Raw genomic sequence first — 260,009 nt, 5'->3', positions numbered from 1 at the left:
AAGCATCAGGGGGAGAAGGAGCAATGAGAGGAGATGGAAGGAAACATCACAGGAGATATATTCTTCCCTCATGTTTAGGGCTGACTTTGGGGACACTGGCATGCACTTTCTAATAAATTATCCATGTGCATATCCTTACTCATTCCAGTCAGGAGAAAAAGAGGACATCAAAATTCCTAGCAGTCTAGGAACATTGTGAAATAATGTCAGCCATGAAATATTTATGAAAGATTCTGGACGAAGCAGAGTCTGGGGAAGGAAAGGACTGGGAAACGTCTGGGAGACACAAATATTTTGGTAATTGAGAATCATTGGGGATTTAAACACATATCTAAAAAAAGATTGGTTCTTTGAAAGGACAGATTCCTAATGGATGTCTAAGATATATATATTTCTCATACACACACAGGAAAAATTTCTAACAGCCATTGATTAATAACTCTTAAGTCATATTTGAGTTGATACATTATCAGTTTTAATGACAAGTTTAGTTAATTTAACCATTTCCTGACCACTAGTATTTTGGTTTGGAACTTCTATAATATTCTCATAAAAGAAACAGATTAAAGAGAATCAGAGTAAAATCTTGCCCCAAAGCTACTTGGGATTCTTAATTTCTCTTGACATTTCTCTTGCAAGTGGAAAAAACTTCACTATTCATTACTTTTGAAACATTTTACTTACATAGCCCTGTGAGCTATAAATCTCTTATCTCTTTGGGAGGCCCTCAGGACAGAAACTATAGAATATATCTGGAGTTGACACTGGTCCCAATTAATACAGAAACAAAATTTGTAATATATTTATATCTCAATTTGAGTTTTGGGAAAATAGTATCTTTTATTTTCCCAAAGAAAAGCGTCGATCCACTTGACTGCGTGAGAAAGGAAAAAGAAACATCTAACCTAAATAGAAGGAAAAAAAAAAAATTGAGTCTGGTAATTGAGCAAGCCTCAAGCTTCAGATTTCCAGCTTTCCCCACCTCTCCTTCCCCTTCTGCCGAGGTTTCAGAGAATAATAGTCAGAAGAAGCCGTGAGAAGTCCAAAATCCATTTGAGTAATTTCATAATTCAGGCATCCTGGGCAGCAGGAACTTGTTTCTGTAACAAAGTATGTTTGATTGTCAGATGAAGTGGGGAAAAGCAGCAAATAGCCAATATCTTCTCGATGACAGGGCCCACATAATTTTGAGAAGGTAAAGTGAGAAGAATTGATGCACTATACTACAGAAAATATTAATTACCATCAATAGTCATCCCTGATGTAAATTCGGTAAGTTCTGCGCAGGTTAAAAGCCCTAGCAGTCTTTATCTAAGTCATTATTGACTTAACAACCACTAGGTGACACTGTTGCTTCACCAAGTTAATGCAGGACCCTCCATCAACCGTGTTAAGTTGTAGAGGAAAAACTATATTTGTCATAAACATATTTTTTATAGTTTCAATATGAATATTTGATTTACCAGCCTGACATGGAGCTAATATTCATTGTCAATATTCCTGAAAACAGTTTTGACAATACTATTTACTATATGAAATTTACACATGCTAGAGTAAAAGAAACTACTACTGTTGCTGCTGCTAAACACTGACGTCTAATACGCATCACCTGCTTAGTCTCTGACAACCTTTGTGCTTAGTCTTTTAGATAAATTGTTTTATTTGATCCTTCTGTCAGTCAAGCTTGCTAAAGATGCCACAGCTGAGCAGTAGCAGGACTGGAACTCCGACCCCATCTGGCTGCTTCTCCAGCCCCTTCCTTAACAGATGAAGTGGCCAGTCACCTGGTAGGTTAGTGGCAGGGCACTACCTAAGCTCTGTCACGGTATTTCCGATCCAGTTCTGTATATCAGAATAAGAGGGTCTAGGGAAAATTAGTTAGAGCACGTTTAACACACACATAATATGGTTTCCTTTACATTATTTTTAAAAGCTATTTTTGGGAACTCATATTTGTGAAAAAACCGTGTCTATTTGATATACCTGTTAATGTTTTTATTCACAGCAAATAACCTTAATTTAGGATTGCTGCATAAAACACAGGATCCCCATGTACATTCGTGTTTCAGATAAATGACTTTTTACTGTAAGTATGTCCCATGCACAAATCTGAATTTCTGACAAACAAGAGATGCATTTATTTTTTTGCATAAGTCTGTTCCAAATATTGCATGGGGTATATCTATATTTAAAAAAAATCATTCTTTGTTTATCTGAAATTCAAATTTAGCTAGGTGTTCTATATTTTAATTTGCTAGATATGGCAACATTGACTTACCTAGTTAGTTTGGGGCAGTTTAACAAAAACTCAATTTCCTTTCTCTCTTTCTTGGACTTTCTCCCTTTTTCTTTTTTTTTTTTTTTAATTTTTTTTCAATGTTTATTTATTTTGGGGACAGAGAGAGACAGAGCATGAACGGGGGAGGGGCAGAGAGAGAGGGAGACACAGAATTGGAAACAGGCTCCAGGCTCTGAGCCATCAGCCCAGAGCCCAACGCGGGGCTCGAACTCACAGACCATGAGATCGTGACCTGGCTGAAGTCGGACGCTTAACCGACTGCGCCACCCAGGCACCCCCTTTCTCCCTTTTTCTATATCTCTCCCTTCCTTCCTGTCTGAGGAATATGCATTTAACCTTTTAGAGGATGATCTTGTGATCTGTGCCCTTCATCCTTTTGCTTCCTGCCTTTTTCCAGACTTGCCCCATCTGGTATCATGCATGTTTCATTTTCACTCCCCCCTCCCCCTGACCTTGCCTATAAAAGTGATTGGAGATTTCTGTATCAAAGAGCCTCAAGCTTCTTCTGCATCCTGTTTGGTTATACTTCTTGAAAAAGTTGCCCACCATTTTCTTATCATTTCTTACTCTTCAAATGGCTGCAGTTTGGTGCCTATGTCCATTACTATAATAAAACTTCTCTCCTGAAAGTCATTCAACACTTTTCTAATTGCTAAATTCCACACTTTTCTAAGCCCTCATCTTTTCCCCCTCTATTTGATGGTGTTCCATCTCTAATCCCTTAGTTCAGTTCTCCATATTACTTCCCATGGATGAATCATCACTTTCTTGGGGATGCATTCTGAGATTCTTAGTCTCTGCCTCTATTGTAATAATAGCATCACCATAGACCCAGACAGTAGACATATTTGTCTTTGACATTTTTTTTTAGCCCTGATACTTTTGTTTTATTATGTGGCTACTGCCTCAACTGTATTCTTGCATATCCATTCCTTCTGATATTTAATCTGATTATATTAATCAACCAAAGGAAGGGGATTTTTCAAAAGAATTTAAGATTAACGGGAAAGGAATTGTATTCCATATTTCTCACTTTCGTCTCCTTACTTAATGATTATCCTGGGGTGACAGGAATAAAATTTGTATTCTTGTGATGGTGTTCTTTATTTTTCTGGACTTAAGGATAAGTTGATGAGCTCTCTGCTTTCAACTGGTTGCTTTTGGGCAGTGATTCCTTGGCCCATGAAAATAGAGATGGGAGATGAACTGCTTTTCTTGTACCTGACGTGAGCCATCAGGTTCAGAAATTGCTTTACTGATAAATGTGATAGAGGCACTTTCATTATATTCACTGTTTTGAACATTATCTACTCAAGATGTGGTCAAGTATATGGGAAAGAACATATATACAATTCGCCTTATTTGTAATCTCAAGAATCAATTCCAGAAGGCACTTTATAACTTGAACTCTTAAATCTATTGTCCTTGGTTTTACGATCCTAATTATGTTAGGTCTCCTAAAGTATAATGCTTCCTCATTCTGAGACTTCCTTGGAGATGGGTAATCCATGGAGATATGTCAGAAAACATGCTGATCATCTGCATAATTTTGAAAGCAACCCATTAAAACAGTGGTTTCAGATAATAAGAATGTTCATTGGATTGGAGACTTTGGGACCATATATTTAATTAGGTGGAGATTTTCTTTTAAGTACAGGTTAGTAGACTGTCCATCAAAAATAATTTCTTCTCCATAGACAACTAAAAGAATTGATAAGCATAAGTACCATGTGCTACTAAGCATATTCATCACTTTTTACTTTGCACTAATTTTAAATTTCTAAGTGCAATAAAACCTTGCTTTTTATAGATTGGATTGAGACTCACAGTCAATTTGTTAAAAGCAATTGTAGATAAAAATATGAAAAAATGTTTCTTCTAGTTGTCTTAAAGAATTGCCTTAGATTAAAAACTCCTAGGGCAATAGAGCAATATAAGTTTACACTGCATGGATGGTCACTCCTGCCAATGCCTATGGAAGACATTGCTGATGGATATTTGCAAACTTTCTGCTGAGCATGGATGCATTGCTTTAGATTTTTTTTCAACTTTTTTTTTTTTATTTATTATTTTTTTTGGGACAGAGAGAGACAGAACATGAACGGGGGAGGGGCAGAGAGAGAGGGAGACACAGAATCGGAAACAGGCTCCAGGCTCTGAGCCATCAGCCCAGAGCCCGACGCGGGGCTCGAGCTCCCGGACCGCGAGATCGTGACCTGGCCGAAGTCGGACGCCTAACCGACTGCGCCACCTAGGCGCCCGGCTTTAGATTTTTTTTTAACTTCACATTTCAGTAATTTGACTGAGGAACTAATTTATCTCTATTGACATAGGATACAGATGGCCTTTTGTTAATTATACTCAGAATATAGAGGATAAATACCAGAAGATAGAGTCAAGAGTTTAGGAATGTCAGGAACACCTTGAGGACATGACAAAGTTTAGGATCTGAACAGAGAGAGTGGAATTGACATGTAGATTTCCAGACTAGACAGACGGAGTACATGACCATGTTTGGAGGAGAAATAATGCTGTACCCAAGTCAAAATTTCAGATTCAAGTAAGGCAGATGGAAATAGATTTGGGTTGTTACTCAGTTTGGAGGCCAAGTAGACTGGTTTGCAAAAAATTATAAACTGGATAAGATTGTCCATTCCAGAAGAAGAAAACATTCCATTCTAATTGAATAATGATGGGAAATAAGACATATATGGTGTTCTTCTTTTAAGCTTTTAATGCATTAAGGCATATGAAACTCAATTCAAAACTGTTGAAATACCCACACACACTGTTCAAATCATCTTAGCAACCAATGAAAGAGATTTATAGGAGTTAACAACTAACATTTATCAGTGCCTCTCCCATATGCCAGGCATTGTCCTTGGTACTCTACTTATCTAAATCCTCCCCTCAAAGACCTTGAAAAGCTAGCATAGAATTTCAGCTTTGCCTGCCAATGGGCCGGTTGGTTGTCTGGCTCCATGGTACAGCACTTCAAATACTTCTTCTTTGTTGTTCTCCTTTTGACACAAACAAAAAGCAAGGTTCCCCAGGGTTTGGTTTATCTGCTCTACTATATATACAGTGGATATGGTGCAAATATCATTGCAATCTATGTGCAGTGTAAACCTTGCAACTTCTAGTGTAAATTTCAGTAATGCCAGTAATTGGGAGAATGAAAACTCTGGTACTATTCCCTATCTGCTACTTCTTGAAGCAAAAGAAATGCTTTATGGAAGGCCTAAAGAGTCCCTTGAAGGTTTGAATTTTCAATAAACTAAAATGGTTTGGGTATTTGTTTACATTTTCCAATAAGTAATAAATTTGTAATTATTAACTGTTTCTTTCTCTGGCTCCACTCCCAGAGTTCTATTTAGCTACCCAATTTGACTTCCTAAGGACAAATAAGCTTGAGCACTGAGAATTTCTGAATATTATTATTTTTAAAATATTTTATTTTTAGTTGAAGTATAGTTGACATGTAATATTAAATTAGTTTCAAGTGTACAACATAGTACAATTATATACATTATGAAATGTTCAACACAATAAGTATATTGTAATGTTATTGACTACATTCCATATGCTCTTTGAATATTATGTGTTTTTTGGTAACATTAGTGGTAGCCCACATTTGAATTATGTTGTCAGATATGGAATGTAAACCAGCAAGTAAAAACTATCTCAAAAGAAAAATATGTTCCATGGCTTCAAGGTCCCAAGAAATTCTAAGCATGGTGCTTTAAATTTTTATTGGAAAGTCAATTGATCCAGAAAACTAGATATCATTAAGTGTTGTGTAAGTCAACATGTGCCAGATCGAAGAATGTCCCAGTGAGACCACTCAAAAGATGAATTTATTATAGATCAGGGCTGGTGTAAGATGTTAACCCAAAAAAGTGCCTTGGAGCATGGGAAAAATATCCACCAATAAAAATGACATCATTGGTGATGATTCTTTGCCAGTTAGACCCTAATAATTCTACTTCTAAGGAAACAATCCAAGACTTGGCTTAAGATTTATGTCCAAAGATGTGTATCCCAGTGTTATCTGTAATTTTTTTTTAAAAGCCTAAAAACTGGAAGAACCAAAGTATCTACTCCTAGGGGACAGGTATGTAAACCATGGTACATGAAGGAATGAAGGAATATTGCATAGTCATTTAAAAAAATTGGTCTTCTCTGAGAGTTTTCTATAATATGATAAAGGCTGATGATATACTACTCAGTGAAGTGAAAAGTTATATGTACAGTAATGTCTTAACTATGTAGAGGAAAATTTTTCATGAAAAAAAAACCCCAAAAAACTAGAACAGATATACCAAAATTTCGATCACCAGTATGACTCTGGGACATACTGTTTTTTTAAATTTTTAACACTTTTCTATACTTTACAAATTTTTCTATTTCATAATAGTAATTTGACCATTTAATAACCATAAAAATGAAAAGAATCTAGAAAAATGACTTCTAAATTCTTGTCAAAGTGTGTTTTTGCATTTTTCCCTATTGATTCTTGACACAATGTATATACAAAGCCATGAGGTTGAACACGGAAAATAAAAGGAATGGAATGAGTAGGAACTTGAGCTTTAATTTTTGATATTTTAATGCATATGTATTTATGAGACCAGTTTGGTTATTTTTCAGTTTTGTAAGTTTACTCATATTTCATGTACACAATTAATTACCTTTTGGTAAAAACACTTCTTGGGGTGCCTGCCTGGCTTAGTCAGAAGAGCATGACTTTTAATCTTGGGGTCATGAGTTTGAGCCCCATGTTGGGAATAAAGATTACAAAACAGAACAAACAAAACACTTCTTGTTGCAAGTAAGTGAGAACCTAAAAGTCGTCTTGCATCTTAGAATAGTCCCCTGTTTCATGCGTTAAAAGCTGAGTGACTGTCTCTCAGGGAATGCTATAAAATTATTTTCACACTACTTGGATCTTCTTCATTAGGGATCATCTCTAAGTACTATTTCAACTTTAAGACTTAAAAGTGAATAAGGTTAGCATTACAAAATCCACACTAATGTTGAAATTTCACTAAAAGTAATTTCATAAATTAAACACCGATAATATTGGGGAATAATGTAGATAATGTTGGGGAAATTTACTTTTCTGGACTGATTCTAATGCAGCAATATAGGCTGTGTGGACTGTTTTATCTCTTTTTCTTCTAAGTAACACAACAATTCCAAAAAGCCAATTTTTCTTCTGATATTATGATCCCTTCTAGATGAGGACTGTGCCTAGAGGGAGAGTCTAATGAAACTATTAGACAAATTCCATGATCTCTTTTAATAGAAATACTAGATTGAAATGTTACATTACTACTAAAGACATAGTATATTTGATTTCAGGAGTAAGTTTGCTATAGACTCTTAAGACACCTTTTTGGACAAAATGAAAAAAAAATCCTATTTGACTGTTCTCAAATAATTCCTACTAAAGAATAAATTTTAATCTGAAGGAGTCTAGTAGATGTGTCTGGTTTTTCTTATTCATTGATTTGAATAAGGACACATAGGATGCTTAATCAATTTTTGGGTAATGCTATGGCCTGAATTCTGTCCTCTGCAAATTTATGTTAGAGCCCTAACCTCCAGTATGGTGGTATTTGGAGATGGGGCCTTCAGGAGATAATTAAGTTTAGATCAGGTCATGAGGATGGGGCCTTTCTGATTGGATTAGTACCCTTATAAGAAGAGATATCAGAGCTTGCTTATTCTTTCTCCCCCTGCTATGTGAGTAAGGACACAGTGAGAAGGTGTATGTCTACAAGGTAGGAAGAGGTTCCTCACCAGGAATCCAATTGGCCGGTACCTTAATCTTGGACTCTCCAGTGTCCAGAACCATGAGAAATAAATTCCTGAGGTTTCTAGAATAAGCTACTTACTCTATAGTATTTTTTGTGGCAGCCCGAGCTAACTAATACAGGTAACACAATGCTTGAAGGAATAGCTAATATGTTGAAGTAAAATATATAATTATCAGTATTAATAATGACTGGGTCAGATTCAGAAAGACTTTGGCAAAATTAATTGAATGACCAGATTCAATATATCAGATAAGGTTTGATGTAAAACTTGGTGCTTAGGTTGTTATAAAAAGCTCCTACATAAAAAGAATGGAGAACATATCATTTAACAGATTGGTTTGGAAATAGTTAGAATTTAATCATATGGTATTGTTTACACTTTTAGTCAGAATACAGCTAAGGACTATTAAATTCTGGTATCACATTCTAAAGGAAAATTGGAAGCTGTAGCAAATGATAAGGAAACGGTCATAATGGTGGACTGCTTGAAAGCCATATTACATGATGAATAACTTTTATGTCCAGCCAGAATGGAGTAGTAGGGACAGAACTTACCCTTCTGCCTGAAACAAATAAAAAACCTGACAATGTATGTGAAACAACACTGGCAAGAATTTGGATATTAGGCAACAAAGGACAATAATGGAGAGATTGGAGACAAATTAAATGAGTTCAATGATTGTCCCAGCTTACTGCTAGGAAAATTTCCAAGCCATGGTACAGCAGAGCATGGGGATAGATGGGAGCCCAGGAGACTGGTAGTTTCCCTAAGCTACAGAGAAGGATCTGGGAGTCTGGGGAGGCCAAAGCAGATAGATTTCACATGGCAGAGTATGAGAGAAAAGAGTGACACAGAGATAGAGTCTAAGAAATCTACACATGCTGAATATTCAGCTAAGTAAAGATCAGCACATGAATGTGAGGAATCTATAGACACTAGGTAAATGGTTACAAGGAGTGATCCTAGGGACTCACACAGGGTCAGGAATAGTTCATGTTTCCATCAGCCAGAGTGAAAATCTCATAATCCACAGAACATCAAGTAGCGAATTTGGTTTTGTCTCAATAGTGGGAATAAATGTTCCTGTGGTCCCACCTACCAGTATAACGCTTTTAGGTCTTGCTTTTGAATTCCAAGATGAAAAACACACTGGATGGAATTAACAGTAGATTAAACACTACAGAATAAAAGATTAGTGAACTTGAAGACAGCAGTAGAAGCTACCCAAAATGAAACATTAAAAAAGCCTGAAATAAATATACATAAAAGCATCTGTAAACTGTGGGACAATATCAAGTAGCCTAATATATATTTATTTGGAGTCTCCAAAGGATGTAGGGCAGAAAAAATATTTGCATAAGTAATTGCCAGACATGTTTCAAATATGATGAAAACTGTACACTCACATATCTAAGAAGCTTGACAAACACCAAGTATGTACATCAAGAAGAACAAAATAAGTTGGGAGGAAGATGCACCAAGATACATCATAAAGAAATTACTTAAAACCAGTGGTAAAGACTTAAAAGATCTAGGGAAGAGAGGCACATGTACAGAAGAACAAAGAAAATGACAAAAATTTTTTTGTTGGAAACAATGCAAGCTAAATGTGAAGCAATGTCTTTAAAGTGCTAAAACAAACAAAAGAATGCAACAATGACAATAACAACAAAGAAAACCCCTGCCAACCTAGAATCTACAACCAAATGGAATTATCTTTCAAAAACAAAGGTAAAACAAAACCTTTTTCAGATATATAAAACCTGAAAGAATTCATTTAGCAAACCTGCACAAGAAAAAATGCTAAAGGAAATACTTCAGGCAGGAGAATAATAACAGATGAAAATCTGGGAATATCCGAGGAAAAACGAAGACCAATAGAATGGTAACTTCATGGGTAAATATAATAGACTTTTTAAATTATTTAGCTGTCTTTAAAGATAAGCAACTTTAATGGGGCGACTGGGTGGCTCAGTTGGTTAAGCGTCCAACTTCGGTTCAGGTCATGATCTCGCGGTCCATGAGTTCGAGCCCCACATCGGGCTCTGTGCTAACAGCTCAGAGCCTGGAGCCTGTTTCAGATTCTGTGTCTCCCTCTCTCTCTGGCCCTCCCCTGTTCATTCTCTGCCTCTCTCTGTCTCAAAAATAAATAAACGTTAAAAAAAAGTTTTAAAGATAAGCAACTTTAAGACAGAAAGTAATAATATATTTGGGGGTTTATAACACATATGGACATGAATATGTGACAATAATAGCGCAAAGGAAAATAGAAGTGTATAGTTATAAGGTCCTTATACTAAATGTGAAGTGATATACTCTCTCTTGAAGATAGACTTTGATAAGTTAAAGATGTGCAGTATAAACCCTGAAGTGATCACCAAAATAAGAGTTATAGCTAATAGACCAACAAATGAAATAAAAGAGTCATAGAAAGTAATCCAAAAGATGGTAAGAAGAGAGAAAAATAAAGAACTGATGAAATAAGTGTAAAATAAATAGCAAAGTGGTAGATTTAAATCCAACTATATCAATAAACACAGAAGTATAAATTTGCCTTCAAAGAAGGCATAGATTGTCACATTGTATTAAAAAAGCAAGATCCAACTCTATGTTGCCTACAAAAAGCCTACTTTAAATATACAGAAATAGGTTAAAACTAAAAAGATGAAAAGCACATATGGCAAATAATTGAAGGAACTGAGGACATGTAGCTGAAAAATGAGAATACATAAGAGAAGCCCAATCACAATTTTCCATTTACATATATTTCCTTTAACATGGGGGTTAATGTTCCTAGAAATAGGACAGCTAAAGGAGCAGTGAAAGATTCACAATCATCAAGTCCTTAAAGGGGTGGATTTCTAGCACTGCACTAATTACCCCTTTTGGCATTTTCAAATCTTGTTAAGTCGTGATATGCCCCCAGCCATAGTATATTTCACTTACTGTATATCAGTTGTTGGTCAGAAATGAGAAAGGGCTTTTACTAATTCTGAATGAACTATTTTTACTGTTTCCTTCTTTCCTTTTCCTTCCTTCTTCCCTTCTTTCCTTTCTCCCATCCTTCCTTTATGTCTTTTTCAGCTCAGGCTGCTGTAACAAAATTACCATAGGCTGTGTGACTTAAATAACAAACATTTATTTCTCACAGTTCTGGAGTCTGGGAAGTCTAAGATTGGGGCACTCAAAGATTAAATGTCTGGTGAGGGCTCTCTCCCTGGCTTGTAGACAGCTGCCTTCTCATTGTATCTCACATGGCTGAAAGAAAGAACTATAGTCTCTTTTTCCTCCTTAAAAAGACCTAATCCTATCATGGGATCTCTATCCTCATGACATCATATAAAACTAATTCTTTCCCAAAGGTCTCACTTCCTAATACTATCCCATTTACTGTTAAGGGTTCAACATAAGAATATTGGAAGGACACAAGCATGTGGTCCATAGTACCTTCCTCCCTCCTTTTCTCCCTGTCTCTGTCTCTCTCTTTCTTTTTTCTTCCCCGTGTATTTGAAAATGCCTTGGATCCTTGTAAAATATGCATTTGATACCCCCCCCCAATGCATTTTTTTTAAGTCCCACCAGAGCTATCTCCTTTTGGCCGCTTTTATAAGTCAAAATAAGTCACAGAACACAAAATATTGGCAGAAGGAAAAAACATGGTGAAGAATACAGACTGGGAAGTGCTGTTTAATCCAAAGAAAGCAAAGTAAGGTACATTAGTAATCGACACTGAGAGCACAAGATTTTGTTCACACTACTATAATGGTTTGTGTGTCATGAGTAGAATATTAACTGTACTGCTCAGGACTGGAATTGACTTGTATGTGTGCATCCACATTTAAATTTTTTTTAATGTTTATTTTTGAGAGAGAAAGAGCATGAGTGGGGGAGGGGCAGAGAGAGAGGGAGACACAGAATCTAAGGCAAGCTCCAGGCTCTGAGCTGTCAGCACAGAGCCAGATGCGGTGCTCGAACTCACAAACCGTGAGATCATGACCTGAGTGAAAGTTGGACGCTTAACCGACTGAGTCATCCAGGCATCCCCAACCCCATTTAAATGTAACAGTATTTCTGAAATAAATAGCACCAAAAAAAAAAAAAAAAAAAAAAAAAAAAAAAAGATCTCAGAACGCTTTTGGGATAGCACTAAATGAATTAGTCCTAAAGCTGATTGTTAAGTGTTACAGGGATTAGGGCAAATAGTAAAGAGTGAACATTTTCGTGGGGCGCCTGGGTGGCTCAGTCGGTTAAGCGTCTGACTTCGGCTCAGGTCATGATCTCATGGTTCGTGAGTTTGAGCCCCACGTCGGGCTCTGTGCTGACAGCTCAGAGCCTGGAGCCTGCTTCACATTCTGTGTCTCCCTCTCTCTCTCTGCCCCTTCCCTGCTCATGCTGTGTCTCTCTCTGTCTCAAAAATAAATAAACATTAAAAAAAATTTTTTTTTAAAGAGTGAACATTTTCAGTAGTAGATCTTGGCACAATAATTGGGAAACAGATGTTTTAACAATTAGAATGTCTAAAGATTGGAATGAGCTATTGTTCTAAGCTGTTTCAGTCATTAGAAGAATTAAGACAGAGGTTGGAGTCAGGGCTGTGCCAGCCTATATAAAATTTTGGGTGAATTAGGAAAAGGTTTCCTAACCTAGAAGATGACTTAATAAAAGTTGCTCTCTTTGTGTGGTTGTATCCCCAGGCCAGTTCTGTGGCTTAGTAGCAGAACATGGCCTTCATTTCACAGTCTCTACTTTCCTCCTCAGATGGGAACCTTTTAAAGTGTCCTCTTGATAGAAATGCTGTAGATCAACTTCTTGAAGCAGGCATGAGTTTGGAGTGATGCCCTCTGAAGTTGATGAGTCTATATTTCCAAGTGTAACCTGGATATAATTCAGTGCTTTAGGTGTCCCGGTCGCCAGCTAGATCACAAAGAAACATAATACTGCAATCAAAAGTAACACAAGATTTTTAATCTTAACTAGTCTCTCTCAAAACCCATTAAATGTGGTCCAACTTATAGCCTGTACAACATTTCTTAGAAGGTTCTTTCCTCATTCGAGCCTGACTCAATTTCCTCATACTTCAGAATTTCTTCAGAGGCTCTTCTTACAGTCTAACCCTGTAAAACTCTATCTGAAACCCCAGCACATGAGGTTTTCTATCTTTGCTTTGTCTCCTCCCTTTCTCTTCCACTTACTATCTAGTTTGTCCTCCTTCTGTTCCCTAGACTCTATAATATAAGAAAAAGGAATTGTGTTGAAAAAGATAGAACTTTCCTTACATTGTAAGAGAACTGTGAGAAGGTGAGCAAGATAGGATCTCTATTTTCCCCACTATCTCTTACTCTCTTTCCCTCTACACCGATTTTCCTCATTCTTTAATATCACAGTCTGGAAACCAGGCTGAGATAGACTAAATAATTCTGGGGTAATTTTCAAGAGTAGGGCCATTCATATGTTAATACTTTAGTGAGTGGATCCTATGTTCGCTCAACTTTCTATTAGATCCTAAGGAAAAAGGCAAAGCAAGTTATTTAAATAATCCTTACTCACAAGGAATTTACGATCTCATGAGCCAGTTAGACTACAATAAAATCAAATAGATTTCAAAGAAGAAAACCAATAGCGGACAATGACTACAGCTGTAGATCCATAAGTAGCTTCGGGGTTACCAGGGTGTTGGATGTACATCATGAACAGAAGTATGGGGAAGCCAGGGAAGGTTTCATGGAAGAGATAGGTATTGAGTAAATGTTTAGATGAGGAAAAAGACCATAGAACAAGGAAAATTAGTATAGAGATCTACTGAAGAGCCAAAGTAATGTGCCGTAAACAGTGGCTATACTTACCTGCTGGAACAGAGGGTCTGAGTAGGATGGGAAGTCTTTTTTTCTCCGTGAGCATGCAATTCTCCCTTCTGTGTTAACCATAACATTCCTTGTGCAACCCGTTATTAACTTATCCCATTCTGCTTTGAGTGAGTTAGTTACATATTTTCTATTTCCTTCATTAAATGTTAACTCCCAGACAATAGAGACAATCTCCCCTCACCACCACCCTACTCCACTTTTATAGCACCTCACGCAGAATCTATCAAATTGTGGTTATTCAATAAATACCTACTGAATTGAATGGAGGTGATGAGAAGCTAGTCAGAGTCTGTGGATAGGGGAGTGGAGAAAGGTCGCATGCTTGTGCTAACGAGTTTGATATTGGAGATCAATGGAAGTTCAAACATGTCAAGGATGTGATCAAAATGATATTTTAGGAAGAAGAATTTTTCTTTCATTCCTCGTAGGAGGTGGAAGATATGTTCATCTTTCTAATTGTCTCTGTGTTGCCTGGACATTTGGGAAAAGAAGTCTCCTATAGATGATACATAGTACTGAACTTTAAGCTGATTTTAGTCATTGAATCTTTTGAATAAATATATTTAGCCTTCTTGCATTTTATGGGCTGGGTCTAACATACTCTGAGAATCTCATGGGTGTGAATAAATTTCTTCATAAGGGTTTTTGGTATTGTTGATTATAAATAGGAGTGACATCATGCTCTGGGGTGAGATTTTGGCATGTTTTAAATAATGTGCAAACACACGGAATTGGAAAAAAGTCTGGATATTGGAATTCCAGATTTACACTTCAACGAAGATTTGGGGGGGTGGGTAAGGTTTATTGTAATTTTTAAGTGTTTTTTGATTGAAAGACAATGGAACCATTTTGTCAAACTAATTTCTCCTCCTTTCTGTTCTTAGGATACTTTAGAACAATTGCTGGCACTAATATATATTTAGGTACTTCTATACAGATTAATCTAAAATTCTAAAAATCCATTCATGTGAATTCTTTGTTACTAACAAACATTTAACACATTTTTTTTTAATGATTGAAATTACACAAATCATAGCTATTGCTTGGTGATTTCAGTCGAGCTTTCATTTTTTTTTCATTTTGTCAGTATAGATTTGAATTTATGATCTAGCTATGTTTTGAAAAAATATCTTTAGTGTTAGTTTTGATTGTAAAAGTAATACATAGGATAGATAGATAAATATAGATATATAGATATATGGTTTCTGAATTACTTTGTTTATATCCTGAATGTAGTCTATAAAACAAAACCCAAGATTGCTGTTTGTGAAGGAAAAACAATGTAGCATCATTATTAAAAGTGGATTTGGTTATCTGGTTCTACTTCTCACACCAAAAGAATAGGGTTAAAGTACTACAACTCAGTCTGTGATATCTAAACTAAGGAAAAGTTTGTAAATTTAACACGATGTAAACAATCAGAAGAATACAAAGCAAATTCTATTCTGTACATATGAATGAAGTATACATACATCTCTACATATTTAGAATTCGTTGGATTTATAAAGAAAGGTAGACATTTTTGCACAGATAGAAAGCAATGCCATCTTTGGAAAGCTGAGGGAACAAGTCTCCACCTTAATTCAAAAAACAGTGGAAAAAGGTCCAGCAGAGGACCTTTTTTATTCAAATGTTCAAGTACTTTTTTATTCTGAAGGCTTTCAGAAACCAGATTTCTACTCTCTGGACACATAGGTATTAAAAGGGCTGCAGTAAATTTATACCATGATATTCTTTCTCTTGGCCTCACAATTTTAGTTAATATATTGGCTTTTTGGTTTAATTCCAATGGCACAACTCATAAATGCAGGCTTTTCCTTCTGGGACAGGGGGAAACAATCATAAACTAAAAATCTTTGACAGCCTGTCTGTTCTATTATAAAATGTAACACCCTATCTAAAAAAGAGAAATCTCCCAAAGGTCGTGTGAAAAGAGGGCAGCACCACACAAAAATCTGGGGATACTTCAAACAGTAGTTTGAACAATACATTATTCCTTGAGAAATTCCAGTTACTTAGCATGAGTGTGAGAATTATATGGTTTGGAGAAATCGAGAAAACTGAATGAACGATTTCAGAGACAGGGAAGAACTATTGCCACAAATATTTGTTCATAGTTCGTAGTGATGCTTATTTTCTCAGCCCATGAGATGAAATTTCAGTTTGTTTATGAGACTGGCTATTCTGTTCTCAGGCTGGGCAGTGGCCGTCTGAATATTTCTGTATGAATGAAAAGCTCATCTTCCAGGGAATAAAAAAGATAAGGACATTTAGCAACACCTTCTTATTTTTCCGAATTTTGTAGAACTGGTAGTCGTCTGATGTATTGAAAATATGCACGTCCTCAAAAAGTAAGGCTAGATTGTCTGAATGTATTTTGCACTATAAACCCCTCTGGCAGTTTTATGTTTTTGCACAGCTTGTAGGAGAGAGACTGGACTGGCTGAACGCTTCCTGGTTTCATTAGCATAACCCAGCCCACCTCCAACACACGCCCACAACTACCTCATTAGCCATTGGGAATGGAGCCAAAAACATAAGACTACAGTGAATATAAGGGGAATTACTGGCGAAAGAGCTCTAGACCAGCTTAACACTGAACCCATTACTTTTCCAAGATCAGAAAAATATTAGACTAACAGGAACCATTTCCCCGTCTTACTCAGATAAGGATTCAAGGTTTTAATCTATAGCTTTTAATCTAGACTAATTAGCTTCACCATAATAAGACATACAGCCTGGCTGTGTATATTTAAGTACTTCTGTTAATCTCTTTCCCTTTCTCCCTCTTTTATTGATTTGTTTTTCTGGATAGCTTTGACATTGTAAACCACGGACGAATTGGAGCCTGGCATTGAAAAGAGGTGTTCTGCAACGATTTTTTTTTTTTTTTTCTTGTCTAAAGTTTACTTCTACAAAAGAGAATCTGAAAAATGACAGGGGCAAAGAGGAAAAAGAAAAGCATGCTGTGGAGGAAGATGCATACCCCTCATTGTGAAGACTTTAAACAGTGGTGTAGAAGGCGGCTACCTATTCTGGAATGGGCACCACAATATAATCTGAGAGAAAACCTGGTTCCAGACACCATGTCTGGGATAATGTTGGCAGTTCAACAGGTGACACAAGGTAATGTACTGCATTTGATTTTCCTGTTTTAAGCAGAATAGATGTCACTTTGCTTTCTTGGAAGAGTATTATGACTGACCCATGATCTATAATTTAGCTAGTGAAATGGACACTTAATTAATTGTGGGAAAATAAGCGCATTGACTATCTATATACAAAAGCATTCCTAGTTGTCTTTTTTTTCTATTTTTTAAAGCTATTAAACACTGAGCCAATTTTTGAATGGTAATATTACATATTTGCAATGTTAAAATTCATACTATATAAGTGTAAAAGATCAGTAATTGTGGGAGAATGAATTTTTATAGCTTGACCTTACTGATACAGTTTGTTACTTTCACTGAGTCAAGCTATAAAATATCTCCTGGCTTGAACATATCGTTTGTAAACCTAATTAGCAGCACACAATTACCTGTTGTAACCTTGAGAGTCGCTATAAGCAAGGAACAGAGCCTTCTGTACATAAAGGAGGCTCTTTGCCAAAACCATTATTTGCAAAGAGAATCCTGTGTGTCCTTAGAGCTTGTATTTTACTGTGCATGTTGATTTAATTCTGTATCACATTACATACTGTATTTATTTCTCAATAAGAAATTTAAACTGGTGAGAAGTCTGAGTTTAACTTTCCCAAAGCAGATTCTAAGTGGTATTCTGGATTTTGATACATAGGTGTTTCTCTTGGTGAAAGCTTTAAGTTAAGTAGTGTGTACATGTGTGTGAACATGTGTGTGTGTGCATGCGTTTTCCTTAGAGATATATTTATTGCATTATTATTATTATTTTGCTAATTCAAGTAATAATTTCCTACCTGTAGCACGGAAGGGAACCAATTTCTCAACCTTGAAAATTTGGAACACTTTCCTTGGCATAGACTCTGTAGATTTATATTTCCTTGCAGTTTCACTACATCCCTAGCTTGAACTATTATTCATTCTGTTAAATTATAAGCACTCTTTTAATTGAATTATTCTGTAGCTGGAACAAACTGGTTTGTGTATTTGTGTTTTTAGTATGATTAGGACCATCTGCACTGGTGGCTTTACTTTAAGATCCATAAGACTATCATACTTTATGGGATTCCATTTCCCTGAATAGTCTAATATTACATTTTTTAATGACCATTTCGCCAATAGTGAAGCATGGTAATCTTTAATAAAACTGCAAAGTAAATAATAGGTTAGGGCATTTTGAGCCCTGTTTTTATTCAGTTTTAAATTCAAAATGTGACACTACTATGTACTTTGAATCTAAGCGATTGACTTCCAAGGGTTTTTTCACCAGATAGTTTTAGTATAAATGTATAAATTTATTTTGCTTTAATGCAATGTAAAGTGAAAGAGAAATCTATTTTTTAAATAATTTGTTTTGTCATCTCTATAGAATATCGAGTTAATAAGGAAATCTGGGGATATGATAAAGATGTCTGTGATACACCCTTAGCAAGAGTATTTATGTGTAAGTCTTTGGTAGTTAATTGTATGGCTTTCATTTAGATAGAGATTTTGAGGGATTTTGTTTTATGAGTCATATATTTCATTGGTTATAAAGAAACACATTGGCCAGCCCCTGACTGATGGGAAGCACAAAGCTTACTCAGCCCTGTGTCTTGGAAAGTTATGGATCTGGCTGTTGGTTCTCTTGGAAAGCTACCAGTGACTGGGCAAGGCTATGCCGCTAGAAAGAACTTGAAGGTTTTCGTTGATGTATGAAAAGACAAATTCTTCAAAAAATACCTATTCTTTTGAAAACAATTCTCTTAAACTTTCTCATGCTTACCCACCATGGAGAGATAAAAAGTGAAATATAGGTTACCATTGTTATAAGGGGCACTGTGCTAAGCCCCTGTGTTCATTGTCCTCCCCTTTCCTAACAAAGGCCCAAGGGACAGCAGTCTCTTCTTCATTTTCCATATGAGAAAATGGAGGTTTAGAAAAGCAAGTAATTTTCCCTGGATCTCATACCTGATAAGTGGTAGAATGAGGGCTTGATTCCAAAGCCAACACTTTTAACATTTTATACTTTATGTTCTACACTGCCAAGATAACTAGACTTTTTCATAATACCAATGTTATTGGTAATAAAAGACATTCCTTTGGAAAGGTATGAATATTCCTCCCTTCAAATTACTTTTTCATTTAGGTTTCATCCCTGAAGTTTTTAGACTCAAAGGTGAGTGACGAAGAAAATAACCACAGTGGAATATACAGTAAGAATGGCATTTAGATATCATTAGCTTCTATTTATGTGAGTATAGGCACTCATTACCAGCTCCATTTCTTTAGGAAAATTGGAAGAAAGGGGTAATTTTTGCTTTTGCATCATAACACAATAGAAACAAATACCTGTTTTCCCTCTGCTGATCTTGGAAGCAGCTTTTTAGTTACTCGGCATAGTTGAATTATGTGAAATTGTTGAATCAAACATTTTTTGACCTATAAATATGGAAAGTTATATGGTTCAATCCAGTAGTTTTTCATTCTTCTCTCTCTAGAAATGTCTTTAAAATTGAGAAGGATAATGGAAACTAACATTTGAATGTATTCTATATGTCAGATATTTTAAATTATGTATTTTAAATCGCTTTACTAAAGATTTCCCAATTGTTAAATATCGATGATTATCAGTCACTATCATATTTGACTCACGTATAGCATTTTACGTAGTGAGTATACTCCTTCTAAGACTTTCTTCTCTTGGTTTTGAGACATTGCTCTTTCTTTTTTCTCCTACCACATCTCTGGCCTTCTCTTCTTGCGAGCCTCTGCAGCTTTTGCCTCTTCCTCAATCCACCCAAGCATCAGTGTCCAGGAGACTCAAACTCTGGCCTTCTTCTCCAAGAAGGCCTTAGGCTTTTTAATCTGCATAAGAGGTTTTAACTACCGTCAGCCTGCTAATGAAACTTTCTCCTAAACCCAAGATCCACATATCCAATTGTACAAACCTAGACTTTTCTAAAAGCACTTCAACTGCAGCATTTAGTCTTCTAAAACCGAATAGCACCACCATCCTAACTAGAATTATAATAATTAAAAATAATAACAGTAATTTTCAAGCACACATGTAAACGGTGTGGTAAGAACATTTGACATTGTATACAAAACTGAGACTCAGAGAGAATAAGTCACTTGCTTGAAGTCACACAGCAAATGAGTGGAAGAGTTAGGATCGGAACTCAAAGAGTCTGGCTCCAGGAGTGTCTCATCTTACACCAGACTGCTTCTCATGGGAGGGGGTCTCAAAAGTCATTCCCAACTCTTCGCTCTCTTTTGCCACTTAGCTCGTTAGCACACAGTCAGCCCCTAGGTTCTGTTACTTCCAGTCGCTGAGTGTCTTTCCAACCAAGTAGTCTTCTGCAGGCCTCCTGCTGTGGCCCTAGTTCACTGTCTGCACCCTTGAAATCATTTTGTGGCCCTTCCTTCTCTGTGTCCTCCTGTAGGCCATGTTGCATACTGCAGCCAGAATGTGAACATCTGAACACATGTCTTCTCTGTCCAAAAATCTTCAGTCCTCTCTTTCCTCTCAGATAAAAGGCCAGTTCTTCAGAATAATTTATTAGATCATTAACAATCTGGGGCCCTGGATACCAAGGTCTACTCAAAGAGGCGTCTCCTCTGAAAATCCCTCCCAATCTCCCGGGAAGATGCATATTTTCTTCCCTCCTACTCCCTCTGTACTTTTTACCTATCTGCACGATAGGCCTTAGCAGATTGAGTTATAATATTTCGATACAACTCTTTCCACACTGGTCTGTAAGCTCTGGAAACAAAGGTAATGTTTCAATCTTTACATTTTTACCAACTTGCGTGTTGCCTGTTGCATAGAAGTATGTTTTTAATAAATATTTGCTGGAAGTATTAAAAACAATTTAGCTCCTGCAATCTCTGATTATTCCGTAGTAGCATAGTGCCACTCGAGGAAGGAAATGAAATTTACATTTTTAGGTTTTCAAAAGAAATGCAACAGAGATACGAAGAGTAAGGAATACATTAAAAATATGAGTGAGTAATGTCTTCCAATTCCTTTTACTTTCCTGAAGTTACAAACTTGCAGCCCTCCAGACAAATCTGGTAAAAGATATATTTCCTTTCTTCCAAAACAATGTTAATTTTTTCTCCAGCCAACATCAACAAATATGAACAGTTCCTATATAAATCCAGATGCTTGACCTCTCTTGAAAAGGGTGAATACACGGCCATACGGGGCCCATATTCCCATTTGGCAAAGATTTGCTGGGCCTTCCTAGAGGCCACCCCCTTCAGACAGGGCATGCACTTTGCATGTTGCCAGTTTCTTCATCACTCACCCATTGCCACCCTTCCTGCTAGTATTCCTGTTACCTGCCCAGCCTGTGTCTGAATTTGTTTCGCCTGCCAAGACGAAACAAATTCAGACGTATGTTTTGTCAATTGTTTTGTCAATTTGCCTAATATGCCCCTAACTCATCCCTAAATAAAACCTTTACCGAGAGATTACATAAGATTAGGTTCTTAACTTAGATCCACAGAAAGTTTTTTTTTTTTTTTTTTTTGAGAGCGAGAGGGCGCAAGTGAGTGGGGGGAGGGCAGAGAGAGAGGGGGAGGGAGGGAAGTGGGGCTCATCCAAAGTAGGGTTTGAGTTCAACGGAAACGGAGCTCGGATTCACAGAACCTTTAGGTCTGTGAACCTGTATTTATGTATTCCAATAGACTTCATTTCTTTATAATCCTTTGCATTTTCTGTTAATTATTTTTTTAATTTTTTAACGTTTATTTACTTTTGAGAGAGACAGAGACAGAGCACGAGTGGGGGAGGGGCAGAGAGAGCCGGAGTCGCAGAATCCGAAAGCAGGCTCCAGACTCAGCTGTCCGCACAGAGCCCGACACCGGGCTTGAACTCACAAGCGGTGAGATCATGACTTGAGGTAAAGTCAGCCACTCAACTGACTGAGCCACCCAGGCACCCCTCTGTTAATTGCTTAAAAAAAAAATTCTGCGAAGGAGTTCATAGGTGTTGCCAGACTGCTAAAGAGGGTTACACCTCCCCAAAGTAAATAAATAAAAGTATAGATGTCCTCATTTCAAAGGAAGAGAAACCTTAGATCACTCTTTCAGCATATTCAAATATTTCTTTGAAACAATGTGCATTTTTAAAAATCTTTAATAAATCTGGAAGCCCTCATCACCACCAGCAGGTACAAGGCATTATAGTCGCATCTACCACAATAACCTGTAACTGACATTTTGGGGGACCTCACTACAGAATGTGTTTTGAAGATGAGCAAACATCCTAGAGAATGTCATTAACTTAAAACATATTGCAAACATGGTGGGCAAGCTGAGCAGTACAAGACTGTACTCCCTAGAGTATCTAGTCCACATTCTAGCCTGAACAAGCACTTGGGGGAAATAGTTTCTTTGTTTCCAACCTGAAAACTCAAGCACTGAGACAGGGAGGAGACCTAAATGCACGACTTGCCATGTAAGAAGCTAATCCACTGAGAAGGAATATGAGAATGTTTTGCCTTGCATTCCAAGGGATCACCTAGAAATTTTGTTCCCAAACCATGAAAATTTTATGCTGCCATAGGGTTGCCTGATGTTCAAACCACAGTGTTCTGGGCCGCAGACAAAAGATGGATATTCCTTATAATTATGCAGAATGTGTGGCATTACTGGCACCGAAACACATGTGTGGAAGCCGAGCCTCGTTGCACTCCTGAGGGCAGCTTAGTGACATGTGGAACAGTAAGTGGAAACTCCTGAAGCGTCCTGCATTGGGAAGATGAAAGGCTTGTCTGGGAATTTTCCCCTGCGTGGTCTCAGCTTTGAGGATACAGAATCCTAGCATTAGTGATATATCTCTAACCTAACCCCCTTAATCACTAGTTCTCCCTGCTAGTAACTTTTCTCTCCTCCAGAACAAGGGGCAGCAAAATACTGCCAAGCAAGTCTCAAGTATACTTGTCCTGACCCTTATAAAAATACGCCCACCGGTTAGTAACACTTTGCTGACTTTTCTCTTCCATTTCAATCTATGCCCTGACCTCACCTCACAGTATAACTTCAGGCTTCATTTGACACTCCTGGTTTTCTTTTTCTTCTTCTTAAATGTAAAGTGATGATGATCTGTATATTAAAGGGTCATTTACATACTTCTGCCTTTAGAGGAATGCTCTTTATAGTGTTTAGAGTTGTTCCCATGGCAGAATCATGACCTTTCCTTTTAGGGTGTGGAGAATTTAGCAAGGTTTGCAACAAAATAGATTGGCAGTGAGTGTGAACATAAAGTGTGTGGCCTATTTGGAGTAGACTTCTGTTTTTGCCAGCTAGGATCCATCCTTGCTCCCGTTAATGACTATATCTTGGATTATTTTTGAAGAAACAACCTCTCTTCCATTTTTAGTATATGTGGTTTCGTATATGTGTATATAAGGTTGTAATTTTGGCTCTAGTGATGGAGTCTAGGCTCATCAGTGGGTTAAGTCCCCCTCAACCAGGATTATCAAACCTGTAGATCTATTGGCGGTGGGGGGTGGGGGGTGCCTGGGTGGCTTAGTCTGTTAAGTGTCTGACTTTGGCTCAGGTCATGATCTCATAGTTCGTGGGTTTGAGCCCCACATCGGGCTCTGTGCTGACAGTTCAGAGCCTGGAGCCTGCTTTGGATCCTGTGTCTCCCTCTCTCTCTCTCTCTGCCCCTCTCCCACTCACCTCTGTCTCTCTCTCTCTCTCAAAAATAAACATAAAAAAAAAAACAACCCTGCAGATCCATTGGAACCACGTTAGGACTTAAAAGAATACTGGTACCTGGGTGCCATTGTCAGGCAATTGTCAAATTTCCTGGGAGTGGTTTCCAGACATTGAGACATTATGTTTTTTCCTTTTATAAGTTGTCCCAGATTCTGTTGTGTAACGGTGTTGAGAACCGGGTGCAGACACAGTGATTGGTCCGGGGAGAGCTTGTGGCTCAAGTCTTGGTCGTTGGTACAATCCCCTACATCAGGCCGGGGACTGGTTCATGGATGAGATCTGCCACCTAGGCACAAGGGCACAGATTTACTATGCCACAAGTCAGTCACTTTTTGTTTTAAAATGGTAACGGTAATACAGATGACCTGATTGGTCCATCAGTCTGGATCCCAGGGCATCCTGGGATTGTAGTGGGGGCAGTTGGCAGTGAGGATGATGTGCCTTTATAGCTTCCCAGGACCTCTGCGGCCTGAAAATGAAGCCAACCCAGCAAAGAGCATAGCAGAGAGAAACTGTCTGGAAGACAGCTAGCATACCCTCAACTTTTTACTTGCATGTGCAAATTGCTTAATTAGTGGGGGTGCCTGGGTGGCTCAGTCAGTTAAGCATCAGGCTTTGGCTCAGGTCATGATCTCGTGGTTTATGGGTTTGAGCCCCACATTCCGGCTCTGGGCTGACAGCTCAGAGCCTGGATCCTGCTTCAGATTCTTTGTCTCCCTCTCTCTCTGCCCCTCCCCCAGTCGCGTTCTTTTTCTCGCTCTCTTTCTCTTTCTCTCACACAAAAATAAACATTTAAAAAATTAAGGTGTTTAATTAGGTTTAAGTTGAGTTAAACTACACATTTGAGAATTGTTACAATTTAAATATTGCACATTTTTTTCTAATTCTACAGAACCTGGCAAGATAGATATCATTGTACTTTATATTTTTCTGAGAAGGGGGGGTTTGAGGCTCAGAACACTAGATCACTTGCCCCCAGTTCTAGCGCTGCTTAAGAGGGGCTCAGGCCTGATTCTGCCAGGCTCCATCCCTCATCCCTCACTGCCTTCTGTTCCCCTGTTAGTTCAAGTATAACAGATAGAGGACCAAACGTGGGCAAAAGAATGTCTGAGCCTCCCTTCAGCCCCTCAGGTGCCCCTACCCATGGTAACACCTTGCTTGATAAAATAAAACCCAGAGATTCTGGTTGAGAGTGGAAGAGGGCTCTGCCACTGGGAAGAAATACCTGGACCAGAGCTCCTGCTCTCTTCCTTCAGAGCTTCTCGCTGCCCTCTGTTAGACTTGCTTCAGATGAGAGAGGGAGAGGACACGTGCTGTAACACTGGCCTGAGCATCAACGAACAATGGCTTTCACCATGTGGTGGAAGGAACACACAGATAAGCTGTTTGGATGAGACTTTACTAAAGGCTAAGGGGCAATAAAAGGGAAAGACGGAGTGTCATGGGTTTGTAACCAGGCTTACTCGTCTTCACTCGGTTTATTCCCCTTTATCTCAGCTCTGCTGTCCTCCATCACAGTAGATGCCATCTCTAACCCTCACCACCCTTGCCCAGAGCACCACGGTGGACATTTGTCCTTTGCCATTCTGAGTCTAAGAGAAAGCCCACCTAGAGCTCTTCTAACTTTTCTGACCTTGGAGATGTCTGCCCACCAGGCATGACTCTACTCCCTCCGTAGCCATGAGCTCAGCGGCATAGGTCTGTCTCAGCTTAACACCATTTGTATAAATAAAAAACACAAAAGCGTGTTTCTCTAGTCTTTGTTCTTGATCAGCTTTTCCCCGTACATTTTGTTTTTCAGGAGCTAATCCATTTCCATGGCTTCAATTGCTACTTTTCTGCTGGTGAATTGTAAAAATGTATTTCTAGCCCAAGTTTCTCTTTTTAGTTCTAGCTCTAAATATCCGGCTGCATATTGAACACCATCTTAATGTCTCCCAGGGACATATTTACAACTGGACACATCATTTTCCCTCTCAAAATCAGTCCTTATCCTCTGTTCTGCATTATACTGAAAGTCACCCCCATCTACCCAATTGTCTATGCAGGAGTCTGGGGATGATCCTAATTGCCTTTTCCCCTTCACGACCATTATTCAATTAAGGAGGTTCTCTAAATTCTTTCTTCTGAATGTCTCTCAAATATACCTCATGCCCACTGTCCTTGTGACAACTTCCTCAGTGTTAATAGATATTGTAACATTTGCGGAATGCTTTAAATAATGCCATAAAGGGTACTAAACTAAAGGTGTATTATATGAATCGATCTTCAGAATAACCTAAGAGTTTGAGACCATTAGTATCTATATTTTGCAGATGAAGGAAGGAGAATTAGTTTGCTTGTAGTGCCAAGTAATACAGTTTCTATAAAGCAGAGGGAGCATCTAAATGCTTGTCTTTCTGATCCTGAGCCCATGCTCTGATCTTCATTAAAAGCCACCATCATTCCTTCCACGCCAGTTAGACTGTCTTCTTGTTTATGGTTTTGTGTCTCTGTGATCTATTTCAAACTGCCACAAAATTCTTTTTGAGTTAGATAGTGGAGATCTTTGTCTTAAGTTGCTTCAGCCACACCTTTGCTGATGGCTTTTGGACCTTTTTTGGTGTTTCACTCTATACAGCGTCCTTGCTTTACTCCATTTTGTTGGTCTCTCTCCCTTCCCCTCCCTTCCCTCAGCCCTTCCCTCGTGGCTCCCTGGAATTCCGATGCTTCCCTGGAACCAAAACCACAGGTGTGTTTTTTATTGACATGTGTAATGTTGGGAACCATCAGTTAAATAACAGAAGACTTTGTTTTAAAACTGAGTGGGTGTTCCCCCTGTATTGAATCTAATCATCTAATAACAAAGGGCTCATATTCCTGAACGGAAACTCCTAGGCTGAAGCTGATTGGTGCTTGCACCCTTTCTGTGGGCATGGACTTTCCAACTTATCACATTCCCCAACACTCGCTATCCTTTTATATCAGCACCACTTCGTTCTTGTTATTCATCCTTTTCCAATCCAGAGCAGGACATTCTCAGATTCAGCTCAAGGACAGCTTGATTGTCCAAATTCATGACAGCATGCAGAAGTAGTATATATTTAATATAAAAGCAAACACAATTTAGAATGTAGTTAGGTATATAAATAGTCAACTTTTCTCTCATTAGACAGGATTAGACTTCTGAAGATGTTTATCAAAGTCCTTCAATATCTGGAACTTACTTTTGCAGCCACATCTCTTCTTTTTCACCCTGTGTTCCCTAATTTACCTACTTAACTCGCAATTGCATTTTTTTTTATATTTGATTTCCCCCCTCAGTTAGGACTCTTTATAGTCTAGGGTGACCAACCGTCCTGGTTTCAGCAATGAAAGTCCTGAGTCCTAGGAAACCCTTTCGGCTCCTATCAAAGTATTTGGCACATAGTAGGTAGGTACTCAAATGTTTGTTGACAGTGAAAAATCATAATTGAGATGATAGGGCAGAATTTTCCTGTGTCCACTCTTCTTTTGGTGGCTGCTCTCCCCGTGGAAACTTTCAGTCTCTTACAGTTTCTGATATTTAAGCTCGTAGGTCCATTGATCCTGAAGCTTCTTGGTCCTGGTAGTTCTTTATTTTCATGTTTGTGAGATACCACCTGTATAAGCAGCCCTGGGATAACAGAACGATGTAATTTGCCTTAACCCCTCTAGTGATTAGAACCAATGGTCTTTGATTAACGATCTTTGTCTATGAACCTAGAGAATGTGTGTCTATAGGAATTTTGTTTGCATATAGTTGTGGTTCTTGAACATATGTAAATTGACTCTGGGAGACCCATTTGTAATATCGCTGAGCCCTGAGCCCACTGATGCTGTGAACCAGACAGCTGATTATACTGTGGTTTGCTAATAACAATTCTACGACCACCACAAACCAGTTACCGGAGGGAAGTAACTTTCATCATTACCCACACAGTTTGGGTTTGATTTCTTATGTGTAGTTCTTGGAAGTGCCTAGTGCCACCTAATTATTTTGTTTTCAAGAATACTAATCTGTCTTCCTAGGGTGCTTTATTCATTTCTATTAAAAAACATACTTGAAAGACTACGCAGTATTTTGCTATGTTCTTGGAAAGAGACAGAGAAGTATAAGACAACACTCCAGCCCACAAGGGCCTTATTATTTTTTCCTTCCTCAGAAATTCGTACAAAGTATATGAGAATATGATCTTGTTATTCAGCCTTGAAGATCTCAATCTGGTGTGGCTATGTAAGGGTGGGAACATTTTCTTAATGAAAGTTTGTAGAGTATTGGTTTCAGCCACTTTCTGCTGTGAGTAGGTTGCATAATCTAGGCAGCTGCCAAAGAATTCTGTATTTTTATTTAGGAACATGAAAAGTAGTACCAGCCCATCTATATAACAAAACATGAAATGAAGAGTTGGTGGTAAAAACTGGGCCAATAAAGAGACCAAAGTGGCAGTCTTGACAAGCTGGCAAGACTGGATTAGTACAGACATATGGCATTATGGGAGTTGGCACTTTAAGAAATCAAGTCCTGCTAATCACTCTTTCTCTGCAGACGATCGCAAGGAAACTATATACACAGGTAACATTTGGGGAAGGGCAATCAGTGACCCGCTTTATTAGCTGCGTTAGTGTTGAGTGTTTAAAGCATAGCTCTCACTAAGCTGGATTGTATCAAAAACAACTTGAACCTGAGATCAAAGAGGTCTTCTCTCTTGTAAAGCTAAGGTTTGGATGTGCTTGTGAAAAGAGAGTGAGAGAGAGGTATGCCAGAACTTACCTTGAGGCAAGCCCTGGTCTTTTTGTCATATTAGGAGCATGGCTGAAGAAATAGTGGAAGAGAAAAAATGTACATGTGTGAACATACCTTTACCCATTAAGCATTGTGGCCTCAGGTTAAGAGTACACTTATCACAATGAGCACTGAGTAATGTGTGGAATTGTTGAATCACTGTATTTTACACCTGAAACTAACACTCTTTGTTAATTATACTGGAGTATAATTTGTATAATTAAATACTGGAGTATAATTTGTTAATTAAAAACAAAAGGAACAAGGCCTCATAAGAGTGTTCAACTCTGGCCTCTCCAATTAGCAGCCCTCCTTTTGGGTGGGGGAGGTGGAGGGTGGTAGGGAGAAAGGGTCTGGGAACTTCTGCTCTACCCTTTGAACTGAGGTTGTATCTGTAACCTGGGAGAGGTTGGATAGACTCAGGACATTTGAGAAGGTAGGATTGAGGTCAGGCTCAAGAAGCTTAGTTAAGACATACAAATTCGTCTTGGTAGGTGTAAAGTTTAGTACCTGGATGTCAACCAGTGGGAGCAAGACATAAAAGGTCAACCTGGGAAATAAAGTGTCAGAGCTAGGATAAATACAGGAGCAACTCAGGATTAGAACCCGGGCCCAAGATTCTGGGTAGAAAGGGTCTGAGTTACAGTCTAGGAAGCCAGCAGAATGGAGAGATCTCAGAGTCTTTTCTAATTTTCTTTTTTCAAAAAAAATTTTTAATGTTTATTTATTTTTGAGAGAGAGAGAGAGAGTGCATGAGTGGAGGAGGGACAGAGAGAGAGGAGACACAGACACGGAAGCAGGCTCCAGACTCTGAGCTGTCAGCACAGAGCCTGGCACAGGGCTTGAACTCCTAAATGAGGAGATCATGACTGGAGATAAAGTCCGACGCTCAACCGACTGAGCCACCCATGCGCCCCTCTAATGTTCTACCCAGTATATGAGCAGGCTTCAAATTTTGGTGGGTGGACTTGAGCCCATGGGAGGCAGTGAGAAAATGCACTTGGCTGGCAAAGACAAGTAAGGGAAGAAGCATGAGCCAGCATTTAATGTAAAGTGGGAAGAAAGTTCTTGTCTCTGCTGCTTCCTGGCCTCGTGTGTTGTCTAGAGGGGTGTTATGGAAACTTGGTCCTCAAAAAAAAAAAAAAAAAAAAAAAAGACAAAAGAAAACAACACTGAAAGATGCCAAGGGGCAATTCCTGTTCAGATTTACTCAGCTAGAGTGTTGAAGGGGAAGGAACATCAGGACCTGTGAGAAGTCTTAAATCTCCCAGTCATACTCTGCCCAGTGTGGTCAGTACCTGCTAAAAATCTGGACTTCAGTACCCTTGGGTTGGTACTGGCCTCTGCAGTGAACTGTTTAATAACCTTGTTTCCTGACCTGTTTACATTCTTCTTGACTACTTGACATTGTTTATGCCTTCATCCCTCTGATAACCAGTGTCTTTCTTTGTCTTTGATTCTTTGTTTCTCTCCTCATACCCTTTGTTTCTCTGGGTAAATGTATCATTTCATTTCAAGGACCCTTTCGGTCTTTATCAGATCCCCAGTGACAAAGATCCCAGTATTTTGCTCAACACATAATAGTTTCCTTATAAATGAAAATATTTCTTATTATGTTCCTTAACAATAGATCTCACAATCTAATTCAAACCTAGACACAAAAACACTTATACTAATTTTGGTAGTAGTACAAATAAAGAATATACAAGTGTGGTAACAGCATTGATAACGTGATGAACTCTCACTGCAGTGGGATTGAGGTTTGTAGTTAGGGAAAGTTTCAAGAAGAAATTATACTTTAACTGGATCTTGAAGGCTAGATGAGAGTTTCTCAGGTAATCTATAGATGAAGGGTGCTATGGATAGAAGAAAAACATGCAATGATAAGAATAAAAGAACACAGTTTGTTTAAATACTCATCAGTAATTAAATATGGTGGGAGTTGTAGCTGGAGAGGGTGGCAGGGCCCAGATCATAAATAGCTTGAATAACATGGACAAAGTGTTTGGGCTTATTTTCCAAGGTGATGGAGGGCCTTGGTGGATCTTGAGGTATGCCAGGGTGTGACAGAGGCTTGTGTTCTTGAATAATCACTCTGGCAACAGCTTATATTACATGCTTGACAAGGCAAGAAACTAGTTAGGAAAGACTCGTTAGGAGAAATTCTGTTCAGGAAAGGAAGCACTGTGGTCTGAACAGACCAAGGCAGAAGTTGTGGCGGGAAAATAGAAGGGACAGAGTTGTCCAATGTTAAGTGGAGTAGGTGCAGTTTGCTCCATGTGCTCTGTGATGGGAGGGTGAAAAAGAGAACATTGTTCATAATTTCTAGATTCTTGAATTGGAAGACTATTGACGGTGATGCCCTTTTCTGAAATAGGGCATAAATAAATAAGGAATGCCAGTATGTGATTTTGTTTTGTGTTTAATGCGTGTTGTTTTGTCCTTATGGAGGGATTGGTGGTGGGAGGGACCAAAACAAACAGTTTCCATCTTGGATTTGTTATGTGAATGCCTATAGAATCTCTGGTTGATGTCCATTTGGGTCTGGGGTTTAGGAGAGATATCATTAACGTGTATATATTTGAAACAATTGGTTCTTCTCCATGTCATTGAGAGGGGTCATTATGTATCTCATCAAGAAAATCACAAGGTGTACAAAAATGTTTTAGCCGTTGTAGAAAGTGGGTAAAAAAAAAATCAGTTTCGTATATATGAGGTGGTTATAGTCAATGGGATTGGATGGGGATAATTCATTAGTTTGTAGAACAAAAAGAGGAACCAGAATGGAAGCAACTTTGGGGAATCTGACATTTAAGTGGCTGAGAAGCTAGCAAAGGGGAATGAGAAGATGTGGTCCCTTAGCATCATGGTGCTCTGGGAGCCAGTGGGTAAGAGTTCTAAGTGTGGTTGACGTGATAAAATGTATGTATGAAACATAGAGTTCCCAGGACATGAAGAATAAACCAAAAATGTGAAACTTTATGAGAGCCCTGGAAAATATTTTTAGTAATAAACTCAGGTATACCACAACAAAGTGCTTTGCAACTCTTCAGGAATGCGGGCAACTTGCGGAACAAAAAAAAATGCTATCTATCCTCAACTTCTACTTCAATTAATTCTTGCCTTCCAGTAAAACTTTTTGTGATTTTGGCTCCCGTATTTTTCTATCTTCTCTGAACTTTGACCACACTGATCATTGTATAAACTGCACATATAATTGTTCAATTGTTTCAGGCAAGGGCCTTATAATTCATATCTCATGTCCCTTTACATGTCTAATGGAATTGACGGTGGGTTTGGGTACACAGTAAAAGGTTACAAGTACTTATAGAGTAACTGCCAGAAAGACCTCAGTTTTGAATTTCAACTACATCACTTGGGCAACTTCTTTCTCTGCTCTAAGATGAAGTCTTCCTAGGTGTAGAATAGGAATAATAACACCTAGTAGATAGACTTACTTTGGGGGTTAAATGAGAGAAAATAAAGTGCTCAGGACAGAATCTAGCACAAAAGAGGTGTTCAATAAATGCTGTTATTTCAATGCTATAATTGCTACTTTCTATTTCCCATGAGAATGTAAACTCCAGAAAGGTGGGGTTTTTTTTATCTGGGTTGTTCATTGATGTAGCTCAAGTGGCTGGCACATAGTAGGTGTCTCATTGTAGGCAGATGCTTTTCTACATCTCATTTTAGCTCTGCTACTTGAGGGTAAAAGGAAGGTAAGAAGATGGAAAATATCAGTTTTGCCTGAAATCTCCCAGAACAATTAAGCTAGAGGAATTCTAGGCATCTTACAAAATGTTAAAGGTGCCCTCCCAAATTTGCCAAGAGGGTGCTTCAAATCTTACTTCTAGATGTTACTGGTGTCAGTTGCTAGACAGATATCATTTAACATCTGCAGGTACTCTGTGCATGGGTGTGCTAAGATTCTCTCTCTCCCACTTACCTTCCCCCCCCCCCCAACCTGGTTAGAAGACAGAAATAGAAGTGAAAACAGACAAATCCAAAAGGGAATGGGAAGAGATGCCAAATAGCTGAGTTGTCATTTTTAGGCTCATTGTATCATTCTCTTTGGGTCTCAATGCCTGTGAGCCAGCACGTCTGTCCAAAACTGGGTAAAAGAACATTTCAATGAGTATTTGTATCCTATGGGTTCACGATCACTCTCCTTTCGCTTGTTGTGTATAAACTGGGGGTATTGCTGGAAGACGGCACTGTGCAGACAGCAGACAGAAGGATCATCATTATTGCTTTGGTACAATTTATGTGGCCAAGCTGCCTGCGTCTCTGAGGCTGCAGTATGTGAGAAGGGAGTGCCAGCCCGGACCGCGGCTGTCAGCGCTGGTCTGCACAGACAAGGGCTCCTCAGTTTTGTCTGGAGTCGGAGATTAGCGACGGGTGCCTTTCCTCTGCTCAGCATTTCCTCATTTTCACGTGGGCCCTACTGTTTGCTCTTAACCACTTAGCCACTTGAAACTGGTGAGCTAATGAATCCTTTCCGGAAGTAGCTGGATGATCTTTAAGTAGTGAATTAACCCTCTCAGAGCAGGGTGGCTGCGCCTAATCCATTTTTGAAGCGACTGAGGCCATCACGACCTGAAAAGTGTTGCAATCTTACGTGCATGGTCTGATGTTTACTTATATAATTATGTCACTAAAGCTAAGGGATTACTTTTTTTTTTTTTTACTCTGAAAATTACAATTTTGAATACAGTTAGGTAACAACTCTTGTATTACAAATATTAAAAGATGGGGGCACCCGGGTGGCTCAGTCGGTTGAGCGTCCGGCTTCGGCTCGAGTCATAATCTCACGGTTTGTGAGTTCGAGCCCCACGTCAGGCTCTGTGCTGACAGCCTGGAGCCTGTTTCGGATTCTGTGTCTCCCTCTCTCTCTCTGCTCCTCCCCTGCTCCTGCTCTGTCTCTTTCTCTCTCTCTCAAAAATAAATAAATAAACCTTAAAGAAAATGTTTTAAAATATTGAAAGATGGAAGTGACCTGGAGAAAGTCCTTCAGATTGACCTGCTTCAAGACCGAGAAACCAGGGATCTACTGTTTCAGTCTCCTTCTCTTCCTAATTAGTGGGTCTCACACTCCAAAGTAAATACAGTAAGAAGAAACAAAGAAATGACATGTGTCATGTATAGTTGAGTTTATACTTGCACACTTACCTCTGGTTCCTGGGATCCCTGATCGCCACATGAAATCAGGCCCTTTCTTTATCATCTCTCCTCTCCCTTCCCTTCCTCTAGTCCAGCTATGTGTCTCCTCCTCCCTGGCTGGTACTTCCAGTGATAGATAGCTTTGCGGCCAGCCTTTACAGGGCATCCTTAGGAACTCCGCTTCCGTAGGGAATAAAATCCACCCTTTCAAAATGTTTGCAAGGTACTCTCTCAGCCTGTTTGCCTTTTTCTTTTTTTACGGTTTTATTTTATTTTATTTTATTTTTTTTCTTACTGTTTATTTATTTTGAGAGAGAGCGTGGGGGAGGGGCAGAGAGAGAATCCCAAATAGGCTCCACACTGTCAGTGCAGAGGCTGACCCGGGGCTCGATCGTCTTGACCCTGAGATCATGACCGGAGCTGAGATCAAGAGTCAGATGCTTAACCGACTGAGCCACTGAGGGACCCCAAACTGTTTGCCTTTCTTAAAAGCCGGCTCCCTCACTCAAGGGCATTATCCCCCAGACGCCCCTCTCCAGTGAAGGCTAATCATGCTCCCCTTACCCTTGGTAATTTCACATACAAAGCACATTATACTTGTATTTACATGCTTAATAGCCACCCTGTTCAATACTGCATCTCCGTTTGCTTGTGCCTCTTCCAAGGTCAGTTGTCTTCATATGGTCATGTATTTTTGTAAAAATTCCAAAGCGAGATATCTTACCAGAAGTTGATTAAGAATACTGCCTTTTCCCTACTCAGCTTCCCTTGGGTCATGCCTCTTATGTCTGGTGGCATTGGAGTGGCTGCAGATATTTTTGGGATCCGGCTAAAAGGAAGTTGCCACAAACGGCTGGCACTGACAGAGATCAAGTAAAACTCATCGGACAGCAATGTAACAAGGGCATTTTCAAGAAACTGGTTAATTAGTGTTGGCAATTCTCAAATAATATTTAAGTTTCTGCACAAGAAAACTTGAAATGCCCTGAAATCTTACAGCTATCAAGAACCTCAAAAGAGTCTTTAGTTTGAATTACACATAATATTAGTAACTAGTCATAAAGCTAAAATAAAAATTTCTAATCTACCAGTAATAAAAAAACAAACTTAAATACACACTGATATTTTAGTCTGCTTCCCCAGAAATTGGAACCTGAGTCAGAGGGCTTCTGTGCAACTTTACAATTAGGGAATGCAAGCTTGGAGGGCCGTAATGAAGGACTCTGAGGATGCCTGGTAGGGGGCTGGTTACCTCCAAGGTGGCAGGCACATGGCTGTATCATGGGGGCCATGGCCCCAAGAAGGTATCAACTGAACCTCCAGGCCATCTTTCAGTGGGGAGAAACAAGGAAACGTGTATTCACTAGTTTACTTTGTCATTGGTCAGAGGCGCACCCCTTGGGTACTCCTCTGAGCTGACATGCGGGAGTCTGGGCATTCACAGAATCCTAGAGCAGGTGTCGACAGAGAAATGCTAGGGTAAGAAAAAGAGAAGCTGTCAGATTGCACTGCATGAAGTCAGACAGCTCCTGCAGGGCTACGAGAGACGGGCGAGGCCAAGAGCACTTGACATGATATATGAGAAATGTGTGATGTGCAAGAGGAGAGCCAAATTTATCTTTCTGTTGTCTCTATAGAAAATGTTACAAAAACTATTTTCAGGTGAAGAAGTGTTCAGAGCATATACAGCCTGCAATTATAAAGGGAAAAAGAAGTGTAGAGTTCTATCAGGAAGTTAATAAAAATGGTGTATTATTTTTTGTGGGTATTTGATCGTGGAGTTTGTCAGATTTTTATAATTTAGCATGATTTCTCAGTGTAAATAAATATTCACCTTTGTAACTAATTTTATGCTACTTCTCAGTTTTTTTTTAATTCACTTCGTTAATTTAATTTAATTTAATTCACTTTTTAAGTATTTTTTCTAGGAAGCCTGTCAAAATGTGTAAGATCTAGGGCTCATAAAACCTGACTGCCCAAGTGCTCATATGTGCCCTATCTTAAAACTAATAAGAAGATAAACGAACTCCACTTTCTTTGACCCCCATGTCTCCATCTGGCACCAAGCCTTCTTCTCTTCTCTTCATTAATAAGGATTTTCAGAGTTTGGTTCGTGTTTCCTGCCCCTTCTTCCTGCACTCGCGTCCATTCCTTAACCCGCCCACGCTTGGTTCCTACACCCTCTTTTCCCCAGGACCTGCTCAGTCTGAGGTCACCACTGGCCCTTCTGTTATCCAATTCAAAGGACATTTTTGTTCTTTGTCATGTGTACTGTTTCTGTGGAATTGCCACAGACTTTGGCCTTGACTTCTTTATGCCTTTTTTCCTAATTCTCTTCCCATGCATCTGGCAATTCCTTTGCTTTTCCAGTTTTGGTGTTGACCAGGCCTTCAGGCTTCTCACGTTTACCTGTCCAGTCTCTTTGGGCCTAAAGCAGGATGTTCGCTGTCTTTTATGAGGTTCCTGTCATGTCCACTCATATCCGGTCAGTCACCTTTGACCCTGTGACATGTTCTGGGAAGAAAGTGTTCTGTGCTAACGCCATAGGCCAGGGAACTGATTTGTTTTGTTAACTGTGTGTGTAATGGCTATTTATATGTGATGGAACCACATTTTCTTTGCTTACTGCTACTACTTGGATATCGGCAGTAGTTTTCTAACTGTTCCTTCCACCCATCTTGTGTGTCTTCCACATAACTGCTGGACTAATTTGCTGAAGAAGCGCCTGGGTGGCTCAGTCAGTCAAGTGTAAGACTTCTGCTCAGGTCATGATCTCACGGTTCATGGGTTTGAGCCCCACGTGAGGCTGTGTGCTGACAGCTCAGAGCCTGGAGCCTGCTTCAGATTCTGTGTCTCTGTCTCTCTGTCCCTCACCTGCTTGCGCTCTGTCTCTCTCTCAAAAACAAACGTACATTAAAAAAATGTAAAAATCAAACCTCGTCACCTTGCTTCCATTAGAAAAAGAATCTAATGACTTCTATAACATTCAGGATAACGTTCAGATTGCTTTTAGAAGTCTCTATCAAAAATGTATAAGTTGGATAGGTTTATGAACAACATACAGGGTGAAAAAAGTTTCAAAAATGTGTAAAAAGATGTGGAATCTCCTGGGATTTTTGCATAAAGTATTACATAAAAAATACAAGCCTACAACTTGTTTGTCCTATCTAACAGTATATAATCAACATGTCTCCAGATTAGTGGATATGGATCTAATTCATTCTTTTTAAGAGCTGTGTAATATTCCATAGTACTGTTATACTAAAATTCATCTAATCGTCTCTATATTGATGACTATTCAGGTCATTTCCTTGTTTAGTTACTACCTAAGTTATTTTAATACAAAGAATTAGGTATATATTCTTAGGTAGTTATGTATTCATTAATAATTCTAATAAAAGTGAAATGGATTTTCATTAAGCATGAAGGTATCCCATGTCCTTCTCTACACTAGATGCTTTGGGAGAAGGAATGCAAATCTCCAGTTGGCCGGGCTGAGCCATGTGTCCCCACCTAGAGCCTGGGGTAGGAGGCAACTCCCCTTTTCTCAGCCCATGTTCTTTGGGTGGAAGGAGGGACTTCCCGAAGGAAATTGGTGTCCTGCTACCAACAGAAGGGAAAATGGAGATGGGTGGCTAAAAACAGCAAATGTTGTACCACGGAAGCCAATGACCTATTCAACCAGAGTGCAGGTGGTAACATTATCCCCATGTTGTAGACAGGAATTTCATCCTATGGGAGTAGAGGAGGAACAAAAATATGGAGGCTTTGCAGTGTTCCATAGGCCCCTCCTTATCAGTGAAATCTGACTGGGGACATTATTAGATTTATAAATCTGACTGGGGAATTCAACTGGCTTGAAGCTGTGGTGGTTGGTGGCTTTGGTCAGCTTGGGGCCCGTGTCCATTCGTTTGCTCTATGAATGAAGGTTATGTGCCCTATCTAAAATTGAGAAGCACATATTCTCAGCAGTATGTAGGAGTCACAGAAAGTAATCAACTTAGATTTTGAAGGACCCAGAGGTTTTCCCTGCTAGAATCCATGGATGGAGTGAGGGCATGTCTAGGCTTTGCTTCTCTTGAGGGCCTAAATGTTGGTGGTGTGTGTGACATACGAAATTCCCTTTGTTCAGCCGGCCAGTAACCCATCCAGAAACATTCCACAATGTGTGGGAGTCCTGACTTTGCGTGTGTGTGTGTGTGTGTGTGTGTGTGTGTGTGTCCACATATTTTAAATTAGTTTTCATTATTAGATTTGTAAATGTACCAATTCTGCTTTTACTCCTGGGGCAAATGATTCATCATTTGAAGAGGAAATACAACGTGTAGCTAATAGGCCATTTGTAGTGACTCAATATTCTTATCTTCCCACTGCTCCAATGTTTTTGATTCCAGATATTTCTACCACCTTAGAGAATAGGAGATCATTTTAAAAATAGAGAAAGAGGAAAGGAGAAGTTTGGGAGAAGGAAGGGAGGGAGGAAGACCGGGAGAACAGAACTGCAAGCCACCTTATATCATTAGGCAGCGATTTCTCCTTTTTAACTGTTAACCTGTAAAGTACTTCAGGTTCATCTTACTTTCCATTTCCTTTATTCTATAAGCTGCCCTTTCATTTTCATTAAAAAGGCTCCTCATAAGAACCTTAAGTCAGTGATTAAGGAATGCGGCACAGGATTGAATCTTTCATTTCCTTTCTTTGAGCCTTATTGTTAGTACTTTCTCTAAATTCTGAACACTTTCTCTGACTCTCACGGAACTATTGATACTTAGTCCTTACTCCTTGGAATGAGAACTTTAAGTGCTTCTATCTTTAGCCATTCTGGGCTCAGAATAAGTTCTGAAATGAACACAAAAATACTTCTGACGCTCCATATTCATGACATCTTCCACTCCCACCCCCTAGGCATTTATAAGAAATAATTAAGCTTTTGTTATTGGCTTTTGCTCCTATGAAGTGTCTTTACTGAGGGGGTGTTACTTGGGTAATGCTATAATTTATTAAGTGATGTGACTTATTAGGATAAGAAGCTCAGCTTTGCTTTTAAAATAAATATCTCAAATTTTAGAGTTCCTCCTTCAACCATACCTAAATGCAGTAATTCGTCTGTGGGCCCAGCACGGAGAACTGAAAAGTAATGTTTGATTTCTCCTTGGCAACTTGAAGCAAATTGAATACAGTGCTTTAACATGATTTTGAGACATGAATATTTTCGAGACTGAACAAACTAAAAGCTTCCATTTTTTGCAGAAGATAAGGAAATCTTTCTGTGCTTTTCTGGGGAGCAGTTCCTCAGACACAGGTCACAGATAAGGTGGGTTGATCATCCAGCAGGGGGCACCTTTATCTCATTTGCATTTAGTGCTGAGTGATCCTGCAGAGGCCTCAGTTAGATGAAGCCTGGGAGGAGCCTCTGGAGTCTTTGCATGAGCCCATCAGCCTGGGTTCACCCTTGATATTTTTGTAAATATTTTCTTTCTGATATACTGGAAATTGGAGAGATTAATGAGACAACTAAATTGTATTACTTCATATAAAAACTCAATTCAGGGGCACCAGGGTGGCTCAGTCGGTTGAGCAACCTACTTCGGCTCAGGTCATGATCTCATAGTTGGTGAGCTCGAGCCCTGCGTCGGGCTCTGTGCTGACAGCCTGCTTTGGATTCTGTGTCTCCCTCTCTCTCTTCTCCCCTCCTCACACTCTGTCTCTCTCTCAAAAATAAATAAAGATTAAAAAAAAATTAAAAAAAAAACCTTTCTAAAAAAAGTTTTAAAACCCCAGTTCTAAGGGGAGTAAAACCAGTGATTCTGAGTCCTAGCTGCCTGACCTTAGAATAAACAGGTGAGGTCACTGAGCCAACAACACATAGTCTCCAGCAGAGTGGTTCTCCACCTGTAACCCCAATCCCCAATCCCCAACTTCCAACACGTTATTTACTTACTAGACATGATCTTTTGCAGTGTCAGATTTCTTTGATTTTCTGAATAATTGCTATCACATAAATGCAGATAAAACTGGGCTGAAACAGAAAACAAAATCTATACCTTAAAGTATAAAACAGTTCTGTGATAAACAGTTCTCTTTCTCACCGGTAGTGACAGAGTGGCTTTCTAGGCATCTCAGCAGAGAAGTTGTCATAGAGGCAGAGGTGGAGACTGAGTTACCTATCTGCTTTGGTTCTTCGTCTCCCTTGGGGCCAGGCACTGGGTTTAGGGAAGCCATTCGCACGGCCCTGCAGCCTGCCTGGGTTGGAGGGGCAAGGGACTGGTCGGCAATGTTTGACTTTGTGCTCAGGGGCCCTTGAAATTTTGGTAGTGTTTGCAAGTCCTGAAACTACTGATGATATTGATGTGGGAATATGGAGTCTATCCTATTCCTGTACTGTAATAGCCATCACTACACCTACAAAACATGTTTTCTTAAAAACTGCACCTTTCAAAGCCTTGACAGTGACCAATATATGATTTTTGATCTTTAAAAATAATCGGCCCTCTAAAGACCTTAAGGTTTCGGCTCCCTCCTCCAATGTCTCTCTCTCTCTCTCTCTCTCTCTCTCTCTCTCTCTCTCTCTCCCTCTCCCTCTCTCTCTCCCTTTCCCCTTTGCTCTCTGTTTCCTCCATATCCCCTTTTGGGCACCCTGTGGCCTAATACTTACTTTGTTTTTATTTCTTGATCCTTCTTTTTGTTGTCTTGCTTCTCCTCCAATCTCAACTAGATTGGGTAATACAAATATTTATTAGCATTTGAAGTTTTTCCTTCCGAAATTGGAGAGTTAGAGGGCTGTAATTCTGCTCTTAGTTTATCAAATACCCTGTTTTAGAAACATGGAGAAGAGTGTAGATAATGTGGCTAATTTGTAAGTGACTCAAGCCAGTTAATACTTTCACCTTTTTTGGAGTATTTAACATATTTTAGCTGGGTTAGTGTGTTGTGTATGAAAATATGTATGTGGCTTATGTTGTGATCCAGAACAATAAATGAATCAGAATAAGGAAATTTTATCCAGCCCCCTGTGCTTTTGGAGGTATGTGTGGGAGGATGGCTTGGGTTTTATGGTTCTTATTTGTGGAAGGAGTATTTGAAGTTTTAAAGCACTGTTTATCTACATTCGTCCATTCCTCTTTTATTTGGGCCATTGTTCACTGCCGTCTTAGCAGAGAAGCAGATTCTGGCTGAGGGTGAAAGACACTGTTGCTTAAAGGGAAAGTTCAGTGTCAGTATCCGATGAAATGAAGGAAGTGTCTACAGGATCTCTGGTCTTTGAGCTTGTTTTTGTAGAATCTACTGAAGTGATTGTTTTGCACATATGGGTTTAGAGATCTCTTAAAGATTTGAGTTAAAGATGTTTTACACGATGGTGCCCATTTTAATTTGGTAAGAATATAAGATCCAGAGAAATTCTGTTTTTGAACTGATTTTGCTATATATAGATTTGGGGGATGGAGATAGAGACAGACGGAGAGAGAGGGAGAGGAAAAGAGAGGGAGGGAGGGAGGGCAAGAAAGACAGAAAGATATTATAGCAATAAAACAAACAGATAAAGAGGTAGCTATTCACGAGGCAAGAGGCAGGATCCCACTGCTTCTAGCTTGGTCTCTACATTTGCTGCCGCAGGTAGGATAAAAATGTGGTCAAATAGGCCAACTCCTATCTTGCTGAGATTTACCACGTTTATCAAAATTTAGCATGCATATGATTTCATCCAAGATGCTTTTGTTAAAGATGCTGCATGCAATTTCCCTTTGCCCCCATCATTGATTTAGTAGATCTGGGGGATCTTCTGAAATGTGGGTTATGTTATTTCTTACCTGGAAACACTCAGCATTCTGTCTCTTGATTGGTAATTTTTTTTCAGGTAACTCATTCTGAAAATGAATGAAAAAAGTTATTTTCTAGCTTTCTGCCTGGCTGATGCAATGTACGCTTTTTACAAAGTTGCATAAGCTATAAATGCCAGGAGGGGCTTGTTGGTGGGGCGGGGGAAGACTTAACGCCATCCTTCCCAATAACCAGCGTGCTGCCTTTCATCCTGTATGCCTGAAATTCTAGAACAGCCTCTGCCACTGACCCTTCTATAATCACTTTTTATTTATTTTCATCAGACATTTAAGAAGACATTGTATGTAAATAGCAATCCAGAGAGTTTTTAAAAATAAATCAGGGACTGGTCATTGGTAGCCTTTTATGTATTTTAATTGAAGGTAAGATGTCTTGTAGGGTTTGAAAAAATATTTGATGTGTAACTAGAGTTTACATATTTAAAAAGAAATTAAGCCTAATTTTAAAAGAGTAAAAGTTAAACAGTAAAAAGTATGATCTTGGAACCATATTGTTGGGCTCCATAATGTGAATAATGAATTAACCTCATATTTGGGTAATCTGTATTCTAACACCACTCCCTTCCTCAAGTCTCTTTGTACCTTATTTATAGAGTGCATTATGCTTAATCAAATGCCTATCAGCAAGTTGTGTAGACTTGAATGGAAATGTCAGAACCTAGCTTAACTAGCCATTTAATGCCAAGGACCAGCCACAAGCAAGATCAATTTAATGAGCTCACACTCACATATATTTCGGTCACGTTTAAACCACTTGTGGTCATTTAGACATGTCTGAGAAAGTTTTCTATGTGTATGTAACATACACACTACATAGGCAGTACTGTCTATGAAGAATAAAAATGAACAGCTATGAGTTACTCCTTACTATTTAAGTAAAAAGTTGTTTTTCACTCTAAGAAACTATATCTGAAATGGGCTGGAGTCCAGGATGGGAAAAGCACGGACTCACACACTGCCCTGCCCCTGTGATACACAAGGTGAGGCCGGCCAGGAAGCCGCCAGCCAGGCCCCCTTGAGTGCGTGTCCTTCTTGTCCCAGCCTTCCTGACCTTTTCATCTGTCATTGGTAATACTACCAGTCTTACCTATGCTGCAGATGCTATTGTGCCAATAAAATAATACCAAAAGTATAGAAATGGTCCTCGAAGTGTGTGTGGAGATATTTTGCTTGTGATGTTATCACTGTTACTAGGAAGACTCTCTGAACCAACATTTCCTTATAGACGTCTCTGTAATCAAGGGGAAAAGTAGTGGTCCAAAAATAAGAGCTTTTGGAATTGAAATTTAAATATAAAGTAAATAAGGGAGTGGTCTGTAATTGAGGATTGTAATGTAGTCTCTCGTTGAGCGAGTAATTAAATCATAGTCCCTTTTGTCATTAAATAAACCGATATCCCTTCTACTTTGTAGTGGACTGTATCTTGGGTTATAAGGTGATCCTAACTACCTGGGTCTGCTTGACAGGGTTGGCCTTTGCTATTCTCTCATCCGTGCACCCCGTGTTCGGTTTATATGGGTCTCTGTTTCCTGCCATCATTTACGCCATATTTGGAATGGGACGTCATGTTGCCACAGGTAATAATTTCTGTCTATGTTTATGCTTCTCATGTTACCAATGAAAGCGACCCAGAAGTGCTCATTAGTTACTGATTACATTTCAAAGCAATTCTAACTTTACTTCTGACGACCTCAGCAAATATTAGGACAAGACATTTATCTCTTTGTGCCTCAGATACTCGACCCATACTGTAATGTATTACTATATTATTATGTAATCAAGCTTATTTTAAAGATTCTTTGCATTTTTAGGTTGTAAAAAGGTCATAAGAGAAGGCCATATATTTTGAATTTACAGTGAATTAAGAGAAATTATACACTTTGAGGGAAAGAAAATACTGTATAGAATTTAGTTACTCAAATTTTGAAAAATATTTTTTTATAAAATCGATATTTGGACTGAAGGATCTTTTAGGTTTCTTCTCAGTTAGATTCTATAATGCCCTTTAATTAGTATATCTATTACCTTGCCTATCTCTGCATTACAAAATAAAAGGTGAAATATCACAAATAGTCATAATAGAGCCAGCTGGTTAAAAACCTGGGTTTTAAAGTTAGATGGTCCTGGGTGTATGTCTCATTTGTTGTTTGCTATCTGCATGACCTTGGACAGCATTTTAAAAGCCTGTTTTCTGCTTTCTGGATAGTGAAATAAAAAAAAATCATATGACTATAGTGAGAGTTGGATGAGATAGTTGATGTACAGTGTCTAACTTAGTACTTTCTAGAAAAGATGTAATAAGTTATTATTATTACAAAAATGATACCTTAGTCTTAAATATTAAATTAAAAATAATAAATCTGCTTTTAACTATAAATATCCATAGAGGCATTTCTATGTATTTTGTACCCTTAAGATCTCAGCCTCTAAGTATGTGTCTATTTCTTCAGTGGTCAGTTTGTGTTATTGATTGTGTTGGTTTCCTATTTCTGATGTAACAAATTACCATGAGCTCAGTGGCTTGACACGAGATAAGTTTATTATCTTACAGTTTTAGAAGTCAGAAGTGTGAAATGAGTTGTACTGGTTTAAAATTGAAGTGAATGAGCTCGTAGTTAGCTACTGAGCCTACTGAGGTTTTCATATTTATCATCTCACTTATACTTCCCTCAAGCCCTGAACTGTAGATATTATGGATAGGCTTTATGGATGAGGTAATGCAGACTCAGAGTAATGTGCTTTAAGTCACAGTATTGATAAATAGAGGACTGACATTCAAGTCCAGGCCATGATCTTAATCCCTGCCCTGAGGACATTCTCCATGCTCAGAGAGGTGGGAAATTGTAAGGCCTGGGAGGGAAGAGCAAGGAGATTGGTGTGGCTGTGTGTTGAAGGAAAATGTGTTTATGTAGGGAAGTTTGTTTGTTCTGTGGAGAGAAGGGTGGATGAGTTGGGGTGCTGAGAAGAGTGTTTCTGATAAATCTATCTGGTTTTACACCCAACAGATGGATTCAGCTTTAATGGTGGAATCCAACCATTGTTATCGAGTCCGTTACTAACAGAAGATTCCCCCACCCCCACCATCACTCCCTTTTAGGCACCTTCGCCTTGACATCCTTAATATCAGCCAATGCAGTGGAACGGCTTGTCCCTCTGAGCAGCCAGAACCTCACCACGCAGAGTAACACAAGCATAGTGGGTTTATCTGACTTTGAGATGCAAAGGATTGGTGTTGCTGCAGCCGTTTCCTTCTTGGGAGGTGTGATTCAGGTAAGTGGTGCTGCGACTTGGCAATGAAGAAAGGGAGACAGTGGAAGGACAGGCAGTTGGTGGTTTATTTTTATTCGTGTTCATGTCTTTGTCTCTCGAGATGGATGAAGCCCATATGTGTTTTATCTTTATGGGAATACTGTCTACTATAAGGGTAGTTACTCTGTAAGTGCTAGTTGAATAAATGAATCAGAATCAAGAAATCGAAGTTACAGGGAAGTAATTGTTGACTTTTCAAAAACAAGATTTCTGAAGAATGTTTTACAAAGTGGAATAGGCTTCCTTATAAGGCAGTGAGGCAATCCTTGTGTTCATACAGTGACTGGATCATCACTGCAAAATAAGGTAGAAGTTCCTGCAGTGGGAAGAGACATGACTAGATTTCTAGGGTCCTTCCCGATTTTCAGATTTTATGATGTTACCGCCTATAGCGGTAACAAGTGGTGTTTCATTGGTGCCACACACCTGCTGGTGTGAAGTCTTTCGACTCAGACTGGCACCAGCCATTGCCCCTTTCAACCTCAGGCATCTATTTGGTTGCCAGGCCTGCTCTAGCCTGTCTATTCCTTCAAAATATCAGACTGTGTAATTTGCTGTCTCGAATCAGTTGTCAGAATTAGGTAATTCAGAAGTGAATATAAAATAAATGTGGGGGCGGGGACTGACTACTAGACATGGAATTTGTCTGACAGCCGTTTTGGCTTTTTCCTCTGCTTTCTCTTGAGTTACATGTACATAAACTTCCCGGGTGGCTGTTTTCTGGGTTGGCAGAGGCTCACTGTTACAGTGTAACATTATTTACAAGGTCAAAGATGGTATAAAGGTCAAGAAGGGAAAAAAGGGTAGTTGATGATTGCCTGGAATTGGAGGCTTAGAAGAAAAGATGTGATCTCGAGGGAAGGAAACACATTGTTAGAGTTATGTTGCCTTCTAGCTCTGCAAAAAGTGTGGGAGAATTGAAGATGTAAGACCAATACTAACTCCACTCTTCCTAGGTCTTTAGTGAATAGATCATCTGGGCAGCAGTTTTGCCTAGGAAACTACCAGACTGGAAGGCCAGTAGGTATCTTTTATGGCCATAGCGGTGCTTTCATGAAACACAAACTGGTTGAGCATCCTGTGAGCTTCATTATATTTTTTTAAACATGGATGATGTCCATGTATTCTGACACTTGCACAGGCAGGCTCAGTGGCCTCTTCTGCCTTGATGGGCCACTGTGAGGCCTTCTAATGGACATGTCATCTGTGTCCACCTCAGAAATAATGAGCCATGTGAACTGATGATTCAGAAATTGATATGTTGCCATAGATTTGGTATAGGTCTTCCTTGATTTCTGTTCATTTAAAATAAAATAAAAATCTCTGTATTAGCACAGCAAAGATAATACCACTACTCCTTCTGGTCCCATTATTTTCCATCCATGGCTTTCTTTGAGTTTATGGTTTTTACTAGGTTTGGACTTCCTCTTATTCTATTAAGCACAGAACAGGTAGTTTTAGGTGTATATTATTGCCATTTTTAAAAATCCAAGAGAGTAAATAATTAACAATAAAACCCAGTAGCCTTCTGGTTAGTCTCATTTTAACCATTTTCCATAGTTTAAAAAACAATCATCAGGTATTTTGTTATTATCTAGCATATTTGGATTAAGAATTCAAATGATAATAAAATATAAAAGTAAAAGCCAGGATTCAAACAACATAAAAAATTAACGTTTCATTTCTCGGAAAGAAACTCCCTAGAATCACAAGAGTAAAACAGGATATTATTAAAGATAGTAAAAATAATTTGGTTTTCATGGACTTTTATTACATGTAAAATCTGGTCCAGAGAGTTGCATGTTTTGTCTTATAACTTCATCAAACATCTGCTTTCCTTTGTCTTTAGCTCTGATCCTGGATATGTGACCCACGTTTTAGCCAATTTTTGAACAGATGGCTGGACTTTATTTGACCTCCAAACTCATCTGTCCATTGTCAACCAGAACCGTAGGATCTGTTTGGGTCTGCTGGATCCAGCTTTTCGGTCATTTTTCCTTTCCTCCTTGGGATTTGAAATCTACTGAATAGGAGGGCAGTACCAAGGTGTCCAGCTTCTACAAACACAGATGGTGTTTGTTTACCTTGTCTTACTTATTTTTAATTCCAGCTGATGGAACTAGTTAGGTGAATAAAATTATATCGTTAAGGTGCTTGAAACCGTCACATCCGATGTGGTTCACAGATTGTGTATCAGTTGGAAATGCTCTCAGCTGTAAGTAAGCGATGACCCTACCACCAGAGCTTACACTATGTAGACATTTATTGCATTTTGTGTTACAAGAGGTCATGGAAACAGGTTCTTCAATGTCTGGCAACCCATTCAATTGATGAACTGGTCTGCTTTTTTGTTTTTTGTGTTTTGGTTTTTGTTTTTTAATTAGATAGTAAGGTCTCTGTGACTTAGTGCTTTTCCTTTTTTTTTTCTGGTAGTTCACCAATAATGTTCCCCCCTAAGTTGTTGCTTTTATTTATTTAACTTCGTTTCCCTTTCAACTGTTTCTCCATTTCTTTACTCGACTTACATTCCTCAGTATTGTTTTAATGATGCTAGTATGTCTTTCTCTTTAATCTTAACATGTCTGATGTTATTTTTAGGAGAAACTATGGCATGAAACAATAAAGGAGTTAGAATTAAGATGTATGTTTATAGCAAACAGTTTTCATACCATAAAATTTCAGATTTTATTTTGAGAATTGCTCTTTTTTGCCTTTCCTCCAACTTTCTGTACACCCATAATATTTTGGTTTGCTTTGTATATTGGATGTTATTTGGAACACAATGTTTTTAAGATTAATTACAGTATCTACATCTGTTTTCCAGTCTTCATAGCACTTAGCATAGCACTCTGCACATGGTAGATTCTCAGAAAAGTTAGTGCATTAGAAAATGAACTATTAGTTCAGAATCTGAAAACCAAGAAATAGCAGGCCTCATGCCAGGTAATAATTTTGTGACTTTAAGAGAATCGAGTCTGACATTTGGTGACTTTAGTGACTATAACAGGAAGAGACTGTGAAAAACGGTACATTCAGAGAACTGTCATTCTCCCCACCTCATCCCCATTCTCCCTCTGATTTCCGCTCTATTTTAACCCATCTCCTATGGGTGACCTATCTCAGTCATTTCTGGTTTATACTTTTACAAAATGAATATTTTCTTTCTACAAAATTTATTTCTACAAAAGATAATCTTTTGTATTTGACTTTTTTCACTTAACAGTAGCATATCCTGGAAATCATTCCATGTCAGCTCCTAGAAATGCCCCTCATACTTTTTATTGCTGCATAGTGCTCAATTGTATGGCTATGCCACTGTTTATTCAACACATCCTCCTCTATTTGGGCATATGAATTGACTCCAGTATTTTGCAGTTGTAAGCAATGATACTGTGAATGTGCATATGTATTTTCATAATGTTGGTAGTGTCTAAGGTGAATTCCTAGCATGGGATTCCTGTCTCGAAAGGTCAATGTAGTTTTGTTAGATATCTTCAAATTCCCTGCCAAAAGGGTTGTAGCCATTTGCAGTCCGACAGAAATACACGAGAGCACCCTCTGCCTCACCAACAGAATGTATTGTCAGACTTAAAATTTTTTTAATGTTTATTTTATTTATTTATTTTGAGAAAGAGAGTGTGCACACGTACACACACACACACACACACACACACACATGCACACACGAGTGGGGGAGAGACAGAGAGAGAAGGGGAGAGAGAATCCCAAGCCGGCCTGCACTGTCAGCATGGAGCCCACTGGGGGCTTGATCTCACGAAGCATGAGATTAAGATCTGAACAGAGGGGCGCCTGGGTGGCTTGGTCGGTTAAGCGTCCGACTTCGGCTCAGGTCATGATCTCACGGTCCGTGAGTTCAAGCCCCGCATCGGACTCTGTGCTGACAGCTCAGAGCCTGGAGCCTGTTTCAGATTCTGTGTCTCCCTCTCTCTCTGCCCCTCCCCTGTTCATGCTTTGTCTCTCTCTCTGTCTCAAAAATAAATAAACGTTAAAAAAAAAATTAAAAAAAAAAGATCTGAACAGAAATCAAGAATTCCACACTTAACTAACTAAGCCACCCAGACGCCCCTAGATTTAAAAATTTTAATCAGATAAGTGAGAAATGTTATTCAAGGTAGTTTGCATTTCTTAAATTATGAGTGATGTCGAATTATAACATCTTCGTATATATATTTTGTAACAGTTTTGTGGATTATGTGTTCATATATTTTTCTAATTTTTGTATTAGAGTTTTGTTCCCTTTTCCCTCAAATTTTAAGAGTTCTTTATATATATGGATATTAGCCCTTTACTGTGATATATGCTGCAAGTGTTTTAATCTAATTTGGCAAGATTTTACCAGGCAATTAAAAAAATTTATGTAGTCAGATTTATCAATCATATTTTTAATTGTCTCTGGACTTTGTCAATATTAGAAAGCTTTCCCATGGGGCGCCTGAGTGGCTCTGTTGGTGAAGTGTCTGACTCTTAGTTTTGGCTCAGATCATGATCTCACAGATTTGTGGGTTTGAACTCTAGACTGGCAACGTGGAGCCTGCTTGGGATTCTCTCTTTCCTTCCCTTTTTGTCCCTCCCCATTTGCACTCTCTCTCTTTCTCTCTCAAAATAAATAAACTTTGTTAAAAAAAAGAAAGCTTTCCCTTTACACTAAGTTTATAGAAGAATTCATCATGTTCTTAAAATTTTAATTTATTAAGTTCTTTTTAAAATTTTTTTTAATGTTTATTTATTTTTGAGAGAGAGAGAGAGAGAGAGCAAGTGGGAGAGGGATAGAGAGGGAGACACAGAATCTGAGAAAGGCTCGCTCCAGGCTCTGAGCTGTCAGCACAGAGCCTGTCATGGGGCTAGAACTCATGACCTGAGCCTAAGTCAGACACTTAACCAACTGAGCCACCCAGGCACCCCTAAATTATTTTCTATTTGATTTTCTTTTGCACTTACTATCCTGGAATTTATTCTTGTGTGCAGTGGGAGATAAGGATCTAATTGCATTCTTTTTCCAAGTGGCTGCCCAGTTGGGCCAGTGACGTTTATTAAAACACTCACCTTTGCTACTGTAGTTTGTAATGCTACCTTTACCATTTCCATACTTACTTAGACCTATTCTTTTCTATCCTATCCTATCCTGTCCTGTCCTGTCCCGTCCTGTCTCATCCCGTCCCGTCCCATCCCATCCCATCCCATCCCATCCCGTCCCGTCCCGTCCCGTCCTGTCCCGTCCTGTCCTATCCTATCCCATCCTATCCTGTCCTGTCCTATCCTATTGGTCTGTATATATATTCTTGAGGCAGTAGCACCTTGTTTTAATTATTAAGACATGTAGTTTGGTTTGATCTGTTAGGACTAGTTCACCTTTGCAGTTTTTATGTCTTAGTATGTTTCTGGCTATTTCTGCAAGTTTGTTCTTTCTTCTGAACTTGAGCATCAACTTGTCTAGCTCCATTTAAAAAAAAAACTTGCTGATATTTTTATCAAGATTGTGTTAAATTGACATCTTTATGACATTGAATTATCCTATCCAAGAACAGGGGCCTTTCTTTTCTTTTTTTTTTTTTTAACGTTTTATTTTATTTTTGGGACAGAGAGAGACAGAGCATGAACGGGGGAGGGGCAGAGAGAGAGGAAGACACAGAATCGGAAACAGGCTCCAAGCTCTGAGCCATCAGCCCAGAGCCCGACGCGGGGCTCCAACTCACGGACCGCGAGATCGTGACCTGGCTGAAGTCGGACGCTTAACCGACTGCGCCACCCAGGCGCCCCGGGGGGCCTTTCTTTTTGTCGCAGTCTAATTTTGTCAGACTTGTTAGTCTTTCAGGAGTGTTTCCTCTTACAGGTTTTGTACATTTATTCCTGAGTATTTATTCTTAAGTATTTAATCATCTTTGTTACTATTATGCATGGGGACTTCTCTACCATTATGTCTTCTACCTAGTTATTGTTTCTGTCTATAAAAGCTATTGATATTTTTCCATTCATTTCTTTATTTAACAAATGTATCTGTTAAGATGCTTTCAGCTGCAGAAAATATAATATCCACACAAAAGTGTCTTAAAAGATGGATTTTAGTGTTTCATATAACAAGAATTCTGCTGGTAGCAAAATTTCTGGCTGGTTAATTCAGTACCTGTAATTTCATCAATAGCCTATGCTTTTTATAGCTTCCTGCTATGCCATCCTCGGCTGGTTACTTTTCTTCCTAGGTGACCCCATGCCCCATAACTGCATGATTCAAGATGTTGCCATCGTGCCAAGCACATCTCCTCACATAATCACAGCAAGACTCAGAAAAATGGCAGTTTCTCCTTGTACATTTTTTTTTTCAGGAAGGAAAACTTTCACTAGAAAGTTCCCATTCGACTTCTCATGCTTAAAAGTATCACATGCCCGTTCTTAAATTAATTGCCAATGAGGTGGGGGTAATATTACCATGATTGCCTTAGACTAATTAAAATTCACCTCTGGGGATGGAAAGGCATTCCTTCCTTGAATACCTCACAAAAAGAAAAGTGAACAGAATTGGAATGTTAAAGAACATGATAGTTGCTAGAAAGATTAAAATCAGTGCCAGCCACAAAATAACTTATTGGGTCTCTACCCTAGCCAGATATCCCTTAGACATAGGGACTATAGGAGGGAGAGAATGGGCTGAGGTCACTTTTCATAGAAGATACAGTCTGGTGGGAAGAGGGGTAACTGAACATGTCATTATCAGGAAAGCATAAATTATTTTTGGATGAAGAAAGTGAATAAGCAAGCTCCAGTATTGTGTACATGTACATATGGAGTGCTTTGGTCTATTAATTATATATCCTGATGCCTTATTGAGTTCTTACTGAGTTGTTGGTTTTATTTATTTATTTTTTACTATTTAAATGAGTTTTAGGGGCATCTGGGTGGCTCAGTCGGTTAAGTGTCTGACTCTTGATTTCAGCTCAGGTCCTGATCTCACGGTTTGTGAGTTTGAGCCTTACGTAGGGCTCGTAGCTGACAGTGTGGAGCCTGCTTGGGATTCTCTCTCTCTCTCTGTCTCTCTCTCTCTCTCTCTCTCCATCCCTTCCTGCTCCTCCCCTTGTCTCTCTCTGTCTCTCAAAAAATAAACTGTAAAAAAGTTTAAATGAGTTTTATTATTCATTAATTTTCCAGTATTTTATAAAGATATTTTTACTTCCTTTTTTTTTACAAAATAATATAATTTGTGATTTCCCTTGTTCAGTTTCATTAGATGATATCTGTTATAATGGCAAATAATAGTGGAAACCGTGGGCTTTTTTGTCTTTTCTTGAACTTACTCAAAATGTCATCTCTGTGAAGATACTGGCCTTGAGAATGGAGTGTGTATATTTTACCATGTTAAGAAATTATTTACTGCTTTATATTTTTGAATTTTAATAGAAATTAGAAAGAGTATTGAATATTTCTATAGGTTTTTCCAGCACCTATAGAGATAATCATATTATTTTTTCCTCTGAAGTCTATTATATGTTATATTAATGGATTTCCTACCATTGAACCAACCTTAATAATTTCTATTAAACATTCAAAAATAAAATTTAATAATTCCCACTTGATCATGGTGTATATTATTCTTTAAAAGATTTTTTTTAATGTTTATTTTTGAGAGAGAGAGAGAGAGATGAGTACAAGTGGGGCAGGGGCAGAGAGAGAGGGAGACACAGAATCCGAAAAAGGCTCCAGGCTCCGAGCTGTCAGCACAGAGCCCGACGTGGGGCTCCAACTCACAAACTGTGAGATCATGGCCTGAGCTGAAGTCAGATGCTTAACCAACTGAGCCACCCAGGCACCCCTGGTGTATTTTAAAGTGGTTTTGGATTCTGTTTATCAAATTTTTATCTAGTACTTTCACATCCTTTTTCTTCAATGGTAGTGGACTACAGTTTTCTTTTTTATGCTCTTTATCAGATCTAGTTATCCATATTTTACTTTCTTCTTAACCTTTTATCCTCAGTTTTCTTAAGCACTACTGATGGGTCTAGTATTAGAAGTTTTGTAGAATCGTCCTTTTAAAAATATCCCATTGAAATAATCTGTTTCCTGGTGCTCTTTTTGGGGGTAATTTCTTGATAATGTTCTCTATTTCTTCTATAAAATTGGTCAGTTGCAGGACTCTGTCTCCAATATGGTCAAATTTGGTAATCTGTATTCCCTAGAAAATTATCCTTTTTATCTAACTTTTCAAATTTGTTTGTACATAGGTCTTTGATTTCTTACGATTTTCAAACAGTTTCTTGTTTTAATGTTCTGCTTTGACATTTTCTCATTTTATATTTGTGCTTTTATCTTTTTTTCTCAATAAAATTAGCTAGTGGTTTGTCTATTTTCATTCTTAAAAAAAAAAGTAGGATTTTGAAATAGTATGTCTACTTCTTTCTATTGCTGCCTCTGCCTTTATCTTTATTGTTTCCTTTCTTTGGCTATTTTTTTTTTATAGTTTATTTGTTCTTTTTCTAGTTTTTGAGGTGGGGATTCAATCATTTAATATAATTTAAAATTTTTTATTGATAAAAGCATTTAGTGCATTTAGTGAATTTTCTCATGCTGATTGCTTGAAATGTTTTCTGTAGATTCTGATAGTGTTTAACTGTCAATATTTTTTAGAAATTCTGTACTTTTCAGTTCATATTTCCCCCTTTCACCCAACAATTATTTAGGAAAAGGTTATAAATTTCCAAATGAATGGGTCTTTTTGTTTTTCAATTTTGCCAATAATTTCTGGTGTTATTGCACTGTGGTCACAGAGTGCTGTTTGTAATATATCTACACTTTCAAATTTTCTGATGTTTTCCCTGTAACCTAACATATGATCAATTTTTGTAAATATTTCATGAGCACTTGGGGAAAAGATGGCATAGTCTGTTAGTACATAGCTGTAAGTTCTACCTTATTGGTTATGTTGTTAAGTTCTCAATACTCTTATTCTTTTTTGTTTGTTTGTTTACTTGGTCTGTCTTGCACTGAGAACTATGCACTCCTTACTGTGGGCTGCTTTCATTAGAGTAAACAGACTTGCCTAGGAGTGATGTGATTACCTTTTAGGTAAGCTGTTCATATGTATGTCATAAACATAAATGCATTCAAATATATCTCATTCATTGTCATTCAGGCAAAGAAGTAATTCCTGTCTCTCTTCTCCCTTACCATTTCTTTTATATTGCTAGTATAAAGTGCACGCATATAACCACAATAATGTAATGTGACAGGTTTCCATGTTGTAGATTAGGTAATGGGCCCTTTAAAAACAATTTTATTGGGGCGCCTGGGTGGCGCAGTCGGTTAAGCGTCCGACTTCAGCCAGGTCACGATCTCGCGGTCCGGGAGCTCGAGCCCCGCGTCGGGCTCTGGGCTGATGGCTCAGAGCCTGGAGCCTGTTTCCGATTCTGTGTCTCCCTCTCTCTCTGCCCCTCCCCCGTTCATGCTCTGTCTCTCTCTGTCCCAAAAATAAATAAAAACGTTAAAAAAAAAAAAAACAATTTTATTGAGGTATAATTGCCACACATAAATTCCACATATTTAGAGTGTGCCATTTGACAAGTTTTGACATACACACATACCCATGAAGCCATCACCACAGTCAAGATAGTTGTGACTCCCCCAGATTTTTCCTTGACACTTGACCTTCTTCTCACTACTTTAGGACCCCCACCTGCCATCAACCATTAATCACTATAGATTAGTTTGTATTTTTTAGAGTTTCATAAAAATATACTCATTGTATTATTTTTTGTCTGGTTTCTTCCCCTCTGTATACCTTTATTGTTGTTGATTTTCTACATTTTTGTAACATAGCAGGGACCCCTGTGATTAGAACTTATGCAGTATCTGATTGTAACTGAACTTTCTGGCCTGGGAATCTTTTTGTTTCCATTTCTACCATCTACCTCTAAGGTACATTATATGTCTCATTTTGCAAAGGAAGTGTTTCTGCTGTAACTGACACAATTTTGTGTTATTAGTGTTACTTTTCAAAAAAAAAAAGAAAAAAGAAAAAAGAAGAATTTTGTAGCCAAAAAACAGTAGCAGCCAAGAAAAGAATTGCTTGCTCACTCACAGAAATGGGGTGTTAATTTCCAGGCAAAGTGGCCCTGTTTAAAATGCCAACATCAGTAAGCATTTAGGTTGGGGAAACAAACACTCAGTAATAGTCAAGGCACTTTTAAAACCATTCTTCTCTTCTCCCTGTAGCTTTTATTATTCTCATGTTGGGCGTTTTGCCCATTCCCTTTTCCAAGAACTGAGAGGGGTCTGGGATTGTCCCCTGCCCATTTACTTCTGGAAGCTTTCCCAAGCTCTACTTTCCTGAAGCAACCATGGAACAGGATTTCTGCCCTGGAGGACATGGGGATATACAGCTCCTTTGTTTGACAGTTGCACAAGCATGGGGTGACACAGGTGGGGTATTTAGTGCCAGAGCCTTGTATTATTGTACTTGGTGCATTCTGGAAATACAGTCTTGTCTTCAAGGATGATAAAAACCAACTGCAGACCCAAATAGGAAATTTTCAGTTACTTTTGGTTTTGTACTAAACATTTTTTGGGAGTATATTAAATAAGGGGATCGTGAGCGTAGACAGGGTTTAAAATACAGACTAGTTTAACCTGCCTATTCAACACATCATATGTACTCCTTCCAGAAAAATCATTCACTTCATTCTTTTGAAGTGCAGGGGGAGGACAATCTGAAATCTCTTTTGATGATGTTACACTATCTCACAGCCATTTTATGACTAAAAGTCATTACTTTGTTTAATCTAAATCTTTCCAGCTGTATTTCTACCTAGCAAAGCTAAGAAGTAATACATGTAAAATTAGAATTATAATCCTTAAGTTTATAAAAATGAAAATCCTTCACATTAAAAACAATAATAATATTTATTACCCTATTATATGCCAAGTTCTGTTCTCATTTTACTACATTTATTCACATATTCAGTCCCCATCAACATTTTATGAAATAAGTAATATTATTCTTCCCATTATACAGATGAAGGTACTGAAAGGTGAAGTGACTTATTCAGAATCTTATGATTAAGACCTGGCAAAGTAGGAGTTGGATTCCAGTATACAGTCTCCTAACTGCTACACTACATGGCTTTCTAAACTCATACTGAGGCAGAAGCAAGGAACTCAACCTAGTAACTTTTTTTTTAAGTTTATTTATTTATTTTGAGAGAGAGAGAGAGAGAGAGCAGGCAAAGGGCAGAGAGAGAGAATTTCGAGTAGGCTCCACACTGTCAGTGCAGAGCCCGGTGGGGGTGCTGGCGAACCGTGAGGTCATTACCTAAGCTGAAATCAAGAGTCAGACACTTAACCAACTGAGTCACCCAGGTGCCCCAACCCCGTAACTTCTAAGGCCAGGCATTTGGTGGGTTCTTTTCCACATTTCACCTCCTTTTTTTTTTTTTAATTTTTTTTTCAACGTTTATTTATTTTTGGGACAGAGAGAGACAGAGCATGAACGGGGGAGGGGCAGAGAGAGAGGGAGACACACAATCGGAAACAGGCTCCAGGCTCTGAGCCATCAGCCCAGAGCCCGACGCGGGGCTCGAACTCACGGACCGCGAGATCGTGACCTGGCTGAAGTCGGACGCTTAACCGACTGCGCCACCCAGGCGCCCCTCACCTCCTTAATAGTAGCAGCAGCCTATACAGAAGGCATGAGTTGAGTACTGGGGCAATGGCCTTGGCTGTGAAAACCGTGTACCTGCAATTCTCCAGGCCCTCACGGTACTTTTTCACATCACCTGCATGTCCTTCAAGGCTTGGCTTAAATGTAATCATCTCAGAGAAACCTTCTCTGATATCTCTGGACGTGGTTATAACTGATCCCCCCCACTTCCTTTGGTGAGACATTGCTCAGGATTTACGTGATAGGATGCCTCAGACTACCAGGAAAAATGTTCCACATACTTACGCCTCCCTTTCTAGACTGTGAGTCTCTAGAGCAGAGACTGTTTATAATTCCAGCAGCTGGTATTTAATAAACGTAAGTCGAATAACTTGAATAAGAAAAAGGTCAATTAAATGTTAATGGTATCACTGTGTTAAGTAGCCAAAATTGAATTGAGATTTTTTTTCTAATTTACCATTTTCTCCCTTTATCCCTGCCCAGAAGATAGGGAATGTGTTTTTATATTGTTTAAACTGTAATGCAGTTCTTGATGAAAAAGGAGTAAGAAAATGTGTAATAATTTTCTAATTTGATTATGGATTTTGCCAGATCTGTCCAGCTGAAATGTGAAGACATAGTCAATGCAGTCTCCTACCTCTTCCCACAGCTGTCCCCCGGCCACCACCCAATGAACAATGAAAATACAACCACTTCCCATGCCCCTGTGTCTTTTAATACTGTTAATACTGTCATGCTCCCGTCGTCCCATTATACAACATTGTCGTTTTCTATAGCTGGGGCAGGAAGGAAAGCAGAAGAGTCAAATCACTGCCCACCCCTAGCACTCTTGATTCTCACTGCCTTTTGCATTAGAGGATTTTTTTTTTCTAGAAAAGTCTGAGAAATGAAAAGATTGTGATACTTCTTTCAACCACAGAATTCCAAATAAAGATAATTCTTATGCCCCGTGAGTTTCTATATTTGACAATAAAAAATCAAATGAACAATAAACTGTGTTTCCTGGACATATGATCAGTTTGCCTCTAGGTAGTCCAACGCGCGCCTCATTTCTGTTCTCTATTCCTTCTGGGTCCAGTTGAGGTGTTCTCTTTTTTCCTTTGGTTGCTCCTCCTCCACTAACATCTTAAATGGTCAGTTGTTCCACATTTTATTGGCAGATTAATCCTACCAAAGCCTAGCTCTGATTTTTGAGCCAGCGTGCAGCACACCTCTTGGCAAATTTAGGTGTTTAATAAATGTATGCGAGAGTGATGTCACTCACTCCTGCAAAACTCCCTTTTCACTACTTTTAAGGTGCTCCATATTCTGACTTCAAAATGTCTTGCTTTATTTTCTATTACTCCCTGTTGGCTAGCTGTGCTCCTTCTAAACCAGCAGCTCTGTGTTCTCTGAACATATCCCGTGCTGTCCTGCTTTGTACTCATATTCTTCCCTTTTTCTGGAAGGCTGTCTAATAACTTCTCTCACTTGGATTCCTGCTCATGTGTCAAGGCACAAGTTTACCCCTATCCAGAATAATTTCCTTCTCCCTCTGAAATCTGTGGCACATTTTCTTTCTCTCGCTTTTTTTTTTTTTTTTGAGAATGAGATAGAGGGTGCTCTCCCTTGTAAGTAATTTGGGGAGCAGGGGAGGGGAAGAGAGAGAGTGAGAGAGAGAGAGAGAGAGAGAGAGAGAGAGAAAGACTCTCAAGCAGGCTCCATACTCAGCGAGGAACCCGATGTGGGGCTTTATCGCACAATCCTAGAATTGTGACCTGAACTGAAATCCAGAGTCTGACGCTTAACTGACTGAACCACCCAGGCACCCCTGTAGCACCTTTTCTATTCCTCTCTTTTATGTGTGTGCACGCTTGTCTTGGTGTGGTTATTTATGCACATGTCATACCTCTGAAGCCTGGCTGTCTGAAGCTCCTCTGAGGGTCCCTCTTTTCCCTTCTGCTCATGTGTGCACAACTCAGGTGCCTGCCATGCGCAGCATATACTTTGGGGAGAAATGTGGTCTTACCTGAAGATTCTGTGGAAGAGGTGGAGAGGTACTTTTCTTTCCCTTTTTAAAAACGTTTTTGTTTTGTAATAATTTTGGATTTCAGTAAAGTTGCAAAGAGGGTATACAGAGTTGCCACCTGCCCCATCCACCCAAATTTCCCCTATTAATGTAACGTCTCACATTAGTATGGCATATTAGCCACAGTTACTGAACCAGATTGATGCATTGCTATCAACTGAAGTCCATGTGTTCTATTCAGCCTTCTTTAATTTTTACCTAATGTTAATTTTATGTTCCAAGATCCCATCCAGTATACCACATCACATTTAATTGTCCTATCTCTCTTTTGGCTCCTCTTAACTATGAAAATCTCTGAGATTTTTCTTGTTTTTGGTTATCTTCATGGTTTTGAGGATTTCTGGTAAGTTTTCTGTAGAATGTCCCCCCAGTTGAGATTTGTCTGATGTTCTTCTCATGATTAGACTGGGGTGATGGATTTTTAGGAGGAAGACCAAGGAGACAGAGCGACATTCTCATTACATCGTAGGAAGAGTATGGACTATCAATTTAATTTATAACTCTTGATGTTAACCTTAATCACCTGCCTGAACTGGTGTTTGTCATGTGCCTCCAATGTAAAGTTTCTCTCTTCCCTGTCCCCCCCTCCCCCGCCCGACACGTTCCACACTGTATTCTTTGGAAAGAAGTCCACAGGCAGAGTCCACACTTAAGAGGTGGGAGTTACCTTACATGAGGAGTTGAGATAAGGAGTGAGGAGTGTCTAGGTAAAGTTTTGGAATAATAATTAACTTACACAGGAGATTTCCCAGCTCTCTCATTTTTAAGATGTAATCAAGTATTTATATCAATATGGACTCAAAGATATTTATTTTATTCTTTGGGTTATAATCCAATGCTACTTTATTTATGTTGTTCCTCAGATTGTTCTAGCTTTGGGCATTGGGAGATACTTTACTTGGCTCCTGTGTCCATCCTTGACATACCCCTGTGTATTTGGTTCTTTGTTTTTGGAGCATTTGCTTTCTTTCTGGCACTACAAAATGATACAGAATCATATGTATATTTCTTTGCCCCAGGCCTATGGGTGATTGCTTAGAATCACCCATTTCTCCAGGGAACCCTCGTTCCTTTTATTGGAGAATGGTATCCAAGGTCAATATCTGGGTGCTGCGTGTGCTCATTGCGAACAGGGTGTTATTGCTTCTAGCCCTCTTGGCTGACTAAGGACATGTATGTGTATATATTAACCCATGTATATGGACATTATCTATCTATCTTCTATCTATCTATCTATCTATCTATCTATCTATCTATCCGTATCTATCTGTATCTTTTTAAACCTTTTCCCCCCAAGATACTCTCCCTGTTGTAAAGGCCATAGCCTTAATGTCATCTGCAAAAGTTCCTTCATAAATTAGTGTTTTTTTTTTAATAATGAGGGGTGGGAATTTTGGAAAGCATTTTGCCTACCACACTGAGTTTATATTTCAGAACTGGAGTGTGCATTTTTCAGGTTTGTTGGTTTTTAAAAGTAATACAATGAGAAAATGCTTTGCATGGTCTGCTAAATTTAAAAAATCAAAGGCTGATCATCTATATCTGTCTTTAGACATGAGTTCCTAGATACCAACTGTAATCCCTTACTATATTGATCATCCTGGCCTAATGCCCTTTGCTGGGCTTCTCCAACAGTGGGAAACTTGGCTCCCACCATTCACCATCCATCTACTTAATTTTTAAATTTCAGTATATATGGATAGTGGTTTCAGGATTGTTAACTCCTATCCCCATGGAAAATAACTTTATCAGCTGGAATATAGTGTCTCTTTTTCATCGTTGGTTTTACAGACTTTACTCATTTCCAGAGTTCTTCACGTGAGCATTTAAAAAAAATAATTAAGTTTATTTATTTACTTTGAGAGAGAGAGAGTGTAGGTGGGGAAGGGACAGAGAGAAAGAGAGACAGGATCCCAAGCAGGCTCTGCACTGACAGTGCAGAGCCCGACATGGGACTTGAACTCAAGAACCTTGAGATCATGACCTGAGCTGAGGTCAAGAGTCGTATACTTAATCGGCTGAGCCACGCGGGTGCCCCTTTTGTTTGACAACTAATGAAGACATGCTAACTAACTTGAATGGATTGAGATTCTCAGTTTCCATTAGGAATTGATTCTGGAAGTGCAGCTCATCAAGGAAGCACACACTAATAGAACACATGAAAAACCGTCATTAATTGCTAAGAAACGTGTTGCATTAATATAGGGTGAACATACATTTTTTTAATTTTTTAAGTTTATTTATTTTGAGAGCAAGACAGAGAGAGAAAGCAGGGGAGGGGCAGAGAGAGGGAGAGAGAGAATCCCAAGCCAGCTCCGCACTATCAGAGTGGAGCCTGATGTGGGGGTTGGATTCACGAACCATGAGATCATGACCTGAACTGAAACCAAGAGTCAGATGCTTAATTGAGCCACCCAGGTGCCCTCAACATGAGCAATCTTTTTTTTTTGCCACCCCTTTCAGTGAGGTTATTTCACCCATTTAGTCTGAAAAGTCTATATATTATATGATGCCATTTAAATGACACTCTGGAAAAGGCAGAGTTTATAGAGATAGTAAACACATCAGTGGTTTTCAGATTCTTTGTCATATTTTAGTCTGGGATCTCCTGAGCTCCAAATGATTTTTTTTTTTAATTTCATACATTAAGGCTCACTCTTGTGTTGTAAAGATCTATGGGTTTTGACAAATGCTTATGTTATGTATCCACCATGACAGTATCATATAGAAGAGTTTCACCAGACTAGCAAATTCACTGTGTTTTACTTATTACACATTCTCCCACTCCCAAGCCCTTGGCAACTACTGATCTGCTTACTGTCTCTATAGTCTTGCCTTTTCCAGAATATCACAGAAATGGAATCATACAGCATATAGCTTTTTCAGACTGTCTTCATTCACTTAACACTATCACTTAAGATTCATCCTTGGGGCGCCTGGGTGGCGCAGTCGGTTAAGCGTCCGACTTCAGCCAGGTCACGATCTCGCGGTCCGTGAGTTCGAGCCCCGCGTCAGGCTCTGGGCTGATGGCTCAGAGCCTGGAGCCTGTTTCCAATTCTGTGTCTCCCTCTCTCTCTGCCCCTCCCCCATTCATGCTCTGTCTCTCTCTGTCCCAAAAATAAATAAACGTTGAAAAAAAAAAAATTAAAAAAAAAAAAAAAAAAGATTCATCCATGTCTTTGCATGGCTTGGTAGCTCATTCCCTTTTAGCACCGAAAAGTATGGAGTAAGGTTTCATATTTTCAATTCCACAGCATGCAACTTCATTAAGTATCCATTTGACATTTTTTGCTCTTGGGTTTTCAGGCCACACAGACTTTTTTTTTTCCCATACCCCCATGCAGCACTCAGTTGTTTTCCTATTGGCATGAGCACTTTAGCTCTCTTCCCCAAACCAGCATACTCTGCCCAGTGAAGAATACAGCTTCTAGCATTTTAGCTCCCACCCAAAGAGCTTCTCTGACTTTACCTTCCTAGTAACACCTACACTACAGTAACACCTACACCAACTTTTAACATTGGTGTAGTTAAAAGTGCCCCCTTCCGGGGCACCTGGGTGGCTCAGTCAGTTAAGTGTCCAACTTCAGCTCAGGTCATGATCTCGTGCTCTGTGAGTTTGAGCCCCGCGTTGGGATTTGTGCTGACAGCTCAGAGCTTGGAGCCTGCTTCAGATTCTGTCTCTGCCTCTCCCATGCTCATGCTTTGTCTCTCTCTGTCTCTCAATAAATAATAATAATAATAATAATAATAATAATAATAAAAACATTAAAAAAGTGCCCTCTCCCAATATCTTCATTTCACCTCTTTTTATGTTTTTTTTTTTTTAATATTAACTGTATCTTTATGTCTGTATTCTGCAACAATGCGTGCCTAGCCCCTTATAGGTATTTAGGAAATATTTATTGAATGGACAAATAAATGATTTGGTGTAATGTAAAAACCAGATTGCAGACAAACTGAAAAAAAAAAAAACAACCCTGAAATGCACGCTGTATTCCCTTGGGTAGGATAGTTGATTACTATATACTTCTTTTCCTTTTTCACTATTTGAAGGCCACTTGCAAAAAATGGCCTGAAATCTGAGATACATTCAATTTATATAGAACACATGGTGTTTATAGAAACGTTACCCAATAGTGTCACGCTAGTGAACCTTGATAATGTGTGTCACAGGTTTTCAGCATTAGCCCAGATCATCAGAATTACTGCAAACAGCTGAAATATATCGATTGTATAACATTTATTTTCTCATAAAACATTGCATGGCCAAAGTTTGGGAGTTGACTAGCCAGATTAGAGTTATTGTCATCTATATTATTGTAAAAAGAGCTGAAGTGGTTGTTTATTAAGTCATTAACTTTTTTTAAAAAAAGTCCTTAACATTGGTGTAGAATCTAAATACTGGGCCTACAAGCAAAATAGTCTAGAAGGATCCTCATCTCACATATTTAAGTTCTAAGATAATCTTGGAAGCCACATCTGTCTGTGGGTGCTTCTAACAAAACCTGCGTTGCATGGGTATTTGCTACATTCAAGCTGTGTGCGTCAGCCTCTATATCCTAGAGCCTTAATTTTGATGTGGATGAACTGTTAAAATGTGAGTAGTGGGGAAAGAGGAGTTCTTAAATTTCTCATTCTTCTCTTTCTTATTCTTCTCTTTCTCTTCTTCCTCGTCCTCTCCCTCTTTATCCTTCTTGAAATATCCGCCATTGTCTTGGGTTCTGGAGAATATTGTCATCCAGAAGAGAGTTATTTCTCTTCAGCTAAATCTCACATGTTTGCAATCATCCTTCACATACCCAGTGGTTTGTGTCAGAAATGAGCTCTTCAGGGGCTTGTTGACCTTTCAGAGTCGAGAATTCTCCATTTTAGGGATTTATCCCTTGCTGGGAAGATTTTCTTTTAAGCATAAAAATGTGTACAAGTAGAATATTACAAAAACACTTTGAGTCTTTAGCTAAGTTTAGAGGAGCGTACTCCATCTTTCCTGCTCTCTGTTGCAAGGTATGTGTATGTATTTTCAATATGTGAAGTGGCTGAACTCTTCATGTCTTGTACTTTCCTGGGCCCTTCCATTTGTAACATTAAGGTCATGGAAATAACTAAGAAGCTGCTACGAGTAGACAGTGGTTAGCCGGAAGTGGTTGATGAATGACTTCAGGTTAAGTGACCTTTGTTTCTCAGGCACGAAAAATCATTAACTCCTCTAAAAAGATGATAGAATTTAGGAAACAAATATTAAACAGAAGGTAAAATGATGATGGTTCATACAAGGCTTCCCAAAAGAGTTTGCTTCTCAAAATAAGGTAAGATTTCCTGGCATACAGATAAGAACTTTCCAACATTCCATGTATGCATAAAATTCCACATATGCAAACAGGTTTCACAATTTCAAAGATTTGGATTGCTTGTCTGCTGCATTTAGATGAATTGAAAATCTAACTCTCTGGTGTTCATCTTACCCCAATAATATGCTAATTTTGTCCTTAGGGCCTGTAAGAGTTAATGTCATAAGTTGGAATTTACTTACTAGTAGATAGATGCTTGGGGAAAATTGGTTCAATGTTTTTCTTAACTGATTGTGTTTTCAGGATGAAAATCAACAGACTATGAATTAAGAGTTGCCAAGAAGATCAGTGTGTTCCATTTGTACCTATACCATTGATTGCATATTTCCCTCAGGACATTTCTACTTTGACAAACACACACACAGTTTCTTAAAAAAAAATGTTACTAGCTGGATTTGCTGCTCGGGCTTCCTCTGTCGGCAGAAACAGAATGCCTGATTTCTATGTTGGCAATCCAGATTATTTTTTATTCTATATTGAATAAATGGGGCTGCTAAACTGCAAACAATTCAAATACATTTCTTTCTGCACCTATAAATTCTTTCAAGTTTTCCTGAGTTGGGAAATGTGGTGAGGCCCCTTCTACGTGTTCAAAACTGTGGCTGGTTTCTTATGATGAGTAAATATCCATGACATCTCATGATGTTCCTGTGCCTTACATATTTTGCATGTTTTGCAAGTTTTGAAGTCCTTATATTATTTCACATTCACTTTACAATGATTCTACAAGATAGATAGCATAGACTTCAGTCTAATGGCTTATAGATGATGATGAGGCTCAGAAAATTTCAGCAGGTTTTCTACAGTCACAGAGCTAGGACATAGTGAAGCCAGGATCAGGACTTCAGTTTTCAGATTTGAGCCCAGAAAACTCTACTCTGATGCAAGTTCAGAGCATTATCGCTTTTGGTCAAAGGACATTGCAATATGATAGAAATGATATATTTTGCAATTTATGCTCTAGTGTTAACAGATAGCACTTTATACTTCTCTTTTTCATCACTGTCACCTCTTCACAGAAGGAGGTCTCATTGCTGTTCTGTCCTCTGATTTCTTTAATAACTAATCTGATTTTCCAAAAAGAATTTTAAGACATGACCTAAATATGGTAATTAACACACTGAGAGGATATATCAACATGACCCGCTTTGTGTCCCTTTTCCAGTGTGGATACTCAGGAATATAATTTAATGTTACTTTCAAAACACTGAATTTATGTTTTGTAGTTTAAAAACTTTTTTAATGTTTATTTATTTTGAGAGAGAGAGACAGAGTGTGAGTGGGGGGGGGGCGGGGGGGGGAGGGGCAGAGAGAGAGAAGGAAAGACAGAATCTGAAGCAGGAAGCAGGCTTGAGGCTCCAAGCTGTCAGCCCAGAGCCCATTGCGGGGCTCCAACTTACGAACTGCAAGATCATGACCTGAGCCAAAGTCGGTTGCTTAATTGATAGAGCCACCCAAGCATCCCTGTTTTATAGTTTCTATGACTGAGTTTACACAGTAGTATTCAGTCAAAGGATGGGCCACCTTCTAAAAGCTCTCTCACTGGCAGAGGAAGAACACTAACCGGTGCTATGTTAATAGGAGAATTTTGGTTCCTTTGGTCATCTTTTGCCCAGCAGAACTCAATGCACAGCTTCTACTCAAAGTTGATAATTTTGTTTGGTCATGAAGCACAGCGGTAGGAGTAGCAAGGAAATTTTTAAGGAAAATGACTTTTCTGCCTATTCTTGGGTTTCTGAATTCATCTCCCTTTAACCTAGCCCTATCTTTTGTTCTTCTCCGCCTATAAATAAGTCCTGATATCTTCTTATTATTAGTGGCCATTTAGAACTACTTGAGAGAGTTTCTAGTCAAAAAAGTGGTTCCGTTTCTCAGGACCGGGGAGAAACTCAGGAAATGGCCTTTTTTTCTTCAGTGCTTTTGAGATTTTAAACCTACTGGGTGTGGGGTAGTGAAATTCTGAAATTTCTTTTAAATTCTGAATTTTTTTTAAAGTATGATAAATGCAAATTTAATTTTTCTCCACAGAGCCCCATATATGAACCGATTCGAGTATATTTCCCTTTTTTATGACTTATATGATGAGGAATAGAGAAAAAAGGAAAAGTCAATATTCAGGGGAACAAAATGTGTTCACTTTAACCAAAGCAATTACACTGTACCCAATAACATTTGGAAAGTCTTGGAACCTAGTTATGTTTTCAAGAAAACTCAAGATACTGGATATATACAATTTAAGAAATCCATTTCACATCGGTTCTCTACGTCTGTGAGAAATGAAAATGAAAACGTGTCAGGTAGTAATTCCTCTAGGAACCTGGGGAAATGTCATTTTCCTTTGTCCTCTTAGGTGGCCATGTTTGTGCTACAGCTGGGCAGTGCCACATTCCTGCTTACAGAGCCTGTGATCAGTGCCATGACAACTGGAGCTGCCACCCACGTCGTGACTTCACAAGTCAAGTATCTCTTGGGAATGAAAATGCCATATATCTCTGGACCACTTGGATTCTTTTACGTGAGTTTCCCATATGTCTTTGTTCGTGTGTTTTGGGAGTGTGTTTCACAAAGTAGAATCTGGTTAATTCTAATACTGTGTTGAAGGACCTTGGGTTTAAATACAGTCTTTTAGGATACTTGAAGTGTGATTTAGGATACAAAACTAGTTGAACAAATTCTACTGATTTTGGAAGAAATTCTGTACAGCAGTTGAGTATGGTATAATTTGGGGTCATGATTAGGAAAAAATAACTGGAATTTTTTTGAGAGTCAGCTATGTTGCCAACTTCTCATGGCAGCCATCTACTGGGGTTGTGGCCCAGTTTAACTACAGTACGCTCGACCACATTCATTCAGTGTTGTGAACTCTGGTTTGGCTCAAATCACAGGCCTGGTCAAGAATTGGTGGCTGAAGCCCCAATAGCAGACAGTTATTAAAAGTCATTTGAACAGAGAAAGGAACCTAGGGCCAGTTTCAAGATGTTATCCTAATACTACTCCATTGTTTTTGTGTCTTTTTGAAGCTGACCTGAAATCTATGACCACTCAGGAAGTCACATCCTGTGGGAGCTTTAGAAGAAAATGAATGTCTGGTTAATAAACTTGAGGGCAACGAAACTTCCTTTTACTTAATTTTATGTGGTAGAGGAAGAAAAAAATGTTTCTTTCTACTCTCTAGGTTCTGAGCTGTGGGCCCTCTAACAAAAAATAGATTAACAAGAGAAAACCAACAAGTTTGTTACCATGTATATCTCATACATACATGGGAGAAACTCAGAGATGAGTAACTCAAAAGAGGGGGCCAGAACTTGGGCATAAATACCATCTTCACCTAAAACCCAGGAAGAGCGTGTGGGGAGGCAGGTTATGGGAAGGGGACCATGAAAAGTACTATAAACAAGGATAAGGTTTGCTGTGCAGATGCTAAGTTGCACCTTCTCCATTGATAAGAGTCTCTTGTGATTTAGAGTCCTCCTTTCCTTCTTAGTACCCAGAGAGAGACACCTTACAAAGGGACATTTCCTTTATAAATGTAAATTTCTCTTACAAAAGGGTAATTTGTACTCTTCAGAGCTTCCTTGCGTCCGCTGTTTCTCCAGATAATAAGCTGAAAATAATCCTTATGTCAAAGAGGCTTATTTTGGGGTGGCATATTCGGAGCTCCCACAGTGTAATGCTGTATGCTAAATAACATTAATGTTTTGTAATGAGGGTATTCCTACCCTCAATTTTCTTGATCTTAAAGGCTAAATGTTAACATACGGAAGTACAGTAATTTCTTTATCGAATCCCTGATGTTGAGGTGGTTTGTAGTGTTTCACTCTTATACACAGTATTATACACAGCCTTATGAGGATCTTCGCTATTTGTGTGTTATGGTCTGTATCACCAATTATTTCATTAGGATAAATTCCTAGTGATGGAATTACCGGATCAAAGGGTGTAATTCGCTTTTTTCTTTTTTTTGCCAAATTTCAATCTAAAAAGTTGTGCTAATGAATATTGCACTCTCATCCTATCATCATCAACTCTGATTGTTACTGTTTTTAAAATTCGCCATTTTGGTCTGTGAAAAGTAGGAGTATTTATCTACTTAAACGTGTGTTTTTCTGATTAACTGGTAAAGTGGTCAATAAACAATAACAATTGGCAAGACGGAGCTGGGCGCTGGTCCTGCATTTTTGTTATGTAGGTAATATCCTGCTCAGTGATTCATTCATTATAAGAAAGCTTAAAACTGAAACAAGAACACTGGAACAGAGCCTGGAGGCAACATAATTCCATGCTCCAGTACAAACAAGAGCAGACCAAAGTAGCTGTAAGCTGTCAGGTGACCGGTGGACTAAAGAGTTGGTGACGCCAGGTCTACCCCACAGAACCGCATCAGCACTAGATTCTGCCTTGACCTCCTTGAATGGGGTGCTCCTCTGTGCACGTGAGGTGAAGGGAAATGTGAGCGGGTTACAAATTAGCCTCTTCAGTCACTATTCACCTACACAAACAATCATCCTTCCTTTTCCTGGTTCTGTTAACGGAAGCAGGGTAGCCGGATATGGGAATGACATTTAGCCTTTCAGCTTGCTTTTCTCACGGCAGTGTGCCGAAAATGCTACCTTAAAGGGTTTTGCGTATGATTTTGTTTCCCATCCTGTTTTCTTGTGAGGAAAACTGCAAGCGAGTTAGTCTTTACTTTGTGGGTGAAATACCATGTGGCTTTTTGGGGCGGGGTTAAGTTCTCACAATGAAAGAGAATCAGATCTAAAAATTGTTGCAGGTGTCTGACTTTAAATTCACACTATTCCGTTGGTGGAAGTTGCTGTGCTGTGTGTTGAGGGAAAATGAAGAAAGTTGCTCTTGCTTTTCAGTGTCACAGAGTCCTCTAGCGTTTAGGCTCCTAGGTTGGAATGGTGCCTGGATTCTTCGCCGGTGTTTTGAAATGAATAGGGACATTTTAACGTCAAAAATCATGGCAGTCTGAGCTTTAGATCAAGAAATAAGTTGTGCATCATGTGTAGGTTATACTGGGACATCTGCAAAGTGAGCTTTGGTGTAGTTAGGCTGAAGAATCTGATGATGATAATGTGTCCTCTGAACTCGCCCCTGCATCATGTGGGTGGGATGTGAAGGAGCAGAGCTGAGCTCAGCACAGAACGATAGAACAGAGGACAAAATGGAGGCCTTGGTCACTTGGTCAGAGAACCCAGAGGAGAGCAATTAACACAGTTGGGGGATTTTTCACTCCGACTGTGCTTCCGACCTCTGAGCTTTTGCAACTGTTACATCCTTTTTGAAAGCCTCAGGCTGATGGGAGATAAAGATATTATTTGGGACATAAATTAATATCTAGACCATTTGAGGTTCTTGCACAAGGAGCCAGTTATCACTGCTAATTTTCTCAGCTAGAACCCTCATCTTTCTTAAAAGAACGCAAGTTTGGCCAATCAAAATGTTAATTCTGGCAGTAGCAATCCTTAATATCAGCTTTGAGAGAAAACACAGCCTTCTGCCCTTATCCTGTTCTGAGGTCACTGTAGGTTTGGCTTCTCACGTCTTCTACCTGGGCGATGCCTGATTCTGTGCAAAATCTCCATCCCTTTGGTTGCCCTGGGCTGGTTGATGGTCTTGCCTCAACAGAACATTTTTATTTTTATTTTTGTGAGTTTATTTATTTTGAGAGAGAGAGAGAGAGAGAGTGCAAGTGGAGGAGGGGGCAGAGAGAGAGAGAGAGAGAGACAGAGAATCCCAAGCCGGCTCTGCACTAACAGTCCAGAGCCCTATGTGGGACTCAAACTTATCAACCCTGAGATCATGACCTGAGCCAAAGTCAGACCCTTAACCAACAGACCCAGGTGCCCCATGCAGAACACTTTTAGAGAACAATTTGAATCAGATACAGGGACTGGTACCGTGCTCACTTCTGCCCTGTCAGATTATAGGGAAGGTCTCTGGCAGGTCTTAAGAAGGAGATATGCCCTAATGCATTTCCGTTTTCTGTGTCTGTAGATCACATGCGACCAATGCTAGCTAAGCTCAATAGTTAAACCACTTTTTCTCTTCTACCCGAAAACTGTTACCCAGCTTCATAAGATGAGGGGCTCTCCCAGAAGTGTTAAACCCCACTAAAGCTTTTTGAGTGCCTAGGAATTTCTAGGGTCTTTCTATGCAAATGGATCCTCTGGAACACTATTATGATGCTCCTATATTTCCAATAATAAGTGGATGGAATTAGGCCTAATTCATCTTTTTTTTTTTTTTTTTTTTTTTTGCCTTCCTAAATCCCTTCACACATAATGCTTTACTTTTCCCTTTGTTCTGCAAGTTTTATCTCTAAATTCATATACTTCTAATGAATTTAAATTATGGCTGTTTCTTAATGATCTTTAAAGGAGTGGGTAAATATCAGTTTTTTTTCTCTGATTTAACTTTTAGCTCTGGTGATTTTATTAGGGCCCATACAATCAAGTAGACACTAATTGATCTGTCTTTTCTTTTCCTTAGAAAGAGGCACAGGAGAAAGAACTTTAGAATTTTAAAAGCCCAGATTCAGATCAGAACTCTGGCTTTGACCAAATGACTAAGTATCTTTGGCTCCTGCTCTATAAATTGGTGATAATTATACCTATTGGGAGTCATTTCCTAAATGAAATTTCTGGAATAAAATAAGTGTTCATTAAATAGAAGCCATTATCTTTATACTAGTAATTCATATTGGATATAACTAAGATTTTTTTTTAAAGTGCTACTTATGTAATAGATACTGTTATATATTAATAATAATAGAATAGTAATAGATACTTTTCCTATAATCTGCGGAGGACTCAATCAAATAATCAAAGCTAAATAGTAAAACAAACTTACTTCTCTTTTTGCAACTTAGAAATATGACTTCGAAATTTATAAAACTTTAAAAAAATAACTATATCTGTTCTTAATAAGGGTTAGTCATCAGAATTGAAGAAATTCTGTTTTTTAGTTTATTTTCATTGAAAAATATTTCCCATCTATTCAGCTCACCATCCCCAACGGTTATAAACTCGCTTAATAAGTTATAAACACTGCTGGAATATATTTAAAACTAAGCAGAAGCAATAAGATTACGAAGGTCAATTCTGTCTTGGGACTCTGGCTCACCAGTTACATTGTTTCATTCCTGTTGTTCTTAAGATTCAAATATTTGACTGATAGTTGGTTCCCCACACAGATAAGAGGGAAAGTTTAATTCTTCTCTAGAATAAATTTTTTTTAACTGAGAAATGATAATGTATCCTTTTATTAGAAAGGATGTTTCCCCAAAAGGCACAATAAAAATTACAAAAATTCCTAGTTCATATTAGCACATGTGGATTTCTTTGAGATGGCGCCAGTGTCTCGGCCTGTAGCAACATATGATAAATTTGGCAAAGTTAGTTTCACTGGCATGGCTTTATATGAGTACTGTTCTAAATAATTATGTACAGTTCTGTACATTAAACCAGAGAGCACAAGTCAAGCTTGGCAATATATTCAACTACCCTTTTTGGAAGTTTTTATTTCCTTCCTTAAATATGAGGAGTTTCAAAACTGAAAAACAGTTTCATTCCTGCCTCCATCCCTGAAGTACAAGCGAAGCACTTTTCTAGTGTGAACATCCCTGAAGGCTGCAAAGCAGGAACCAAGAATGTTAATGAAATGGGATAGAAACGTCAGAAGGAAATCAGAGCCAATGAAACTTTTTTTTTGAAATAGAGAATGAGATCACAATTAAATATGTACAAATGAGGTTTATATGTGGAGAATAAATCTACTTTGAAGACCTAAGCCCTCTGGCAATTCTGAATCAAGAACACACTTTGGTGGTTTATGAAAGCCTATGTTTTCTCTGCAGTTATTGTGACATGTCTATTGTGAATTGCAGGGATGTTCAATATACTCTGAAAAATGGACAGAATAAATTGAAGGGAAAGAAAATGAATGTTCATCTGCAGCTTGATTCAATCAGCGATGCAGGGGATAGAAAATGTGGCAGGTTTAACTTGGGTACGGAACAATTATATGGGTATTTGCAACAAAGGTTGCTTTACAATTCTAAAGCAGAGGGCAACTATTTTTGCCACTCGACCATCTTGGGTTAAGCTCTCTCTGTCCCCCACAATTCACTGAAAAATGCAGCACTCCAAAATCCATGCTCAAGTAATTCAACTTAAACTTAGTGTTCTAAACAAGCGATGGCTGGATGCCACCTGGGCTGTGGCAAGCTTGGTTGTGCATGTTGTGAGTTTCGTGTACCCAATGTTGTCTCTCGTGTCTAACACACCATACTTGCCCTAGTTCACGTTTTGGTTGCAGACTTCATTTATCCCTTAAAGCAATACTGAATGGATTTATGCCCAGTGTGAGAAGCGCTTATTGATGAGAAGTTTGCATATACTTATGTAAAAAATAATAGAGTGCTGTGTTTTCTTTCTTCCTTTTGAGGTCTTGTTTGTACTCATGAAAATACAGCCTAGGGTTACATTTTCAGCTTCATATTTCTGTTGTTTTTCTGTTTGTGCTACTTTAGGATGTAGAGGGATTTGAGGCATTTGATTTAACAATGCTTATCTCAGAATGTTTAATGATATAATGATATGCAGGCAAAGTTTATAGGAGACATCAAATTCCTAAGAACAGGGAGAACGAGTACCAGCATCAATTTTGGAGGGATTGGAGATGGCTTTAGGGATCCCTAAGCAAAATCTATATCTGCTTAGAGGTGGGATTCAAACATAATAAAGTTGAAAGTGAGTTGGAGCAGGGAGAGGGCATGTCTGGGCAATTGTAGGTCATGTTTAAAGGTCCCAAGGAGGTGAAAGCTGACTTGAAGAACAAAAGTCAGAAAAAAAAAAAAAGCCAGGGCTGACAGCAGACTTCAGTCTCGTCACCTGCCAGATGGGAGAGTTGGACCAAGTGTGAGGCTTCAAAATCAAAAATGTTCAACAGACTAATCTGGGGAGATTTTCCAAACTACACGTGGACGGGAAGAGATTAGTGTGCATCCTTGAGTCAAGAACCACTAGAATTGATTTCCTTAGTAAATATTAACTAACTGCCTCATAGGCATTGAGGATGCCTTTGAAAAATAATATTCCTGTTCCCATGGAGTTTTATTGAAATACTGAAAGGGCAGGAAGTAGGGCAGGAAGAGGCAGACTGGTGAACAGAATCATCTCAGATAATGTTAATGAAGGAAGCCAGGTTGTGTAATTGAATGTGGGTAACGTGACAAGTGAAGGAGAAATGATAAGTCTCACCTTTTATTAATTGGGAAATTAAATGAGTCATTGCACATAAGATGGCTAGCCTCGTGCCTAGAAATGTTAATTCTCCCACTCTTCTAGAAAGTGATGATATTGAAACAGTCTCTCCCATTCTTTCTCCCGCAAGTTTCCCTCCCCACATCGCTTGTGATAGCAAAAATGTGAAAATTCCTCTCCATTTAGGGTGGTAAGAAGGAGTTAAGGTGAATGCACTATATGGATGCAAGGAGGCTTTCACCAGATATGCGTATGTTAAGAAAAAACAGTCGCGGTCCCTGTACTCGCAGCTTTTAGAATCAAGTTGGAAGGCTTTCTCGCCTGCCTTGCATGATTCTGCTACTGATGTCAAAGATGCAGGGCCAGGAGTGAGAAGGGTTGGTTTGCCTGAGTTGCGGCCAGGTACCTCGACATCCCACCACTAACAACCAAAATCAAAGACTGCATGTGCCATGGTGGTCTCCCCTTCAAAGGGGTGGTGTTGCCATTCCAAGGAAAACAGGAAGCACCAGGAAAGTTTGGAAAAATTGTATGCTGGACTGGAAGAGAGGAGTAGTGAGTGAGTCACTGGTAAACTGGTAAATGTGCTGGTCTAGGCTTCGGGGCATCTGCATCGCAGCTCTGACTCTGTCACTTGCAAGCCAAGTCACCTAGTAAGTCATGAATCTTTACAGCCTGGATTTCCACATCTACAGAATGAGTCTGTTCAGCTGCTTGATTATTGAGGCCTTTGGGGCTCTGACAAGTGTCTTCTAAATACTGCCTTTGTTAGGCACTTTTGTTGAGATCCTTACCACAGCTATCCGCCATGCCTTGTCATCTGGGAGAGATGCTTACATCAGCTGGCTGTCTCTCTTAATGGTATTAATCATGTAGTGATTGTTACTAAAAGCTTTCTGTTTAGTTTCACTTTCTGTCTTAAAAATACTTCTATCTTAGTTAACTGGAAGAGAGGGTGATTAACTAGGGTATATATGAAATTCCAAAGGGAAAAGATCTGAGTCACCCATACCTCTGTGGCAGGCTGCCAGGGCACCTGTAACAAGCGGCCACAGTTAGATGGATCAAATAACAAACGTGGATTTTCCCACAGCTCTGGAGGCTGGACATCAATCATCAAGATGCTGGGACAGGTGGTTTCCTCTGGGGCCTCTCTCCTTGGCTTGCGGATGGCCACCCTCTTGCTCCTTCACCTGGTCTTCCCTCTGTGCGTGCATATCGCTGGTGTCTCTGTATGTCCTCATCTCCTCCTTTTATAAGGACACCGGTCAGATTGGACTAAGGGCCCATGCTAATGGCCTCATTTTCATGTAATTACCTCTTTAAAGGCCCTCTTTCCATGTATAGTCACATTATGAGGTACTGGAGGTTAGGGCCTCAGCTTATGAATTTTAGGGGAGCACAGCTGAGTCCCTGACACCCTCTTTGAGTTATCTCAGTAATGAGAAGCGTTTGACTTGATAACTATGTTAGTGTCCTGTGAAAACTATTGCAGTTTGTCAGGAACCTGGTGGCTTAACCACAGAAATCTATTCTCACATTCCTGGAGTCCAGAAGTCCAAAATCAAGACATTAGCCTGGCCACGCTCTCTCTGGAGGTTCTAGGGGGAAACCTTCCTTGTCTTCCAGCTTCTGGTGGCTCTGCACATTCCTTGGCTCCTGGATGCATCACACCACACTGTGCCTCTGTTACCACAAAGCCTTCCACTCTATGTTCGTGTCTTCTTCTCTCAAGTGCGCTTGATGGATTTTAAATATATGTCTGTGCACAGATGATGCCACATGTGTTTTCAGACCACAGGCTGAACACATGGTAGCAAGCATTTATGAATGTTACTATTTTTTTCTAGATGGATTCTTGGTTTTGTGCTTAATGATAGACTCAAAGTCATATAGGGGGAATCAAGACCCGTGGATTACAGATTAGTACTTTCTACCTATTATACAGTAGCATACTGACAGATTTATTAAGGTTTGCTGATTGTACTATCACTCTGTTGTTTCTGTAGTGAAACAGAAAGTGATTTATGACAGATTCCTAACACAAAAATAGCACAGGAACAACAAATAATAGTACTAAAGGGTTTATATATTCTTTTTGGCATAGAAATGTATATTAGCATATTCCGTGTGGTCCCTTTGTAGATAGTTCAGAAATATACTCATTGCTGCTACTGAAGAGTTGTCGATGAAGCATTATATACTTAAAACATTAAAATCCTTTTTTTCTGTCATGGAGATTTCATTACTGCAAAACCTAAAGCAACCAGAATGCTGGCAAAAAGGATATTTTGGTTGACTGAATTTTCTGTTAATTGGTTGATAGAATTTTCTAGTTAATTGAGTATTGGACAGAAAGTCCATTTAGTTTGTGTTTTCTTAATTTTTTTAAAAAAATGTTCATTTATTTATTTTGAGAGAGAGAGAGACAGAGACAGAGAGTGTGAGTGCAAGCAGGGGAGGGACAGAGAGAGATGGAGAGAGTGAATCCTAAGCAGGCTCCATACTGTCAGTCGGTAGCCCAATGAGAGCACAAACTCACGAACCATGAGAACATGACCTGAGCCAGAATCAAGAGTCAGATGCTTAACCAACGGAGACACCCAGGCGTCCCAAAAGTCCATTTAGTTTTGAATACTATTAGTATTTCTAAGAAGTTAAGATCTTTCTCTTTGCCTTATTAAGTTTAACAAAATGGATATAACTTAGATTTTTCTTCATTTATAAGTATTTCTTTACAGGGCCTTGTTCAGAACTTCAGTAACAGTTGTATAAATGTGAAACTGTTGAAAGGGTATGACCCCCTTAACTAAATCCTGAATATGAATTTTTTTTTTAGCTTTAGATTTTGCTTCATTCTTATAAAAGTGGAGTTATTAAAAATCTGATTATCGCGATCAGATAGCAGATATAAAAAATCAATTACTTGAAATTTACTGCAATGGTAGCTTTAACATTTAGATCCAGGCCTTGTACACAAACATGTTGACAGAATAAATAAATGATAACTACAAATACCCTTAATATGATGTAGATCAGGTATTGATGGTGAGGAAAGAAGAGTCTGGGTCCTGCCTCTCTTCATCATTCTGCTTATTCAGAGTAAAATCTCCTCTTTACAGATTTATGATTATTTTTACTACATTAGGCCAAAGTATTTATTCATTCAACGCTATTTGTTTAGTGTCTCTCAGCCAGACACTATTCTAGAAGTTGAGAATCCATCAATAAAACCTTAAGAATAATCAAATCAGATAAAAACACATTATATAAATAAATTTGAGTGTGTGCGCAAATGTTTAGTGAGTGCTTCAGTAAAGAACATAAGAAACAATAGGTGTATTATGAATAGTCTATTTTTATTCCTTAAAATACCTCAAAATGGATTTGTTTATACATATGGATATTTTTCATTTTTATTCAATATATGAAATTTATTGTCAAATTGGTTTCCATACAACACGCAGTGCTCATCCCAAAAGGATATTTTTCATTTTATGTCAAGTTATAGTAAATAGTCCATTTAGAGAACTAGTATTATAGTTTCAAAATGAGCTAAACTCCTATTTTATTAAACAGTTTGGTCAGCTGTGATAAAATAGCTTATTTATTTATCTGTACACATATAAACTGTCTTTGATCCTCAGAGGTCTGAGAAGTGAAGTTGATCTTCAATAGGAATTTTTATCTACTGAAGCTTAGTGTGTGATAGCATTCTAAGATGACTGGATTTATATGAGAAATGAGAAATTTTAATGTGTACTTAGGATGCCTAGACTTGCATTAAATGAACATATGTAAATATGTGTAAGTATGTGTGTGTATATGTGTATCCCTATCCCTATTCCTATCTCTGTCCCCATATGCCACTCGTTGCCTACAAGCTGACTTTAGCTGTGACTTCTTTGTGTGGGTCCACATGACAGTCATTAGATGACGCTCCTCACCAGCCTGCTTTTCTGTTGTGTTCTTCATGCTGGTTCTAGCAAAACTTTGCCTGCCCCCATGTTCTTCTGGAGCATCTTGTGGGATGTGCTTTGTTCTACAAGTTGTAGTTTAACTCAGACAGACAATAAAAACCCTGGTTTTTGTTGTTCTTGTTGTTTTGTTTTGTTTTGTTTTGTTTTTGTTTTGTTTTGTCATTCCTTTCATTCTGGGGTGGTCATTTTTATTACTGCAAACACATGTTCTCAAAACGCACATTACAGCAAATTTGGTATGGCTTGGAGTTTAGTAAATTTCTCCCCTTTCTTATATAGGCACTCTCATGGCATACTTTTATTTTTTTTATTTATTATTATTAGTTTCTTAATATAATTTATTGTCAACTTGGCTAACATACTGTGTAAAGTGTGCTCTTGGAATGTACCACGGGTAGATTCCTGTGGTTCATCGCTTACGTACAACACCCAGTGCTCATCCCAGCAAGTGCCCTCCTCAGTGCCCATCACCCATTTCCCCTCTCCCCACCACCCCCGTCCACCCTCAGTTTGTTCTCTGTATTTAAGGGTCTCTTAAATGATTTGCCTCTCTCCCTCTCTGTTTGTAACTATTTTTCCCCTTCCCCTCCCTCATGATCTTCTGTTAAGTTTCTCAGGATCCACATATGAGTGAAAACATTTGATATCTGTCCTTCTCTGACTGACTTATTTCACTCAGCATAATACCTTCCAGTTTCATCCACGTTGCTGCAAATGGCATGATTTCATTCTTTCTCATTGCCAAGTAGTATGCCATTGTATATATAAACCACATCTTCTTTATCCATTCGTCAGTTGATGGACATTTAGGCCCTTTCCATAATTTGGCTACTGTTGAAAGTGCTGCCTTAAGCATTGGGGTACATGTGCCCCTATGAATCAGCACTCCTGTATCCCTTGGATAAATTCCTATCAGTGCTATTCCTGGGTCATAGGGTAGATCTATTTTTAATTTTTTGAGGAACCTCCACACTGTTTTCCAGAGTGGCTGCACCAGTTCGCATTCCCACCAACAGTGTAAGAGGGTTCCCATTTCTCCACATCCTCGCCAGCATCTGTAGTTTCCTGATTTGTTCATTTTAGCCACTCTGGTGTGAGGTGGTATCTCAGTGTGGTTTAGATTTGTATTTCCCTGATGATGACTGACATTGAGCATCTTTTCATGTGTCTGTTGGCCATCTAGATGTCTTCTTTGGAAAAGGGCATGCTTTTAATACCATGCATGAAACAGAAGGAATAATCCTCTAACTGTTTTAAAACATGTGGATCCTTGTGTTTTTCCTTGACAAATCATCTGAATGATATTCTCAATTTTATCCTTTAATCATCAGAAAGCTATGTATTTGGACAACAATTTTTTAACATTCCCCTAACCCCATCTCCTATAGAAAATATTTCACTGAGTAGCATTTTGGATTTTAGTCCTTGACATTGAGTAAGGGGTGACTATGGGAAGTGGAACCTGCTCCTTCACTTGCTGTAGGAATTCTGTGAGCAATTACCATCCATAGAGGCAGAAAAAATACTGTCTGCACCGCAGGTGACTATGAGATTATATACCCTCAGAGTGTGGGATAAAATAGAATACTATGAAAAAGATAACAGGTAAAGCTAATTATTCCTTATGTATTTGATCATTCACGTAGTGTTTTGGTTTTTGCTGTTGTTGTTTTGTTTTTAAACTGGGATTCTGGATTACCTACATTATACTCTGATCCCTTTCACTTAGTGAGGCTCCATTTTAACTGAGTTTATTTTATTAATTTATTTGAAAGAGTTACGGTGTTAATGGTAACATTTAACATATTGAATTGAGGTTCAGCTAGCCTGATGAATCTCCTTTACACCTCCTTTACAACATCCCTCATGTATGTTCCTGATCGCTGGACCAGAGGGTCCTGTAATTAGGAAACCTGCTGAGCAGAATTTTAGGAGATGCTAAGGAACATAGTCTATGTAAGCTCTTTTGATCCATTATATACATAATATTTTGATCCAGTATTTTTAGTTGTGGTCAAATTATATTTGAGATACTAAAAAGAGAGGTCAAAGTACCAACCAATAAGTTGGGCTACTGTGAGAATAGCGTGTGAGCTAGAGTGAAAGCTAGTTTAGATCACCTGAAATGACTTGAAGAATTTGTTGTGGACAAACAGAAATGAGCTTATAAAAATTATAGCATGATCCAGCAGAAGGAGGAGTTAAGGGACATGTTGAAGATAAGCATTTAAGGTCTATTTAAAATCTTTAAAATTATACAAGTGCTATATCTTTGCAAGAGAGAATTTGGAAGACACAGATAAATGGAAATATCTCCTTATGCAGAGCTATTAACTCTCCAGATGTATCCATAGATATTTAAAGTACGAGTGCATGTTTGATCCTGAAATTTGAGGAAGAGCCTATGTCCCCTTACTGCTCTTACTGATGAATCTGCATGTAGGTAATGAGTTTTAGCACTCTGCCCATTGAAGTGTCCTGGGAAAGACTCAGAAGAGTCATTCTCTCTAGCCATGTCCTTATGTAGGAAGGAGCAAACACTGAGTTTAATGGGAGAATCAAGGGCAAAGCAATTTTGTACATGCAAATGTACTTGCTCTGGATCAGCACTGGCCACCCTTTACATCCCACGTTTCCACCCCCCCATCCGTTAACATATTTTTGTGAAACATCACTGAGTTCATTTGGAGCCAGATTTCGATGTTGGTATATTGTGGATGACCCTGAATTTTGTTTGTATTTTTCCTTATCACTGTAGATCTATGCATATGTCTTTGAAAACATCAAGTCTGTCCGACTGGAAGCACTGCTGTTATCCTTGCTGAGCATCGTGGTGCTTGTTCTGGTTAAAGAGCTGAATGAACAGTTTAAAAGGAAAATTAAAGTTGTTCTTCCTGTCGATTTAGTTTTGGTAAGTATGAAATCAACATTTAGCCTCCTGCCTTACAGTGCTTGCCAGTTGTTGGGGTAACCTGCAGAGGTTCACTCTATTGTCTACAGTAACCCACAACTATTCCTGTCCCTCATTAAAGTCAGGCTAATTTTGCAGGGCTATACATTAATGTAAGAACAGGAAACATTTTGAGTCAATACTTTTTAAAAAAGGAGGCACACATGTTTTCAATTTACACAGCATTTCTCATACGCTTGTAATTTTTTTTACGTAAATAATAGAACATATAGCTTCAGATTTTAAATAAGAAGACATTTCTAAGGGTGAGACTCAGAAGATCTCTGGAATGATTCTCCCTAAAAGCTAAAAAAGTGATACCCCATCCTACTAATGTGGCATCTGTATGATATGCAGAGAAGTATTATCAGTTGACCAATGTCCATTAGTGATTGATAGAGTTATTGACACCTTTTTTGCTGACCTAATTTTGCTTTATTGAAAGGATACTCATGATTTTCATGGGCCAGGCCTGGTTCTCTAATATATTTTTCATTGTTGTACCTGGCAAAGCAATGAATTATGCTTTACATTAAGGTTTATGGCATTACAAACTGCATTTTGAAATTTTAAGAGCCTCTAATGAGGACTCTTAATTAAACAAAGCACAAGTTGAAAATGAAATATTAACACAATCACAGCCTACTAACCTATCATTAACTGACTGTAGTTTTTTAATGGTCGTTGGGTTATACACGTACAGGACAAGAGGTGTCTAAATCATTTCACCTCTTGAAATATTCATTCATATTGCTGAAGTGGTGTAGGTTTACATAAACATGTAAGCTTAGCACGTTGGAAGCTCTCTGAGGACTATGACATATTTCTGTAGAACTGAGATGGATGGCCTCTCTCCATAGCTAGACCTTGGATGATTCTATACTCCTGATAATTTATGGAGATGCATGTAACATATGTGATCAATATAATGTGTGTGTGTTTGTGTGTATTTCAAATAAGCCATAAAAGTGGAGGGTACTATAATTACTAGTTTTCACAGCAACAACTGTGAAACATACCATTTTATTCCAAAGTCCTATAGGTATTAAGAAATCTTATTATATCTTGGGAAGCTTTATTACATAAGTTGCATGAAAACAAAAAATTGAAACCAAACCTTAGGTAACAAGGCCCTTTAGCTGGTAATAAAAAAAAATTACTTATTCAATGCAAAACTAGTAAGAAGTATCTTTTATCCATATATATATATATATATATATATAGAGAGAGAGAGAGAGAGAGAGAGATTGAGAGAGAGAGAGAGAGAGGTAATTCTTACACAAGGTTGCTCCTAATATTTGCAAGAGCCAAGGTAAAAGTGCTAATTCGGGCCTGAATACTTAAAAGTTATAGACCAACGTGTTAAAGAAAACAGGTTTTGTTTTCCTAATTTGACTAAAACGCCACAGTGATTACCTTGAACGGTCAGAATAGAGAATTCTCCCATTCCTTCCAGTTCTGCCAGAAGAAGGTAGCCTGGGGAGAGCCAGCCAGCTTTTTGGCCTGCCCCTCCTCTTCCTCCTCTGACTCTGTCCCCTGTAGGTGGGACAGAGATTCGTATGTATATGTGGCTATTCCTGTCCCATTATCTAAACTCCAAACACATCCTCACTCTTCCACACCGGAACTGTCCCTTGGCCTTTTCATGGGCCACGTTGGGAGGGTAAATCTGGGGGAGATACTCCGAAAGCAGGCATGGGCCATTTGGGCAGGAAATCATCAATTCTTGAGTATCCAAAGTGTCGTCCAGAAAGACCAGGACAGTCGAGTTGGACGCATCCCTTCATCCCTACAAAGCTTTCCTTGTATGAGAAGGGCAACAGGTTGAGGAGGGCCAGATTAGAACCCTCTAAAGCACTGGACCTGCCTGCACATGTGTCCCATGTTGCCCAAGTCTAAGGGCAGTGCGTGTCTTATACACACCTATAATACTAAAATAATATTGAAGAGGGACCAATGACTTGGCTGATAAAGGAAGTTGAATCATGTCAAAGAAATACAGTGAGGAAATAAGATGTTGTCTGGAAGCCAATTCAGTGGCTTAGATTCCTTGATTTTAATATTGGCTACAAGTCCTCCACCTTGTGTGTTCTTCCAGTTTCAAGAAGGAACCAATATTTTGTGCCTATGGTATATTTTCTTTTATATCTCATAGTATTTTCTGACCTGATGTAAATATTTCTTGGAAATTATTAGCAATTAAATTTATTAATTGTCTTAGGGATTTTCGAATACGTTAATACTTCTGATTCTAACCTAATAGGCCTGACTTTTTAACCAGTGCTATCTTCATCAGAAAACACTATTATATCACAATATTTATTATGTTTAACAGTATAATCTGCATAGTTTTATTGCCTTTTAAAAACATTCTCAAGGCTGTTTTGCTTTGTGAGTCTACTTGTGGTTTTAAAACCCTCTGTAAATTTGGTTAAATATCATCACAGAACAGAAATACACAGATAGGAAAAATCCCTACAAAATACTATTATTGGGCATTAATTTTCAAATACGCCTTAATTTGCTGGTGTGGTTTTGTTAAACCTTTTTTCTGGCCATGTATATGGTAACTTTGTACTTTAAATAGATAATTGGTGTGCCTCTTTTTGACAAAAAAGAAAAAGTGTCGTGTATAAGATCTAAACTGATACCATAATCGTGTGAAATTTCTAGTACCTACTAAAATTACCAGAAGAATGACAAGAGAACGTGAAAATGGATGGAAAACATGGGGGTGGCATGGTAGGAAAAACAAAGGCTGAACTGAGTTCCGAACATACCTTTTACAGGTGATTATGCACACAGGCAGAGGAGACCTGACCTTGCTTATCATATGTGATATAGCAGAGTGTAGGGCACCTGAGAGATTCCACAGAGGTGACTTTAAAAACAGTGAGTCCAGCATGTTATTAACTAGTATATTTTGCTTCAAGAAATAGTGAAAGCTCAAAATTAAAAATTTTCCAAGGAGACTGTCAATCATCGCTGACAACTAACCTATATAGGAATATTAATGCAATATCTCAAACTCCTGAGAGGTTGGTGTCATGGAGGGAAATCGTGCTGTGTTACAAGGCATTCCCTCACGTCCTGAGACACAGGTATTTAGGTTGGTTGTGGTATCTGTACACACACATACACGCCTATATTCTGTTCTGCGCCCCTTCAAAATCAGACATAATTGGATAGACACATCAGGAAGGATATTAGAAAAGCCATATTGTTGGATGCCATTTAACTTTTGAGGCTGCAAATCAAGTGCTCACAAATTTCAGAGGGATTTTTTTCATTTTTAAAATTTTCTTAATTTTTAAGTCTGTGCAACTGCAACATGACTCTTAACAATCATGGGGCACATGAACAATGTTTACTTTTAAAAATAGTTACAAGGTGTTTGAGAGGCCAGTAATAATTTTCTTTTTCTTTTTTCAAATGGAACCACACAGATTATTGCTGCATCATTTGCTTGTTATTGTACCAATATGGAAATCACATATGGATTAGAAGTAGTTGGTCATATTCCAAAAGGGTAATGTAGTCTTTTTCTTTCTTCCTTCCTTTTTTGTTGGTTTGTTTGGTTTTGATGAAGGAAAGGACTTGGGGTAGGTGGCTATGGATTTCATTTCTTTCAAAGGCTCTCTATAGGACAAAATTCTAATTAATTTCTGTTTGAAAATAATAGGAAGAAATAATACACATATGGAGAAAGAGTAACTTCATAAACTGTTTGCCTATTAGTAGGGAAGTTGATGACTATCTTATACAGCCTTACTTCAGGTGAAAGATTTGCAAATTATTTACTAAAATATTATTTGGGGAAAAAAGGAGGGCATTGAATTTTCAAATTATGGTCACACCCCTGGGATTTATTGTTCCCTATTCCACTCACATATTCTTATGACTATTTTTATTTCACTTCATACATAGTAAAAGTACAGAAGCATCATCTGAAATAATAACCCCGCACATAGGCCTAGGTGGTATATAATGGTGAGGGAGGGTGAAAGCGGAGAAGGTTTCTTAAAGCCTTCCTGTGGACACTAAGAGGAAGGTTAACGTGAAATGTTGACCCTGAAGGGCAAAACGTGATCCAAATATAGTCTGAAGGAAGGAACATAAAGACATCTTAGGGAAGAGAGGGGTGTGTTATGGGTTATTCCCTCTTAATGGGCTATATATACACCAGTGTTTATAAATGTCCAGCAAAGTTACAGTTGTTGAGTCCTCTGTATTTTTATCTTCCAGTCCAAAATTTTGGTTTGTAATTACATTAAAATGGAAGAACATAGAAAAATTCTCAGAGGTTATCAAGATAATTAGAAAAAACAACTGTCTTTAGCCTTTATGTAGATACAGGTTATTATTTAAACCATCTTGGGTTTTCTACAGGATTCTCTACTCTCCCACCTTCAAAAGTCAACTTATTGTTTCTTTCTGGGTCAGCTTATTGTTGTTAATAATTAGTCAAGCTCAGTTTTTAGAAAACAGAAATTCATATACTCTGAAATGGCAATGCTTTGTACATCATATTAAGATATCTTAGGGCCTGTAATGTTAGAGATCAATTTCTCTTGGGGGTAAACTTTAGTTAGTGGATAAAAAAAAAATCACGCCTCTCCCCCACTGCTTTATTTCTCCTTAATTTTGAATGACCTTTCTAGACCTATTCTCTTAAGGAATCATAGAAAGAGTGTGGCATTGAAAAGAGATGGTGAATCCCAGCTCTACCATTCGATTTGTGACTTAGATGCATTACCTAAACTTTCTTAAAATGTTTTCTCTGCCAGAGTGCATGAGTGGCACTTGGTCTAGGGTTGTGTAGACAATGAAACTGCTAATTGAAAGGGTTGAACATTCCACTTTCATGCTAGGTGTTAAGTCAACATCAGTTATCTTCCCTTTTGTCCCTACTTTTTCCCCAGAGGGATTTTTTGTTTGTTTTTGAAGAGGAAGTAAGTCTTCCAAAGTATCATCAGGGATATAAATCAACAATGATACCTTGGCTCAAGTGCTTTTCAAAACACAGTAAGACAATGGCTGGGTATTAGTTGAAAGAAATAATTTAAACAGTTCTTTAAAACTGGGAAACAGCTAACTGTGGCCTGTATTTCACAACGGAGGGTAGATGGAGCCTTTATCCACATTTTTCTTCACATATGTGATGCATAGTGAAGTGTACTGTGAAAGGATCGAGTTAAAAACATAATTAAGATTATGAACTCAATGGCGAAGTTAGGGATTAGCTCAAGAATTATAGCTCACAATAAACCATTGTTTGTACAACACTGTAGTACTCAGGGCAGGAAGTACAGTCTCTAACGCTTGCCAATTAAATATTTGGAAAAGTTCGAATGAAAGAACACTCCAGATTTGCTTTTGTTCTGGTACAGAACATTTTCCTTGAGTCAGAGTTTCTGTAGTGTAAAACCTGAATTCCCTGGGCGTAAATGCCTGATGGACGCACGGAGCTGTCGCCATGGCGATCCTTGTGATTTTGCTTTTCTGCTAAGTAATATTGAAAACAAAGGGCTTCTCAGGGCAAGGCTGCTTGGTTTTCACACGGGTGTTTCACTTTTTCTATGTAAACTTCATAGTCATTACCACAGTTGAATTCATTGCAAGTTGTTACAGAAATTACATGAAAGTTGATGACTTCAGCATGGTCTTTCTTTCCACAGAATCCCTCCACCTAGAGCTCCCCCAATGAATGTCCTCTCTGCAGTAATCACTGAAGCTTTTGGAGTGGCACTTGTCGGCTACGTGGCCTCCCTGGCTCTTGCTCAAGGATCTGCCAAAAAATACAAATATTCAGTTGATGACAATCAGGTGGAGTATACCCCAGCCCCTCTCCCCAGCTGTTGTATCATGGTACTCTTTACTCAGATCCTGAGAACGTTGAACTTAACGAAAAATGTCACTTTGCTAAGTGTATAACAATAATGGGTAGAACACAGAAAATCTCAAAAATCATCCATAGAAAGTTGAAAATCTGGCCCTCATGGGTTGGTTTATAATTAATTTATCATTTTTTCTCCTAGGAAGAGGGACATCTTGATGTCCTTTTTGATTTTAGGAGGGAATCTACATATATTTATCATTGCATTCTGACTTAAAAAAAACCGTGAATTTCAAAGTAACAAAAACACTAATATTATTTTTTTTCTTTGCCTTTCTATTCTTTTTAAATATATAAAATTTATTGTCAAATTGGTTTCCATACAACACCCAGTGCTCATTAATATTACTTATTCTTGTTAGTAAAAAACTAAAGGGTACAAGGGTTTATTCTAAGAATACCAAAGAATGAAACTTTTATTGATCCTATTTCTGAATCTGCTCGTGCTAGTTTCTTCTTTCAAGCCTTATGGCCCTAAATTCCTGCACAGGTCGACAGGGACAGTTGTGGAATAGTGGTTAAGAATGGCAAATTACCTGTGTCTAAATCTCACTCCGACACTATGTGCCCTTAATTGTTTCTGTGTCCCAGTTTTGTCATCTGCAAAAAAGCAGATTTATTCATTTAACGGATGTGTATTGAGCTCTACCATGTACCAGGCACTGGTCTAGGAACAAGGGACACAATGCTGTATAACACAGACCATGTCTTTCCCCATCTCAGTCCTCCCAGGCCTTCCTTGGTACACCAAAATCTAAACACCAGATTTTACCACTTCCTTCTCTGCTCTGCTTTTCATATTATTCTTGTTTACTGTCAGCATCCCCTAATTAGAGTGCCGGCTCGCTGGGGACAGGCATATGTGTCTGTTTTGTTGGCTGGCAAGAGCAGAAACAGGTAAACATTAGGAGGCCGTTGCAATAATCCAGGTGATACTTGATGACTTGGATGTAGCAGTGCTGGAGACGAGAAGTAGACAGATTATGGATTGGTTGTGGATGCCGTCTGGGAAAAGGGGAAGGGGTCAAAAATAACTCTAATGCTTTTGGCCTAAGCAACTGGAACTTGAGGTGGGGAAGAATGTGGGAGGACACGACTGGGGATGGTGGACAGCAATAAACCAGATTCAGTCAAGTTTGGGATACCTGTCAGCTATCCAAATGGAATGCCGAGAAGCAGGTTGGCCATATGAGTCTGGAGTTCAGAAGAGTGGTCCAGGCTGGAGATGTAGACTTGTGAGTTGTCAGCATATATTTGGATACGTAGGATCAGAGAGACAAATGCTCCCATACTTGTGATTGGTTTGGTGAAAAGGAGCCATAAAGATAATTGAGAAGGAGTGGTCAGGGAGATAAGAGGAAAATAGGAGAGTGTGAGGTCCTAGAAGGACCTAGAAGGAGCCTTTAAGGAGGAGGAAGTGAGCACCTATCTCAGATGCCGCTTTTAGGCCAAGTAGGTAAGATCTAACCACTGGATTTAGCTTTGGGGGTGTCATTGGTGGAGTGGTGGGGGCAAAAGCCTTGAACATCGTGACTTAAAAGATGGAGGAGAAATGGGCAACAGAGACCATAAATCCTTGTACTTCCCTATAAGGTGGTTACAAGCATTAAATGAGTAAAATGCTTGCAACAGCTTCTGGCTCATTGTAAGCACTCTATAAAAGTCAGCTATTTTTGTAGAGATGGTTAAGTCACAACAAATGGGGAGAACAGAAATGGGATACAAACAAGCCTCATCCTTTGACAGGATGCACCTGTGGTCACCAAAAGTTGATTGTGATTAAGTAATGGTATATTCTCCTATTACCCATCTTGTAGGAATTTTTGGCCCACGGCCTCAGCAACGTGATTCCTTCATTTTTCTTCTGCATACCAAGCGCCGCTGCCATGGGAAGGACGGCTGGCCTGTACAGCACAGGGGCAAAGACGCAGGTAACCTCATTGTTCAGAATGGGTCAAAGCACTTCCGGTAACTCTCCCTCTTGGACAGTGGGAAAATTGAGCTTCTCTCTAAAGACCTGGAAGTATTTTCACTTCAATTTTTTTTTTCTCTAACTGGTTTTGAGAAAGTTTGTCTGTCTGTCTGTCTGTCTGTCTCTCTTATGAATGATCCTTCCAGAAGCAGAATGACTAGGCGAGCAGTCAAAAATCCTGTACTGGTGGCAGCTTGACTGTTGGCAACGTTTGAATAAAGCTCCCTCTAGTGGTGCCGCTGATTTTGTTTTTGGCTAATCTAACCAGTCCATTTGAAAAAACTTCCATTTTTGTTCATTTTTCCTTTCAATGAAATGAAGTCAATTATAGGCAAAATCGGTCCTTGATGCTGACATTACTGTCTAGAGAGAGGTACAGGTAGATAAATGAGTAATAAGTCATCTGTGCACATTTTAGGCTAAAGAAACAATCAGCATACATTTTTAGGAACTGAAATCGATTCAACGTTTGTTGACAGCCTGCAGTATACCTGGCATTATGCTGGGTACCAGTAAGTTGACGATGGCGATAATGAAGGTGTTGCCATGATTTTGATGACGATGGCAGTAGTGTTGGTGGGAGCATGTGTTGAGTTATGTACCAGGCACTGCGCGTCATACTTGTTATATAAGTGAAGTCATTTAACCCTTTAGGCAACTCTGTGAAAGAGGCATAATTATTATCCTCAGTTTCCACACGAGAAAGTTGAGGGAAAGAGGGTTAAAATAACTTGCTCAGGTCACAGAGCTCGTGAGTGCGAGAGCTGGGATTTGAACCCAGATAGATGCACCTCACCTCTTGCACTTTTAAGTACTATTTCATATAAGAAAATTTATGTACATGTTAATATAAGAAGTTAATATTAACAGCTAACCATTTTTAAAACAATACACATTTATTTAGCATTGGAATTGAGTGAGAATTTTTTTTAAGTTTATTTATTTATTTTGGGGGGGGAGGGAAGCACTGAAGGGGCAGAGAGAGAGAGAGAGAGAGAGAGAGAGAGAGAGAGAGTCACAAGCAGGCTCGACACCATCAGCATGGAGCCCGAAGTGGGGCTCAAACTCACAAAGCATGAGATCGTGACCTGGGCCGAAATCAAGAGTGGGATGCTGAACCAACTGAGCCTCCCAGGTGCCCCAAAATCTAGGATTCTCTACTAGTTTCTACCTGGTTTCTCACGAGGGGTCATATATTCAATTTCTGCTCTTCATATTCAAGGTAGATAAATAAAGTGAGTGGCTAAGGGCATGGATTCTAGAGCCTGGACTTGTTTGTGTTCTGGCTCACCACTAGTGGTTGAGTGACCTTTCTGATCTAACTGGACTTGGGCTTGGCTGTTGAAGTATTTGTTATAAAGATTATATGCTTTTTGTTATAAAGTATACATGCTTACTTAGCCCAAAGCCTGAGCACTAAATAAATACTCGTTCATTGGTAACAATGATCATTGACTGTGTTGTTATTATCATTAAATATTTTTATTAGACTAAAATCTTTCCAGAACCTTTTGTTTAACATTTTAATATTAAAACATCCTGGTTTGATTGGTGTGCAGTAAAGCAGTTTCTATTCCAAGCTGCCCCTCCGACTTGCTGGGGATGTTGAGTAGGTTAGCATCTCCATCCACCACATGGACAAGAGAAGGTTGGTGTGGACTCTGTGAGGTGTCTTCCCCCTGAGTGTGTACCATACCTAGAGTTTCCTTAGGCATCTACTGCTTTTCCAATGACTATTCTGGTAATAACAAAACTGTCTCATGAATCTCTGTAGCTTTAAATATTCAATGTCTAAAGGAGACAATACATTGAGAAAACATGTAGTTATTTTTAAATCTTGGACTTTTTATTTTTCATTTAAGTTGGGCATAAAGTTGCTCAACTAATGGAGTGGGGATGGAGAAGCACCTTTCTCTGTTCTGCAGGCCACATGTTTGAATGATAAGAACAACAGAACTTTTCTAAGGACTTTTCAGAGTTATTTTTCTGCCTGGTACTTTTTTTCTGGACTTCAGAAGAAATGAAAGAAATCTCACAAAACACAACTTCAGAGAAATAAACGAAGCTTAGCAGGAGATTATTTTCATGCTGTTCTGCTTGTTGAGACGGTCACCAATCTGTTCAACAATTCCCATTAAACTGCACAGAGAAGGAATCTGATTTAATGTGCATACCCAAATCGAAGATGCTTTCCCATGGTAGTCATTTTAGACCTTTAACACTGCAACTGTTAAGTTTATGTGGGTATAACTGATAACTGACATGATTTGAAGAAGGCACTGGGGAAGCCAAGGCCTTAAAAGTTTTTCTTTTTAAATAGGCTATTTGTGAAACCAGTCTTCTGTGGGACAAGACTTCACAAAACAACCCTTTAAATGCCTCTGTCTTTTTTAGGAACTAGAGTTATCCCCAGCAAATTAATCAAGAAGACCTAAAAACTTTTCAACATTTAAGCTAATGACAAGTAATTAAAGGAGCAGTGGGAACCACCTTCCATTGTTAATTATTTCACTAACTTTTTCTTATTCAGAAACATTATTAGGTGGCACCTGGGTGGCTCTGTAGGTTAAGGATCTGACTCTTGATTTCAGCTCAGGTCATGATCTCACAGTAGTTAAGACCAAACCCTGCCTCATTCTGCACTGGGCATGGAACCTGCTTAAGATTCTCTCTCTCCCTCTCTCGCTGTCCCTCCCGTTTGCACGCATGTGTGCATTCTCTTTCTCTCTCTCTCAAAAAAAGAAACATTATTGATATTTCTCTGTAGAAAGTTATTATTTTTTTTAATGTAAACATGATCTTGTTACGTCCTCCTAAAGCCCATAGAAGGCTTTGCAGAGGTCTCAGAATTCATACCTGTATTTACCTACAAGGTTCTGGGTGTTTCCTTCTATAGCCTCATCTTGGATTCTTCTCTTCCTCTTTCTCAGCTCTGGGGCTGCATGGTCCTCCTTCCTTCCTGTGGGCCACAAGTGTCTGTGGCTGCCTCCCCTTCCCCTCTAAGTGAAGTCCTCCTGTCCTTCATATCTCACTGCCCCTTCTGGCGCAAGTGTTCTTCTCTTCAGGGTCAGTTGTACACAAAATGTTTGTCAGTGCGATTTATATGATTCATGCCTACCTTCTACCCTTGACTTAAGCTCCTAGAAAACAGCGTCGTTGGTGTCTAGCCCAGGACTCAGCACCTAGTAGGCGTTTGGTAATTATGTGTGGAAAAAATGAATGAAAAATGAAAACATTAGATAATATTAAACTAGTCAGTTTTGCTGACATTAAGAAGGGACAGGTGAAGGGTGCCTGGGTGGCTCAGTCAGTTAAGTGTCCGACTCTTGATTTCAGCTCAGGTCATGATTTCACAGTTCTTGAGTCTGAGTCCCCATCGGGCTTCCCACTCTCAGCACGGAATCCTGCTTGGGATTCTGTCTCTCTCTCTCTCTCTCTCTCTCTCTCTCTCTCTCTCTCTCTGCCTTTCCCCTGGTTGCGCATGCTCTCTCTCTCTCTCAAAATAAATAAATCAAACTTAAAAAAAAAAAGGGACAGGTGAATACATGGAGTTTGTATTGGGACTTATAGTACATTTGAAATCAGAAAATCCCACTTGAAACCAGGCTCGGGGTCACAGACTTTAGAAAAGTGCTGTCCAGGGGCACCTGGGTGGCTTGTCGGTTAAGCGTCAGACTTTGGCTCAGGTCGTGATCTCACAGTTTGTGGGGTTTTTTTTTTTCAATGTTTTTATCAGTTTGTGGTTTTGAGCCCCGCTTCGGGCTCTGTGCTGACAGCTCAGAGCCTGGAGCCTGCTTCAGATTCTGTGTCCCCCTCTCTCTGCCTCTACCCACTCACACTCTGTCTCTCACTCTCAAAATTAAACACTAAAAAAAAAAGTAAGAAATAAAAGAAGAAAACTGCTATCCAGTAGAAATGTAATACGAGCCACATAGGTAATTTAAATTTTCTAGTTGTCACGTTTTAAAAAGTAGAAGAAACTACTAAAATTAATTTAACAATACATTTGGATTTATCCAATGTAGTCAGAATATTATTTCAACAAAGAATCTGTCCAAAAATTGTCAACAATATGTTTTATATTATCTTCTTATTGTACTAAGACTTCAAAATCTGGTGTGTATGTTACACTTACAGCCTATCTAAATAAGGACTAAACACATCTCAAATGCCCAAGAGTCACATATGGCAATATTAGTGCATTTAGGACCATTTTACATACAAAAGAGTTGATGGTAAAGCCTTTCATTGCTTCCAAAAATCAAATTAAAATGTTTGAATTGAGGGGTGCCTGGGTGGCTCAGTCGGTTAAGCGTCCGACTTCAGCTCAGGTCACGATCTCGCGGTCCGTGAGTTCGAGCCCCGCGTCGGGCTCTGGGCTGATGGCTCAGAGCCTGGAGCCTGCTTCTGATTCTGTGTCTCCCTCTCTCTCTCTGCCCCTCCCCGTTCATGCTCTGTCTCTCTCTGTCTCAAAAAAAAATAAACGTTAAAAAAAATTAAAAAAAAATGTTTGAATTGAAATAACAAAAGATACCGAGTATTTACTACCAAGTGCCACAGTCAGAGCCCAAACACAGTTCTGTCCTCCACACGTTGAGGCCCTTTTTACAGTGATTCCCTTAAGATCTGACATGCTGAGCATGGATGTCTAGGAATAAGAAGGTCTCGGGGCTGCCTGCACACACCAGCACAAAGCAATGTTGGCAGGTCTTGCTTCTGTCCTTCCCTCTGAAGATCGGTAATCATGGGAGGGAGCACACAGTACGCCCTGGCTCTCTCCCCTCTGCATTTCCCTTTGCTTCCAACAGAGTAGATACACTGGTGCTCTCCGGGCAGTTTGGGAGGCTTCACCGAGCCATGAAGGGTGAGAGGCAGCGTCGGCTGCGGGCAAAGCTCGGTCACAGCCGGAAACGACAGCTGGCGTGTTTTCCCGCAACACTCAGGTTGCCTTTGGGTTCTAATTGCCAAGCTCTGTTCCTTTATTCTTTCGAATTTGCCTTATTGCTTCCAACGTCTTTAAAGCTGTCTTTGTCTAGCCTTCGTGACCCAACATCCACTCTCTCCATCTGCTCTTTCCCATCACTTTGGCCATTCCCCTACTTTCCACAAAACTGTGCATATAGTGTGCTCTCAACCAACTTGGCATCTTTTGGCAACCATTTAGGAAGGAAATGGCTGGCATCTCACTCTTCCTCCGGTGGCTGGCATCTCACTCTTCCTCTGGCCGTCTAGATAGGTAGGGGTAACACTAATGCTTGCAGAGTCCCCTCTGTAAGCAACCTACGACATATATGGTATATGTAATAATGTAACAAGAAGAAATGTAGATTTCATTATCCTTTATACAGAATTAACTCAATATGAGTAGTTAGATTTTAGAGCAAAAAAATGTCTCTAGTTATTTAGTTAGTATGACCCGGAAAGAACTGAAGAGTAGCACACCTAGACAGTGTTTGCCCTGTACATGACTAAGGGTGCAAACGCTTGTCCTTACTAGTTACAACCTAAGCCAACTTGAAACTTACTAAGAAGAGGACACTTAAGTGGTGTTTGTTTTCTGAGTTTAAAAAAAAAAGTAACAAGGTTCTCTCTTGTTTTGAACGTTTATTTATTTGACAGACAGAGAGAGAGAGAGCAGGGGAAGGGCAGAGGGAGAGGGAGAGGGAGAATCTCAGGTAGGTTCTGCACTGTCAGCACAGAGCCTGACGCAGGGCTCGATCTCACAAATTGTGAGATCATGACCTGAGCCCCAAATTGAGAGTCCAACGCTCAATGACTGAGCCACCCAGACACCCTGGTTCTCTGTTGTTTGGGTTGCAACTTACCTTTACAGTTTTTCTCTTGGTAGATCAGAGGTACATAAAAAGCAACATTTCATATGCAAAGTACCAGATATTCAGAAATCGGGTCATACTTGAAAGTACAGCTCAACGGTGTTCCAGAAACCTGAGGTTAGACAAGTCTATGATAGCACCGCAAATATCTGATCTGTGTTCAGCCTCTTTGCACAGTTACTGAGTGGGCCATATATAAATGATGATTTGGACTACATGATCTCCAAGATTTTTACAAATCCATGTTTCAACATCTGCGGGTCTTCGCTATGGAGACAACGAATGCCAGTATTTTGAGAGCTTAGAGGGAAGGAACTATTATATCATTGATTTCTATGAACTAGAGACACTGGACAGAGCTGATAAAGATTTCTTGTCCAATTAGCTACACTTACCTTTGAGCGAGGGCATCAACGTTTGGTGAGGCAAAGTGCATTGAAGGAGCCAACCTAAGCCATTTGCTTCTGTGGTCTATTTCACTGTATGACTTACCATCAGACCTACACAAATAAACTTTTTTACCCATAGTTTATCATCCTTTGCAAGTAACATCCATTTAGTTCTCAATTCATGTTGACAGTGACTGAAATCATAGTTCAGTGAGTGCACAATTTGATTATTGATGTACATACAAAGAATCATGTGAACAAAAGGTCAGTTAAATATTTGAGAAAAGCCCAAAGGTAGTTGTAGTTTACTGTTTTTAAATAAAATTAGGTCTTAATTTCTATAGCAGCTTCAGTGAATTATAAGGTATTTAAGAACTTTAAAATACATTTGGCTTTATGGATCCCAACTTGGCGCATAATCCACATGCCTTCTCACTCCTGAACTCTACGATCTTGGTCAAGTCACTCTGCCTCCCTGTGCCTCAGAGCCTTCCGAAGAGGTTTAGACTATAGCTGCCAAAGTTCACGTCTGCAACTAAGATGAAGGGTTTTATTTTTAGGTACATTGTAGGTATATGCATGAAGAGGCCCACAGAAGGGTACATGCTTTCATTATCCTCTGTCATGAAATACACTTTAGCATCTGGTGTCCTTTTCTTTCCATAAACATGCTGAGTCACTGAGCTAGTCGAATGAATTCTATGATCTGCTCTCTGATCTGCTTTCTCCAGCCTAATAGTATGTCAGACATATTATGCTGTTTAAAAATTCTTATGCAGTGGGTGATGGACATTGAGGACCTGTTGGAATGAGCACTGGGTGTTCAATGGAAAGCAATTTGACAATAAATTTCATATTAAAAAAATTCTTATGCAAAATCACCAATCATTCCTAAATGATCAGTACTATAACAGTTTGGTATACTGTGATTTGTTTTATGAGTGATCTTAAATCCCTAATGACTTGTTTCCTACAGAAGGATTTTCTTTCCCCTTTATATGCTGGGGAGTGTCAGAGATGAGTTCCACTAAATATGAAAGGAGCCAGTGTCTACTGTCACTTAGCTTAATGGTTTTGAGTTTCATCTATGCTGTTGCATGTATTATCTGTTCTTTTTTATTGCTGAGTAGTATTCTGTATGGATGTACCATAATTTATCTATTCACCAATTGGTGGGATTTCACTTATTTATCATTTTTGGTGTTTATGAATAAAGCTGCTATAATTATTTGCATATAGGTATTCTCATGAGCATATGTTTCATTTCTCTTAGGTAGTTCTGCGACACATGTAAGTGTACGCATAACTTCATAAGAAACCATCAAACTCCTTTCAACGTGGTTTTACTATACTGTGTTCCCACCAGCAATGTCTGGAAACTCCAGTTCCTCTAAGTCTTTGCTGACCCTTGATATTGATAGACTGTTTACATATTAATTTTTCATTTTAGCCATTGTGATAGATCCTGCTTCCCTGCCCTATCCCCATAATGATATTCTGGGCATCTTTGTGGTCCCATGAAAGCCCTCTTTTCTCCTGTTAGGCTGACAGTGTGGCCAAATGTTTTTATTAAGTCATGCACATTCACTTACGTGAGATCAGGTTCTCTACCAAGTGGAGCATAGCTAGGGGTCAGGTGTTCTGAATTGCCTTTTGTCAGCAGGTTGAGTTGGTTGGAACACGACACTAATGACTCTTCAGGATTAATAAAATTAAGCCTATTTCACTACGGAGACTGCTCCTATAATCCCGTATAACTGCTTCATCCTAGAACCCTTCCTAACAAAGAACTCCAAAGAGAATAAATGCTTCGGTGGAAATTTATCATCAGCAGAGAAAAAAACTCTAAGCTGCATATTCAGTTATTATTCAACCTCGCTACGAAATGAAGAGAGTCAAGCTGAACAACAATGGGCTAAAGGACTTTTAATTGAAATGTCACTTTCACTATTAAACAAAAAAAGCCATTGCTGTGATGTGTGATAAAAGTTGATGGTGTCCTATTTCTTTGCGTGGAATTGCTTTTCTCTCGTAACTGACTTAATTTGATTGCACCAGTTTGTCAGCTGTCATGTTTGGGTTTCCTCTGCTGCAAAATATAGATAATGGTAGTCTATGCAGTTTAACAATCATGCATTAACATTTGGTTTCTTATAATCAAGATGAACTAAGAATTATATTTCCCCCATAACTTTGGAATAATAAGAAAGTCCAACACTTTCTTTTTTGTCTGTCTTGTACTTTACAGGTGGCTTGTTTAATATCTTGCGTTCTTGTCCTGATAGTCATCTATGCCATAGGACCTTTGCTTTACTGGCTGCCCATGGTACAGTAGTCCTTTTTCAATATCTACTTGTCAACATTACTTTTAATGAAATCATTGTATATTAAAATGTCTTACGAGAGTGGATTCAATGATCCTGCATATGAAAGCCACATGACATAAGTAATGATTGAATGAAGGGAAGGTGGACAGAGGCCACCTGTGATGGGGGAGGAGTGGGAAAGGACCGTGGCTGTTTTCTATTTCTTAGGCTCACGTGTAAACATGGCATTGTGGAATTAAATTTATTCTGGGCTCATTTGGAGGGGAGAACTGGGCAATCTCTGTTATAAGAAATAGGCTTTGGAAGAGCTTTATCAGAACTTGGACTGTTGGAAAAAATGTGTGCAGGGCAATGGAGTAGGAAATCAAATACATCTTGCCACCTTTGATACATCTTTATACAAACTGATTCAGAACACCAGTGTTAACCAGTGTTTACCTTGCTTTTCATAAGCCTGGGGCACCAATGTGACCCAAGTAAGTTCCTGGTTGTCTGGGGGCCAGAGATCATTTCAGTCCTGTCTTGTTCTAATTCTTCATTCATATAGTGAGAATAAATCATTTCCACAGGAGGATCATCTAATAATCAAGTTCACCTTTCTAGAGAGTTATAAATATCTTCAGGTGAAACCAGATAATTGATATTGAAGGCAATTATCAAGAGATATATAATATAAATATTTAATTTTCTGCAACAAGTTTCAAATGGCAGTAGATAATTAAAGAGTACCTTCAGCTATATAACATACACCCTTATAATTCATGACTTTCCTTTTTTTCTTTCTTGTGTTTTAGAATGGCGTTAAGTTTTACACTGTGATTTTCTAGAATTGATAGTATATTCCTAAAGTACAATAATAGGTTGGTTCTAAACAAAATGAGTATTGTTTTAGTCTTCTAAATGGTGATTGCTTTTCTCTAGTAAGTACTTTAAAAACAAATAAACAAAAATACCTTGGTCCTTTTAAATTCAGATTAAAATCTTTATCTTCTTCATCAACTTATTTCCTATTTATAGTGTGTTCTCGCAAGTATTATTGTCGTGGGATTGAAGGGAATGCTAATACAGTTTCGGGACTTAAAAAAATACTGGAATGTGGATAAAATTGATTGGGTAAGTAGATATTTGACCTAAAATTGCTGTCTTTGGCTTGACCATGTATTGCAAAATCAGCTTTTAATATTTTTATTTGCAGAAAAATAGTTTTGGCCATTTGAGACTTGTACGCTACTTGTAAACTACTGTTTATTTTTTTCAGACTATTGAGGCATTAAAATAGAATGTGTCTTTATAAGAAACAGAAGTGGAATTTTGTCCAATTTTGATTGATGTTTTGTTTGAGAACTTTGAAGTTTATTTATTTATTTTGAAAGAGAGAGAGTGCAGGCGGAGAAGGGGCAGAGAGAGGGAGAGACAGGATCCCAAGCAGGCTCTGCCCTGTCAGTGCAGAGCCCAACATGGGGCTTGAACTCAAGAACCGTGAGATCATGACCTGAGCTGAGGTCGAGTCAGACACTTAACCGACTGAGCCACCCAGGCACCCCTTTTGCTTGAGAACTTATAAAGCAATGCTAGCTAAATTGAATGGACTGGAGATTCTCAGTTTCCATTATGAATTGATTCTGGAAGTGAAGCTCATCAAGGAAGTGCACATTAATAGAAGACATATGAAGAACTGTCATTAATTGCTAAGAAACGTGTTACATTAATATAGGGTGAATGTATATTTTTAAAAATTTTTTAAAGTTTATTGACTTATTTTGAGAGAGAGAGAGAGCAAGCAGGGGAGGGGCAGAGAGAGGGAGAGAGAGGATCAATCCTAAGCAAGCTGTGTGCTGTCAGCACGGAGCCCTACATGGGGCTTGAACTCACGAACTATGAGATCATGAACTGAGCCGAAACCAAGAGTTGATGCTTACCCGACTGAGCCACCCAGGTGCACCAATCGGGAAAGAAATAAGGTTCTGCAAGGAAATTGTGTGGCCCTACGTTTAGCCCTTGCCACCCCGTATAAAGACTCCTCTACCTAAAGGAAGGATAGCTTCATACGTTTGCCAGCAAAGGAGGGACAAATGGATTTGAAAGCCCCACTCCGGCAACAAAGGAGTGTATCTGTGGGCACAGGTAAACTTCTTAACAGTGACCATATTCCTTCTAAACATAAAAAGTCTGATTTTAGTTTTAGAGAGGTTACATTGAGAGGAGCATTATGTTAATTGGATATTAGGGGATTAAATCATACTGAGCAATGATAAAGTGTGGCTTCTGCTGACAGAAATGTATGACATACTAATTCTAGAGAAATGTGTCCATGTGGGAGCATCCAAAATTCGTTCTCTTTCCCATATGGGTAAAGTATTTTGTAAGTACCTTCTGTTTATTATGACATTCATCATATTGAAATGCAATTAGCTATATATCCCCCCTCCTTCAGAATCTTTGTTCCGACTTTGGGTGCCTACTTTGTGATGGTGCCTACTTTCATAATACTTCTCTCAAGGCTCAGTACCCTCCCACAGTACAATGCTGGGTGCTGCCGGAGTCCAGTTCCAGCAGGTCCAGGGGTTCCCGAAGGATGAACGGCGTCGGCGAAAAAGTGAAAATAAATAAATAAAAATGGGCACAGACAACAGCAGTGTGTTGAACCGGCCGCTTTATTGTGGCAAACGTGGCATTATATTTGTTAGCAATTTCCTCGTAGCATACGTCATCTACGTTTTCTGGCATTACCTAATTCTAAAAATGTGCCAATGTGTAATCACCCTTCAAGGAATAACATGGTTATTTTCTCATAACGTTTCCTCCTGCCCTTCGCTTATTGATTAATTTCTTCATATTATTTTCATTATGTATCTACGTTTATCTATAATCTATAAAGCATTTGCTTTGCTGTTTTCGTGAGAAGCCATTTATCTCTCAACACCTCAAGTGGAACAGTTACAGGGACATGACCTCTTAGTTGTTTTCCCAAATCATTTGTGGTTTGAGGAACAAAAGTGTTCGCCTTGGTCCGAGGTGCCAGGAGGGGGCCAAGAGGGCCTTAGAAACCCACGCCTTATACATTCTCAGAGAGACAATGCACCTAGGAACTAATGAACCATTCTGTACTTTAACTGACTAGGTTCAATCATCATCTGGAATGCCTCCTGGGGGCCAAGTGGGCCTAGGGGTTGGAGTTAACCTGTGCCCACAGATACACTCCTTTGTTGCCGGAGTGGGGCTTTCAAATCCATTTGTCCCTCCTTTGCTGGCAAACGTATGAAGCTATCCTTCCTTTAGGTAGAGGAGTCTTTATAGGGGGTGGCAAGGGCTAAACATAGGGCCGCACAATTTCCTGGCGGAACCTTATTTCTTTCCCAATGGTTCTTTTCCCAGGGGGCCTGTCGAGGGCAATTCCCCAACAGACAATTCCCCAGGTACTTTTATTAAGGCCAAATTACATAAAAGCGGGAGTACGAGAAGCTTCACTGTTCGTGGGCCGCCCTGCAGTCCCGATCCGTCCACCGCCTGGGCCGAGCCATCAGGCTGGTTGGATAGCTCGGTTTCCAGCAGGGTGCCATGAGGAATGCAGAGATAAATAAGAACTACTTGTCTCCTCCCGACACTTAACATTTGTGCAGGAAGCAGACATAGAAACATTAACTTACTATGAAAGGCATGCTACAACATGACCCGGAAGCAAAAATACAAGCTTGGGTGGGTGGGGGAACACCAGGGTGGTTCAGTCAGTTAAGCATCTGACCTCAGCTCAGGTAATGATCTCACGGCTCATGAGTTTGAGCCCCGCATCGGGCTCTGTGCTGACAGCTCAGAGCCTGGAGTCTGCTTGGGATTCTGTGTCTCCCTCTCTCTCCACCACGCCCGCACTCGCACATGCGCATGCGCTCTTTCTCTCCCAAAAATAAACATTAAAAATATTTTTTAAAATGTACAAGCTCAGCCCTGGGAAAAAAATGGAGGCCGGACCATTTAGTTTGGACTGGGTCGATAAAAAACACTCCGACAGCAGAGCTGAAATGTGAATTGAGACTTGAAGGAACTGTATTTGATCGGCAGGCCAAGAGGTTAAAATTAGCCAGACTGATGGAGGATCATGGCTTTTTAAAGCTGATATGTGTGAAGTAGCACATGGAAATAGAGAAATTAGAAGATGCAGACTGAATTACAATTTATTTGGTAACTCAGATAAAGGTAATCCTAAGGAACTCATTAATTACATAAGACGGAGCACATTACCATATTGGAAGGGAAGAGATGCCAGGGAAGGCTTCTTCCAGGAAATGATGGGTAGAACATCTAGTAACAGATGGGGTATAGAAATCACCGAAAGGAGAAATAAGAATGAGATTTGTGTATTAGAAGGATTGCTTGAGTAATTTAGGGAAGATGGATGAAACTGTGTTAGTAAGTCAGGCAGATAAGTGAGGAAAGCCTGGAACAAAACTGAGACCAGGAGGTTCAAGAGGAAGAAATAAGCTTGAAAAATATTTAAAACATTGCATTAATTGGTCCTCACCACCAATTCATCATATACAGTGCATCAGTCTAGAACTACTTCTGAGTTTCTAGTTAGGAACATCATTGCAGGAAGATGATGTCATTCAGTTATAGAACATGGAAGATTGTTTGAAGGCATTTAGTGGTTACTTTTAGTTAGTTTTTTTTTGTTTTTTTTTTTAATACAGGTTCTCATTCCTGAGTTATTTTTTTCAATTCATCTCTTTGTTTTCTGTATGTCATCAACAAGTAGTTTTTCAAGAAAGGCTCATGTGTTTTATATCCCCTTTTTTTTTTCTTTCATAGTAGAAGGAAGTTTTTGACTGAGTCTAACATGCTTCCCTCAGGACTGTTTAGACTTGGCACTATCTTTGGGTATTGAGGGATAAGGCAGAGAAATCACAGGTCAATGTGTTTTTTTTTTTAAGTTTATTTATTAATTTTGAGAGAGAGAGAGAGAGCAAGCATGAGCAGGGGAGGGGCAGAGAGACGGGGAGAGAGAATCCCAAGCAGGCTTTGCACTGTCAGTGCAGAGCCCCATGCGGGGCTCAAACCCATGAACTGGGAGATCATGGCCTGAGCTGAAATCAAGAATTGGACACTAAACCAACTGAGCCACCACGTGCCCCAACATGATTTGTTATTTTATCTGAATTAGTTTTTCAGCATGGATGCTCAGTGAAAGTCTTACCTGCCCGTGAATTTGGTAATATTATCAGAATATTTCTTGTGGCTGAAAACCCAGTATCGAATTCCTATGAGAGTGACATATATTTTTTATCCCAGAATTAAGGGTTATATACAAATTTTTTCTTCTAATATATTTTTGAACATTTTTTTTCAAACCAGATGTTCTTTTAATGAATTATATATTTTCTGATTTTATTTTGTCTTTTTGTATGTATACATTTTCTTATGATTATTTTTGGGAGTGTGTATGTGGTTTCTCTGGACTATTTACTGTGTCTCTGATTATGGATTTCTAGTTGTGATTATCCTTTTTTTTAGCTTTAAATATGGATTTTATCTCTAATGTTTTTATTTCCATCCACATCCTTTTCTAAATTCTTCCAGCTTATTTTTTAATCTTTCAGGGTTTTTTTTAAATACAGTTTTTCTTCTTTGACCTTTCAAATCTATTTGTGTGTGTGTGTGTGTGTGTGTGTGTGTGTGTGTGTGTGTGTTGTATGTGATTATATTGCCTATTACATGTCTAAATCTACCCTCTGTCTCTGTTTCATTGTTTTCTTTTTTCCCCCCATTTCTATGAATAAGTCCCTTGTTGATTCTTTTATGATTATAATGCATTTTTAGTGGACCTGTTTGCTGAAAAATAATGTGGGAAGGGCACTAGAGCAGCCCACGGCTCTGATGTAGGTATGTCATCAGAAGATTTGGCCCTTGTTGAAACAAAGCTTCACAATCACAGGCTCTCTTGTGACCTGACACTTGCTGCCTTCTCTCCATTCTTCACCTTGCTTCACCTCTGTCAGTCTCCTACTCTTAGGAAGCAAGGATGCAAGCGATACAAATGGCATTTCATTTTGCTGCTCTTCTTTCTATGGTATCAAATACAGATTAGATGCGTGCATTTCCTTCTGTGGTGGCCCACCATTGCCCCAAGAGCTTAGAGCTCTCATCAAAATATTACTATATAGAATTTAAAAAGCCGTTACATTCATTTCACGAAATCTATAGTTGATTGAAATTTGAGGGTAAATGTGTTGGCTTCCAGTGTCCTCCTTGATATCATCCAAATTTCACAGTATTTGTCAAATCTACACCATATTTTAAATTTTTGTAATGTTTATTTTTGAGAGAGAGAGAGAGCATGAGCAGAGATGGGGCAGAGAGAGAGGGAGACACAGAATCCAAAGCAGGCTCCAGGCTCTAAGCTGTCAGCACAGAGCCAGACGCAGGACCTGAACTCACGAACTGTAAGATGGTGACCTGAGCTGAAGTCGGACACTTAACTGACTGAGCCACCCAGGCATCCTACACCATATTTTATAGTTAAGAGTCGTGACCATGTTCTTGTTTCATTGAAACTGGGTTTTCCTCCCTATACATTCATTCTTTATATTGTTTTGGATGGATTTTAATAGAAGGTAGTAGACTAAAAATGCCTTTAATATACTATCTAGATCTGCTATCCAAATCTATACTTAAAAATATAATCCTGGCAGCGGTATGGCAAATGGCTTACAGTGCTGATAACAAAAGCAGGAAGTTAATAGGCTGTCAGAATAGTCTAGGCAAGACATAGTAAAGTGTGACTTAGGGCAGTCTCAGTGAATTGAGAAGATGGTATGGTTCGAGATAAGTTTTTATTAATAATTGATAGGACTTGGGAAGTGATTGGACAAGTAGATAAAAGAAGAGAAAGTAAATATGATTCCATGGTTTCTGATTGTAGTGTCTTAAAAAAAATTTTTTTTTAATGCTTATTTATCATTGAGAGACAGAGAAAGACAGAGCATGAGCAGGGGAGGGGCAGAGAGAGGAGGAGACACAGAATCAGAAGCGGGCTCCGTGCTCTGAGCCGTCAGCACAGAGCCCGACGCGGGGCTCGAACTCACAAACCGTGAGATCATGACCTGAGCCGAAGTCGGATGCTCAACGGACTGAGCCACCCAGGCGCCCCTCTGATTGTAGTGTCTTGAAGAATATTAGTAATGTAACAGAAAGAACATTGAAGGAAGGGGAGATTTGGGGGGGAAGTTATTGAGTTTGCATTTGGACATACTGGGTTTGATGGCATTGGTAGACAGTTTGATAAATGGTTTAATAGCTCAGAATTGGTAGTCTCTATGTAGAGGTGACAGTTGAAAATTTGGAGTAAATAGTATGGTGTGGGCAAAAAGTATGGTTGAGAAAGGTGACGAGGATATAGCAAACGCATGATGGTTGAATGAAACATTGGGTTTAGCTTGACAAAGCCCTCCTAAGATTGAAGTGGACAGGTATCTCTTAGTTGCTAAGCAACAACAGTGAGAAGCCGTGGATGATCTGGATATGATCTGGGCAGAGCACTTATTGTCAGAATATTACATAGACTTTTTGGATATAGGTTATATTACCCAAGGTAGAATACATCCAAATTAGTCAAAGATAGAATATGTCTAAAATATCATGGATGTGGAGTTACCAAAGATGTGTGTATATGTAAAATAATTTGAAGGTTGAAATTTTAAAAAGTCACGTGAGGGGCACCTGGGTGGCTCAGTCAGTTGAGCATCCGACTTCGGCTCAGGTCATGATCTCACGGTTTGTGAGTTCGAGCCCCGCATCGGGCCCTGTGCTGACAGCTCGGAGCCTGGAGCCTGCTTCGGGTTCTGTGTCTCATTCTTTCTCTGCCCCTTTCCCACTTGTGCTTGCCTCTCTTTGTCTCTCAAAAATAAATTTAAAAAAATGTAAAAAAAAATTCAAAAAAAATTTTCAAAAAAGTCATGTGAGCAGTCATCACATGAAAAATTAAAAATTTTTATTTCTTTAAAATTTTTTACAGTTGAATACTGATTCCACTTTGAGTTATAGATCAAAACCCTGAGGTAATGAGGGAATAGGAATCCAAAATGAGGCCTGACTCATTAGCTCAGAGCTGAGTTTGAGTAACTGAACAGTAAGAATAGAATTCACAGCTACAGAAATATAATAATGTGTATCAATCACCAAAACAGACCAGGAAGAGGTAAAGCGATTGAGTAGCTGCTCAATGGTGCAAGGGTTTATGTATTTATGTGTTTTCGACTTGAGGTCAGCTTTGGGGTTAGCTTGTGTTTAGAGGCTATCAGTGCCAGTAGAGAAGGGATCAGGTGGTAACACATAATGAAAAAATAGGGGCCTGAGAATTAACCTATGACTGAATTCCTTATAACTGAAAAACAACACTTGGATCTTTAGTTGAAATTGTTACAGAACCATGTGGGGACTTACTCTAACCAATGGAACTATTTACTGGTCTGTGTTGTTAATTTACATTTGATATCTTTTTCAAAACTATAAATGTAGCCCTGGGAAACAACTAAGCAATGGGAACCTAACTCACAATAGATGATGTTGTGGGAAAGTAAATATGCTTTAAAAATAGAACCAGATGGTACCAAAATTTTTGGTTGCTTTGATAAATCAAGGCCTCTGGGCCCTGCGGTTTTTTAAGTGGCAGGGACCAGGATCCTCAGTTCCCTATGCTATATTGAATCATGGAGGTTGGCCATGAGGCATTGGGACTTACAAGCTTTTGGTGAGGTCTTGTTCTGCCACACCCAGGCGGTTCAGTCAGTATTAGGAGATGAGTAAGAAACAAAGCAATCATGGCAAATTGAAGTAATGGTCAAAAACTTGCAGCCTTATTTTGTATGGGATGAAGCATACTGTAATACACTAGGGAGGAAAAATTACACTTACACAAATAAAAGACTCAAATGACTGTCTTTTTGCCTGACTAGAGGAAAAACATCTCAGTGTCTACCTATAGGATGACAGGCTGAAGATGAGGTCATAATAAGTGCTAACTTAGCATTACATTTCTTGGTGATGGATCTGAACATGGGAACACTTAAGATATATTTTCTTGGGGCACCTGGTTAGCTTAGTCAGTTAAGTGTCTGACTCTTGATTTTGGCTCAGGTCATTATCTCATTGTTCATGAGATGAAGCCCCGCATCTGGCTCTGCACTGACAGCATGGACCCTCATTGGGATTCTATCTCTCCCTCTCTCTCTGTCCCTCCCCTTCCTTCCCCTTCCCCCCACAATAAATAAATACATAAACTTAAAAAATGGTATATTTTCTTTTTTACTCCAGAATGGTTGTTTCTTCTATATCAAAAAGAATTTTCTAGATAAAAAATCCCTCCATTTGTGTCCAACGGCTTAGGTTTTCAAAATAACCCATCGTGAAAAACAGTTCAAGCTCCATTTAAGATAAATAATACAAAGGAAAAGCATTTTGAGTAAAAAATGCTATTTAGAAACATTTGCTTCAAACTGATCTCACCCAGCACCACAAGAATCTGTGCTATAGTCAGATTAGATAAAAAAGTTTCTAACTTTTTCATTTGCAAATAAATTGAATTAGGTTGTTGAAGATGTTTTAAAATGATAATATAGACATTAGGACAGAAAGAAGTCAACTTGGAATTGTATGCATAGGTAAAGTAATGCAGATAATTTGGGGGAAAGAGAGAGTTTGAATATTTTGTTGATCTACAATTTGATAAACGCAGGATTTTCTGTTTAAAAAATACAACCTTCTGGGGGCGCCTGGGTGGCGCAGTCGGTTAAGCATCCGACTTCAGCCAGGTCACGATCTCGCGGTCCGTGAGTTCGAGCCCCGCGTCGGGCTCTGGGCTGATGGCTCAGAGCCTGGAGCCTGTTTCCGATTCTGTGTCTCCCTCTCTCTCTGCCCCTCCCCCGTTCATGCTCTGTCTCTCTCTGTCCCAAAAATAAATAAACGTTGAAAAAAAAAAAAAATTAAAAAAAAAAAATACAACCTTCTGGATTTCACAAATTATTTTGCTTTTAAAGATTTTTTTTTGTCAGTAACAAACTTAGAAATGTCAACTATATACAATATTTGGTTGCTGATTATAATTTCAGGTGGTGGACAAAACTGTGATAATGTTGGAATCCCAACTAAAGGAGAAAAAGATCTTTCTTGCCATCTTCTGAAATATTTCCAAGGGCCAAGTTGGCTCAGATTTTTTAGCTTTCAGAATTTCATAAGAAATTGGCTCTTGCAGGGGCGCCTGGGTGGCGCAGTCGGTTAAGCGTCCGACTTCAGCCAGGTCACGATCTCGTGGTCCGTGAGTTCGAGCCCCACGTCGGGCTCTGGGCTGACGCTCAGAGCCTGGAGCCTGTTTCCGATTCTGTGTCTCCCTCTCTCTCTGCCCCTCCCCCGTTCATGCTCTGTCTCTCTCTCTGTCCCAAAAATAAATAAAACGTTGAAAAAAAAAATTTTTTTTTAAATAAAAAAAAAAGAAATTGGCTCTTGCAAATAAAAGTATAATAATCTTTAGAGTAGCTGATCTAAAGGTGGCCTTGGTAGTATTTGAGTCAGTTGTTTTAACCATTAGGGCTTGAGGGTTTTACTACATTAGTTCTTTGTATAGCAATCCTAGAAAACAGAAATTGTTGGGAATGACCAAAAATCTGCTAACAATTCTTGTAGTATTATTACATTAAATGAGAAAACAGTGGAAAATTATGGCAATGCTTTTGAATCGTACACATCAACCAATTATTTACAGGGGATTGAACTAAGGGCTGGCAGTTTCTAGAAATAAAAGAATGTGCCTTTTCCCCACCTTTGCCTGCTGAGAGTCTCATGGGACCAGGATTTGTTTCTGTGTTCCTGGGCTTCTGGTCACCACTTTTTAAATAATCTGTTCTTGCTGAGGGTTTTGTTTACAGGAATGCTATAGAATAAGATGGTGAGAAATTTAACGATCATAAGAGGAGAGAATACCAAAGGACTTGCATCTTCGGTTTCCTGTTTCTCTTCTAGGGCATCTGGGTCAGTACATACGTATTTACAATATGCTTTGCTGCCAACGTGGGGCTGTTGTTTGGTGTGGTCTGCACCATAGCTATCGTGATTGGTCGCTTCCCAAGGTAAGATCTTACTTAAATGCTGTTTGTTTTGACACAGTAGCGAAGTATATGGTATTGCCAGTTACTTTTATTTGTGTGGAATATTTAGTGCTATTCTCGTGTTTTACTTGGCATCAGAGAATTAGAGATGAAAAGAAAAGGTTTTATCTATGTAATTATACATAACAGTATTGGTTTTAAGTAAGAGAAATATCTTGTCCACACTATAGAGTATATAAAATCTTGATATCAAAGTAAATAAACTCACAGCCAAACAGTATATCACGGAGCTGGTTTTTCTTTTTTTTTTTTTTTTTTTAGTCAAGTGAGGGGGACATATTATTCAATGACCATATAAAATCTAGATCATTTAGAAAATTAAATAACTTCAGTAAATTTAATTTTTCAGAAGCCAGATTTTTATACATATAAAGATTTCTTCTAGATAATTTACTGAAGAATTCTAGATCATATATTGAAGATTGTTACTGTACATCTGTAAGCTATTCCCCTATTTTGACCAATTCTTTTTCTACTTTCTCAGTGTTCATCATCTGATAATGCTTCTACTCATGTCTCATCCTTCTCTTGAAATTCTTTGTGAAATAATATACTTCAAAAATTTTTACAGTTTATCTGTGTAGATTCTATAAAAAGACTTCTATAGAAATCTGTCTGTGTAGATTCATCAGTATCTGGTCCTATCTTGCCATTGACTCTCTCTTTACTTCTTTTTCCCCTAAAACAAGATTTCCCCAAACACCATATACTCTCTTACAATTCTTTTTGTCAATCTGCGTCTTGTGGCTTATAGAGATGGGGCTCTGGGAACCCAGATGAGGTCAATTATATTTATTAATCTCTACTTAAATGTCTCTAGTGTTACACTCTATTCCTGAGAATCCCAGAGAAATAGAGATTTACCCATGTTTTATGCACAAATACGATATAAAATGTTAACTATTATGGGTATGTTCTAATTGTTAAGATAAAATGACATCCTTTTTGCATTTTCATTCTTAATGTAGTGATCAGGAAGTGACATTTTATTTTTTGTCTGCCTGAATTCTAGAGCAAAGACTCTGAGTATAAAAAACATGAAAGAAATGGAATTTAAAGTGAAGACAGAAACGGATGGCGTAAGTTTAGTTTTCTTTTCCTTTGTGTAATTATTAACAATATTTGTAGTTCAGATAGCTTTAAGGTACCATAAGTAAAGTATGACTTTAAATACATGATTATCTTATTTTTAATTAGCATGAATTTTCAGTGGTATGTGTGACCACCATACTTGTAGCAGTTGACATACAACAAATTAACAAACAACAAAAAAATCTTGTGTTAGCATTCAGAGAAGATGATATCATGGTTTCTAGAATTATATCTCACAGTGGAATCATGGCTCACATTAGTTGAGGCATTGGAAACCTCTATTTTACTAGCTAAGTTGCATAAAATAGTCAAACTAAACAGTCTATTCCTAATTAAATGATGGAAGAAGATAGGGAAGAGGGAAGGAAATAAAGCAAGGTGGGATCATGCTATTGCTTTTATTATTTTTAACACAGTCAGTGAGACTGTATTATTAGCAGAGGGTAATTGAATGGTTATGGAGTGCCAATAGGATTGGCTTCTTGCACAGAGGCCATCTTTTTAAGGAAACAGCTTATGTAAATTGTCTTACCCTGTCCATGCTTGGGCAGGCCAGTTGTGTTTCAGCTCTAGTTTCTTGTTCTGAAGGATGACCAAAACAAGTTTAAAGTGAGGAAAAAAATGTTGACTTAAATATTAGCAATTAAAAAATTGGCCTCACTTTCAACCTGCTTTGTAAGTGCTTGGGTAACCTTTTTTTCCCCTCTATTTTTCATATGTACTTGTTTTTGTACCTCATGATTGCCCTCAGAACAAAGAGAACTGGGCTCCCACCAGAAGGACCAATTGTCAGAGTATTTCTAAGTAGATTAGAAGTAGAAAGTAGCACCAGGAGTCTTTCTGTGACACCCAGGGAAATGTGTGTGTGTGTGTGTGTGTGTGTGTGTGTGTGTGTATTTAAATTGAAGAATAATTAGCATACACTATTGTATTAGATTCAGGTGTACAACATAGTGACTCAATATTTGTATACATTATGGCTGTGTTTTTAGATTTTTTTTTAACATTTATTCATTTTTGAGAGACATAGAGCATGAGTGGGGGAGGGGCAGAGAGAGAGGGAAACACAGAATCTGAAGCAGGCTCCAGGCTCTGTGCTTACAGCACAGAGCCTGTTGTGGGGCTCAAACCCAAGAACCGTGAGATCATGACCTGAGCCAAAGTCGGATGCTTAACCCAATGAGCCACCCAGGTGCTCCCCTGGCTTGTGTTTTTACTAAGTGTGAAAAAGTTTACTTCATAAAGGCCTACTAGAGTTCAGAGCCCTAAGACGGTCCCAGGTTCAAGTTTTCCACCAATGGTACCTTTCTTTTCTTTTCTTTTTTTTTTTTTTAATTTTCCACGAGAATTTAGTGCTCACAGAAAGTCCCAAACTGGCTCTAGGGTCCCTAAAGTCTGTATCCACCCTACACATAGAGCTGTGTACATTAGCCTTGACATTGTTAGATTTGAAACACAATTCGAGTTTGACCATTTTTCAGCTTAAAGATTACTGGTTAATAAATTCTATCAATCTGTACCTTCTTCTCAGACTAAACATGTGGGAAAGTGAACGAGGGGATTTGTAGGAAGAAAAACATGCCAAAATTCTTCCATACCTTTAAACCTTGACTATTTCCAGTATAGTCACACACCTGAATCATAACTGTCACATGGACAGCTTAATTTTATTAGAACACTACAATTCACTAACTATTTAATGTTTTGTATCAAAAATAGGAGGAAAAGAAAAGAGCAAGATTGGAACATGAGCTGTTAGGTGGGGTTTTTAGCTAACTTCATGCATGGCAGTGCTCTGTCACTCCTCTCTTCCATCCGTGCTTTCCACCTTCTTCACATGAAACACACATCTGAGCTTGGGACACCTCTTTGGGGGGTGAACTCAACCCCATTGAGAGTTTCTTTCCTGACACAAGTTGAATCTCTATTCCTCAACCAATACGTGCTATTTAAACAACATACTGGCCAAATCATGTGATGTGATTGGTGGGTCGATCTTAAGATGTGGGGCTTTGTGATAACTAAATATGACAAGCCCAAGAATAGTTTTATTTTTGGTTTGTGAGAGATTTATTCTTTTTTTTTTAAGTTTTTATTTAAATTCCAGTTGGTTAACATACAGTGTAATACTAGTTTCAGGTGTACCTACAGTGATTCAACACTTCCCTGCGTCACCCAGTGCTCATCACAACAAGTGCACCCTTAGTCCCCATCACCTATTTCACCCAACCCCCACCTCCTCCCCTCTGGTAACCATGAGTGTATTCCCTACAATTAAAAGTCTGTTTCTTGATTTGTCTCTCTCTGTAAGAGATTTACTCTTGATTAAAAGTTAATTTGATAAGTTTTTGTTTTCTGAAATTGTTTACTTGTAGCACATCTCACTTTCTAGAGTTTAATCAGTTGCGTAGCTATGGAAACTTTTTGAGATCATGTAGTTTAAAATTTTACCTACTTTAAAAGATAAAGAAGCTGAGAGTCGTCAAATGAATTGTCCAGATTCACATACCTAATGTTGTGTTTTGTTTGTTTTTATCGTTCTTTATCTGCCTGTCTGCTTCACTAATCCCTGGGCTTTCTCTACTATGCAAGTACTAAAGCCTGAAGGAGTATTGCTTTATTTAGTTGGTAAGGAATTATTCGACAGAATTCACCATCTTCTCCATTTCTAGGTCAGACCCCTGCCCCAAATGTTGTGGAGAGCACGGTCTGAGTTGCATATCAGCAATTGCTGCCAGGAAGACCCGGGAAATGGCCAGAACAGGCACCTTTTGTTTGGAAACTTTCCTTCTCCCTTCCTGCATCTCTTAAACCTGCATCCCGGCAATCCAGTGTAATTTAGGCCTGCCCAAAGTGAAACTACCTTCCAGATACTATCTCTTCGTTTCTTTCTCCTAATTAGGACTGTCAGTCCCTTGTAAGGTTATAATTCCAGCCAAAAGAAAGCTATATCATTATGAGGCAAATGACTGACAGTTGATCCTTTAGGACATATTGTCATTAAAAAAGTACTGATGGTTAAGTGAATGAATTTTTAGTTTCTAGATTGTATGGAAGAGGTACTTTTGGAAGAGTAGGTCTTCCTGGTACTCTTTGGATATCTTAGGGTGTTGCCTCCCCCAAATCAGTGGGAATAAATGCCATTTTCTGAAAAGATGCAGACTCATCTCATGGTTATTAATATTTCTTAGGAAAGAGGAAATACGTATTTTCCAAAGAAGCATGATAGTATATTAACTTTTCCAAATAAATTTTAATAATGAAAACCTTAGCTAAGAGATTCTTCCATCGTTGAGTGACATCTGGATTTGTAAGATTTAGACTGTTTGGATAGACTTATCCTCTTTTATTTCAATCAGAACTCTGAATTTATTCCTATTCTCCTCCAAAAGGAAACTCTTCAGCAGGTGAAAATTATCTCAATAAACAACCCACTTGTTTTCCTGAATGCAAAGAAGTTTCATGCTGATCTAATGAATATAATCCAAAAGGAAAATGCCAACAACCAGCTACTGGATGATATCAGCAAGGTAGGAAAGCCAGTTCCTATTACTGTACTACAAATAACCTTATATCGTGATACTAAGATCTGTATCATGGAATATAATACAAGAGTCTTTGGAAACCACTCCCTCATCAACACTTATATTGTATTATACTTTTTATTTGGTTCTTATAGTTAGTTTTTAGGTAATCACTGTCATTCATTCCTTTGTTCATTTATTCATTCATTCAACATATATATAGTAGACATGTGTACTAGGTACTATAACCCTGAGAAAAATAAAAAGACAAATCACTTATTTTAAATGACCTTTTTACCAAGAGAGAGAAGAGTCAGATCCAAATTTAAAAGAGATAGAATATGATAAATGACTTCAGAGAAGCATAAACTGTTGCCATCATTATATTACTATTATAAAAAACTAGCATTCTTTATCTCCACAAGTTATCTTAATTTACAGAGACATCAAATGTGCATCAGGATGATTTTATGTAAATAGCTACCTGTAATTATTTGAATCCTTAAGCCCCTTAGCATGGACTTTGGAACTAAGCTGCTTGAGTTTGCAAGAACTTAACTGAGTTTATTATTAAACCCTCTGTGATTCAGTTTCCTTATCTATTATCAGGATGATTAAATGAGTTAATATATGGAAAGCACTTAGAATACTGCCTGGCCTACTCAATACTATAAAACATTAGTTAATGTTATTAGTTTGAATGCAAATAATAGCCTCTCCATGAAGCTTTCCATGACTACTCCAGATTACAAAGGTCTCATTCTCTTATATCCTTGAGTGTGTATTATCCCCAGTCACTTAGGTACATAGGAGGCACTAACTCTCTCATTTCTAGTGTCTCAGGAGCTGTTTAGTAACTCATTCCTGCTCCTTGCAGCTTTATTTATTTTTTTTTTTTATTTTTTTTTTCAACGTTTTTTTATTTTATTTTTGGGACAGAGAGAGACAGAGCATGAACGGGGGAGGGGCAGAGAGAGAGGGAGACACAGAATCGGAAACAGGCTCCAGGCTCTGAGCCATCAGCCCAGAGCCCGACGCGGGGCTCGAACTCACGGACCGCGAGATCGTGACCTGGCTGAAGTCGGATGCTTAACCGACTGCGCCACCCAGGCGCCCCTCCTTGCAGCTTTATGCTTCTGTCTCTGGGCCTCATACTGATCCACACCATAGAGGCCCTAAATACAGAATCAGTTATAAAAATTTGCTGGGTGCAATGCAAAATGAAAATATGAGTTCCCTTGTTCAACAGTTGCTAAGAATTTCAAGATGGCAATAGAGAGCATTAAACCAAGAAGACCCTTCTAGGCATAGGACCCCGTGTAACTACACAGGTTGCAAGCCCACAAGGCTGGCCCTGCCTGTGTATCTCCAGCCCTGTCTTTTCCTCTCACTGTGCTCTTTAGGATGTCACTTTCTTCAGATTATTAGGAACCCACCTGTGATTTTGGATTGAGAAGAACTTGCACTCATGCCAAAGGTGGATATACATTCCTAGTTGTTCACGTTGGATATGAGGCCTCTTTTTTATTTTTATTTTTTTTTAATTTTTTAAATGTTTATTTATTCTTGAGAGAGAGAGAAAGAGAGAGAGAGGAAGAGGGAGGGAGAGGGAGAGAAAAAGAGTGTGAGCAGGGGAGGGGCAGAAGAGAGGGAGACACAGAATCTGAAGCAGGCTCCAGGCTCTGAGCTGTCAGCACAGAGCCAAATGTGGAGCTCCAACTCACGAGCTATGAGATCATGACCTGAGCCGAAGTCAGACACTTAACCCACTGAGCCACCCAGGCGCCCCACAAGGCCTCTTTTTTTTAAGCCTTAAAAAAGTACATTTTTTAGCTGTATTATGAGATAGGTAGGTTCCTGTGGCTGACATAAGCTGACAACCACCATGCACAACAGTATTGTGGGAAAATTTGTCCGGGCTTCCAAATAACCTAATGAACCCACAAGAACTTTGTGGTCTTATTTTGCCAAAATGTAGATTTACTTCTTGAAATTATATGATTCTTTGTAGGTATCATGTCTCGTGGAGTATCTGATGTGAATATTCTTATAAGTAGTTATTTTTTGATAGTTGACAATATTTTCCTTAGAATAATCTCCTGCAAGACTAAAGTTGTTCCAACTTGTTTTTAGAATCGACAATCGGCATATGCTCATCTTGTAGCATATGAAGTCAGAAATAAACCTCACTGACACAGCCTTCTGTGAGGAGGTACCACATACATGATTTTACCAACTTGGGACTTCAGAAATTTGAGTCTGATAATCCAGTAGAGTTCACTGAATCTGGGTTACTGGTACATAATGACATCCAAAGGGATTCTTTCACTCAGAACTATAATGATAAGGAATGATTTCTTGAGAGGACATTTCACCATGAGAATAATGCAAATATTGTGTGTATTTACATACTGTGAGTTTCGAAGGGTACAATAAGCATTCAGATGGTAATCTGGAAGGTCTGCTCTCTGAAGAATCACGAATAGACCTTTCTTCAGAATGGTTGAATGGGTGGTCTTGGGTAGCATGGATGCTCTTTGGGGCATCTCATATTATCCTTGTCACATGCTGTCCGCCTAGGATATCAACTTCTTGTTTAAGGACCATGCACCTGTTCCAAGTTCAGTTTACAGTCACGAGTCTGCATCAATTAATTTCTACTGCAGCTTTACTCCTTTTATAGGCTCTGCATAGTGGTCCACAGTTCCTAAAGTAGGGTGCTCTGCTGGGGCCTTGGTCTCCTCTCACAGTTACATTTTCAACAGATGGTGGTAATGGAAGGGCATTTAAAACATCCTGGGGCAAGAAGAATCGCATCATATTCAAAACACAAACTGAAAAAGGATTTCCTGTTTTGTTATACTGCAACAATATACTTCCTATATATCATTATTAAATATCTTCCTGAATACAGAAACTCAGGAGGATCTCAGAGTCTTAGTGTTTATTGGATTCATGTTCATTATCGTATAGGTTATAGATACTCCCGTAATAGTCATCATTTTGTGACCTCACTTTACAAAGCAAGTTTCAATCTGCTGTTTATCCAAAAGTTTCTTTTGCTTAAACAAGGTTTTTTTTAATAGACTTATTTTTTTGGAAAGCTTCTAGACTTACAAAAAAGTTGAGAAGTGTTAGTACAGAGAATTCCTCTATACCCTGCACCACACAGTTTTTTGCTGTTATTAACATCTTGCATTAGTGTAACATATTTGTTACAATCAGTGAACCAAAATGGATACATTATCATTAACTAAAGTTCTTGCTTTGTTCTGATTTCTTTAGTTTTGCCAAATGTCCTTTTCTGTTCCAGGATTCCATCCAGGACATCACATTACATTTAGTTGTCCTTGTCTCCTTAGATTCTGCTTCCCTGTGGCAGTTTCCCAGACTTTTCTATTTTTGCTGACCTTGACAGTTTGAGTAGAATTGTTCGGGTATTTTGTAGAATGCCCCTCTACTGAAATTTAGCATGGTAAGATCAGGGATATGGGGTTTTAGGAATAAAACTATAGAGATGAAGTTCCATTTTCATCATATCATATCAAAGGTATATACTATCAATATGATGTATCTCTGTTGTTAACCTTGGTCACCTACCTGGGGTAGGATTTGTCAGGTTTCCCTGGTGTAAAGTTACTCTGTTTCTACCCTTTCCTTATGGTAGTCTTTGGAAGCAAATTGCTATGTGCAGCCCACAGTTAAAGAGTGTGGAGTTAGGCTTCACCTCTCTGAGGGTGGAGTATCTACATAAATTACTTGAAATTCTTGTGCACAGATTTCAGACAGGATTAAAAATAAGAGCAGGGAAAGGAAACTCACATTCTTTGAATGTCTCTCAGAGGCTAGTCCTTTTAATTAGGCCGTTACTTAATCATCACCAGCCCCATGATGTAAGTGGCATTACGTGAATGTTACAAAAAAGGGAGATTGGGACTCAGAACTGTAAAATACCTGGAGGAAATATAGCTGATAACTGTCAGAGCCAGAATTAAAGTATATGAGCTGCATCTCTGGGTATCAAGAAGAGAAAATAGATGTTCTCTAGTCAGCCTTGAGGAAGAAATGGATTTCGCGTGAGAAGCGGTAGAATGTAGTGGTTGGGAGCCTGAGGTTCTGAACGGAAAGGTAGGAGCTTTGGTTTTAGCCCAGGTTCTCTCTCACTTTGTGACTTTGGTCAAGTTATTTAACCTTTGCAATCTTTAGCTCCCTCCTATGGAAAATGAGATTAGCAACTCCATAGGATTGTCCTGAGGATTAAATAATTAACATAAAGTCCTTGGTGATTAGTAGGTAGTCAAAAATATCAACTTCTATCATCTTCATCATCATCAACAACAATAATGACAATAAATCTTTTGAGAAGTAGGTAGCATGCGATCTCATTAGAGGCATCAATTATTGACAATTTCAAAGAACTTTGTAGAATAAAGGATTATTTTCATTTTCCAGCATTTCCATAGATCAATAATGTTTCTCAGGCATTTTCATGGAGCTGCCGGTGAACAGTTAACTCTAATATAATATGAAATATATGGTCAATGCCTCTCTGTTAGGGAATGTTGTGTTAATGAGGTTCATTTCTGATTGGATACACTACACGAAAGCACATGCAAACGTTTAATTTGATCAAAAATCAAAACAAGCTTAGTCTTGCAGAAAATGTTCTAAACAAGATACTCTGACTTGGTAACATAAATTATCTACCAAGTTAATAAATACTTAGAACCATTGATTATTTTATTATTTCAGTTTTGTTGTATTTATCATTCTGAAAAAAAAGACTAATGGAAAATATTATCAGAGCCTAGTTTTTTGTTATTTATGGAGAAAAGAAAAATGTGCTGTTTTCAGGGACAGAAATGAATTTTTATAATGTTATTCTCCCTTATATTTATTTTCATTTCAGTGTGAACAAAACACGTTGCTCAATTCTCTATCCAATGGCAACTGCAATGGTGAGTTAGCTTAAAAAAAAAAAAAAAAATTAAAGTGTTCTGACTTGAATATAGACCAGAGAATAGGTCCTTTTTCCTCTTCCTGCCACTGGACCTCCCTCTACTGTCCTCCTCATTTCCTTCTCTCTCTGCTCCTCCTCCTCCTTTTCTGCCCTTCTCCCCACACCTCCTCTTATTTCTACTTCTGTCTTTCTCCTTCTTCCATTTTCTTTCTCCTCCCCAGCTCCTCCTTCTCCTCTCCCTTCCTCTTCTCCTCCTTCCCTTCTTCATCTTCCTCCTTCTATCTCACCTCCCGCTTTCTTGTAGAAGTAAATTTTAAGTAAAGATATGTATGTCTACACAGAACAAAAAGTGTAAACTTTGTTACAGGGTATTAAAAATACGATACTTAAGTAAATGGTGTTTATTAATAAATAGAAGCAAATTACAATGTCCATTAGAATGCTTAATATTGAAGAGATGTCAGTTTTATTTATGTTGAATTTATTTATAAATATAAATGTAATTCCTATTAAAATTCCACTAGGACACTTAAATGGCAATCGAAAAGCTTATTCTAAATTTTGTTTGGAAACTCAAAAGGCCAAGAATAGGCAAGACACTCGTGAAATATGTGAAGTGTATGAGAGAACGTTTTCTTAACTCTCAAGATATGTTATAAAGCTCTAATAATCAATGCAGTGTGGTACTGGTTCCAAGATAAATTAACAGATCGATAGGACAAAGGAGAGGGCCCAGAAGGGTAGAAAAATCTCACACTTATTGATGTTTGATTTGTGACAAAATGGCATTGCAGAGCAGTAGGGAAGGGATAGTCTTGCTAATATACAATGATGAGACAATTGTGTACCTATAATGAATGAAATCATTCACCGTAATTCACACACCATATCTCCATGTCAGTACCCAGTGAATCAAAGTCCTAAGAGTGGTAGACAAAATATAAATTTAGAGGAGAAGATAGGAGAAAATACACAAGAAATGCAAAGCATTAAGCATAAAGAAAATGACCATTAAGCTTTACTAGATTATTTTTAAGTTTTTGTTTAACGAAAGCCACCATATAAAGCATGAGAAGATAAGCCAGCGTGGAAGAATGGGTAGAACACATAATGTGGACAAAGGGCTGCACTCCTCTACAAATCAATGAATAACGAAAGGTAGACGACCCAATAGAAATGGGTAAAATACGTGAACAGCCATTTTCAAATTTACCAGTAAACATGTAAGAATATGCTTGACTGTCATTCGCAGTAATTACTGGAGAAATAGGGGATTTAATTTGCATTTATCCACTAATATATACATGTATATGTGCGTATATATCTATGTGGTTTATTGGTAAACATTTAAAAGTATGAGGATGCCAAGGGTTCCTGAGGATGTAGCACAAAAAGTCTCCCACAATGCTGGTGGGGGTGTAAACTTGGAAAACAGTTTGGCAAAATTGTGTAAAGTTAAAGATATACCTACCCTCTGACCACCAATTCCACTCCTACTCAGACAACCTGAAGAAATGAGAGCCTGTATACAGCAAATTACAAAACAAGTAGTATTTGTAACTGTCCAAACCTGAAACCAACCCATATTTCCAGAATAGGTAGCAGATAAACACAGAAATTGTGGTGTATTATGCAATTGAATTTTTATTTGATATACTTATTATTTGGTATACTTATACAATAAAGGAAATTGAATGTCTTATATAAAATGTAGTAGGGTAAAAAAGAACAATTCCATAAAATTCCAAGTCTATTTACATAAACTCAAAAAACAGAAGATGCTGACATATTAATTTTTGTACTTCTAAAGACAATAGGAAAAGGAATCTGTTAATATTTGTATCTGGAAACATATACAAGATTGTATAAAGAAGGATAGGCTTTCTTTATAATTCCCCAAATCTAGAAACAACTGAAATATCCATTAACAGTACAATGGCAAAAGAACATGTAGAATGTTTATATAAGAGGATAACATATTATAATGTTTATTATATTACCATATAAAATATATTCTGAATGAATATATACCATATTGAATGGAATAAAATAAATGTTATATAAATATATGAATCAATGGCATTGACCCCACATCAACAGAGATGTAGCTCAGATGTCAGCTTCTCTGGTCTCTTTTTTTTTTTTTTTTTAATTTTTTACTGTTTATTTTTGAGAGAGAGACAGAGAGAGAGAGACAGAGTGAGAGCAAGGGAGGAGCAGAGAGAGAGGGAGACACAGATCTGAAGCAGGCTCCAGGCTCTGAGCTGTCAGCACAGAGCCTGATGGCGGGGCTTGAACTCACAAACCATGAGATCATGACCTGAGCTGAAGTTGGACACTTAATCAACTGAGCCACCCAGGCACCCCTGGTCTTTTCTAACTTTTTGTGGTAAATGTACTTCATCCTGCCTCCTGTTCTCAAAGAATGCCTACATAATACTGGTATAGTACTTATTTAATGATCATTTATTGAATGTCTTATTCTCCTGCTTATCTGGAAACTTTAAAAAAAAATTCTCAAAAAATTTTTGAGAGAGAGAGAGAGAGAGAGAGAGACAGAGATACAGAACATGAACGGGGGACAGGCAGAGAGAGAGGGAGAACAGAATCCGAAGCAGGCTCCAGGCTCTGAGCTGTCAGCACAGAGCCCAATGCCGGGCGCAACCCCACAAACCACGAGATCATGACCTGAGCCGGACGCTCAACTGACTGAGCCATCCAGGTGCCCCTGGAAACTTTTAAGAGTGTTGTCACCTCTGCGCTACTAGGCCAGGCCCATTTTTCACAGAGCAGCAACTGATGGGCACCATCACTTTTGTCACTTTTGTTGTGTCCCTTCTGTAATAGTCAGAACTAGTTGATCAGAATGTTTCTTCTAGCGTCCTCCTCCTGTCCTCTGACACTCCAGAGTATCCTCAGTCCTCCTATTTCTCCTTCTTGTTCAGAAACACCATCCTGCCCTCCCCTCCCTGTGCTTTATTTTTTGTTGTTGTTTATTTATTTTGGGGGAGGGGCAGAGAGAGAGAGAGAATCCCAAGGAGGCTCTGCGCTGTCAGCTTGGAGCCCAGTGCAGGGCTCAAACTCTGGAACCATGAGATCGTCATGACCTGAGCTGAAATGAAGAGCCCGACGCTTAACTGATTGAGTCACCCAGGTGCCCCACCTCCCTGGGCTTTAATTAATTACTAAAATCTATAACTCTTGGTTTTATTACCTTTAAATTTTCACCTCTGCAACTCTGATTCTGTCCTTAATCATGTTCAAAATGAATTAGAATTTTTTTTTTCCTGCCGTGAGATAGTCTGGGTTTTAATCCATGGATAGAAAATACCCAGTGTCCCATGCTCACCTCAGACAGAACTATTAGGTCAAGACGCTTCCTCCTATGGGCCAGGGTAGCCTGAGAACTTGTCCACCCAGGGCTGTGGGAAGCTACTGTGAATGCTTGGTGTTGACATGCAAGCTGAGAGGTAATTGCCGTCCTGACTTCATTCTGTCGTGTAAGGACAGATGAATCTTAAATCACCTTTACTTGAAAATCTGTCACATGATTAATCGTGAAGTTTCCCTTCTGTAGGCCCAGTGCCCCCTCCTCAGCCCTTTAGGGCACCTAAAGCCCTTTCTTATCTTCTTATACTGCTTTCTCTTTCATTCCACATTACACAAATCCTCTATCCAAGTTAGATAAATCAACTCACGGCCCCCCGGTATCTAATTCAGTCATCCCTGGCTCCGAGCCTTTATTTGGATTCTCCTGAACAGAACAATCTCCTCGATCTGCCAATCCAGACCTTATACTGTCTTCAAGATTTAACAGAAAAGTAAAAAGAAAATTGAAGGACACACTGCTTGGCAATCCCATTAAGTATAAATGGAAGTCAACCAGACCCATACAGGGGAACGTGCTGTCAACACAGCCTGGAATTCAGTATCTTCAGCTGTGAAATGGAGACCATAGTAATAGAAAAGCAGAGATACCACATGCTTCACTCAGTCACATATTGACTTAAGTGGTTATAGAGTTTGTTCTTTTTCTGCATATTTTCCTTCTAACTAGATGTTTAAGGCAAGAAATACATTTTAACTTTTCATTGCATTATCCTTCTGTGTTCAATGAACACTTGGTCAGTGAATGAAAATTGTAAGGATAGGCAATATCTGTATAGCATTTGATAGTTTTCAAAGGACATTCCTCTTTATAACTCTGAAATAGGTAATTAGTAAATACTGCACTTCCGCTTTCAAATAGGTGATAGGATACTCTTCAGGTTACTGATGAATAAGTTGGGGCCCATAAGGGATAATTAACTTGCTCTGAATTGTGCAGTTAGGGACAGAGGTGGGACTTGGGTCCCTGTTGCCAGTGGGCATGCATACAAGAAGGGATGCTCGAAGCTGGGACAGGAGAGACTGGTCTGAAAGCAGTCTGCAGGGAGAGTGCTAATGGTCACAAGGTTATGACAATAGAGGGAGAGGATGAACTTGAAAGAGAGTTCAGCATGTCATGAACACTGCTGGCACTGTTTGGGTGTTGGAGGAGGGGAGAGGGCAAAACAATGACTCTGAAGCTTTGTCTCTCTCACACTGGGATGATGTGGAACCTGAGGGGGTGGGGAGTGAAAAGGGAAGGTAAGTTTACTTTGGAGAGTGGGGAATATAAGACGTCCAGGAGACATCCAGTGGGTTTGCGGGAGTGCTAAATAAATCTGGAAGTAACTAAACCAAAGAGAGACAAAGCTGAGCAAGGGAGTGGGAAACGGGGGAGAATTAAAAAATCTATGCCCTCCCGCAATAATTTACACAGAAGGGGAAGATTTGTCGTTGAGCACATGATTGAATAATCAAAATATATGAAACAAGCTACATAAATTATAAGATGGCAAGCACCATATTTATCTGAATGAAAACACAGATTGCTCAAATGTGAAGAAATCTTCTGTTACCATGTGTAGACTGTGTCCCCAAAGCATTGTAGTCACTTGGGAACGCCCAGAGGCACTCCTGCGCACATCTCTCTTCACGCTGTGGTTTGCCAGCTTTACCTTCACCTCCTCCTCCAGATCTCCCCTCATGTGTTCTGTTCTCTCATTCCTGCGTTAATTAGTTAATGTCCTGTTGCCTCAGCCCATGTTTCTTGTACCTACTGAACATCTATTAAGTCCCGGCCACAATGACCAGTGCTGCGTGTTCAAGGGTGAAGAAAGCAGGCATGATTTCTGCTCTCACGGATCCCGAAGTCTAAAACAAACTCCCTGCCCTCACCCACCACCTCTCCTCACTCCCCAAAGCAGCAACCCAGGTACACTGATTTTCTATTGCTTCTGTCACAAATTACCACCAACTTAGTGGACATTTATAGTCTTAAAAGACAGAGACTGAAATGAATCCCACAGGAGAAAATCAAATCTTTGTCAGGGTTGTATTCTTCCTGGAGGCTTTAGAGGAGAATCCATTTATTTCCTTGCTTTTTCCAACTTCTGGAGGCCATCTGCACTCCATGACTCCTGGCCCCTTCCTCCATTTTCCAACCAGCGGTGTGGCATTGTCAGATTTCTCTTTGACCTCTTCTTTCATCACCACAGCTTCTCTGATTCCCACCCTCCTGTCTCCCTCTCCTAAGGACCCTTGTGATTACATTGTGCCCCCCCCCGGATGACCTAGGTTAATCTCCCTATCTTAAGGTCCTTAACTTAATCAAATCCATAGAATTCCTTTTGCCATGTAACAACATGTTTACAGGTTCTGGGGATTAAGATATGCACATCTTTGGGGGGCATGATTCTGTCTACCACACCAGGTCAGTCCTCTATGTCCTTAACACTTTCTGCGTGATTTTTCCGGCCTTCAGAAAATTTCAAATTACTAATTCAATTGGCTGACTTCCTGGTGTGGTTGTGTCTATTGAGGGCAGGGTCCATCATCTCTCTTGTTTACCACTCTCCTTGCCTTACTTAGAACAGCACTCAGCCCAAAATATGTCTGTATTGACTGATTGCTTGAATGAATGAATGAACAAATGAGTGAAGAACAAATGAGATGCTCGATAATATGAGTACATGTTTTCCAAAGAGAATGTTACAGTTCTAAATATTTCGTATCTCCTTGGTTTTTTTTTGTGAAAAATTAGAGATGTAAATCTGCTTCTCAATAGTTAATTGATATCAACAGAAAATTCCTTCTCTTAAAAAATTATGAGTGACTCACAGACTGTCAAGAACCTTTTGAAGTATATGAAAAGCACTCCTAAATTATGCAACTATGAATACTTTTTAATTAAAGGAGTTAATGAATATTCTACAGGAGAGAGCTTGCTTCCACAGTCTGGAGTTAATTGCCCACCCACACCTGATGGTTAATTTCTTTCTGAAATGTTGTTTTTTGTAGATAAAGCCCATCATTTACCACATCCCACATGGGTATAGATTAGTTGTCTCCTTTGCACATGCTCCAAGCCTACCTCATTTTGCTTAAGGCAGGATATTAGCTGTGAATTCACTTTACTCTTTTCTACGACAATGTGATTTTTATTGCACTGGTTGATTTACTTAGAAGCTTAGAACACAAGGTTATAGCCATAAAATCAGTACAATAGCAGAACCGAGAGGGTACTGTGTAAAAGAAAACTTCACTTGTTTTGGAAAGATTTCAGAAGTGTCCGTTCTATTTAAATTTTCATTTGAGAGAATTGGTAACTTACCATTAAAGATGTCTTATTTGGAAAAGGCATTATGAATTGCTTCCCTTAAAATAGCTTACTTAAATTATTATCTACAACTACATGGCACAATTCTTTTGTCTTATTCTATTTTGTTTTGTTTTGTTTTGAATGGCCTGCAAATATGCCCATATTTTGATTAAAGGAACAGGAAAGAGGAAACTGGATGTAAAGTGAAAGACAAAGCAAGCCGACTGAGACAATAGAAGGGAAATTTTTGTATGGCTGTTGATACAACCCAAACATTTTTATAGTTAACAATCTATCACCGCTTAAATTATAAAATAACCAAAAGAAAATATAAATAGTGACAAGTACAGTTTACAAGTGAAATTAAGTGTGATAGGATAGGGAAGAAAAAAAAAACTTGGTTCTTAAAGAATTTTCTGTACCTTTTACCATCACTTTCTGGTCGTTTGGATCCAGTGATCAATCCCTCTAAATAACATCTACATAGATCGTTTTCTCATTGTAGTATTAAGTTCAGACTGGCAAATAAGCTTCTTGTGAACTAGCAGTGGCTTCCTGAAGCACCAAGTTGATAAAAATTGTAAAAAAAATACCGTGATTGATTAGCCATGTCTGTCTGGCTAAGGGATGGGGATGATAGAACTCATGCCATACTGTAATAGTTGTAGATAATAATTTATGTAGCTTCTTTTAGGAAAAACAATGAATTAACATGCTTTTGGACATTCTGTCTCTGTACCTCTAAACAAAATGAAATAGCAGTATCTATACTCCAATTATTCTAGTGTCAACCTGTGTGTGTATATGTGTGTGTGTGTGTGTGTGTGTGTGTGTATTTATGGGACTAAGAGGTAAGAGGAATAAATATCAATCAACATTCCACTATTTGCCTTTGCTTTGGATATGAATTTTTCTTTTTCCTGTGATCTTAATCCCCTCCTATCTCTGATCATGAGCAGGGCACATTATATCCAAGGATATAAATAAGAGCCTCTGCATTAGTAGAGGTAGGTCCCGTGTTTAATTAGGCAAAGAGTGAATGGTAATGATTACTACTGAGTGGTCCATAAGAGCAAAATTATGGTAGCTTTTAGGTTTAAAGTTCTAACTTACCATTTGGGGCCAATGGTATATAGCCTAAACCTATACTTGTTGGCCCTCCTTTCTAGGAAAGAAACAGGAAAAGAGAAGGCACTACTGGAGTGCCTGGCACACATTAGGTGCTCAATATATGTTGGTTGCCTGGGAGAAGGAGGAGTTTGAAATCTCAAACTATCATTAGCGTTTAATTACAGCTTTCCATATAGTTGGAATACTCACAGTGTGTCTTACTTTTTGGAATCCTATACATCCTGCAAGGCTCCTTTTGCATGAAGCCTTGAGTGATCACTCGAGGGACTTCTTCTTGTAAATTCCCATTCTTTTTCATTTGTCATGTCATTTATATACCAATCCTACCCTTGGCACTCAAGGATGAGCTCCTAGAAGAAAGGAATAGTATTTTACTTACATTTGTATCAGCCAGTACAGTGTTGAAACCTTACAGTTTGAACTACATTTGAACTATTGTGTTCAAAAAGTTTCCTAAACATAGTACGTGCTCCATAGTTGTCATTTCAAATAATAAATATGAATATAAATCTGAAGCTGAAACTTGGAAACAAATCCTATAGCTGTAACTTTGTAGCAGTTCTCTTTTTCCTAACAATTACTGCTATATATAAATGTTCAATGTTTGACACTCTTTTTACCTCTAAGCAGCAGTTTTCAAAAAATACACAATTTCCCTTCCACTTCCCCCCAATGCTGAGAAACAACCATATTCCCACATTTTTGTAGCCACACTAGGGGAAAAACATGGGTATTTTAAATAGCAAAACTATTCCAATTAAGAATTTATTTCTTCAGAGGGACACCTGGGCGACTCAATCGGTTAAGCATCTGACTCTTGGTTTTGGCTCAGATCATGCTCTCACAGTTCATGGGTTGGAGCCCCATGTCAGGTTGACACATGAGGAGGCTTCTTGGGATTCTCTCTCTCCCTCTCTCTCTGTCCCTCCCCCACTTGTGCTGTCTCTCTCTCTCTCTCTCAAAATAAATAAACTTTAAAAAATTATTTATTTCTTCAGAGAATTTCATAATAATTAATGAATTGGAGTTTATCTGATAGATTTTGCCTACTAACCATAGAAGTATCTTACCTCACATGGTCTGCTCTGAGAGCCATATCAGTTCTTAGAGGGACCTTGTCACTGCTTAGAAATAAGTCATTTCACACAAGGAAACTGTGGCCATCAAGACGTCGGCAAATAAGAGGTCTTGATCTCCTACGTAAATTTTTTTCCCTACCGGGTACATTGAGAGGCAGATTTACTGTGAACCAAATCAAGCTTAATTTTTAGGGTCCCTCACACACATCCCTTCCAAGCCCAAGAGACAAGCCCCAGCAATGAATCTCCAGACACCACAAAACAGGGCTCTACCTCAGGGCATACCCATGAAGGAGCCTGGGTGATATTGTGGACAGAGTGCTATTCAGAAGGCCTGGAGGCCTCGACTCTAGTCTGTGGTTGACCCAGACTTGCCAGGTGTTCTTTCGAAATCACTTAAACGTGCTGAGCTTCCGTGCGTCTCTCTGTAATTAACCTATCCCATGTTCCTCTCAGAGTTATGTAAGAATTACCTGAAATAACGTTCAAATAATTAAAAATTAAAGATTTCAGAAGTCATTAGTAATTCACTGAAGAATAAAAGACCCGAAGAGTGTTTGGAACCAGTCTTGTTGCACATGAGGCCACTGTTACCTTTCCACGGTTCAACAAAGTCTGCAGCTGAAATCTCGAATTCTCTCTAACCCAAGTCTCTGTTTCTCCTACAGAAGAAGCTTCACAGCCATGCCCCAGTGAGAAATGCTTTTTAATCCTGGATTGCAGTGGAGTAACCTTTTTTGACTATTCTGGAGTCTCCATGCTTGTTGAGGTATTGTGTTTGGACTGATTCTTTCCCTTTTCTTCAGTAATGGGGGTTTTCACCACCTACTGTCTCAGCTCTGGGGTCTTGAACCCACTTGTTTTAGTACTCATCTCACTCATTCTCCCCATGAGAACTTTACAACTTTAGAACTTTACAACTTTAGAACTTTACAACTCCCACTGCCATAGATTTGCGTTCAGGTGATCCCATCAAGCCTCTGGTGTGTGTGTGTGTGTGTGTGTGTGTGTGTGTGTGTGTGTGGTGGTGGGGGGGGGTGTTGGTGGGGGATTCACGTGGGGTAGTCAGAGAGAAGAGAACGCAGGCTTGAGATGTACTGAGCACAGTGCATTTTGGGAAGTCAGCTTTCGGGCTTCTAGAAAGAAAAGACCCCTTTGTGAGAAAGTGGCCTCGGTGATGGCAGGATGTTTTCTCTTACCCTCCTGGGGGGTATAGTTTGACCAGATACCATATCTCATTTCTGAAACAGCCCCCAGTGCACAGGCTTTTCTCCATTCTATCAGATGACGGTGCTGACTTCTCTACCCTATGATCTTCATGGTGTCTCCATGACCCTGGTGTGCAAAAAATAAAGCTGCTTATTTCTTCAAAATCAACATAGCTCACAAGACATTCCAACAGATGGCAGAGCACCTAGTTTTTCCAATTCAAGGAAAACTCAGACACTTCTGGATTTTTTTTCCTCTACTTTTTTGAGTAAATGCTATGTCAACAGGAAGTTAGCTCCTTCTCGTTTCCATTCGTTCCCTCCCTCAGTATCCTAAATTTGTTGGGGGAGGCTCTTGAGGATAGAAAAACATCTGTTCTTCAACAAGCCTCAGCCTTCTCCCAGCTTCTGCGGCCTGGAGCTCAGCTTACCTGTCTCTGGGTGTCTGCTCCCCAGAGATTCCCTACCCTCACCTACTAGTCTCCCCCATGGGTAGCTTTGTATTCTGCCAGAAACTTAATCAAAATCCTGTGAAAATTTCAGGAGCTCTTTCTCTGCTCATCTCCCTCATTTCCTGGACTCTTCCCCACAGATCTCACCCACCTAGCCCTTCCTGAACTCCAGTTCTGACTGTGTAGCTCAGGGAAGCTCTTGCATTTTACTAAGGCCTCCATCATGCTCTGGCCCAGAAGCTGCTTTGTGCAGAAAGCTGAGATACTGGAGAACTTGCTTCATGTGTTTCTTTGTTTCAGGGAACTCAGTCCTGTGCTCCTTGTTCTCACCGTGTGAAAACAGTTGTTTGTATATTTTTGGTCGGTCGTCTACTTATTTATGGAGGATAGGATAGTCTTATATTAGTTACTTATCAGGGAAAGACGTAGAAATCAAAAATGGACTTTTAAAGAGTTAAGATCAGTAGTTTCCAAACAGTTTTACATTATGGGTGTTGGTTGTTTTCCGTGGCGTTGCATAGTTGTACCTCTATTCATTTATAAACATAAATTTGCAGGGTCCAACCTTCCAAATTCAAGATAGTGCAAAAAAAAAAAAAAAACAAAAAACAAACCTGAAAACATAGTGCAAAGATCACCTTTAGTATCGCTTTCCTATGGAGATAAGGCTGGGACTATGGGGAGGGGAAGATGCTTAGTGTGTGACTGTCAGAGAGTGTAATCCCAGTACTGTCACACTGGCTACAAGGTGTTATCCAGGGTTACCTCCTGGATAAGGATGTGTATTCATCTTGTGAAAATGATGGGACGATTTTGTTTCATTCAGCATGAGCAGATACTTAGAAAACAAATTGTGCAAAAACAATTGCATTTTAAATATCCTAGGCCTTAAATCTAGTGGCAACTTTTGGTATGTCACCCTTTTGCCTAATTAATATGCTTTTATTTTCTTGTTGTTGACTATAAAATCTTTGCACAGTTTGGCATGGAGTTCAACCTGAATATGTCATGTTTTCCTGCATCTAAATCTGGACTGTAGACAGATATTTCTTCACTGGGGCAAGGAAGTGGGTAGGGGGTGGGTAGGGGCTCCTTGTGTTCGGGGGTGGGTAGGGGCTCCTTGTGGTTCGGCATTTCTATTTCTTCTGTGTCGCCAGGGTCTGGAAGCGTGCTCTTAAGTGTGTGTGCAGAAGACTAGACTCACTGGGGGTGCTCATCTACAGTGCAGTCTTCTGGGTCCTAGTTTTGGTCCAGGAATCTTTATTTAAACAACCACAGGTGATTCTGAGGCAAGTGGTCCAAGATCATATTTTGGGAAAAACAAGATTAGGATTGATTGTCCATTTACTGGGAAAGACCAGTATGTGCAGTTTTTGTTTACTAGTATTTTAAATTTATTTTGAATATGCTCAAATGTTCATTAGCTGCTCTCTCTAGACATTGCACATCAGGATTACAGTTTGTCAAGAGGAGGAAATGATTACCTATTCCCACGGAGTGGGAATTCAGAGGAATCCTAATAATTTGGTACAGGACATATTAAGAAAGGTGTTTTTTTTTTTTTGTTTGTTTGTTTGTTTTTGTTTTTGTTTTTGTTTTTACATTCATCTTCATGGTCTTAAAATACTACATAATGGAATTATGGGGCAAATCAACCAATGCGTTTTATTTTTAAATTAGCAGAAAATACCATTTGCCCTTGGCCTGGTTTCTTCCATCTGTGTATAAGAACATCATCAATTTTGTGTCCATTTGCCTTTTTTAATTTCCTTATTACTACTTAAGTTTATTTCATTATGGTTACAGTAAATTGTGATGTATGTTAAGAACGTTAGCTTTAAAGGGGGCGCCTGGGTGGTTCAGTCGGTTAAGCCTCCGACTTTGGCTCAGGTCATGATTTCATGGTTCTTGAGTTCAAGCCCCGCGTTGGGCTCTGTGCTGACGGGTCAGAGCCTGGAGCCTGTTTCGGATTCTGTGTCTCCCTCTCCCTCTGCCCCTCTCCTGCTCCTGCTCTTTCTTTGTCTCTCAAAAAATAAATAAATGTTAAAAAATAAAAACATTAGCTTTAAAGATAGATACATTATGATGTATGTTAAGAACATTAGCTTTAAAGATAGATAAGTCCTATCCAAATATTAGCCATATAGCTAGTTGCACGATCTGGGCCTACGCATTTGCTTTTCTGTGAACTGGAAGTAGAAATACCCACTTCATGGAGTTACACAGCTTAGCAATGATGTATTGCAAAGAAAGCACACAGCCAAGTTTCTAGAAATTAATAAGTACTCAGTAATTCTAGCTCTTATAATTTGTTCTCATTTTGAAAAGTCATTTCTTAAAATGCAAATAATATCCTTGTGACTAATATCATTTCATAGTTCCAGCCACTGAAAGAGGGTCCAGAGTAAAGAGCCGCAGAGTCTCTTGAGCCATGCCTGCGTGTCTTCCCACTTCCTGCCATTCCTGGATTATTTCCTTAGTCACTGCAGTGGTAGGAACATTCCCCTAGGAGTTATACAGGTTGAAGGAAATGGAGCAAGTTCTATTTATTCTTCTGCTTAGGACACGGGGAAGGTCAGTGATTATGTTTATCAACATCAACAAACCACCTGCAGCAATGTGTGTGTGCCTCCTGCGCTCCAGAAAAAGTCAAACACTGACCAGTCACCTTGAATTAATCCTTTTCACTTACAAAAACAGGAGCCATTTACTCAATGGCAAAGTCTCAATCCACGTATAGTTTGTTTGTTTGCTTGTTTTTTCATGCTCAGAGTGACACATCCGCCATTATTCCACAGTTGTTCTAAAATATAACTGCTTACTTCTGGAATCATATAAGGGAATATTTTTGGATATATCATGCATATTCTTATAATGTGTTGTAAATGCAACTTTCTATATTTTATATGTAAGATACATCTCTATTACATAACCAAATCCATCCTAGAGTTGCTAAAACTTCTCAATTTATTGTCACTGAGTTTCATGGGCTGACTTTGGTCTGGGTGAATTTAAAATGAGAGCCTTCAGTAAGGTGTTCCTACCTGATATTTCCTAGGACCTGAATGAGGCAAGACTCTAAAGTACACCAAGCAAATTAGTTAGGATCTCTCAACTTGATGGACTTTTAAAAATGGAAGTTGGGCAATCAAATTGGCCTTCGATTATTTTGGTTCTCAGTTCTCCATCCATACATGGGATCTGAGAGTACATGAATATGCACAAATTGTTGTAAAATATTAAACTAAGCAGTGGGTCAACAGTGTTCATCACTTTTGTAAATGGGTCCTTCCGATAAGAGAAGGTTGAGAACAATTTTATATCATTCTTAAAGGGAAGGAAATGTGGTCTTTTAATTTTTATTAAACGATGTTTCATTTATTAAATGAAAATTTAAGTAGCCAAGCTTAGTTGCAGTAAAGGTTAAATACCCTAGTGCATTAATCTCAGTTGACTAAGGCAGTCTCTTTTACAAGTTTGTCAGGGGATGCCTGACTGTGTAACAATGCCTCCCTCTGGTGGTCTGACATCATAAATATTGGCTTTTTTTTTTTTTTTTTTCTTTTAAACTAGATACTCTTTTGTCTTAAGTCCACCTTTTTCTTTCCTGCCTGCTATGATGAACTAATTGTGGGTATACTATTTTAATTCTTTCAGGTTTACATGGATTGTAAGAACAGGAGTGTGGAAATATCATTAGCCCATTGCACAGGTAAGGGAGGATTCTTGGCTGACATTGAACGTGATCCTTCTGCTACTCTATCTTTACATTACTTGTGTTTTCTTGTAGCTTCCTTGATAAAAGCAATGAAGTACTGTGGAAACCCAGACTCAGAGAATCCAGTTTCTTTCGAATCAGTATCTGCCGCTTTAAGTAACATCTATTCAAATAAGGTGAGCCACGCAAGTTGGCATTCAGGAGTTATAAGAAAAATCAGAATGTAGAATCAAGGGCTTTGCATTTTTTTATGTTAACCTATTACCCCAGTGGTATAGAAAATCTATTATAATTTTCTCCCTCTCAGAGTCCTCTGCTACAGCAAAGGGATGTTTCCATTCCTTACTTGGATCAGTCATAAACATTGTTTAATAATTTGGGTCTTCTAACAATATCACTGTTTAGAGGATTTGGGAATCACCTATGAAGTGCATTCTACTTGCTTGTAAAATAAATGCTTCTTCCAGGATCCAGGATCCTGGGAATTTGAATCCACCTCTGTCGAATGCTAATACTTTGGACTTAGCCTTATAGCTTTTTTCTGCTCCGATACCCTTGCCTCTCAGTTCATAATTGCCATCTTTGGAAATATTATTTGCAGAGTCCAGCGCTCCCATGATATGAAGTGTCAGAATTATCTTCCAAATACTGGCCTTTATGGTTAGTTTTAGAACTGTTCCCAAAGCTTTGACATCTTGCAATTTTTCATTAGCTTTGAATCATTTTGCTTTCTGTCATCCCTAGAACAGCATTCGGTGCTTCCCAGAGTCATCCCTATTATATTCAATCAGAACAGTATGTATTTGTAAAATAATAATAATAACAATTATTATTATTACTATTATTATACACCTAACATTTATTGAATATTCATTATATTCCAGAAATATCCTAAGAGCTTTACCTGTATTAATTCATTAGATCTGGAACATAGATACTATTATTTTTTTTAAATATTTTTATTTATTTTTGAGACAGAGACAGAGCTTGAGCAGGGGAGGGGCAGAGAGAGAGGGAGACACAGAATCTAAGGCAAGCTCCAGGCTCTGAGCTGTCAGCACTGAGCCTGACGTGGGGCTTGGACTTGGAGCTTTAAACCTCTGTACTCTGATGTGTGGTAGAATGTCTATCTGCTTAACTTGGCTGGGCAGCTTGCATGAGTTGCTACTTTCTTTGATTGTGGTAGCAATTTAGGAGTCGAACGTGTCCTTTTTTCTTCCTCTCCTATTTTAGAATTTGAGCAAACTCAGCGATCACAGTGAAGTCTGAGACCCTGTTGCTACAGTACAGCTCTTGTCTTTAGCAACTGCCCTGAAGAGGCCATACTCTGACATTTTGCACACCCTTTTTTGTTGCTGAGATCCTACAGATGACCTCTACTATAAATACGATGTGACTTAATAACTGCATAGCCACTGGTCAAGATTCACCAGGAAATTTCCTTAATCTTTGTTAGTAAGTAGGTTATCGTATAGTTATTTTGTAAAAATTGGTATGCATTTAGTTTTTTCTGTACTGAGAGGCAAATACAAATTTATTTCCTTTGCCACGGTATTTTGTGTTGTTTTATGTCTGTTTTGTTGTAAGTTAACTTGTAAAACTGAGAAATACTTTGTCATAAGAGATTTAGAGCATTTGCAAGCCATTTGTAAAAACCCAGCATCATCTGTAACTAATACATAAAAACAACTTAGCTAATGTGCCATTTTCCCCTCCAAAAACATAAAAAGGCTATTAAACATCAATAAGATTAAATGTTTCTTCATACAATATGATATGAAATTCACAGAGATGAAGTCAAACAAAAACAAATGACAAACTAGAATCCATTGTTTTCCATATCTTTCCATGAAAGGAAGTCTTCAGCATTATTTTCAAGATAACTCGTATCCCAGTGACCAAGTTCTCGAAATTAGTCCGTTTTACTACGAATATTGGAAATGCTTAGCCCAAATTTCTGCATTCCAACCCCAGAAAGTCTCAGTTTTACCTTAGGTTTTGTTGGAGCCAGAGTATATGGAAGTTGCATATTTTATACTTTTTCACAAATATGATTTTTAGATGAGAAAATAAATACCACCAGTAGAATAGCTTTGTCCTATTCTAATACAATTAACTGTAGTAATTTGGGACTTTCCTGTTTCAGAGATACAATCAATATAATACATTTATCTCCTTCTGTCCAGATAGATAGATAGATAGATAGATAGATAGATAGATAGAGAGGTCTCCATAGGATGTTTTTCTTTTGTTAGAGTAGGACTTGGATATGTGATTATCTGTAAATCTACCAAATCAGCAGGGTAATTGACAAACACCACAGGCCAGGGTGACCTGAATAAATTATCATTTTCATGCTTGTATATATATCTGCAATCACATACAATTACAGAGGTTCATATTTTTATCAGATGATTTGATACACTTATGAAGAAACTCATTTTTGAAGATAGGTCTAGGTATATAATTATGCTTACATTTGAAAGTGTGGTAACTGTTCTTGAAATTGCCAGTGTAACAAAGAGGCAGGCACTTTAAAGTGCATTCGAAAAGTAGGGTGAAAACAAAATTTAAAGACTGGCCATTTGGGTATTTTTGTGGGCATCTGTATGAAACTTCGACTCCCTGCCAAGTGATGTAATGGTCCCTAACAAATGTGTGGTAAACGTTCACATGGCCCTTAATTTTCACATTAAATCATAGGTAGCACAATGCATTAAAATGAAAGGGAATAATAAATGTTGTGAATCTCATAACTTACCCTACCATTTCAATTTCAGTTTTTTTGGTTGACATGAACTAAAAAGAAAAGTCTTTGTCCCAAAGGAAGCCTCAATCTTTTCATCACTAATTTGGATCAAAATGAGTGAGGCCAACCTTCATTCTCATCAAATATGGTTCCAAGAAAAAGAGGGGGTAAGAATTAGAAGGAAAATGTCCTTAGAGAAAGGAATTTCACTCTATTTTGTCCATTTAAATTATTCCAATGGTGGATGGTGGCAGCTTTTACCATCCGAAATCCATTGGTGTTGGCATGTAAACATAAGTCAAGGAAAGTTAAGAAAAGAAAAAATATTTTTGCTGTGTCTGAATCAATATTTTGCTCTGTAGCTTTGGCCTATAATTAAATTCATGCACTGCAGGAATTTTATAATTTGTTAGAGATTATGAACCATGGATGCCCTTCAAATCATTATGGTTAATCAATGGGTGGTTTGTTCTATTTTATTGTTAAAGCTGACGCAATACTGTCTGGGCAGGTGTATTTGAATGCATTTCTATGTTTATACTAGAAGTTTAATAGATAAAACTTTAAAGCCAATAACTTGAGTGTCAAATGCTAATATTATTTTTAAAGTAAAGGAAGACCAAACCATACACCCTGTAAAGGTCTTTGTTCTAAGTCTTCTTCTGCATCCCAAGGTTGCAATGACCGTTAACATGGAAGAATTCCTTGCAATTGAGTTCTGAGAGCCCAAAGTTGAATTTTAGTTTTATACACACAGGATTCTAAAATATACATATTTATTTCAAAGCAAGCGTTAACAAAGGAACTATAAAATTATCTTGATGCTAGAATGTTTCTAGTTGTGCTAAATTATTTTTATGAGATCACCTTATTTTTATATATGATAAACTACTTCCATATTACTTATTCTGGTAAAATAAAACTCGAAAAAATTAAAACTGACCTATAAGAGTGTTAAGGACCCAATAGAGTGACATATATAAATTAAGCATAAAATATGAAACCAGGAAAAGACCGTTAACATTACATTTATGCAAATTAAATGCCCTTAAATTTTACCATTTATCTTTCATTTTAAAGGTTATTTGCCCCCGATTATATGATTCAAGTGTTATAAGGTCTAGCTTGAACTACTTTGCAATAATTTATTTGACAGCTCTCTATTCTATAAATGCGTAATGTAATGAGGAAAGAGATCTTTCTTTTTTAATGAAAACATTAATGTGTTAATACCCTGTATGGATAATGTTTGACATTTAGTGGTTACCAAAATGTATTAGTATGTTGTTGAACATACATATGCCTTAGAAATGCACGTTCTGTATTCTGTGGGAGTTTGTTGCCAGATTTCAAATGAGTTCAGTGGTGCCTTCATAATCCAAAGATTTTTAGTTAAAAATCATGTAGTCTAATATGCTGCACTTATTTTTCTATATTTTTCAATGCATTTAATCATCTCTTTTATAATTCTTTGTACTAACTCAGCATGTAACAACCAATTTACATGGAAATAAATTGAAATATGATAACTATTATGCTTGACTGGATCTGTGTCCATTATTTCCAAGTATTTACTCTCCTGCAAAGCAAATAATACATATTGCTTTCTTAGACTGACCACCATGTGTTGAAAATTCCTGGAAGTATCTATTGTTCTTGGTAATTTGTTCTTATAAAATATCAACGTAGGATTGTAAGATATTATGCTTTAATTTATGGACTGCTAATAAGGGTACGTTTTGCTTCAAGACAACATTTGCACGATCCTCTTTGACCAGGTTTACATCTTTTATGTTCTAATTTTAATGTGTATATGTATATGTTAATTTTTTTATTTGTTTGGGTTCTTCCTTTATATGCTGTTGTTTGTCTTTCCTGAGTTTCTGGTGTTTTATACTATTTCTAGTATTCTAGCACTCCAAGTTCATTATTCTTTAGCATTTTATTTTATTTTTTTTATCTTTTTTCAAGCTTATTTATTTATTTTGAGAGAGAGAGCGAGAACAGGAGGGGCAGAGAGAGAGGGAGAGAGAGAGAGAATCCTAAGCAGGCTTCACAGGGTCCGTGCAGAGTCCGATATGGGGCTTGAACCCACGAACTGAGGGACGATGACCGGAGCCAAAATCAGGAGTCAGAAGCTTTAACCAACTGAGCCATTCTAGTGCTCCTAGTATTCCTTAACATTTTAAAGGTTACTGCTCCAAAGACAAGAAGAGAAGGCATGCTTCTAGGTATTGAAGACACAGCAGTGAATAAAACAACAAAGAAATCCCTGTCCTCATGGAACTTACATTCTAACAAGGGAAAACAGGAAGTAAATGGATAAACTTAAAATACACTTATTGTAAGTTTGATGATAATATGTGCTAATAATTAGAATGCAGCAAGGAAAGAGGATAGGAAGTATAGCAGAAAGTGGGTGCTGTGTCCTTAGGGTGGCAGGAACAGTGACTAATGGGAGTGTCTTAGTCCTGCCAGGCTTAACATATAGGCGTTTATCTCTTAAATTTCTGTAGGCTGAGAAGATAAGGATCAAGGTGCCAGTTTCTTTTTGAGAGCTCTTTTATTGGCTTGCAAATGGCCACTTTCTTGCTCACAAGGTGGAGAGAGAGCATGCTCTCTAGTATCTTTTTTTTATAAGGACAGTAATCCTATAAGCTTAGGACCTCACCTTTATGCTTTATGACCTCATTTAACTGTTATTACCTCCTTATAGTCCCTATCTCCAAATACCATATCTCACATTGGGGGCTAGGGCTTTAACATATGAATTTTGGGGAGGGGACACAATTCATACCATAGCAGGAAGTTACATATTTCTTGTACATTTAAAATTTTCCTTTTTTATGTCTGAGAAATTCAGGCTTAGTAGAATTCTGTGTTTAATATAATGTAATGTTGTTGCATCAAAAACATGATAATCATGAACAAAGAATTCCAGTACTAGAGACAGTAGGTCAGCATAGACATTACTAACAATATTTGGCCACTTAGATAAGGTTCTGAGTGAAGTGGTCAGAAATGGGTTTGCAATGTACCAGTGGCTATTCAGAAGTTGAGCCGTATATTTTGATGATGGATCCTAATGACTAGCCATCTAGTTACAGAAGACAGAATTGAATTACTTAATTTTCCTTTAGCTATCATATTGCTTTAAAGAAAATTCAGAGACATGCATGATCCTACCAGTTGTCACAGAGACTGGCACAGAGCAGTTCAGATGCTAACTTCAGTGAGAGGGCTCCATTTTGGTTTTCTTGTTTTTTTTGTTTTGGTTTTTGTTGTTGTTGATTTTTTTTTTTTTTTTTTAAGAAGGAAAGGATGCTAGGTTACTACAAACTAGCTAAGTGCTCTGAAATGATCTCCATCAGAGAAGTCCTTATATACAAATCCTTACTTTATTTAGCAACAGGAAGGTCATTTTGTTCAAATGTGTCTCCGTGTGGTTCTAAATTATAAAAGATCACTCTCTCTATTAAGTATAGGAAGCTTGGTAGTATTAGTTTTCCTATTTGGAGCCTCTGGTTCTTACGGCCACATTTATAAACTGGCTAATTAATAATTCCAGTAAGAATCTATACCTACTAATTGATACGGTAAAAAAAAAAGATGCTTCAATAAAAAAGAAATAAAAATAAAACTGGAGTTCTATCATTATTTCCTTTGCTTCTAGCTTTTTTTTCCTTCTTGGTTTTGAAGTAATTTCTGCCTTTGTGAGGATAGAAAAGTAAGGAAAGAGAGAGCCTCTTTGAGACTATAATGTGTTTTCCAGATCAACTTCCATATTTAAGACCCCTGTGTCTACACTTCCTTACACTTTGATTTATATCCTACAGGGTTCCCAAGCTTCCCTATTTTCTAAAATTTGTAGTAAGCGACTCATTGCTTAAATAAAGGTGCCTTTACTTAGGCTAACAAAGCCTGAGAGAGTTCAGGAAAGGGAGGGCAGGGAAAATAATGCCCAGGCAGTAGATAGGTTTGGAGGAGAAAGAAAAATGGAGGGTGAGGGCAGGTTTGCACAGGTAGTGTGTATACGAGGAAGAGGTTGGCTGACATGATTAACCCTATGGTGGGTATGATTTCAGGAGTATCTTGATGTCTCCTGAATCCAGTTATTTGCTTCACCTATCTTTCACAGGGTCTGAAGTTCTTATCATGAGTCATCCATTATAGTAATAAGAAAGGAAAGATACATGTAAGCCATCGCCATGCGTTGTGCTAGCCTTAGGAAGGACCAGTTCATCTAATCAGCTTATAAAACTTAAGTCATAATTTTGATGAGGAAGGCTGGTTAGAAATTATTTGGAGCTCAGGGTGCCGCTGAGGGCAAGGTTGGGAGTGGGGGTGTGGTGTTAGGATGCAGGCTGGTGTGGTAAGGGGGACCAAACAGTGATGTTGGGGAGGCAGGCTAAGCGATATGCCCCCAGCATTCTTGGAGGACCAGGGCCCTCCTTGTCCCTCACCCCGAAGACACACACACACAGTGGAAGTGGGGTTCATGAAGCCAAACAATTCTTTCCACATAGCAGATTTTCCTGGGGCTTGGACCTATGCCTTTTGCTTTGGCTCTGGAATTAAAATTTGAGAATAGCAGCGCGACTGCCAAAAACAGGATTGACATACAATTCCTGTCTTGTGTAAACCTTTTCTTTTCTTCAGTTGCCTCTCTCCATACTGCCAATGAAAATACTGAAGTAGTAAGGGTCTCACTCCACAGGGTAGAGTTTTAATCAATTAAAACCAATCAGATGATGGTTCCAGCTTTCTCTTCAACCTTAGTTGAAATGTGATCCAGAATCGCCATGAGTATTGGCTAAATATGCAGATTCAAGCACATTTATTCAAGACCTAGGGAGTCAGAGTTTTTTTGAGGTGGGCTTGGAAGTAAGGATTTTTAACGATCATCTGCTTTAGTTTTGCAACCTACAGTTTGGAATTACAGTCACAAAGGCTATCCTGAGTCTGGTAGTTGAAAGACACCCTGTGCTCTGTTAGGCACGTACATGTTCATCACTTGCTCTGTTTGGGCTTGTGCATTGGTCAGTATGTATACCCAGTGGATCTATGTTGCTGTTCCTAAGCAACCGGGACTGGGCGTATAGTTAGGTCACGTGGCAGAGGACCATGTCAAAGTCACCACAGCTTTTGATCAATATTAGTTTGTCAGAGTCAGAAAGTATCTGAAACGTGCGATCCCTATTCATATATTCCTGGGTGAATTTCCTAAGACCGGAAGTTTGTATTTAATATCCTTCATCAAGAAAAATGTTAGTCTCCTTCCCGTTTCACAAATTTATACCATATTTGACAGATTCTGATGCAGTCATGTGAGAAAATGGCCCCATCCTCCAGGTTGCTCCTCATGCATAGCCATTAGAAACATATTGTAAGAGAGGGAGAGAGAGAGAGAGATTTCCCTTCTAGCCTCAGGCTCCATGGGTAATTATTTTCTTTCAACACCTTCATTGAAATTCCCTGTGTAATGCTACCAGAGTGAATTATAGTTAAACCTTTTATTCTGCACGTACGGAACTGGGATAAAAAGACGGTGCCAGCGATATTACTCAGCTACTTTCAGTTCAGGGATTGAGGCTGATGTAAACCATCATAAGTAGAGAGAAAATAATATTCAATTATGAATCACTGCCAGATGGGTGAATGTATGTCTTCGGGTTTCATTTTTCTGCATATTCTGAAGATCGAAAATTAATAAGCTATGTATTTGGACTCCATCTCACAATAAAAAAAAAGGAAATCAGAAATTGTGCTAAAGTAAATGTTATGTAACAAGATTCTGTAACCCAGGTCCCGGTGGATTTGTGAGGAGGGGGTCCCACTGCACAATGTCTCACTTGCCCAGGGCCAGCCGTCCAAGTTGATGCCAGTGTGAGGGAAAGAGAAGGTGAAATGAAACAGGACGTAATAATTGTTAGACAAAGTGCTTGCAGTCTGGGTAAAACCGAAGGGGTATCTAACGTGTGTGGTCTTGACATCCTGGACCCCAACCCTTGCGGTATACACAGAGCACCAGATTGTTGGGTAATCCAAAGAAGGTAGCTGAAAGGTGATCACATTTTTGCAGATTGGTGTCTCTGATAATTTCCAGTCTCTAGCCCAAGGTGGGGCTTAGAGCTCCCTGTCAACGCTTTCACTTCTCTGTGCTCAGGGATTCTGCCATCCCTGTTTTCCAGCATTTTCAACTCTCACTACAACCTTAATCTCCCTTCTAAATCCCATTCCTATGGATCTTCCAGAGGTAACCATGCCTCCACCTGTAGCAACCAATATGCATTTTCTCCATCAATTTCCTACTGAGCCTGGCCACCTAAAGATACATACATCGAACACTTATATACTTGTATTGTTTGAACATCACCGGATGGATTTTCTTTTAGTCAATATTAAATCTGTCATATGGAGTTTTTCTCCTCCCCACCTTGCTTTGTTCATTTCTTTTCTTTTTTTTTTGATCAAAACTTTCACTTTGCTTTTCCACCTTGTTCTATTGATTAATCCCTCTTTCCAGTGTCTTCAACCTCTTTTATTTGATTGCATGTAACCCTAGTCTATAAAAAAATCCTTGTCTTATTTCCTTCCCTCAAAAACAAAAACAAAAACAAAAAACAAGAAACAAAAAACAGTCCTCACTTGGCCTGGCTTCCTTTTCTGCCTTTTCTTACTGCTCAGCTTCCGCATCCCTGAATAATCTCCACTCCAATTTGTTGAAACGGTAGTCGACATTTGCTGCCTCGACTTGCTCATCTCTTGCGTCTGCAATCTGACTTGTTTTCCCCATCACACTTTTAGAGGATTCTGGAAAAAAAGTCCTCATTCACTTCCAAATTCCCAAACTTAGTGGCTACTTTTCAATCCTCCTCTTACTGATTTTCTTTGCTTTTCATACTCAACCACTGTGTCCTTCTTAAAATCCTAATTATAATCTTACCCTTTATGAGCACCTATTTTGTGGTCATTCTCTAGAGACGAGATGGCTACCCTTACCCGAAATTTGGTTCAAGCCTGATGATGCCACACAGGCACCAACAGGATTTTAAAAAGTTTATTTACTTAATAATTAGCTTTCTGGGGAGAACAGGGCAGGCCTCCCAAGCTGGTCAAAAATGATTTGAGAGATCAAGCGAAGGAGACCAGTCTGAGATTTTTGTGGTGCTTAGGGGGTGTGGCTAGGGAAAAGGTTGAACTTCCCACAACAAAGGAGGAAGCACCAGGCTTTCTTATCAGCTTGCCCAGATGTGGGGCAAAAGGGAGGGAGTGAGATGTAAGGCTTAAAAGCTGTCGGCAGTAGTCAGACATCAAAAACAGATTTAGATCCTTTATTGCAATTCATCCAGTGTACATTAGATGCCCACTTGTTTTTTTCCTCTAATATTTACTAAATATCTTTAGTAATATTTTACTAAATTGTTCATTTATATGCTTTTAAAATCATTGGCTATGTAGGAATTATTATTGTATTCTTGCCCCATTAACTGTTATAGTTAATATGTGTTTGTTGAAGTAAGGGATGAATAAAATAGTCTATCTATCAACACTAAAACTATATGAAGATATTAAAAACCTAGGAATCAACTAAAGGAAAGAAGTTGGCATCTATCTTTAGAAGACCCAAGGCCAGGCTGCACAAGGTCAGTGACTTGACGTAAATCTGGAAACGTAAATAGAACTTTCCTCATGAGAAAGTTGCTGTCTCTGTTGAACAATTTAAACTTGCCCGTTTTTAATCACAATTACACTTGCACTTTCCTAACCTGACCTCCTAGAGAACTAATCTCTACTTTCAGGTGGAGTCAGTAGGTATCTCCAAGGTGCCATCTGGCCGGGGGTGGGGGTGGGGGGTGAGGTTGGGGGAATCAGAACCTTCAATTCCCAATATCTTGCCAATTTGTGACAGTTCTCAATATGTCTACTGATACAACTTTCTGTTCTAGGAAAGCACTAATTTCGTATGTCTCCAGTAAAAATACTATACAGTATCCCCCCCTGCCTTATCAACGGGAGATATGTCCCAACACCCCCAGCGGATTCCTGGGACCACGGATAACACCAAATCCTATAGATTTTGGTTTTTTCCTATGCATACATGCCTATAATAAAGTTTAATTGAAGAAGTAGGCACAGTAAGAGATTAACAACAACTAATAATAAAATAGAACAATTATGACAATACATTGTAATGAAGATTATTTGAATGTGGCCTCTCTCTCAAAATATCTTATTGTATGTACTCACCCTTCTTGGGATGACACGAAATGATAAAATGCCTACCTGATACTATGCAGAGAAGTGAACAACGGCGGCATCGTGATGTGGTGTTTGCTACTCTTGACCTTCTGAAGGAGGAGGTTCTGCTTCCGGACAGCGTTTGACTACTGGTAACTGAAACCGGGGAAAGTGAAACTGCAGATGAAGGGGGACTACTGTAATATAAAAAGAGGAAATCAACTCTTAACTCACTATTACAATTTACTATATTTCATGACCTATGAAAACCCCTGACCTGGGCAAATAGAACTTACAGGGCAGTAGATTTTGGATCAATAGAAATATGACCTTTTGAGCAGTCTACAAGAAAGTTTCTGTGCTATGTTAATTATCCATTTCTTCTTCTTCTTTTTTTTAATTTTTTTTTTAATTTTATTTATTTTTGAGACAGAGAGAGACAGAGCATGAATGGGCAAGGGGCAGAGAGAGAGGGAGACACAGAATCGGAAGCAGGCTCCAAGCTCTGAGCCATCAGCCCAGAGCCTGACGCGGGGCTCGAACTCACGGACCGCGAGATCGTGACCTGGCTGAAGTCGGACGCTTAACCGACTGAGCCACCCAGGCGCCCCAGTATCCATTTCTTCTTAACAAATTACTACCTAAAAGGTTGAGTTATCATTTCTCACAATGGCGTGAGTGGCTGGACTCTGCTGGTCTCCCCTGGGCTCACTATATTGCTGCACTCAGCCGGTGAGCGAGCTGGGGGCTGGGCGCACCTGGGATGTACCCAGTGAGTGGGCTTCCTCACCCAAGCGGTCTGCACTTGTGCTTCTCATCAGCCTAGTGGTGTCAGGATCCTAAGAAAAGGAAGGCAGCAGGCGCAAGCCCTCCAGGAGCCTTGACTCAAGAGCTCGAAACATGTAACTTCCACAACTCCAGTCCAGTTTCAAGCAAAAGGAGAAATGCACTCCGTCCGTGGATGGGAGGAACGCCAAAACCACTGTGTGAAAGGGAGGTGAATAATGCCGTGGCCATCAAACAGTATACCAGAGTCCACCTCTGCTGACACAAATTATTCACGTTCTGGCAACATGAAAAATATGCTCACTCTCCTCCAGGGACCCCAAAGGCTCGCACCAATTATGACACCTGGCTTAAAGTCCGGGACCTCGCGACCAGGGTCTAGTTCGTTGTGGGGGAAGCTCCTTAGAGGCAGCTTCCTTTGATGCTGAAAGATGTGAACTAGAAGCACGAGTGATCGTCCAGCTACACACTCAACATAAAATGGTAAGACGGGGGCAGAGTAATCACAGTAGACACCTGTGCTCAAAAAACAGTAAGAATGGAGCAGGGAGCACACCCAGCACTTGGGTCTTGGTTCCCAATGCCATCATCCAGTAGAGGGAACCAGGGCTCCTTGGAGAAACGGGCAGATTCTCCATTGGACAATCCCATTAGGGCCGGAGCAGTGCCACCATAAGAAAAACACCAGAAAAGCCCAAATTGAGGGTCAAAGACCTCTAATTTGACTTTAAAATACCTTCTAAACAGACCTCAAAACCATCAAGGTTCTCAAATGCAAAGAAAGATGAAGATACCGTCACAGCAGAGGAAACTAAGGAGACGTGTTGGTGAAATGTGTTGTGGTATCTTGGAGTTTCCCGACACAGAGCCTTAGGACAGTAGGGAAATGAGGACACGAGGGGAAAAGCAGTGGAACTTGAATAAACTGTAGACTTTAATTAATGGCAATGTACCAATATGGTTCCTTAGCTGAGACAAATGCTTCATGGTTTTGTAAAATGTTCACAGTCTGGGAAACATGCATGAGGAGGACATGGGAACTCTCTGTATTATCTTTGCAGCTTTCTAGTAAATATGAAGACTACTCCAAAATTAACAATATATATATTTAAATGAAAAGTAAAGAAGGGGAAGCATGTAGTGGTCAGGATTTTGCAGTAATTCTGAAAAGCAGTTGGGCACCCATCACCAGTGTTCCTTCACTCGGACAAGGCTTGTTCCTTGATCAGGGTCTGGTGCTGCAGCCTGGGAGTGACTCCTGAATCTGTGGGTCTCAGATCTTGGTTCCACCCCCTGGCCTTTTTTCTGTTCTCCTTTTTGATCAGAAGTAGCTGGTGTTTGCGGCTGAGTACTTGTCTCAGCTTCTTTTTCACGGAAGGTTGAAGGTCCAGAGGCCTTTTTTATTGTTATTTAAATTTTCTTAAGCACATCTGTTCCTTTTGGTCCGAAGAGCCAATGTTTGCATCAGTACCATTCTCTTTAAATTTTCGTGAATCTTACTAGGATTGATGTCATACCCCAAAGGTGACACCCATAATTTGGGGAGGGAGGAGGGGAACAGATCCCTATAACTCTGAGCATATAAAAGTGCTGTAGGACAACACACTTTCAAATTTCAAACAACATCTTGACTGACTATAAGTCTATTAGCTACCAATTGAAGTCTTTCTGAGATCTTAAAGGGTTTTATAATTATAGACTCAAATACATCTTTATGCAAAGGCCACTTCTCACAATGAATCTTCTATGGGTTGGAAATGGGAATCGGTTTTATATTTCAACCCAGCAATCCCTAGTTCTCCTACATTTCCTCTGAATTCTGCTTTCAAACTGAGAGATTTTGTCTTTGTTCATCTCTCTCTTCACCTGATCCAATGCAGCTAAAACCAAAAACAAAAAACAAAAAACCAAATGACATGTTTAACAATGCCTGACACTCTCCTTAGCCAGACCCATAAATGCATTTCCTAATATTCCAAGTTGCTGGGCAGTAATGCCTCGGTTGTTCTGTCTGCATATAACTGAGTTGTCTTTTTACCAGTCTCTAGCCATGCTTCCTCACTGCTCTTCCAGCTATACCACTAGTAAGCTACTTTCTGGCCCCCTTTTCCCCTCTTTCCTCTACACCTGCTGACTCTCACTCCCCGATACATGACCTAAACAATTAGTTGCCTCTGCCCTATCTCACAAACTTCTTAGCAAAATTCTTTGGCCAGGATATCTGCATTGTATCCCACTCCCTTCCCTGACAAGGAATGAAAAAGCACATCAAAGAAAAACAAGTAATAATAATAATAATACCCTAACTTAAGCCACTGTTAAAGGGCAATAAAACTTGTCCAGAGGGGTGCCTAGGTGGCTCAGCGGGTTAAGCATCTGACTTCGGCTCAGGTCATGATCTTGTGTTCATGAGTTCAAGCCCTGCGTCAGGCTCTGTGCAAACCCGTCCAGAGAGTATTCCCTCATTCACCTTAATCTTCTCCAAGAGGAGGGAAAATAGACATTGAAAATGTCTGAACTGATTGAAAATGCAAAGAATCTGATGTATTCCTACGTTATAAGGCAAACCCTAAGGGATTCATTTTATAAAACAGTGTCTAAAATGTGTAAATATGAAGTATAAATAAATGATCACTTATTGATGACCTGCTATGGCAGCATTGTTTTAAAGACAAGTATTATATAATGTAATGCTTAAAGCAACTCTGTAAGGTAGAAAGTCTTATTCAGAGTTTATCTTTTTACACAGTGGTTAGGATGTCCAAAAAGCTGAACATTCATCTTTAAACATTTCAGGAAGATCCACATTTTCCCTGTATTTACGTCTATGTGTATCTATTCATTCTAAGGGCAAAATTAGCTGGACTTCTGTATGATTTTGCTTTAGTTTGCACTTTTCCCCCTTCCATATAATTGGTTTATATCTGAGACCAATTTCTAAAATCATGGAGTCACAGAGCTTGAAATCGGTAGTTTTTGAAGCATAATGTACCAATTCAGAGATAAACTTCTTGGACTATTAGGGGAGATAAGAGTGTATTTAAGGTCTTTCCTCCTGCTCATTTTCCCCATAGTGGTGAAATAAAGATGAGATTAGGGAAAAAAAAAAAAAAAAGGAAATAATATAATATTGTGGTGCAGCAATATGTTTGTGGAAACTTTGTGATATTTCCTAGCATAGAAATCTGCTTGGGGCCCGTGACATGGGTGATGCTGTGTCACCAAACAAATATTTAGAAGCCAAGGTACAAGTAGTCTACAGGTTTCTTTAAGTTTCCCAAATCTCCCAAAGCTCAACGACTAGAAGGAAGATGATTTACCATAAGGACATGACCAAAAAGTGAAAAAGAAATGATGTCATGGGAAATGAGAGCTAGTAATCACACTTACCTAGTTTTATTTTTGATGGGAGAAACTGTCTCAGTCGGCTTGAAGCACCATAACAAAATACCATTGTTTGGGGGGTTTAAACAAGAGGAATTTATTTCTCAGACTTCTGGAGACTGGAAGTTCAAGATCAAAGTGCTAGCAGGGTCAGTGTCTTTTGAGAGCTCTCTCCTTGCACTACTGATGACTTCTTTCTTGTAATGTCTTCATACGACCTTTCCTCAGTGAATGAAGGTGGTGAGAGTGAGGGGGAAGCAAGCTTTCCTCTGTTTCTCCTCATGAAGGCACTAATCCCATCCTGAGGGCTCCACCCTATGAGTTCATCAAAACCAAATGACCTCCTAAAGGTCCTGCCTTCAGGTATCACCGCATTGGAGGTTAGAGCCTCAACATGTGAGTTTGGGGGAGACATAATTCAGTCCATAGCAGAAACTACAGCTTCCTTTTTCCCTTTCTCCTTTCTTTTCCTTCGTCCCTTCGTTCGTTCCTTCCTCCCCTCCTTCCTTCCCTCCTTCACCATGGATCATAGTAGCTGAAAGGTAGTTAGAAGCTCCAGTGAAATAGAATTATCATTCCTTTTGGGTTCCAACCAAGTCCCCACCTGACAAAGCCTGTGGCTTTAATCCACCCGCAGGTGTTAGAACAGGGTGAGGTTTTTGTTCCCTAGGCTTGTACACAACTAGAGCTACAGATCTGGTGGAAACGTTTCACCTTTTCCTTGCCTGATGTGCTTGACCCCAAGTTGCTGAAGAGCTCGGAGGCTGAGTGTAGCTGATGGACGCCTGAGAGCAGCAGCGCTAAAGCAGCACTGCAAAGGTGGCTGTTGGCCAAGATTGTGGAAGAGACTTCAAAATAAAAACCACAAAACAATCCTAAAGGTCTATAGCAAATGGATACTCCAAGTCTGTGAGATCTGTCAGATGGGCAAGTCATGGTTAAAGGCATGGTCTGAAGTCCTATAGAATTGGTTTTCAATCTTACCCAGGCGTTTACTCTCTGCGAGGCCCGTGGTGTATTGTCCTCAGTAAGCGAACAGGAAGGTCACTCGTTAAGTGAAAGAATTAATTCAAGGCATTTAGCACATTTTGTCATCCAATGAATGTTTATTGAGCACCTGCCTGTAAGCCAAACTGTTGCCCGTGTGCTGGGTAGAGATCAGTGAGAGAATAAGAAGCTGGAAGCTGAATTTGTGCTGTTTTACTCTAGTAAGGAGGAGACAAAAGTTGGGCAAGTCAACATGCAAATAAATACTTGCAAATCGAGAAAGTGCCCTGAAGAGCTGATACGGCAAGGCACCGCTATGGTAGAGAATAACACAGCCAGGAAAAAAGAGGGTAGGGGCGGGATTGGGGGAGACACTTGGGAACTCACTCAGGCTAAGGCACTCCAGGAAGGATTCTTAGAGGAGACAATTTTTAACTAGGACATATGGGAGGAGAGGATGACATCCAAACAAAAAGCAAGGTTAGGGTGAGGGAAGCAGACCCCCAGAGGATCCCAAAAGGGGAAAACTCAGGCACAAAATCTCAGCAAGAGGAAAGAGCTCGAGGGTCAACTGGCTGAGAGAACAACAACTGGTGGTGGCAGGGAATGGTGTGAGTCTGAGAACAAAGGCTGGCAGCAGGGAAGCGTTTACAAATGCTTTTGGTTTTCGTTCTTGAGGTTTTTATGAGGGAAAAATAAGAGAATGTATTAAAAACATCTAGTCTACTGCTTGAGACATACTAGGTGCTCAACCAACAGAATTTACTGTTGTTTTTGTTAGGTTTAGTGGTACAAGTAGCTTTGCTATTTTCTGAGAAACAGATCACACTTCGAGTGTCTCCTTTTGATATGGCTCTTCTGTATCTTTGTTTCTGTCACAATCTCTGGTTCTTCCTTGCAGCTTTTCATCCTTACCTTCAGGCCAACAGTAAGCTGTCCCTGCCCTCTAGATATTCCATACATATTTGGTAGCCCCTTTGGAATATTCTTCAATATATTTGCGTCATTTACTGCAAAGATTTTGTTTGGTTTGTTTGCTAAAATATTTTTTTAAAGATAAATGACTAGGGGCGTCTGGGTGGCTCAGTCGGTTGAGCCAGGTCATGATCTCGCGGTTCACAAGTTTGAGCCCCATGTCAGGCTCTGTGCTGACAGCTCAGAGCCTGGAGCCTGCTTCAGATTCGGTGTCTCCCTCTCTCTCCGCCCCTCCCCTGCTCGTACTTTGTCTCTCAAAAATAAATAAGCACACAAAAAAAGAGAGAAATGACTAAACAAAATAATTGAAAGCACAGGTTAGTTTGATCAACTACCGTCCATTTGGTATTGAGAGGAATAATCATTCCTGTGACAATCTGGAAAAAAAAAAAGGAAGTCCTGCATTCCATGGGGTTCAAGAACCCTCCTCCTCCCCAAAAATGTGCTTGTCCCTCTCCAGCCATAGAGAGGGCTTGTTACTCTCTCCAAACTATCATGAATGATTGATTTGAGATTCTGGATCCTTCAGAGCTTCTCCCAAATGAACAAAAGACAGTCCTGCTCAGAGTCTCGGTGGCTGTTAGTCAGCCCTTTAATGTGATTCTAATGGTTTGTGTGTGTGTGAGAATTCACAGTAAATTCATTATGAAAACCCATTTACCACAGGGTTGACACCAGCAAAAGCCTGAGGCAGCTCAGGGAATTGTGGGACACGACATCTGTTTCAGTGAACATAACTCAGACATTCCACATCCGTGCTCGCTCATTGGTGTTTAATAGCTTCTCGCACAGCCCTTTCTCTCCTCAGGACATACACATTCAGACACAGAAAACCATAAAGGCCAAATGTCTTCTTTAATCCTCCGAGGCTTAGCTAGCTAAAAGGAAACTGTCAAGAGCCATAGCAACCAGCTATGTGGAAAGAAAAGAATAATAATAATTATTAATAATAACAGTAATTGGAAACAAAAAGAAAAAAAGAAGCTAATTTGCTTATTTAATTCATGTAAGATTCTACCTTTCTCTATTTTGCTGTTTTTGTGTCAGATTTTTATGCATATTCAAAATAGAATGTATAATTTGATCATACCTACTTTGTTATGATTTACTGTTAATAACTTTGCTGAAGTGTAAATGGCCTCACATGCTAATTGGGTGTGCTTCCTGTGACATATGCAAACTGACTTAGAAACTAACATATGCTGTTATTACTCATAATAGATCAGCTTTGTCTGAAATATTTGTGCCCAAAATTACCATTTGGCATGTCTTCAAATTCAAATCCACCTTCTGCCCTGAGATGAAATTCAAGGATTTGTTTTCTGCTTTTTTTTTTTTTGTAATATATTTTGGATAGGCTGCTTTCATTGCTACAATAAGGAGTGTTCGGTGTTTACATTATAATGACTATTTATGGGGGTTTAATATGTTGCTTGTTGCAAATTGCATCCGACGGAAAGTTGGCAAGATGGCACAGAGATGTGGGACCACATTCAACTATATTTAACATCGTATCAGGCGGTTGATCTTTTGAAAATCTATGGTGTTAAATGATATTTAGCATAATCTTACATACTCTTTCCATCTTTTGCTTTGTAGAAGTTGAAAATGGTGCTGAGTCTTACAGTAACTTTACAGGAAAAAAATGTGTTTTCTTGTGGCCAACAGTTTACTAAGGTACGAAAGAGGAACAATGAAAAGCCCTAAAAATCAATCTACTTGTGTTGGAGCTATTAATGTTTTTGCACATTGTTACTGGATTTTTATATTTTTGTACCTGTTATTATGCGCTCTGAGACTGAGTAGGAGGATAGAGGCAGAAACAGATCTGTAAGAAACATGTGTAGATGTTGCAGAGAAACGCAGTGACCGGAGTCAAATGGTTAGTTTGTATCACAAATAGCATTTTATTTTATTTTATCTTTTTAAATGTTTATTTATTTTTGAGAGAGAGAGAGAGAGAGAGAGAGAGATTGAGAGAAAGCACACAAGCGGGGGAAGAGGCCATCTGGTCTTCAGAGAGAGAGAGGGACAGAGGATCCGAAGCAGGCTGCGTGCTGACAGCAGCGAACATGATGTGGGGCTCAAACCCACGAACCGTGAGATCAGGACCTGAGCAGAGGTCAGGTGTTCAACCGACTGAGCCACCCAGGATTCCAACAAACAGCATTTTATATACTTCTGTACCAGTTTGAAATGTTGCACTCAATTGTAGAGGCTAATTAGCTAGACAATTCTGGATAGGTGGGAATGGAGGAAGTAGGTTCCTTATTATTTCACAATATTAATTTGTAAAAAGGTAAAATGTCTTAGATTCTCAAGACAGTTAAGATCATTGAATCAGAATCAGATGATGTAAACAATAGTATCTCCAGTTAATGCTTAACTTCAAGGAAAGACTGTGGTTTCTTGAAAACAGCATTGTTAGGGAAGCAGTTCATCATGAGCCCTCATTATTTATCCCTGCATGTCCTTGGATATAAACTGCAAGGTGTATCAATCCCCTGATACTGAACAGTCTTCATAGCCACATGAGCCACTAAGCTGGTGCGGATGACCACATCATGACCTCCGTACAACTGCTCACGCTCTAGTGGAGGGGACTGGCTTGTTTGCGGCTTGCTCAGGAATTGCTGGTCCCTTGGTTCTGGGTTCCTCAGCTGCAGTACAATCCACTGCATGTGTAGCCTCCATCTGGGCCCATGGTGTCACCCGTGGGGCTTGGAGACCTGGAATCTGGCATCACTATGCTGATGCTCCTGCTGTGTGCTGTGCTGTGAGTAACACGCTGTCTCGTCTACATTTGGCATGTAAGGGATGGTCTCAGATTTATTCCCTCCCTTCTTGTCTAATTAGGCTAGGATTCTTCCCTGTCAGATATAAAGATCCTCCAAAAATTTGTTTTGATTCTAATCATTTAAAAATTTTGTATTGGCAAACAAAGTGTAATAAAAAATGGAAGATATTTTAAATAGATAGTACAGAACACTACCCTTATTATTAAAAATTATTATCAACTTATTACAGCAATGTTAAAAATAACTCCCATTCACCAGCATTTATTATGCACATTTGTCTCATTTATTGTCTCAACCGCCTTATAAGGTCTGTATTATTATGCTGTTTTTGCACACCAGGGAAATTAGGCAAACTTAGTACAATAACCTGGCCATGTTAGATAGCTTTTGAACCCAGGTCTGTCTGGCTCTAAATTCAGCGTCTAAATTCAGACCGATGACTGCTGTAGGTATTTGATGATTAGCTTTATTTCCTGAAATAAATTTTATATGCTAAAACATTTATTATTGGAAGTATAGTCTTCTACCTCCAGGTGTGGCTCTTCTAGACTTTTCACTCTATTGCATTGTTGTTCTGAAATCCTAAGTCATGCACTTGGAATAAAATCAGGATTTTAAGTCATAATTTGAGCCTGGCTTGAATATCATGGGACTTGCCTGTTTCTAATAAATAAGATGAGATGTTTCAAATAAACTTGATTGTTCATACTAGTAAATAACTAGATAGCCCAAAAAGGTTGAAATTACTTTAAATAAACTGAATCATGGTGTATTTAATTTGCCTTATTTTTTCATACAATAGTGTTTAGTTTTGCCAGATTCCTTGACGCTATAGATAAATGAGTAGAATCTAGGCCAAGCAAAGGACCAGATGGCCTGAAGTGACGGGGAGGAGTAGTCCTGTTGGGTATTTTTGATATCTTACGTTTAGGGTTTTGTGTGTGTGTGTGTGTGTGTGTTTTCATTTCTAATGCCTCTGGCTACTACAATAACAGTTACAATAAATAAAGCAAAACCAGCTGATTTCACTAAGTCAATCTGATTACATTTACAAAACTTTATTTACTATCAAATTTTCTAAATGCATGCTAATAATTAATACATGATTGAACATCTATTGGGGCTCTGTCGTATTTAGGCCAAAACTTTATAAAATAAAAACAGACTCTAAAATAGACTGTGGGAAATAGCAGGGGTGTACTCCTGCGAACAAATAAGGATACTTCCAAAATGTTCCTTTGGAGAATCACCGTCTTAAAATTGGAAAGTTTTGAGCATTTGCAATTCTCAAGCTAGGGCCTGAAAAAAAAGAGACGTGGGAGTTCCAGTTGCATAATATGGATTCTGACTCTGCATACAAAAATAGCCCAGGCCTGCTTGGTGGCTCGAATCTACTAACCTCAGGCATTGCGAATGGGGAGAAGGCAGGTCTATGCTCCAAGGGATCTGGAGCTTAATCTTTTGGAAGTGCCAAATCTTTAATTCTGAAACAGATTACAAAATTAGAAGTGAAAATAGATATTTATTTAGAATGACATGAAGAAAAATGAAATCACATGTTTAAAATGTGGCCAAACTGACAAATACCACAAACCCCCTCAAGACTCAGCAGAGTAGTATATTATTTTTAATTAATTCACTTCTGGATTTACTTCCGGCATATTTTTTAGAACATTTTTTTTAATGTACTCTTTCATCACCTCTTCATATGACAGCAATTATGTAACATTTTTTAAAGAGGAAAAAAGAAAATTCACTATTGCCCTTCGCATGGTTGAGAAAAATTTGTCTTTTTGTGTCGATAATATTTAAAGTACTTTAGATTCCCCATTTGGTATCAGTAATGTCATGTGGACATTTAGCGTAGCTGCCAAAGTTGTGAAAATGTCTACCAAAATTTCTTTCGTGGGTCAGCTGTACTATTTCGGGACATTTCAAGTTTTCTTGCGCAATAACTACTTTTATGTGGTCCTTGAATTGACCGTTGGCATTCACCGGTATGTCATTGGTGTTCTTGTTGTAGTGCAGTGTTCCGAGGAAGTTAATACATTTAATTTCATTTAATTTTTTGAAAATTGGCATTTCTGTTTACTTCTCACTTTGTGAAACCGTCCTCAATTTGTGGATGTAAGCAAATTTCAACTCTGATTGCTATGCAAAAGAACGAAAGATCATCTGCTTCGCGATGAACTTTAAAGTTCAACTGCGCCCCAGCAGCATGCCATACATGAGAAAATTGCTTACTGAACTACAGGTATTGAATACTGGAAAAAGTTCACACTGTATTATAATTTATCTTATTTAACAATCTAGGGAGTTCGCAGCCATCAGCAGCTCCCGTGCAAGTGCGGCTGCAACCAGGAATACAGGAATCTTCGTGGAGCTGCTAGTGCCGCGAACCTCGTAGGGAAAGCACCTGCATACTTTTGATAGCGCATGTGAAGGGATGTCTCTAAAATTGACTTCATTAATCTTGTTCTCAGCAAATTGACCTGGGCCACTCAACATGGCTTTTATTCTGGATGGTAGTGCGTGTGCTCTTTTGACAAAGAATTCACGACCATGCAGACTCGGTTAAGCATCCAGCTTCCGTGCAGGTCGTGATCTCATGACTGTGGGAACCAGCCCCATGTTGGGCTCTATGAGTCTTGCTCTCCCTCTGCCCTTTCCCCACTCGCGCTCTCTCTCTCTCAAAATAAATAAATAAATAAATAAAGAGCAAATAATTAATTTAAAAAATGTGTTACCTGATTTACTTCTTTTCATTAACTCGATTTTCAAACAAACCAAGGGCCTGCTCACCCTCTTTATTGGGAAATGAAATAAATGAAATGAAATAAAGAAATAAAATATCACTGCTTTTGATATTATGTGAGTTTTCATTGGGCTGCAGCTCAGTTGTCATCGTAGGCTTTTTCTTCAACTCCTTGCACGTGTTTTTGCTTCTGTTTCCTGTGCCACTAATTTTCATCTGGGTTTTTAAACTTATTTAATACGTAAATTTTAAAACAAAAAATATAAAGCCCAATTTTCTGGAATTTCCGTTTGTTTTATTGAAACTTCCCAAAACATCCCTCCAGATGTCATTTCATATGGCATATCCCCAACCTAATTTCTCCATAGCCAGGTCCCAAAAGGTAGTCATGGCTTGCTGACCTGAACTGCGGCATGTGAAGTTTGATGAAGGAGTAGCAGGCATGGAAGGAGACACCAGTCTTAATCAGTTGAGGTTAATATGTCTCACTTTTGAAAATGTTGGGGAAAAAAGTTCCATCAGTGAACATATGGCAGAAATCTTTCTCAGGCACTTTGCAAGGACTCTTGCAGGTACAGGGCTCTGAAGGTTAAGCTCATGGGGCCTCTGCTGCCCATCTGAGGATAGATCTAGCCATGAGCCATCCCAAGAGCAGGTGGGCTCTGAAGTTGTACATGGCTTCCATGATAGAACATTCCCGAAACTTAGCCTTGCATGGGACTGGGAGAAGGGCAAGGGAAGGTAAGTTAGGCCGTGTCACCAAGGACTGGTTCAGATTTGAAGACTGGAGAGGGTGACAACTTGGACTCAGCTGAAGAGTGTTGTCCCTTCTATTTCCTACTAAAGAAACCAACAGTGCAAAGAAAAAAATATGTGGGTAAAGGGACATCGCTCCTCAATGTTCTTCTAGTGCCTTGCCAAAGGCAGCTGAAGCTCACTACTCAAAAAGGCCAGGGGCCTAGAAGCCTCTAATCTTCCCTCAGTTACCCCCGGGGAGGAGTAACTTCCGCCCTCAAATGCCCAGCGCTCCATTGAGCCTACTGCAGGCTTGACCTACTGTGGCTCTGACCACGGAGAAGAGAGAATGGACCAGAGTCAAGGCTCCTAACACCAGCTAAGGTGGCCCCTGGGCCTGGCTTTTCTGAGACTGAGGGGCTTCCCAGGATGTAGCTCTCATGCAGTTAAAATCAGGAGAGTCTCAGGAGAATGGGGATGATTGGTCACCCTAAATCAGAGAGGCTGATCCTCTAAAGGGAGTCCTATGTCACAATCATTCCTAAAGGTCAGAACATGGATTGTGGAGAAAGCTAAACCGAGTTTGAATCCAGTTTCTAGTCAGATCTTGGGCAAATGGCTTCACATTTCTGGGCCTCATTCTGGTAAACTGGAGATGACAATGGCTGTAGTATAGAAGTTTTGTGAGGAATAAACTACTTGCTAGGTGTAAAGATCCTAGTACAGAGTCTGATACTTTCAAAACCAGTGGCTATCAATATCACCCCCATCATCACCATCCAAGGAGTTGGACCTGGTGGGTGGACTCAGCAGCGGTTTCCAGCTGACGGTGATATTTTCGGCCAGGTAAATTGCAACATCAGGACTCACTGGGTCTTTCCAAATGAAAGCAGGGTCTTTTAAAATGTCTTGGGAGTATTGAAGAGCAGGCTTCAGTCTTGGGGAAAGGAACTGGCAAGAACCAGGAGAGGTAAACATGTCGGAGCAAATGGGCTGGTTTCAAGGTAGCACATTAGCTGCATCAGGGAATTAGAACCATAACCAGAAAGCTGACGCAGGTTCGAATCTTGGCTTTGTGTCCTTGGATAACAAATGCTTCTCTGTATCTATCCTATAGAAGAACTTTTAAACGAAGATTATTACTAATGGATAATGAATTCCTAGCCCTAAGCCTGACTCCTGAAAGGCACTGAATAAGTGAGTGCTTTACACTTCCTTGCTGTAAGTACAGGATGATACAGATGAACTACCTTCACCCTAAGTAAAGCTTAGGGATCAAGTACCCCTCCTAGAGCCCATGACAAGTGAGCCAGTTACCCAGATGCCTTAGTGCAAGGCCTGCAAAGATCTCCTCTGCCAGCTACACATGGGTCCGTCTATTCTGTATTGCCAATCTGAGTGTCAGAGTGTCTGAGACCAGATCTGCTCCCACAACAAAATCTTAAGATAAAGTGTCCATATTGCAGCGATCAGTTGGGCTGTGAGACCCAAGTGGGATTGCCGATCAGAGCACCAGGAAACTCTAGGCCTAGATGTATTGAGAAAGTCCTAAAGCAGGCGCAGTGGTAGTGACATAGAAGTCCTGAGCTAAGCTATATGTCCCTCAAGGACAGGAGTTGTGATATCTATCTCAACAGTAGCAGCTCCATCCCAAGACAACAATAGTCACTTACTGGCACTGCTGCTGGTAGAAGGTAGGTTCCCAAGTGTCTTTTAGAAGCTGAGGAAGGAAGGAAGACGATCTGACTTTCATTGGACAGATGGTTGGCTTCATGGGATAATTGGGCAGAGTAAATACACAGGACTCCACAGATATGTTTAGATAAAAGGAATGTCTTTTGGTTCCGTTGTGGGAACCATTTTGGATCTGGAGGGGAAATTGGGTGGGCAAGGTATCAATAGTGATAAGACAGTTATTCCTACTGCGGAGTAGCAATTGTCCTTATTGGGGTGATGAGAATGCCAGAGAAGCACGCTTTTGGCAAAACTGAGAGAACCACTTGTGTCAGAGAGACCTGTGCCCTCTCAGGGAAGAGAATTCCTAAGGCCTTTGGGAAAAAAAAAATGTTCGCCAATGAACCTGCTAATTTATAAACTTCAAGAGACTAGGGATAATGTCTGGTTTGTTCTCTACATCCAAAGCCCTACCTCAAATATCTAGTATGGTGACTAGCTTAATGAAGGGTCCAATCAATATTTGTTTAATGTTTGAACAAAGACATTAATGAACAAATGGCTATATTGGTTTTCAAATGCCCTGGGTAACTTCAGCTGCCTTCAGCTGCAGGTTCTCCATTCAGGAATCTGTTAAATACCTACAATATCAGAAAATTGGACAAAATCATGACGTTGGAGAAATTAGAGGGGAATTACATCCCAACTCAAAAGGCAAACAGTATTTCTTAGTTGCAGTTCTTAATTGTTTGAAAGTGATCGAAAGAAATAGGTTGGCTAAAGCTACCACACAGATTTGGAGCTGAGGGGTGTTTTCACTTGAAATTATTTTGGCTGATTCAATGAAGCTTTGTATTCCCCACAATGAAGAAGCAATAGCTGGTGTTTGATGTGTCTAAGAGAGCAAGATGGGTTTATGGTATATAAAGTTTTAGGTAGCACAAGTTTATAATGTAAAAACTTACCCCCTGTCTTGCAATTTTTTTCCCAAATGGTCACATTTTAAAACTTTAAGAGTTAAAAAGGGCTTTGCTTTATGCAACTTCCTCACTGCTGTCTTTTATGAGGGCTTCTAATATAATATTTTCTCTTAGAGAAAAAACACAAACTTTCTAAATTAATTTAAGCTATCTGCTTTATTGTTCATCACCTTTGGCACATCATGTAGCAAATCTTATACTAAAAACCAGCGTGTGGAGCATTAGTACAATCCACAAAACCCTCTTGGAGGGAAAAGAAAATATTTAAAGAAATATCCCAGGGCATAACATGCAAAACCACTTTTCACTAATCAAAGAATCATTGCGGACTTGGCTGACAATCCTATAATAAATTATCTTCATTGTTGCTCAGAAACTTATATGCTCTGTGAATACAGCACATTCCACATTATCTAAAATTCAGTATTGAGGTTTGAGGCTGTTTTTAGTCCAGTAAGGGAATGAAAGACGATTTTTCACTTAATTCCCATGCCCTGGAACATGCCCCTAGCAAAATTGTTGACCTTTCTGTGTTTACATTCATAGAACAGAAACCCCAACTTGATTAATAAGGATGCAAAAAGAATTAGCTTGAGTTTGTGATTAATTCAGTTGCATCAAGTTACTTTGCATACACTAAACCAGAGAAATTTAGATAGCCTGATCTGTCATTTAATACAAATTGACAGATTTCTAAAATATGTGCACTTGAGTTTTTTCTAAACATTCAGAAAATCTATCCATAATCCTGGTCAATTCTGGTTTTGTATTAAAGACTGAGGATATTAAGTAGATTATATCACCAAGAAACGACTTTTTTCTACAGTTATTTTTAAAACTTACATAAGAACTTTTCTTGTCTATGGTCAATATACTTAAAGGAAACTCACTCAGTAAGTGGATCACTTTATCTACTCAAAGATGAGACCTGATATTACTCCGAAATGAACTGTAGAGCCAAGGTAGGTGTTTTGGAGGACATATTTTGAATAAATACTTGGAAACCAATATTATTTGCATAGGATGAAAATGATAAAGATATATTTTTTTAAGAAATCAATCAACCTCCTACAAAAAGAAAGCTTAGGAGAACATCTGTACCCCAGTGGGCCTAACCTGTAAGACCATGACTGTATCCAAAAACCTTCAGGAGACGAGAGGCCACAGAACTGGGAAAGGGTACCATTATGTCACACAACGGCTAAACCATCTTCTGGTTCAATGCCCCTCTCTGAGAACAGTGTGGATGGACAACAGTATTGTCTATGCCTGGACAACTTTTGTGAGAATTGTCTTCATAAAGAAAGCAAGATGTTAGAAAAATATGTCTAAGACAATATTATTTATGCCATGTTTCACTATACTCCCTTGGATTCAAATGATTCTTCTTTCAAAGAAGCTCAAACTCCTGCAAATATAATCCACATTGTTGATTGGACTACAGAACAATCATTTAAAGATACTGGCTGGTCACTCACTTATTTAACAAACATTGACTGAGATGTAACGAGGTCAACTAAAAGAAAGGAAGACATTCAAGATGCTAACAGCTTGCTGTTTGGAGAAGGCCTCTCAGGAAAGTAAATTGATGAGTAGTATATGTCTGGCTCCTGGGTTTGTAAGTCCAGGAATTCCATTTTTCAGTGTATCTATAAGTAATTTGATTCCAGAGGACAGGTGCATGAGACACATTATAATCAAAATCAAAGAAAGAATCTTGAAAGTATCAAAGGAAAAGTGACTCATCACATGTAAGGGAGCTCCCATAAGATGCTCAGAACATTTCTCAGCAGAAACATTTCAAGCCAGGAGGGAGTGGGATAATATATTTAAAGTGTTAAATGAACAACAACAACAACAACAAAACAAAACCTGGCAACCAAGAGTACTTTATTGGGCAAAACTGTCCTTCCGAAAATGAAGAAGAAATAAATACTTCCCAGATTAAAAAAAAAAAGCTGAGGAAGTTCATCACCCCACTAGGCATGCCTTACAAGAATCACTAAAGGAAGTCCTTCAAGTTGAAATGAAAGAATGCTAGGCAGCAACATGAAAGGGTATGAAAATATAAAGCTCTCTAGTAAAGGTAAATATATAGACAAATACAGAATCCTCTAACACTGTAAGGGTGCTGCATAAATCATTTTCAATTTAGGTATAGAATTTAAAAGATAAAACCATAAATATTTCACTCTAAAACTATATTAATGGATACAGAATATTAAAAAGGTGTAATTCGTGATATTGATAACATACAATGGTGGAGGGAGATGTAAAGGAGTAGAGTTTTTATGTGACTGAAGTTAAGCTGTTGTCAGTTTAAAATAGACTGTTATAACTATAAGGTATTTTGCATAATCTGCATGGTAGCCACAAAGAAAATACCTATAGAAGTCACGAAAAAAAAATGAGAAATGAATCAAAATATGTCATCACAAAAAAATCAATAAAACACAAAGGGAGATAGCAAGGGAGGAAAAGAAACAAATAATTAGACAAAATAGAGAATGACAACATAAGGTCCTTCCCTGCCACTAACTACTGCAAATATAGATGGTTTAAACTCTCCAATCAAAAGACGTAGAGTGGATGAATGGATAAAAAAAATAAGGTCCAGATATACGCTAAGAGACTCACTTTATTTATTTATTTATTTAATTTTTTTAATATGTGAAATTTATTTTCAAATTGGTTTCCATACAACAACCAGTGCTCATCCCAAAATGTGCCCTCTTCAATGCCCATCACCCACCCTCCCCTCCCTCCCACCCCTCATCAACCCTCAGTTTGTTCTCAGTTTTTAAGAGTCTCTTATGCTTTGGCTCTCTCCCACTCTAACCTCTTTTTTTTTTTACCTTCCCCTCCCCCATGGGTTTCTGTTAAGTTTCTCAGGATCCACATAAGAGTGAAAACATATGGTATCTGTCTTTCTCTGTATGGCTTATTTCACTTAGCATCACACTCTCCAGTTCCATCCATGTTGCTACAAAGGGCCATATTTCATTCTTTCTCATTACCACGTAGTACTCCATTGTGTATATAACCCACAATTTCTTTATCCATTCATCAGTTGATGGACATTTAGGCTCTTTCCACAATTTGGCTATTGTTGAGAGTGCTGCTATAAACATTGGGGTCCAAGTGCCCCTATACATCAGTACTCCTGTATCCCTTGGGTAAATTCCTAGCAGTGCTACTGCTGGGTCATAGGGTAGGTCTATTCTTAATTTTTTTAGGAACCTCCACACTGTTTTCCAGAGTGGCTGCACCAATTTGCATTCCCACCAACAGTGCAAGAGGGTTCCCGTTTCTCCACATCCTTTCCAGCATCTATAGTCTCCTGATTTGTTCATTTTGGCCACTCTGACTGGCGTGAGGTGATATCTGAGTGTGGTTTTGATTTGTATTTCCTTGATGAGGAGCGATGCTGAGCATCTTTTCATGTGCCTGTTGGCCATCTGGATGTCTTCTTTAGAGAAATGTCTATTCATGTCTTCTGCCCATTTCTTCACTGGATTATTTGTTTTTTTGGGTGTGGAGTTTGGTGTAAGAGACTCACTTTAAATATAATGCCATCCACAGGCTGAAAGTGAGAGAATAGAAAAAGATATTCCATGAAAATGGTAATCAAAGCAGAGTGGATGGATATCCTAATATCAGACAAAATCAGTCAAAAACTGTTACAAGAGACAAAGAAGGTCACTATATAATCATGTATAATCAACTCACCAGGAAGATATAACACATAAATATATATGTACCAAGCAGCAGAACACCCAAATGTATAAAGCAAATATTGACAGAATTGAAGGGAGGATTCAGACAGTAACAAATAACAGTAGGATACTTCAATACCTTTAATAATGGGTAGATTAGTCAGACAGATCAATAAGGAAACAGAGGACTTGAATCTCAACACTATAGACCAATTGGTCCTGATAGACATATACAAAACACCCCACCTAACAAGAACAGACTATTCTTCTCAAGCACACATAGAATAATCTCCATGATAGATCACATGGTAGGCCACAAAACAAGATAACTACCATCTCCTTTCTGCCCCCTAATCTAGCAAAAGAATCTCCAGCCCACCCCAACTGAAAATACACAGGTGAAAGGAATTCTGGAAAATAAACTTCAGTCTACTCAAGTGGGCTCATCACATTCATCTTTTAAGTCTATAAAATCATGTACTTTGTTCTCTTCTTTTCTCAACTTACATATTCTTCAGCTATCATATCCTTCTCCATGACTTCTGTGTGAATATTCCCCAGCTTTTTATACCCAACTTGGCTGGTGTCTTTTGAGCTATCTACTTAGATATTTAAAATGCCCCACTGGACATCACCTTGAGATTTCACATGGCCCTCACCTTGTTCAAAATGAGTTCATCTCTCTCCTTTTTTGTGTAGTTCTCATTCTGGCTAAGGGCACTATTGTTTACCTAGCATACAAAGCAGAAATCTTTTAGTCATTCTCAATAGCTTTCCCTCTTGGATACTTTTAATTAGTAAATACTAATTTCTATCTGCTCTAGTTCTCCTGCATTACCATCGCTATCGTACAGTTCAGGGCATTCTCATCTTACACGTAAATAATTGCAACCATCTCCTGTCACCCCACCCTCTCTTCCCTTACTCTATCATTGTCTGTGCTCTAAGTATGGAGATCTCATCATATTACTCCCCAGTTTAAAATCCTTAACTTGTTCCCTTTAACGTACAGGATGAAATCCAAGCTTTGTGTAGCATAAAAGATTCTCAAAGATCTGATCACAACTTACTTTTGTAACTATGCTATCTGTTATCCTGTTGGAGCTCTTATATTCACTCCCTTTTATAAGACTCAGACAGGACCTATTTTATTAGTCCTTCCATGGAAATTCTCAATCTGAAGTTGGCGTTCTCTCTGTTGGTGGAGTGGGTGGTATGTGACTTTCCCTCCCTGTGGTTGCATTCTCTACCCTGCGGGGAAAGCCCTCATATAGTGAGAAAGATTCATAAAATGCAAAACGAAGCAGAGATTAGAGACAGAAAGAAAAATGGAGAAATAGAACCCTAATAAATTGGATCCCACTGGCCCAAAGGCTACCTTTGCTTTCAAATCAACAGGTTTCCTTTTTATGTTTAAGTTCATTCGAGGTATACTCCTGTCTCTTGTAAAAAAAAAAAAAAAGAAGCACTGACTCATACAGTCCCCACATATACATTTAACGTTTAGTCATACTGCACCACATTCACAACCCCCCATGTCTCTGTGTCTTTGCACAATGCATCCCTTCTCAAGGATGATCCTCATTGAAGGATCATCCTTCCAGACTCCAAACATCACTTCTTATCAAATTTTCTCTTGACATCTTCAGATTAAGCTGACCATTAAGCTTTGAGGACCTCAACCTAGCTATAGAATTTACCACCCTGTATTTATGTATGTATTTCTTTTCTCAGGTGGTAACATTTTCAGGAAAGGGACCCCACGCCCTATTCATTTTGTATATGTCATCAGTCACAATGTCTGATGTAGAGAAAGTGTTCAATTCCTATTTGTTAAATGATGGATGATTTCACGATTTATGCTTACTATCTTGAAGGAGGGTGTCTTTTTGTGTTCAGAGAAAAGTCTTACTGATCTTGGGATAGTACTTGTTGAAACTTTATTTTTTCATTTCATGTATACTCTAGCTGAACAAGGAAAGGAATACATGCTGTTGTTTCTATTTGTTTTCTATAAATGATGTAAATAAGTCAGTTTCTAGTATTTTTCACCAAAAATATAAGTTAATGAAAGAAAGAATAAAACTGGAAGGAGATTTCCTTTAGGACTTGGATTTCTGGGCAATGTGAAAAGAGATTGATATTAACATGCAGCAATCCAGTGGAGACTCAGCCAAGTCCTGAGGCAAAGTTTTCAGAATAAATACTCTTGTGATTATCAGCTTCAAATTTGGTATGTATAAATGCCTAAGAGTTAAGCTTCCCATTCATTTATTTTCAAAGATGAACAAGGATAAATAAGTGTACCTATGTACAAGTGTTCAAAGAAAGCTCTGTAGCGTCCCAGTTTTGGTCAGTTTCCTAATATTCAAAACAAAACTCACATATACTCAAAATTGCATCACATAGCCTCTGTATTTTATTTTCAAATTCTGTTATAGACCCAAAGAAATAATTTAAGCGATTTAATGCTATTTTATTGTACTTGAGATTAATTAATTTCCAAATCGATAAAGATGTATATAATTCTAGGCAACTAGATTGAGATTAAACTGTACATTTTCATTCTAATGACAGCATTCTTACATTTTTTTTTTTTTAGCATGGCTGAAGATATTTTTGGCTGGTAATACATTACGATGCTCAGTTCAATGGAATTATAACACAAAACTTTTTTTTCATTGAGCTGCAGGAATGTCCTGAATCAAACCAGTACCTTCTCTCATCTGTAGTCAACCAATAACATACCTATTCTCCTTTCTTAAGGGGTTTTTAGCTAGGAAAAAGATCTAGGTTCATCCAATTTCCATCCCATAGGCAGAGATGACCATTTGAATCAATGAACTCTGATTCTTTTCTATAGGAAAGCTGGAAATCTTTGGAAAATTCTTTACAAAACATAATGTTGGAGGAGGACTTCTTCCTTTTTGGTCTTATTCTCCAACTGCAATTTCTCACAAGAGAACTATAACAGAGCTGACTGTTCTTATACGTTTTAACTGGGCTACTGCAGCTCAGGAGAAGTGGGGTTTTTTTTCTTTTCTTTCTCTCTTATCATTTTTCTCTTCTCTCTTTCTCTCTCTTCTTTAATGTATGTGAAATGTCAGTGAGCTAAAAAGAGCTGAGTGAGCACAACTTCTTCATTTGATATTCTTGCCTTTGGCCAACCACTTCTATTTTTCTCCTTCAGGAAGCGCGGGAGGAGTTGATGAAGAGTGAATCAAATTTTAGAACCCTCAAGAAGAAACTGAGACCAGCTCTCTTTATGTCTTTAATATTTTCCAATAGTGACAGAACCATATGATAAAGAAATAGGTATTAGAGATAATTTTGTGATCATGCTGGAATACTGAAGGAAAATCGCACTCAAAATATTATGCTGTGAGTCATACAGATTGGACTTACTTTGTATGGGGACAAGCAGGGTTGCAAAGGATCTGTAGATAGAAAAATGAATCTTGTTTTTGTATCAGCCATTTCCGAAGATGTTGTTTTATGTGCTAAGTTATTCTCAGAGATCATTGCTGAGACTTGCTCATAGTGGGCACTCAATAATTATGTATTGAATGATCTCTGATTGAAGACAGGAACTATATCTATTTTTATATAAAATGTTTTTATATAACATTTTATATAAAAATATTTTATTTGAATCTTAGTGACAGAAGAGAATGAGAGAGCAATATAATAATTATTACTATCTATCAAATGCCTTCAATTTGCCCACCATTGTAATGTGCTTCAATTACTAGATATTTAATCCATAATAATAGGGCTTTCTAGAAGTCTCAGTTAATTTCTTTAGAACAAAGTGAATGATTAGCAAGCATCTGTTATCAATACTCTAAAAGTTTGATGAAATAATGATATTCCATTAGTGATAATGTTAGTTTTGTTTGCAAAATAAACTTACTTTAAATGAGATAACCACATAAAAAGCATTTAAAAGCCTAAAAAACCTCACCATCCAGAAAGAAATATTTTGAGTTTGCTGCAGTAGTGAGAAATCAATTGTGAAATGTGACATTTCCTATATTTTATTTCTTCCTATAAGTAAATTTTAAAAATTGCTTTATTAATGTAAATGATTGGCTACCCTCAACTGGCAAATCCTGATTTTAATACTGATGGATATGATAGAGAACAGTTTTATGATTTTTAAATATTTGGGATGAACTTTAAAAACTGGATAGGTCCCAAGTGATAAAAGTGAGTCAGTGTTTTCTCCAAGGTTCGGGGGCTCAGATGAGGCACAATGTAGCATGGACTCATGACTAGCAAGATAGCAACCTACCACTTTTTGAAAGCTGGACAATAACAAACTGGCAAAGACAGAAAACATTCTTAAAGTATACAGCCTAAGGGTTCAGAGAAGCTCCTGTTTTGTCTATCTAATCCAATGTTCGTAACCTTTAATTCACAAAGGATGGGATGTGGACCTCAGACAATGTTAGTGCATTGTAAGATGGAATCATGGGAGCAGCCAAGACATTCTTTGAAATGAAGGATTTAGTTTTGAAGCAGTCGACATTGATGTTCTGATATAACAATTTTATTTTGACTGTACTAAATGATGGATGAAGATGCAGTTGTCTGGTCTGATGGATGTGGTACTATGCAAAGGTGCAATGCTCTGTGCTTTCTTATTGAATAATTCAACTTGAATTTTTCCCCAGAGAATAATTAGACACGGCATTTTCAACTAATTTACTGTCTCGAAAATTTCGATTTAGTTGGCAACATAATCGTGGTTACTTTATTATCAAATAAGAAATAATTTTGTATGAAATTGTAGTAATTGTAGAATTGTAGAATTGTAGAAATTGTAGTAATTGTTAGATAGAATTCGGTCACAATTTGTCTATGGTAATGGTGCCATGTGAGAGTACATGGGGATCTGTTATGCACTGAACTGTGTCTTCCCAATTTTATGTTGAAATTCTAACTCCCAATTGTGACTGTGTTTGGAGATAGGGCCATTACGGAGGTGATTAAGAAATGATGAGCTCATAAGAATGGGGCCCTGATCCAATAGAAAAGTGTTCATAAAAGAAGGAAAGAAGACATCAGGAGTGTGCATGCACGGAGGAAAGGCGATATGATGACACAGTGGGAAGGCAGCCCTCTGCAAACCAGGAAGAGAGGTCTTACTAGAAACCAACCCTGATGACACCTTGATCTTGGACTTCCAGCCTCCAGAACTGTGAGAAAACACACTCCTATTGTTTAAGCCACCTTGTCTGTGGTATTCTGTTATGGTAGCCTTGCCAGACTAGTACAGGGTCATGTAGGATATCAACTTCAGAGTGTTGCCTACAGCTTCAACTCTTCTTAAGTTCCCCGAGGAACTAGTCATGGACTAAGGATACTAAATATCCTTGTGATAAGGTGCTTCTTGAGCTTCTTGAGATCTATTTTCTAGAGGTACCATCTCTGATTTAGTGAATTAGATGCTCGCCACCACAATAGACATAAAAGTAAATTTTTATGGCGGAAAAATATGCATAATGTAAATCTTACCATTGAAGCTATTTCTAAGTGTACAGTTTTATGGCATTAAATATATCCATATCGTTGTACAACCATCACTTGTACAACCGTCCCCACCATCCATCTCCAGAACTTTTTCCTCTTTTCCAACTGAAACTCTATACCGTGAGACACCAACTCCATGTTCTCTGTCCTTTTACCTCCTAGTAAACACCATTGGACTCTCTGTCTTTATGAATCTGGCTATTCTAGGTAACTCATGTAAGCTGAATCATACAATATTTATCAATTTGTGACTGGCTTATTTCACTTAGCATAATGTCTTTAAGGTTCATCTATGTTTTAGCATGTATCAGAATCTTCTGTTTTAAGGCTGAATAATACGTTTAAACATTCATCCTTCAATACACACTTGGGTTGCTTCCATCTTTTGACTATTGTGAATAGTACTGCTATAATATGGGTCTACAAATATCTGGTCAAGTCCCTGCTTTCAATTCTTTTGGGTACAGATCCACAAGTAGAATTTCTGGATCGTATAGTAATTCTATTTTAATTTTTTTGAGGAGCCATCATACTGTTTCTGCAGTATGTGGCCCCATTTTACATTCCCACCAACAATGCACAAGGATTCCAATTTCACCACTATTCTCACCAATGTTTGTTGTTTTATTATTTTTTTAATAATATCCATCCCAATATGTGTAGAGTAGTATCTCATTGTGGTTTTTATTGGAATTTCCTTAATTATTAGTGGTGTTGAACATCTTTTCATATGCTGGCTGAAGATGTGTGTATCTTCTTTGGAGAAATGTATATTCAAGTCCTTTGCCCATTTTTTTTTTCAGTTGGGTTGCTTTCTTATTCTTGAGTTACAGGAGTTCCTTATACATTATGGATATTAACCCTTTATCAGATATATGGTTTACAAATACTTTCTCCCATTATGTGGGTTGTATGTTTACACTGCTAATAGTGTCCTCTGATGCATAAAAATTTTTAACATTGAGGTAGCTCAATATACTTTTTTTTGTTGTTGGCCTGTGCTTTTCGTATCTTCACTGATAAATCATCACCAAATCCATAGTCATAAAGCTTTTTCCCTTATGTTTTCTTTTTAAGTTTTGTAATTTCACATCTCAGTTTTGAGTTTTTGGTCCATTTTGAGTTAATATTTGTATATGGTATTAGATAAGGTTCTAATTTTATTCTTTTGCATGTGATTATCCAGTTTTCCCAATACTGTTTGTTGAAGAATGTCCTTTCTGCATCGAGTGGGTTTGTCACTCTCACTGAAAATCTTTTAACCATAAGTGAGGGTTTATTTCTGGATTCTTTATTCCATTCCACTGGTCCATACATCTGTCTTTATGCCAGTACTACGGTCTTTTGATTATTCTAGATCTGCAGTAATTATTGAAATCAGGGAGTATGAAGCTTCCAGCTCTGCTTTTATTTCAAGGTTGTTTTGGCTATTAAAGGTCTATTAATATTCCATTTAAATTATAGAATGAATTTTTCAAGTTCTGCAAAAAAAATTAATTGGGATTTTGATAAAGATTATATTGCATTCATAGATAACTTTGGGTAGTATTGACATCTTAACAATATTAAGAATTGTCATAAACAGTTCCAGTCCATAAATACAGGATATCTTTCCTTTTGATGTCTTCTTTAACTTTCTTCAGAAATACTTTATAGTTTTTAGTGTACAAGCCTTCTGTCTCTTTCTTTAATTTTTAAGCATTTTATTCTTTTTTTTGAAAGAGAGACAGAGACAGAGACAGAGAGAGAGAAAATCTTAAGCAGGCTCCACACTCAGTGTGAAGCCTGACATGGGGCTTGATTCCATGACCCTGGGATCATGACCTGAGCTGAAATCAAGAATCAGTTGCTCAACTGACTGGGCCACCCAGGCGCCCCTTAAGAATTTTATTATTTTTGAGGCTTTGGTAAATGCAATTGTTTTCTTATTTTCCTTTTCAGATTGTTCATTGTTAGTGTATAGAAACAAAACTGAGTTTTGTGTACTGATTTTGATTTTTTTATCTTAATATGTGCATGCTAAATTCATTTATTGTTTCTAACACTTTTTGTTGAATCTGTGGAATTTCTATATATAAGATCATACCATCTATGAACAAAAATGATTTCACTCTTTTTCTTTCCACTGTGGGTTTCTTTTATTTATTTTTCTTACACGATTACTCTAGCTAGGACTTCTAGTACTATGTTAAATAGAAGTGGCAAAAGTGGGCATCCTTGTCTTTTTTGTTTTGTTTTTTTTTTTCTTTTTAAGGAAAGGCTTTTAATCTTTCATCATTGAGTATGATATTAGTTGTGAGTTTTTCATATATGGCCTTTATTATGTTGAGGTAATTTCCTTCCACAATCCCCCCCTCCCAATTTTATTTATTTACTTTTCAATAAATTTAAATCCTTGAAGTGTACAACATCACATGGTTTCTGTGTCCAATGGTCTTAGCAGGAAGGTTTCTTGGGAACTTGGTAGGAACCATGCCACTGTTTCAACCCTATAGTTGGGGTTGGGGTCTAAGGTAGAGTTTAGGTCAACTGGAAGACAGAGAGTCACTAACAAACTAGAGGCAGAGGCTCTTTGCCAGGAAATGTGGACTATTTCACTATTTTAACGGCTGGCATGGTCATACCAGTGGTCCACCTGAATATCAGTCTTCTTCTTGTGTATCATATTCTATTCTAAAGAGTCACACATAATATTATATGAGCTGATTTTAAATATTCTTAACAATGACAGTCAAAATAATGACATTTTCTCATAAAAGGTAGACCATATGTGAGCTTAATTTTTGGTAAGTTGATCTTCTTTTATTTAAGAAGACCACGTAAAACCGGTCATGTTTACCAACAATAATGCATAATACTTAAAAATTACTTACTAAAATGATCTTCAGATTTCAAGCTAGATTTGCAATCATTTGCCTCTGAAAGATAATTTAATCACACATTCTCTTTTTTGGTGGTTAGTTATCTGCCCTTAAAATTAATAACCTCTAGACTGGAACTGCATCAAAATTGTCCAATTTTATTTGCTGCATGTCTGTACCCAGTGTTTTTTCTTGATTCATGTTGCTTTTATACATTCACAAATATTATTCTAAATGTGATCATAGTTATATATTTTTATAACTTTACTGAGATATAATTCATTTACCGTAAAACTTGCTTTTTTAAAATACTCAGTTCAGAGGTTTTTAGCATATTTACAAAGATATACAACCATCACCACTAACTAATTTTAGAACATTTTATCACCTCAATACCCCTTACTGGTCACCGCCTATTCCCTAGTGCCTGGAATCACTAAGCTACTTTTTGTCTCCATAGACTTCCTTGTTCTACCCATCTCATGTAAACAAAAATATACAGCATGTCTTTTGTTACTGGCTTCTTCCAGTTACCTTAATGTTTTCAAGGGTCATTTGTGTTGCAGCATGTGTCAGTACTTTATCATTTTTATTGCTGAATAACATTCTATTGCGTGAGCATGCTATATTTTGCTTAACTATTCATGAGTTGATAGATACTTGTGTTGTCTCCATTTTTTCTACTATGATTAACACTGGTGTGAACATGTATGTACAAGTTTTGTACGGGTGTAGGTTTTCTTTTGAGTCTGTGACTGGGAGTGGATTTGTCGGATCAAGGAAAAGGAAATTTTTAAAAAAATTTTCCCAACTTTCTGCATGATTAATATAAATTTCAGACTGTCTGTATATGAGTATTTGTATATATGTGTATATATGTTTATATATACAGATACATGTATATATACACATGCATATGGATGTGTATTTATATATGCAATCTTCAGCTTTAAAGTGTGGAAATATTTCTTGAAAATTACTGAAATAAATATTTAGACATTGCATTAGGACAACAGTGCTATCTCAATGCTATCTACAGAATATGTCAAAATCCTGGATCATGAAGCATTGACTTAGACATTTATAGTATTAATCTATTTTTATGCTTTTAAATGGTAACTTCTTGTTCCCATTGGCTACTATAGTTGGAGTCTTCACCTCTAAAGCAGTTTTTAATAGAGCAGATTGATCAAATGAACACCGAATCTAGAAAGTTTAGGATGTGCCTAGCATATTTTTAGCCCTGAATACATGACATCTACTCTTTTTCTTCAGTGTATTTCCATCTCATTTATGAGTTTCTTTCTTTGCTGTGAAATTTTGATAAATTATGGAACCAGCAGTTGGTATTTAGTTTAAATGGGGTAATCATCAAAGGCATTCTATTGAATTAGCTATTAAAACACTTAATTCTAATCCCTAATATGTCTCATATGTACAGAGGCAATAAAGACAAAAATAACTTTATGTCTCTTATAAATTTTATTCCCCAAATCAATTGCTATCAATGTCAGTAATGACATCTCTATATGTAAATTTGATTCTCTATTTTTTTGAGAATACAAAATGTCTTTCAGTGTTCATAAATTTGGCTCCAAATGCAGTTCTAATAGTGCTCTTTGAAATTAGAATAATCTTTTATCCCATATTTTAGAGCAAAATTACAAAGCATCTACTTAAAATATCAAAATCATATGTAACGCTTAACTGACTTTTGAATCATTCTCAAAATTTACATATTAGATTTGGCCTCCTTGCAAGTAGGTTATTTCTGTTACTCTTTTTCTTTTGAGATTCATGATAAAACAAATAAAAACCTTCAAGAACTCATCTAACCTTTCACAGTTGCTGTGTGCTTTAAAAGATAACTGCCCCTTCATGCTTGCATGGGTGTTATTTCTGAAGAGGTTTAAGCCCCCTTCCAAATCTCCAATCGTTCATAGTTGATATTCTTTTGGAGCCTGCAAATAAAGCCAGCACAGTGAGCATAAAAACATTAACTAGCAGGAAGGTACTGTTGGTCAACACTTGTAATTCCTTCCTGCAATGGGGGGGGGGGGGGGGGGACTTTATGAGTATAACCTAGAAAGTATCTGTACAGCTTTTAAAAAGTCACTGAAATGGGGTATAACCTTTTGAGCCAGAGCTCAAGTAGAAAGTTGTTACTGCCGAGTTTATCCTGTGACTTCTCTGCTTAACTCCCCAGTGACGTTGCCAAGAGAGGCAAGAGACCACAGTCGGCCCTTTGCAGCCAACTGGAGCAGACAACTTCTCCAGTTGAATATGGACGTGCTAACATTGCAGTAAAAAATGGGACCACAAACCGGAGATGTTTCAATCTTCCTGTGGAAGACTTTGTCTTTAAAAGTTCCGAAGTGTGAACAATTTCAGGTAGATGCCAAAATATACCATAGTTTCCACATTTATCCTGATACAGTGAGTAATGGAGGACAGGAAAAGAGAAAGAGGGGCTGAGAATAAAATTGGCTCACGACGTATTCAGTGACTAGTGCAGAACTGGGTGAATGCAGGAGGAGAAAGGCAAGGCTCAGGATGGATGAAATCTCCCAGCTGTTCCTATCTGATGGTTTCATCGTTGCCCGAGTGAGATGGGACTAGATTCTGAGATTAAATCCTGAACCACTCTGTGGTTAGACTTGTTTGATAAAATTTCAAAGCAGCAGAGTTCAAATTCTGGCTCTTCCACATATGAAAGTGCAAGTTACTAAATTTTATGGTGCCTTGGCTTTCTTATCTGTAAAATGGGGATGATCGCATTACTTCACCAATAACGGTATCTCATTGGGGATATTTAATTCCATCAGTTTCTACACATGTACATGCAATGCTAGAATTCCCATGCTCATTCTTAAAAATTTCCTGCTCCAATGATTGCAATGGGCAGGGCATGGACTTTTCTTCCTCAGCAGAGTCATTAAGGGGTTAGGAAGGAGAGTCATAGGGTACCTTGGCACTTATCCTAAATGAAACAATAATATGAATCATAACGGCAATTCGTGGTGTTAGAATTACCTCAGACTTGATACAAAGCACATACAACTGTGTTGACACATAGTAACATTTATTAAACATTAGTGATCATATTGCATCTGTTTTTAATTACTATTTAAGAATCAGGGTAACTTCGCTGAATGATGTGAGTTCATTCTCAGCAACTGCTAACAAATGTGATCATTATGTAGTTCTGATCGAAAAGTCCACTTCAGATATCGTCACGGGATGTTATTCAGATTGCCTGTTCCCAAACCAATGATCATCCTCAACATTATTGCACTCCCTTCGAGGGCTGGCCAGGTGAGCAATGTCCCTTGCAGTCTGCAGCAGAGTTAGTCAAATTCACCCCTTCCCGGTCGAGCCTTATGCTAGCAGGACCACTGGGACTGGGATTCATGCTCATTGCCACGCATGTTTCTTTTTACGGTCCTCAATTTAACTTTCAATCTCCATCTTCCTTTGGTGGCGAAAAATTCTTTTTATGGTTTCTAGAATATTGTAAGATTACAGGCTCCGCATTCTCCAGCAAGCAACGTTTCACTCATCCATGCTAGGCTTTCGTTTCTTCCAGGATTGACTATTTTAATTTGTTCCTGGTGGCATTCCAGATTGTTTGCTAAACTGGCTGCAGATGGTTTTGAATGCTGCTGCTGCCAGCGTTGTTACTAGGACTTGATCTACAGATCATATTTCTCCCATCTTACAGTCTCTATCTTGGCTGCCTCCTAGACAGCATATGGTTTTTAAAATCCTTTTAATGACCTATAAAGCTCTCAATAGCCCTGATTCTGTTTACCTTTCTGACCTTTTAGCTTTTTTACACTGCGGCACAGACTCTTTAGTCATCCAATGAGATGTTGTCTTGTAGTGTGTAACTGATGCGAGTGGGCTGGTAACTGAGTTACAGTGCAGGCTGCTTCAGCCTGTCCCAGGCACGGGAAACCAGGATGATTTGAAGAGTGCATAGAAAGTGGAGATTTTTGTGGCTAATACTTTTACGAGCATTTAATGACTAAGCAATTCTCTTGAATTTTTACCTTACGGCATTGCGAGGTTTTTAGTTATTTATTTAAGTATTTTTTAAAGTTTTTGTTTATTTATTTTTGAGAGAGAGAGAGAGAGAGAGTAGGGGAGGGTCAGAGCGAGAGGGAGACACAGAATCTAAAGCAGGCTCCAGTCTCCGAGCTGTCAGCACAGAGTCCAACACGGGACTCAAACTCAGGGACTGTGAGATCATGACCTGAGCCAGAGTCGGATGCTTAACCTGCCGAGACACGCAGACACCCCAGTATTTTTTTTTAATAATCTAGCTGGAGAAGTTAAAGAAATGCAAAGGCTGCTCAAATGAGTACTTAACTGGTGATGATTAGAGTGGTTATTGAATCAAAGTGCTAGAAGAAGACACTGCTGTGTGTAATGACCTTAGTTGTCCGTACAAATAAAACAAAGTAACACATTGATCTGGTGGACCCACACGCTGTAAAATTACACACTGCAGCAAGGCACTTTTGGGCACCATTGGACTTGGTGGTAGGAAGGGACCATCAGGTTATTCTCCGGGCAGTGGAAGAGGAGAAAGAACTCATGAGTCCTCTTTTACCATAACTAGCAAGCAGGATTTGTTTGCGTTTCTTTGGTTTCTTTCTTATTTTTTTCCATAGCCCCTCATGTAAATTTAGCGAGGGACTAAATGGAAACCCATTTTTTAATACCCGCTGTTGTGTTTTTGCTTTTTCTTTTGGGCCAGGGTGTGGTCAGGTGGGTAGGATGGGTCACTATTCTTTTCCAATTTTGGAAAGAAATCGAGAAATAAGACATAGAAAACAGAATTGGAGGTCACATTTCCATTTTATCATTGACAAACCTGAGCAAAGTGTACGGTTACAGATCTGTAATAAAATCCACCTGCAAATACTGTCTGTTCCCCCAAGTCTGGATTTTAGAGCAGCCCACGTGAGGGAGACTTCGGTCTTCAGGGCAGTCACCCATACCCAGAATCACTGCCTCTCCTTGGACTTGGGCTGAGAAAGAATAGGAGAACAATCCGCTTCATGATTTCAGGTTTTTAAAAAATTCTTTGAAAGAATTCTATTTCTGGGAACGGTGAGTTAGATTATTTGGATTACCTCCTCTTGCTGAAAACAATAAGATATAGTAGAATGATATGCTTGTTCCATATATATTTTATATTACATATATATAAAATATGTATTTTATACAAATATAATATAAACAGGATCATATACATTATTGATTATATATTTTATAAGGATTAATTAATTTAAAAAATTTTAATGTTTATTTTTGAGAGAGAGAGAGAGAGACAGAGTGTGGGGGGTTGGAGGGATGGCAGAGAGAGAGCGAGACACAGAATCCCAAGCAGGCTCTAGGCTCCGAGCTGTCAGCACAGAGCCCAACATGGGGCTCAAACTCATGAACTGTGAGATCATGACCTGAGCTTAACTGACTGAGCCACCCAGGCGCCCCCAGGATTAATTTGTATGTAATATATTAGTGGGGAACTGCATATAAAATTTAAATATTTTGGGAGAGTCTAAGCCTTGAAAAGTGAGCAGATGAACAGAATATCAGAGCACTAATGCTGTTTGTTTATTTGTTTTGTGTTGAGGATGTGTGAAAGTAACATATTCTTGGGCCTCTTGGGGCCAGGAAAACAGAAATTAAAATCAAGTTTCTGTTTTTATGTTTTATAAAAGATCCTCTCCACAATTTATGACTTTTTTTTCCCACATTAAGCTAGAACCCAAAAGGGTTTCACCCTGATCTCTTCAGGCAACCCATAATTAAAACTATCTTTGTGTTTCTTCCCAAACCCAGAAAAATCTGCTTTAGGGAGCAGTGAAGTAGGAGAATATGAAAAAAAAAAAAAAAAAGAGAAAGATATCTTCAAACTTAAGCAACTCTTCCCTATTATTATTATTATTAGCCCCAGGTTTGAGGTGATTCTCAACGGGTAATACCACTAGATGTTTCTAGTAGAGGACACATTTTTCCTAGGATTTAGGACGTCTCTAGGTAATAAAAACAAACAAAACCCATGGCCATTATCCTGCCAAAGATAAATAATTAAAAGGAATCAAGGCACTATAAATAAGAACCAGCAGAGAAAAGAGATTTCATAAACTTACCCAAAGTTTATAAAACATCTATATTTCCTATGTTAAAAGAAAATAATGAACAGACTTCTGTTTTTGATTACTTCTGCAAGACTTACTTCATCATTGTAAACTATGAGAAAAAATGTATCAAACCATTCTTTTCAAATGTTGAACAATAGTTCAGACTCTGTGTTTTGCAAGGAGGGAAACCAAGGTAGTGAGCCCTGTACTATGTGTCTGCAACTATGTGTCTGATGGCAATTTCTGAATTGATCGAAAGGTAGGGAACCCAAATGGTATTCAGCACATCTACTAAGCTGAGACAGAGACTTCAAATGATAGTATCATAGAGGAGAGAGCCATGCAAAGAAAGAGCTGCAGAAATCTGCATAGAGAGTTCCTTCAGTCTTTGTCTTAGTACCCATCTGTGCACATGTAAAGTGAAACTCCAAAGATTATGCAAAACAAAGATAGTTACCAGGGAACAGTAAACTGAACGGTCTTAAAAGTCCACAGAGACTGGGAGTCATTTCAGTTTCCACTAGTTATAGTGAAGAGACCGAGATGAATATGTCAGCCTCTAAACAGAAACGTTAAAAGGTCAAACATTAATGTGGGACTAAAGTAAGGCTAGAGTAAAGCTACTCTACCTTGGTTCTACAAAAGTTTAAAAAGAATTCTGGAAAAGATCAAGCTGATCCACAAGTACCATAACTCCTTGACAGAGCAAAGCCCATAACTCTAAAGGAATACGACAAAATCTAGTATTCAAGAATAAGATTTAAGATGTCTGGGATCTAATGAAAGTTACTAGACACGTGAAGAGGCAGGAAAAAAAAAAGACGCATTACTAGGAGAAAAAGCAGTCGATAGAAACAGACCTAGAAATGATAGAGATGATGAAAGTAGCAGACAAGGATTTTAAAAGACTTTTTGTAAACAAGCTCAGTGAGCTCAAGGATTTAAAGGAAAACAACAAAAACGTACCAAAGCAAAGTATACTTGCAAGGCAATAGGAAATTTAACTCTGGATACTTATTTGATCATAGCAAAGACTTCTAAAGTTCAATTTGTGATAATATTCTGCAGTTATTTTTGAAAAATTCTTTCTTTTAGAAAAACACGTTAAACTACTTACAGATGAAGTGAAATGTTCTCTGAGAATTGCTTCAAAATGTTAAAGGTATGGGATAGGTGGGAAGAGAGGTAAATGAAGTAAGATTGGCTGTGAGCTGATAATATTAAAACGGTGTAGTAACTATACTGTATTACTGTAGCCACTTCTGTCTAAACAGTTAAAGTTACCAGAAAAATATCAATGGAAGTGTTTAGCAGCAGACAGGACAAAAAAAACAAGAATGTGTGAACTGAAAAACTGATCAGAAGAATTTACCCAACTGACACATGGAGAGGCAAAAAGGATGTAAAATACAGGATAAGAAATGGGGAGGAAACTCTAAGAAGGTTAGCAGCATTTCATCAGAGTCCTTTAGAAAGAGGAACAAATGTAACACTTGAAGACATAGTGGCTGGGAAATTTTCGGAAATGAGAAATTATTCCATTTACAAATTGAAGGGGCCCACAGGATAAAACGAATTTTAAATTTCACACCAAGTCATACCATAATAAAATCACATAAAAATAAAGAGAAAGAGGAAAAATCTTGAAGAATTTGAAGATACCAAACCAAACCTGAATTCTGTTTAAACTACTGACAAATGGGGGCGCCTGGGTGGCTCAGTCGGTTAGATGGCCGACTTCGGCTCAGGTCATGATCTTGCGGTCCGTGAGTTCTAGCCCCGCGTCGGGCTCTGTGCTGACAGCTCAGAGCCTGGAGCCTGCTTCATATTCTGTGTCTCCCTCTCTCTGACCCTCCCCTGTTCATGCTCTGTCTCTCCCTGTCTCAAAAATAAATAAACGTTAAAAAAAAATTAAAAAAAAAATAAACTGACAAATGATTTCTCAACTATAAAAAAAGAAGCTGGAAGTGGAATCATATTTCCAATTTGCTAGGGAAAAATTATCCCCACTTAAACTTTCACACCCATAAAAAATATTTTTTAAGGATAAATATAAAATAAAGATATCTTCAAAGATATGAATCTGAAAAAACTTAGTAATAGCAGTATTTCAATAGGATATGCTAAAGATGTTTAAGAATGAAAGTGATACCAGCTGGAAGGGGTAAGATGCAAAAGTGAATTAAGCGGGGAAAAGTATATATGGGGGCAAATGAAAATGAACATTGATTGTACAGAATAGTTAGAATAATGTCTGAGTTAAAAGTTATTGTGTTAAAATACCTGGAAAATTATAAAATGCCAGTCAAGGAGACTGAAATGGAACTAAAAACGTTCTCAGGCCCTTGTGCTATTTGGGGGTGGGGGGGGTGGGGGGTGGGGGTGGGGACATATGTTCTAATTAGTTTTGCTAAGTATGCTTGTTAATGCATGTTTAATGCATGTTTAATTCCTAAGATACTCACTAAAGGCATAGAACCTAAAAGGACAAAAAACAAACAAAAAACCCCAGCAAATACTACAAATATTTAGCAATACAAAAGTAAACAATAGAGATAAGGAAAAAAGAATATTTATCAAGCAGGACAACTGCATGATAGATATAAGCCCAAATATATCAGTATTCATATAAATGCAAAGAGAAAAAATATTAAAAGATACAGATTTTCTGAATGAATTTTTAAAAAAATCCAATTATACCACTTAAAATAAAAACACTTAAAGCCTAAGAGTATGGAAAGGTTGACAATCTGAAAGTATTTATATACTAGGTAAATACTTACCAACAGAAAGTTTTTGCAGCTACATTAATAATACACAAAATAGATTTTAGATAAAAAAAATCATTGAGGGAGATAAAGAGGCTCACTTCATACTTATGAAAGTATTAAATTCATCAAGAAAATATACCAATTTAAATTTGTATGCACCTAATAATATAGCCTCAAGATACATAAATCAAATTTTTCCATTTACTGAGCCCTGACAATTTCACAGAATTGACATCAGATAAGGACTGTTATCTGGTAAAAGGGCAAATAAAAGCTGAAAGTCAATATCAAAAAGAGAACTAGACATTTCCCAAATATTTGAGAATTAAATCTTCCCTGAGTTAAAAAAGAAACAAAACTGGAAATAACATAGTTTCCACTAAATGATAACCTATCACATGTAGAAACACGTCTGCTGGAAACTACAGTAATACTTAGCAGTTCAAAGCCTTAAATCCCTATACTAGACAATAAGAAAGGTGAAAATAAATGAAATAAGTCTCCATCTCGGAAGTTAGAAAATACATAGTCGAGGTGCCTGGCTGGCTCAGTTGGCTAAACGTCTGACTCTTGGTTTCGGCTCAGATCAGGATCTCACGGTTCATGGGCTTGAGCCCTGTGTCAAGCTCTACACTGGCAGCACAGAGCCTTCTTGGAATTCTCTCTATCCCTGTCTCTGCCCTCCCCTCCCCTCTCTCTTTCAAAATAAATAAATAAAGTAAACTTAAAAAAAGAAAAGAAAAGAAGCAGTAAAAGAAACCCAAATAAAGTAGAAAAAAGATTGCACTAACCAGAAAATAGTGATATAGAACAGGAACATAACAATGGTGAACATCAACAGGAACAGGAGTTGGTTTGAAACACAGTGTATACAATTCACAAATATTTGGTGTATGTAAAACATATCAGTCAGGGGACAACCATACCAGTAATTTGAAAATTTAATATAAAAGATTAACTAGCCACAGGGTATAAGCTAGTAACAGAGGTAACTCTAACCAGTATAAAGACAGCCCAGAGCTGAGAGGAGTCACCCAAGGAAGGAAGGAAGGAAGGAAGGACCTTGGAAGAGTGTTCCCCTCCAAGGATGAGGTTCAGACCTCACGGAGCGGGTGTGGCTGTGGCTGTGGCCCACTGCATGTCAGAGACATTTACTGGGGGGCCATAGAACAGGGTTGGCAAATAGGAAACCACCCCCTGAGGTGCCACTGAGTGTCATCAGGTGTCCCTGATGCTGCTGGAGGCTGTAAGCCACAGGAGCAAGAATCAGAAAACACCTGAACCAGGAAAAAAAAAAAAACACCACCTTCTTCCTTCAGGGCCCCCCTAGGGCTCTCTACTCGCAAAGCTTAACATTGTGCTAGCCAGTAAGTGCAAGGTGCAGCTCCAGTCTCACAAAGCTCGGACAAGGAAGGGTAAGAGATATGGTAAGTCAATAACTAGCATACACAGACTATCATATGGCAATAAGAGTAAAGACATTGCAATTGGCCATAACATCTTTCAAATATAAAGTTACCTTAAAAAGGCAAATTACAAAGGATGTATATACTACAATCTATTTTATATTAAGTTGAAAAACAGCGGTGGATCCAAAGTCTAGCAAAAACATAATTGCCATAAAATCATTGTCATATCTTCAGGAGGGAAGGAAGCCACTGGGATCAATAAGAGATGCAAAGGGGGGAGCCTGGGTGGCTCAGTCGGTGAAGAGTCCGACTTGGGCTCAGGTCATGATCTCACAGTTCCTAAGTTGAAGTCCCACGTTGGGCTCTGTGCTGACACCTCAGAGCCTGGAGCCTGCTTCGGATTCTGTGTCTCCCTCTCTCTCTGCCCCCCTGCCCTGCCCCCACCACTCATGCTCTGTCCCTGTCTCTCTCAAAAATAAAATAAACGTTAGCAAAATTTTTTTAAAAAAGAGATGCAAAGTAGCTTTGGGTGGGGGCGAGCTGTATGAACAATACTCTCTTCTTGATCTGGATGGCGGGTACAAGGTGTGTACTTGGTAATAATTGGTGAAATTATATTTATATGTTTAATAGTGTTATTAACACAGCTACCCCAGCTTGTTGTTAAGTGTTTGCCCACTTTTGTCTTTTCCATTCTTTACTCTCAACCATCCTGAACGCTTAGATGTGTTAGATCTCTTGTCTAGAACGCTCAGGGGTTCGCCAAGGTGGTGCCATGAGCCGGGTGTGGGCAAAAAAGTGACTCCTGGGAACAATGCTAACTCCTTATTCTGAGGTCATTATACTTTGAATGATGAGTCTCTGACTCCGTGCTAGAGCCTATGAAGTTTAAATCGCTTGCTGTATATGTAAACTGGGACTCAGAGCTAAATAATTATCACAAGGACCCATGACAATGAGGGTCCTGGACCACACAAACCTCCAGGCTGTCATTTCAGGGCTATTACTATTACTCCATAATATTTTACATGTATTTTACACATTATATACGTTCATAGGATGTATCTTAGCACCAACTGGAGTTTAAATGGAACAAGTGTCGATCCTATGTAGTTCTACGTGGACTTTATGTTCTGAAAAGTTCTGGACAGGCTTCAGAGGGACAGTCTACTTGGTAACTTTCACCTTTCAGTCCAGCAACAGAAATACACATGTATACGTTTTGTCAGATTAGATTGTAACTCTTGGAAGTGAGTGCCATGTTTTCCACTCACATTTGTTCCTCCTCAGGGACTATCATGACATCGCATCTGAGAAAGAGTTTCCTTTCTTCGTATTTATAGAAAAGCAGGCATGTACTGTGTGAGACCTGAGGAGTGCATTTCCACATGCCTTTTCATTTCCTTTAACCCGAGAATTGTGTCCATTCTTCAGGTTTGTAGTTCTGTTCAAACGGATACATTCCTTACCACACCTTACTCCATGTGGTCCTGTCTTGGCCTAAGATTTTATATATTCTGTATCTCTGTAGGATCGTTTGGAGTGGTATATTCAAATGGATTCTTTTTGCTGGAAAGTTTCAAAAAAAAATCTACAGCCGATCTGAGCTAAATAGTAATTATTGTCTCTTGAAACTTAAAACTCTAGGAATAAAACCTATACTTCAAGCATAGCTACATGCTGGAAATCAGAGATTATCATTAGAGTACTTTCTCACTGGCTCTGCTTGACTTCTTTCCCCAGGCAGGCTCTTTCCATGTAGCGGTCATGGGACTGGAGTCCCTGTTAGCTCAAGAGAAAAGCCTTAGGAAGTACAGATGGGCTCTCACAGAATCATGTGATCATATCGCAATGACCAATATTGCAATATTGGTTTGCACTGTGTCTAGACGAAGGTATGGTAGTTTGAATGAAAGCCTACTGGGGCCATAGGGATGAGAGACAGGTTATTCTCTGAAGGAAAAACAGGCTGCTATAAGCCAAGAAGGGGAGCAGGAGACACCCTGTGATGGCAAACATCGTAATTTTCATAGTCCATTATGGGGTTAAGATTACTGTCCTAGCAAACATGGTCTCATTTTAGCGCAGCCCATCTACATCATGCAAAGAAACGTATGAAGAATAATGTTAAAAATAGTCAGTTGGAAGGAAGATTGCTTAGAAAAAAAAATACACTTTTTGACCTGTAAGATCTTTTTTAAGTTTATTTATTTACTTTGAAAGAGAGAAAGCATGAACAGGGGAAGGGCAGAGAGAGGGAGAGAGAGAGAGAGAATCCCAAGCAAGCTCCCACTGTCAGTGCAGAACCTGATGTGGGGCTCAAACTCATGAGCCATGAGATTATGACCTGAGCTGAAATCAAGAGTTGGACGCTTAACTGACTGAGCCACCCAGGTGCCCCTGACTTGTAAGGTGTTATAATATTTTATACAAGAATTTGGAAAAAAAACAACAACAACTCTTGTTCTGAGGTGTTCTTAAACATTTTTAATGGAAATTTAAATTAGCATAACATATCTGGAAAACAATTTTGCCTTTTGGTAACCAAGAGACATAAGAGACCTCGTAGGGTTTAACCTAGGTATTTATCTGCTTCTCGGTATAAATCCTAAGGAAATAATTGGAAATTATGATACATGAAAAATTATGTATAAGAATCTCATTCATGGGAGTATTAGAACTGATGAAAATCAGGAAAATTACATGTACTACAATAGAAGAATGGTTTAAAAATGTCATGGCATGTCCAAATAATAGAATATTATGCAACCATTATAATTGTAATGATATGAAAAATGCTCAGATGAAGAAATCAGATTCAAAATTGTATGCTCACTATAATCCATGTTTCATTTATATATGTGGGTGTATTTACACAGTTGTAACAAAATGGCAACAGCTTCTCTCTGGGGAGAGAGATTACATGTGATTCCACATTAATATTTATACTTAAAAAAATTTTTTTTTAACGTTTATTTATTTTTGAGACAGAGAGAGACAGAGCATGAACAGGGGAGGGTCAGAGAGAGAGGGAGACACAGATCTGAAACAGGCTCCAGGCTCTGAGCTGTCAGCCCAGAGCCCGACGTGGAGCTCGAACTCACGGACCGTGAGCTCATGACCTGAGCCGAAGTCGGACGCTTAACCGACTGAGCCACCCAGGTACCCCAATATTTATACTTTTCTAAGTAGATAATCTATTGTCACCGTAGATTCTTCAGAAAAATCTTTATCTGCTGACTATATCCGAGTTAACTTTAGCGATGCTATTAAGACACTATCAATTAAGAGTTCCAAGTGCTTTGTCAATAGCTGGGCTACAATCCCTCGCTCCTTCCCACAGAGCTCAGTGCAAAGAACAGCTGAAAACTTCTCAGACCTCGGAGTAAGCAACTGTATTTGTCAACGAGCGAGGAGAAGCCGCTTGGAACCCCTGGAGTGACATAATAGAGTCAGATTCATCAGCAATCTCCCTTTATTATCCCTAAATGGTGCTAGAGGATGTAAGCTTCCTGTGGGCAGGACCTGTGTCCGCTGTCCCCAGCAGAGTGGCACACAGGATGCTCGCGACATGGTCATCAGACACATTGTTTTCTCACCCATGTAAATAACAACTAACTCTGCCAGATGGCTTGGAAAACACTTTCTCTCTCTCCACCTCTGTCTTTGAAATGTTTCACTGTTGGCACAGACGAAGAGAGGCTTGTCAGTTTGTGTTTATAGAGAAAAGAACTATGCCACAGGAGGCCTGGAGGTTCTCCAGGTGATTCCCACCCTCTCTGACGCTGTGAGATGATTGTCATGCAAACGGCACTGAAACAATAACCGAACAAGGCTAACATCAAACAAAAGGAGCCCCTGGATTTTCTGACAAACCAGAAACAATTTGCCAGGTGCAGGCAGCACACTCATGCTGGCATTTGCAAGTTCGTACATTTGGCAATAAATATTGGGAGGGGGCCATGTCAGCAGTCTTGGGGGTGGTTGAACTGTAGTTGTTTGATTTATGGTGTTCCAAATCAGAACAGAAACTCCTTCCTTGCCCCAAGAACACGCAGGGATTCTTGGCAATGTGTATGGACGGAATGGAGCTTATCTAAACCTGCTTTCCATTGACTTTTACCCTTGTATTTGCTTCTGCTAAGAAATCGAAAATGACTAAAGGCAGCAAATAAAACCTGTGGCCAGGACACAGCTCTGCAATTGTTTGGCAAAGGTTAGGCACAAGGAGCGAATAGCAAAAGATAAACAACCTAGGAATCCACAGATCAAAAAGATTTAAATGCATTTATTACAGCATGTACCCTCGGATGCCTCCTAATAAAGCAATCTCTGTGCAGGGGTACATAACATCGGGATATTATGTGTATACAACAAATAGGGGAAATTTCACCAAACCCTTCTCGGACTAAAGCCCAGTAACTCTTCTCTGTATTTAACGGATTCTCAGTGGGCACAGCAGTGCTGAGATGTCTCAGCCATTGTGTGCCAGGGAGGCATCACCTAGAGGTTTGGAATAGAATTGAAAGTGGGATCATTTGAAATCAACAGGGTGTGAGCAAAGCAGATCGCACTGGCTTCTAGCGGCACACTGCTCAATGCATGACCCGCATTTAAACCGCAGCATCTTGCTGAAGTCAGGCCGTAAAGGGGATGCCTGGAGGAAGACTGAACAGGAAGGGGTGGGAAGGTAGGAAAGAGATGAGTGCATAATGTCCGGAGTCAACAAAAGTTAATTTTCTCCCAAGGCTCACAGTCGCCGAGGCAGAGCGAAGAAGGCTGAAAGCAAAAGGGGAAGTTACCTTGGCAGGTAATGAGTCATAGGGAGAAATGCATCACATTCCTGGAGGAATGCTGCTTCCTGAAGGGGACTCCCGAAAACACCTGATGGTCCCTGGAGACCCTGTGGCATTTGTCACTCAGGGGATGTCAATGCAGTGACATCCAAGCAGGCATAATGGGAAAAAGTGAGCCAGGGAGTAGCCTCAGACTGGGATTCCCCAAGAGTTGTCCTTGCTTTGCTCAGAATCATCTCGTTTGAAAGGTTCCGACCTTCGAAAATCTGAGTGGTTCCTTTATAGCAGCGGTTCTCAAACTGAAGCACATCAGAATAATGTGGATGGCTTGTTTTGTTTGTTTGCTTGGTTTTTTTTGTTGTTTGTTTTGTTTTTTTACTGAATATAGTTGATACATAATGTTATAGTAGCTTCAGGTATACTACATAATGGTAGGATTTATGTATATTGTGACATGATCACCACCATGTTTAGTTAACATCCGTCACCGTTCATAGTTACAATTTTTTTCTTCTAATGAGGATATTTAAGATCGCCTCATAGCAGCTTTCAAATATGCAATACAGTGTTATCAACTATAGTCACCATGCTGTACATGACATCCCCATGATTTGTGTATTTTATAACTGTAAATTTGTACCTTTGGATCCCATTTTGCTTGTCAAAGCTTCTGATTAAACAGGACTGTTTGAGACCTGAGAATCTGCATTTCTAGGTTGTCAGGATATACAGATCCTGTTGGTCTGGGCGACAGACTTTGAGACCCACTTCCTCACAGCACAGGGGGGGTGGGGGGCTGGGAGGTGTTTACAGGTGGTTTTGGTTCAGGAGAGGTTTGTTTTCCCGCTTTGGCTTCCCAAACGATCAATTTCATGAAAAGACTGGGAAGAAAAAGTAAGGAGAAAGTACACACATTAATGTTTAATAATTCCTTGGAGTGTGACGACTGGCAGTTTGCCTGTCCCAGATTTTGTGCTGCTTCATGTGTCTACTGGGACCACGGACTTAGAGATCCTGCTTGCCCCCCAGTCTCTGTGGTAACAGCCTCCCTTTCCTCCCAACTCAAATGGCAGCACCAGGTTATGAAAGCCCGCGGTTGTTATGTCAAGGCTCCAATTCTCCCTGTGGTGCTACTGCTACGCCACCAGGGCAGCGAGGCAAATTCAGAGTGAATGACTGGCAAAGATTATACATTTCTCAGGAGACTCGGATGCCTTTTTTGCACAACCAGCTTAATTAAGAATCCTTGGCAATATATTAACCACAAGCTTATGGATCTCAATATGCCAATCAAACATAATGAGACAAATGCAAATGTCAAAGCACAGACTCTTTGCCTAGGAATATTTAAAGGCTTAAAGCTGTATCCTCAGTCACTTGTCAGGAAGAGCTGGGTCTGTTGGGGGCAGGGCCAGCCCATTATAATTTGAATATCGATGGCATGACCTCCAGGACTGAACTATTTCATATCTGGGTGCGATTTCAGGCTAGAAAAGTAAAGCTAAACTTTAGACTTAAAACCTGACGCTAAGATAACAGCAACCACCATCATACTATATCCCAAGGCACTGGCCAACTTCCAGAGAATAGGGCTATACGTCAGGAGTCCCAATCAAAACCTGGGCCCAGGTCTGTCACTATAAAATCTTAGATAAGTCAAATGATGTCTCTGTTCTGAATACCTACTGAAGTAGGAAGGATCATAGCCGCTTTTACCTATCTCATAATAATGCACGTTCAGAAAAAGGAATAATAGATTTAATTATATTAATTTATCTTTTTAATGACCTGGCTAATAAATGGCTAAGATAGAGAGGACTGTCGTGTACTTGAAGTATCTGGTGCTTGGTTAGATCTGATGAACTTCCAATGGGCGGACAACTTGTAATGTAAGGCTGATTAATAGATGGCTGTTAACCTGAAACGCACGTTCTGGTGGCTGAAGGGCTTGGTCTTGTGAGCTTGGCTGGGGTTCGTCAGTTTTACTCAAGACCTGAATGAAAGTACAGTTATCAAGTATATGAGGGGCACAAATTTGGAAGAAATAGCTCATATTTTCTGTGAGTAAATGAAAAGCCAAATATATTTTCTTTTCAGTTGGACAATAAGGGGACTTTAATAAGTCACACGTTAATAGATAGAAATGTAAGGTCCTCCACGAAAATGAAAAACACACAGATGCAAATATAGGACAGGCGACTTAAAAATCACACGTGTGGAAAAGGCTCTAAGATTTCAATATGAAGCATTAACGCAGTTTAACTTCTAAGGAAGTTAATGTGATCTTTGTTGCCTTAATGGATCACAATATACAGAATGAAAGTAGTGATAGCGTTGCTGTAAATTAGCTAGACTATATCCAGAGTATCAGCCTTGGTTCTGGACACCACTGTCTTGAGTACAGAGGAAAACAATCAGATGAGGGAAGGGAATGATTTCATGTGAGGTGTGGTTGAATGACCTGAGCAATTTTACCCTTATCTTATAAATGAAAACTGAAGGAAGAACACGAGCTCTGGTTTAAAGTACTTGAAAGATAGTCCCAGTGAAGAGAGACTATTATTATTATTATTATTATTATTTTCTTCTGGAGACTGTAATTAGGACCAGAAGTTAAGAAGGCAGATGTCAGGTCAGCATAAGAAATAAATGTTCTTTTTGTTTTTTTAAGTTCATTTATTTATTTGAGAGACACACACACACACACACACACACAGAAAGCGCGCATGAGCAGGGGAGTGGCAGAGAGAGAGGGAGAGAGAATCCCAAGCACAGAGCCCGACTCTGCTCGATCTAACCACCGTGAGATCATGACCTGAGCTGAAACCAAGAGTCAGACGCTTAAATGACTGAGCCACCTCGGTGCCCCAAGAAAGAAATTTTGTTTAAAAATAGTTATCCATCAAAATCCTCGAGGAGAAAGCAGGCAAAAACCTCTTTGATCTTGGCCGCAGCAACTTCTTACTCAGCACGTCTCTGGAGGCAAGGGAAACAAAATGCAAAAATGAACTACTGGGACCTCGTCAAAATAAAAAGCTTCTGCACAGCGAAGGAAACAATCAGCAAAACTAAAAGGCAACTGACAGAATGGGAGAAGATATTTGCAAATGACATATCAGATAAAGGGCTAGTATCCAACATCTACAAAGAACTCCCCAAACTCAACACCCAAAAAACAAATAATCCAGTGAAGAAATGGGCAAAGACATGAATAAACACTTTTCCAAAGAAGACATCCAGATGGCCAACTGACACATGAAAAAATGCTCAACATTGCTTATCATCAGGGAAATACAAATCAAAACCACAATGAGATATCACCTCACACCTGTCAGAATGGCTAACATTAACAACTCAGGCAACAAAAGATGTTGGCGAGAATGCGGAGAAAGAGGATCTCTTTTGCACTGCTGGTGCAAATGCAAGCTGGTACAGCCCCTCTGCAAACAGTGTGAAAACACTATGGAGCTTCCTCAAAAAATTAAAAATAGAACTACCCTCCGACCCAGCAATTGCACTACTAGGTATTTATCCAAGGGATACAGGTATGCTGTTTCAAAGGGACACATGCACCCCCATATTTATAGCAGCACTATCGACAATAATCAAAGTATGGAAAGAGCCCAAATGTCCATTGATGGATGAATGGATAAAGATGTGGCATATATACACAATGGAGTACTATTTGGCAATCAAACAGAATGAAATCTCGCCATTTGCAAGTACGTGGATGGAACTAGAAGGTATTATGCTAAGTGAAATTAGTCAGAGAAAGACAAATATCATATGACTTCACACATATGAGGACTTTAAGACACAGAACAGATGAACATAAGGGAAGGGAAGCAAAAATCATATAAAAACAGGGAGGGGGACAAAACAGAAGAGACTCTTAAACATGGAGAACAAACAGAGGGCTCCTGGAGGGGTTGTGAGAGGGGGGATGGGCTAAATGGGTAAGAGGCAATAAGAAATCTGCTCCTGGGGGCGCCTGGGTGGCGCAGTCGGTTAAGCGTCCGACTTCAGCCAGGTCACGATCTCGCGGTCCGGGAGTTCGAGCCCCGCGTCAGGCTCTGGGCTGATGGCACGGAGCCTGGAGCCTGTTTCCGATTCTGTGTCTCCCTCTCTCTCTGCTCCTCCCCCGTTCATGCTCTGTCTCTCTCTGTCCCAAAAATAAATAAACGTTGAAAAAAAAAATTAAAAAAAAAAAAAAAAAGAAATCTGCTCCTGAAATCATTGTTGCAATATATGCTAACTAATTTGGATGTAAATTAAATAAATAAAAAGTAATAAAAAAAATAATTGAAAAAAAAATAAAAATTAAAAAAAATAGTTATCACAGTAATACACACACATGCACACACACACACAGTTTACAGAGAAAAATATACTATAAAGCACATAATTACAAACAAACTACAGTTATCTTCCCACACCCCACCTTAATACTTGCTCACTAGAAGTAAACCTCTTAGGACTATTTTCATTTATTCTTCTGGTATGCCCCTCTATTTCAAAATATCATGCATACTCTGCTTTTTAAAATAAACACCCTCAGCGTGTCTGGGTGGCTCAGTTGGCTAAGCATCAGACTCTTGGTTTTGGCTTAGGTCATGATCTCAAGGTTCGTGAGATCGAGCCCTGCAGCAGGCTCTGTGATGACAGCATAGAACCTGCTTGGGATTCTTTCTCCCCATCCCTTGCCTGCACACGCTCTCTCTTTTTCAAAATAAATGAATAAACATAAAAAAACCCAGAAAGTATTGTCACAAATGGCAAGATTTTGTTCTTTTTATGACTGAGTAGTCTTCCATCGTAGTATATAGTGTATAGTATATAGTATATAGTACATAGTATATATATATTTATATATATATACACACACACTCACATACACATATACACACACACACACCACATTATATATATATATATATATATATATATATATATATATATATACACACATATACACACACACACACACACACACAGAGCACATATTCTTTATCCATTCATCTATTGTACACGTAGGTTGCTTCCATATCATGGCTATTGTAAAAAATGCTACAATGAACATAGGGATGTACATATATTTCCAAATTAGTGTTTCATTTTCTTCAGATAGGTACCCAGTAGTGAAATTACTGAATTATATAGTATCTCTATTTTTAATTGTTTAAGGAAACTCCATACTGTTTTTCATAGTGACTGCACCAGTTTATATTCCCACCAATAGTGCACAAGGATTCCCATTTCTTAGCATTCTCACCTATACTTGTTATTGTTTGTCTATTTTGTAGTAGCCATTCTGAGAGGTAAGATAATATCTCCTTGTGGTTTGTATTTGAATTTCCCTGATACTTAGTGATGTTGAACATCTTTTCATGTGCCTGTTGGCCATCTGTATGTTTACTTTGGAAAATGTGTATTTAGATCCCCTGCCCATTCTTTTATTTTTTAATGTTTATTTATTTATTTTGAGAAAGAGAATGAGAGTGTGAGTGAGCGGGGCAGGGGTAGAGAAAGAGTGCAGGAGGGAATGCTAGGCAGGCTCCTCACTGACAGCACAGAGACCCACTTGGGGCTCGAACTCACGAACCATGAGATGATGCCCTAAGCTGAAACCAGGAGTCTGATGCTTAACCAGCTGAGCCACCCAGGTGCCCCTCTTCTGCCCATTCTTTAAGTGGATTTTCTTGTGTCAGTTTTTTATATAGTTTGGATATTAACCCCTTCTTGGATATATGATTGACAAATATCTTCTCCCATTGATCAGGTTGCCCTTTCATTTTGTTGACTGTTTCCTTCGCTGTACAGAAGGTTTTTAGTTTGATAAACTCCCAATAGCTTAGCTTTGCTTTTGTTTTCCTTGCCTTTGGAGTCAGGTCCAAAAACAATTGCTAAGATCAATGTTAAGGAGTTTATCACCTATATTTTCTTCCTGGGATTTTATGATTTGAGATCTTACATTCAAATCTTTAATCCATTTTGAGTCCTAATTTATGTATATGGTGTAAAATAGTGGTCCAATTTCTTCTGTCCTTCCGGCCTGCTTTCCTTCTTTTTGCATGTAGCTGTCCAGTTTACCCAGCACCATATACTGAAGAGGCTATCCTGTCACCATTGTATATCCTTGCATCTTTTGTAGGGAATCAGCTGGCCATATGTATGTGCATTTATTTCTGGCCTCTTTATTCTGTTCCACTGCTCTGTGGAATAGAGCAGCTCTGTGTCTGTTTTTATGCCATACTGTTTTGATTACTACACCTTCATAGTATAATTTGAAAGCAAAGAGAGTGATACATCTGAGATCCTCCTTCTGAGGATGGTTTAGACAATTCAGCGTCTTTTTTGGTTCCTTACAAAGTTATCTGTTCTAGTTCTGTGAAAAATGCGATTGGATTTTTGACACAGATTATATTGAATCTGTAGATTGTTTTGGATAGTATGGACATTTTTAAAAAATTTATTTACTTTTAATAAACAGAGCACGAGGCGGGGAGGGGCAGAGAGAGAAGGAGACACAGAATCCATAGCAGGCTCCAGGCTCTGAGTCAGTGTTCAGCACAGAGCCCAATTCAGGGCTCGAACCCACAAACCATGAGATCATGACCTGAGCTGAAGTCAGACACTTAACCAACTGAGCCACACATATGCCCCAGATAGTAGAGACATTTTAACAATATTAATTCTTCAAATTCATAAGTATGGAATATCTTTCCATTTGTGTCTCCAATTTTTTTCATCAATGTCTTACAGTTTTCAGTGTATAGATCTTTTATCTCCTTAGTTAAATTTATTCCTAGGTATTTTATTTTTTTGGATACAATTGAAATAGAATTGTTTTCTTGGTTTCTCTTTCTAGTAGTTTGTTTTTACTTCTAGAAATGCAACAGATTTTTGTTACTAACTTTGTATCCTGCAAATTTACTGATTTTATTTATGAGTCCTAACAGATTTTTGGTGAAGTTTGGGTTTTATGTATATAGTATTATCTCATCTGCAAATAGTGACAGTTTTACTTCTTTATTTCCAATTTGTATGCCTTTTATTTCTTTTTCCTGCCTAATTGCTGTGGCTGGGACACCCAATGTTAAGTTGAATGAAAATGGGAATAATGGGCATCCTTGTCTTGTTCCTGATTTCAAACAAAAGCTTTCAGCTTGTCCTTGGTCCTTGTCTTTTTCTGGTACCAGGGTAATGCTGGCCTTATTAAATGAGTTTGGATACTTCTCTCCTCTTCAATGTTTTGGATGAGTTTGAGAAGGGTAGCTATATTAAGTCATCCTGGAATGTTTGGTAGAACTTACCAGTGAGAAGTCATCTGATCCTGGATTTTGTTTGTTGGGACATGTTTGATTACTGATTCAATCTCCTTATGAGTAATTTGTTTATTCAGATTTTCTATCTCTTCATGATTTAGTCTGAGAAGATTTAAATTTCTACAAATCTGTTCACATCTTTTAGATTGTTCAATTTGTTGGCATATTCCTAGTAGTCTTATGATCATTTATATTTCTGTGGTATGAATTGTAACTTCTGTCTCATTTCTGATTTCATTTATTGGAACTCTCTCTCTTTTTTCTCGGTGGATGTTTGTCAATCTTTATCTTTTCGAAGAAACAGCTCTTATCTCATTGATCATTTCTATTCTGTTTTTTGTCTCTATTTTATTTATTTTTGCTTTGATCTTTATTCTTTTCTTCCTTCTACTAAAGTTGGACTTTCTTATCCTCTTTTTTCAGTTCCAATGTGAAGTTATTTGAGATTTCTCTCATTTCTTGAGTAGGTTTGTATTGCGGTGAACTTCTCTTTTACAACAGCTTTTGCTGCATCCCATGGATTTTGATATGTTGCATTTCTTTTTTCATCTGTCTTAGGTAATTTTTTTATTTCTCCCTTGATTTATTTTATGACCCAGCAGTTGTTCAGGAACATGTTGTTTAATCTTCATGTATTTGTACTTTTTCCACTTTTCTTCTTCTTATTTATATCTAGTTTTATACCACTGTGGCAAAACAAATGTTGGAATTGCTGTCAATTTCTCCCACTAGGTCTGTTAATATTTGCTTTATATATTTTGGTGCTCTATATTGGGGGCATATGTATTTATAAATGCTGTATCTTCTTGCTGGATTGATCCCTTTATCGTTATGCACTGTCCCTCTTTGTCTCTTATTACAGTCTTTGTTTTAAAGTCTACTTTGTCTGATATGAATATAGCTACACCAGCTTTCTTTTCATTTCCATTGCATGAAATATTTTTTTCCATCCCTTCACTTTTAGTCTGTTTGTATCCTTGCTCCTGAAGTGAGTGTGTTGTAGACAGTATAACAGATGTGTCCCATTTTTTTGAAGCTATTCAGCCACTCTATGTCTTTTGATTGGAGAATTTACTCTATTTTTAGAGTAATTATTGATAGATATGTATTTACTGTCATTTTGTTAATTGTTTTCTGGTTGTTTTATAGTTTCTCTCTGTTCCTTTATTTTTCTCTTTCTCTCTTCCTTTGTGGTTTGATGATTTTCTTTGTGTTATGTTTAGATTACTTTCACATTTTCTTTTGTGTATTTACTATAAATTTTTTCTTTGTGGTTATGGTGAAGTTCACCTTTTTCATTCTATGTTTACAATAGTCTATTTTAAGTTGATAGAAACTTAAGTTTATATATATTCCATAACTCTATATTTTTACTCACCTGCTCATATTTCATTTTTCTGATGTCACTTTCTATGTCTTTTTGTTTTATGTATCTCTTCACTAGTTATTGTAGTTTTAGTCGATTTTACTACTTATGTCTTTTGACTTTCTTAGTAGCTTATAAGTAATTAATCCACAACCTTTACTATATATTTACCTTTCCAGTGAGATTTTTTTACTTTTGTGTGCTTTCTTATTATTAATGAGTGCCATTTTTTTTTTTTTTAATTTAACAAAATCCCTTGGGGCGCCTGGGTGGCGCAGTCGGTTAAGCATCCGACTTCAGCCAGGTCACGATCTCGCGGTCCGGGAGTTCAAGCCCCGCGTCAGGCTCTGGGCTGATGGCTCAGAGCCTGGAGCCTGTTTCTGATTCTGTGTCTCCCTCTCTCTCTGCCCCTCCCCCGTTCATGCTCTGTCTCTCTCTGTCCCAAAAATAAATAAACGTTGAAAAAAAAAATTTAATTTAACAAAATCCCTTCACTATTGTTTCTAAGGACAGTTTCATAGTGATGAACCCTTTTAGCTTTTGCTTGTCTTGGAAAATTTTTCTCTTTCAAATATGAATGATAACCTTGCTGGATAGAGTATTCTTGATTGTAAGCTTTTTTCTTTTCAGCACTTTGAACATGTCATGTTACTCTAGCCTTGTTTGCAAAGTTTCTGCTGAGAAATCTGCTGATTGCCTTAGGGGGTTGGTTTCCTTGTACATAACAAGGCATGTATTACACTATTGTTTTCTAATTTCAACAACTATTGTTAAGAAGTCTGTGTATATTCTGAATTTGTTTGTTGGTTTTCCTTCTGATAATTTTTCAATAAATTCTCTCTATTCTTATTAGTCTGAAATTTCTCAATGATATTCATTAATGTGCAAATTTTTAAATTCATTGTATGGGAGACTTCAGCAACTTCAACTGGCCTTTAATTCTGGGAAATTTTTATGTTCTTCATTAGTTTTTTGAAAACAAATTTTGGATGTCTGTTTTTTCATTTCCTTTCTAGAACTTTTATTAGTCAAATGTTGTACCTGCATCTTCTATTTTTCTTATGTTGTCTTTTTTATTGTTCATCTCTTTGAATTTTTTCCATATTCTGGAATGTTCCACAATTTTATCATTCAGTTAGTCTATCAAAATTTTTATTTCCATTACTGTATTTTGAATTCCAAAGAGCTATTCCTCATTCTTTAAAAATTCTGTTCTTATAGCATTCTGTTTTTTATTTTATGAATCTTACCTGTTTGAGAATAATTTACTATTAATATCCTCTGCATTATCTGTCTGCTCCAAGTTCCTTTTTCTCGACTCCAAGCTCTCAAATACTGTGTAGTTCTGACATTTCTTATTAACATAAAATAGTACCCTCCAAGAAACTTTTACACAACAATAAATTTGTAATATAACGTATTATGTCACACAGTATATTACAGTTAAATATGCAAAACACAAAGGGGTTAATAGACTAACATACCAATGACTAATAAGTACTGTTTTCTAGTCACCCTGCTGAAATGTATTACGTATATTTTCCCAATTAATACCCACAACTCCATTGATATTTGTCCCCATTTTTCTGATTGAGATCGTAAAATACAGAGAAATTATGTAACTTGTTCAATTTACACAGCTAGTGGAACCAGGATTTTAACCCAGGTCTGTGGGAATCGAAGTCTAAGACTGTGACTATCTCTCAAGATTGCACTCCATGTAACCTCCAGAGACCATTGGCTTTAATTTGTAGTACACAATGCCTGCAAATAACTCACATTCCAGGACATCTAGTACAATTAGTAATCATGGAAACATTAACCCTTTGTGGCTGCTGTATGGGTGTTGGACATTGTAATTTATGGCTATTTTGTGGTTCACTATTCATATTCATTTATTATTTAATTAAAAAATTATATGCTCCACAGGCATTTGAAGACCTATAAATTTATGATGGTCTGGGTCAACCCCTCTTGAACATTATAAAATCATATTGCACTTTCCTCCATATTGCCTTTACTCACAATTATGTTTATATATTACACATATATAATTATACTAAATATATCATATAGATGGTCCCTGCCTTACAATGGTTTGACTTATAAATTTTCAACTTTACGATAGAGAGAAAGAAATATGCATTCAGTACAAATCATGCTTCAAGTTTCGAATTTGGATCTTTTCCTGTGCTACCAAAATGTGGTACAATACTCTTCTGTGATGCAGGACAGGGGCTAGCTGCAGTTCCCAGTCATATGTGTGATCACAAGGATAAACAACGATGTACTTACAATGTAAGTACTTGCAATGTACTTACGTTCTGTACCCATATGACCCATTCTGTTTTATACTTTCAGTGCAGTATTCAGTAAATTACATGAGACATTCAGCACTTTATTATAAAATAGGATTTGTGTTGGATGATTTTGTCTGACTCTAGGCTAATGTAAATGTTCTGAGCATCTAAACCTGAAGCTAGGCTAAGCTATAATGTTCAATAGGTTAGGTGTATTAAGTGCTTTGTCAACTTACCATGAGTTTATTGGAACAAAACCTCATCATTAAGGAAGATCTGTATATAAAAATATAATATACATACATACATATGAGCATGTTTATATACTTTTGTACATAGCTTATAGCTTGTTGCTTTCAGGTTGCATTGTTCAAATAGCTAGAAGGGTAGAGGATTCAAATTCTTATAATCAGTTTTTTTTTCTTTCTTTTTTTTTTTTTTTTAAGATTTATTGTTATGGACAGCTACTGAGGAATCACCATATTTTTATTTTCAGAAGGGAATTTGTTACTGGTATTGGTACCATAAAATCATATCGAGATACAGAGCAGGTGCCAGTTCCCATCATAGAGACACATTTGTTCTCCAGGAAGAGAATGTGTATTTTAAACACTTATTTTGAGAGAGTAGAAATGTTAAGGACAGGACTTTGGGATAAATTTAAGTTATTCCACCAGATGTCACTCTTTCTCTTTTAGTGAAAATGGCTTGCCATCAAATCATTTCTAAGATATTGTAAATAAATAGAAATGAAGTAAATAATTTCCTTTGTATGAGTGACTCAACCTGCACAAAATGTTGTCAACAAAGAGACACATTTTGATATTCAACCCTGTCCTGCATATCATCTTTGCTATTGGCACAGTACAGACTTCTTAGCAAAGAGCCTGATGTGGATAGTATTGATGTATGTTTTAAAACAAGAAATTCAAGTACAGTTTAATAGTCTGCTTGTGTCTAAAGGAAAATGTGAGTAAAAGTAATTCTTATGTTTAGAAAAAAAAAAGGGTTTCAATTATAGTCTACCAAGTCTCACATTCACCTTATTATTTGCTCATTTATTCTTCAGGGTCATTGAACTTCCCAACTTTATGGACCCAAATACAGAAGATGAGTTCTAAAAACACCATAAAGGAGATTGAGAGAAATATAGAAAATCTTCCCACCTCAACATGGAAGCCTAAAATTTATTTGTTAGTATCATCTTACTGTGGGATTATCTGTCATCCATTTCAATAACTAGATCAAATACGGAGGGCTCAGTTTGATTTTTCATGGGATAAGTGTCAGGGTCAGTTTAATCTCAAGCTGTTTTCATTGTCACGTCATGTTTTATTTTCTTGCCTAAAATGCCTTAGCCGTGAGTACTTGAGAACAGATAAATCAGTGGTGATAAAGTACAAAACAGAACATTTAGAATAGTTTTATTTATTTTTTTTTAATTTTTTTTTAATGTTTATTTATTTTTGGGACAGAGAGAGACAGAGCATGAACGGGGGAGGGGCAGAGAGAGAGGGAGACACAGAATCGGAAGCAGGCTCCAGGCTCTGAGCCATCAGCCCAGAGCCCTGGGCGGGGCTCGAACTCACGGACCGCGAGATTGTGATCTGAGCTGAAGTCAGACCCTTAACCAACTGAGCCACCCAGGCGCCCCTAGAATAGTTTTATATTCTTCCAGAAGCCAGTGTCCTTTCTACCAAATGTATTTGAAGATGTATGCCTGCCAACTCAACAAAGAGGCAATTTGAAGATTAATTTATTTAACAAAATGAAGACCCTAAGACATGAAAGATAAGGTCCCAGTCCTCAAGAAGTTTCCTGTCTAATGAGAGAGCAGGGTAAGTAGGAGAGTGTAATGCACTCTTAGGGCAATAGCAGATGTACCCATATGTGTAAACACCATAGGCTGACGAGTAAAAGGAGAGTGTTTGAATTCATATTCTAGAAGCCCAGCTGCCTACTGAGTCAGAAATTTTACTTATGAAAGTTCATTAACATTAGATCCCTAAGTCAATAAATACTTTTAAGGCAGGGGCACCTGGGTAGTTCAGTTGGTTAAGTGTCTGACTCTTGATTTCTGCTCAGGTCACGATCTTACGGTTCGTGAGACTGAGCCCCTCATGGGGCTCTGTACTGACAGCACGGATGATTCTTGCTTGGACTTCTGTTTCTTTGCCCCTTCCCCCCCCCCCAAAATAAATAAAATAAATCTTAAAAACTAGTGGAAGGCAGGTACATTGTACAATTGCACATCTAAGAGATGTATTTCAAAATAACGTTTTATTCAAGCAGAAATGAAAATAAGTTTAATTTTTAAAGGTTTCCTATAAGCTCTTAGGCCTAATACCTCCCTGTCAGACTGAATTTGGAAAAAAAACATGACACTTCCTTCTCTACCCTAAGTAATCTATTATTTTAATAACATAAATCTGAATGTGAGGATGTCAATCAAGTCTTCTTTCCCTTTGTAGATGTTTGATAGATCTTCACATAGACCAGATATTTCTTGTCACACGCAACTTTCATCCCCACTAGATAATTGTGTACATTGATTTTAGCATTTTAACCAAAAGAAATGGTTACGTTTCTTCTTGTAATAATTTTAAGTATTTTTAAATTATTTTTTAATATTTATTTTTTGAGAGGGAAAGAGAGCAAGCAGGGAGGGGCAGAGAGAGAGAGGGAGACACAGAATCTGAAACAGGCTCCAGGCTCTGAACTCTCAGCATAGATCCCGACACAGGGCTCGAATTCATGGACCGCAAGATCATGACCTAAGCTGAAGTCGGAGGCTTGACCGACTGAGCCACTCAGGCAGCCCCATTTTAAGTGTTTTAATTCTTGGCCAAGGCAATGGCAATTTTTTAAAGGGCAGTTTTTATTTTATTTTTTCATTGTTAATGCATACAGATCATCTACCCACGTGTATAGAGATATAGTGTTTTCCCTTGTTTTTCCTTTGAAGCTTTGAAAAATTTAAAAAATGGATAAGAAATACCAAAAACCAGCCTTATTTCTTCTAAAAGCAATAAATGAAGAAGAGGAGGGAGCAAAAGGAAGCCAAATATCCAACCATTGATAACTGACAATATAAATTATAGAATATTCATAAAATGGAATGGTAAACCATCATTAAAAATGATTTTGTGGAGACCAGTTAGTGATAAGTAAGTATATTCATGGTATGCTTAGGATGTGATTCAAATTTGTTTTGTAGAAAAACCCGGGTGTAGTTTCGCTAATCTGTACTTTCTAAATTTTATAAGAGGAATTCATAATCTACTTGTAATAAGAGAAAAATGTAGTAGAGTTTGCGTGTATCTTCCCTTTTTTTAATTTTTGAAAAGTAACCTCGTTATTCTCCTTTTACAAAAGAATTCTGTGATTTCAAAGAGATATATTCTATCTTGAAGCCATTGTATATAGATATCTAGTGAGTACTTTAAAAGTATTTATTAGTTATTTTATTTTAGTGGTAATGAGTATTAATTATGTCCCTAAGGGAAAGAGAAATGACTGAGGCCTCACGCCACAGAATCCTCAACCACTTGGATTTTCAGGGGATATATGCAGAGATTGTATTACAGATAAATGTGCATGTTATTCTTCGTATACACGTTTGTCCCCGAACTTCTAATCCAGCGAAAACCATTGCCCACATGTGCTTCTCAAACACTTCCTGTTCTCCGAAGAACCCCACGTTGCTTCCTCCTGGCCTTCTTTTCTCTAGGCCTCAGCCTTTTCCTCTTCCTAAAAGCTATATTCCCCACAGCTGTGACTTTGGTATCAGAAGTCCACTGTCTGTGTCTCCTTCTGGAGGGTGAAGGAGCTCCCATAAGACGTTTAACTATACTTTGTCAAAATGACGGCTGACTCACTTCCTGAATAATTTCTTCTATTCTCTCATCTCATGGTTATGGAATGGTAGCAGAATACAGAGGCAGCCAAAATATGTGGAACACGGTTAGTAAGAAAAGCATAAGCAGCAAATACAACCGTTGTGTGAAAAACACACATGCTCGTGTACCCCTAGAGTAAGAAACACAACGCTTTTGATGCGATACTGGTGTGGATCAGAAAACGTCCTCAATGTCCGCAATTAATTTTGATTCCTGTCACTGTTCAAATTTCAGAGGGCAGTGGTTGTCTTTGAGCGATTGCTATTTTGACTAGACTTCAAATGGTCTCCTCTAGGTTAGCGAGCCTCACTTCAGGTCCCTGTTTACTGGCCCAGCTACCTTGATATGAACAGAGACTGTGCAAGGGGCATTCACTTCCTGACTCCATCTTGTACACACTCTTCCCCCAAGCATCACCTGGAGCCATAGCCCCAACGCACCCTGGGGGCAACCAGTGCTACCATCTGGAATAGGAACATCCAACGTACATGACTTTCATAACGAGAAAGTAGTTTACAAACGCTCTTCCTGTTACTTCAGGCTTCCAGACCTATAGCCGATTCTTCGTCATGTCTGAGCACAATGGAAATTCTCTTTACTCAGTGTGATCACATTTGCTTTCCACTATTTTTCTCGCTTTGTGGACTTATATGTAAAATTTTACCTCTCTACTCACATGCGTTTGTTCCGGTTTCTTATTTTTTAGATATATTGGGACATCAGTTCCTCGTGTTTGGACATGGATTCGGAACCGTTTCACATTGACTGGCTCAGGTTTGGAAGGTCCATCCCTCCAGCAAGGATTTTCTGAGCTGCTCTCCTCCTTTTTGGTGTGTTTTTTTCAAACATGAATTGAGATCTTTCACAATCTAGTCACATGGAACAACTTCTTATCAGTTCCCAGAATGTGATATGGTCTTCTCACTTCTTGCCAAGCTGTTCCCTCAGCCTGGAAAGTTTTCCCTACTGCTCACTTTGGCTTGACTAACTCCTCCAGGCTTCAGTGTTGATTCCTTTGCTAAAGGTGTCTCTCCTCACCTCCTTCCCCAGTTGACCCTGCAATACCAGCGTAGACTTGGAAACTTGCATAGAAAGTTTCTCTAGATCTTGGTCAGGTTGGCCAATTCTGCTTACAAACCTAGTCTCTTTCTCATCTAGTTGACTTCCCGTTGTGACTCCCTAAAGGTGGAGGTGGAGTGGGGGAAGAAAGCCCTTTTAGTGTCCCTCCTCCTCTTCATCACCCACAAAAAAAGGTATCTTCCCAGTCAGATAATAGAGATTCGAAAAAACACACTTTGGAGGTGGCCTAGTCAGAAAGATAAAATAAATTTCTAACGTCGTCATCTTAGAAACACGGCATACATTCTCTCATCTGTTTCAAAATCTCTTTTTTCTTACTTCTGCCCATTGTTAATTCTTTCCCCAGTATATTCATCATCAAACTATTAATTCCTCTCTCTGAAATATCCCTTCTCTTCCACTCTCCATGTCAATGACTTAAAAGAGTCATCTTTCTTTTTTTCTTTACAAACACGACACCATTTAAAAATTTTAATGAATTACCTTTCTCCTTAATGATCTTCTCCTGAAGCTTTTCTTATTTGGCTTCAGTCTTGGCTCAGAGATCTCAGGATTCCTCAGGATGTAGGGCCTGGACATGATTCTGGTATTATCACACTCTTGTATCTCAGTCATGGTTTCCCAAATCCGGTGTCTTCTCTCTTGGTTTGCTCATTTGCTTTTGCTGCAGTTCACTCGGAAGGAGCTCCCTAAAAAAGAATTCATAGCAGGTAAGTTCTCACAGATCATACTTGTTTGTAAATGTCTTCATTCTATCGTCTACTGCTTAAAAGACTGACTGGGCATAAAATTCTAGGCTAAAATTTACTTCTCCCAAATTTGAGAATGTTCTCTGTGATCTTCTTTCTAGTAATGAAACTTAGTTTAAAATGCCTTACGTCATGTGATTCTCCATTTCTGAGTAGGTGATGTTTATTCTTTCTGAAGCTTTTAGTTACTACTCCTCATTCCTACTATGAAATTTCAAAAAGATATGCTTTGTTGAGATCCCTTTTTCATCTGTTACACTAGACACTTTTCAATCAGTAGAATAATGTATATTCACACTGGGAGATTTTCTTCTAAAGTGCCTTTATGAGGACTTATAGTCAATGATTAAGAGTGAGAGTTCCAGAGTTCTGAAGCACAGTGTTTAACATTAGGCAATTTTTACTTTATCTTTTTATGTTTTTGAAGTTTATTTATTTATTTTGAGAGAAACAGACAACACTGTCTATTCCTCAGTTTTCTTACCTGAAAATTAGTATTATAATAATATAACCTATCTTATAGAGGCTTTATAAGATTAAATAAGAGAGGATGTGTAAAGCTTCTAAAGAACATTGCCAGCCAGCCATTTTTATTTTAGACTTGAGTTTACACAAAATGGATCCTGCCTTTCATGGAAGATATTACAGTTCACCAAAGAGAGATTAAGCATGACAAATCAAAGCAAAATATCATATATAATAGGGAATTTGCTTAAGGAAATGAGGAAACTGTTGCAGTCTTTAATTTCCTGAGCTTTGTTGCAAAACACAATGGGTGAATTAAACAATGATCACTGAGTGGAGGAAGCCTAGACTTCCAAATCCAGGCTCTTGTATCAAATGATTTTATGGGGACTACTAAGTAAACAAGAGGTTTTATGCAGTTCTGTTTATCTGACGCCGAGATACCCATCTGCCACTCACCACCTTGCCTTTCCTAATCTTTGAAGCTGGACAGAAACATTTTCTGATAGTCGCGTGAAATTTTTCTATAAAAGACTCTTTCGATGCTTGGCCAGAGAGGAACCCTCATTCTACATAAGGATTTCGCACATTTTTCAGCCATGCCTGAGAAGAGAACATAAAATCCATCACTCAGGAACATCATTTGGATTTGTGACTCTCTCTGGAGGCCAGCGTGCTCATAAAACAATGAATGGATTAGATCCATTCAAACGTGGAGTTTTTCATTTATGACAGATGTAATATTGATAATATCCTTCATTTAATAAGTCATCCAAGTATAATTCAATGCAAGTTTCCAGTATAAATTACCAGCCATATTCATCTTGCTTGACTGTTTTATAACACCGAAGAGGAGCAAGCACAACCACATAAAAATTCCATGTTGAAATCTAGAAGGAAGGCTGCTTCTGCAGCAGGTCTGGCTGCTCCCGCTTTGAGAAGTGACACAGTTTGGTCTCTGCCAGTAAGTCAGCTCTTGCAAGCCTCGCTCCGTCTGGCTGTGAGTGATTTGCGGCCAGACAGGTAACAGTGGGGAAAGGAAGGAATTCCTTTAAAAGCTTTATCAAGGTTGTCCGCTTTCCTTTATCACGACACAGCTCTTTCCCACTGGTTTCCCCTGTAATGGATTTCTGCCTGTTCTAAGTCACTGTGATTTAGAACACAGACAGCAATATCTGTTCTTTTTAGAACATGTAGATGCCTGTGAACTAATGGCTGGTCTGAGAATCGATGAGGGGACCAAATAGCAAAGGATCAAAGTCCGAATGAAATAGGTATGCTGATACAGTATCGAATGTAGAAATATAGATTATATGCGGTTAGGATTATATGAAGTAGAGACAGAGGAAGACAAAAATCCACGTGGAAACAGGATTAGACCTAGTGTTCTTACTTCCGTACCTCAAATTCTCTATTTAACCACCCCAAACTAGTTCTGCATTAATAGGGGACTATACCCTCTAAGATCACTACGTACGGTAATAGCCAAATCCATTTTTCACAATTTTAGCTTGATTTTTTTTTTATTGCTTCTGACCAAAGTAATCAAATCCATCTTCTTTAACCTCTTCCTTGGTTTCTAAGGTATTACAGACTTTAAAACCTGCCGTTTCTAAATCTTCTGTTTTCTGAGATTGCTTTTTCTGCCCTGTTATTAGCTCTTTTTTGCTGGTGAGGACTTTCTTGTGGATGTGGGTGTTTAAGACTGTGCCTTGATTCTGTACGCTTTTCTCATTTTATTATCACAACTTGAGAAGTGACTCATGTCTTTTTGAAAGCCACCACGTTACGTCTATATGAATAATTTAAGCGTATCTATCCCTTTCACCTTCTTCAGATCCTGTATGTAGGTAGTCACGGAGTCATGTTGGTTGACTTCAGGAAGGCAGAATAATGGGAGACATCACTATCAAGAATATGAGCCTGGAAAACAGCTGAGTCTTGGCGAAACTCCCAGCCCTGACCCTTAGTAGTTGGGGAACTTTAGGGAAAGCTGCTAAACCATCTTGTTAAACACCCCCAAGAAGTGTGGTGAGGATCGAATTTGATAATGTCTATAAATCATTTATCACAGTACTTAGCCCATAATATGTGCTCTGTAACTAGTTCTAATGGAAAGTTTTCCCGAGTGATATGCTATATTCAGAAACTCAACATACTCCAAACGTGTGCATCTAAAAGAGAATTGGTGGTATTTCCCCTGAACTGGCATTCTCACTCAACTTCCTCGTTTTGGTCAGCGGTAGCATCTTTCTCCATTTCCTTAATTAAAGTCTCCATGCGTGTAACTTTTCCTTACTTTGTTTCTGTCTATGGAATGCTTTTAATAATCATCCTTGCTTTTTCAGGACCACCTTCCTAACTCAAGCCTACTGTGACATCACCCTGCACTATTCCACTTTTCATTTTCCCACAAGGTAAATTTCCAATCATCCAACTTTCAACTTTGACCTTGAACTTAATTATAGAGAGAATAGAAGTGTTTGATACAATGATCTCTACGTCTTTCCAACTCTGAAGTTTTATGGATTCTTAATTTAGTTTTATGATCCAATATAACTGTTTTTTTCAAAAATTTTAATGTCTACCTACCACCCACAGAAGAAGCCTCACACTAATTTTCCAGCTTTAAAGATGTTTTCTGGGATGGCCCCATCTTACTGAGCCACTGCACCTTCCTTTAAGCCTCTGTCCTCCCTGTCATCCAGTCAGGCCACCATCTTCTATACATGTTCCCTTGCATTATTCACACACTTGTCTTCATTGTTAATTAATTCCTGTCTCTCCCTGCTGCTCATTCTTCAGGAACCAGATCAGGTAAAATATAAGTAAGAATGATGTATGATAAATGAAAATGAGAAAATAAAATAACATTGGGCTGGGGCTTCACTAGTGGTCTCTCAGGTTTTCTTTCTCATGAACGCTCTTCTTATGAAGGGCATGACAACTGCTGGTAGTCCTATATCTGCATCCTTCCAACTATTAAACCCCATGGAGAACCCTGACTGGCCCAGATTGGTTCAGTCCACTTGGAATGACAAGGCCTGGCCAGTGTGTTCCCCTGTCAGTGGTTGGCAGTGGGTTTTATGGCTCTAGACAAAGCACAAAGAATGTGTTACCAGAAGTGAGAAGGAATATTGCACAAACCAAAACAAGATGTTCATGATACCCTATGGGCTCAATTCGCATACTACATCATTCCCAAATGTGTACCTAAGCACATTCATTCATCCATTCAATGACCATAATATAGTTTGGCCTACCTGAGGCCAAATATCAAGCTATTAAGATTTCTGGCAGGCACATCCAGCTGTCTAGCAAATAGCCATGTTCCCCTTCCATAATGGAGATTATTTGCGAAGAAGCCATTGTGCAGCTGACTACATGAGATGGACTCTTCTAAATGGAATACGAGTGAAGGTATACCACTTCAAGCCAAACTGATAAAGAAACAAATGTGCCTTCTCTCCTTTCACTTTTCTTTTCTCCATGGGAAAGAGAAGTGTGTTTGCTTAATCGGTAAGCAAGATACCATGAGACCTGGAGGGGATGGTGGTGTCACAGTATGGAAAGATTCTTTGTCCTGAATCATGTGGAATGCTATATGCCAAACATTCTCACAGAATTGTTGTGCAAGAAAAAAAAAAAAAAAAAAAAATATATATATATATATATATATATACACATTTGTATTATATTAAAACACTGACATATGGAGATCTCTCTGTTGTAGCAGCTAGTGTTATCCTAATGAAACAGAAAACATCCAACTAACTGACATGACTCAGATAAAAAGAGAAAAGGCTGGTTGTATTAAATGGAGTATGGCAGTGACCCACTCCTTCAGCGCATAGTAGAATTTTCTTGAGGGCAAGGACTTTTCCTGTCTTTTTGAGGGTTGTACCCCCAATGCTAGAGTAGTTCCTGGCACACAGTAAGTGCTTAATAAATGTTTTCTGATGAAAGAAGTATTGGTTTTCTATTGCGTAACAAATTAGTACAAACTTGGTAGCTTAAGCAACACGCACTTAGGAGCTCACGGTTTTCCATGAGTCAGAAATCCGGGAACGGCCACTAGAGCTAGACTATCTGCTCACGATCTCACAGGGGCTTCAGTGAGGGGCTTCCCTTGGCTGGAGTTTCATCTGAGGCCCAGTGTCCTCTTCACAAACTTAGGTGGCCCTAGCCACAATTCGTTTTCTTGCAACAGTAAAACTCACGGTAGTTTGCTTGTTCGAGGTTAGTAGGAAAGAGAGTTTTTGACTTCTAAACCCTCTTTCAAAATCATCAATGGATTAGGTCAGGCCCACCCAATAAAATCTTTCTCTGTATTAATTTACAGCCAACTACTTGTAGGCCCTAATTACATCTGAAATGTCCATCCACACTTGCTATAAAATGTAACCTAACCAGGGCCATGACTATCCCATTGCATTTTCCATATCCCTTTGGTCAGAAGCCAGTTCTAGGTCCTGCCCACACTTGCTATACTAGAGTGTTACTCATTTGACGTTATCATAGGATTCTATCTACCACAAAGGGCCAAAGCTATTGAAAATATGTTTACACTTTAAAAGGCTGGTACATGACATTATTCGAAAATGGAGCTGGTGACTGCTTGGAAGTTTAGGATAACATATTTTCAGTGATTTTAAAGGTTTAGATTTAGGAAGTGCTATAAAGAAATTAGTAAACTTTAAGCAAGTGGTAAAATAAATATTAAACTGCCCGACATTTTTATGGATCTGGAGTAAGTATAACACAACATATATGCATATCCATATAGAAACTTGTTCACACACTTTAGGAAAATTATAAGATAGAATGTTCACTAAGTTATAATTAACAATCCATGGAAGAACAGTAAATGCATATTACTAAGTGAAAGAAGCCAATGTGAAAAGGCTACATACTTGATTCTAACTATACGACATTCTGGAAAAGGTAAAACTATGGAGAGAATAAACAGATCAGTGGTTGCCAAGGATTGTGAGGAGGAGAGAGATGACTAGGTAGAGGATTTTTAGGGCAGTGGGAAAACTGTACGATACTATTATGATGGATATATGTCATTATACATTTGTCCAAACCCATAGAATAGACAACAGCAAGCGTAAACCCTGATGTAAATTGTGGATTTGGGGTGATTATATTGTGTCAGTGGAGAGTCATCAGTTATAACAAATGTACCACTCTGCTGGGGGATTTGATAAAGGGGGAGATTATGCATGTGTGGAGGCAGTAGGTGTAGGAAAAATGTCTGTGCTTTCCTCTCAATTTTGCCATGAATCTAAAATTGCTCTAAAAAAATTGTCTTAAGTTACTAGAACTTAATTTCTGCCTTCTAGGGTAGAGGGTTTTGTTTGTTTGTTTGTTTGTTTTCCTTATCTTCTTGTTATGATCCTTTTGTCTACTCTGAGCAGGTTTGTGGGATTTTTAAAGTTATTCAGACAGAAAGTTACCTATATTTTCTTTTTGAGAAAATCCTGAAATCAGAAAAATCCATATGATGGTACTTAAGACTGGGATAGCAAATGTTCTCTTTGATAATATGATTCTGACTTAGATTGGCTATTATTTTTTCTTCATTTGTTCTTAGTGGATGTATGTGTTTGTGAGTTTTCCTGTGCAAGCATTTACTCACAAAATGCTAGAAACAGAAACTAGAGCTTTATGGCTTAATCTCAACTTCCTTGACTCCATTGACATTTTTCAATTCTTAGCATTTCACACTTTTGGAAATACACAGAGAATTCTTTGAATTGTGGAATTCTCTTGAGGGAAGTCTGGAACACCAACACCTGTGGGTGGGGGATAGTGTTCTTCCCAAGGAGAATGCATGGTCCCCATGGATCAGGCTAAGGAGAGGTCAGTCAGGGCTGAAATTGAGGATTCCTGGGGGAGTCAGAGGGATGGAAAAGTCATATCTTTTCTCTCTGGCCTCACTGAGTTGGCATATAGACTACAGGAGAAGAGGTGTATTTATAAAGTTCACCTCGCCTATCCACCAAGACTTAAGCAGGACTCTATGAAGTAGAAGAAGAAAAGTATGACAGGGATGTTGAGCTTTTACTGCAGTGAGGCAGGGTAAGATCTAAGGGGGAAAAATGGTGCCAAGAGACCCTTGACTATAGATTCTGAAAATAACTACAACCGATTCTAAGTCTTCTGTATTATAATTCCTTTCTCTGGTTGCTTCTAGGAATAGTCTTCTTAAGCATCATATAGTCCTGTTGTTCTTTAGGGACTTGAAGGTTGAGGTTGTCACTGTACTTGGGGTGAAGGTAAAGAAGAGGGAAAAACACCCTCACCCTGAAACACACATGAATTGAAACTCAACTCAGAGCCAGGGAACAGGGTCCAGAGTTAAGATGTTGGTTTTTCCAAGTGACTGCTGAGTACCAGGAAAGATTTTGAGAACATATAACAACGGCTCTCAGCATTCCCAGAGGTACCTGGGAGTGGGAAATCTAATAAAAGCCTAGCATTCCTGAGTCAAACAGGATGAGTGCCTGTACCAAAATAAATCAGTAAAAAAAGGAAGTACTTTATTTTGAAGTCACAGTCTTCTGCAGCCTGGAGAATATGAGTTAAAACATTTTCAATTTTCCTTTTTCTCTTTTCAATTTTTCTTGTTCTTTATCCAGCTCCTGATAAAACAAATGTCTTCAATTTTCCACCTGTGGGTGGAAAAACTTATGGCTTTATATTTCAGGTAAAGTCCTTGATTACATTTGACAAAAAGGCTGTAGAACAAGAAGAGCAGTGATGTTAGAGCACTTAAAGAATGGTAAGAACTTAAAATTGAAAATACATTATTTTTATAAATTAATTTCTGAATCTAAGTTAATGGGTTACATATGCATTAATTTTATGTGCAAAATAAGCCAAGCTGTGTTTACAATATCACAACCTTAATAAAAAGATACAGTTTAAAAATTACTAGTATGGTGAGAGTATCAGAATATCTGCTAAAAAAATTACCATTTGGTAAAAAAAAAAAAAAAAAAAAATTGTATGGAGACCTGGAAACATTCGTAAACAAATGATATGTATTTAGGATTGTGTAAATCTCCATTTGGCTGAACGAACTTTTGAAAATATTTAGTACTTTGAAAGTCATGCCCCTTGCTCCTTCTCCCTAGAAGATTCTCTGATATCTCATGCCAGGGGTAGATATCATAATTTGTGATACCTAGAAAAAAATTTCAGAAGGAATCTAGAAAAATTGTCGTGCATTTAAGGGATGACAGTGAGATCAGCTGACACATTAGCTATAGAGGGGAGAAGAAAATTCCTGACTAGGATGTAATGAAGAGCATCTAGCTGGTCATGAAACTGTAGAGGGGATTATCTCATGAGGGAAGAGGAGGAGAACTCGATTTCTTTCTTCCAGCTTTCCAGATTCTATGGATCTGACAATGTCGTCCACCACTGCAGGTTTAATTACACTGGAGTCAGTTGGTTTAGTTTTTTATGTGGTTGCCATCTTTGTTTGGCACTCTTCGTCTTGTGCACTTTTTAAAAAACTTTTCACTGGCCAAATGCATTCTGCCCACACATCACTAACTTTCAAAAGAAAACAAAAATTAAATTAATCATGCAGCTTTTTTATTGAAGTTGCCACTAAATATTCATAAGAGGGTGGGAACTTGAAGCACCCATAGTTTTAGGGACACTGATAAAGCTTGGTGCAGCTATGAAAAGTACATGACAAAGTGTGACAGCGCTATAGCCCTTTCTTCTTTGATGGTGTGAATATCAACAAAGAAGTCAGTGATCTGGGCTTCTGCTATTTTATTTTATATTTTATTTTATTTTATATTTTATTTTATTTTATATTTTATTTTATTTTATATTTTATTTTATTTTATTTTACTTTATTTATTTTTTTTTTTTTTGGCTTTTTCTAGTTGACAAAGAATATGTCTATGTGTTATTTCATTTACTCTCACCACGGAGTGGTAAAATGGTTATTAGTAATTATATCTTACAGATGAGAGAATTAAGTTCAGGCAATGAAAGCAGCCGGGCCAAGCTGACATAACTAGGTAATGGTAAAACAGAACCGGTTAATAAGGAAGGAGGCTTGGATCCAAGCCTTCTGGCTCCAAGGTTTATTTCCCTTTTGTATCAGGTACTGGTTTTACCTCAGAACTTTTTTGGAAAATAAGTTTTACAGGTTACAATGGAATGTTCTTACACCTCAGTGGAAACTGTCCGAATCGGAATTATCATCAAATGCAAGGGGGGGAAAAAACAACTGTGGTGTAATTAGAATATGGCAGGACATAACTTATTACTGCTTAGTTTAATACTATTTTCTGTACCTTTAAGGAAAGGGAAAATGCTGAATGGTGGCCTTTTCTGATCAAAAAGTGGTTTGTCCCCTCCTCTGAATCAATTTACCGTGCTTTCAGTATCACCACAGTTTTCAGCTGAGCTTTTATTTGTGCGGGTAGAAGCTTCTTGAGACAATCTCTGTTTGTGATCGATAATGCATTTCCCCTTCCTCCTCAGCAGGCTGCCCCTAGACCCGACCTGTCTCCCTTAGCCAGGACTCCTCTGTAGGTTTTACAGAGCGGCAAAGGGCCTCCTGGCAGAGACAAAAGAAATAGCCATGTTTTCCTCACTCTTAGCCTAAATTGGAGAGACTAGGATATAAACTTCCAGTTAATATGGCTGTTTCCATTAAAAAAAATAAGTTGAGCCAGTGATTTAGCACCAAGGGTATGAAAGAAATCATGTTGATTTCCCCTCACATGTCAGTTGACTGTTACGGTAAATATTTTGGCATCGTATAGACATTAGCATTGTCTACAAGATGCCAAATGGCTGTTGACAAAAGAAAAATGCAAATAAACTAGTTACATGATGTTTTGTAGCCACAACTTTAACTTTCCTGATGCTAGCTATTATGTATTTTTTTTCCCCGAAGCAGGAAAATTATATCATGCTTTATAATTTCTTTCTTATGGATATAAAATTAGGGGTGCTTTTTTCTTGACTTTCGAAGTCAGGATTATTAAGAGCCTATTTATTTGTTTAGGCAACTAATCTAAAACTAGGACTCCATGTTCGAATCTTTGAGTTAAAATGACCAATTCTCTGTAAAATTACATTGTATTGGCCGTAGTAAATTAAATGAAAATTATGAAGAAGGCAAGAGGTAAGATACACACATATATAAAATTTACGATTGCACAATGAATTAATAGCAAAATTTTGACTCCGACGATTTTCAACTATGAGTAAAATAAGAAATGGATTTAAGTAACAAGAAAAGCAATATAATTAGATGTTTCTTTAGGAGTTATTAGAACATATAAATACAATCAAAGATGAACCAATGGGAAAATAGTACAGTTATTGGGGCTGGAAGGGACACTCTTTTCAGTGGAGGGGAAAATTTTATTAAACAATGTTGAAAAATACATGACAGAATATAAGTGCTAAACTGTACATTCCATAATTGCTTTAGGTGTTCCCAGGAATGAAAGATTGATGAAGGCTCTGTTAGAGGGGTGGTGTTCCAGCTGCGCCTTAAAGCAAAGGTCAAGTTTGAATTGATAGAGGTGAGAAAGGAAGACATTCCAGATGAGAACGGCATTGTAAGGGAATTCCTAAGGGTGAAAGGAGGCAAGGTGTGCATTTTCATTTTGTTTGTGAAAATATAGTACGAGCGTCTTAACCTAAATAGCTGAGAGGCGGTTTTAGAAAATGTCTTGAATTTTCATCTCCTTTCTGATTTTGCTGACCTTGTCATTGTTGACTTGTTAAGAGCATTAGTGACAGTAATGATCATTAGACAATAACAGAAAAAATAATGATGATATCTCAGTAATCTCCTTGTCATATTATTTGTCTAATCTGCACTTATGTTCATCGATGTCAATGTATACCAATAAACATCCATCCTTAAATGCGGTTCTCCAAACCCATTACTTACTAAATACTGGTTTACAAGTAATATGACGAAGAGAACATGGCTTTCTGGGATTCAGAAAAATGATGTCATTCAGCCAGATTTAGGGGCAAAGATCAGGAAAAGGGAGGGTCGGGAGCTGTCGGAAGTTATACTGTGAATACCAGGCTTTCTGTGCTAATGAATGTTGTGTGGGCACTTTTCCCTTGGTTCCTTGAGACAAACCTTCCTCCCCACCAAAACTAATGGGTACCTGATAACCCCTTTATATTTATGCTGGAAGTATAGGGTATGCCAAGTGATATTTTATATGTCGTCGGCTAACAGTATAGGCATTCTGAACTTACAGTACAAGTAAAAAAAAATTGAGAAGTAAGAATAACCAGACAGAGGGTAATTCATCAGGGGAATCCAGTGAGATCTGCTAGAAAATTCTTCCAGAAAAGGTGGGATAGGTGAGAAAATTTCTTGGTGGGTCACAAAGCAAACATTGGTTTTCATAGTTACATACTGAACATCCATTATTATATTAGAAAACATATGGGTTCGTGTTTACACATAATTAGCCCAGCAAAACCACAGTTTGATATGGGATTCCCAAACAAACAGCATCAGCATCACCTGGGAACTTGCAAGAAATGCAAATTATCAAGCCCCACCCCTAGACCTACAGAATCAGAGACCTCAGAGCGAGGCCCAGCAATCTGGTTCAACAAGCAAGCTCTTCAGGTGATTCCTGGGTGTACTGATGTGTGAGAACTACTGATCTGATGACTATAATTGCATAAGATAAGGCTAAGTAAAAAAATTATTTAAATTTAAACTTACTGAAGTTTAAAAACAGCGCTCTCCTGTGTAGGGATGCAAGAATACTTGTTTGGCAAGAATTTATACTGGACAACAAATGGAAAAATGAAGAGGAAGGAAAGAAGGAAGGAGAGAGTGAGATTTAATGTAAACTAGCATGTATCTAAAAGATCATTTGGAATAGCCGCTATCAAAAAGATTGGTGTCAAAAATTGGGACTATCTTGCCTAATGCTGAGTGTCTGAACCTCACTGCCACAAATAATCTGGTTAAAGATAGCAGGGCAGAAAGATCCCTGACTTCATGGCCCAAGCACAGAAGTACTTCCCAGATGGCCTAAATTAATGGATGTTTTGTTTATTAAAACACCAAATGTCTAAAAGCAAATTAGAGTCATTTGGGTCAGAAAGCCCTGCCTTAGATTTCCATGTATTTGGCGGAAGTCCAGTCTGGATTATTCCTCGTGCCACTGTCTGTAATCAGGAAATTTGTGCAAATCTCAAACGATCATATTCTCCCTCACAGAAAATACGAAAGGTAATTATTTCAGCCCCCTGAATAAAACAAATGTGAAATTCTGTTTTTCCCCCTAGACTTAAATTTAATAATAGCTGAATTATCGTTTTACCATGGAAGTGCATATTGGTAAACTTAATAAATTAAAATATTTAGCAGAGTAATTTCTGGACATAGAGCATATTTTCACTAAAGAAATCTATTTTATTTCTATAAAATGTCTATCAGGGCATTTGTGCATATGTAGGACATTATCAAACTCTTTAAATACCTGGATGGTATTCCAGAATGAAGAGGGATGAGTGGGCTACGACAATATAGGTAGAGATCCGGGCCAAGAATTCTCCAAAATTGACTGAAGCCGATGTAGGGGAGGAAAAATAATTTTTCCTCTATCCTTCTGAGTTTGTAGCTGAGACTCCTGTAATAAAAGACAAGAGAAAAACATGCAGAAGTTTATTAACATGTATAATTCATATATATGTGGGAAATACCCAGAAAAAATGAGTAAGTCAAGAGGTGGCTTTAGAATTAAGATGAAATGACATCTTAATAGGGAAGGGAATGTAGGGCTCTTAGGGGAGACTAAATGATTTTGGGGAAACATGAATGGCTCCTAGAAGAATAGATAGTAGGTATGATAGTTTGTGATGAAGTTTGTCTGGGTGTGGTGTGGACTTCTAATCTCCTCTCCTGTGGTGAGTCGGTCCTCCCTGGTTGATGAAACTTTCAGGGAAGGGATCTATGACAACTGAGTTCCTTTTGGGGGATCTGAGAGAAAGCCTCTCCTTGAATTTGCTGGTTTTCAAGTGTTTACAGCGTAAAATAATATACCAAGTGGTATATTTTAGAGTGCTATATATTGTATGCCACCCTTCACCAATTAATCAATATTTCAAAAAATCTCAAAGAACACCAAGTACACTAAATACACCTAGGCACATCATAGTCAAACCGCTGAAAAACAAAAGGAAAGAAAAAAACTGTGAAGCAGTCAGGAAAAAAAAAAAGAAGAAAGAAACATATAGAGAACAAAGCTAATAATGACAGTAGGCTGCTTATTAGAAAGTAAATAAGCCAAAAGTCATGAACGTGACATCTGGACTGGTAAAGAAACAAAACTTGTCAACTGAGAATGTTGTACCTAACAGAAATCCCTTTAAAAAATAAAGGTAAAATAATTTTCCAGATTAAAAACCAAAACTGAAAAAATTTATCCCCACACCTGTACTAAAGACATGTTAAAATAAGTTTTATAGGCATAACGAATATGAGCCAGTTGGAAGTCTGTTTCTACACAAAAGAATGAATTATCCCCAGAAATGATAAAAATGTGAACAGAGAAGACTTTTTTCACTTATTTTTTTTATCTTTTTTACATGTCATTGACATTCTATAAGAAAAGGAATAGCAAAAATATTACGGTTTTTATATCACATGTAAAAGTAAAATATATGACAAAAATAGTACGAATGGTGGGAGGGAGGAAAAGGAAGCATACTATTATGAGGTTCTTCCAGTGTGCAAAAAGCGGTACACTATTATTTGAAGGAGAACTATGATAAGTTAAAGATGCATGTTATTAAATGCAGACTGGGATGCCTGGGTGGCTCAGTCCATTAAGTGTCTGACTCTTGATTTCAAAATCTCAGGTCATAATCTCAGGGTTTGTGGGTTTGAGCCCCTCATCTGGCTCTGTGCTAACAGTACAGAGCCTGCTTGGGATTCTCTTTCTCTCCCTCTCTTTCTCCCTGTTCCTTCCTTGCTCTCTCTCTCTCAAAATAAATAAATAAACATTTCAAAATGTAAAAAATAAAATCATAATCGTACACCAACACAAATACATGAGAATAATTAAAATTTAAAACAAAAAAGAATAAATATATCAAGGGTTGGAGGGTTGGAAAGGTTCTAGAGCAGCTGGAACTCCTAACTATTTCTGGTGAGAATGAAAAATGTCACAGCCCCTTTAGAAAACAGTTTCCTATTAAACACACACATAAAATCCAGCAGTTCCACTTTGAAATATAAATGTAAATGAATGCACACAAAGACCTGTAGAAAAATGTTCTTAACAGCTTTATTCATAATAGCCAAATGTTGAAAACGACTCAGATATCCAGCAACTGGTGAATGGTAAGCAAGTTATGGTATAACCTTACAATGGAATACCACTAGGAAATAAAAATAAATGTACGTACTTAAACATGAAACATCATGGGTAAAATCATAGCAATCATCATTTTAACTGAAAGAAGCAAGTCGCGCAAGACTTCATACGGATTCCTTTCCTATGAAAAATTTTTAAAGGAAAAACTATAAGGATAGAAGACATGTGGATAAATGTCAAGGGCCAGGTATGGTGGGAGAGGGTAGATGGAAAAGCTGCATCAGAGAACATTCTGGGAAAAAGGAAATGCTCTGTATCTTGACCATGGTGTTGGGAACATGTCCACATAAAGTAGCCAATGCTCCCTGACTTGCACAAGAGTGACTTGCATTTTAAGTAAATTATGCTTTATAAAAATTAGGATAATTCACACACAATATTTCCAGTTCTTAATAACTCAAATATCTGTTGATATTTGTTCCACATTCTGGAATGGCAAAAATTGGCTGAAGTTAAGTAGCAACTACCCTCATGGGGCAGTTCAAGGGCTCTCCAGTTTGCTCCAGTTCCCAATAATTCCTAGTGTTCTCCCAAATTGAGAGCAAATGTCAGAGAATTATTTCTCTGAACCTGTGTATTTACCAAAAGTTGAAAAAAAAAAAATGAAAGGCTGAAATGGCTTTGTGTTTTTCTTTATGGAAATGAACTCTATTCATATGTGTTTAATCTCTACCCTGTTCCACTCACTCATTTACACTTTCTGTTTGGCCCTTATGGGAATTTGAATGTGCCAACCCTGCCACAAGTAAAATTATGGAGTAAAACATCTAGCTTGTTAATTATATTTTCTTTGTCTTTGAAAGATTCCATCAGAGCATCTTCAGGCATAGCTTAAGGTTGTACATTTCTGTCTTGCCAGAAGAAAAAGTTAATACTCAGGCTTGGGTTGGTCCTTACTGTATGTAAGCAATCATCCCCAAGTCAAACCAATTCACTGTGATTATTATCCATAGTAATTGTTACTGGTGGGGCCATCTTCAATCTTTACGCCCTTTTCAAATATTCTGAGTCTCTCAATCTGCTCTTGCCCATTTCCATCTCAGCCCACAGGTGGAATAAATAACTCTTTGTTTATTGGACCCTATAGATTCTTTGTTACTGTCTATGCAATTGCCTCCATGCTATATGTTTTTGTAATCAGGGACCATTTGTCATTTGTCTCCGCAAGGTAGGACCAAGTCAAGTGACTGGCACACAGTAGTATTGAACAGAAACATCCTCAGTGGATAAACATTCTTTCAGGGACCTTAGAGAGGTGATTCAAGTAGAAGCACCACCTTCAGCTCTGCTGGTCTGTGAATGTTCTTAATGTTCCAAGCAGGAGTTGGCTATTTGATTGTGGGCACTCAGGCTTTCCACGTTCATTTGAGAAATGGTGACACTCTCTAACGATGTACTATTCTATTTGAATGATATGTGTTTCTGTGTTTCCTTGAGCCCAAGACTTTCCAGGACTGTTTTCAAGTCCTCGTTGACTCCATAACGGGAAGATGACATAGCATATAGGTTATTTTATAGATGTGGATATGCGCTTGTGTACGAGAGCCACTGGGGATATGTCAGGCTTTCTGCAGGAATCCTGCGATTTACAGATCCTGTCCTTCCTCCTTTTATTCTTTTTTCTCTCATTTGCCTTGCTTTTATCATTTCCTATTATAAGGCTAAGAAGAAAGAAAAGGCATGAAATAGAAGAATATGAAAGAGAAGAAAGAATAATTAAATGCAAGAAAATAAAACATGTAGAGATAGAGTTCTGGAAACAGAATGATACATCTTTCAAGGAAGAGTGAAATCCAAATAAAATTGTTAAAAGCTCCATCTGTGAGCACACAAGCTAGCCAGGGGGTGGGGGTGAAGACGGAAGTATTTGGGTTTTTAGAGTCTTAACTATCCATGCAATAATGTACAAGGAGAATTAAAATATTTTATTAGACAGACATTGTTAAATGTCATTCAAAGTCATTCACTATAAAAGTGGATTTTCCTCCAAACAACTTTTTACCAGTAATAAAATTTCAATCTAAAATCTAGAAAAACATTATAAGTTCTAAAGATTTTCATAGAACCTCAACCATCTTCAGTTCTATTAAGGATGTTGCACATTTTTGGAATTGATTCAGAGAACAGTTAAGCACCATCTGTGTGCCATTTACAGTAGAAAAAAAGTATCTTTAAACTATTTATATTCTGAATTTTTTTTTTATTCTTGTTGGACAAAGTGGAATCAGTTCTGGTTTTAGGAAACAACTTGGTCTTACTCAAAGAATGAATAACTGTGAGAACGGCATTGCTAAAGAAGATATTACACTAAACACAGGTGCTTTTCATAAGAAGTTAATGCATAAAATTGCAGGTAATCTGGTGAGAACCTGATCAATAAGCTGGAGAGATCATTAACCTACTGGCAATCAACAGAAACTAATTCAGAGTTAGTCTATATGACATGAGTCTTTGTTTTCAAATGATTAAAATGATTCCAAAACACGACATGTTAAACAAGAATAACAGTCTATTCAACTGAAAGAAATTAAAGATAAAAAATGGGGGTGCCTGGGTGGCTCAGTCGGTTAAGCTTTGGACTTCCGCTCAGGTCATAATCTCACAGTTTGTGGGTTTGAGCCCCACATCAGTCTCTGTGCTGACAGCTCAGAGCCTGGAACCTGCTTCACATTCCGTGTCTCCCTCTCTCCCTGCCCCTGCCCAACTCGTGCTCTGTCTCTGTCTCTCAAAAAATAAAATGAAAACGTTAAAAAAGTAATTAAAAAAAAAAGCCCGATCCATTAAGCAAAATAGTTGGTTTGTAATATAGTCTCAACTGTGAATTAGTGGTAATTTTTCTTCTGTTTTTTTTTTTTTAATCTTGTAAGATGACCTCTTTAGTGAAACACAGACCATGACAACTATCATGTAGATTGTTGACATCATCTCTTCAAACATATTTGCCCTATCTTTCTTTGAAAATTTATAGCATTTATTATAATGATTATTAAGTAACTGTATTTCTTATATTCTTATTCATATTCATAACCTATGTTCTTCCTTTGGGTTTAGGAATCATGTCTTATTTATTTTGCCATTTTCTTGCTCAGTGCTTAGCATTAACAAGTGCTCAATAACTTTTGATGGTTTCATTGATGAATAAATGAGGAAATAAATGATTGCATGAACCTCAATACACACTTTGGTGTAAATGAGTTTTAGCTAAAATGTAGATGATGATGTTTGATTACCTTGTGTTTCATTCTGGGGTTGTACTTTGGAGCAGCAGATTAAAACAAAGAAACCATTGAGTACGTGAAGATCAAAGAGGATAACTCTAAGTGTGAAAACATACCCAGGAAGGAAGCAAATATATAAGAGGCTGGTAAAGACAACATATGTCAGTCCTTGCTTTGGAACCAAGGACTGGGTCTTAATTAAGTTATTATTTCCAGTGCTTAATAGTGCCTTGTGTAATTGATGACTCTTTATTAGTTAATCATAACGAACATGCATTGAGACTTCACTGTAAGTCCAAATCTGTGCCAAGTGCTTACACCAATACAATGAAGCTTTATTATCGTCTTCATTTTATAGATGATAGATTATTGTCTTCATTTATATTGAAGCTTAAAGAGTTTTAGAAATAAGCTGAAGGCACACCGTAAGTTGTGGGACAAAATTCAACTGCAGAGGTCTGTCTATCCTGAGAACCTCAACTCATGACTTTCAGGATTTTATACTACAGTAGTCCTCCCTTATCCACAGGGGATACATTCCCAGACCCCCGCTGGATGCTTGAAGTAGTAAATAGTACTGAATCTTGTACATACTTTGTTTTTTTCCTATACATGCATGCCTATGAAAAAGTTTAATTTACAAATTAGGCACAGTAAGACATTAACAACACTAATAATGAAATAGAAAATTATTCAGATATACTGTGACAAAAATTATGTCAACATGGTCTCTCAAATGTCTTATTGCACTGTATTCACCCTTATTCTTCTCATGATATGAGATGACAAAATGCCTACGTGATGAGATGAAGTGAGGTGAATGATACAGGCACTGTGATGTAGCATTAGGCTACTAATGACTTTCTGACAATTCATCAGAAGGAGGATCATCTGCTTTCAAAACATTGTTGACTGCTCTAACTAAAACTGTGGAAAGTGGAACCACAGATAAGCAGGGGGGACTACGGTAAAGCTTTAAGTTTATCTTTTGTGGGTGAGTGAAACCCAAATTGTATGAAAGGATATTTGGGTCCTTTAAGGCCATATTCAGTCTTATCCTGCTTGAGATAGGCAATGGGTGATGAAGATGTGTTTAAATATTTTTTAAAAACCAATGGCCATTCATTTGGCTAGCAAGCACATTTTGTTCAATTATATGTTATTAACTGTGCTACCCTACATAACCATTTTACCTCAGGTGGAAAAGGGTTTAGGACACAGTGAAAGCTTGCTTTTTAAAACGGCTTCTTGGAGAATTGTATATCAAATAAAAATGAATGTGTCTATTCATTATAGCAGTTCTCAGTGTTTTCTGGAAAGTCACGGGTTATTGAGATAATGTTGGGGATCCAAAATAAAAAATAACAATTTTTGGATACCAAGAAAACTCAATGGAGGAAAGAATAGTTTTCTCAACAAATGGTGATAAGGCAACTGGATATCCACATGCAAAATAATGAAGTGGGGCCCCTACCTCATGCCATATACAAAATCAATTCTCCTAAATGTAAGGGTTAAAACTGTAAAATTCATAGAGAAAAATACTGATGTAAATTTTCATGACCTGTGATGAGTTAATGAATGGTTTCTTAAATATGGCACTAAAACCACGTACACCAAAAAAGGAAAAATAGATATACTGGACATCATCAAAATTACAAACTTTTGTGCCTCAGAGGACCCCATGAAGAAAGTGAAAAGACAACTCACAGCATGGGAGAAAACTTTTGCAAATCTTATATGTGATAAGGGATTTGTACATAGAATATACAAACAGCTATAAAAATTTAATAATAAAGTGACAAACAAGCCAATTAACAAATGAATAAGAGATCTGAATAGTTATTCAAAAAAGATACACAAGGGGCGCCTGGGTGGCTCAGTCGGTTGAGCGTCCGACTTCACCTCAGGTCACGATCTCGCGGTCCGTGAGTTCGAGTCCCGCATCGGGCTCTGGGCTGATGGCTCAGAGCCTGGAGCCTGCTTCCATTCTGTGTCTCCCCCTCTCTCTGCCCCTCCCCCGTTCATGCTCTGTCTCAAAAATAAATAAAACGTTAAAAAAAATTAAAAAAAAAAAAAAAGATACACAAGTGACCAGTAGGCACAAGAAAAGATGTTCAACATCATTAACCATAAGGGAGATACAAATCAAAACCACAGTGTGATTCCACTTTACACACAATAGCATAGCTATAATAAAAAAGAAAGATATAGAGAAATTAAAACCCTCATCCATTGCTGATAGAAAGGTAGATTTGTGTGACCAGTATGAAAACAGTCTGGTAGTTCCTAAAATGGTTAAACATAATGTTACCATATAACCCAGCAATTCCACTCCTAGGTATATACCCAAGAGAAATGGAAACATATGTATACAAAAAACTTACATAAAGGTGTTTATATCAACATTATTCATAATTGACAAGTAAAAATAGCCCAAATGTCCAGATTAATGAAAAAAATGAAATGTGGTCTAGCCATACAGATGTGGTATTTGGCGATAAAAAGGAATGAAATATTTATAAGTGTTACAACATGGATAAAAGTTAAAAACATCCTGTGAAAGGAGCCAGTCACAAAGATCTCTGTGTGTGTGTGTGTGTGTGTGTATATATATATATATATATGTGTGTGTGTGTGTGTGTGTATCATATATATATGTATATATGTATATATATGTATATATGTATATATATGATTACTTTTTGATGAAATGCCCCTAGTAGCCAAATCTATACAGGCAGGAAGTAGATTAGTGGCTGCTTAAGGAATGCAGGGGATTGGAGCTTGGGGTGTGGTGGCTAAGGAGTGTGGAATTTCTTTTTAGAGTAATGAAAATAATGTAAGATTAATTGTGGTGATAGATATACTGTGTGATAGATACTCTGTGAATGTACTAAAAACCATTGTATTATATACTTTAAATGAATAAACTGTATGGTACGTGAATTAAATCTCAGTAAAATGCAAAAAAAAATTAGTGCTCTATGTAGTTTTTTTTTTAATATAAACTTTATTTATTTTGAGAGACAGAGAAAGTGAGTAGGGGAGGGGCAGAGAGAGAGAGGGTGACAGAATCCCAGGCAGGCTTTGCACTGTCAATGCAGAGTCCAACCCAGGGCTGGAACCCATGAACTCCAAGATCATGACCTGAGTCGAAGTCAAAAGTCAGACACTTAACTGGCTGAGCCAACCAGGTGCCCCAGTACTCTATGTAACTTTTGACCTTCATTCTCTCAAAAATGTAGAGACTATAGTGTATGTGGTTACATCTTTGTAATGATGGTTAAAGGAATGTGTATTTGCATATTCTTGTGTTTTTCTAGAATTATCTAAGATAGTAGTTTAAGGTTATAAATATGAGTTTTTTTAAGAAATTTGTTTTGGACAATTCAGATATTTTCATAGAAATGCATTATTCATATTAACATGAGATGGGTTTATTGCAGACTCTGAGTTAAGAGAAAGCTATGTCAACAAAGAACCACAGAAATCAATAAAGTCTCTTGACTTCAGCTAAATACTAAGTTGGTGTGCTTAAGTTAGTCAAAGTCTTTGACTAAAGATTATGTTGGTATTAATCAGACTGAGTAAAGAACACCATATAGAGAATAAGATATTAAAAAAAAAAACTTACTGGAGATCACAATGAGTTGGAAGACATTCAAAATTTGACTCTCCAGAGTGGAGAGAACTTATTGAGTAATTGGGGTATTCAGGAGAGACTTCAGAAGGCCATACCTTACGAGTAGAGCTAACCTACTTTTAAGATAAAGGTTACTCTAAACCTGCCCTAACAAACTGTAAAATAATTCTCAAAATGATCAAATGGTTGGCCAATAAAAATACTACTTTTCAGAATAAAACTCAATATTCTTTTGAAAAGACTTCAAGGGTGCCTGGGTGGCTCAGTAGGTTAAGTGTCTGACTTCTGCTCAAGACAGGATCTCACAGTTCGTGAGTTCGAGCCCCACATCAGGCTCTGTGCTGACAGCTCAGAGCCTGGAGCCTGCTTCTGGATTCTGTGTCTCCTTCTCTCTCTGCCTTTCCCCTGCTCAAACTCTGTCTCTGTCTCTCTCTCTCAAAAATAAATAAACATTAAAATTAAAATTAAATTTAAATTAAATTAAATTAAATTAAATTAAATTAAAGACTTCAAAATCCAGGCAACCAGCAAAGTAATGTAATACCCAGCATGCAATCAAAGATTACTATACATTGAAGAAGTAATGATGCCCATAGCCAGAAGATAAGTCAGTCAGCAGAAATGTACTCAGGGGCACCTGGGTGGCTCCATTGGTTAAGCATCTGACTTCAGCTCAGGTCATGATCTCTCAGTTTGTGAGCCCGAGCCCTGTGTCGGGCTCTGTGCTATCAGCTTGGAGCCTGGAGCCCACTTCAGATTCTGTCTCTCTCTCTCTCTCTCTCTCTCTCTCTCTCTTTGCTCCTTCCCTGCTCATTCTCTTTCTCTCTGTCTCTCTCTCTCAAAACTAATTAAACCTTAAAAAAAAAAAAAAGAAAAAGAAATGTATTCAGAAATGATGTAGGTTGAGACAACAATGTTTTCCTGTAAAGGGCAAGAAAATAAATATTTTGGGCTTTGAAGTCTCCATATAGTTTCTGTAACATGTTTTTCTTTGTTATGTTGTATTGTGTATTTATGTGTGCATTTTTACAATTATTTATAAATATATAAACTATTCTTAGCTCATGGACCTTATAAAACAGTCCCATGGGCTAGAATATCTGAGCCTTCATATAGAGTGATGGAATGAGAACAAAATTAAAATAGGTTTAATATGCTCAAAACTTCATAAGAAAATATAAACATAATTAGGAGAAAAAGTGAAGCCTATTTGCAAAATAAGCAAATGAAACTTCTTGGGATGAAAAATAGAGATCTGAGAAAAAAAGTCATTGGCTGATGTAACTACATGTTAGATACCACAAAAGAAAATGTTTCATACAATGAATCAGTGCACGAGAAATTTTCAAAACTTAAGTACAGAGAGGAAAAATAATAAACAGAAAAAGTAAACAGAGACTCAGTGGCTTACATTAATAAGTTCTCTGGCACACATGTATTTGAAGTTTTTGATGGAGAAGCATAAACTAATTTTGAATGAATCTGGCTGAAAATTTCCTAAATTTGATATAAAACAAATTTACAAATTCAAGAAGCTCAATGAAACCAAGACTGGATGCATATGAATAAAACCACGCCTAGACATATCATAATCTAACTATTAAAGACCAATAATGACAAGAAAGCTTTTAGAGGAAAATGATACATTACATATAAGGGAGCAAAGATAAGGAATTGAACTGACTTCTCATTACTCATAATGCATGCCAGAAAGAAAATGGGATGATATTTTTAATAAGTTGAAAGATTTAAAAAAGTTGACCTAGAATTCTATATCCAGCAAAAATAACCTCCAAGAATGAAAGTAAAACAGGACCTTTTTAGAATATCAAAGTCTGAGAGAATCTGTTACAAGGAGGCCTTCATTAAAAGAACTTAAAAACATTCTTCAGCCTAAAGGAAAAAGATTTCAGATAGAAACTCATATCTGCCCAAAGAAAGGAATAGCCTGGAATAGTAAAATTGTGGGTAAACACAAAAGATTACTTCTTGTCTCAAAAGATCGTTACGATATATTTGACTGAGGAAAGCAAAAAGAGTAACAACATATAGTGGGAATACATAACACATGTAGAAGTAAAATTATTGACCAAAACGGGCAAAGATCAGGAAGGCAGAAAAACATATTGCTGTGTACTGTTGCCATATATTATACATGAATTCATAACACGCCAAAGAAACTATGCCAGAAAAGCATGTCCCTACATGGGCATACCCGAAAAGGTATTATTATTGGGAAACACTCTATAAGAAGGATTTCTTAGTTCCTCCGCCACCAGAAGAATGCACTCTAAAAAATCTGGACCACATACCACTCACCATCTGCCAAATCCAAATTATGTTTGATTCCGAAATGTATATATGGGAAAAAACCCAAGTATATTGTTGTTGTGATGGATAACACTAAGCAGATATATTAGGTTTGACTGAAACATACCTGGGGGAAAATACGTGCTGAAGCCAGATATTTGATAAACAGTACATAATATTTGAACCCTGGAAAGGAAGTCAAAGTTTGCTTTTTCCCACACTTAACAAAAGTGGGGAGAATAGAGTTCTAACAGTGTGATGAATGCCAGGGAGGTGTCATCAACAAGTAAGAGTATCTGTAACTAAGAATATCCAAGGGACAGAGAATTCTAGGAGCGTTGCCTTCAACTTCCTTATGAGAAAATCCCAAATGCTTTACAGAATCTTTTTTTTTGTGTGTGTGATAATGTAAAACTCTTGCACATATTTTTATCCCTTTTACCTTCTGGATGGATTTGGGAAATTCTTTCAAGTCGAATTCTTGTAGAATGTGTATCTCACAAGGAGATGTCTATGTATTTGCCTTGTTTGGTTGCAATAAGTAATAAAATTGACCTTAAGTAAAATTCATAATGGGTTGAAACCTTTAATCCAAGGACCATACATTGGATGAGAACTCGTCTCTGCTCAGTCTTAGTGCCCACACAAATAAGATATTTCCCCCAAATCATAGAAGCTTTCTTTTATTCTATTTTTTTAATTTTTGTTTTAAATAGCTTTCAAGAGCAAATGCTAAGATGTACACATGGCCGCAGTCACAGACCAGAACACTGAACAAATGTTTGAAGACTGAGAGGGATTCTATCAGAATATTTTTACCAGCAAAGTGAGTTAATAGTTTGAAGAAGAGAAATTCAGCACTAGCAAATAAATGGCAAGAGATTCCATGGCTGTTTCTTTGCCAAAGTAGCAGGCTTGTTTTTAAAGCTTATGTAATCATTTATATTTTAAGCAAGTTTTTGAGAAATTGAAAGACAGCTTGGGAAGCTGACACTTCTTTCTCCAAAACAGGGAAAACTTTTAAAATTACTTTTAACATGAAGTCAGGAAAACATGTTCCCTAGTAGAAGGCATAACAAATTCATTGACTCTCAGATATTGTCGAAGGACTTACTACCTACTGCCCAAGTCGATGAAGGTTCTTTAGAGAATAAAACTATCTCTGCCTTCAAGAAATGTACATCCAGGTAAGGGGCCGTAGACAATAAATAAAGGAACCCATATAATGTCAGTGCTCTGAAGTACTGTTAGGTAAAATAAACAAGTTAAACAAATATGGACAGAGAATGGATGAGGGTGCCCCTCCACTCAGAGTGGTCAGGGAGGGTCTCTCTTTTAAGGTAACATTTGAATAAAAACTTGTATGAAGTGAGGCAGTGATATTTATTAATCCATGAATACATAGATACAGGTAATTCTCCAGACAGAAACAATAGCCACGGCAAAGGCCATGAGGTGAGAATGCGCTTGGAACATTCCAGGAGCAGCCAGAAAGACAACACAGTGAAGTAGCAGGGCAGAGAGAGCAATCAGTTAGTAGGAATGAGGCCAGAGAAATGAACAGGGCCAGATCATGTAGGCACTTGTAAGTGACAATCAAACTTGGGGATTTATTCTGAATAAGATGAAATGACACAGGAAAATCTGAGCTGAAGAATAAGAATCTGAGCCTGCTGGTAAAGAAATCAATTCTGGTTGCTTTGTAAGGAATAAACAATAGCAGAGTAAGCAGTAATGATAATTGCAGACGACTGTGATATCCAGGCAAAAAAAATAATGGTTGCTTGGACTAGGGGCTAAGAATGGTATTGGTGAGGAAGGTTGGATTCTGGAAATATTTTGAAGTAAAACCGATTGTATTTGTTAACGGCTCAGATCTGGGCTGTGAAAGAAGGAGAGGGAATAAGGAGGACAAAAACACTTTTGGTTTGAACAGTTGCAAGAATGGGATTGCTATTTATTGATACAAGGCAAATGAAGGTAAAATAAGTTTACAGGGAGAAAGTTTTAGAAGAGTTGATTTTGAGATGCCTTTCATACATTTAAGAATTTGTGTCAAGAAGAGAATTAGATATGAACCAATGGATACATTTCAAGGAGAGATCAGAGTGGGTTTGTGAACCTGAGGGTTTTTAGCATAAAGGTGGTATTTAAAACCATGGGACAAGACGAGGCTGCCAAGAGTTTCTTGGTATGTAGATTTAAAAAGTGATACCAAGATTGAGTCCTAAGACGTTCCATTGTTCACAGTTTGGAAAGCTAAGTTGGAGACGAGAGAGAAAGAGGAGAGTAAGTGAGCAATCAGATAGCAAGAGAACCTAAAGAGTCAAGTGAAGGATGTAGTTCCAGAAGAATGGAGTGATGCGCTATGACATATGCTTCTGATACTATTCATTGGCTGAATACATGATAATATGTAAATTCTCTAGAATTTTCCTTTCCATTGTTGGTTTTACAATCATGGTCTATTTACTATAAAATCAGTACCTGCATCCTGGATAACAAGACCATATTGCTCAAAAGGAGAAGCTATGCAAGGTTCAAAGGTCACAGGAGACCCAATCTTATATAGGTGGTAATACTCCCACAGCCAAAGCAATGTGTCTGGTGATATTTCCTCCTATCCCCGCCCCCACTATGTAAAAATCATTATAGGTGAAAAGAGCAACATTGTATAATATTAAAGTATCTAAAACTTCCCTCTGGGGAAGACATTGCTGCTTTATCATTAGTCCAAGTTCTTAGAAGAACTAACCTAGAGAAGATGCAAATAATTCTACTCAGATTTGGGGGGAGGTTTTTATAAAATTACTGAATTAAAATTATGCCTTTTAATATAGAGACTGTCCTTATCTAAGCTTTATGTCTATTTTTTCTCCATTAACCTGAACAATTAAGAAATTATTGTATCTTTGAGTAAACATAATCCATGTTTGACCTACTCTCACAATTATTTTAACTTTTTGTGTCCATAACGAGACAAATGCCATCTGTTAAAGTAACGTCAGGCTGAGATACTTTGGTATAATATATTTCAGCATTACACTATGCTCATAAAAATATGGCCTTCCATAACGACCAAGAATCTGTTTTAGCACAGTGTAGATTTTCATATCAGTATAAAGCTTACAAAATCAAATGCAAACTTTTGATGACAGACTTGATCTAATATTAAACTAAAACCAAATATTTGCGAACTTTATTTTATAAAATCAAAATCAAATTTGCAATGGAAAATCAAGAAAGAGAACTGGGCTAAAAGGGATTCTTTGCTCACTAGATAAACCGTAAGACAAGAAAAGCTGTTTCCATTGAGCCTTCTTTTCTTGAGAAGGTGTCCAGACGGTAACTTGGATATGAGTTGGACTGGGGACTCTGACAGCATGCATGAGACAGCCAGGGACGGCCTTTTTAAAACCTCAGGCAAAGAAAAATTACAGGCTACTGTTTTCCTAAGGCAAAGAAAAATTATAGGCTAGTGTAACTCTGGGTCCCACTAATGGATTCTCTACGGGGTCTTAGCAATGTGTGTATGGGAAGGCGGAGCATGAACTGGTTTCCCACAGTAATTTGGTGCCACAAGCAATTCTCTTCTAATGGAGTTATAATAGACTCTTTACTTCAAACAAACATTGATGTTAGTGGACGTTAATTTTCATGGTGTTTTTCCTCTGAGAAAGGAGGGATTTTGCTCAGGACAATAAGACACTGTTTCGATTTACGAGATGAAAGTTTTCAGAGAGAGAGGGAGGAAAAAAAGAGGAGTCTCAGCTTTTATGCTTTATCTGGGATTTGTCTCAACTCTTTTCTGCTTTGTCCTCTGGCCATATCCATATTCACAATTTACTGCAGAGTAATTGATGGCATTGCCGAACGGTTGTGCACTGGAGTCTTTACCACGCATTGTGGTCTTTACAATAATCAGATTGACGGTCAATCTAGACAGTCCCTAAAAACTTGTCTAGAAACAAAGCAAAACAAAAAGTTCTGTGCTGATTGGATTTTGCGGTGATCTGATTGACTGTTCTGTTTCACTTTTTTATTTAACTTTTCAAGTTTACTGAAAAATGTTCAGTCAAATGTCATTTGTTGGTTTGGACATTGTTTTGGAACTGAGGAATCTCTAGATAAGACTGAAGGCAAGTGTCGGGGACCTAATATGTGAGGGTTTGGATTCCTTGCTTTTCAGCTCTTGCAAAAGACTGGGACTTTCACGATAGCACTGGTCGAACCCAAACCCTGATCCTAGGCTTAAACTCTAACCCCTAACTTGATATCTGCTCTTGACTCAGGAAAAATTCTTTTTTGAGGAAATAGTACTTTGATTTACAAGTGTCATTCTTACTCAGTTTCTAAACCTATACCCATATGTGCCAAAAAGTCCTCTTTATTCTCCAGTAAAGATATATCATGAATTTGTAAATTTTTATTACGATGCATAGAGTATGTGTCCTACAGATGATTCACTCTAACATTTTTTAGTATGTCCCCTAAAATTGCATATTCCCTCAAAAGTGTACTGTGCAAGATACAAATCATCTTGTACTTTGCTGCTGCAGCAGCTTTTTGCTACCAATATGGTCAGATCTAAGCTCGTTCACATGGTATCCAAAGCCTTTCTTGATCTGACCGTTTCTAGGCAAAACATCTTGCACTTGACTTACACTCCACATTGTTTCTTTCCTGTGCATCTTCATGAATTCCTTTCCCTTTTTCCTCCTTCTCCAGTCATGTGTGTTGCCCAGAGAAACAGACTTTACCCCCCCCCCAGGAAGCCTTCCCTCATCATCCAGGTTATGCTGTGTGGTCTTCTTCTGGGTTCTCGCTCTGGCATGTTTCTGTCCTTGGACCTGCCAACATTGAATTACCATTATTTGTAGTTTTGTCTCTAGATCACCCAAGATAATGTGGCCTCCTCGAAAGCAGTGAATGTGAAACTTCAATTCCTTGTCAAGAGCAGCGCTTAGCTAACGAATGAATAACTGCTAAATAAGTGCCCATCAGGTGAATGAATAGTAATGAAAAATGGTTAATATCAGACATTATCAGTTTTAGTGTTTATTTTATCGACGTTGTTTTATCCAGCCTCTCCTTGAAACAAATGCATTAAAAAAATTGTCTTAATATTTATTTTTGAGAGAGAGGGAAACAGAGTGTGAGCAGGGGAAGGGCAGAGAGGGAGACACAGCATCTGAAGCAGGCTCCAGGCCCTGAGCCGTCAGCCCAGAGCCTGACGCCGACCCGGGGCTCGAACCCACGGATCCCGAGATCATGACCTGAGCGGAAGCCTGATGCTTAACCGAATGAGCCTCCCAGGCGCCCCCAAACAAATGCATCTTGAAGGATGCACCATACATTCCACTACCATTTGGCTCAGAAGGAATTCGATACAACTGAAGGCATTAGCGAGCCCTGAGAGAAAGCGCACTCCCGCTGAAGCATTGCTGTAATCATACTGGGGGAAGAGAGCCCTCGCTCCTAGTTTATTGCCTGAAAGTTTCAGTGCGTACAATTAGTGCACTCTTAGAATGGCTCCAAATGATGAAGGATTTAATTACATCAAGGAGCTCTACCTCCAGTGCTAGAGACGTAGACATAAATTTGTGTGTCTATTTAATTTACTTGAAAGAGTTTTGATTTTAGTCCCAAATTTGAATTTAAATGAATATAACTGGAAGCTATAGTTAAAGTCCATTATTCCTGGGAATCCAATGATTTGAGATGAAAATGTTTACATTTGTTTAATTCAAAGAAATAGCCCGGTTCTCATACTAAACAGAAAAGCCTACTTTTTCTTTCTCTTCAGGCAGCTGCCTAGGAGGGATTTTTAAACAACCCTAGCATCCATTTCTTTATATTTACTGAGAAAAAATATCCTAGGTGTTGCACAATTAAGAACTGTGTTATTTACTTTACTCATGGAAATATGCTTATTGGATGTATTATAACTTAATATAACATTGTAATTCTGTTAATTAAGAGTGCAAAAAATATATTTGACATATTTTCTGTAATAAATTTAGATTTTTAAAGAGACAAAATACATAATTCACATTCACCATTTTAATCATTTTAAAGTATACAATTCAGTGATTTTTTTTTTTTTTTTTTGTATATTGGCAATTTTGCATAGGCATATCCACCAACTAATCCTAGAACATTTCATCACACCCACAGAAACCCTGGACCTAATAATCACTCTCCAGTCCCCTCTCTTCCCCGACTCTGGACAGCAATAATCTAGTTTCTACCTCTTTAGTAACATTATCTATTTGATGACACATGGTTCTCATAGTTTGCTTTTGCTCTTTGGTCATGGTTTCCTTTAGCCCTTGGAACATACTTAAAATATGTGCTCTAAAGTCATTGTCTAGTTAATCCAGGGTCTGGGCATCCTCAGAGAAAACTCCTATTACTTGCTTTTTACCCCCTTATACGTGGGCCGCGCTCTCTTATTTGTTTGCATGCCTCATATATTTTTGTTGAAAGCTGGAAATTTTGAATATTATAATGTGCCAACTCTGGGAAACAGATTTTACCTCCTACCCAGGGTTTACTTTCTTAAACTTTTATTTCCTTTATTATTTTTTTTTTTATTTTATTCCCCTAGGGTTTATTTTTGACCTTGCCTTGGTGGTTGTTCTAGATTTGTCTACTGGACCTGTTTTTTAAAGTCGACATTCTTGGTGGTGGGGAGTGACAGAAGTCTCTATTTTGTTAGCTTTGTGGTTAGCCAGTGATTGGACAGACACTACCTCAAACACCTGGAAACAAAAATATCTTCCAGTTTTGGCTGGTAGGCTCTGTGTGTGTGTGGTAACACATCTTCAACACGCCAATAGGCCATTTACAACTCTGCTTTAGACTTCATTTCCGACTCGCACAAAGCTTGAAGGTCAACCAGAAGTGACAACATAGGGCTTTCTTGGTTTTTTGTGTGTATTTTGTTGTTGCTGTTGTTGTTGCTTTTTTTCCCCTGTGCATATACTCAGCCTGGGCATGTGCGGGAACTTCTAGATTTCCAGGAATACGTCAGAGCTTTTCACAGCCTTCTTCCTGAAAGCGCCTAATCCCTGAGACTATCCTCCCCAGGTTTGGTTAGTCTATCGTTTGCCCCAACTGTTATCCATTGCTATATTTAGCAACAGCTAATACATTTGCCTACAAATGTTTTGACAAATGCCCCCTCAGCACTGTGGAGTCCTGAGTTAGGTGAGATAAAGTAAACACTTTTGAGCTGGCCTTCCCATGGAGCCACAAGACAGGTCAAAACAAACAACCAAAGTTCTTGGTAAATGTGGTTCATTCTGCTCCCTCTGTGCACCAGAAATGCAGGCTGTTCTGTCTAAGATCCCCGCTTCCCTGGGGGAGTGAGAGATGGGGCATGGGAAATTTAAATGTCACAACTCTCGCTTTTCTTAGTAAGATTTACTTTGTTTTTTCTTGATACAGTTTTACCTTGGTTATGAAAGGCTTTTGATTGGTTTCTAGAGTCCCCCCCCCCCCCCAAAAAAAAAAAGATGATTCTGGCCATTTTTGCCAGATTTCTCATCTCTCATTGCTTTTTTGGAGGGATGGACTTTTGGAGTTCCTTACTCCACTGTTTGCACTGACATCACTCTCTCTTCAATATTTTTTTTATGGCTTTCGTTGCTTGTTCATAATCTAATGATTAAGCATGGAGTCGAAACGTCAAAGAGATGGTCTCTCCTCTTGGGATAATTAATTGTGGATAGATTCCTAAGAAAAATCACCTCTTCTTAAAAGAATTTTTGAGAAGTACCTCAAAATAATAAACCAGATTGCTTTTCAGACTTTTTTCCATTCTGCAAAGAAAAACAAGAAAGACACAGAATTCAGGAATAAAGTTTGGTCGCAATAAAAATAGATGTATCCCCCAATTTTAGTGGCTTGATTTACAAACATAATCAAAGTACAAAATGGCTCAGTACTCTCTCCCATTTTTCCTTCTCTATCCATTCAAATAATGGCATAACAATTAATGAATGAAAAATAAAAGACTGTTGATTTACAGCATGTTCTTTTGAATTGCCTTGCAGACCCAGACTGGAAAGTTGTGGTCAGAGCAGGAGCAATATAGAAACAATGTATGTGATGCAAAGCTGTGAGAGGAAAGGAAGTTGGGAAGCAGTCTGTTCAAAGCAATTTAGGAAAATTTCACCTTTGCCAATTTTCTCGCTCACTACTTCACTCTTGTGGGGTTTTTTTTTTTCTTTTTCTTTTTTTCCCCACCAGTCATACTAATCTGATATCATTCACTATTACTCTAGTGAGAATGAATTTCTGAAGTCAGCCTGGTTCGGCTGAGACCATTAGCCATTTTCCACGAGCTACTAGATGTCTAAGGGCATTGTTTTGCTAAAACAATGTACTATAGAGTTATAGCAGTATTGTTCAGCACAATTTTTCATTTGGGGGAAAAAAAGTGAATATGTTTATCTCTATGGGTTAAACGGGCTTCTATGGATTACCCTGAGGATGTCTTTATATATGTCTATAGAAAGAGAAGGGTGTAGAGATTTAAACAGTGTGAGGAAGAAAACAGTCACAGGGCAGACTTACAAATAAACTTTGGGAAGGTGGTTTCTCCATCCATCATGGAGCCCTCATGTCTCAGACCCCTCTTGGGCACCACCACAGATTCTCTCTTATTGCAGCCACAGGAACAACCAGTTCTGCTTTGGCTCGAGCTAGTCGTGTCCAGGTAAACCCTCCCAGCACTGCAAGCCCACCATGTGGTACAGCCGTGGAGTAAGGAAACCCTCGGAACACTCAAGTGCAATCTGGAGCTGCTTTGACTGGTGGGAGACAGGAGTGCATGGATAGGAGCTTCCTGCTGTCCTACTCTAATAGGAGTCCTGAAATGTGCTTTCTAAAGCTCTTCAGGAGGCCGTATGGGATTGAACCACCATAGCAACGGCCAACTCAGGGAGGCGTCTTTGAATTGGTTCTCCCTTCTTCCCTTCTTCACTCCCCCATCTCTCATTTCTTCTTCTTGGATCGTACTTCCCAATAAAGCACTCCCACTTGGTTTTAGGTCCTGATTTCTGGGGAACCCAGTCTATGACACCCTGACCCTAAGATGATCCATGAATGGTACGGTGAAGAATTATATCGGTCAACAAACTTAGAGATTTCAAAGTAAGATAGAAACAAATAAACAAAAACATAGGCACTTCCCTCCATCTGTTTAGCTCAGTAGATATGAACAAACATATTGGAGGAATAGACACGTGCACACGATTATCCCCCTTATTACATCTGACCAGAGAATTGTAATTCAAGAATGTGGTGTCGCCACTGAAATATGTAATTCCTGGTCCCGTGCTTTTGATTGGGCCATGGAAAGAAAAGGCTCTCTACGTGAAGCCTAACACTGGCCAGAGTATTCAACAGGCGTTGACGATGAGAAAAAAATGACTTCTCAACCCTGAAGGGACAGAGTCCACTATTAAGTATATGGTGCTCCCTTTGAGGTCTTTCCTGAGGGAAAGATAAAGAGATTTTGGTTTTAAAATCCCTGAACAAGCTCTCATGAGACAATTGTGAACAAAATTCCATCATCAGTACGCCCAGAACTAAAAGCTTTGCTTAATGTGTCAAGTAAGAATATGATACAGGCTCAATCACATTTTATTCACACAGTGCCACATGTTCACACTGACTTATCTAAAATCCATGCACTTTAGCACTTTGGCCGGCTCTCCCTGAAGATCACACATGCTTCATTCATAGACTGAGCGTTCCATATGCATCTTTTAGGAGTCCAATGCAAGAGCTAGCTAAGCTGTCTCCCGTGCAGTGAAAGCTCTGTCATTTCATATCATCGTTGGTCCTCCTTTGGCTGAGCTTAGACACTTTGTTTTTTGCTGCTGGAGGAGAATCCTGAGAAAGCGATTGAGTGACAGCTATGGTATCAGCAGAAATCACGTGGCATCCTCAGTTTGTCCAAATCATGCTCCAGTCTTGAATTTTAATGTTTGAAATGTCGATTTCCTATGAGGTTTTTTTTCTCCTTCTGATTTAATGCATTCTGAATGACAAACAGTAGATGTAACTTAATGGGAAAAATGAAAATTATCAGAAAGCTTACTGTCCCGGGTAATATAGCCAGGGCCGGTCAAATACGAAGGCAGAATAAGCAGCCGTCTTTCTGGTCCACTGTCTCAGAAACTGGTAAAGCTTCTATCTCCCTCAGGACAAAGTGGGTGCCCGAACTTCTAATACCTGCGTGTATAGCAATGGATTTAGACTCACAGCGCTGCTGTTTGAGGGAGGGCAATGGCACTGGATCTCTGTGTGGCTCTGAACAACCACACAATCCCTTTTAGCTTCATTTTCTCCGCCTGTAAAATACAGACAATAATACCTGCGTGACTACTTCACGGAGCGGCTGCGAGGAGCAAATGAGAAAAGAAGGGCAAAAGGGTATCGCAAACGATAACCCCCCGCGCGAAAGGGATGAGTGATTCTTACTGTCATTGGTGATTTCTTTTAATTGCTGATAGCATCTGTTTGCACACTATCAGTCGTTCGTGTCTTCCTGTGCTTTGGAGCGACCTACAGGTATATGTCAATAGGCCGTATCCCAGGATTTCCGAGGCAAGTTGGTGCAAATGAGTGTATGAAGTAGGAGCGAAGAAGATCCAGAAAGCACAGTCTGAAATTCTGAAGATAAATTGGCCTACTTTTTAATAAGTCTGAGATTCAATTTGGATAAGAATAATTTGGCCTGTCCCTCCCTGTCTGTGAAGATAGCTGGCAGGATGCGAAGTGACAGTCGTGGTGCAAACTAAAAGCAGCATATCTGTGCCAGCAGGACAGGCTGTCCTCAGCCATCCATGCCCCACCTTCGGGGACCTGAGCAGAGAATAGAGCCAGCCATGTGTACGTGCGCCCGGTTCTTTTGTGGGAAAAGGTCGTTTACTTTTGTAAAGCAGGCATGGATTGCACCCGAGGAATACGTCTGCAGCTTGAAGATATTCTGTTCACTATATTCACGAAAGATGCTGGAGTCGACAATCGTCAATGAGTGGAAAAACAGAGACTTCCCTGTACCCTAATCAAGTGTTTAGTCTCCCTTCTCAGAACCTGCGGAGCACTTTGTATGTCTCTTGTGACGTTTATCAGATTCTGACAACATTATTTGATTCAATAATTCCATCCCTTTCACACCACTTAAACTTCAAGATTTCTGAGGACAGAAACAATGTGCTACTCCTTTAAATTTTTTTTTTTTTTTTAGCGTTTATTTATTTTTGAGACGGAGAGAGACAGAGCATGAACGGGGAAGGGGCAGAGAGAGAGGGAGACACAGAATCGGAAACAGTCTCCAGGCTCTGAGCCATCAGCCCAGAGCCCGACGCGGGGCTCGAACTCATGGACCAGGAGATCGTGACCTGAGCTGAAGTCGGACGCTTAACCGACTGCGCTACCCAGGCGCCCCTGTGCTACTCCTTTAAAATAAATTTTTGAGAGAGAGAGGGAGTGTGTGTGTGTGTGTGTGTGTGTGTGAACAGGGGAGAGGGGCAGAGGGAGAGAGAGAGAGAATCCCAATCAGGCTCCAGGCTCAGTGCAGAGCCAGATATAAGGCTTGATCCCACCACTGTGGGATCATGATCTGAGCCAAAATCGGGACGCTCAATGGACTGAGCCACCCAGACAGTCCTGTGCTACTCATGTTTGTATTGTCTATATGCAATTGTAGCAAAATGCCTTGTAACAGTAGTTGATTAACAAAGAAAAGAATGATTGAAAAACACGAGGGTACTAGCATACATTCTGATGCAACCATACCTTTCCTGCTAATAAATTGAGGCCATGTGCACTGGTGATTTGAGTAAAAATGTGAAGATGAGTTTTTAGGCAAGCCAGCCTGTTCATTGCTTTTTCAAAAAAAGTGTTTCCCTTCTATAATTTCAGGATAAAAATACTGACTCAGACTGGATTCCAAACATGAATACGTCTAAATTTAAAGCCATGTGCAAGTTAGGAAAATCCTAGAAGACTTCCTAGTTTTTAAATTAAAAAAAAAAAAAAGAATTTTAAAGGAATGAAATACGAAATTTTTATGTCAGGATAAGAAAAATGGTTTGGAATTTCTGATACATAATGGATTAACATTTCTTAAGTCTGTTCTTACAAAAAGAGGATATTGGTTCCCTAATGCACTTGTTTCTTTCAAAAACTTCCCCGCAGAGGAAGGGATTTGTGACTGAGGTAAAGGGAAGAAGAAAAAGTCTAACAGCAAAAATGTGGTATTTCCACTTGGGGAAAGACAATCTGTAGTGAAACCATTAGTCTACGGATGAAATTTCTATGAGAAAGCTATTTTGCAGAAATGGAGAGGCCCCATACTGTGTTCAGCACAATGGTACCACTAGCTGGAGAGTCTGTGTATGAGAGTGAAACACACAATGGCCTGCTGTGTAATTAAAGAGAGATGTTGGAAAGATTGAGAAACCCCATACTGTGTCCACAGAGAACACAAATACTTTTAGGGAGATGTGATGGAGTTATACAACTAGTCACCAGGTTTTCAAGATAAATTAAAGGGTACCTGTTAATCTTTAGAAGTGGATGACACTGATTTTTCTTTTCAGACTAAAAGTGCTGATCCATTATTGACTCTCGCTTGATCTGTTTTTGATATTACCTTGTTTTCTTTTTCTTTTCAAAAGCCATGTAAGTTTGGGGAGAATAATGGTTTTTGAAGGGAGGGCTATGGTTATGGTCTTGGAGAATAAAGTATCTTTAAAATAATTCAACCAGGAGTATGTCATTAAAAGATGAAAATGCCTGGGCAAAGTACCTGCCAAACAGAAACTTTGAGGTAGTAATCTAAGCCATGGCCCCCTGGCAAAATCAGTGTACTTTCGTTGAGTTTCCTTTTCTTCCTCTTCTCTATGAAAGGTCAGTGGAATTAATTTTATTAGCTTCCTGTAGGCTCTGAAGACAAGAAAGGCATATACTTTATTGGGGTTCCCGGTGAGTTAACAAAAGCTGCTGGAGATGGGTTTCTTTCCATTGTCATACGTTCTTTTAGAGCTGTGGTTCTTAACCCTCATCATGCCTCAATGTTACCTGGCAAACTTTTAAAAAGCAAGGGGTCCATCCTCCATCAACCTTCCCCCAAGCTTCTGATTCAGTTACTCTGAGTGGTACCTAAGAATGCTGTTTTCAACCGCCCGCCCACACACTCAATGCTAGTTGATCCTGACCAAGAGCCAAATTTGAGAATCACTTCTTAAGAGACCGAAACTTTGTGGCACTTAATGTATACTTAATTGATCAGTTAGGATTTGGGTATGCTGGACATTGAGTTGTCTCTTACACTGGGAACATAGAAAATGCTGTTTTTTAAAAAAATAGTTTCAACGTAACTTGTTATTTCTTGGGATATAGGAGTAAATATGCATAAATCAGAATTCTCCCATTTTACTAGTGAACTAGAACTATAAAAAAGATTATTCTTTGAAGAGCAAAAACCTATCTAAGGCAGCCTGGAGTAGGAAGAGTCAGACACCAATGTGAAGATCAAAGGTACTAGAGGAATCTAAAAGTGAAATGGAGAGATCATATGTAAATAGCAGGGTCACAGTTCCACAGGCAGAATCGGAGTCACTGAGCAGAAGATCTCAAGCCAAGCAGATGAAATCTGTGAAACACCAGGATGCAAGCAAAGAGGTCCGGGGAAATTCCTGAAATGACCTTGAACTGTCTCTGATTCCTTTTACTGGCCCCTGGGTAGAGAGGAGTCATGTGTTTCAGGCTTCCTTAAAAGACAGAGAACTAGTCTCTGCTTGTGATTTTGCTGTTTGCACTTACCCTTAGTACCTGTGCTTGGCGCAGAGTAGCCATTTAATAAATGCTTATTGGATGAGTTCATTAACATAATGAAGGATATGTATAGTAACTATAAATAGTAATTATTCTTCCCTCATTTCATATTATACTTGAATGTCCAGTCAATGACTTTTCTCAATTTTCCCTAAAAGACTGAAGTTGACTTTCAGGATGCAGAGCATTAGGTTAGTGGCTCTCGATTTTGCCTGTGAATTTGAATCACCTAGAGAGTTTCTAAATGAATATTGACGCCTGAGACCACCCTCCAGATATCCCATTAAATTGGTTTGAATGGAACCCAGGAATTAGGGACTTTAAAAGCCAAACCAAATTAAACTAAAACAAACAAACAAACGTAACAACAGCAAAAACTAAGCTCTCCAGGTGAATCTAATGTACAGTGAGGGAATTAGACTTTCATGTATATGTACTTAAAACTAATCAACTTTTTTTGTCGCTTGGCTTTATCCCAATCTGATCTAGACTAGATCATCCCAAGAACTTGTCTAATTCTGACTCCTATGTTGTTTATGGGTATGAAAAACATGTGAACAATTTAAGGGGAATCACAGCTACAGTTTAAGCTGTTAAGAGATTCTAGGAGTATCAGTATATGCTTCATCTGTGTATTCACTCTGTGTTATTAACTTTCTATCTCTCCAGAACTCACCTCTGGAAACCTAAAGGTGAACTATTCATAGTCACATGTGTTAGGGTCAATTGCTTAGGAACCTTCTGTATTTACTCATGTTCTACTTGTGATGTGAGCCTTCTTCACCCAGGATGAACTCTTGGTTCAGTAATAATAGACTAGATTTTTACTCTGATCCCCATGTCTGCTAGCATTTAGACTTTGTCGTGTTAATATTCAGATGTTGACAATTCTCAGTGGATCTTGTCAGTGACTGACTGTTAGCAAGTGATGTTGTCTGGAGTAGGAATACTCTGTTCCATCTTCAGCCCCACTTCCAGCCAGGTGTGAGTGTAGACCCATGGCTGGCAACCTTCCTGCCCACCTATCCTCACACACACATGAGAGGTGCACCGGGCCAGTGGAAAGAAGGAAACAGCATAGAATGATGGATAATTATTACCTGCTGAGCTCAGTGTACGGTCTTAACATTCAAACTACAGGTGAGTCTACTGATGCACATTAATAAATTAAAACCAGACAGAAAGTCACATTCAGCTTTTAGAAACATTTTCTGTGTAGATACCTATCCTAAACCCCAAAAGTCAGCAAGAAATGAATGTCCACTGTAAATAGTTAGTAGTTACTTCTACTGAGTTAGGACCAAAAAGGGGCTTTCCTCTCCATTTCTCCCCTCTTTCCTCTTCTCTCATAGTTTACATGCGATGAGTCGTCCCTGGGCAAATTGATTTTTTTTTTTTTAAACTCAAAGTGTGCAGTGCTCTGCCCATTTAATTATAATACATCACACTGACTTGTATGAAATGCATTCATGGTGCATTTAGTGTATTTAAAAGATTGCTAATGATTCTCATCAGATCTGGTACTTTCCTCACCACTTATAGTATGTGGCTCTATTTGTCTACAGAAAACAGGCTTTGTATTAACTTCTGTGGGAGCCTGTAATTTCTGTACAAGCCTTTTACCGTTAGTTTATTTCCTCCAAAAGGCAACATGTAATCATTCCTGCCCAGGTATCCAGAGAATCACAGAGAAGAGGGGCTGAATGGAAACTTGCATCTCAGGCTTGGGTTCAAATGTGGGCATATTTAAGTGAGCCCCAGTGGGCACCGCTGGTAAAAAGAAGAAAGGTTCGATGTATGTAGACATCAAAAGAAATGGAGAGCGGGTTGAGAATCAAGAGACGCTAGACCAGTAAGTAGCTATATTTGTCAAGATTCACGTGTGAGATGAAAAGTGTTCTGCTAACAGCAGTACAGCTATTCTCGGCATGAGAGTGTCACTATCTCCCTATGACCCTGCCTCAGGCAGGGGCAGAAAGATGGCTCATAAAAGGACAATGCATGGAAGCTGGAGGGGTTGAAAGGAATTAATTCTCAGAAAAGTTGATTTCCATGCCTTCTCCATGCCTTTATAGATACACACGTGATATTTTACTAAAGGAACCCAGATTCTCTATCTGTTACTGATTAATGTTATAGGGAAAGAAATGAATTCCATAAAATGAGTAAATTCCCAGTATGTGTTTTTAACGCAATAACATTCACATGGATTGTGAGTAATCTCTTTGAACTAATTCCTGTCTTTTCTTTGAGTAAGAAGTGGCAACTCATTGCCACTGACTTGGAAAAGATTTAAGTCAAGTGGTGCCTCAACCCATATTTCTAGCTTATGGAATGCCAACCAGGTTGGTTGTAATCACAATAAATTACGGCAGCGTTGTGTGTATTTAACCAAGCATATGTGAAAATAATTCTCCATAGTGTCCAAGTTCAAACACCTACCTAATCCTTTGTAATTATAGTTCTGAGTACCAAAATTTTTATTTAATTCTCCCTTTATAAAAGGTGTGTTTTAGCCTGTTTTCACCGCAGAGCTTGATTGCTGTGTACCAAAACATTATAAAGACATAAAAACGGACCCTCACAACTTTGAATCTCTAGCCAATCCTTATTTTAATGCAGCAATTCACTGTGTATTCTGTAATATGAAACATTAAACTTGGCATCTCCTTGGAGCTATAAAAACTTAAAACTCACCTATAAACAGTTATTTATGGAAAGTCAATGACATCTGAAATTCTTTTTCAGCGAGAGTTTGGGGAGGCCTCAAACCTCTGCCATTTCTTCTCTAAGTCAGTCTTCCTAATACATGCCCACCCCACTCTTTTCTCAAATCTCCATGCTTCTGCTTCCCCTCCGCGCCATGTGTGGGGGTTCTGACAAGGCTCCCCATGCCCTGGGTCCAGCAGCCCAGCCTGTGTGCAGAAGCAGGCATCATGTCTGACTCACATCATGTCATTACCCCAGGCCCTAGCACGTGCTTGGAACACAGAAAGGATTCACTGAACACGTGGGAATAAATAAATATACCATTCGAATCAGAGAAAGAGTCTAAATTATATTTGGGGATTTCTCAAAACCGGGCCTAAATCAAGAAGCTGTTTTTTGGGTTTTTTTTTTTTTTTTTTTGGTCAGAAGTTTTTGTTGTGCTCCAGATAATGGTTTCTATTGCTAATTTTAAAATGAAATTAGACTGTGCTTCTTGAGACATTTCTGTGATTCACGTGTTTATAGGCAAATTTGAGGAGAAGACGTGATGTAGAATGGTCGAGCAAGTAAAAAAAAAATGATGATCATGTTTTAGCTCTATGCTAACTATATCGATGAGTATATTTTGTCTGGTGACATTACATGGCAGAAATAAAGAGGAATAGAATGATTCTGGGCAGTAAATAAAAATGTGTATCATTTCTTTTAGGCACTCATACCATCAATTTTTTTTTTCCTGAAGGAAGAATTCTGATGTCCCATTGAGGCCAGACTCACCAAGTCTTATCCATGTAGGATTTAAAACATTTCTGAAACTCTGCTCATCCATTGTGAAACCTTCCTTTAACTCAATTCCTAGCATCCTCTTTTCTCTATTGTGACACCCGATGGGCCACAGAGGTGTTCTGGATAAATGTTGTAACTAAAGAGATCCACAGATATTTGAGTGTGGTCTGCTCTCCAGGCTTTTGGTCTAATGATGTCAACATTGACATCTCACCGCAGGCATTTAGGAAAAAAAAACAAATCTAGTACTCCTAAGCCTTACATTTACTGATTAAGGAAAACCACAAATAACTTTAAATTGTATTTCTAATTAGTGTCTTATTTTCTCCATCTCAGCTAGTGAACACAGTACCCAGCATACAAAAAAAGTGTCTTAGAATTTGCGAAGCAGTCTCCATTATGTTACCTCACTTTGCTTGATGTCAATAGGATAGAGTTTTCCTTTATAGACTGGCGAGTGATAGAATCAGAATTTGATCCAGGTCTTTAGACTCCACGTGGAGAGGCAGAAAAAGTATCTGTTGAAGGAAGAGATTCCCAGCTACAAGTTTCCCAGCTTAATTCTAGGCCTTTCTTACTTCTTCCTTTGGATAAAGATCTCTAGTAGGCTCACGTGGCTTCCACTGGGGTTTAGGAACACGTTGCAAGGCACCGACTCTCTTGCTTTTTTTGAGGACTGCCTCTCATAATAGAATAGATTCTTTCCCTCCTGGTAAAGGAATAGTTTGGAAATTCTTGAATGTCCCCTAGGCATACTAAAGTTTGGGTATAAATGGAGAGTAGCCTATGTTTTCAAAGTTCAAGGATTAAACACTGAGAGAAAGAAAAGATGCTCTTCCTTGGTCTTTTAAAAATCCCCATTATTGATAAAGAACCTGAGTGTCCTATTAAGTCACTGGGACAGGCTGCTAAGTAGCACAGATGCTGCCTGGTCACAAAGCTTCGATTCTTTTCCTCTGGCCTTTGCATTTGGCCTGTCCTGAAGCTAATTCTGCCATTAGTCTAATTGCTCCCAAACTCTCCCCATTTAGACACTAACAGTTGCTGCTATCGGCCATGCTTTGTTTAGAGCGGGTATGGAGTATTTAACTTTATTTTACAAGATAGACCAAAGAACGTTTCGTTGTAGTAAATGATCTTTGAAAGACACATTAAAATACGAAGAATCAAGATGAATTAGGATCAGAGAAAACATTTAAAATTGTTGGCATTTCACAGCCATTGCACAGCAGAGAGGAGAAGGAGAAGAATACCGGAAAAAATGTTATGATTAAATTTCTCTGGTTGGTGAACATTCCATTTTGAATGTTTATGCTGAAACATAAACAAAATGAGTAGCATTATTACCTGTATAGCAACCACAGTGAGTGGAAGACGGCACTCCATTTTGCTCTAATCCTGAGGCCACACATCCAGAACATGTGACAAACTGTGCTGTGCAAGTAACTAGTTGTCTGCAAGAGATGCTCGCTGAAAAATCGCATCAATCAAAACAAGCTTCCAGAGCTCAAAGTGCTGGAGATATCACAATCATTAAACAGTAATGCAAATAAAAAAGCAATATCTCACCTCATTAGTACTAAATATGTTGTTTATTCTTTCCCCAAGTAAAATGTTTAGAAGCCTGCATAATGAGGGTCTCGTTGACAGAGGTGTGGAATTATGAAGCTGCTAAATCCAGCACGAAGACAGAGTGATAAAATAGATTGGATTTCGCAATAGCTGTGCTCGGAGCAAACTTGGTGGCCGGATTCCACATTAGCACATTGTTTTGACATTCATGCACTCAGAGCTTCTATTTCCCTGTGATTGGGGGGGGGGGGGGGTGACATGTGGGTGGAGAACAGAGTTTGTGGGCTGAAGTCAAAAGCTATAGGCTACAGACAGAGAAGGAAATCGGATCGATTCTTGAAGCGATACCTCATTTTCTAATAAGGGCATTTGCATGAAAAACACCACGCAAATGGTCCAGAGACATAATTAAAGCTGATGGTCAGTGAAGGGACCAAATTAAACCTGGGAATGTTTACTCGTCTGGAAGAGTCTCTGTAGAAATGTGTCATAACGATAAAAGTCTCTCCTCTGAACTCCATCCTCCAGCAGGCACCAGCGTCTAGAAAGCAGTTGAATGTGAAATGTGCTATTGGCTATTAGTGTGTGATTCTTGAGATGCCAAAGCACTGGAGTTAGGAAGTTTAATTTGCATGAGTTCATGGTCTTCTGTGTCTGCCTTTCCACGCTGCCATTTCTTTCACAGAATTATCTACTCGAGCCCATAATGCTGATCCCACCTTGGAGATGCCAGTTCAACCACTGGAATGTGAGTCCAAAAAAAGAGCATAAACGACCACTGGACTGTAAGCTTCTTGAGGTCCATGGCCTTGCATGATCCTTACTTGTGCTCCTTGACTGGGCAAGAGGTACACCTCGCCAGCACTCTGTGACTACGTGCTGCCTGTCTGAACGAAAAGGGTGTGGGTCCCGGTCTTTTTTCCACCTCCGCTTACCTTCTAGCAAAAAAAAAAAAAAAAAAAATCAAGATGCTGATTGAGACCGAGGGGCGTTGTCTGAGAAGATTTCGAAATGGGTGAGGGGCGTGTGGAAGCAAGGTTGGGAAGCCTTCATTCTGCCCAGACAGGAGTTTCACTTGTGAGCCCGACCTCGAGTTTTAGCACCACTCACAAAGCCGTGCATATCACACTAAGAAACCAAAGAAGGGGCAGCAGCAGCAAGGGCATCACCAGAGATCGGTATTTCAAAAGATAATTTTCAAGTTACTGTATTTTACTGCCGGCCACACCTTTTCACTCTATGGCTCTTTGGGGACCAGTAAAGAGATGGTTGAGGCAGAATTTTTTAATTTGTATGAACCACTGGATTTTGAAAGGTTTTTTTTTTTTTTTCCAATGGAAAATTCCCTTAGTCTGTGTGTTGAACTTCTAGTCTACAAGAGTTACAAGAGGAAATGATTTCCTATTTATTTGAGCGCCTTTGATGTGCACTAGAGGGCAGTGAGTCCTTGGATGTGTAGACGGGTCCTAACAAACATTGGGACAAGTGCATCAGTAAAGCTGCCATTGGAGCAAGAGTTAGATTCAGACAGAAAGGGGCAAAGCAAGTTAGAAAATAGCTAAACTTGCTTTTCTTTGGATGGCTAAGAAGGCATGAGTTATAGTGGGAGGAAAGAGTCTGGAGCGAGACAAAATTGTGTTCAAATTTGCCCTGCTGCTTAGTTGTTGTGTAGAAAGGTCCATTAATCCCACTGAGCCTCTCAGTCTCTGCATCTTTACAATGGCAAAACTTATACTAGTCATCAGGTTGTTGCAATAATTCAATGAACATCAAGTTTAGCGTATTAGCAGCTATTATAATCTGGTTCATCTCTACTACAACTTTTCCCTCGAATATTCAAACTGCTTTGGTGTGCCTATTTGAGCACCTCATTTATTTACTTGTTTTCAAATTAGAAGGTGGTTTAGCTGCCAAGGCCTCTGAACATGTACCCCTAACAAATAACACCATTCTAAAAATAGGGAAAATTTGTATGCTGTTTCTTGCATTTTAATATGCTGGTATTCCATGCTTCTTGCCTAATGAAGCAAATGTGTGTGCGTGTGTGTGTGTGTGTGTGTGTGTGTGTCTTATTTGCTATGTTAAAAACACATCCCCTGTCATCGACAGTGTTTCCATGTTTCCTATCCTTTCCTGGCTAGCATGCATTTCTTTACGGTTCTATCTCATTCTGTACAAAGAAGGATAACTTTAGGCAAGTGTGTTACCTTTCCGAATCTCAGTTTATTATCTGAGAAGTACAGAGAAAGCATAAGGTGATGCCTCCTAGTTCTAGAAAAGATACATCCACTTCCATAAGGTCCATGATGTTCAAGTTCCTGTTAATCATGCAGACATTTGAACAATTCCTAATACACTAGTAAGTTTATTGCCTTATCTCCACAGTGAATAGGAAGACATTGGTCGACATAACAAGAAGAATCCAGTAGAATGCCCACTGAGAGAATCTAGTAGAACCTTTTCCTTATAAAGAAGAACATGGAAATAAAGATCATCCTTATTACCCCAAATTTCACCATCTGCACTCAAAAATCAACTACAAATATCTTTCATTCTGCGAGTGTCGAACTCTCACTGTCCTAACAGAACCCTTGTACCGAGTGATAGCGAACGTAGTTTTGAAACAGCCAAGGGTCTCAGCATGGGATCTCAGCCGCCTGGATCTACTGCCACGACTTCTTTTCTTTCCAAAAATGCATTCTATATATCCACAACTCTTCAACCCATTCACATTTGGAAGACCTTCTTCTGTAACTGCAGAGGTTTTGCCTGGTAGTCAGGTTAGGGGGACAGATTCGGTTGGCCTCCCAGAGAGTGTAACTTGGTTGCCATGTTTGGCAAGAGGAGAAAGGCCTCCCCCAAAACCTGGTGTCTGACAATGTGGAGAGTGGGCAGACAGATGCCATTCCCCAAATCTTAGAATTAAGGAATAGCTGATCATTCTCCGACATACGCTTCCTAAAAGAAATACGCAATTGGCAAGCACATGGATAAATGCGGTCACCTGAAAGGTTCAAATGACTCCAACCATCAGCCCTGAAGACAGTCTGCGAGCATGAGGCGTCCAAAGAAATCATGCGTTGGTCAGAAGTGAGGATTGGCCAAGTAAGTGTAGACGAAGGAAGACCACCAAGGAAAACGTTGGCAGAGCTCATCTAAGGTGCTCTCTAGAGAAAAGTAAATCTCAATTCTTAGACTTTACGTACTTCCTCTACAATCTTATGGAAAGTCCATCCTGATGTCATGTTGTATAAATACAGGAGATAAGAAGATATTATCTTAATTGAAGTTCGCCTTCTCTACTCAGACTACCCAAACTAGAGGCTAACCTCGCTAACTTTCATTCAGCCGGAAGCATTCAGGGCCTCAGAAGAATTGTAACAGTCAGAATGCAAAGACTAAGCTTCAAGCAAACTCAACTTTAAATTGCTAGACATACGTTTGAAACCCAAGGACGAGACTTTGGTTTCATCAGACAGGCCTGGCCCTGTGCTAAATAATATTCATAGAAGAATAAATATCACCCAGAAACAGTTCTTCTGTGAATTCAGGTGAGATGAAGATCCCATGGGCCAGGATCAGCATATATGTGAAAGGAAACAGGGCAGATGCCCCTGAGTGTGCTATGAAAGGATCTACCCTCTATCCCCAGACCTAGTTCTGGAGGACCACAGAACTCTCTATTTGTTAAGGTAATACTTGCTGCTATCACCAAATTTTGAAGGCTTACCCCAGTAGTATTTTATTTTTTATTTTTTTTATGCAAGTGTCCAAGCAGGTTGGTCTGATCGGTAGGCAGCTGTTGTCCATCTGATGACTCATGTACTCCAGCTCCTCCCATCTTGGACTTCCTCAATTCCTTGGAAACTTAACATCCAACAGGCAGAAGAAAAAAAGAGAAGGTGAGAAAGCCACCCCCACTTTTTATAAACCCTGCTATAGAAATGGCATATGTCACCTCTACTCTCATTCAATTGGCAAGAACTATTTGAATTACATACCCGCAACTTGATGCAAAAACTTGGAAATACAGCCCCTGGCTACACAGTCTAGACACGGCAATTATTCCATACTGTGGAAGGAGAAGCATGCCATTTTGGTGGAAAGCTGGCCATTTCCGCCACTAATTACCATGTAGGTTTGGCCTATAGGACAAAATCTACATACACCCCATTTCCCATCTGTGGTTCTGAAAAGTGGCAAGATTTGAGGGGATTCTGCACGCTAAAATGATGAAGGAGCAGTCAAGAAGAAATGTAGCTTGAGTAGTCACAGAAGTTCAAAGACATCCCCTACCCAGCACTCCCTCATTGGCACCCTCCTTGGAAGTCTGCTGTGCCTCCAGAGTGGTATGGGAGAGCACAGGAACTTTTCTTGTGTACCTGCAGAGCCTCTTCCAGAAGAGCACGACGGTATTAGAAAGAAAGCTGGCAGATGTGAAGGGGCCCCCGGAGGAGGATGAAGGGAAGCCACGGAGTGCTACCGTGAGGCATACATGGGGTGCAGGTGGGGGTGGGGCGTGGGAATGTGGCAGGCTGAGCCGATGCCAGCAAAGTAGGAAACGGTGAGCCAAGACGAGGTGGCCCTTGCCCTCAGTGCCCTGACACTAAGTAAACTTCCCAAGACTTAGAAATCCACAAAAGAGGAAGAACAATTCTGGATTGACTGAGTCTACCTTGAATCGAGTATGTTTAACTGTTAGAAATTAAGTGATTCTGCTACCAGACAGAATGGGACTCAAGCTAAAAATTAAATGCAATTTAAATGAAATTAGTTATTTTGAGGAGCATACCCAAGATTATGATTTGAGAGTTAGTTGCTACTACGTGTGTAATCAATTGTCTTAGCCTGGTTGCATACTCCCCAAACAATTCCAAATTTTTAATTTTCTTACCATGTTCCACTGTCTACTGAGTAAACACGGGAGTCAAACTGTACATGAGTATCCTATTTATATTTTGTATGTAACAAAGCACCATATTTATCATGCCACATATCACGTAACATAAGTTGTCATATTTATATTTTTACATAGTGTGATGGTTAGTTTTACGTGTCAAACTGACTGATAAAATTATCAGTGTAATTTTAAGGGATAATAACTAAGGGATGCACAGTTAGCTGGTAAGACGTTATTTCTGGCTGTGTCTGTGACGATGTCTCTGGAACAGATTAACATTTGAATCTGTAGACAGATCACCCTCACGGATGTGTGCATCAATTAATCCTTGAGGGTCTGAATAGAACAAAAAGGTAGGGGAAGGGTAAGTTCACTCTTTCTGCTTTAGCTGGGACACTCATCTCCTGCCTTGGACATCAGTGCTTCTGGTTCTCAGGCTTCGAACTCGGACCTGGACCCATACCATTACCCGATCCCCCAGTCTCAGGCTTTTGGACTTAGACTCAATAACACCACCAGCTTTTCTTGCTGTCCAGTTTGCATATGGCAGATCAAGGGACGCCTCTGCTTCCATAACTGTATGAGCCAATTATAATAAATCTCTCTGTCTCTCTCCCTATATGCATATACATACACACATAAATCTACCATTTGGTTCTGTTTCTCTGGAGGACCCTGATAAACATAGTTTTAGTTATATATTTCTCTGTTAGTTAAATAATTAAATGCATTTTTTCCTTTTTTGCTTTTATTTACACACAAACATATTCACTCGCCAAGCTGTTTTTAAAACTAAAGCTCTAAACCCTGTCCTATCATAGGAGTACCAGGAGTACTTTGAAATTTACCAATACCTCCCTGCCCCCCCCCCCCCTTACGGTAAGATCGAGGAGGGGAACTGCTTTTGGGGAATTTTGTTTGGGGAGGGTTCCCATTTTAGGTTTATTAAATGTACTTTTAATAGAATAGCTATTATGTTCCAGGCAGTGTTCTAGATTCTGGGGATACAGCTATGAATAAAGGAGACAGAGGCCCCTGCCATCATGTTTACCTTCTAGTAAATAAGCAGAATTTATATCTAGTAAATAAAAACAAACAAAAAGAAAAAGTAAAGTATAAAATTGCATCAGATGGTGCTATGGAAAAAAAGCAGAGAAGGGAAAGCAGTGAGAATGGGGTGGGGTGGGGGAGACATGGAATTTTAAACAGGGACATGAGTCCCTGGCATTGGTGAAATGGGCCATAAGAGGTGAGGGATCCAGTTGTGAAGACAAGTAACGACAAGGGCCCTGGGAGAAAGGACATGTCTGGTGTGTCTGAAGAAGATCATGGGGGTCAGAGTGGCCCAAGCACAGTGTGCAAGGGGTAGGGTAGAAGGATGTTCGCTCAGAAAGGTAATACGGAGGAATGCAGACAGGCAGAAAGACTCTTGTTGGCTCTTGAATGCCTGGAATGACGTTCCTGTTGCCTTCGTCGGGCTTATGAATTTAGTTAATGTGAGTCTGCCTCAGAAGACAGCTCTTCTCAAGGTGTAGCCAAAATTGGGTTTCTGAGTCTGCATGGCTGTGGTGCTCAGGCTTTTGATTATGGTGACCTTCACACAACGCTGCCAGCCTGTGAGACACCTGGGAAGCTTCGTGTTGCCAGGGAATAGTTTGCTCAGGTCATGATCTCACAGTTCATGAGTTTGAGCCCCTGATGAGGCTCTGTGCTGAGAGCAGGGAGCCTGGAGCCAGAGTTCTCTCGCCCTCCCTTTCTGCCCCTCCCCCGCTTACAGGCGTGCTCACATGCTCTTTGTTATAAATAAAGAAACTTGAAAACAACGAACACAAACTAGGTGAGGGGGATTGGTTACTTTTTGACACTCCTATGATATCTTTTTTTTTTACTTCTTTTTCCTTTCCTGTTTCCCTTGGCTCTAACTGTGAACAGATTTAACCTGCATAAAAATACTGGGGAGACAAAAAGAAAGGAAGTTCCTGCAGGTTGTTTGTGACCCTCCCCAATAGTCTGGCTTGGCCTGAGCACACAGCTGAGGGTCCCAGAAATACAGCCAGATCCACAGGCTCAGGGAAACCCAGGAGCTATGTTCCCAGAACTTCCCAGATGCCTCCCTGCTCCTTGCTCTCTCTGCCCCACTCTCCACCCTGTAGAGCTGTATAATTCCAGCTGGTCACCCAGGGCCACATCGCAGGGCAGATACAAAGGCATGGACCAACAGGAAGATTTCCTTCTAGCCTTCAGATTGAAAAGGCTGAGTATATTAGATTCTATTACTTGACTGTGTTGCTTTTCTTACAACTTTGCCAATTCTATGGAATAAGTGCTTCCAGTTATAGGTAATATCACAGTTATTATCCCATTTGCAATTTAACAGATTCCCATTCATAATTTCAGCCCCTGTGGAACAGTCAGGATTATTTAGCACCATTCTTTTCTTTTAACTCAATTTTTAAAATTTTTGGGTTTTTTAATGCTTATGTATTTTGAGAGAAAGAGAGCACAAGCAGAGGAGGGGCAGAAAGAGAGAGAGAGAGAGAGAGAATCCCAAGCAGACTCCATGCTGTCAGCACAGAGCCTGCTGTGGGGCTCGAACTCACAGACTAAGAGATCATGACCTGAGCATGAAATCAAGAGTCGGACACTTAACCGACAGAGCCACCCAGGCACCTTTTAGCGTCATCCTTTGTATATTAAATCATAGACCTCTTTCTCCCTTATTTTATCTATTTATTAGTCATATTGAATAAAGGCTCTTAGTTAAGCATATTAGCTTTTAGCCTGGATATCTCCTAACAAATGAGAGTAATGTGTTAATTTGGAAAGAATCTTGTTTTCATTTTAGTAACCTATTCATAAATGCTCCTTTCCAAACAACAGTAAAATACAGGCAACATATTAAACACTTCTTAATGTTCGTACTAGAGTAGAGTTGAAGTTGAGACTGTCAGTGTGATAGCCAGCATATACGATATATTGGGGAGCTTTGGCCTTTCATATAGCATAGGGCACAAACCTGTAGACAGACAGACTGAAGGCTAAATCTTGGTTTTCCTTCTTAGGAGAATCACAATTTCTGTATACAATATTATATTTCTAAACTGAGTGCCAACCACCCTTGATAAAAAGACCCCAAAGCAGACTTATTTTCCAAAATGCACTCTTCTTTTTTTATAATCTTCTAATGTAGGGGCACCTGGGTGGCTTAGCCGGTTGAGCGTCCAACTTCGGCTCAGGTCATGATCTCACGGTTTGTGGGTTCAAGCCCCGCGTCAGGCTCTGTACTGACAGCTCAGAGCCTGGAGCATGCTTCAGATTCTGTGTCCCCTTCTCTCTCTGCCCCACTCCTGCTTGTGTTCTGTCTCTCTCTCTCTCTGTCTTTCAAAAATGAATAAACATAAAAAAAACTAAATCTATAATCTTCTAATGTAGAAGGCAATCTGGTTATCTAATGAATATTAATGAAATTCATTTCTTTATATTCTTTATAAAACTGTGTATGTTGGGATGAGTTCTTAAACCTCTACTTACATTCTAGGTTAAACCTTGCCGCATAAAGAACTGCCTCCTTTCGTGAACAAATGTGCCAAATCAGCTTGGTTCTGCTTGATGGTTCTCACACCTTTAGTGTTCTTAAGACAACATTTTTATTTTGCCAGATGTAACCCAGATGGTACGTATTAATTTATATATGGATATTGGAAAAATATATGGTTTCCATCTGAGGTCTTTTAAGTATGAGTTTTAAATTGATGTGAACATTGCTTTTTCCTTTTTTTTTTCAACTTGCACAGTCAAAATATGGTTCCCAGGTGAATGAACACTTATCTGTTTCATTTGGCATCACTCTCTATTTCTGAGCCATGACTTCTGAATGAATGTGTGTCTTTTGAAGACTTGGTTGCAACTGGCTGAAAAGCAATGAGATAGTGTCAAGTAAGTATCATTACGTTGAAAGACAGCGCTGATAAGATAAATTTAGAACATCTTTCATCTCATTTTCAATATGAACAACTGTTCTATAGTCTTGCCCACAGACACACATGTGTGATAACGTTTAGACATTTTAATCCTTTAGTCTCTCCTGTTTTGATAAATATTAGACATAAGGTGGTCCTGAAACACCATCCTGAAATCTGTAGGATTTCAGACAACATAGTCCATCATAAGCTCATTATGAAACTATTTACAAAATAAATTATAGAGCCATCTCAATAGACAAATCTGAGATTTCTGCCTCCTGTAGCCCTTCCCTTCATTTCAGGAGGAGTCTGAAGGCACTTTGTTCAAGAGAAACAAAGTGCGTGAACATTCTGTGGTGGCCCTTGGAGTATATCTTTCAGAAAAGATCTGATAAACACGATCGGAGGAAAAAACCTACTCTCTTCACATTTCTCTTCCTCTCCTTCTGCTTTAGCCTGTTATTTCTTGACAGGTATCAACATTTATACCCTCTTTGTGTATCTAGCATGTGAGTGGATAAATGGATACATTTTAGTGGCCAGGATATGGTTCACAACATATAGTATTAGTATGCTTCCATATCCACTTACCTATCCAAAATAATACAGGAATATCAAGTTAAAGCATGCCTCTGGATATAGATCAGAGGTCAGGGTAGCAGCCATCACCAGCCTGCCTTCTCCCTCAGCCTTCTGCTGTGAAACCTAGAGAATTAACTTAGAGAATTAAGAATTTGGCTTTCCTTATTATTTTTATTATTTCTTTTAATTTTTTTAATGTTTATTTTGACAGACAGACAGAGACAGAGCATGAGTGGGGGAGGAAAAGAGACAGAGGGAGACACAGAATCTGAAGTAGGTCCCAGAATCTGAGCTGTCAGCACAGAGCCTAACGCAGGGCTTGAACCCACACACCCTAAGATCATGACCTGAGCTGAAGTTGGACGTTTAACGGACTGAGCCACCTAGGTGCCCCATTCCTTATTATGTTTAGATACAAATTAGGATGTTTAAAACCTCCAGAAAGTGTGATCACTGAGTCAAAGGAAGAAAGGAAGGTAAGAAAATGGAAGAACTACAAAACAGGGCACATATATTCCTGAAAATAATAAAGCGTTCACCTACATATCCAGATCCAGTATGTACAAAGCTGCTCAGACAAGAGTCATCCACTCTTGCAATGCTTAACATTCCCTTTTACAGTTGCATAAAAACCCAAGGACACAATCTCCCAGCACTTCTCATAATTCAGAGTCTTGAGGCACTAAAGCTCCACCCCCTGCATTCTTGCTGTAGAGAACACAGGCTATGTAAGGACAAAGCAATGCTGTGGTGCATGCAGAAAAGAAGAGCATATTCTTTATATCCATCCAGTGTCACATGTTGTCACACAGCAGAAAAAGCCACAACTCTCAGGTTTCTTTGAATCCTTCTAGGTGAAAACAGTCCCTCCAGTTCCAGCCTACTGAGGGCCTCAGCTCAGAACGTGGGGACATACAGGTCCAGAAACCACCATCTGGGGTAGACACACAACTTTCCTCGCATCCCAATCTCTCTGTCCTCAACCATCCTGAGGTAGGCAGATAAGATTGGCCCCAGTAAGGCCTTCCTCCTGTTATTCATGCCCAAATGTCATACCTTTCCTTTGGGTGAGGGCTAGACATAACGGTCTATGTCTAGCCAATAGAACACCTTACAGGTAATGGGATGCCACTTCCATGTTGAGGCTGTAAAATGTTGTGACCTCCAATTTGCTAGCAGATTTTATTGTTTTCTTGGCTTGCAACTTTGATGAAACAAGTCGCCATGCGGAGAGGCCTACATGGCAGGAAATTAGATGACCTGTGGCCAATAGCCAGTGAGGAACTAAAGTCCTCAGTCTATCAGCCCTTTAGGAACTGAATCTTGCCCACGACCACTGAACCGACAAACACATCTCTCCTCTGTTGAGCCTTCAGATGAAACCTCACCCCGGGCTGACACTTTAATTGCAGGTTTGTGGAAACTGAAGCAGAAGACCCGAGAAGCTGTGTCCGAATTTCGGACCCACGGTAACTGTGAGATAGTGCGCGTGTCCTGTTTTAAACCTCTCAATTTGTGATAGTTTGTTACATAGCAATAGATAAAAATAATGCCTCCCAGTGGAATACTTCCCAAATCCCTCTTCCTCTTGTCAATCAAATCCTGGCAGCCTGGCTCACCGATTAGCATAGCTCAGCTCAGTCTCCAAATGAGACCTTGTAACAATCCATCCATCAGCTTCTTCCCCAGAGGGAGGACTGTGAGAGACATTTTGTGTTATCTGTGGGTTTTATTTATCCATACCCTCCTATTCTCAAGAATAACCAAGAGTTAACTGCAACAGTCATCTTATATCTTTAACTTATGGCAGGAATATAGTCACAGATTTGAAAGCATCAGGTCGCAGAACAAAGACATTGCATAAAAGTGTAGATGTTGCACTTCTTAAGGCTACTTTATGTTATGTCACTTTCTTTCCAGATAAAAGGTCGTTTCATTAAAGTGGCATCTTCAGTCTAGTGATTTAAGATATTCACAAGGATTAAGTAATTACCTTGTCATCAGTAGAGAAACCCAATGGTTACATTTACACTGGTAAAATGTGCCCTGCTATTTAAACTGGACAACACACACATAGGATACAACTGACTTTTTTTTTTTTCTCCCTACATTGTCTAAAAGACATCTTTTTCAACGCCAACATTGATTTCCAGGGTCCAACATAAACCTCCGGGGCTATCCCTGTGGACAGCAACAGAAAATCCCCCACTGATCTTACTACTCTGAAGAGGGGAACTGCACGTGCAGCCATGGATAGAAGAGGGTGGAAACATCCGGGGCGGAGTATTGGCTGCTGATGCGGATCTTTCGTGTCTACTCCGCCTTCCACGCGCTGCCTCCAGATAGTATGATTTGGCAACAAGAAAAGCAACAGTTTAATGGAAGCAATGAAAACTCTGTCTCCTACATTATTTTTATTCCCTTTCCCCACAAATGAGAAAACTGGCAGTTTTGCTGACAGTTGAATAATGCACTTCATTTTGCTACTGTTTTCAATGACTTTCTCAGTTTCTTGTTTAATAAATCAATGCCAAAAGAAAACTTGGAGGTAAACAGATTTTAATTGAATCTTTGTGATGTTTAATATCTGGGAATTTGGAAAATGTCGAATTATGAATAATTTGGGAGGAGCTTATTTTGTTTGAATATCTGGCATTGAGTATTATAACAGCTTTCTGATGGGAAGACAAACATTTAAGGAGCTCTCTTTGTAGGTTCTCTACAACATTTGGGAAACATTTGGGGGACATTTGGGGAAAATTCTGCTTTTTATTTCTCCCAACTGGCCTTATAAGTAATTCTTTTGATAAGAATGAGGATGTTGGGACTTAGAATTAATAATGTATCACTAATTTGCCCATCAGTAAACTTGGTTCCTTTGATTATTGCTTGAGATTTGGTTTTTACCTGTTTTGAAAGAGTTGTTTATTCAACCAGTGGTTAGAAGGTTAGAAGCCTAGAAGCCCTCATATATGTTGTAGCATGTAACCCTCACAACAATACCTATGCAAGAGATCGGGTATCCTAGCCCTTTCCTAATGCTCATACTCCACGAAAAACAAAAGGGCACAAGAAGAAGAGGTGTTTAACACATGGATCTTAGATATAAAGGATATTTTCTTCTTTTTAAATTTTTTTTGACATTTATTCATTTTTGAGAGACAGAGCGTGAGCAGGGGAGGGGCAGAGAGAGAGAGGGAGACACAGAATCTGAAGCAGGTTCCAGGCTCTGAGCTGTCAGCACAGAGCCTGACGCAGGGCTCAAATTCCCAAACCGTGAGCTCATGACCTGAGCTGAAGTCGGACGCTTAACTGACTGAGCCACCAGGTGCCTCTATAAAGGATATTTTCATAAAGCAAACATAGTCTTGATGAAAGTGCGATTCTGTTTGTCCCAGTAGCAAAGTTTACTCAAAGCACATTCTCACAATTCAAGACAACAACAAAGGGTGTGCTTTACATGTGGCACCCCTCCCTGACTTATAGTCACTAAAGCTACCACGTATCCTCACTCAAGAAGCCATTATCTAAAGAAGAAAGATGCAAGGTTAGAAATTAAGTTCGGTGTTTTAATTTTTTTTTTGTAATTTTGAGAGATTTGTAAAAATTGTGAAAATGTGTGCAAAGGCTTGTACAGAGTTTGTTGAAAGAAAAAAAGCGGAACAGGAATGTACATTAGATGGTAGGTTTTATTGTTGTGGTAAATTATATATTCCAAAAATAGCACGACCATATTTCCAACGCTACATGCTCTTCTCTCTAGGTAACCCCCAATGAGAGGTGGGTCTACTTTTCCTCCCCTCCTATCTGAGTAGGCTCCTGACTGTGACAGAAGCTACGATGTCTCAACTTCAAGGCTGCTCATAAGATGAGTACAGAGCTTACAGCTTCTGCACAGTTTTATGGAGGAGCTTACTCTTGGAACATAGCCTCCATGCCATGAGGCATCTCAGGCACCATATGAAGTGGCCCATGTGGAGAAAACCCAATGTGCATACTCCACATTTTTATCCGAGGTTCCAGCCATCAGCAAGCCCCCACCAGAGATGAATGGTGAGCCTCCAGATGATTCTAGCCCCCAGCTGGCAAGGTATCCCCAGCCACTCACCCCAGCTGATGCTGCATGAAAGAGAGACGAGTTGTTGGTGTTGTCCTGTCTAAATTGCTGATTTTGGAACAAAATTCATGATTGGGTGATTTGTTTCACAGTAATAGGTAACTGGCACAAGTATTGTCTCCGTTTTCCAGATGAGGCACTGAAGTTCATAGTGAATAAGGAATTTGACTAATGATACAAAACTTGTGAACGATAGAGCTTGATCCCAAGTTTTGTCCACTTTCCGTGTGTGTGTGTGTGTGTGTGTGTGTGTGTGTATACAAAATATAGTGTGATATATATACATAGTGTTCTTGAATAACTGTTTGATGGAATTGAAAGTTGGCCTTTGAAAGTAATTGCTGTCTCTCAGGTTCATCTACAGATCTTTACACTTACATCTCTGCTGGGAAGTTACAAGGTCATGGTTAAGATGGTTCCATGGCTTTGAGAACAAAGAAAATATTTTCAGACCACCATGGTGATGAAGCAGTCTCTCTCTTCAAGGTTCATATTGCTCCTAAGTTCATCTGGACTAGATCTTCTTTTGCTCTCACTCCTTAGGATGTCTGCTTGACTTACGGCATCATTGAGTTAAAAAAAATAAATGCTGAACACCTGATTAATTAACTCTGCTGCTATTAGAAAGAAACAGTGGAAATACGGACAGAAAAGGAACTACTTCGCATCTCACTTGCGGTCTCTGTATACACACTGATTCCACTCATATTTGACTTCTAATACTGCACAATTTGCAAATTGTAACCTTGCCGAACATTTACACCTGTGCCTTGTTCTTTTTCTAATCATCATAGGTATTATTACAGGAGAATGGGGAGAGCTACGAAAGTGTTTCCCAGAGGACTTAAAGGGAGACCGAAGGGCAAATGGCATGTTAGAATATACAAAGGTAAGAACGCTCCCTGCACTCCCTTCACCCCCCTGCCAGATTTCTTATAGGCTTTACACTCGAAACCTTATTTCTTAAAAAGTCATCTATTATAATTCTTATTTTTCTTCTTATGTGTCAACTAATAATTAAACATCCATTTGATATATGCAATTGTAATAAAAGTAAGAGTATAATCAAAAGCTCCTATGGGATAGTAAGTAAGACAGAGGCAAAAAGCAGGCGATGGAACTTTTCAATGACCAAATAAAGGTATAGATGCTAGACGGATTGGCTTTCAGGTGCTGGCTGTGTCTCTCATGGGACAGTGAGAAGCCAACTTTCTATCACTCTGGATCTTGTCTTCCAACACTCGTTAGAAAGATGGCTTGAAAAATTCTGATCACTTCAGGATATAACACGACTGATAATATAGCTGGTGGTAAGATTGGATAATGGAACCTGAGTAAAACTCTTTATTTGAAACATCTTCTATCAAGTGCAGCAGCTTGGGACAATTTTTTATAGTATACCACGATATATTAAGTACCACTATTTGTCTTCTCTGAATGCTATTTTGAGCTGGGTACAGATGGTATGATTCCATGAGAAAAGGAAGATGAGAAGCTGTTACTGGGTATGTCCTACTTCTAAGCAGTTGATCAATATTTCCTCACGTCACACCAAAGCCCAGTGAGGTAGGTGTTTTTGTCCATTGCCAGCCAAGGAAACAGATTTCTGAAGTTAAAAGACTAAACCAAATCCACCAGCTACGATGCGGCAGAAGCAGGCTTCAAAACTCTCTTCTGTCAAGTTTCCCGCTCTTGCCATCAGGCCATAATTCTCTAAACAGCCACGTATGTGGGAGCAGTTGTCAGCGGAGAGGGCACATCGAAGGCATCCTGCATGCCCTGCCACTGCCATTTGGTCACCTGTGTGACACAGTCTTTGGGGCATCCGTTTTCCAGTCTCTAAAATGGGAACGATTTCTGCTGTGCATTTAAAGATTACACAGTGCCTTACAGAGCGTGCTGTAAGTTGTAGCTGTCATTATTTCGCGATATGAAGAATTTAGCTTTGCAGGCTGCTCCCAATAACTCGTGGGAGGAAACAAAGAACCAAGTTATTTATGTTTTAGTCACCATGGCACTGTAGGCCTCTTCCTAAAACAATTGTGATTTTTCTTGAGACTTTCTTGTCCCTTTAGTTTTTTTTTTTTCCTTCAAAGCACCTGACAGACATGAGTCAACTCATTTCTCCTTTTTCTTCTGATTAGTTTTCATTGCCCTCCTTGTCAAGTTGCCTTTAATAATTTATCAATTATGCCCGATCAGGCCTGCGTGGCTGGCAGAGCTAAGCTCTCAAAAAAAGCAGGAACAGATGTCAAAAATGCACTTGTTTTCTTTTTTTTGCCAAATGCCAGGAAAGAACGGCACCGTTCTGCTCGCCTGCCCCTTTTACTGGTGAGTAGTGCAAAATGGCTCACACGGCATCTGCTTTTGTAAAGACCCGCTAGCATTGCCTACATCTGGCCAGATGTTGTTGCGCACACGCAAATATCTGTAGGGTTGGAAGTGAACACACTCTCCTGGGATGCCAAATCTAGAGCTGGTTTTTTTATCCACTTTGTCCCGGGGCCCGGGGAAATGGCAAAGCAATGGTAGCATGGACCAGAACAAAAGATCTAGTCTTCTTTTGACTCCATGCCCTGGGTAAATTGACTGCCATTTTAATGACAGAGCTATGAGATGAAAAATGTAGTTTAAGCCCTCGAGCTGTGCCCTTGACGTTAGGAAGGGTGGGAAGGGACAGTCCATTAGCCCACATCAAACCCACATCAAGATAACCAAGCCCGCATCAAGATCCCAGAAAACAAAGTGAAACAATTTACTTTTTTTGCCCAGGAAACCTATGGATCCTTATTCATTTCAGAGTAGGGGCAGTCCTTC

At 38.7% G+C, this 260,009-nt stretch overlaps 1 protein-coding gene and 2 long non-coding RNA genes across 4 annotated transcripts; 2 read left to right on the top strand and 1 right to left on the bottom strand.

Moving 5' to 3' along the window:
• Positions 1-16,530: 16,530 nt before the first annotated feature.
• Positions 16,531-135,905, top strand: SLC26A7 (solute carrier family 26 member 7). The gene is made up of 19 exons (XM_045454269.1): positions 16,531-16,665; positions 16,802-17,112; positions 43,085-43,195; positions 44,716-44,888; positions 66,356-66,520; positions 80,013-80,165; positions 83,651-83,733; positions 85,883-86,030; positions 87,918-88,031; positions 96,544-96,621; positions 97,640-97,735; positions 107,627-107,733; positions 108,785-108,851; positions 112,257-112,394; positions 117,298-117,346; positions 126,912-127,012; positions 131,561-131,615; positions 131,694-131,797; positions 132,855-135,905. Exons 2-19 carry the CDS (start codon positions 16,920-16,922, stop codon positions 132,888-132,890), a joined length of 1,971 nt encoding a protein of 656 aa, XP_045310225.1. The 5' UTR covers positions 16,531-16,665; positions 16,802-16,919; the 3' UTR covers positions 132,891-135,905.
• Positions 85,903-203,224, bottom strand: LOC123585802. Of its 2 annotated transcripts, none has more exons than XR_006706429.1 (4): positions 202,923-203,224; positions 201,382-201,587; positions 142,657-142,767; positions 85,903-85,992 (listed from the first exon to the last, which is right to left on the bottom strand). It is a non-coding gene; the product is annotated as an uncharacterized LOC123585802 (long non-coding RNA). The 2 variants fall into 2 exon arrangements; XR_006706428.1 differs by lacking the exon at positions 85,903-85,992 and adding an exon at positions 140,897-141,183.
• Positions 203,225-203,314: 90 nt separating this feature from the next.
• Positions 203,315-212,035, top strand: LOC123584811. The gene is made up of 4 exons (XR_006705687.1): positions 203,315-203,386; positions 204,461-204,529; positions 208,828-208,902; positions 211,594-212,035. It is a non-coding gene; the product is annotated as an uncharacterized LOC123584811 (long non-coding RNA).
• The last annotated feature ends 47,974 nt before the right edge of the window (positions 212,036-260,009 follow it).

The sequence above is a fragment of the Leopardus geoffroyi genome, chromosome C3 (assembly GCF_018350155.1).
Source record: "Leopardus geoffroyi isolate Oge1 chromosome C3, O.geoffroyi_Oge1_pat1.0, whole genome shotgun sequence".
NCBI classification, from domain to species: domain Eukaryota; kingdom Metazoa; phylum Chordata; class Mammalia; order Carnivora; family Felidae; genus Leopardus; species Leopardus geoffroyi.
This window is presented reverse-complemented; position numbering and strand designations above follow the sequence as displayed.

Excerpts from the sequence above, each read along its gene's own strand:
- SLC26A7 (XM_045454269.1), top strand. The coding sequence starts at position 16,920 with ATGACAGGGGCAAAGAGGAAAAAGAAAAGCATGCTGTGGAGGAAGATG. Across the intron at positions 88,032-96,543 it reads GCACAGGGGCAAAGACGCAG|GTGGCTTGTTTAATATCTTG; the intron begins GTAACCTCATTG and ends TGTACTTTACAG. Across the intron at positions 117,347-126,911 it reads ATCCAATGGCAACTGCAATG|AAGAAGCTTCACAGCCATGC; the intron begins GTGAGTTAGCTT and ends TTTCTCCTACAG.